We start from the raw sequence: 288358 nt of genomic DNA on the forward strand, positions 1-288358 counted from the left end.
AGAGAGAGAGAGAGAGAGAGAGAGAGAGAGAGAGAACGAGAAAGAGAGAGAGATAAAGAGAGAGACAGAGATTCTTTTTTAACATTAACTTGTCCAAATACTGTGTAATGTATATGTAAATATACTGTAATAAAACGATAAATGAACATGCTGCACTCCGATTTTTATATGGTGGGAAAATCACAAAGATCCAATCACGCAGGAGGGGAATAATTAACGACAAATTTAAAAAAACATAAACCACAAAGGGCAGGGACCGAATATTGCAACGCTGTTATCTTGAGGAAATAAATCACAGAACTTTGATGAGCGCATAGAAAATACATCAGGGACAAGTAAAAAAAAACCCGAAAGAAGTCATTTTGTTGACAGGGAGGGGTGGGAGAGGTTTAAAATTAAAATCATCTGGTTTATTTCTTTCGTACACAAGTTGATCCTTCATAAAAATTGCCTGTTGGTGAAATAAACCGCAGATTAATTTGGCTTTGAGAGACACCCAGTGAACTGAATATAACTTGTACATACATACTTCTAAACAATCTCCACAGGTCATAAAACGGCAGGTTTTCTTTGTTTTTGATTCTCATTGCTCTTTTATAGTGCTTTTGAATTTGAGCTATGAACACATTTCCTCTCTTTATTCTTGACAGAATGTGTACAAAACATTCGAGCAGGTCACCAAATGCCTTGGTGGGTCCAGAACCTCACACCACTTTGTAATCCTTCTGCTCCCTTACTAATGACTAAACTTAAGACTCGACATTGAGGGAAATATTTAACTGTGGTATAAAAGAAGGGAGCATAGAAACATTCAATATCATCAAGGAAAAACAGGGAATTCAGCCATCGTGGATCATATTCATCTACAATTTCCAGAGAGAGATACATAGAAGACAGAACATAAAGTTCTCTCACTTACTGGAAGTGCAGCTCATTGAAACGAAACCCTAACTGATCAATAAAAATCCCCATATGTGTCTTTATGAAAACACGGTCACATTCAAGCACCCGTGGACTTTTTAGGCTGGATGACATAGCGGCATTATAGACTCTAGGGATCAATGAAACGGCAGTCCAGTTGGTCCCCCCGAAAAAAACATCCCACATTTATATGATGTGAGAAATAATTCGGCAAGCTCATTAAAGTCACAGTCTACTGCTCCAAGCAGGCTGCCATAAATCAGTCAAGCAAATCTAATTTCTGCACACAGATGGGTTTAGTCCTCTGGTACCACTTCTTAAAGCAATACGTCATATTAAGTCATATTCCTTTGTGTGTGGCAAGCTTTCTTTCACAGATTGGATGGATCCACTGTGAACGCTTGAGTAACATTGGAGAGGGGAATGTAAACAGTGCACAACACAAAACTACAGTTTTAATAACAAACATAGCAACTGAGCTGAGAGTTTGGTTTATGCATGTGAAATGAAAAATTAAACTATCTGTGTGTTTTTTAGAGAAACGTATAATAAAGATTTAGAGATCTTGTTCTTGATCATTTGGTAATGCATTACAAGGTATGCATTTTATTAGTATGTGTGTTCTGTGGGTTCAAACCATGGACTGTAGAAAATATGGACGTGACATCACCCATAGCTTTTTTGAAGCCAATATTTGGTGGGGCCTGCCGTCACCATCTTGGCAGCGCGCCGCTGTGTATCACTTGTGGATAAGTGAAAATGGGCAAAAAGGTGGGATATGGGTAGAGCTGAGGTGAAACCACGCCCACCTAGTTCAACAGTAGTGGCAGTTCACCTGTCACTCAAGTGGCCACGCCCTTAATTATGCAGAACTTTAAGGCTAGGTTTAAAGAGATTTCTAAGTGAGCTATTGAAACAAAACTTCCACCAGATGTAGCAATCAAGGCAAATATTGAGTTCATACAAAGAAATCAGAAAATTTAAGTATACAAGTTGAGTCATAATAAATAAAGTGAAATGACACAGGGAATAAGTATTGAACACACTTTATTTAATACTTTGTTGAAAAGCCTTCGTTGGTGATTACAGCTTCTAGACACCTCTTGTACGGAGACCAGTTGTCTGCATTGCTCAGAAGTGATTCTGGCCCATTCTTCACACAAATGGTCTTTAAATCTTGAAGGTTCCCTGGGCCTCTTTTATGAACTTTGATCTTCAGTTCTCTCCATAGATTTTCTTTAACAACTTGATTTTCTTTCTTTGAGACCACTTCATTGTTTTCTTGGCCTTGTGTTTGTAATCATTGTCTTGCTGAAATGTCCACCCTCTTTTTATTTTCAGCTTTCTGGTAGATGGCAGCAGATTTATATCCAGAATTATTCAATAATATGAAGTCTGCCAGCACCCCTTGCTGAAAAGCAGCCCCAAACTAACTTAACTAAAACTTAACTGTTGGTATGGTGTTCTTGGGTTGGTGAGCAATGAAATTTCTTCTCCAAGCATGGTGTGTAATTTCAATTTTGCTTTCATCTGACCATACTATAATCTCCCAATAATCCCCTTTCGCAAACTTTAACCAAGCCTCAACATGCTTTTTGTTCAGCAATGGAGTCTTGCGTGGTAAGCGTGCATGGATGCCATGGTGGTTCAGTGCATTGCTTATAGTTTACTTTGAAACAACAGTACCTGCTGATGCAAGGTCTTCCTGAAGTTCTGCCCGAGTGGTTCTTGGCTTTTGGAGAACTCTCCTGATTATTCTTTGGACTCCTCGGACAGGGATCTTACGTGGAGCACCTGATCGTGACTGGTTTATGGTGAAGTGATGCTCTTTCCATTTCCAGATAATGGCCCCCACAGTGCTCACAGGAACCTTCCGCATTCTGGAAATGCGCCTATAACAATTCCCCCATTCAACGATAAGATTATAAGATCTTGAGAGAGTTCTTTGCTTTTACCCATCATGTCATCTTTCCTGTGTGCCTCCTGGGTAATGAGAAGCCTTTATAGGCCATTAATTAGGACTAAAGCAGCTGATATCAATTAGAATTGGGGGCTCTCTCAATACTTACAGATTTCAGGTGATCTCCTGGCTTTCTATGCCATTTTGCACCTTGTTCTCTTCATGTGTTCAATACTTATTCCCTGTGTCATTTCACTTTATTTATTATGATCCAACTTGTATACTTAAATGTTTGGATTTCTTTGTATGAATTGAATATTTGGCTTGATGGCTACATCTGGTGGAAATTTTGTCTCAATAGCCCAATTAGAAATCCACTTACTGATAAAAATGCTGATGTGTAAAATACTTATTTTCCCCGCTGTATATAGACCAAAAACACTTTTTGTACCAGGCTGTACATTTATTTATTTTGCTGTAAAGTTGGGCATTTCAACATGGGGGTCTAAGGGATTGACTCCTTTTCTAGGAGACTCAGTCTCTGGTGGCCAGTCGGTGAATTGCAGTCACTTCCGTGTTGGGTTCATGATAGAAACCAGAATGTTTGAACCAAGCGGCAACCTTCAGATCTCTATCGTGATTCGTGAAGACAACAATTAAGCGCATGGCAACTTGAGTGATGGGTAAACTGCCACTGCTGTCACTACTGTCGAGCTAGGCGGGCATTGTTTCAGCAACCAGCCACGTCCCTCCTCTGCCTAACCCATTTTTGGTTATCCGGAAGTGATGCGATGCCAAGATGATGATGACGGCAGGCCCCGCCAACTATTGGCTTCAAAAAGCTCTTCACAAACCTATGGGTGACATCAAGGACACTACGTCCATATTTTTTACAGTAGTATGGTTCAACCCATGACCTTTTACGCTTCTAACGCAACGCTGAGCTACACAGGAGCACAGAAATGGAAAATATCCATGCTAATGGACATGATGGAGAGCACATTTTGTCTAGATATTTAATCTTGCAACGTGTATATAAATGAATGGTTTGCAAATGTGGTCACTAAACACAGCAGCATGTGAACAGATGATAAAGTAGCCACATGCAAGCACAAAATATTACTGGCGGTCGATTGAAATCAGAATAAAAGCTCAGAAGCAAACAAATTCTTTCATGCTTAAGTCTGCGGTTTGAGCTTTTCTGTTTGTGGCTGACCTATTATAGTTGGAAATCTCCATAGTGATCCTAGTGGCTGTTCTCTCGGCGCTTGGCTCAACCTCCATCAGCTTTATATTCAGGGTCATGCATCTTATTTGCACCACCTTCACAAAGAAAAGAAACCAGAGGAGTTTGAACAGAAGCCAATCCTCTTGACTCCATTTCGACACAAAGAATGCAAAGATTTGTAAGAAAGTGTCCTCCGAATCGCTCCAATACACACAAGCCTCCTAAAGTTCACACATCATCTGTGAATGATCTGATGTTGTGATGATAAGATCTATGGCGGTCATGATATTCTGTACAATGTTTAAACAAGGAGACAAAAGGAGTGTTTGGTTTATAAACACATAGCAGTGAGCACAAAAATGTCTTCATTATTATTTTTTGCCTCAAAATTTTTGGTGTCATGCCAGTCCAACTCAACGAATGCCTGCTGAAGAAAAAAGCAAGTGTTGGATTCCTCTACGGGTTGCTCTGGGGGGCTGCAATACTAAAACTGATCTTTACATGTAATAACCTGACAAAAAAAGTCGAGCATTCATAACACAATTGCCGGGAATTTTGAGTCTAATACAAAAAAAGTGCCAACTTTAAAGCCAATGTATGTGCCTTCAGAGGAAACTCTGTACCAAATTACAACAATTGCGCATTAGTTATATGTGCTTATACAACCAACTGCAAAGTTCTCATTTGGGATATTCAAGAGTTAAACCTTCACATTTTATGTGCAAATACCAAACTTTGGCCAAAAACTGAACGATAAATCAAATAAAATGCATAGCTCTATTGAGAAATAAGTAATAACAGAGAGACGACTGGAAGACGACTAACAAACAGCTGATATTTATCACACTGCTGTTAAACAGTGTGAGAAATTTTCCACCCATAATGTTTTAAGGGCGCATGTCTGCAGATCCTCTTGTCCTGTACCCTCAATGCCTCTCCTTTCATTGCCACGAGGTACAGAGCTCACATTGTTAATAAACGGCCTCCGGCCCTCCCTCCCTCTCTTACGTTTTACAGTGGCATGTTATTGAGCTCCAGGGACCACCTGGTAAAATAAACAGGCGAATAAAAGGGACATGTAACAAAGCTCTGCAGTGCTGTCTGGCCGTGACACCATTCCCCCTCCCACTCCAATGAGTGAGCTCCAGCTCATACTTTAAATTTTACAGAGATTTTCCGATGTTAAAACTGCAGCCACGTGCATTCGTGTCATTTTAATTATTTTCAGGAGTTGAATGGTGATCTCTCGCATTTTGTCTGGAAGTGACCTTTAGCACAGGCACGAATGCGTTTTGCACATTTAAGACATGCACACACTGCGTCAGGCCTGACTTGGCAGAGGACTCAGGCATGCGTTCAGGATAACAGCGCTGGCACATACGCACATGCCCTCTTTGCGGCAGAGAAATTGGCTTGACACACGATACCTTACCTTTCGACTCTCTCAGACACACTACTACTTAGTACTCAGATAAGAAACTGAATACCACAGGGCAAATGATCTGGATGGACGGTCTGCACGCTTTGTTCACAGCTGGTTTGAATATCAGCCCTAATGACAGTCTGAAAACAGGGACAGAATCAGGACTCAGGAACGTGAATAAAAGCAATCCCCTGCTGGTGCTGAACTTGACCTAACTGTGATCTACTATATGTTTCCCATTCATGTGTAATTGGGGTCATATGAAAGCTGAGAGCAGTGCATTTTAAAGTGAAGGATATATAGTGCTCCTTCATAGAAGATGGTCTGGAGAAGGTCTTTGTGGGGTTAAATTGATCACACCGTGACAGAGCTCCACTTCCACTAACCATCTCATCTATTTTTACATGGTTGGGTTTGCCCTCAGGGAATCCCCAAGCCAAACAGAAGCATGAAGAAAAGATTTAAGTTGTGAAGCAGGAGGCTGATCTGCTTAATCACTTTCACAGTACCAGTTTTTTTTAATCCCCTTGGGACGTTCTGTTAAACCATTAGTGGTGCTTTTATATCAAAGCTGTTTCATCCCCCACACATAACATACAGCAGAGACGTAAACTTATGCAGGTTATGTAAATTATTCAAGCTAATATGTAAATAGACACTGAATTAAATAGTGATTTGGCACACAAAAAATATTTAATAAATATTAGTAAATTAATTTTAATTCTATTACTATGCAAATGTCAACCTTATCCAAAAACGTAACCTTTTTACCCAAAGTTTTGGTGCCTTAAAGAGCCACAGTATTTTTTAAATAACTTAATTATGGATGTCAATTCAATCTACTTTAAGTTTTGACTTAAGTTGACTCGAAGTCGACATAACTTAGAAAAACAAGTTTACTTAATTTGTTAAGTAACATAAAAATATATTTATATGTTGATGTGATATAATTTTTACAGGGCATGCAAAGCCTTTGTTAAAGCTTTTTAAGAATTTTAAACATATTGTTTATTGTTAAGTAAAAATGTTAGAATTGTTACATTCATAACGGAAATGTCATATCCATTTGTTTCATTGTTTCTTCCTCATAAATGCGCATACAAAACTTCAAATAAAACAAATATTATTTGTTCTTTAAAGAGCACCTATTTCATTGCTAAAAACTAGGTTATTTTGTGTATTTTGTATAATTCAATGTGTTCACATGGTTTATGATAAAAAACACATTATTTTCCACATACCGTACATTTTTGTAGATCTAGATTTTACTCTCTTCCTGAAACGCACGGATCTGAAAAGTTCTCTGTCCCTGATTGGCCAGCTTATTTGTACTTTGTGATTGCCCTGAATACCTCTGACGTCAGCAGGAAATGTGACGCTCCTTACCATGTTTGAAAGATTCGCTCACAATGCAATTAAAGGGATACTTCACCGATTTAGCATTCAGCTTTGTATCTGTAGAAACCCGGCAGTATTACTGAATGACCATGTTTCCCTCCATCATTTCCCCCTGAGAGGAGAGATATCTGCATTTTGGTTCTGCAAAAAAGTCCTCCGATGATGCAAAAATCGTCATATTACATCATCGGAGGACTTTTTTGCAGAACCAAAATGCAGATATCTCTCCTCTCAGGGGGAAATGAGGGAGGGAAACATGGTCATTCAGTAATACTGCCGGGTTTCTACAGATACAAAGCTGAATGCTAAATTGGTGAAGTATCCCTTTAAGTATTAATTGGTATTAAATGCATTTTTTGCAAATTAATATTTCAAGTTTTGACTGCAAATGTCACATCCATAATGCTGGAATTGCTCATATATCACAGTTTCGTCAAGTCTTTTGCCTTGCCCATGTCTGAAGAGTATTTGTATTTTTCTTATTTCGCTGAGTCATTCTTTAATTGGGGTGGCAAATGAGAAGCAGAAATTGTAAAAATGCTTGTTTGTTTTCTTTTAATTAAATGTATTGCTATATGCATCCACTTATGTCTGTGGTGTTACCAATATTTGAAGAGTTTCGTTGCAAAACGAGATAAATCCATTTTTTAACATTTTTGTCAAAACATGTTTATTATTATGTTATCATGTTATTATTTTGTTTTATGGTGCTACTTAGCTGTATTTTTTAAGTTATGAAGGATTAAATCAAAACAAACCAACTGCAGTTGAATTGAAATTAATTGGAATGCACATTCACAACCAAAAAACAAGATTTCTGAACAATAAAAAAAACGGTGGTTATCTCGTTTTGCAACGAAACTCTTCATTTGAAGTTAAAAGACAGTAACACCACAGAAAATTGGCCTAAATCCAGTCTTTTCTAATATAGAGACTGCTATAATGATGATTTCAAGATCAGGGGAGATTTAGGAAATAGGCTATTAAGAAGTATGTATTTATCAAAATATTGATGAAAATATTTAAAATCTGCAAGTAATAAACATAACACCACACACACCAATAAAGTGTAACACATGAATTTGTCAGAAATGTAGCTAACTTTAAGAAAATTTATAAGAAAGGATGCACTCACCATGAACCCCTCAGATCAACCAGCACCTGCAATGACCTTTACACACAGGAAGTAATCCAAGTAGATTTATTTTTTTAAAATATGTTTCAGATTGATAAACACTGAATGTATTTGTGTGTGCGCGCGCGGTCAAAAACGTGATTAGGCTAAAACCGAAACCACAAACCATATGGTTTTATTTTTGTCCTTATCATACAGCCCTAACCTGAGCTTCTTTATTCTCTCTCTTTGGTATGCATGGCCTAGTGAAAAAAGCTGCACAACACAAAGAGTTCACTAGAAAGCAATTAAGGGTTTTGTGGAGTGCGCTATCTGGGACAGTTCCTCCTTCAGTTCTCTGCCAACGTCAACTGGAAACCTGGACATTTCTCAACAACAAGTCATGAAAGGATTTTTCACAAACAGAATGGAAAATGCATTCGATGAAGAAAGGTCTATAATAAATTAAGGCCTACTGCACTCATAAAAGACAGCATATACGTTACTGGCCACGCTACTGCAGATTCTGTATTGCAGAAAGTCAAAGGAAAATTTCAGTAGCAGGCTAATAACAGATCCCAGATCTCAGCATAAACGGGTTAGTAGTAGCCTACAACAAGTGTTCATGCTACCTCGATTTCATAACTGCTATTTGTATTAACACTGAACCGAGCTCATAATGTTTGATCGGTTTAAATCCACTAGTAAGGAAAGATAATTTGAGTAAAAGCCTGTAAGTGGAATCACGCGGTACAAAATGACGTCACGTCTAACAAAGAACCAGAACCACACCGCCCTCTAGAGGTTATCAAGCATATCGCAGTATAAAAGTCCTGCTATTTCTTTCTTTGAAGAGTATTAAAAGGTTTTCACATAACTGTAGATTAGTAAAACCGATTGTTTTGCTTAATCCAAATGGTATGTATAATGTGTATTGGAGTATATTAGTTTACATTGTAAACCACACCCTGTGTAATACTTCATGTAATCAAGATGATTTAAAATTATTAAAAATATATTTTAACAAGTTTTATAACAAGCACTAAAAATTGTTTTGTGATTGGAGTGTCTTGAAAAATTGCTGTGGAGAAAAAACAAGATCCAATGAAGTAAACTACTATGGCATGTAAAGATCCCAGAGTGTGCAGATTTACTAATGCAACAAAAAATGCTAAATTAAAAGTATTTGTTAAATTAAGATTAAAATTTACTATAAAAAAGCGAACAGTAATACACACATTAATTAGGTGAATTGGTTTTAAAAATGGAGTAAAAATGTGTTTATCAATTGTACTAGACGGTTCTCAAAATAGACAGGAATCACCAGACATTTATTCATTTATTTGAAAAGTTTTATTAATTTACAATACAAGATTTAGTTTTTTTTTTACATGTAATAATTTGTAGCTAATTTCAAAGCAGTGACAATGATTAACACTCTTGCATGTGAAACAATTTCAAGTGTGGACACTTCTTCCACAACAAATGCACACATCTTTCCAAAACATTCATCTGCACATGCTCTCGCTCTCTTTCAAACACACATACACACACGCACAAATCAGACATCTGATGTGTACCAATAAAAACTCAATCAATCATTCTCAGGACAAGATAAAAAGGACTTAAAGAACACCATTAATAATAATAATAATAATATTAATTTTCCAATCAAAAAGCAAACAAAACAGACAGCAACATTAGGAAATCAAACACATTTTGCTTTCTTCTAAACCCAGTAAGGAGCCATAAGGTGTGGTCCTCCCATCACATCACCACTGCAGCATAGCAGACGGTCCATGAATCCATAGCACTTATAACAGAAGCTTTCCAACCCAGCTGGCTTGACTACGGATGAACGCTTTCTGGCTATTCCTTTACGGCAGTCACAGGATGTATATTAGCGGAGCATTTAGACCGAACTTCAGCTCTTGTGTATGTCTGGATGATGATGATGGATACAGACGATATCCAGACTGGGCGAAAAGAAAAGTCTGTGTCACTTAACATCAAGCACAATTTGCCAACCTTCCCTCATGCTTCCTCGCTGGAGACGAGGGGAAAATCTTTTCAAGTGAATAGTTTTCAGAGAAGGCTGGTACACACCCACGGCAAGGAAACACTAGACTAGGGTCATGCACAGGTGTTGACAATAAGAGAGTCCAACGGTTGAGATCCACTCTCGATTGGTCCTAAGACGAAGGCATACGAGTAGGTGGCAATAGCACACAGAGTCAAATCCACCAAGCAGACATCCCTCGATACTCCACGACAAAATCATCTTCAAAATGGAGTACTCTCTAAAAAAGTCCTTCTGTATGAGGCGGGCCGGGAGGATTAAGACTGTTACGCACACATAGTGATCTGTGTTAAGTGCAAAAGATTATGATGCATGTTAACCCTCACCTGATGCCAAAAACCTATTCACATTTCTGTTTACATAATTTCCTTTCAATGATTTAGGTATTTAATATCTCCATAGTTTAATATTCTTAGGCATGTAAACAAATGGCAATGTTTTACTAAGCGCAAAGTCATTTTGGCAACAAAACAAGTGAAACAAGAAAACCATATAAAGGCAAACATGTTCAGATTTGAGAAGTTTGGCACAGAAGAGTCCCCAGCCACTACACAAAGCAAAAACACTGAATGAAAACCTAGTCGCACTTTCCCTGGAGCTCTTCTGTGATCATCCAGAATGCACCACGGGTTGGTGAGTAGACAGGAGAAGAGGAATAAGAGGAGGTGATGTGGAAGGGGCTTTCTGTGTTTCACAGCAGCAGACAACAGCTGCTTTCTGTGGTCTTCTCCCTGTTTCTCTGGCCTAAAAAAAAAGAGAGACAAAAATACTGAGTGACACAAAACAAGGCGGACATCTGATATTACATGCTTGTTTTGTCTATTATGACTACGTCCGTTACTCATTTCGAAGGCTGCAGCCTCCGGAGGTCACATGTGGAGGCTGCATACGTCATCAAGCCTGGTTTAATTCAGTTAACTGAGCATAACATACGCATTCATAAGCATATTACACGAAAACAATTTAAGATTAACTAAGAATAATGGTCAGCTTTATAATTAATATAATAATATTCTGAAATAAGCCAATCGTGATGACGTACGCAGCCTACAAATGCAAAACAGCCCATCTGTATTATTCATCCTTATTATTTCAACAATCAGCCTGGAAGATTAAACCCCCTTGGGCCAGTTGCTAACTGGCAGGAGTCCTCCAGTAACTGTTAAGCCCTTGTCCTTAAAAACAAATAAAAGATTTGGATGGGAAAGCCAAGGACATTCATGTTCGGAGCAATAGGAAACATGTCAGCTCTTACCATGGGAATTGGGCTCTGGCAGTGTTTCTCTTGCAACCAAGTGCATGACAGTTGTTCGGCCAGGGGGCAACTTCAGAGCTATCAACCAAAAAGATGCATAATGATTATCTGCACACAACAATATCTTAACTATTTGTGACCCTGTCTGTGAAATCCAGTGTAAAGTCTAATAATCAGAATATAAGCGAAGCAACAAAGTTTGATGTCAATCACTAATTTAACATTGATTTGACATGGCCTTACTCAGTCAATAGTAAAGATATCAAGGTTATATTCACTCAAAATTGCTTAAGCTGGCTCTTTACAGACTGAGTCACATATTTTATCATTATACACAACAGTCCTTGATTAAAATGTGATATAATGCCTAGACGTAGTCAAACACGTTCAGAGTAACAGACATGTGGACATGGTCTAGTGCTCACCTTCTAGTGTGACATTGCCATGTAGAAAGCGGCCTTGAAAGATCAGCCGGAGTATGTTTGGACTGCTCACACGCTCTTCCTCCCAACCTGCAACAGAACATTACTTTTACTGCAGGTATGGGCTTATATGAGGCTTAGAGAAAACATCGTTTTACTGCATGTGACCACAGAAAGGCAGTAAAAGAAAATATTCTGAAGAATGTTAGTACACGCGCTCGCTTAGCCGGACAGATGCGGTATTAGAAATGTCAAGGTCAATTTTGGATCGATTTCAAAAGCACACACAGACTAATTAAATCCAAATCTTGTATGCACTGCAAGTTGCTTTTAATAAATTTGTCTGCCAAATGCATGTATGTGAAATTAACTGTACATCTCATTTATATAAGACGACTATTTAAAGAGATTGTTCACCCAAAGTTTACACTTTATTTGGAGGCAATCAATTTTTTTTTTCATTTCATGACGCCATGTTTATTTACAAGATACATACTGTATGAATTGGGAATTATTATATGAAATACAGGGATCAACATTTTTTTGTGAAAATTAGCAAAAATTTAGCTAGCTAGCAAGCAAAAATTCTTACAAAAATTGCAGTAGAAATGGGGACACTGCCTTAAGCATAGGTGCATAAGCATATTTTGGAAAAGGCTAATTTTCCAGCTCCCCTAGAGTGAAACATTTTATTTTACAGTTTTGGAATCCATTCAGCCGATCCTCGGGTCTGGCAGTACCACTTTACTGCCATACCATGGTTGCAGCAGGCGCAACGACACTACGCAGCGCCCGAAAACAGGTCCCTTTGTTACTTTCAATCAGTTTTTTTTTAAATCTGGGGACTATTTTCGGGTACTGCTTAATATCATTGCACTTGCTGCAACCATGGTACGGCAGCAAAGTCCTTGATTATTACGCCAGAATGAGAGTATAGTTAACCTAAAAATCTGCCTAGAAAATCATAACTTTTAATTTTTCATTGGTCTTACACGATGTAACTACAGAAGAGTCAAGTTTTAAATAGGAAAAATATTGAAAATATTTGGACATTTTTGAGCACGATGCTAATGATCTAATCAGATTCAATGGATTATGCTAAACTATGCTAAAAGTGCTAGCGTCAGACCCGGAGATCAGCTGAATGGATTCCAAAACTGTAAAAATCAAATGTTTAACTCTATGGGAGCTGGAAAATTAGCATATTTAAAAAAAGGAAGTGTTCCTTTAAGCACCCAACCAAATGGTCAATTTAAGCTGAAGAAGGGGCGCTTCAGATTTCGTGTCAAAAATTGCACAGAAACGTGATCACGCCACTTTCCTTATTCCTTACAAAATGCTTGGGCATTCCCATAGCGTCTGCTGTTGCCAAGCAACCGAAGGGTTGTGATGCTGTGCCAAGCACCCATCGATGGCAAAAGAAAACGGCACTTATGGGTATGAGTACAACAACAAAAAATCAGGGGTTTACAAAATTTGACGGAAAAGGTTTTCCAGCAGTGACGGCCGGTGACTTCTTTTTTCGAGGGCGCTCGATGCGAAGTTTGTCACAACATGTATGTGGTTTGTAATTTCAAAATATGTGTTCTGCGAGTTGAGTGATCCTATGTGCATCACGTGTCTTGTCAAAACAAGTGCCTGCTGCAGACGCGTCCAAAGGGTTTGTGACAAAAGAGACGCTCGCGTTTGCCAGATACTCGCATAATCTCATGCATAATCAGAGTTTACTGTTAAGGGAGTGTCTTGCGTGTATTTTGTGAACGTGAACGTTTTTTACCATAAACGGTTTTGACTCGTGTGCAGCAGGCACCCACCCTGACAAAACACGTGATGCACATGGTTCACACGACGCAACAAACACATATTTTGAAAACACAAGCAACACATGACACTCCGAACACATATTTAGAAAATGCACCTTTGGATGAGCAGTCACGAGCCGCCACTGTTTTCCAGACAGGGTTTATCCTAGTCCCAGACTAAAATGCATGTTTGGCATAAATGTGTCAAGATGCACAACCGGTAATGTTTTTGTAAGGTATGTTTGTAAAAACTACTTAAATGTCCTATTATAACTAAGGTTTAGTCCGAGATTAATCCAAACTCTGTCTGGGAAACTGCACCAATATGCATTCCTTTCACACACAAAAAAAATAAAGATGGCAAAACATTCAAAGTAAAAAGTGAGAGTTAATAAAAATGACATAAAATAACTGCTGCCAATACACACAACAAAAAACCCATTACCAATTCTTTGTAAATGTTAAACATAAAGATGCACCAGTAGAAGCACTCAAACGTACCCGCTGGCCAATTTTCGAAGACGTAGTGTGCAATGTCTGTAGCAGAGTCATTAGGAGAAAAGATGAAATCCTGTGTCTTTCCACTCACAAGAATCAGCCGCAGATTCACCTGTAGCCAAACAAACGAAGAAAGAAAGAAATTCAATTGTAGCCTACAGATGTGGCATTTCCACCAAACCGACCTTAATGCCCTTTCAGTGCGTCTTATCCCACATGACATGAGATGACCTGCAGAGGCCTTTGTAGAAATGGGAATTCCTTCCTAATTAGATTCATGCTCAGCAATAAGACAGAAATAATCTGCTCTCGTCTTAAAAGGTTCCTGAGAAATGATGGCACAGTAAAGAAGGGGATAAAGGGCGCGGGTGAATCCTTTCATTTCATGCAGTGGAGCTATATCCCTCCTTTCCTAGGCACACCATCACCCTAATATGACAACCCCAGGTGTCTCAGACAACCCAGGAGTGAGTTATTAAGTGTACATGTCCATGTCTAACCTCTTGCAGCAGGGAGTGAAGACATCACAGTAGATTAGTGAAACCGATTCGCTCCATGAGTCACATTAAAAACAACAGACAGACATAATGCCTGTGCCGGCTATATTAATAACACCTCAAGCCATTAGCCACAAGCCAACACACACACACCTCGTGCCAAAACTTCAAACATTTAAGAGATACACTGCAAATTTACTGGGTAGAAAGATTATTTTCGTGGATCGCTTTGGGCCAGCAGTTTACATTTTTACTTCCCTTGCCAACATTTTTATTGGCTCTACCACATAAAAAATATTTTTAAACACTGTGTGTGCACACACGTTTGTATATCAGAAAAATACATTTCTTATTTAACCATCCACCTTACAATAAAAACAAATCCCAGCAAAAGACGTAACAGGTTTATGTTTTTCAATAACAGCTGAACAGCTATTGCATAACTATATGACAGCTGACAGTTTATGACACATGTACATGATAGATCAAATCACAATTTCGCCAACTGCCACAAAACCTTATCTCACTGACCCCAATAAAGCCATCTTCACTGCTGATCTCCGATTAGGGCACGCCAATATGAAGCATTTTATGGTTATCGGTCATTTTCAAAACCACTTTTTACAAAGCTATTTGGAACCTAAGCCTTGAGCAGTTTGTTTCTTTTAACGTGATCGTACGTGCACAACCTTGCAAAGCATAGTTTATTTAACTCATATGCATCCAAATATGTAAGACGCATTCGTATTGTGGCAAACTGCAATTACTCTCCTGGCCTTAAAACTTTATACTTCTGTACGCACATGCACATCCTACACATACAAAGTATGCATGGTTACAAAAATCCAGTGGTGCACGTACATTTCTGATAAAGGAATTTGCACACACACGCACTGTACGCTGACCCTTGCAAACACGTAAAAACGGGACTAAACTTCAGGCTTTACACAAACGTTCAGATACACACAGAGTTATGTTAAAATGCCCATCTTGGCGTGTATACATATAAGCGTATTTGGTTATGTTTAGTGAATGCGAACAGCATGTGTAACGGGTGTAACGATACACCAAGCAAAGCGAAATCGAGGTAATGAGCAAAATACTACCTGTGCCGGTCGCCATTTATGGGCTTTCCCCAATAAAAGAAAAGCGTTTTGTGTTTACACGATGCCACACATTATCTGTTTATTAGGCATAATCGTGTAAGACGCACTCAATGGCTATGTTTACATGCACAACATTTTGTCAATCCGATTGAATTTACTACGATTGAAGGTTACGACGATACAGTTTACATGCACCCTAAAGAGTGCAATCTGATTAAAACGTTAATTTACATGTACATTCTATGGAATCCGAACCGAACGTCTGCGCACAGCCAAGGTTGCCATATTCACGTATCAGAACCATCACAAATGGACATTCAAAACTAGCCCAAAAGCATCCCAATGACTATTCACAGCCCAAATACCAATAACTAATGAACAAAATACTTTCATCTTTTTACCCGCAGAAAAAAACAACTGGTGGAAACAGTTTAAACAGTAGCTCAAATCTAAACTCGAAAAAAGCAGAGGATTTGGCAACGCCTCGCTGCGGACAGCATCTCGCGTTGAGTTCAGGCTTTATCTCTGGATTAAAGTCACAACGGAGTTGGAGAAAGTTGTTCTTAAGAAGTTTTCAGATATAGGTGATGAAAACACACTTTTCAAAAGTCACAACACTATTTTATTGCTTTAAGTAGCCTAATGTTTTAAAAGTACACATAAACGCGGCAGAATGTAAATAGCATGTACAGCGCGTGACCCCAGTAACCTTAGCTTAATAATGTGTGATGCCACTGCCTTGCTATTGCGTGTTTCTGTGACGAGAATCATGTGATAAGAGTTTAATATAAGACGTGAACTTGAGCACAAATGTACTGCGCATTTACACAATGTATTTTTGCATCCGAATGAGAAAATACTACGATTCACGCGTTTACATGCATACTTTTCTCCTGCCGATCTGATCACAGATCGGAGTACACCACCGCCTTCAATACGATCCAAATTTGCATCCGATCGTCCTCAATCGTATTGATTAAGGTGTTTGCATGAAGACTTTTCAGTACGATTGAGCCATCAATACGATAACAACCCATTGTCGCCAACCCTGTTTCTAAAGATCTTACTTTCCTGCAGAGTTCACCTCCAACCCTAATCAAACTCACCTTAACCTGCTAATCAAGCTTTTCAAAGCTATACTAAAAATTTGAGAAAGATGTGCTGAAGCAGGGTTGGATTTAAAGTATGGAGGAGGGTAGATCTCCAGGAACAGGGTTGGTGACCACTGCCCTAGATTCACTTTTAACTTAAAAATGATAATAACAATAAGAATACCTTTTTCTAACAAAAGATTATTACAATCAAATAAATTCCTCTGTGTAAACTAGTCAGAAATAAACATTTATACAATTTCTAGGCGGTTACACGTCTGGAAAGAACTTTGTTACATGGTTTGGTTAGTGGGGCTTAACTGAACTCTGGAACAAATACCTTGTTGAAAATAACAAATCTTTTTTGTTTTTTAAAGAGAGGAGAGACGGTAATCATGGACCTCCGCTATGTAAAGGGAGGTTTGGCAGTTGATCTGTAAATTAAAGTCGCCATGAAACGTAAGTAGCGATTGTCTTATTTTTCCTGTGGTAACGTATATCCAAGTGAAACAGCTTCTGAAGTGATAAAAGGAAGGGCTGGACTTGAATTCGTACATTGAGAAGTGATTGAATCATTTGAAGTTGGGTAATGAAGTTATTTGCTAATCGCTGTGATTTTTTCCCGGACCCCGCCCACCTGCCATACCATATGACCGAATGAGAGATCGACTCGAGGAGGGAAGTAGATTTGCATTTTTAATTAAAGATTGTGAAGGCACATGAATTTCTTAAAGATAATAAAGCTCACAAACAAGGAATTTCTAAAAAATAATACACAATATTCCAAAACAAATTCGTTTTTCATTTCAATTTCATTGCAACTTAAACATTGTATACATTCATTTTACACAGTGTAGTTTTTAATATGCTTTAGCTACGATTTGAACTAAGAAAATCAACTTGTTGTTTATTTTGCTTGTTATCAGAAATGTTATGTTTGTTTTACGAAAGATGTTTGTTTATATTGTTATCTATACTACCCATGTACAATAGTACAACAATGCAAGTTCGCATTATGTTATCTTAAATATATTATTGAGCAAAACCTCTCCAAAAAGCTTATTTAACCAAGGAAGCAGATTGTATAATTGTCGTTTTATCTGCATGGTTTTGATGCGCTTTCTCATCTATGTAATGCGAGTTACAGATAAAAAACCATTGCGCTTCATCTCGTCTTTTTAGGATACGTTAAAAGAAAATCATGGGCTCACAATGTGATATGATCACTTTCCTCACACATAAGCAATATTCCTTTAACATAATGCAGTGTTATTTTATTTCTCTGAAGGTGATAGCAAGATTCACCACACATACAATGTAAGCATTTAACATGATGTGTATTTGTGGTTTATTGATCAAATATTTCAGGATCAAATCAATCTTCTATTTTACTCGATTTCGCAAATTAGGTACATCACATACAATTTGAATACATATGGCAGCATCCTCTCGATGCCTTCTGTACTGACTGAATGTCACTACAGTAGCCACACAGTTTGCCACTATATCTGCCCTAATAGTTTACCAAAAATAAAACCAGAAAAGGAACCTTGTATGTCTAACTTGGAGAGTAACTTCCAAAGAGTGCCTTGTTCAGATATTTTCTTTCAGGCTTTAGACGTACTTTTCCCCTTTCATGGTTTTCAATGACTGCAATTTAAACATTACATCACTCAGAGTCTGTGTGCAGCGCTTGGCCGAGGCTTAATGCTTTCGTTCAGAATCAAATGGGGAAAGAGGAGGGGAAATACAAAGGTGAGCCAGTTGGTTATGGCACCGCTGCGTTTAAACCCACATGCGACAGCGAACACAGAATTGAAGCAAAGCAAGTTTCATAGTAACAGCGCAACCAATCAGCAGAGCACCTTTCACATTAAAAGCTTTCAACATGTTTCAGAGAAAGTGGAAGTGAGAAAGGCTGACTTCCCCAGCAAGCTCCTGAAAATGTGCAAGTACAGTTCAAGAAAACTGCTTGTAATCTTATAGAATCTCCTGGAATAAACGCATAAACACAAACATAAACATTTTGGGATGCAAGCTGACCGCCTCATAGTGGGAAGACAGGAGGATGACCTCTTCACTCCCACACACCATGTGCCACAAAAGCTTTGAAACCAGGGCTCCCTAATGCCCTAACCTCTTGCAAAATCAGGCTCCTGTGCTGCTAAGGGCATTTATAAAGTAGGGCACCCCACCCCCAATTCAGACACTTTTGAAAAAATTTGGATTTCACCTAAAGGGATCTGAAGCGAGAACAAAGAGGTCGAACCACGTCGAATGACGTCATCCCAACAGACTGTTTACAAACACTAAGCCCCTCTGATAAAGGCACGAAAAGCCCTCGGACTAAACGTTGGATTTAAAGTGTTATTGACAAATCTGTTGTGGGTAATACAGAGAAGATGGCATAACACAAATAAGCTCATCTGGATGCCCCAGTTTTTAAACCATTAAAAATATAAAATCGGCCTAGATGCTCCAGAATCAGTACATAAACACCTCTTTAATCTCTCAGCTTATGCTGCTTACAACTCCACCACCCGGCAACTAATTGAGATCTTAAAGTTATCAGCATTTGAGGAAACAAACAGGTTTAATAGACGGTTTCAGCAGTAACAACATAAACGGCTTTCGTGGAACACATGTAACTTTCGGTAAACTCTCTGCTAAGAATAAATAACAACAAAGTCCTTTTAGAGTAGTTTATTTCTGATAACAAGCTAAATAAAAAAAACAAGTAGGTTACCCTAGTTCAGTGGTTTTCAAACTGGGGGCCGCGAGATGGTGCCAGGGGGGCTCCAGTTTTATGACATTTTATGAAATACATTAATTTATAATGAATTCTGTGTAATTAAACCTAAAAAAATAAGGCTACTAACCAAAATCACTACTTCTTTGTTTAATTACATTTTTTTTAATTAAAATGTTAAGTTTTAGAACAGTTTTTTGTCACAAATTTTCTTTGGGGGGCCGCGAAGGAATGTACCGTACACAAGGGGGGCCGCACGCTGAAAAAGTTTGGGAACCACTGCCTAGTTCATATTTCATAGCTAAAGCGTATAAACAAAACAACATTGAGCTAACGTTTTTACCATGATGGCCGCCTCCCCTCGTTTTTTGGGAAACCAAAACATTTGTTTTATTTTTGACGCGGTATTTGTTCCTGACTTCATTTTTAGCCACTAGTCATAACCAGGACAACGCATGTTTATCCGCTGAAACCGTCTATAAACAAGCCTCAATCCAAAAACACTTCCGTGCATATAACATCAATCACATTGGTCTTAAGTTCATTTGATTACCTCAACAGCACTTAAAGCAAAACTTTTTTGTTTTCTAATATTTAACTAAATCTCTGCACTAAAAGGTAGCTGAATCATGTTGGGTCTTACCTAATAAAATCTGTTGCAGAGAAAGGGAAATGCAATGCCGACATGCTCCACAGAAATGCAACTTAACCTCCTAAGACCTGGATGTCCACATATGTGGACATCACATTTTTTTGTTGTTTTGCACCATAATACTTAATTATGTGTAACTGGAACTTCTTGTACACAAACATGGACAAACACACCGTTTCATGTTCTACGAAAAATATTTGGTTATTATATTTATTGGTTCTTCCTAACCTCAAAATAGCTGGTAAAAATATGAAAAAAGACAAAGAAAATCTCGGGTCTTAGGAGGTTAAAGTGACCCAAAAGTCATCTACTCATTCTTATGTTTCATGCAACATGTATGATGTAAACAAAAGAACAATTTTCACTGAATAACAGCAAATTTTGGTATAAAACCAAGATATTACGTTCATGAGGATGCTTTGGAGTATAGTGCAAAGGAATGTGTGACCCTGTTAGTGAAATCCAAGTCTCATAATCTAAGAATGAGATTAGGAGCTTCAAAATTTGATTTCAATCATTAATTTTATATTGATAGCGGTCTTTGACATTATTATATTAATATTATTAAAAATATTAAAAATATCAAGGTTATAAGCAGAAAACAGTAAATCCCAAAAATGACTCAGTTGGGTTTTCACAGGCACGGTCACATATATTTGAAATAAGTGGTATGGACTTGTGTTTTGGTACTTTTTGTCCTTTTAGGGGGTGCGCACACCAAAGCTTTTACTCCGGCGGATGTTTTCAATTGTTTCCAATGGAAGCGCTGCGTTTTAAAAAAAAAAAAAAGCCAGCAAATTTTCTGCACTCAGCGCCTAGAGTTAAAAAATATTCAACTTTGGTTGAAAAACTCAGCTCGTCAATGTCAGTGCTCACACGGCTGTCCAATCACATTGGAGGAGGGGCAGGATAAACAACCAACTGACACATCGTACAATGACTGATAAACAAAGCAAAAGTATCACAGCAAGCAAATCGCTCAGCTGAAGAAAGCTTTGGTGTGAACTACGGCTCTGTGTAGTAAATGATGGCGATTTACTACTAATCAAGGAACCGGCATTACTGACGAGATGCGCGTGTTATCGCATGCGATTTATCGTGCAGCCCTACACTGAACATTTTCCAACCAATTTAGAATAAAGCATTCAACAGAAACGTGGTCTAATGCAGTGGTTCTCGGGGGTTTTCGGCATGCGGCCCACCTTGTGTACATTGCAGGCCTTCGTGGCCCCCGAAAGAAAATTTATGATATAAACTTAAAATTTGAATTGAACAAAACATTAAATTATACAATGTAGTGCTGTTGGTTAGTAGCCTTATTTTTCTAAGGTTTAATAGACCCGTTCAAGGTTTGTAAACATTGAATGACTATCGGGTGCGCGCACAAACTGTTCATACCATCCAGGCTTTATAATTTAATCTAACAGGGCTGAAAAATGATGACTTGCCTCAAATGAAGTGAGCACTACAAACACAAGCCTCTTTGATGTTTGCATTGTTCCAGTCTGCACGATAATTGCTTGCAGGTGCAGATGTTGTATTTTTTGTTTTTGAGATTCTGCATGAATCGCGAAAACTTAGCGGAAGACCTGGTGTGATTTTCACAGCCCACGACGTAAGTAGGCATTTTTGACGATACCGAATAATACGCAACTCAATCTGCTGTAATGACTTTTCTGACCCCGACATGCGCAGTGTAAACTGCCTGTGACGTGAACCGTGAAGGGGTCCATTAGACAGAATTTTTTTAAATTAATGTATATTATAAAATGTAAAAAAAATGGGGCACTCCTGGCACAATCTCACAGCCCCCATTTGTTTACTTTAAACAAATGATAAGTTAGGGCATGTACTACAAACTAAAGAATTATCATAATTAAATATAACATGACATGTTTGTTCGTTGTTAATGTATTTAATAACCTGTTTGAAACCGAGGTGGTCGTTATTTATAAAAACTTAAATATATTAGTTGACTATACAAGTTTGTGATACTTTAACTCATTACTAGTTCATATTCAAGCAAGAATAAATGTAGGTTTTAGTCAATTATTAGGCATATCCTTGTACTAATATTGTAAAGTGTAATCCATTTTGAAATTGTTGACGACGCTTTTCCATTCTTATGACAGCTCTTACCGACTTCTCTTATTGTGTAATGTAAAGGAATGTGGGTTTTAAGTTTCAGATATACTTACTGTATCTGGTTCTCTCTGAGAGGTCATGGCTCTGTTCAGAGGTGGAGGGCTGCCAGCAATCGACGGGGTGACCAGCAGTAAGACTGAAGCTCAAACCTGGCACAAAGACTCAGTATGTGACTTTTGCTTCTGGCCTTTCTCTGCCTCGCACGGCCTAGTACCAAGTCAATCATTCACAACATGTCACAAAGATTTGTTTACTATACACAGTTCAATGGCTAACTCTGCATTTATATCAGTTATTCACATTCTAAATAGCAGGTTTTATAAAGGAAAGGCAAATGTATTGTTTACATAACTTAGTCAAACAATACTGTAAACCAATGAATATTTAGCAAATAAGCTAAGTGTTAGGTGTAAAGGTGTGTAGGTGAACTGATTATTAATTCAGATTACTGAACATATGGTAGTCCCAGACAGCACACCTGAAGGATCTGCATATAGAAGTGTACGACTAACACACATAGACTGAAGTTAAATATTGTAAACATGCATGTACATATATCACATACCTTTGCTCTGCTTAATTTGGAGTCAAACAGGTGCTTGTCTTACTCGATCAGCATTATATATCTGCCTGCCAGAGAGTGAATCAGTTTTACAAATCCTGGAGTCAGTCAAATCAGCCACCAAACCAAACACAACAAGCTCGTTTTCTTTCTGACCAGGAGAAGTATCTGTCAGTCCAAGGTCAAAGACGCGTAAAAATAATGACACACTTTGAATTAAAACACAAATGAAATATGAAGTTTATGACCCGAGAGATGGGTAAAGGCTGCACGAGCAGAGAGAGAGAGAGACGGTGCGCGCGTCCGCTGGCCTCGAGCTCGAATAATTTCTGACTGCGGCAAAAATAAAGAGGAACCGAGGACGAACACGGATCGCGTGCGATTTGTACAACGACAGCAACGGCAACACCGTTCAGATCGAGAAGGATCGTTTGATCGTCCACAGTACGTTAACTGACGGGTATATCCATCATTCAATTAGATTAAACGTACGTAAAATCACCAGTAGCACTCGAAGCAGATTAATGGCTGGGAATTTAAAGACACCGGAAGTCCAATGGCCATATATGCCTGAAACGGAACGCAAAGCATTATGGGACGTGTAGTTGAAAGGCAGATCCCCATTTTGATGACACCTTGTAGAATGGCAGTCATTTCACAGGCTGTGTGGATGATTGTGAGCATTTTCTTGATATTATATATTTTTTCTTAGCCTGTGCCTTTTCTAAACTCGTAAACAAACATAACAATAAAAATAATAATATTGAATAATTATTTTTTTAATAATTGTAAAATAATCTCATCAAAATCTATAGAAAACAAATATAGCTATATGAGTTGTGACTAAAGAAATATAAAATAAATCAATGTTAGATTTACGTCTGCATACCATGTATTTGGCTTTAACTTTGTTATTATTACTTACCTTTTAGCAAAGCATCAAATGTATAACATTATTATACCTCAAAAGGGTGGTATTTTACTATGGTGATTAAAACATGTTGGTTTTTCAGACAGGATTTAGACTAAGCCAAGACTAGGCCTTTAGTTATAATAGGACGTTTAAATAGTCTTACAAACATACCTTTGACAACCATACAACCCTTATGAAAATTAACCATGTTTTTGTGCTAAAAATGTTTTTTGTGTATTGATTACTACTAGCAAAACCATGGTTTTACTACAGTAACCATGGTTTAACTATTTTTTAAAAACCAGATGGTAACCATTAACCAAGTTTTTTTAACTGTAGTAAAACGATGGTTAATTTTTGTAAACTGTTAATGGTGTGAGAAAACAATGGCAATGATATCAACATTAAGCTGATCAAAACCTTTCATAAAAATTGTCTTTACACCAATACCCGTTCTTGTCTTAGGAGGACAACTTTGATTAACTTTTTTGATCCACTTCAAATTTAAAATGCACGTTAGTGTTTTGAGATAAGACAACATGCATTTTAGTTTGAGACTTTGCTTAAGCCATGTCTATGAAACCAGCTCTAAATGTAAACAAGGATGTTGAGGTGTACCTTTAGGACGTTTTTTAAAGGCCCATATTTATTGATAACAAAATAGTAAATAATAAAGGCACATTTAGTATGCTATTTACAAAGGAAATAAAAAGAAAAAAATTCACAATTAATCTTACAATACAGTAATTTGTTTTTTTCAGTAAACAAAACTTCTAAGGTATAAAATCACTTGTAAAATAAAGTCTATGTATTATACAACATGAGGGTCGACTCTCTTTTAAAAGTTAACACTTCTGACTCATAACTTGTAACAGATGATTTTTAATCCACTGAAAGAGTAACGGCCATCAAAATTACACAGCAGCATTGTATAAACATTAACTGTAAAATGGTGTAATTCTGTAAGTAATGACTTAAAATATATGGTACAACAACTCTGTCTAGTGCTGTATAGTCATAAATGTACATCATTCTTGTTCAATCTTCATGTCATAATAGCATACCCCCCCCCCAAAAAATGCAAGTGCCACTTTAGTATAGTAAAATATCCAATCCCTACACCTTTTCATAAAGATAAAACATACAAAAACTGCATAAACTGTTATCTAATTATAGCTTCAATAAACATCTTGCAAATTAAAGCTTTGAGATGCTATTAATGCTTCGAATTATAAAGGCAACAGTTAATCACAGTTAATCACCAAAGTAAAAAAATAAAGGTCAAATTAATGACCGGTCAACAATTAAACACTTCCACTCACTTGTAAATAAATACATTCATATATTGACAAAAATATACAATATTGTTTAAAAATAGAAAACTACTGACAAAATTTCACAATATATAGGCTATATATATAGCAGTTTTCTAATCATATCTCTAGTTTATAAAATTAAGTACTACAAGGATGTTTTGGTTCAAAACACAATAAGAAGCACATGTTGTTTCACTAAATGTATTATAGTCATGATCTTTCTGTAATGAAAGTAATGATCTCAGTCTTTATCATAATCCCATTCAATAATATGGGAGATCCCACGGGCAGAAAAGACACTATTCGCAAATGCCCAGTGCCTGTACAACAGTAAACACTTCAACATAAAGTCCTAGTAGGACTAAAAATACTGTTCACTTCATATAAATATACTTTGTTACAGTAATAATATACACTGACACAATGTAAACAATAAGAACGTATATCCAGTTGGCCTACTGTAACAGCCTTTTGAATAAACACTTTTTGTCAGACTCTAGATAAAACATAAGGTGCAAAAATGATACTGCGGCATTTGACAAAAAATTGTGGTTTCACTTCCTACGGTGTGGCCCCTTCAACTTCGCTCTCATCTTCATTCAGATACATCGATTTCTTTCCTTTAAGAATGGGCTCGAATTTTTGTGGGGAATTATTTTTAGCTTCAGAGCTGTTCCATATTCCATACGCAAAATAAATAATGAATCCTAAAAATGAATCCATTGAGACACATGCACAAAGTTAAGCTCACTGAAATATTTACATTTTGACACACAATCATCTATGAAAATTAGTAAACTACTCACCAATAGCCATCCACACTGAGAAACGAATCCATGTAGGTCCGTCCATTTGCATCATGAGATAAATATTTACAAAGATGCTGACCAATGGCAGAATGGGCAGCAAAGGGACCTACAAAATATAAGGAGATAATTAATACCATTAACCAGACAGTAATAACAAAAAATTCAATATAGTAGAACAATTAATTCAGTGCCAACCTTAAAGCTGAGAGCATCCTTGCTCTGAGGCTGTCTCCAGATAATTAAGATACAGATAAAGGACAAAATAGATAGGACCACAACCACAGTGACATGAACAGGACTGCCCTTCCCCACCTGCTCCCCACAAACCGCCAGCATCGCACACAGCAATGTGAAAAGCACAGCTGAAAAATACAAGCGAAGGGGCCGATTAACCCGTTTAATTCATCAACTGCAGAGATTATAAGATGAAGGTCAGCATTCGATATTTCCTGCAATGCAAAATTTAGCTCCAGGATATAAATACCCTGTCTCTTAAAACAGATTGAAGAAATGCTTACAAATGATGACTGTTGCAGAATAAACAATAAGGCCCGAAGTCTTGTTTGGCACATCGGAGCTGGGTTGCAGCAGCAGTCTGATGAGAAACTTCTCCTTAAGTGGTTTGGTCTCTAATTCCTGACCGTACTCATCTCCGCTATCCATATCTGCTATGGGTACCTTTGCCTCCAGCTTCTGCAGTTCCACTTGCTTTGCATCCACAACAATGCCAAGAGTGCCTGGTTGGTAGCTGTAGACAGCAGATTCATTTTAATAGGAAACATTTATCTTATCTCAATAACTCCGAAATGAGTGTTTATGAATGCCACAACACATGTGATAAAAATGTACTAACCGGAGAATTAACACGCACACAGCGACCAGAGTGTATGCCAGCAGGGTACCAATGGACATCAAGTCTACTAAGGCAGCGAGATCAAACAGGAAGGCCATCAAAGCTACAAGGAGAAAACAACAGACATTACTGAAGTTAGTCGCATTTATAAAAACAGTAAATAATCCACCAAGATTACATCATCAATACCTGCTACAATGCCAGACACGATGGTGGCCAGCATGGGTGTTTTGGTTTTCTTGTGCATGCGGGACAGGAAGCGAAAGAGCAAACCGTCCTCAGCCATAGCATAAATCACACGAGGCATGGGGAACATTGAGCCCAATAAACTAAGAAAGAAACATTTAAAATAAATCATTAAGTTATCTTAAAGACGTTCTGCCTAAAAGTTTAATCCAGGACTTAGTTATATTAGGACATTTAAGTCGTTTTTACAAACAAACAATACATGTGTGCATCTTGAGACAAAACAATGGCGCTGATATATGTTAAAATATATCAATATAAGATGTTTCTAAAATATACATTTCAGTCTTGGATTAGGTAAAAACCCAATTAGGTAAAAACCATTTATGTGTAATGCACGAGGAAGACACAAGCACACATTTACATAAATATGACAGGTGTCATATTTTTAGATTAGACTATGATGGAATGTAAACTCTAGTAGTATAACTGGTCCCACCCTACATTTCTTGTCATTTAATTATTTGTTTTCCTGGAAAGGGCCCATACCAGTAAGGAAACTGGATGTAATTGTCATTTAAATGGAATCTGTAAGTGAATAAGTTACCTGGTAGATAGAGCACACAGAGAACCCACAGCCACTATATAGCGCGCAGGGTCCCAGTTTACATAACTAAAGGCCTCGGGGAGAGGACTCTGGACATCCAGCAAGTAATAGGGCATCATGAGGGTAAGAGCTGCTGAAACTCCAAAGTAGGCAAAAAAGCAGATGAGCAGAGAGGCCACTATGCCTATTGGGATGGAACGCATTGGGTTTTTGGCCTCCTCGCCTATAAAACCAAAACAGGTAAGTGAGCATTTTTTTAAACAAGGAAGACATGCATTATTAGACACAATGAGTTTTGCATAACTTGACTTACTTGTAGTAGCAATGCAGTCAAAACCAACAAAGGCGTAAAAGCATGTAGCAGCACCAGAAAGGATCCCGCTAAAGCCGAAGGGCGCAAAGCCTCCCGAACCAAAGTTTTTTTTAATTTGTCTAAGATTTAAAAGAGAAGGATTTATAATACTTTTTGAGTTCATGAATTCTGAAACATGTCAAATTTCAAAAAGATAAACAAAGAAGTCAAGTTTAGATAAAAAGATTTAAAAGTAAGGCTGTCAAAGATTAATCACGAGTAATCGCATACAAAATAAATGTTTGTGTTTGCATAATATATTTGTGTGTGTGTATATATATATATATATATATATATATATATATATATATATATATATATATATATATATATATATATATATATATATATATATATATATATATATATATATATATATATATAGGATTATTATGAATACCTGTTAAATTTCTCATTAATTCAATTATCTAATCAACTAATCACATGGCAGTTGCTTCAATGCATTTAGGGGTGTGGTCCTGGTCAAGACAATCTCCTGAACTCCAAACTGAATGTCAGAAAGGTGATTTAAGCAATTCTGAGTGTGGCATGGTTGTTGGTGCCAGACGGGCCGGTCTGAGTATTTCACAATCTGCTCAGTTACTGGGATTTTCATGCACAACCATTTCTAGGGTTTACAAAGAATTGTGTGAAAAGTGAAAAACATCCAGTATGCGGCAGTCCTGTGGGCGAAAATGCCTTGTTGATGCTAGAGGTCAGAGGAGAATGGGCCTACTGATTCAAGCTGATAGAAGAGCAACTTTGATTGAAATAAGCACTCATTACAACCGAGGTATGCAGCACAGCATTTGTGAAGCCACAACACGCACAACCTTGAGGCGGATGTACTACAACAGCAGAAGAAGACCCCACCGGGTACTCATCTCCACTACAAATAGAAAAAGAGGCTACAATTTGCACGAGCTCACCAAAATTGGACAGTTGAAGACTGGAAAAATGTTGCCTGGTCTGATTAGTCTCGATTTCTGTTGAGACATTCAGATGGTAGAGTCAGAATTTGGCGGACAATGAATGAGAACATGGATCCATCATGCCTTGTTACCACTGTGCAAGGTGGTGGTGGTGGTGTAGGGGATGTTTTCTAGGCACACTTTATGCCCTTTAGTGCCAATTGGGCATCGTTTAAATCCCACGGCCTACCTGAGCATTGATTCTTACAATGTCCATCCCTTTATGACCCCCATGTACCCATCCTCTGATGGCTACTTCCAGCAGGATAATGCACCATGTCACAAAGCTCAAATCATTTCAAATTGGTTTCTTGAACATCACAATGAGTTCACTGTACTAAAATGAACCCCACAATCACCAGATCTCCACCCAATAGAGCATCTTTGGGATGTGGTGGAACGGGAGCTTCGTGCCCTGGATGTGAATCCCACAAATCTCCATCAACTGCAAGATGCTATCCTATCAATATGGGCCAACATTTCTAAAGAATGCTTTCAGCACCTTGTTGAATCAATGCCACGAATTAAGGCAGTTCTGAAGGCGAAAGGGGGTCAAACACAGTTTTAGTATAGTGTTCCTAATAATCCTTTAGGTGAGTGTATATATGTATATATTATATATGTATATATATATACACACACACACACACAAGCACAGTAATTACACACAGTGCTCACACATATACTTAATGCAAAACAAACTTTTATTTTGTATGCGATTAATCATGATTCATCTTTTGACACCACTAATTAAAAGATTGTTATGTATAGATGATGAACTCATCACTGTATGCGACCCTTCCTGGGATGGTCTAAAGTCTCGATTCGGAGCATCCGTTTGATTTCATGTTAATTTTAATCTTTGACCTGTACTTTCTCAGTCAATATTAAAGATATCAAGGTTATTTGTTCATTAAATTATGTAGGTAAATCACTAAATAATGACAACTCCGAAGGATTTTCATAGGCAGGGTCACATGTTAAATGTTTATATTTCCTGCAATGCAATCATTTGTAATCAGGAAACAAACAACATCTCAACTGATTAAGTATTTAAACTGTACTTTTATATTGCTGTGTATGCTCTCAATCTAATAGCATAATAAGCGGATTGACTCACTCTTCTGTTTTTAAGTTGTTAGTGTTATTAATGTAATCCTCCACAGTAAGATTCCAGTTGGCGGTGTTGCCTTTCACAAAACCTGATATGATGACAAATGTCAATACCAGCAGGTTGACTCCTGTGAAGATCTTGGTGACAAGTGCAGACTCACTCACTCCGAATGCCAGTAGTCCTGCAGCGTAGGAGGTGAAAAGTAGCAAATTCACACCATTATAGTGTTTTGCATTTAAGTGGTGAATTAAAAGTAAGTAACAGTATTGCGAGTAAAGGATATATTGCTTTTAAATTATTTAATATTTCAAAAAAAATTATTTTAACTATTTCTGTGCCAGAAAAAAAGTGAGTCAAGAGTCTGAAAAGAATCAGTGTGAAACCAGATTCGATCTCTCGCTTGATAAAACAATAGAAGAACTTGACTGTGTAGCCAGATCAGTAAAACATCAGCTTGCTCTGTGCCAGCTGAAAAGTAACTTAGCACTGTGAAAGAGTTGAGTGTATAAAAAAGGCTCTTACCGGTAAGCAATATGACCAGGACGAGGGCAAACAGGTCGGGATACTCAGCTAACACGTTTCCAGTGTTTGGAATTGACATGGAGCCATTGAAGAAAATAGAGATCTTTTTCTCCACCAGATTGTCAAAAGTTGAACTCCATGCTCTTGCCACACTAGCAGTGCCTGTGAAGCAGAGAATGAGACGTATGTCATGGTGAACCATGAGCAGATGCTTTCCGAATCTCCTCGGGTTTTGTCAAGAGTCCTTGTTTCCAGAGGAGTAAACACTTCATTTAGTTTGAAACCCACTTTGGGTTGTAATAACATCTACTTAATCAAACTCTTGGAGGTGTATTCAGATTTACCCCTCGTGAGAAGATGATTCATATATTTACATTCAAATGGAAAAGCATGTGCATTACTATAGACTTACAGAGTAAATTTTAGTTTCTTGACCCACATCCTCACCTATGACATACGACAGAATCAAGTTCCATCCTGTGATAAAAGCCCAAATTTCTCCAACCGTGACATAGCTATACAAGTAAGCAGATCCTGTTTTGGGAACCCGTGCACCGAATTCGGCGTAGCACAAACCGGCAAGGACAGAAGACATTGCTGCAATGAGGAAAGAAAGCACAATTGCAGGCCCAGCTTTCTCTCTGGCCACTTCTCCTGCCAGGACATAGACACCTGCACCCAATGTTGCTCCAACGCCAAGGGCTATGAGGTCCAGTGTGGTGAGACAACGAGAAAATCGGGTTTCATCCTGACTGTTGTCCAGCACACGACGTCTCAGCAGTGTCTTCCCAAAGGAGATCAGTTTGTTCCCGGTCATGATGACTCAAGTTGAAGATGCCAGACAAATTTTGAGTGCACTGAAAGGAAGCAGGAAGCAACATGAGTAACTGGTTTCTTGTAAGAAACATTGCCTTCTTAGGAAATGGCCTGCTAATTCACATAAAGAGTCTGATTTAAATGTCATACATATTGTGTGTACGCATGTCTGGACTCCAAAGCAGTTACTCTCATGCCGAAGGATCACCCAAGAGCCCTTTTGACTGACATAAATCAGCAAATCAGTCTGTTTTGTTTAGCATTATGTTTATGGGTGTGAAAATACAGAGTAAATGCAATAACCTTGCTGTACTTCATTGTCTGAGACATGATGAAAAATACCTTTTCATTTGCAAGGATTAAATCAAAATGTTTTAACAAACACCAGCTCTAAAATATCACACATCAAATCACAAAGTCACATGGCATGGTAAACTCTTTATTACAAAAATAAAGCTGAAAGTTTTGAAATTTGTTGAATTACTAAAATATTGATCAGTCTATTTAAAACATTAACTATCTTTTTAAATGACCAACAGTATATAGGGAAAAAGTTCAACCTTAATATCTTTCCTTAATGCCCTTGTTTTGGCAGCAGAAATGTACCCTTACACCAATGTTAGGATATTTTAGGTCGACTGTTGCATTTGCATCTCACCTAACACAGCTGTAAGCCGCAAACACCAAACTATTTCTTAGTACTAAACAACGTGTATAACCACAGGACAGGTCATGTCGGCAGAATTGACTGGCTTAAAGGAGACATTTCACAAGACTTTTTAAAGATGTTAAATAAATCTTTGGTGTCCTCAGAGTACCTATGTCAAGTTTTAGCTCAAAATACCCCATAGATCATTTATTATAACATGTTAAAATTGCCACTTTGTAGGTGTGAGCAAAAATGTGCCGTTTTGCGTGTGCCCTTTAAAATGCAAATGAGTTGATTTTTGCACTAAATGTCATTGCCGTGGCTGGATAGTGCAGATTAAGGGGCACTATTATCCCCTTGTGACATCACAAGGGGAAACAGATAGCTTTTTTACATGCAGAGAATGATTTACCAAAACTAAGTTACTGGGTTGATCTTTTTCACATTTTTTAGGTTGATATAAGCACTGGGGGCCCAATTATAGCACTTAAACATGGAATAAATCAGATTTTCATGATATGTCCCCATTAAGTTTAAATCCAAGTAGTTCACACACCCCTTTAATTATTAAAATGCAGTTAAACAGTACAAATTCCTCAAATCACACACAAAGCATTAACAAAGGGTGTATCATTTTTAAACAAGACCAAACTGGAAAAAGGACAACAGGTAGGTCAAAAGAAAAAAAATGATGCAATCAGCAAATAAAAGGGAGTGCACAAAGTAACTCTGATTTCAGACTGATTTATATTTTATAAAGGTCAAGCACTTTATTGTAAATCCACTGCTTGCAAGACATAACATAAATAAAAATACTTTTGATGCAACAGTTGAAGATGGAACAGTGCTTGAAGAAACATTGAAACTACACAAATTACAAAGAGTTTCAGTCCAGTCACGAATGTTTGATAACATCCTGTCTGGGAACAATAGAATAAACCTGCCAAATGATAAAAAGACTAACTCTTGACTGTTCAGTAAAGCAGTTTGACCAAATTCACGTATGTACTCTGAGAAAAAAAACAAAGGAAAAAGAAAACCCACTATGGTCTACTGCTCCATAAAACACCCCTCTTTCTGCTAAACTCCATGACGTCGCTAGAAACATAAAGTAACTTCCTTCCACTGAAGCGTATAAGGGGCATAACATGAAACCCACAAGTGTTACAATAGACAAATGAAACAAACCTGAACTACAGGCAGCCAAATGTGTGTGACACACCTATAGGTAAGCATCTTAAAAAAATTAAGATCTTGATTAATGACCATAAGAGCATTTATTATTTTTCATATCAATAATAAGACTGCAGGCATAATGGATGCAAACATGGCCCAGTCTGAAACATTTCTCTGTCCAGAACAATTAAACAAAGACATATTCTAGTATTTAACAATTTAATCTGATGGGTCTGAGCATTATAAATTCACAGGTTCAGACACTATAGAAACTACAGATATCCCTGCAATTTAGGCTTTTATTACACCTTTGTTAGGCTTGATGGGTAAAGTATGCACATTTTTGCAAAAGGCTGCACCACCTGACCAACCTCCAACTATATTTATAAAGAAACTAAATTTGATTATGAAACTTCTGCTTATTATAAATGATGCTATTGTTACTTTCAAACGTTATAAACTAGAACTAATGGTATGAGTCACATATATTCATGTCCTTTATCCGGAAAGATTTTTTGTTGTGGATTCAATCATAATTGACTGAACTTAAAATAAATAAATAAAGAAAACGTTAACGCATTAAAGCAAAACAAAAGATGCTGAAGATTTTTAATGTAATAAAGAGGCACAAAACTAAATGCTTCAAGCTAAATTGATATGATTTCCTAAAAGGCTTCAAAAGCCTACATTAACCATGTGTTTATGTGGAGAAATGTAGCCGATATGAGGAAATTAACCAGGGAACAATAAACGCTTAAAACGAAAATATTAATCGTTGTTCATTTGCATTTACTAATAACAGCCCTTATATTTTGACCTAATGTGGAGAAATCTTTCAGGAAATTCCTCACAAACAAAATGATATAAACCTTTAAAGAAAATGATAAGTATGTGGAATTGTCTCTACCAATATAAAAGACACAATCTTTGTACTGTAACATTTTATTTTAAAAAATGTCCACAGGATGCTCGCGCGTCATTACCACAAGGATGATTGTAATGATAAACACGCAACATTCGTTTTAAAATTTAAGACGGTCTCAATATTTCTATCGTAACGCATTTCCATCGTTAACTGACATGTACTTCATATATTTTAAAGAATAAAATGTTGACGTTAGAGAAATAAAGGTTAGTAACACGCTTACCCTTTAGAGATGCAAGTTTGGGCTTGACAGACAGAAGACACGCAGCAAGCAGTTTACTATGCACACAGATGAGTGAGACGCATGCTTTACATTTTAAGGAAATAAACCCGCCTTCAAAAAAAAGTATGACATCAAAGTACCGCGAGAGTTACATGGCGATTTTTCACACTGATTGTTAATACGTTTAACATATGAAAAAAATTAATAATGTTGAGTAATATATAAATATGAAAGAAAAAACATCTTGATCATTAGATTACATTTTATTAACAAACAGCATAACATTTTAAGAAGCATATATAAATGCATAAAACTGCACATTTTCTTCTTTAGTCTTTTATGAATGGGAGAGGGAGATTAAAAAGCTACAATACTGCAATTACAATTGCTGATATTACTTAAGCACAACTTTTCTTCTATACATTTTCTTCTTTTGTCTTATGTGGGAAAGAAAGAAAGAGAGAGAGAGAGGATAAAATTAATTTAGATTTACAATACAGTGGAAATCTTAAAAAGTAAGATGTGTATGTGGAAAAGTAATACCGGCTTAACTTCTCTTCATTTCTTCTACACACATCTCAAGTTTTTCATGCAATGGTCCCCAGTTTTTACACTCTATTGAAAACATGTAAAGAGGAAGCAAAAAATTTAAAATCCATAAAAAGGAAAACAATTTTCATACAAGAGGAAGAGGAAAAAAATAAATACCTGACCGCAATTTCAGTAATTCTTGAAGGAACTTCTCAAGTTTTGCCTGATGCTGCAAACAATTAACACATTCTAGGAAAGCAAAAGTTAAGAGTAAAATAAGACATGCATGTCTGTGGGTACCAAATTTTATTGCATAAGAACCAGGATGATAAATCCACCTGAGTCATGTGCTGCTTCAGCTGGTTGCACAGCATCACTTTCTAAGGTAGGAGGAGTAGTAGGTGCTGCTGTTGATGCAAACAGACAGGGAATAAATCAAAAAACGCCTTTGAAATAAAGCACCAAATGTGCCATGCCTGTCAGTACATCTCAATTAATGACAAACATGACTAGTCAAGTTTGTATCTTGCAAAAACGAAAATACAACTAAGTTTAATTACTCAATTTGCATGAATAAACCTTGTAAGACACAAACTAGGTGAAAGAAAGGCTACTAAATATGCAAAAATTGTCACAGGTATAACAAGTAGAGTTTATCTATTATGCTTTATATAATGTATTGCATGTGGCTGAAGACAAAAAGCTATTTTGAGGAACCCACTATTTACAGACATTATCATCTGTTCTTATTATAAATCATATTGGAGAAATTTAAATACATCTATAATTTTTTCATACACCATGTAATTGCCCAAGCGATTAAAAAAATACATAAGAAATAAAGGACAAAATATCGCACCAATTCGTTTTCTCTTTGCTGAGGGCAAATCATCCTTATTCAAGTGCTTTTGGCCAAGACTGGGAAGCAGTGAGCTCCTCGTCCTCATACCTTTTATAGATAAAATTAGAGGAACATGATTTTCTATATATTAAAAAAATAATAATAAAAACAGAGCCCTTTACTTGGTCCATGTAATGTAGTACATTAATATACTGTAAATAAGTTACAAATAAATCAGTAAACATGGGGCCAGATTTACTAAACAGGGCAAATTAGCATTAGAGCGCAATTTAAAAAAGGTGGTAGTTAAAATTTCGCTGCCAATTTACTGACAAGGCTCATTTTGCATTGCACATTATAAAAATAAGATTTTTGCACCAGTGTACTTTAATGCTTTTTGGGGGGTGGGGTCAATAATGGCGCAAATACCAGCAAATCGACAAGTGCAAACCTTAGTAAATTGCATTGCGTGAAACATTTAAATACTCCCCTCCCATACATTTTACATCTGGGAAACTTTTACAAATGCGTATGCAATAAGGTCAGTCACAAAAACAAAAGAGATGCCCTTTTGGCACTAATTTTACATTTTAGTTGTTAAAAATCTACTGACGCAAGATGTTAGTAAATCTGGCCCTGACAAACCAAGACAGTAAAACATGTCCAATGCAGATGTTAAGGACAACAAATGTACCTGGCAATCCTGTTGGTTTATTACTGTACTGAGGCTGAATGCTTTCTACACAGGATCGTGCAGCCTGTGGTGTCTTGAGGGCCAATCGTTTTCGTGTTGGGGGCTGTATCCCTGATGGTTTCATTTGAGGTATACTGGAGCTTGGAGGTTTTGAAACTGCAACAAAATTACTATTGAAAAATTGCACAAAAATAAATGCATGTATGTGTGTGGATGCATAAACAACTCACCTGCTGTAAAATTATATCCAGAGACTGATGATGTCATAGATGTCTGTAAAAAAAATCATTTTCATAAGCAAGTCAACGTAACCACAAATCCAGGCTATGGCAGTGTGACAAAAATTTGCCATTGACTGCAATTTGTAAACTACTAAATATTCCCACCTTAACAGTGTTGGCAAATGCGATATTCCTAACAGCTCCAATATTCTTTCCTTTGTTCAGCTGTCCTGCCTTCTTGTTGCCAAGTTGAGCAGATGATGATGCATCAGGCAGATGTGATACCTGAGGCTCCTGGATGGCCTTCGGTCTGACCGCTACCGATGAGTTCAGGGTTGACGGCCTTGGTGGAAGGCTGGATTTTGGATGATTGCGGTTAGAGGAAAGCTGAGGTAGCTGTCTTCTGACTGGAGGTTTTGTAGGAGGTTTGTTCTCATTCGCTGGTTCTGATGTACCGTGACCGGAAGCGCCATGTGCCGAGACCTTCAGACTCCGACTTGAGTTCACGGCCCCCTGCGCTGCATTAGTTTCATCGTGACGGCTCCCACAAACAAGGTCATCATTTGAATGTACCTCAATGCTGTTGATCACAGACAGTCTTTTTCTCATAGGTGTGGGCTTTGTGTCTCTCAGTATTTCGAACCTTGATTCTTTGCCAAAGACGATAGGTGTGGATGTGACCAAAAAGCTGGTCTTCATGTCCAGAGTATCATCCAGACAAAAAAGACTGTTTCTGCTGATGTTTTCTGCGTCTGAGCTGGGGATGCATTTGCTGTCTGATAAATCTGACTTTTTGTAGTGTTCCTCTTTTTTAAGCTCAGGAGAGTCAGCGGGAGCTTCTACAGAGCAAACAAAAGCTGTGGTGCTTGTCTCAACTTCTGTCTCTTTGTTGTTCGAGTACGTTTCAGCATTATTGCTAACCGAGTTAGAGCCATCACGAGTCTGTCTTGTCATTTCTGTGCTTGAGCACTGTATTTCTATAGTGGTATCTTTTAAAACAGGACCCTCAATTTCAGTGGTTGTATTAGGTTTAATAAAAGTCCCATCACTTGGCATTTTAGTCTGTGAGCTTGACTGATTAATCTCAAGTGAAACTTGAGGAGAAGCATTGTCAGACTTCTCCACAATTTCAACAGTTACATTAACTTTCATATTAGTTTCCTCTGAGTTCTTTGTAAGTGGACAATTTATGTTAGCATCTCCAGTAGAATTGAGACTTCCTTCCTGTTTTTCCTTTTCCAGCTCATGCGGTTGAATATCTAAGGTGCCTTCATGTTTCTCAGTTGGCATTTCTGTAGTAATGTTCGAAGGCCCACTGTTATCACTACACGAATGTGTTATATCACGTGTGCAGTCCACATTAGGAATATCCACAGTAGCATTAGCTCTGGCATCAGAGCCTTCTTTAGTGTCATGCGTCTGGACAACTTCAATAGTGACATTACCCGACTCAGTCTGTTTAAGGGGGACGGCAATATCCACAGTTGAATTAAGCCTAACATCAGAACCCTCTGTAGGCTCCTGAATTTCAAAAGTTTTGTTTTTCTCGCTAATGTTGTGTAGTTCAACAGTTGCATTAACACAAGCATCAGACTGATCCTTCAAGTCTTGTTTTAGATCAAAAGTGTTATTTTTTAACTCCTCACACACAGTATCATTTCTTGGTACTGAAATTTCCTCATTTGTATGTTCTGTCCTACGTTCTGATGATATGCAAGAAGAAAGCAATGCAGTTCCTGTTTCATTTGCGAGAAACGATTGGCTGACTGTGTCATCAAGAAGTCCAGAGACTTCTGGAAAAGGTTCATCTGCAATTGAATAGGCAGCAGAACAAAGATCTGGCAAATTTAAATGCTGGTAAGGGGAAACAGGTTTCTTAAAAGATGATCCACCCAATATCGTGGCACCACTATGGGCAAGCTTCCACCTTAAAAAGCTCTCCATTTCAATAGTAGGTGGATCACTAAAAGAAAGATAGAAATAGAAAAGTTACAGGAATTATTTTGTAGCTTCCTGAAAGCTATTTAATGACCATCACATACCTCATAGAAGATAAACAAACTGATGTTAACAAAAGGAAGTAATACAATACTAAAGGGATTCTTGTAATACTGATCTATGTAAACTAAATTGCTACATTTAACAATGAGGAATCAAGATGAACAGGAAAACTCAAGACATTAGTTATATAGTAACCTATTTAATATTCAGTTTATACAACAACGTCACACCATTACTAATGTTAAAAGAGACTCACTGTATAACCGTCAACTGCAACGCACGATCACAGAAACATAAATACTTTCTGACATCTGTATAACTTTAAGCAAATGATTTAAGAAAAGAGGTTTCTTAACTTTGTAACTAACAAATCCAATAATAGTTTTAAACAAACAAATCATTAAAATATTTAATCTTACCACCAGACCTCAAAACAGAGCGAGTGTTTGCTGCTTCCGTTCCTATTTAAAAAACGGACGACAGTCTTGTCATTGGACGAGACGTTCAGTCACTGACCAATCACAGCGCGAATCCGAGACACGCGGCTTCCAGTGGTACAACAACGTCATCTAGTGGTGGTGGTCATAGACATTGATATGTACATATCTATGGCCATAGATTGACCCTGATTTTAGAATAACTGAAATTGTATTATTAGTATATTTAAAAATATAACAATAATAGTATAGCCTATAAAAACATTGCATTAAGCTTCAATTATAATTAAAAAACAAAGTAAACCAAATACTGTTTTTTATAGCTTACATACAAGGGTTTATTATAGAACATTCATGTGCAGCAGTCAGATATTATAGAAATCTACATCTTATTTATATGAATCACACATAATAATGTTGATGGTTAAAAGCACCTTTTAGATAAAAATCTAAAACACTGACACATAAAGTCAATGTAAATAAATTATAATGCAAACAAACACCCTAAGGAAACATTTTGAAGCCTTTAAAATGTACTTTGGTGGGAGTAAACAAAAAGTTACAGCAATTTGTGTATTAACAATTTGCTAGATATAGAAATAACATTTTACATCAAAATCTACTACTATAATGACGATCCACACATTGCAACAAGCAAAAGAATGTTACCCTTGAGTTTACCACACTTTAACTTTAAAAACATCTTTACAAAAATCTTTTGTCTAAAACATTGTCTAATATACTAATTTATTCTTAAAACTTAAATCATATATACTCTTAATTCATTTTTGCTGTGGAATCAAAAATTGTAATGATAATTGTAATATTGATTGTGGTATGTTAGTACTACTAAAATGTTGCTATTGTGTAATATGGCCAGCATTAACAATGCTACATATTGAAAGACATGTCTTCTTTTACACTTTAATACAAGACTCTTCAAACATTTCTTTTTCATAACTGAAAGAGAGTAATCAACCCGAGAGGTTAAATGTAAACAATTTGTAAGTTAATGCTCCCCAATATCCCCAAAAAGGTTGCCCCTAATAATGCTTACTTTAATTATTAACAAAGATTTTTGTCCTGTTTTTAAGCTAAAACTGTGAGGGTTGTCTATGTGGAAAATATAATCATCACCAACTAAATATTAACTATTAAAGGGGACATATCATGAAACTCTGACTTTTTCAGATTTCAAAGTGCTATAATTGGGTCCCCAGTGCTTCTATCAACCTATAAAATGTGAAAAAGATCAACCCCGTAAGTTTTGGTAAACCATTCTCTGCAAGCATGTGAAAAATGGGCCACTGAAATTTGGCTCCCCCTGTGATGTCAGAATGGGATAATACCGTCCTTTAATCTGCACTATCCAACCACTGCACTGCCATTTAGTGCAGAGATCAGATCATTTGCATTTTTAAAGAACACACCCAAATAGGGCACATTTTTGCTCACACCTAAAAAGTGTCAATTTTAAAATGTTATAATAAATTATCTATATGGTATTTTGAGCTAGAACTTCACATACGTACTCTGGGGACACCAAAGATTTATTTCACATAAAAAGGCCTTGTGAAATGTCCCCTTTAATGTATTATGAATTTCTTACACAAGTAATTCTACAGAGTGATACATAACAAAGTGTTGTCCTGTTGCCCCTCCTTGTATCAATTTTCATTTTTATTTTGTTTGCCATGTCGGGATAAATACAGGTTAACACAACTTGTATTTCTTCCTGAATATATGTATATAATCTGCTGTTACAGCTTTTTGCTGCAATACATTTTCTGAACTGATGAACCACAAGGCTAAGAATAGCTACCCTACAAACAAATTTACAGTAAAGAAAGAAACAAGATTAATAGCCTACTAATAAATTAAGAATTACAACTAAGAATAAAAAGTTGTATTAAAATAAATTTTCAATTACAGAAGCAATTGTTTTATTACTTTAATCCCTATTCTATCCTATGCTGAGAAATTGCATCATACTATGTACCTTCTATACCGCCCGCCGCAATTCTGGGAAAGGGGTTAATGCCTTTACACAAGGCCCTGTGGGTATTGTAGTTCCTATCACATGGCTTTTAAAACGTAATTCAAATAACAGCTGAACATAGAAAAAACGCATATTGGTAAAGGGTAATCTGTTTCAAAATAACAAAATATAGAGGAGGTCACATAACATCTTTTAAGAAGCCTTTCCGAAAAAATTTAAATTTCCTTCAACTAATTTGAAAACCAAAATAGTTCATCCGTAGCCTAAGCACGCTGCAAAACGTTTTCTTTCTCGCAATGACATTCCGGCTTAAACATCGAACATAAAAATAGCTTTCATCCACTTTATCCTAATTAAGAAATGAGCTTGTAATTTTCTATGGTAACAATGGGGTCAGATGATCTTTTGTACAGCCATTCTACTGTAGAAAGACCCTTAAAATAACAAAGCAATTTATTCCCCCCGAGAACCCTCTCCCTTTTTCAGATACACACACCCACAACTTTCAAACTATTACATAACTAAGATTTAATGTGCTCAGTCTTTTTCTAGATCTCGGTCGGATCGCTCCGGCTGTGTTTACGTTGTACAAGTGTCTCTCATCACATGACTGACTGCAATTCCCATCAATCCCTTTGACGCATGCGCAGAACGCGTTGTCTGGCAGTGGTAAACAGACGTCAGAAGGGAGTCTTCGCCTCGAGTCAAAACAAAACAAAACAAAACAAGACAGATCTACGAGGAATAGATCGCCATTAACAGCAAAAGGCGAATGATTTACTATTAAATTTATTACGCGACCAGGTTATTGAAGAAAAGTCGTTTTCTTCGATTTTTACCGGAGGCATTTTAACTCATAAAAACTGGAGTTGGCTAACTCGGTGGCCGTCTAGTTACTCTCCATAGTAAAACTACGCTTTCGAGTTTTGTCCCAGAGGCCGACGAGCTAGACGAGCTACTCAAGAACCAGACCAGCTACAACTATTATAAACGAGGTGGATATCGGCTTGATTGGGATTTTGGGTGACTTCTACGGGACGGACAAATTCGGCTCAGATGTGCCCGCGCGAGCATCGTGTGTAGCTACGTCTCGAGGAACATGGCAGATGGTGACACGCGCCAGCGCACAGCGTGGAGGACCGTGCAAACTTGAACGACAATAACACAGATTGTTTATTCTTATGGTAAATCCAAAAAAGGACTCCGTTATGATTGAGCACTCCTATAAGACATTAATTTGATATTTATCCAATTTAAAGCGTAATGCATTTTTAAGTCAAAGTAAATTTTTCTCTCGGTTTCCTAATTCATTTACGTTTTGGTCTTAAACATTATCGCGCAAAGAGAAACTTCGACGGCACTTAGTTTGTTTCAAACCTTATATACATTTAAATGATTTTAACTTAATCTTTCTGATTAATCTCGATTAACTATATATAATAATATTATGACAAGAGGTCAGTTGACTTTGACAGGCAGCTTTCTCGTTCACTTGAATTAGTTTACAAGGGCAGTATTCTCACAAAAACACTTCGTTTACAAGTTTGGTTATTGTACGACGCTTTTCCATTATTTTAAAGCAATTTGTGGAAATAAGCCCGTTGTGAGTGCTCTAGGTATATAAAAAAAAGTGTAATTACGACAGTCAATAAACTATTCGCTGCTAGTGGGATGTGGTTATGTTCCTATTGGTTTTACAGTTGTAATTATTTAACTAAATATGTTGTGTTTATAACATAGAAGCAAATATACTCGAAGTCTCATAGATCAGACTGTCACTCCAGCAAGTCCTCGCTTTTATATTTTAATAGTTAGGTGCTTTTGACACTCCAGCTATTTTGATGTATAGATATTGTAGGGGGCTTCCTTTGTTCTTTCCACATAAACAAAGAGACCCCTTCTCTATCCGCTTTTGCTCTATGTAAATCAGAAGGTTTATGGTAGTTACTATTAAGAAGATTATTTGGCCCCATTAATCTCCAATCTGAGGATTAACTGACGCTATATTGGTGTGTACAGATTATTACAAATTTACTCCATTACCCTCTGAATAGTGGCTGTGCATTGCGGCTTAATCTGAAATTTATTTGACTTTTTTAAATTTGGATAACTCTGCTTCCATAAGACACTTGTAGTATCAGTCAATACCTAAACAAGAAGAAGAAATAATCGCCACAAAACAAGTTCGCCCTTATCGGAAATTGTCTGGATTGCACCACACAATGGACGAAGAAAGCATACCCCCGATTGACCCAGATTTTGAGCCGCAGAGCAGACCGAGGTCATGCACATGGCCATTGCCCAGACCCGACATCTCAACTGTGAAAGCGGGAGGGACGGATGGATCAGAGTCTGCCGCTGGAACTCCACCCGCCGAGGAAGATAAAAACGACCCTCAGCCAATCACATCTGAGCCTGATAAAGTTTCGGTTTCAGAGGGAGGAGTTCTCGCAGGAGTAGGTGGGGCAACGCCTCGAAAAGGCTCTTCCCGCCGTAATGCCTGGGGTAATCAGTCTTATGCTGAACTGATCAGCCAGGCCATTGAAAACTCGCCAGAAAAACGACTTACATTGGCGCAGATCTACGACTGGATGGTAAAAACAGTGCCGTACTTCAAGGACAAAGGAGACAGTAACAGTTCCGCTGGGTGGAAGGTATTGACTATTTATTATTTGTAATCACGTTAGTACTATTTTATTTCTTACGTTGTTCAAATTGGTTAATTTTGTCTCCCTACTTAGAACTCTATTCGGCACAACCTGTCACTCCACAACAAATTCCTGCGAGTGCACAATGAGTCGACAGGCAAGAGCTCCTGGTGGATGCTTAATCCTGAAGGAGGTAAGACCGGCAAGGCTCCTCGCCGCCGTGCCGCCTCGATGGACAACAGCAGTAAACTGCTTAAAAGTCGTATGCGGGCAAAACAAACTAAAAAGCAGGCCGGAGCGGCTGGAATCGGGAGCTCTGCGGGTGCCATTCAAGGTGAGGGTGTTTCTGGTGCGGGTGGCGCAGACAGTCCCGGACCTCCGAGCCAGTTTGGGAAATGGGGGGTGAACAGCAGCAGCCCTTCCTCTCGCGGCAGCCTGGATGATGCTGACATGTGGACAAGTTTTAGGCCACGTACAAGCTCCAATGCCAGCACGCTTAGCGGCAGGCTTTCTCCCATTGCCACTGGGCAGGAAGACGAAGACGAATTACCCGAGGATGGTCTTCTTGGGGGCTATTCTACAGGTAATCTTCCCCCAACACTGACCGAGACCCTCATGGAAGAACTGGACTTGATTGACGGGCTCACCTTAATGACAGGTCCTCAAGGGGGTGTGAGCCCGAGCACAGCACCTGCGGCACCGCCTCAGCCACTGCCGTCTGCATCCACGCTGTTGCCTCGAGGGTCCAGCTTTCCCTCATTTCGACAGATGCAGTCAACAAAGGCATCGCAGAGCTTAAGTCCACCAGGGCAACAAAACTCGAATGCCGGATCCAGCACAAGCCCCTCGAATTTCGGCAACTCCCTCTTCAGCCCTCTGCCTGGTCCTGGATCCCACGGTGGTTTCAGTCCTCATGTGCCCTCCAGCCTTGAGGTTCTCCTTACCTCTGATTCACCACCTGCCAGTGATGTCTTGATGACCCAAATGGATCCTCTCATGCCAAGTCAAGGGGGCAGCGGCATTTTAGGCATTGGAGGATCTTTATCAAGCAACCAATCTAATCCCGGTCAAATGATGTTAAACAAGAGCATCGAGACAAACGCAGTGGGGCAAATGAATCTCCAGCCTCAACCCCAACTTCAGCACTCACAGATGGGCTTTGGAATGATGCACACAGGCATGAACCAGGAGCCTCCTCAGCTCGCAACCATAAAGACCCAGCATCAGGTGCAAGGGGCGGGGCTTCTGCAGCATGGTGGAGGTCTGCCAGGTTTAGGCCAATTTTCGACGCCATCGTGTTTCATACCTTCACAGGATCGTCTGCCAACAGACTTGGATATTGAGATGTTCACCGAAAACCTGGACTGTGATGTGGATTACATTATAAACAGTGATCTTATGGATGGAGACATGGTTGACTTCAACTTTGACCCTATCATACAGGGTGGTCAGGGTTATAGTGGGCCTGCCACCACACAAGAGTTCTTCCCAAAATTGGGTACCTAGCTAATTCTGTTGTAAAACAGGTATGATCTCTGAAACAATATTTTGATTATTTTATGCTATGTACGTCTCCCAATGTTTAAATGATCATTTTTTTTATTTACTTACAGGACAGTTCATCATCCGTACCAAGACATGGACATGAAAGTGGCACATTGCCAGAACAGTCTCAAAATGCCTCCGCATTTGCCATTGTACCTCAAATACATACATTTCTTTGGCTAAGGACAACACTCACCCGGCCAAAAAACTTTTTTGTCAGATTATTTTGAATTCGTTGACGAAAGCAAACCTCATATGTTTTAAGTGCCAATGTCAACTGAAGAGTGTGATGCTATACGTATATTTTTTCTTCTTGCAACGCTTTTTTTGAAAGTTGCTTTTTTTGGACTTGTACAGGCCAAGTGTGAAATAACACAAGCTTAAACTAATAAACAACTAATCATGTTTATTAAAGTAACACCTATGATGGGTGACACAAGAGTGGAGATATAGGTACAATTCCTTGATTTTCTCCATCTTGAACTCAATCAGCCAGGAGGATCAAACTCTGCAGCTTTTTTTTTTTGACGTGAGCTCTTGCTTGTTGATGGGCAGCTGAGAGGTTAAGCAGCCTTTTTGCATTTATGGTGTGACTTGACAATGACACAGCTGACCCGCTGTTGCTTTGTGCCCGACTCTGTTGAGGAAATCAAAGTGGCATCACAGGAATGTTAAGTTGAGAACTATTTGAATCCTCGTCATATATCAAAACCTCTGAGTGGCACCGAGCCCTCATGGATCGGCATGTCCATGGTACGACGCATACACCCATTTCTTGTACATGAAGGTGGACTAAACATCACAGCAAGATTTCAAGGTGGTTTGGTGAAGCTGTGGTGTTCGATGTGCTATTCGATGTATGCAGTTTATGACCTCTGCTTTTGAGAAGGTGTATTTTCTCTGTTTTGCTAAAAAGCGGAGGCTGATCATCGAATGATTTGTCTGCTTTTAAGTGTTTTGTTTGTGATGAGAACAGTATGACGAAATGTGATTTTACACAGGGCATTTTGATGCATTTTTAATCCTGCCAACAGATTAAACGGCGTAGTGTTATTGAATGCCCTTTTGCAAAATGCAATAGTTCAAGATTTTGTGTTTGTGTGTGTGATGAAGGGTGTTTATTTCCTTAAAAGCTCCCAAAACTTGATTCCAACACACTGACAGACAGAGTTTAAGGTTATGGCATATGGGGAAAAGCAAGTTGTTATGGGTGAGCTTGAAAAAAAATCTATAATATGTATTTGAGTGCGTCCTATAGGCAAGAGATAAAATAGTTTTTTTCTAGATCCGTTTTTTGTTTTCATAAACAGCACTACTCACGTTTCGTAAAAAAACATTATCAGAAAGCAAAAAATGTATCAATTGAAATTCTAATGTAATTTAGATTGGGGCACGATACTAAGATTCATGTGCTTTTTTTAAAAATCTGAGCAGAATATATTACAGATCATTTTTAACGGTCATTTTCTATGTAATCTTTTATTTTTATAAAAGATGAGATGCATGTAGATTTTATACATAACCAAAGGAACACTAGCATGTCAGAGGATGGAGACATTGCACTACAGATAAGCTTTACAAAACTGTTCATAAAGTCAAACTAACTCGTGCATGAGCGTATTTTAAAAATACCATGCTCTAAAAACGTATGCTATATAATTGATTGTGCTAAAAAGAGTTTTGCTTGGTTGCATCACAGCCTCCTCTTAAGGCAATGTAACTTATTTCATCTCAGAAAGCAAGACTTGTCCAGCTGAAAATGATTCATGCAATGTTTTACTCTCAGGGTTATGAAAAATAAGTAAAACAACTTCTGTGTAGAAGTAACGAGATAATCGTAATGAGATGCAATGTTCTTATTCATGGCCTTTTCTAAATTATCAGTCATTTATGCAAAGCCAACATCACCATAAATATTGTAACATTGCAGAAATAGATCTAACTTTGAGATTTATCTAATAATGTATGCATTTGTCAAATTTTTACGAACACTTGTAAACTGCCAACGAACACTATAGCATGTCGCTGCGAAGCAGACCGTAACATTTTAATGCCCTTTTCATTGAAACACTTTTCTGTCGTATCTTAATTTGTTCAGATAAATTACACTTTGTTTGAAACCAGCATTCTTAAGATATTATTAAAGTTTTATTGTTTGTTTGAATACTGGACTTTAGTGTAATGGTGCGAGTCCAGTTTTTCCTTAAAGGAGCATTTCACCCGTAGAAACATTAATCTTTATTGAAAGTGTGTCATATTTGTAGTCGAAATGTAACACATTTAGAATTTGGTGCCTATTTGACCGAGAAAAGGGGTGTTTGTAGTCTCGCACCCTCAACAAAGATATTGGACTTCCTTCTTTCAATGATGCAAAATGATGATTTTTGCATCATTGAAAGAAGGAAGTGCAACACTGAAATCTGTATTTCTCCTGTCTCAGCGGCAACTGAGGAAATGATGCACGACCATTCAAAAACATGACCGGGGTTCTAACTATACAAAGCTTAATGCAAATGGGTGAAGTGTCCCTTTAAAGAGAAGAATATTTTTCCTATTCATTGGTGCTAGATGTTAAATTTAACTATTAAAGAGGGCCATATTTGATCAGTGCGTATATTATATATATAGATATATATACATATATCAGGGCCTTTAATAATTTTATGCAACACATCTTGATAATCTACCTACATTTTAATTCCCAAACTTTCAGTTTTTGTATATTATAGATAAAGCTGTGAATGGGGAGGGAGGGGCTTTGCCATCTCACCACAAATGATGTGACAATGCACCTCATGAATGGTGATAATGTGGTGTAACGATTGATGAGTCAGGCTGAATTTCAAACAACCGTTTACATCAATGTGCTCATAGCTTTTCTTTTGTTTGTGTAATGCAGCTCCTTTATATGTCATCAGAGTTCAATTTACATGGTACAACCTAAGGGCTGACGGTCAACTTTTTTGGGTCAAATTGAAAGTGGATTTTTAAGATTACCAGCTTGGCTTAGAGGAGTTGGCTGTGATGTTAAATATTGTATTAGCCCCGTCCGACACACCTTAAAGGACCGCTGCATGAAATTCCATACCTTTCCGGTCACACTTACTCTTTCCTTGTTTAATATTAACCTTCATTTGTGCTTTATCTTCTTCCGTAGTATTGTTTTGTAGTTGCTTGAATTTTTCATTTTCAGTTTTTCATCCCATTTAGTAACCGAAGAGTAGTTTATGGTCTTGGTTGTGTTTTTTTTCTTTTTCATTTGTTTTGGGTTATGGCGGTATGTAAGACTGACGAGTTGTGCATAACCAATATACTGTATATGTACTTGATTGCTTTTTTTGATCGGTTTATTTTGTCCCCCTTTCCTTGGTTAGCCAGAGGTCATTAAATCAATTCAACATAATAGAAAATAAACTTAATCTGTTTTACTCAGATTGTTTGGTTCATTCTTTATTCAATGCAGATCGATCAATTTTCATGCTATGATTTAAAGGGACAGTTCACCCATAAATGAAAATTCTAACCCATCAAGAGGCCCCATTGTCTTTCATAGTATTCTTTTATTCTACTATGGAGGTCAACGGGGCCTCTGATCAGGGGCGTCATGCACCAATTTTTTTTAAGGGGGCACAGTGTGCACAGCTCACAGAAATTTGTGCATACACAGACAACAAACGAAATATATTATAAAGCTTTCAGTCTTTTCCATGGCACATACATTTTTAACAATCTGAGCGCTTTCATGCAAAATTCCCAAAATAAAAGTGTTGACTAACTTTTATATCAAATACTATTCAATCAAAATAATGACACATTGGCATCATATTTACATCTGAAACGGCATGTTTTGTTTATTTAAGTTTCAATAAAATCACTTGTTTAAATGTTTCATTAATGCATTTTGCAAAAACTGCATTATCCTATGAAATGAATGTAATTTTAAATCCATAAAGTATATAAACAACAAAAATGACATAAGCTATAGCCACGTGATTGATTTTAATGTTAAATAATGCTTTTAGAAAAATATGTTAAGATAAAGTTATTAGAGGAATGGATTTTTGCATTAAATTTTACCTCCGTGATTCCGTGCCCCCGTGAACTCTGGCGAACTTTGGCGTTGTACCAAGAAGATGAATCTAGAAATGTCTACTAATATAACGTCAAGACGGTCACATTTTAAACCATACATTTACTACACGGGTCATCCTACAAAAAAGGTGGAAATGCTTGTCCCTTGCTTTTGCAGACTCCTTTATCATTTAATTTGACCCAATAATCCCATAATGATATATATTTAATAAATATAGACTGTCCTTAAAATGATGAAAAAGTTTATTTAATTTTCTTTTTTTTCCCTTTTCTTTAAATGTCTGGTCCTGAAAATTGCCCTGTCCCTTTGATCATACATGGAAGTTGAACTGTGTACTTATTATTTAAAACCATGTTTTTTATGAAACAAATCTAATTTACATGTATCTTTAACCCTGTATGAATTTACTACAACACTGAAATGGCAAAAATTACACTATTAATATGAATAATATCAAATAAATATTTGTCCCCCAAATTTATGTCATTGGTGTTACCCTACCCAAAGCACTTTTATTTTGAAACAATGCATCAGCTCGTTGCTCTTTGAAGTTTTGCATGGGTCAAGAGGTCAGTGAAAGTAGTGCAGTGGAGGAAGGCAAGGGTTTTTGAGATGTCTTACCTTATTTGTCTAAAATATCATGATATATCTAAGAATTTTGAGATAAGATTTTTTGGATGTCATTAGTGTTACTCTTCTAATGAGTACGTCCTAAGCAGTATTCCTTTAACTGACCAACATAAAAGCATAAAAACAAAACAAGATGGAAAATTTTATGAAAGTTTATAAGGTTTTTATCATATTCATTACGTATTTTTATATTCTAATTTTGTCATTGGTGTTACATTGTGTTAAACCAAGTTTTGGTGTTATGAATGTATTTTATTGTACTTTCTAGTAATATTTTGTTGTTGATATGGGATGTGAGACATTGTTGATATTTCAGTCTTTGCGTCAAAGCCTTTTTGGTTGAATATTTTTGTTTTCATTGGTTTTAAAGAAAAAAGTCAAACTGATAATCAAATAATTTCATACAATGCTGGGTAAAGATGAAGAATTTAATTAAACAAATATTAATAATCAATTATTTTTCTTGCTGTTATCATTCCTCTACTCAACCTTTAACTAAATACACAAGCTGTAATGAGAAAAAATATTTAGTATCAACATTAATGTTGTTTAAATCACAGGTAACACCAATGACAAATAAATGGATTCTTTATTAAAATGTATTAAAAAGTAAAAAATAGATTAAGCTCCCCGCTTTGCGGATTCATAGATTTTGAAGTTAATTAATGCTATTAAAGAAGTTTTGGGTATGTTGAAAGAAATTCATTTAAGCAAATTTCCATAGAATGACCCACACAGAGGATGTTAACTGCACATTACCCTACTATGTTTTGGAAATGTTGTGAGAGTTTCTTACACATTTTAATTCCTCAGATAGCCAAATGCAGCACAAGCTAGTGAGCGTGCTCAGATGCTGACGTCTGCGGCTGCGCTGACTGTAACGCCTGCCACCAGAATTGTAAGGTAACATGATCAAAACACTATCAAAACGGCAAAAATCTCTGCAAAGTGACAAGGATGCAGCACAGAATTGATAATATTGTGCATATTTAACAGATTAAAAGAAAGTAACAGATTAAAGGACGCTTCTTTGATTTTGAGGTTGTATGCAAAATCCACTTGGCTCAAAAAACCGAGGGGGGCACGTGCCCCCTCAGTTTGATCATTTGGTTAGAAACATTCCTCAAAATACCTTCCTTCGTGTTCATCAGAACAAAAGGTTTGTGTAACAACATGAAAGTGAGTAATTGATGACAGAATTTTCATTTTTGGGTGAACTGTCCCTTTAACATCCAATTAAACACTACGGGGGCAGTTTACCAGACAGGGATTAAATCTAGTCCAAGCCCAAAATGTTTGAGACATCTTAACTGAAAACAGCTTGTACTGACATATCTTTATGGCATTGTTTTATCTCAACATTTGTAGAAATATATTCTAAGGTCTAATCCTGGCTTAATCTAAACCCTGTCTGAGAAACTGACCCCATATGTGCATCATTCCTGGGCACATGAGCTCACCGTCTTATTTTAGGCATTCCCTTAATAGATTTTGTCCCAATCCATGTCCTATAGTTTCTCCAAAACTTCACATATTTAATGAGTTGAATAATGTGAGTTAGGAGACAGAATGTGCTGTGTTGGGAGAGTCCAGTAGCGGGATTGGGAAGCAATGCTTATTAAATTCCACAAATCTGATTTTCCTTAAAGAGACAAGGCACCAACATACACCACTAGATGGCAGAGTTGCACCAATCCTAAACTCTATTGAACTCAATGGGGCAGATTCCTAGACAGGGCTTATCCTAGTCCCAGACTAAAACCTACACACCCGTAGTGTTTTTTGTAAGGTATGTTTATAATAATGACTTAATATAAATAAGGCCTAGTCCTGGATTATCTTAAACCCTGAACGGGAAACCGCCCCAAAATGGTATAAATAAAACCAGGACACAACAATAATATTGCATATCTTTATAGAAAAAATAAGCTTTCACATTTCAAAAGTTTTTTGCTCGTTTTTCAGGGTTTTACATGTTTTTTTGGTCATTTTATATTTTTTATAGTTCCTACATTTACGTGGTAAATAAACATTTTGGCAATTGCCTGCTCGCTCATTCTCCACCACAGTACACAATTGCAACTGAGGTGGAAGTCTCCGCATCTCAGTGATGCAGCTGACTGCCATTCATGAACAAGCGTATAAGACAGTTCTGCTTAAGGTAGAAGGCCATTCATACAGCAGTCCTACTGTGCTCCTAAAGATATGTCACTGTGGAGCAGCAGGGTGTTTTTTACTGTCAGTAGGCTTTGATAATAAACGCTTCCTCTTCCAATCCCAGTCTGAATTACTGGTAATGTAGTAGCATGAGGCTTAGTTCACAGACCAGTCCAGTGTACCCATACTGATGAGCTAAGACTCAAACGCTCATGTATGTCCTTAAGTTCTGATCACATTTCTGATGGAACCAATAAACACCATTGTCATTTCTCAAAAAGACACTTAAACAGGAACAAAAATAATGCAATTTTTTAACACACACACTCACACACACATACACAACATAGTTATGCAAACTATACTATAGTAACTAAAACGTAATCAGTATAACACAGTACAGGTAATTGGCCATTCCCACAAAAACGTTTTATGTTATAGATGGCATCAGTGGGATTGATATTATTAAGAGCTGCTAAAGAGGCAATTCAACCACATTTAGGGTTCGTGCAAAAGGTTCAGTGCAAAAACAATGGTGCAGGTGCGACAGGCTGGCCACGAACCCATTCACATTAGAAAGACAAGTTGACAAAACATTGCTGTTCTTTAGTTCTGTCACAAAAGTCCTTCATTTGATCTACACCAGCATGTCAACATTAAAATCACATTAGCTTATTCCAAGCTCTTAATTCTTGCAAACACTACAAGGTGACTTATTTTTACATGGTAAAAAATTAAAACAAGTCCTAATTATTGCCGACTGATTTCACATCTATAATCTACAATTGATATACTTCAGACTAACACCCAATGCCAGCACAATGTTTCCTTAGCGATCATAAGACAAATCACGAAGTGTGATATTACTTATGCTTCAGCATTTGGATTTAAAGGGATGCTTCATTCATAAACGAAAATTTTGTCGTCATTTCCTCGCCTTCAAATTGTTCCAAACCAGTATAAATTATTTTGTTTTGCTGAACACAAATTTAGATATTTTTACAAATGTTTTCAACCAAACAGATCAGTATTATTTTTTCCTACTATAGAAGTCAATGGTGCCCCAGATCTGCTTGCTTACAATTTTTTTTTAAATATCTCAATTTGTGTTAAAATGTATACAGGTTTGCATCAACTTAAAGGCGAGGTAATGACGACAGAATTTTCGTTTTTTATTTGGATTTAAACAAATTCTCAGTGCAAGGAAGTTTTATTATTTACTAAAAATGTAAATGTAAATATAATTTAGTAAACTTTTGAATATGTCCAATCTTGACATTGTAAAGGTTGTTTTGTTTTTTGTACAGCGACCTTGAGCTTGGAAAAGGTGCTTTATAAATAAAACGTATTATTATTTCCGAGATGAATCTGATGAATCTATATACCAGGTGTGAATGTACCCACATCCTTCTTGAATTTAGCGCACAACATCAATGCTAATCTATCTGAATGAATGAATGAACGAAAAACAGTACTTAGACTTAAACGTATGTGCTGAACGAAGCCACAGTACAAAGCTTATTGAGATACACACATAGACACCGTCTTAAAAAGTGCTAACTAAAAACAACACAACAGCTACTTTCCTACCCTTTGTTAAATTTTGCTCTGAACTCACTGTTTTAACATTCAAATGAAACATATGGAAGCCATGTTAAGCGAATGCATTTGTCCTCTCACTCATACCCTGTAAACAGTGACTCAATTGGCTTAGAGACCTTTACAAAAAAATTGAACAGTTGGACTCTCTCAATTGAACAGCACAGCAAAACAAAACAAATAAGAAAATGTTAATAACTGAATAAAAATTGCACATTAACCTTCCGGGATAAAGACACTAAAAAGGTAGAAAATAAAGAAAGACTCACAAAACGCTATAGGAACACAAATAAAGTAGAAGAAAAACATGCAAAAATGGCATTAAGATTGTTTTGCACCTTTTTTCATAAAGTTTCACCTTTGGCAAAGAAATGTTTCACAGCAGTACCTCGCGCCACCCAGGTAAACTTGGCATATATCACAGATGCAACAAATACAGTTAGATTTGTTTTTGCTTCTTTGTTGTCAGTGATCTTTCTTCTTCTTCCCCTCATTGTACCATTCAGTTGTGTCACACTGTCCCTCTGTGACATCGAATACTTTTTTCCTACGCGATCATGTATTGGGTGATGGCTCGAAGCGCATACAGTAGCTCGGCCTGCAGGCGTGCCTCCATCACTAATAAATTTACATGGACCTAAAAATGAAATAAAAGCACGATCTATAAAATAATCATTAAAAAAAAGGTATACATGTGTGTTACACAGAAAATGTATAAATAACATTATAATGACAAAATTGAGACTACACCTTTAAAGGTGCAATGTGGGACTTTGTGTCCTGAAAAGGTTTCCCACACTGCACCTTTAAATATATGATACCAAAATGTATGCAGAATAACGGTGCAATGTTTGACATGAAGAAAAGTGACAGACCTTATCTGAAGCTTTGACGGGGGACCAGGACAGCGGGCAAAGAGGGGTCTTGCTGGAATCCGGGTAGCATGCCACAGCTTTTATATAAAGCTTCAACCCACGCTCCAATAATCGATTAACTTCTCCATAATCATAATCGTCATATCTGAAGGCAAAAATGATTGAATTGCTTTATTTCAGCCTGTTCAAACAGACGAATTGGTCACACAAATTACTTACATTTCACAGCCTCCGCTCTTGATAAGCCATCATTGCATTTAATTTCATGTTTCATTGACATGCAAATCACTGCATTTCACAAACCAAGTCAAATAATAGCTTGAATTAGTGAAGTTGAGGTCTTTGTGGTACCTAATGCCGTAGATACAATGAATGTAGTTCCAGATGGCTCGCTTGAGGTCAGGGCTATGAGGAAAAGGAAGTGAAGCCACATTTCGGAATCGCTCGTCTAGCAAGTGGCCTATGTCGGAGTAGAGCCTGTTAACCAGCGAGAAGCCGTGGTCCTCCCACGAGTAGTCCTGTACATAAAAAGCAACAAAAACAGCAACTTAACCCAGTTATTTTGGGAATGGCTAACTATAGAAGACACAAAGTACTCCTATTTAAATCAAATGTCACACATAGGGACCATGTGAATGATATGGACATCTGAGAGGTGTGGCCAGGGGTACAAAGCTTCCTTTTAAGGTTTTAGGAGTAATGTTGTGCTGACAGTCTTAAGAGGGGAGGACGGTAGCTATTCTGACCCTTAGTAACTCTTGGCTCTATATTATGTTTGGTAGGTGAAACCCAATGTAGATTCTAAGCCCCACCTGCACTCGGAATACTTGGAAATGGTCCTCCTCCCGTCTGGTAAATTCCTGGTAGCCGAATTCTGGATCTGTGACGAAGCGGGAGGGGTCTGCGGAGCACATCTCCTCCTCCTCTTCTTCCACATCTAATACAGGGTTGAATTTGAGAAAGACAGCTAATGAGGGGGAGACAAACTTAAGATGTTTTTAACATTCAAGTATATCCCAAATTATGTTAACGCAGCAATACGAAATGGGGTTATATGACATACACGTGCTTATCATACCCGTGTGTGGGAGTGTCTGTGAATGGGGTCGATCTCCATTTCGGTCCTCTTGTGATTTTTGGATTTGCTCTCGAAGACAAAAGAACTCGCCGCTGGAGTCTAGGGACTGTAAAAAAAAGCATAAAAAAATCAAACCAGGCAGTTTCTACCACTATGATTTCTCACTTAAATAGTTATGCCCCATATCTGCACCATTTTTTACTAATGTAGGTCATTTTCTGACTATTGTATTGTTTTTTTATATGCTGGACACCTGGACAACTTGCACTGTTACTTATTTGCATCTCTGACTTTGACAAGATTTGGGTATCATGGCATCTGTACAATGCAAAAAATCTGGGAAGGTCATGCGTACCTTCCTCCGTTGTGTTTTTTCTGTGGGTGCAGCAGGTGCTGGTGATAAGGCTGTGTTGCCATTAGCAGCGTCACAGAGACAGTAGCCGGGGGGCGTGCCGTGAGGAGCTCTGGGAGTCGCTGTGATGTCCGAGTCAGAACCAGAACCGAAAACAAAACTACACAGGGAGTGACAGTGGGCAAGAAGAACCACCGCCTGAACCAGTTCAGCAAGAGACCAGCACTGCTCTCCTGTCTTTAGTAGATCCTGAAATACACAAATGAGCATTTGCAATACTACATCCACATACGAAAAAAGCTAAAAAGGTTGTGCCATTCATGTCACACACCTGTATGTGCGAGTGCGCCGTGAGCCAGGGTTGATGGGCCAGGACCTTGTTGATATGGTCAAGGTGCTGAAGACGAGGGGGCGCGGCCTTCAGTCCCTGAAGCCATAACGGATCTCCTCCTACTCGCAAGAACTGAGCCGAGTGCAAAGATAACAAGTACCTACAGTGATGCCGTGCCGCAGCCTGAAACACAAGCAGAGGCGCTTTACAATGATGCATGTAAACATTTTTTAGAAATTACTACAAGAAAGCAGTTTGTAAGGTTTCATACCATGATGGCAATGTAATGGCGGTAGTGCAGAGGCAATGGGCCATCCATATAGAGGATGTAGTGCTGGGTTCGCAGGAAACTCTCCAGGTACTGTGGATGGGAGGCCATCTGCTGAGACACTGTGTCCAGACGCCCCCTGCTGGCCAGAGCCTTCACACACAACAGAGAAGCACGGTCTTTCTCAGAGTTCACCATCACCTGTCAGATGAATAAACATTGAGAAATTATTGTTTTCTTAAAAAGAAAAAAAAACATGAATTTACAAACATTTACAATTCAACTTTCCATAGTGTCGCAGCATGTATATAAAAAGTCTCTAGTTTCAATGCATCTGCTAATCTCAGAGGACCTATCTTGCAATAACAGATGCACTTGTGCTAGCAGCATTCCTCAAATTGTTTCATAACAACAAAAACAACAAGAAAAAAAGAGAGAAAGTGAAGCACCAAACAAACACAGTCTCCTCAGTGGGTCCTGCAGCTATCCAGAGAGAGTAAAAAACATTTGGCCTCCTTTAGCGCACAGACTAGAAAAATCTGTCTGTTGACACGCCAAATCTAGCACTTTCGCACCTCAAGATGCTTAAAATACATCCTGATTATACTGTAAATACAGAAACTGGTCACCATACCCAGTTAAGTATAGTTACGGGCGCACAGACTGGAATTTATCAGATAGAAGCAAAATTCTGTTTTTAGATATTAAACACCTCTTTGAAAGGAAAGAGGTTTGAATGTGGCAAATACCATTTCCTGATCCCATTCTTGAAGCAGCATTGAAAAGATAAGACATCTGCTGAGTTTTTATGCTTGTTAAAATGCTGACTGTGAAGGCCGACTAAGGCCTTGTGCGTGTGCCTTTGGCCTGCTTTGTGTCTGACTGTGGGATTATAGAAATCCTACCCACTCCCCTACTGATTTTGACTCCAAGAGAGAGAGAGAGAGAACCAGAAAAATTAGAGAGTAAAAACAAACTGAACAAATAAAAACAGATGAAAGCAAATAAACATTGCTGGGTTTTAATATATTAGATTTTTTTATATTTAAAGGGGTCATGTTATGAGATTTTTTTTAAAGATGTAAAATAAGTATTTGATGTCGCCAGAGTGCGAATGTGAAGTTTTAGTTAAAAAAACTCCATGGATAATTAATTAAAATTGCCACTTTGTAGGCCTGAGCAAAAATGTGCCGTTTTGGGTGTGTCCTTTTAAATGCAAATGAGCAGATGAAATGCAAACACTGATCACAACGATGGTGGTTTGTTGCAATTGAAACTCAATTGTGCTGTCAATAATCTTCTCTTTATCCCTCTCTCTCTGCACTAAATAGCAGTGCAGTGGTTGGATAGTGCAGATTAAGGGGCGGAATTATTGTAATTCGCCTTGCTACCTACCTCATAAAACAGGCGAAATCTGAACGACCTAATTTTTCACATGCTTGCAGAGAATGTTTTATCAAAACTAAGTTATTGGGTTGTTCTTTTTCACGTTTTCTAGGTTGATAGAAGCATGCGGGACCCAATTATAGCACTTGAAAAACATGAAAAAAGTCAGATTTTTTTGTGCATCCGTGAAAAAAGTTTATATAATAATTCAACAAAACGTAATATCATTCTTTGGCACTGAAATAACTTTGACTTTTCTGATGATGTCATCAAGGTCGAGTATGTGGGAAAAATATGACCAAAGTGCCACTTTTTAAAATCAAATAAAATCATCAGGCCCAATTTACATTATTTTCTACTGAATACAGTGTTTCGCCCAGAAACGCATGATATTGCAGAAAGTAAATGCAAAGGTTTTCAATGCCGTTTAATGTTGTTAAAGGGACCGTTTAGCCAAATATGAAAAATCTGTCTTCATTTGCTCACCCTCATGTTATAACAAAGCTGTACAAATTTCTTTGTTCTGCTTAACACAACAGAAGATATTTGTAATCAAGCAGAAAATAAAGCACAATTTACTTTTATAGTAGGATAAAATACTACTATGCAATTCAATGGTGCTCAAAAACTATTTGGTTACAAGCATTGCTCAAAATATCTTCCTTTGTGTTCAGCAGAACAAAGAAAGTAAACCAATTTAAATTATCTCTTTAAAAAAAAAACAATGGAAGTGTAAATTTATTTAAAATATAAAAATGAATACAGTCTGTCTAATGCTAACAAAGAGAAAAAAGGGTGGTTTCCCACACAGGGCTTATCTTAGTCCCAGACTAAAATGCATGTTTGAGCTGACTTAATTTAAAAACAATTGGCATTGATGTTTTTTAACATATATCAGTGTCATTGTTTTGTTTCAAGATGCAAACCAGTATTGTTTTTTGTAAGGTATATTTGTAAAAACTCCTTAAATGTCCTAATATAGCTAAGGCCAAGTCCTAGATTAATCTAAACTCTGTCTGGGAAACTGCCCCAATGTGATTTTTCGATTGATCAGCAAAAAAGTAAGGATCTGTCATTCCTAGCATGTGAAATGAAACCGCATATACTCATGGCAGCGGTTTGTCTATACAAGAGGTCTTCTGTAGAAAAGACAGTAGTGGCTAACTCCTTCGAGTAACCCGCTGCTCAGTGCGGCTTGCTGGAGCCAGTCATGGGGAGAAGAAGGTCAGTTACACTTTTTTGGGGGGGGGGGGTGGCTTCTGACTGACCTCAAACATGAACGTGGTCACGTAGTGAAATCTTGTTACATAGTTACGGGGGACAACTGAGGACCCCGGCCAAAACAGCTCAGAGCCAATATAACTCTCACTGACAGCACTCACATCAGTACAGCGTGTGCCACAGATTAAATTCCTATAGGCAACAAAAAGTTATTTTGTAGCGCAGCGCATGACTAAAAAAACATTCGAATTACAAATATAAAAGGAAATTTGGAAGAAAACCGCTGTGCAAGTTTTCTATTAAATTCTGCAGGCACTCATTCTGTCCAGGCCTAGCTATTTGTCTTCCCTTCCCAGCTTTTCACACTGTGGTTGACAGATAGAAGAGGATTATAAATAGCTCCAAAAGACAGCTGAGATAGCAGTTGCAGAGATAAGAAAGAAAAGCTCAATCCTGCGCAAAGGGACAACAAAGATCTCTCAGCTTTACTTATGTGGGTCAACATAAACATCTTTCTGGACAGGTTCCTCAAGTGAAGCCTTTAGTAAATATTTGCTGCCTACGACCAGATTTAGCATTGTTCAATCAAACCAGAGTCAAGTTTCACAAATGTTCAAGGTGAACAAAATAAGTCATTCTAGATTTTTAAGGTTTTTAAATGTCTGCTTTTATTATGAACTTGGTTTTATAATCATATTACACTGCAACTAGATCATAAGTCTGCTTAAATCTGATAACTACCTGATATAAATAATTACGGTATGACGAAATATGAACAAGGACATTGACACGGTTTCTTTAATCATTAAAAAAAGAAATGCATATCAGGCTGGTGCTGAAAGCTATAAATGTATCGTGCATTGGGCATTCACAGAGCCGAGGCTTGCAAAACATACCACAATACCTAATACCTAGAAAGTCAGGCATTCTGACCAACTGCATCAAGTGTTTATACAGATGTGTCCAATTTATGCTTTGTTTGGATATCATTACTACATTACTATTCTGATCCAGCTGGAAAGTCTCTTCGATATTCTAAGTACTTATGGTGTATGTATGTCAATAACCCGAAGCCACACAGAGGCAGTCCTTAATAACAGATCAAATGCAATTCACCACTGGGACTCAGGTGCACTTTCCGAGACCCTAGTAAACATATCACATGTCTTTAAGCCTATTTGAAATACCCAAAAGTAATCAGCGGTGAACCAGAAAAACAGGCAACTGTAAATAAAGACATATTCATAGTCTAATGTGGTTAAATACAGTGTTTTCTGTATTGACAGGGAGAAAGAAACCACAGTACAACTGCGGGGAAGTCTGTACCTGCGAAATGACACGAAACATTGCAATTAACTACTAATGAAACTTCAAAATGATAGACTAATAAAAGTTTTATTAGATCATTCAACTTTATTGTCTGCACATGGAAACAAGCCAACGAAATGAGGTGATACGTGCTGCTCACACCCATAGAGTCGACTCAAAAAAAAACCTGCCACAGATGCTGTCAACAAAGCTGTGAAAAACAATTGACACAGTTAATTGTCTCACATTTGAAGCAGAAAATGAAGTAAAAAAAGCTCGCACAGGACATGACATGGTCATTTATAAGAGTGTAAGGTTATTTTGAAACTCTGGACAATTGCGGTGTCTAAAGGATGTCTCATCAGCATCAGAAGCAAGCAAGGACATGTCTTTACCAACAGTCAACACGAAACAGGAAGTAAGTCTCATATCCTCTTGGCGAGCCCCTAAATTCACCTTTACTTGCATTTATTGGGTACAGTCATATGCATTATGGTAAAATGACAAGGTAAATGCATTTTTACCTAAAACTGTATCTCAGGCCTATGCAGAATTCATTTTAGGCCATTTGTTAGGTTAACCAGAACTGAAATACAGAAAACAGGATCATAGACTGATATCACAGATCGTAAAAAGGTGCATTATCATTGGCCTTTCCATTAACAAACAAAACACTCGATTTGTATAGATTTGCATGCACTCGTACATTTACATTTGAATATTTTCATGAGTACATTTCTCGCCCAAAAACAACAAAGTACATAAACATAAGAGAGACATTCAGTATAGGACAACTGCATTTGGCATGCACCCAACCAACAGAACCAGGAAATCTGCCGATGTGAAAAACAGACAAACATAAGCCAACTGCGAGCCTTTTGTTATTTGAGGACGGTCCAAACATGAGGCATTGAATGACTGGGGGCTTCGGTTCAGGGACTGAGTCCAGAATAAGAGCAAGATGCGACATTCAATCTGCATTCTCCGGAAGCCTAGAGGGGTCTACCCTTGACACTCACACATGTCCCAACTGCCCTCACACAAACCCACCGTTCTCTCGCTCTTTACAAAGGAAACACTATTTTGGCTTGCCAACCTGGAAGCCAGGAGGAACCAAAAAGCCAGCTGCACCTCACTGCGGGTTGGATTGAAAGGAGCCTGATGGCAAACGAACACAGACAAACACGCCAAGCCACATATGGATAGAGTCAGACAACCACAAAGACTGACATTAACATAAACAGGCCGTGTGACATACACAGACCAGAAGCCTACGGATATACACAGTTTAAATGTATGAGTAAAATATAACAGATTTGGGTATATTTGGGATAAACAAAAAATAAATGTTTCGGAGGAATTGTTTTCTAATCCTACTGCTGCTGCATGTACTTGCTTTCCTCTAATTAGTATTGGATCACAATGTCCTGCCATAAAATCATGGCTAGGTAAAAGAGGTACACGCTTAAAGTAAAAAAAAAACATGCTATTTATATGCTGATTTTAACTAAGGACTGATGCAAGACATTAGGGGAGCTTTAAAAAGCAATTTTCTGATGACTCGAGTATAATTTACAAAGAATCTAGTGGTTACTGAAAGAAAGAGGAACGTGTTTATAATGTTAACAATCCAAGTACAAGCCTGGGGAATTTTATGAGAACATATTTTTGAGAAATGTTTAAAATGACATTCCTCTATTGTTCTCTTATACGCATAACGGCGCCCCTCAGGTTAAAGGCGGTACTGCAGGCGACTGAGGAGAAAAACAACTTTGATTGGCAGTACATCAGCATCACATCACACAGAACGGAGAGAGAAAACACTCAAAACCAAAACAGCCAACTATGAAAATATGTTAAATCTCTTCCTTTAGAGTAACACAGATTGCAGCATCACGTTATGTGTTTTATATGTGCTAGCGTTAGATGAAAAGGAAACGCGACCAACTATAACAGCGCCACAGATCATGAGCCGACTCATTTGCATATATGCTTAGACACAAAAGCTTTGATATTTTACGATGTTAAAAGTATGAAATGCCTTATAATATAAAATTTAGAGACAGCTCTACTGAGTTTATGAATTTGATCTGACTCTCAAGTATTCATGCACAAAACAAGACTCCCCTGACAAGCAGCGCAATGCTCTGACAAAGGGCTCAAGCGTTCATCAGACGTGAATGAGAGTACCTAACACACAAAACTTAATTTTAACACATCAAAATTAATAAAAGAACTTCAAATATGTATGTTTCTGGCTTTGAAACCATTAATGAAATCTGTAACGATGTCATAGCAAAGCCCCTCGTCTGCACCAAAGTAACAGTTAAAGGTTTCAAGATTCTTTCTTCCCTATGAAGCATTAAATTCATTTAATATAACAGCACAGCATCAGGCTTTTCAAATGCACACCTTTGTAGGTCAATATGACAGTTTCAATATGGCAATTTGAAACAATGGGTTTCTGAAGCAGGAACTGGGTATATTGAAAGACACACAAAAAAAAATGATAATGGTCTTATAAACATTAACCGTCAGGTATATAGCATTAATCCGTCCAGTATTTCATATAATAAAAAGTGAAACAGGATTACAACGATGTCAGAGGTTCATTGCGAATGAATTCAAGCTGAACTCAAAGTCAAGTCATAATTCATTGGTTGAAAAGTAGCGACTAGAACAACAATAAGTTACCCACAGAGCACCAAGAGAGACGTAATCTTAAAATAAATAGTTTCTGTAGGCTAATCTTAATCGTGACGTTTTATGTATGTTAAAAAATAACGGAATTTACTAATGTTCATTTAAAGAGGAACTCTAGACTTGAATACAGTTTCACAAAAGACATGTCTTGAGCGCTATAGACATAAAAAAAATAAATGAACGACACAGAAAAGAGTTTCTGTGTTTTGTTTAAATGGACGGACTGTCAACTTTGAAACTTCCCTGCAAGCCCAAAAGTCCAAATACAGTTTAAGTACAAGTAATATCTTGACTTAAGTATTATAAATTACCTGATTTTGAACAAACTGGCACTGGGTTCCGAGGCGATAATCCATATTTTTTGTACAGATGATCATTTTCCTCTCTGTAAGTGCATGAACGCGACTCCTCTTGCTTTCTTGGTTCTTCTTACCGACTCGCTAACAAAGGCCAAGCCGCTGTGAGCTGTACATGTCCGGACATTCAGCTGCAGTGTCACTGGGCGAAAAAAGAATTGACTGACACATCCGCAGAGATTCTGTCCAATCAGAGCGTCAGATAGGCGGGGAAAATAGTACAATTTATCCAATAATATTTCTACGCAGTAACTGAGGCTGCTGTTTCAGGACGCCCATAGATATGTAAGACGCCAAAGACAGCGCCATCTATTGGATGACTGAAAAAGTGCAACCAATGCAGTATTCCCACCAAATACGAACTTGAGGGTTTATTCCAAAAGTACTACTACTTTCTGTCGTGTTATACAACTTTGTTGCGGTTGTTGTGGAGAGAAGAAACATGAATGAGTCTGCATGGGGGCAGAGAGAGAGAAATGTAATAAGGTACACTAACATGTTCACCTCCGTAATTAGAAATTTATATTTATTGACCTCCAGTCACTTCATGACAGAATCTAACACGTGGAAACCATAGCCTAGTATATCTCTTATTCAATATTACAAAACAAATAGGCTAACAGTTACCAAAAGCGCTAACAAAAAAAGAGACTTTCAGTAGGTATGTTGCTAACTCCGCTGTCGCGGCTGACGTTTTGGTTCCACTCAGCGAAACTCAAGATTTTCTCAGGCGGCGCGCGGTGCTGTTGAAAATAATGCTTCTGTTGGTTTGTTGATGGCGAAATTTCTGAGTTTTTATTGTTAACACCATCGGAAGAACCATAGGTACCTTCTCGTTTTCAGTCACAACCTTTCATGTTTAACAACTGGCCGTGCGAGCTCGCCAAAGTCGGTTGTTTGAAAAATAGTCGTTGTTTTTGCTGAAGTTGAGTAAAGACATTCTTGAAATTGTAAAGACATTTAGTTTAATTGCTAAACTACAAGTGAACGAAATTTTAAGAAATTTGACCGACTACCAAAGGTGGTTTTACATCTACCAAAATCTGCTTGAATGGTAAAGAATGGGACGCAGCCGTATAGCCATGTAGATGATATCTGTATATATAGACTGAATAAAGAGTGTTATTTGGTGTAATTAGGGGTTTGTTTTTTTATATATCTGACTTTTCAGAAGTGGAATATGTAGAGGATATATCAAACAGCTTATCCTGAAAGATTCAGGTCAATATCTTAACGATTTAAAAAGTTATAGCTAAAAACTTCATAATTTTCATGATTCGGTCACACATTTTCTTGAATTTTAATGGAAAACATGGGACCAAATAAAGTGATGATTTTCGAGTTTCAAATGGCCAGTATTTTGTTATTCTTTAACCCATATACATGATATTGGTCTAATTTAAAAGCTTTTTTCAAGCTCTTTCTATTTGTACAACTCGTTTTAGCATTTAACCATTTTGAAAATTTTAGCAACATACCTACTTTCAGTACTTGCACTCTGATTGTTGACCGTCTTTGATTTTTGACGTAGAAGTGCCATGCATGCAGTCATTTGTCACCCACTTTGGTAGGTGGCGCGGTCACAAAACCCTAGAGTCCTAAAATCGCGGTCCTAAAACGGCAGTCTCCGGTACTGCAGAATCACGCCACTATAATGTCCGACATCTGAGCCAATGAGCGGTGTCAAGTGGTGGAAAAGTACCTGTCTGTTAACAAAATTAAGCCCACCCACTTTCATGACGTAAGGCAATCTGACTGAATGCTTGTCCTAAAACACTCTCTTGACTTGTCCTTTTTTTACTTTATTTGATCTTGACCATTTTAAATGTAGCCTCCCACAAAATTATCTAGGTCTAAAGATGTCCTTAACGTAAAAATTGTAAAAAGCTCTAAGGTGAAATATCCATATTATATTATAATAAATAAATAAATATATATTGTTTAGTTATATATTATAATATACTATGGATATTTCACCTTAGAGCTTTTTACAATAACCCAAAATATTTTGAAGCACTTCACATTTTAAATTAAAATTGAACATGCTTTACCATAGAGAAATTTAGTGGGACCTTCATGTCACAGGGCTCAGGATAATATCTCCCCAAATACAGTTTCACCCTTACAGGAACAGAGAGACATGGAAAAAGTATTAAGAATCACTAGTAAGAATGAAAGTTATGCTTATCTATAACAACAGCTGGTAAAATTACACCATTTGATGTAAAATACGCAATGTAGAGGAAAGGTGAGTCAATGTTTTATGTGTGTTATTGCAGAATCTTTCCAGACAGAGGAAATTAGCAAATATTATAGCAGTGCTTATTCATCATGTGATGTATTTCAGTTTCGTTCCTTACAAGTGATTTGAACAAAAGCCTTCACGCCCTTATTGTCTGGACACATGCCACCATCTCTCCAACTACAAATAAACAGGCCTCTTGTTTTTTTATGACTATTTGGAATTCATTAAATACCATACTGTTAAAAATAATAAATAAAATACTTAAAGTGTATAACAGCATACCTTAGCCTCTAAAATGTGGTTACATTCATTTATTTGGGATAATAGAGAATAAATTACAGGGGTGTTGGATGCATGGGGCTGGCAGGATGAAATAACAAAAATTCATTGTGTTTGCCATTTAACACTGTTTCCTTACTTACGCAATATGTTACAAAAATAACAGAATGTGGTAAGGTGGAATTTAAGTCCTGTGCTTACAGACAATGTTTGAAGTATATCTCAGGTTTATCTCTGGCACTTTGTAATTAATCCACCAAGTTTAAGAGCACAGACATCTCCAATAACGTCAAAGCATTTATATTTACTTTGCATATTTAGCTATGCTTAAATCCAGAGCGACTTCCAAATGAGAGAGCATTTAACATTTTGTTTAATATGTTTTGTAAATATTATTTTATATTTGTCTAATACCTTATTATGCCTCAACACTCCGTAGTAAACATCAGCATAATGTAGAACATCAAATTCTGCATTAACAGACTACAAGGAGGCATTAGATAAAAGATTTGTGTTTTGGAAAAATGCATACATAATGAATGAGTCTAATACTCTGGTGGAAAACAAACAGTGTAAATGTTGAGGCATAACTAAGAAAAGATTAAACATAAAATCTTCTGGATATTTAAGGATACATTGGAGATCATTGTAATGTAATATTTACTTTAAGTATTTGCTTTGGCTGTGATGTCATGTTTAATAATGGTAATAAATGTTATGCTAACTAGGGTATACAAAAACCATGCTTATGTCCAAGTAGAACATCCACTTATTTGGATCCCTCAAAAGTACCAGTTACTGCATCATGAGGAAGGGGGATGAGATCCCAAAGAGCAGTGAATGCTTAAAAATAAGACCCTCTGTGTATGAGGAGAATGGACTTGTGTTTCTGTGCTAATCGTAAAAAACACACTTTTCAAAGGACTAAGGAGGACCCACATAAAGAAACTTACAATAACACAAAGACAGAAGCAAGAATCTAAATATATAGTTTATATATAGTTTATATTTCTAAATTCTACATTACTGGTGCAACTTGTTGTTCACTAAAATTACCAAGTTGTCATTTTGCATAAAAGCTACTTTTATGTAATGGAATGGGAATTTTACATACAAAACCCCCTCATATTTCACCATAAAATAAAAAAGTGTAAAAAATTTTTTATAGTAATGTTAATTGATACACAGCATACGATCAGTACAACAAAGAATAAATTTGACCTTTAATATTACAAGGTTTTTCACAGTAACATTGCATGCATCTTTTGCATTTCTCAGACACTGAGAACTATGGGTTTAAATGTGCTCAACTGAAATGAAAATAAAGTCAGAAAGTGATCAATGTTCATGTAATTTTACTTTAATTTAAACATGAAATTAGATTTTTTGGGTAGTCTTCCTTTAAAATATAATGGGTGATTTTAAAACTGCAAATAGAAAACATTGATAATAAGGATATTATGTAAAAGGTAGAATTTTAAAGTGTTTCAATCAATCTAATCCATAGACATTTTACATTTTTCAACATAAAGATAAACTGGAGATAGAAATGTAATAGAATAGGCCAGTGGTTCTCAAACTTTTTCAACGTGCAGCCCCCCTTGTGTTCCTTTGCGGCCCCCAAAAGAAAATGTATGACAAATGTGTTCTAAAACATAACATTTAAATGAAACAAAACACATTAAATTATACAAAGTAGTGCTGTTGGTTAGTAGCCTTATTTTTTTTTTAGGTTTAATTTCACAAAATTCATAATAAATTAATGTATTTTATAAAATGTCATAAAACTGGGGCCCCCCTGGCACCGTCTTGCGGGCCCCCAGTTTGAGAACCACTGGAATAGGCTTTTCATTGCATTCATGTTTCTTAAAACTACAGCCACAAGAGGGCAACTTATGCAACTTTATTTTAAAAAGTTGCATCTGTACTTTATTATTCTTTAAAAACATTGTAACATTTATATATTAATATTATTATAGATCGAACCTTTTTTCAACTATTATAATTTCATAAATACATTATAAATAGAACATGTAAATAAGATAATTTCCACTTGTATATGTCTATCAAAATATTTGAGAATTAGTGAATTTACAGATGTAGGTGCATGGAGGAAGTCAAGCATTACATATTGACCACAGTCAAGCTGACAGCTGTAACCACGTTTGTAATTTAGGGCAGTACTACAGTCTCTGCTAAGTACAGTATATAACATATTAAATCTTATCACACGGTATGACATCCTTTTAAGCACACAACTGACATTTCCAAATAGTACATATTGGGTGTTAAAAGGTAAAACAGGAGGTTTGTGTGCATCAGGGAAGGATGTCATGAAAGATTATTATGGCCATAGACGGTAAAACCACTAACTGGCATTTCACCCACACGTTCCTGTCTAATGGCTTCATTCCACCCACACGGTGAAATGCTGAAGAGGAAAAATCTATGTGCTGAGTAACACATCATAAAGTTGTTTGCACCTGCAGGGCCTACGTTCAGATGAAAAACTGCAGCTGCATGGATGAGGGAGGCCGTGCGAAGCAAACAAGATATTGATCTTGAATTATATTTCAAGATATCATCATGTCTTTGACTTATTGCAGAAATGCAGTTCACGCCCACTGTTGTTAGCATTCAGACAGGTTGATAGCTTGCCAGATATACACTTCAAGTTTAATTCCTATTGCGCATTTAGTGTTTTCCATCGTTTCAAAGCAGCTTTATACAGTAAATAGAAATTAGTGAAGAAAGAGGGGAAAAAAAGAAAATACATAGAAAACGTCAAATATAGATGCATCTTATACGTAAATCTATAAATATTCTCTACAGGATTCTCTCTCAATTTGCACCCAGCTGGGAAAAGCTTGGTAACAAACAGGTATTCATACTAACCAATCACAAGAAAGATGATGACCTCATCTGTTGCTTAATTTCAAGGGACCAATGGAAAATTCTGAAATTTTTAAAAAACAAACTGAGAAAGGCAGGGAGAGATATGACTCTAATGACAAGAAAAGCATTACGGACACATTTTCCTTAAATTGTTTTTTAATATAAAAAAAATAATTTTGTGCCATTATTTCACTTAATAATTTCATCCCTGATGTAAACAAATGTTAATATTTGGCATCTCTGCAGTGACACAGTAAGTTTTGACCAATTACATTCAGATCCAGAACTATACATTTAATAAAATTAATAAAGTAGCTTTTTTAAAGAAACAAAGCAATGCAGCATTTCTGGTGAACATGTTTGTAATTTTAATCAATCAAACTGAGACTCTGCATCATAAAATAAGCACGAATACTCAGGTTTGTTGGGCCGGTCTCTGCTCCTCCTGTCCCCAGTGTGGTGTTAGGTTTTGTGTTGTTTTCCTTTTTTAGTCTGCAGAGCCAAATGAAAACAACACAAAATTCTTGCTTACACACATAATTGATATATTACATTTTATTCCACAAATATACAACACTTTATTTAAATTGACATTTATTTTAGAGCGTAAAGTGAACAGCTGTCTACGGGAAGCATTTTGTCTATGGGAAATCTTTTAGAATGTATTAATACTATATTTCTGTTAGTTAAATGATAACCAACAGATACATTGTAAAAAAAATACAGTAAAGAAAGAACGTTTGTTTATTAGCCAATGCCCACAGAAAATGTATTTTATATAATGAATTTCTGAGAATTACATTAAGGTTTTAACAGGATTTTTATAGTATAGAGCTAATTTTGAAAGCAGGTGAACAGGTAACACAGAATTTGAGGTAAAGGACTCACGGTTTTGGGTGGGGCTTTGCTTTCCTTTGATGCAACATGAACCTCTAAAACACAAAGCTGCTTCAGGCGACGTCTCTCAAGACAGCCAATCTGACCCTGCAGAGTCTCTATAAGACATGTGCATCACATACATACACAAATAAAAGCAATATTTAATATTATTTTTATATAATCTAAAAATGTTAAAGGCGGGGTGCATGATTTTTGAAAAACACTTTGGAAAAGGGAGTCGGGCCGAGTACCAAAACACAATTGTAGCCAATCAGCAGTACACTGTAAAACCTAAAAGTTAAAGGAACAGTATGTAAGAAATTTATATCAATTAATCATAAAATGGCTCTGATATGTCACTAGACATTAAGAAATCATTTTCATTTCAAATACTTATATCACTGACAACAGTGGTCCGGCCAGGATATTGTCATTTAAAAAGTGGAGTTGCAGCCCTCAACTGATGTTTATGTTGTCATGTTGTGTATTGGCCACCAATTGTCTGATTGCAGTACCGGTTTTAGCCACAAGTTTTGTGATTGTAGTACCAGTTTTGGCCACAATCCTACATACTGTTCCTTTAACTCAACTCAAACCATTTAAGTAAACCGGTTGCATTAGTTTTAAAACACATACATTTGAGTACTGTGAACTTAAACAAATTAAGTCATATGCAGTTAAATAAGTTCACACTACTTAAATATAAGTGCATAATTGCACATGACTCAAGTTCACAGTACTTAAATGTATGTGTTTAAAAACCTAAATGGCCTAATGCAACCGGTTTACTTAAATGGTTTGAGTTAAGTTAACTGTTAGGTTTTACAGTGTAAGGGGCATGTCTACTAACCGACATCGTTGCCTGGGTTGCGTATGTGTGGGGCGGGTCTATCAAAAGAAGGTCCAGATTTTATTGGGGTAGGGGTGTGTTTAAGTGATTTGAAATATCAACATTGGCTTTTAGAGATCATGCACCCCGCCTTTAATGTTTTTTTACGTGGAACCATTTAACTATGAATGGTTCTTCAACGGCACCGTGCATTTTTAAGAGTGTTTAAAATATTTAACGAAAAGTATATGAAATGAGAGAGACTGGCTGACATTATGTGTGTTCTGGTACCTAATAGAGCAGAATCAACACCGGACAGTAGGGGTGTGACAGAAGTATATGCACCCTTAGAAGAACCTGTAAACGCAAACAAGGAAAAACTTTACTTTAGACTTTGATACACTATATTAATAAATACCATTTGAAACCAAGTAATCAAGTAAAATAATAAGGCCAAGCATTATCATAGCCTTATCCTCTGTTTTCAAATAGAGAATTCCAATATCTTTATAAAATACAGAAGTGGAAAAAAAGACAATATAACAGACAGACCCAATAAACCCTTGAACTGAATTTGAACTGAGCTAAACTGATGCAGAAGCGTCAGACTCACGGTTGATGCTGCAGACAATAAAAGTCTCTCTAGGCTCAAGCAGTTCATTAGTCCATCTCTGTTTATTCTGGGGCAGGAAGAGAAATTTCATTGCTCCTTGATTATCACACAAATCTATGAGCTCTGAAACACACACACACACACACACACACATATCAGAATTACAATAAACTTTATTGTGCGCATACACAAAACATTTTGTAGACTGAAGCTTACAGTGCAAATATAACAAATTAAGAATGTACAATTAAAAATATATATAGAAATAAGTATCTATAGAAATAAACAGCGCGCACACACACACACACACACGCACACACACACAATCTTAAGGGATACAATTTCAGATAGGTGTCAAAGTGTTATAGTATCCATTCTCTATGCATCATTTTACTTCACAGCTTAACAGAGGACCGCAGACGCTTTATGGAGGAGAATAGTGTTAATGACAAGAGTAATGACTGCTCTAATAATGAAGATATTTAGCTTCCAGGTAACATCCCTAACATGCCACAGATGTAACAAGACACTGTTTAAGGAGTATGTGTAAAGAGATAGTGTGAAATATTAACACCAGAGCTCCTGCACCGAGGTTATGGCAGTTTGAAGAGGCACACTGATCTCAGCTAACCTCTTCTGACCTAAAGATGAGCCAGTCTGACCTACTCTCAGGTACAATTCACAGTGACATAAGTCACTTGATGTTAAACTATACTATGTAGTACAATTTCTAAACTAGGTGTTTGTAAGAGAAAAAGTAATTATTTGTAACAACCTAAATGTAGTTCCTCTGCTGACCATCAACTCATATTTAGCAGTCAATTCAACAAAATGATCTTCAATAGGAATTTCACAGTATAACTTCATTAATGTAATTTTGACGATTATCCATAACTTCTGCATATACTATGTGATGTGAAAGGGAGGTGTTAATACCTGACTCTACCAGTCCCAATTTGGTTCTTATATACTGCATGAAGTAACCCACTTGACAATCGATGTTGACAAGGAAATCTTCACTTTCTAAATATATAAACTTCATATCAGCGCATTGCCATAAAAGAAAAACAACAGAATATCTCAAATAGAGAAATGAAAATATGAAAAAACTAAAATGATATTTTAGGTTAAAATGTAGATTGCCTTTATTTTGTTGACATTTAAATAATCTTACTGGTATATGACAACAACAAGAAATGAATGCATCTTACCTCCATGTTCAATTTTAACAAACATTATTGCAGAAAGCTAAAGAAACTGAACACTGGCTGCTGGTTACTTTTTAAGATGCTGTCTGGTGTAACAACGCTCAGAAATTACTGTAACATAATCTTTAGAACAGTGATGTCACAATGACCCAGAACAAGAGAAGAAAAAGTAGCCTGTGATGAGGAGAAAAATATTCTTGACCTGAGAAAGATTAAACAATAACACATTTATATTGCAATGAGTTTTTTTTTATCGTTTTAAAATTCATTCAAAAAGTTACAAACTAAATATATTAACATGCATATATCCAACAAATAAATGTTGTCAAAGAATTACATGAAACCAACCATCCTTGTTAATCCATTTATTTATTAAACATCAGCATGCTCTTATACAAACAGAAAATATTGTATTGATTAACATTGATCCTTATGAACAGTCAATACCACGTAAGCCTATAAACTGAGCTGTTTTGCAGGCATTTCTTCACTGTTTGTCCTATCACAGGTGTCTGCCTCAGAGGTAGGAGTGGCCACAGGTGTAGCACTGACATCACAAGGGGGTGTAACCTCGCACACGTCACAGGAAGGCTCTGTGTAGTCTGGCTCAAAAGCTTCCTTTAGCTCTTTAGAGATGTAAACCCAGCTCTGAGTAAGTTAGAAAATATATCATTGATCACTTCAAAGCATTTAACAATTAAAAGCAACAGTGTCTTTGCAGAATAAAGCATTAAAGGGGCCATGGCACAAGACTTTTTTAAGATGTCAACTAAATCTTTGGTGTCTCCAGAGCACATATGTGAAGTTTTATCTCAAAATACCATATAAATAATTTATTATAGCATGTTAAAATTGCCACTTTGTAGGTGTGTGCCAACATATGCCGTTTTAGGTGTGTCCTTTAAAATGCAAATGAGCTGATGAAATTCATACACTGATCACAATGATGGTGGTTTGTTGCAATTAAAACTCAATTGTGCTGCACAAAGTGCTGTGGTTGGATAGTGCAGATTAAGGGGTGGTATTATTATAATAAAAGCTCCTTATGACAGTGGTTCTCAAACTTTTTGAGCGTGCGGCCCCCCTTTGTGTACGGCGCGTTCCTTCGCGGCCCCCCAAAGAAAATTTATGACAAGAAACTGTTCTAAAACTCAACTTTTAATTAAACAAAACATATTAAATGATACGAAATAGTGCTGTTTTTTTTTTTAGGTTTAATTGCACAGAATTCATGATAAATTAATTTATTTTATAAAATGTCATAAAACTGGGGCCCCCCTGGCACCATCTTGCGGCCCCCAGTTTGAGAACCACTGCCTTATACAGGGCTCCAGACTGCCACCAAATGCCACCAAACATTTGAGAGTGTGCCACTGAATTTTACATCCAGTTGCACATGTGCGACCAGTAAATTTGACCTTTTTTGTGATGCGACACTGAACTTGAAACAGCACATTGTACTTTCTGCATCTATCATCAAATTATTTATTAGTAATACAGTGGAAATTAGTAGAAATGTGAATGTTTGGTAAGCATATTGATTTACAGTGTGTGCCCCTAAATTTTCTGGTTGTGCCCCTAAAATTTTCAGTTGGAGGCCACAGTGCTCCTAGTGAAAAAAGTTAGTCTGGAGCCCTGTTATGACATCATAAGGAAAGCCAAATTTCAACAACCTATTTTTTCATGTGCTTGTAGAGAATGATTTACCAAAACTAAGTTACTGGGTTGATCTTTTTCACATTTTCTAGGTTGATAGAAGCACTGGGGACCCCAATCATAGCACTTAAACATGGAAAAAGTCAGATTTTCATGCCATGGCCCCTTTAATATGTATATAAAGAGTGAATACCTCAACGTTTCCATCATGTTTACGGAACAGATCCTGTAAGTTCTTGCTAGGGTCAGGCACTATTGGAAGTAAGATCTTTTTCCTATACATTGAAAAAAGTATTCATTAGATACATTATATATAATTTATCATGAACCATCTCGTTTCAAATCGGTGTGAATTTTTTCTATACAATAATATAAAAGAATATGCTGTCCATTCCTTTTTCATAAAATGCAAGTGAATGGGGACCGTAGGCGTTAAACTTTAATTATAAAAGTAGCATAATAAAAATATCAACAAAATAAAGACAACAAGTAATACAGACATGTTACACAGTCCGTGGGTAAGTAAATAATGACAGGATCTGAATTCTTGTGTGAACCATCCCTTTAATACATTTTAGGTTGAGATCTCTTACCTCTCACAATAGCACAATAACGACACCAGCAGTAATAGCAGCAAGACTGGCAAAATACCAAGCAGCCCTTGCCACCTGGTGATGTTTTCTTAATAACAGAGAATTATCAATAGAAAACAGTTAAGAGGATAAAAATAAAACCAAATCCACCATATCCCCACTACTGTATGTCATTGTACCTGCAGTGCCCCACTCCACTGTAGCACTCCAGTTACTCCAGAAATCTGAAGGCCCACAATTATCAGAAACGGTGCTCCTCACCCGAAAAACATTGTGTTTATTTGGTGAGATGTGCGATGGACTGTATGATGTTCCTGTCACATTAGTGTACTGTGAACACAAAAAAACATAGAAATGAGACTTGGCCAAGGATATACAACTGCATAACATTTCTCTTCAAAGTTTTTCTCTCACCTTTTCCTGGTTTGTGTTTGTCTGCTGGTGCACCATATAGACTGCACACTTGTTGCGAGTGCTGTTTTTCCATTGCAGAACAAGTGTGCTGTTTTGTTCAAACCAAACCACTGACAGGTTATATGGAGAGTTTAACTGCACTAGATAAACAGATGTACAAACACAACCGAGTTAACTACTGTTTAAAATCGAGTATTATTAAAAAAATATGCATATTGTAGTCATTTTTGATGTTACTGAACCATCGTGCATTGTTTGTAGGAATATCAGTCAGTCATCTTACCATATCTTTGTAGGGAATCAAAATCTTGTGAAACCGATTTGTTTCCTCCAATATATGTATTTGTATAAAATTTGGCAAATTTATCATGTTCCTTTTTTAAAGGGATTCTGCAGCCAATAGTGTAACTCTGTCCCAGTATGTATTCTGGGCAGTCTTTGTAAGAACTCTTATTTTTAAATCTGAAAATTAAACATTTTCATCAATATTTATCATGTCACAATACTTTAAAAAGGCCATGAGACATGTGCAATAAAAAAATCAACTATTAGCAGACTTACGCACTGCTGAAGGTATAATTCATCTCTGATGTCTTTGGATGCCATGTGCACTCCACATACTGAAGGTTGATGATCATACACTTCACACCTACACAGGCCAATATGTCTGTTATATCTTTCTATGGTAATACTTCGTCATAATAACCATAATACAGATAAAGTGATATGAACACAGTGGAAATCCCCATTTGAAACTATAGTGCTTAAATGTTTGAATTACTTTTAAAATTGTATCTTAGAAGACTTAAATGTAAAAATAAATTATACGAAATGGTATATTTTATTATATTTTAATGATGACTGTTTTTAATGTCTTTTGATGAATCGTAAAAGTTTACATACTTTTATAACACATTACTCTTTATTAATAAAACCATGTTGTGTGTAATGATATACTTACTCAGGGCAGCCGCTGACCAGCATCTTTCAGAGAACAAAAAGCACAAAAGCACCAAATATAGCCTTGATCTGTGTGTACAAGTCATGCTCTCCTCTAAGCGTCTGAGTAAAAATATGAATGTAGATCAACCCCACACAGGATGTTCACTACTGCGTGTTTCCTTGACAACGTCCGGTTCTTCGTGTATAACTTATCTAGCAATGTGACAGCCGCTAAATGTGTCACAACTAAAAACAAAAACAAACGATTAAAATACTTCATTTTTATTAAAAAATTAAACCATTATATTATTATTATACAATGTGTCAAAAAAAGAGGTCACCCTATACAGAACACAGCTGCATAACTACTATATACAAACCCTCATTACACCTCAACAAAATTTGGTTGGTAACTCTTAAGAGTGCACAACATGTTGTGTCAGTAATGAAGTTTAATCCACAGCCTGAGCTGACCACAGTTCAAAAGACAGTACTCAGACCAGTCCCATAGCCTTATCTAAAAAGTTCCCAAATTTCTGAGGTTCACCAGGCATGTAGGTTGTCAACGAAGCAAGATCCATATCTTTTAACGTCTGAGGCAGGGTGCTGTGATAAAGAGATAAAAAAACAAAAACAAAGATGATGCGTGTGGACAACAAACATCAGTAAGAATCCTGTGAATAATCTCCATCAAATTTAGGGATAGTGGGGAAACTAAAACTATAGAACTGTGATAATTTCAATTCGGTTAATTGCTAGTACTAGTTAAAGTACAGTGATTAAAAGCTCATAATTGAAAGCCTATAAAACAAACCTGCAGGTGCAGTAAATAAGGTGTGAATCGGATTGCAGTTGCTTTGCAAGCTCCAGTTGGTGATTGTCCATTAATTTGTCATTGACCACTACAATAAGAGGTTTATTAGCTCCAAGTGCTTCCAAACAGCTTCCAGCTCCTAATGTGGTAGAGGTGACAGTTAAGTAAGTTCTTAAACTAAAGGAGCATATGGTTTAAAATGATCACATATATACATATATGTAATTAGATCAGTTTTAACACATGCATTATTTAAATTAAGTTGCACATAGTAAAAATATAAAACTTGATATGTTAATCATTACATATCTTGGGTAATTATAAACAAAACTTTTTACAGTGGGTATTTTATTAGAAGGGGGTTTCCCAAATAAGAATTATTCAGGGCTCTCAATTCTCAAACATTCACCGTGAGACACATGCATGTCAGTCAGTTCACACGCTCACATGGCACCTTGTATTTCTCATGCTGAAAAGTAACAGATAAATTGTTCTGCTATATACAATTAATGGATGAGGCGCAGGCATACGCAGGACAGTTCTGTCTAGTTCAGCTGCTTTGAGGTTTTTCAGTGTGCTCAACTTTACGCAGCGCAGCAAGAACAAGCAGATGACATCAGAGTACTGCGAGAAATCTTGCGGAGGAGGCTGATTTAAAATTGCTCTCGCGTTACTCTGATGTCATCCACTTGTCGTTTCTTGCAGTGCCTCGCCTCATTAAGTCGTACACCCATTAATGCATCCTACCAGGCAAACAGAAATAAATGAGAAGTTGTTTCTGGTTAAATGATATTATCCCGCTGCAAGCACATGTCGTCATAACATGTATGTAGCCCGTCATGTGTGTGGTTCGTGATTTCAAAATATGTGTTCTGCGCATCTAGAGATCCTGTGTGCATCATGTGTCTTGTCAAAATAGGTGCCTGCTGCAGACGTGTCTAAGGGGTTTGTGAAGAAGAGACTCTCGCGTTTGCCAGATACTCACATAATCTCAATCAAAGTTTACTGTTAAGGGAGTGTCTTGCGTGTCTTTTGTGAACATCAGCGTCTCTTTTATCATAAACGGTTCCGGCGCATGTGCAGCAGGCACATGGGGGCATAATGTAAGAGTATACCCACTTCTCCATGTACCACTACACACCACTGGGGTTGGGGACGTGTTAAGCAGGACAATTGTTAATGGTATGTGTTACTGCTATGTGTTTGTTGTATAATGTGTGATGTTGTACATAACAGCTATCCTTGTGTTTAAGAATCCCTTGAAAAAGAGATGGATCATATCAAGGGGCTATCCTTGAATAAATAATAGGTCAAACACACTTAATTTAATCGTGTTTTACCCACCAGCATGACTGATGACAAGGTCTGCGCGTCTCATGTCCTCAGCGATTGAGTCTTTAAAACGAAACACCTGAAGTCTCAGACCCGGACAGATCTCTGGATCAGGCACGACCGATCCTCTGCCAACCTGAAGCACCATGTCTGTGTAGCCACGATCAATTAATGCCTTCACATGGACATGTGTATAAAATAAGTTAAGCCATGGTGATAAATGCGTTTCACGTTGTATTATTAAATATGCATGTACTGTAAAGTCATGAAATACATCATTACCTGCACGCATTCATTTGAAGTCACAGTGACAATTAAATCATCAAAACATGTTGTCCCGACAGTAACAAATACAGTTTTCATCGCATTAGTGTTAATGAATTTATATAGTTATGTGATGTGTTGCTACTGAAACAAAAGGGAAAACAGAAACAGTTAGAACCGCGTAAACATGACGGTGTCTGTAACGTCTCCCCTACAAAATAAAAGTCATGCTTTATAACATCAACGGCTACTTCACTGCTTCTTTTAAATAGTTGCCTTTCACATGGCAAAGGTAAAATTAGTCTTTACTAAATGAGTCTTTAAAAGAGGTATATATATATAAAATGAAATCAAACAAAAATACAATAAAGTCTTGTACTAAATATAGACAGCACACATTAAAATCTTGTAAGTAAAAATAAAAATTTCTGTTAGCCTTATACCAAAAATAAATATTTTAATATATTTGTAAAATAAGCATCATAACAAAGGACACAAACCCTTTGCATGGGACTACGAGCATGTTATTATAAGCCAGGCCTAAAATGCAGTTTCATGCAATATGTAATGTAATTTTTTGCAAATCAATTAAGGGGTCAATGGTCTGAAAAAATGGAAGACCTCTGCTTTAAAGTGTTCTTTAAAAATAAACTAGTGTGAAATATTTTTAGTATATATTATCTACTTTATAGTTATTTTTAGTTCTGTGAATAACTATGAATTCTATGCCATATCAATGTTGGAGTCACATGCCTTTGACTCAGAAGTGGCTGCTGTCAATCCACTTTTCCACACATATCTGAACGATTAAATGCTCCAGATGTTTATCATTCCTGCAGCTCTTTTTCCATCTTAACACATAACTTTACTCATTTTCTTAAACGCTCAACCCGAACAGAGAGCAAAAAAGTCTTAATTTCAAACTTCTTTAATATTGCACTAAAAGGCTGTTTTTGTAATTAAATACACTCAACTAAATATCTTGTAGAGTAAGAATTTTAAGTATCGAATACGAGTACATATTTGATCAATTTCATTATTCATACCCTAATAATGTGTAGAAATTAATTAAAGTCAATTAAATTCAAAAGTGAGTTTTTCCCATCTACTATGGGGCATGCAAACACAATATCCCTCTATAAGCTCAGCTGTTACTCATGATAAGACTCACATTTTAGATACTTTGTCATACCTATAATGAGATTTTTATAACCAATAATGGCTGACTTCCAGGCATCTTAAATATCATTATCAAAAGCCTATTGTGATTTATTTCATGTCATGATTTATATTTTGTTGTTTTGTTTTAGAGACGTCTAAACCATCTTTATTGGACAACCCCATCTTTAGTGCATTTGTATAATTTTATGTGATTAGGTAATAGGCATATTCTTATAATGATGAAGGGGGCTGGTATAAATAAGGGCAGCCAACCACTTCAATTTGGCAAAATACTATAAATCTCCTATTGTGATCCCAGATGCTTCTTTGGTCTGAGCAGTGGTCAGAACCATAAATCAACATGTTTCTGGCAAGCCAACAAAACAAGCTGAAGGGGAATAAGTTACGACATCATGAAAAGTAAGGAAGGACTGACAACAGGTTTCAGACTGTATTCATTTAAGGCATCTTCAATGCTGTACATCAGAAACAAAGCATACTGTAGTCACAAAAAGCCAAAACAGCCAACAGAATATAAAAACGCAACATTTTTCTATCTTGGTAATTAAAGACTTTAATAAATAGAGTATTAGGAGAGAAAGCATACATACCAGTAGTTAAAAAAACCCAGAGAAAACAAAAGAAACGTTATATATTGAGGTCTCAAACCTGCATAATGGCTGTTAAACCTTTATAATAAGATATCAAACTTAATATGTTAAAAGAAAAACAGGAAAATTTACAACAGAGCTTCCTCATGGGTATGGCAGCCCTGAGCTGACCTGCTCGTCATATCCCTTTCCCTATATAAGAAAAATAGCTATTAATAGCCCTGTCACAGATATCCCCATTCCCAAAAGTTTTCTGTGCTCCAATTTGCAGACTTGACTTGTTTCCCAAAGATAACTTGAAGATATTGTATATGTGCTCTACAATCCAGACCCAGTGGATTTCACAAGACCCTGCGTTGATTTACTTCTGGGCAGCAAAGCCATGCCTTGCAAGTCTTTAAGTATCAGAGTTCAAGGGGCTCAGTGGCACAGGTGTGGCTCATAGGGTCCTAAGATCATCAAAGCAGTGACCGGTTTAAGAGTTTTCAATGGATATTGTGCCTATAAACAAAGAAATGCAAACTGTAACACAACAATGTACAGTACTGCAAAGAAAAAAACATATACACATCTACTGTCCTAAAGAGAGATGCAAAAAAATGTTTACATAAAGACATCAATGAAATGACGCAGCTGGGTATTCACACAATTCTCTGGGTTTCCTGTTTTGCAACATCACTTTCCATTCAGGATGTTAGGTTTTCCTTTTGCTTTACAAGGATTCTCCATGTTGTCATGTGGCTGACTGCTAGCCCAGACAGCTCGGTCTTTTTATGCTTCATCTCACTGCTATTGGGATTAGGAGTTTTATTCTTCACGCCACATTCTTGATGTGATCCAATGATAACAGAGCTGAGTCAGCCTAGAGCTGCTTACCTCTCCATTCTCTATTGAAACGACACTCTTGCACCACAAAGGACGCGGGATAAACAGTACAAGAAGTATAATAACCGAGCTAAACATCAAAAATGAAATGATAATTTAAACGGATATGAAGGCATGAATAAATATTTACATTGGGAAATATAGCATAACGCTCTAAAGGAGATGTGTATATACTTAGCCAAAATGTTTGTACAGTCTCATACCTGGAGTAAACGTAAAGCCAGGAAGCTCACTGCACAACACAGGCGGTGCAGCATTGCTCCTGCTTCTCGGGCAAAGTGGTGTAGTTCATCTGCCTCACGATCTCGGCGAACAGCTCATCCACCATGCTCTTGCTTTTGGCCGAGGTCTCTATGAAGGGGCAACCCCATTCTTGTGCAAGGGCACGGCCATCGGAGCCAGCAACCTCCCGCTCGGACTCCAGGTCCACCTTATTCCCAACCAAGATCAGAGGCACCTTCTCAAAGCGTTTCACGCGAACGATCTGGTCCCGCATTGGTCTGATGTCCTGTGAAGTATTGAGATTTGGGCGTGTTTATGGGAATGATTCATCAAATAACTATATAAGAGGTTGTCAACCTGTTGCCTATTTAGCATCAACTACCTTTACATGACACAATTTATGATTTGACATGTTAGTGAATTACAAGTCACCAAGCAGGGGTGGTTTTCTGACCTCAATAGTGTTAATATAATAGTAATAATAATCTCTTAATCTACACCTAAAATACCATTTTGGTTGGTCGGTATCACCATATGAGGTGTATCACTCACCTGAAATGACTGCTGGTTGACAAGGCTGTATACTAAAATGAAGCCTTGCCCATTTTTAATATACAGATCTCGCATGGACGCAAACTGCTCGGTGCCAGCAGTGTCCAGAATCTCCAGCACCGAGGGAGACGAATCCACCTCGATTTCCTTCCTATAGAAGTCCTCGATGGTCGGGTCATATTTCTCTATGAATGTCCCGGTCACAAACTGGACCGTAAGTGCGGACTTACCCACGCCGCCGCTGCCCAACACAACAACCTTATACTCCTTCATTTGGTCTGATCCGAGCTTAAGCTACAGGCAACTTTATCTGCTCAACACCGGCCATAAAAACATAAAATGAAGCTGTCTCTCGAGGGGTTTATGATCAAAGCAACACCCGAACCGCACTTTTATCGGGTTTTACCAAATCAAAGTCACAGATTTAACACAAGAGAGCGTTTCCTATGGGTGAATGTTGTGCTCTGACTAGCTAAATCCACAACGTCCCACCATATGCACACAATCTCCATAGGGATCGGTTTAGACAAGTGTTAGGAGGACACAAAGGCGACACATTTCATCAGTATTATGTGAAGTCGTGTCCATGTTAGCGTCTGTGTGAATGGAGCGCTACATGACTAGCGTTAGCTGCCTGCGCGCGACACTCGCACAGCCCTTGCTGCTGTTATAAAGCGTCGGATCGATCGTTAAATATAAACAACGGATTTAGGATTCGGCCTCTGGAATCGTCAACTTATACACGCCGTCTTGGTTTCCTACATTCCTTTTACTCTCGTGACTCTCTCTCCCGGCGCGCCTCTGCATATCGACACCAGACACAAGCAGCGGCGGCCCCGCAACGGAGCTCCTCTCGCGCACACACCTTACACTGACCAATAAACATCCGCCGGAAATTGCGTCACTGTCACAATAATAGCAGCAATTAAATATAGACGACAGCGTTTTGAAAGTACTTTATATATGTTGCATTTGTTAAAGTGAACACATATGCCCGTGGCATTTGAATGGCTATTCATTTTCTAGTTATAAGTAACTTGAATTCAGCTTGGTATTTTTGAATGGACCTTCCGCGAGACTGTGTTCTGATTGGTCCGCGCTGTGACTGGGCGGACTAGTTTGAAAGGTTACTGGCTTTATCGAGGTCAAGAGACAAAAATATTGTTGAAATACGTTGTAGCACCCCAACATAGAAGACAACAATGTAACGTATAAAATATGGTATTTAAACATTTAATTGTCACATTCATATTATTATTAACAGTGCCTTTCTATACCCTTTAACTGTCACTTTTTGCATTTCATATTTAAAACAATAATTTCTTAGTATAAACCTAAAAGCTCTAAGTATGTAGTTTTCACACTATTTTAAAAAAGAATGACGTAGTAAGAGTAATTCGTCACGGGCCAGCAGGTGGGCCCAATATGTTATTACATATTTATTTGTAAATATCCTATGAATCTGAAATAATCTTGACAAACCATATATGATTGGAAAGCTCTAAGAATATAGTTTTCATATTTCAAGGCCATCTGATGATAGAGATTGTATAGTGACAGTCATTTTGTGAAATGTCACTGACTCCGTAGGAATTTATATGAATGATTATATTTATAACACTAATATCATATAAACTTGAAAAAATCTTGACAAACTACATATTGTTGGAAAGAATGTAGTTTTCATCTTTCAAGGCCATCTGATGATAGAAACTGTATAGTGACAGTCATTTTGTTAAATGTCACTGACCCCGTAGAAACAGCCTACAGATGAATGATTATTTATTCATAATTCTAATATCCTTCAAATGAATCTATGAATCTTCAAAAATCTTGACAACCTGTATATCATTGGAAAGCTCTAAGAATGTAGTGTTCATTTCTCATTTACAAATATTTTTATTGCATGAATAATAATGCAGTTACAGTAATTTATTAATCTGTGACAAGACTATGCAGCTAACCATGGACACCTAGTGGCCTTTGTTGGGAAAACCACTAAAAGTCTGACAGAAACCTATTTTTGTGATTTTATCTTAAAATTTGGTTCAGAACTATTTGAGACATGTGGCTTTATTTTGTTAGCATTTTGAGTGTAAACCGTTTTCATTTTTATAAAATATAAAATACACACTTTATTGCATAATTTTTTAAATAATTTTAAACAGCTATAACTATTTTTTTATTTAATATTCACAACTCCAAACACTTCAGTGAAAAACATTTTAGTGTCTTCTTTATAGAGAGATTTAGAAAGTCTTTTTTACCTACTTATATTAGACTGTACAATCAACGTTATATAAGATGAGGAACCCTATTGAATCATGTAGATGTCCAAATAATAATAATAATTAGCAAAATAATACTGCACAAAAATTGGATGGTGCGTTATGGATGCTATTTTTATGATGTATTAAGTTTTATTTTCTAATGTATTTTTACTGTTTGGTGAGACTTGCTGCTGTGAAATGCTAAATTTCCCTTTGGGATTAATAAAGCTATCAAATCAAAAATAAAGAGACCACTTTGCATTAACACCAAAGAATGCCAAAGTTATATTAATTTGAAGGTGCATATAACCTTTTCATGTAAATGGTTAATGAAAGTATAGCAGTCTAAATTATTGTATTGTGACCCTGCTGTAAAAACCCAGCTAAAATTATTTTTGTGATTTACTACATAAAGAAAACTGTGTAAAGAACACTGTGTGGAAATATAGCCTTGATTTCTTTAATATTAAGGCCAAGTCAAAAATTTGAAATCCGTGTAAAATCAATGATTTAAATCAAACTTCGATGCTTCAAATCTCATTATTAGATTGAGACTTTAGACTGGATTTCAAAGACAAGGTCACACAATTTTAGGCTATATTACTTGCTAACACTAGGAGGCCTTAGAATGACATAAAATTGAGACCATATAAGCATTAAAGCAAGCTAAAAATCAAGAAACTTTTTTTTATAAAAATATGCATCTTTCTACCAAGTCTACGTTCTACTATGCAAGTCTGAAACACAGAAAAACGTAATCCTAACCCACACAGGAGCGAAGCAATTTATGAGAAATTAATCAGCAGACAAAGAAAGAAATAATTATTTAATAATGTCTACTGTGCTTTTTAGTATTAATTTCGCACCAACTCCATGTAATTTACATTTAAAACATACATTACATCTTGCAGGATGAAAACACCACAAGCAAAAATGGCCTTTTAAGTGCTTTATTAAAATGTCAAACAAAAAGAACAGAAGTCTTATGTGTATATTCCATACATTTATATATCGCAAAGGGATTGACAAGAAGCACAGTTCTTGAGCACATACAAGCACAATAAGCTAAATAGAAAGAGAAGCATTTCATATAAAGAGTCAAAGCATTCGGTTTTTCCTTGTCCTACAGTGGGAGAGAGAGGAATCTGGTACATATGGCTTTGAAACAATGTAGACATTCTTTAAACTGTTTCACACACACAACAGCATTTATGCAGGCATCAGCGGTTTGCCACCAAACATCTACTGATGCCTTTAAAGGGACTTGACCTCTGCATGAGTGGTTTATCTTTTGAAACTATACATCTTTGTACAATATCCATGTGACGTTTCGGTCTCAGTGATATCCATACATTAACACCATAACCACCGATGTTAGCGTTCCAGTCACGGATATGAAAATGGAGTGACTGAATGTAGGGCACAGTTAGGTGGAAGTTAATGGCTTTCTTTAAAACCTCATCACACAGAATGTTTAGGCACAGGAAAATGGATAGCAGAAGAGTGTCGTTTGATTTAGTCAAGCACAGTGGTTAAAGGAGCGTCCTGTGTTTGCATTCAGATTCTGTATGCAAGTCGGGACGCTAAGTTCTAAGATCTAAGTGCTACCTCAGCTCTACAGTCAAAAGGCTGAGGACCATATTCAGTTGGTCCAAAGGTGCGTCTATATGCAAGAACCTACAAAGACTCAGTCTCTCCCTCACTATAAGGGCAAGTGCCATGGCAACAAAATTATCGGCTTCCAAAGCAATTGTAGAGCACAGAATGTACAAGTTTTCTTTAACAGAGGGTTTTGTCTGGTGATTACACATCTGATTTTAAAGCAACCTTGATTTTGATCCTGTGAGATTTCCAGATATATTTGTTGTTCTTGGTGAGTGCACAAAAGTGGAAAACGATCATCGAAAACTGAACCAAACAAACCAAAATTCATTTTTGTTTAACCTGTAGCAATGCTTTTCTGCAAAAAATCTGATCCTGAAGCTTAAAGGCTATCGCTCGTGGTAGATCTGTTCTGTTTCGAATGTTCTCTTTTTCTTTCTGTACTAAACATTATTATACCCCATTTTATCTAAGTAACACACAATATGTAAAGAGGTAAAAGAGAAACAAGTTAACCATTCTTTGGTTTCTGGACGCAATCTTCTATGCACAGCTAGGAGAGGAAGACACATAGATAATACATATCATAATAAAGTTAGTGGTATGTCTCTACGTCTCCCGCACAACCAAACTTCAGGATCAGATATGAGCAGGCACAGTGCTAAGCTCAATGCGCTTTTGTAAGCTATGCAAAACTACAAAGGCTTTTTTGACATCATTGTTTCTCCCTTTGTCAGCAAGCAACATCATGCTCTATGATGAGAACGAGGGCATTAGCAAACAAAACAAACAACATATTCCTTGACACCCCAAAAACAGCATCTATCTCTTTATGATAACCCTTTATAAAGATTACTGTTTACCTGCATTCCGAAACAATACAGTCACTTGATTTGAATCTGCTCTTCTACATATATATATATATATTTATTTATTCATCTATGTATATTCAAAATAAATTCTGAATATTTTGACTTAGTTATGTACATAAGTGCAAACAAGGTGAATAACACACATTCGTACACCAATGGGGTGACTTCGTACACCAGTTCCCAGCACAGCTGGGTGCAGTCTGGGTGGGCGGGGGATCAGAACTTGATTTTGGGGGCTGCGGCTCCATAGGCGCTCACTATGGCTGATACTGTCCTTTGTTTGTGACATCACGGGTTGCGTTATTTATAAAAGCTGGCTCTTTACAATCCTTTTGTTTTTGAAATCCACCATAGCCCTCTCCAGTGCAATGGTGCTCCCTTTGTAAGTAAATAAAATAATTTAACCAAATACGACACTACATTTTCATTCCAATTGAGCCATCAATCAGATGCTGCTTACGTAAAAGACCCAATACTTATCTTAAAGTCATCAACAACCCCGAAAATAATAATCATTACAACAGAAATAACGTATGATGTCTCCAAAGGGCCTTTCTCACGAGTATATATATATATGTGTGTATGTATATAATTTTTTTACAAAATAGGCAATCATCTCTTTTCCAAGACAACTTAATAACACATTCCCTTTCTGAATAAGTTAACGTTGTACATTATTTCACGTTAAGTGTGAAAAAATTCACAATTAAGATATACAAAGGTAGCCATGTTGTAGTTTTGTTGCCATAGCAACAAGAACTTACTTTCATAGGTAACAATGAATCTATCATTGTAATACATACAAATGTGTATATAGATATATAGATACATAGATTAAGTAATTTTTAAATCTTAAATCACTAACTGCACAAACTATGATGTAGATTATTCAGATTATTTTAAATTCATGCGATGAGACTCGTACGATGTCGATGTAAGTAACCGAGTAACGATAATGATCAAACTGAAACTAAACAGCCTAACACTGACAGCTGTCTCAAAACACACCGAAACATGACTTAATTCATGAGGATATATTCAAAACAGGTACCATTACGAAGGGCATTGATGGAAAACTATAATGAAGATGCATTTGTAATACGTACACAGAGATTATTCTAGCTAACTACATTATGCAGATATGCACACTTCTTAAAAAGTGAGTTCTTAAAATGCTAAAGCCCCCGATGAGGCACATTGTTTTTTCTTTATCAAGTATTTCGTTTGATTCCAGCTGGATTGCAGTTGGAGAAGGCATAATTCTTTATATGAAAGAGAGAGAGAGAGAGAGAGAAAGAGAGAGAGTGATACAGACAAAGAGAAAGAGGTTCTACACCTTGGCTGGGCAATGGGTTAATTACAAAACACACTTCAACACATCAATAAACAATAGAGATCTCTCCTAAATAAATCCACACACATTTGCCCCAGTATTTCCTAAAATAATCTTAAAACACATGAACATTATACAGCGATGTATACAATACACATATTTCAGTTTATAACTCAGTATAGCATCATCTTTCTCTGGTTTTTCTATTGACCACCAAGTCTTTCAAGTTTTATACCACCATCGTATGATGTAATTTAATTTGGGTTTGGCCTAGACAGTGTGTGCTGCTGACCACCGCTAAACTAGCTGAACAGAACACAATAATGTTTTTAGATCAGGTTATCGCAAAACAAGCATCTTTATGGCTCTCTCTTGGGGCTATGCTGCTGAAACAGTACAGCAACAGCTGTCCCAAAGAAAAACAACAGTTAAGAGAATGGTCGTCTTTTTTTGTCTGTTTTATACATCAACAGTGGATGGCGTTGGTCGGCTTTCACTCCCTTGATATGTTGAAAAAGGTTGTAGTTTCATTCGAGAGATATAGCGAGACAGGCATCCAAAACCTCTCGTGACATTCGCCGTCTTAAATGTCACATTCATAAATGCATGTAAAGCTCCCGTGAGGAGCAATAATGTCTTGTAAATGAACCTTTGGCTGATGAGGGCCTTTTCGAAAGTACCCAGTCTAAATTAAGCAATTTCATTTCCTTTATCTCTAACTGTAACGTTTCTCGAGAGTCATGGCTTTCAGCTCACGGTCCGGATCGGAACCGCATTCCGATATCACGCAGTCGTCTTCGCCCTTGCATTTTAGAGTCTGCCGACTTTTAAAAATAAGGACACAATCAGTGATTTAAACCTGTTCTAAGCTCTACACGGACACGTTTCATAAACACAAACGAACAAATAGTCAAACTTAAATATTTAAAATTGAATCCTCCAAAATGGGAAAAGAAGTCCAATACAACTCTATTGGATTGCAGGCCTTGGTGTAAACTCTGATGATGTCATCCTATTCACGTTTTTAATGATCCGATTATTTATTTCAGCAATAGTCTCCTACATTTGTTGGCAAAGACTAGAACTCTAAGCGGGTACACCAGCCGATTACTGGTGCATTAATAAAAACAGCTGTTCGAAATCATTATCCAATGTCTCACCTGCAGAACTTGCTTAATGAAAGGTAGCAATAACTGAGATGTTTCAAAAGAAAGCACAAGATAACAGCTTGCTCTAATGGGTTTACATTTGTTGCTTGGGTGGAAACACTTGCTCCCGCGGGAAAACAATATTGCAATTTAAATCCATCTGGCGCGTGACCTTGGCGCGTCAAGGCCTCATCGAACATCTTAAACGTTCTCCAAACTGACCTATGCCTGAAAGTCAAATGGCACAAAATCAGTGCACTTCTGTGTCTGCATTTGTAATTTTGACAATGAACTTTCTCGACTGATCGGAAATGAAACATATGTGAGGAAGTTTGCTTTTAATGCGTGTGCACGAGTGACTTATCATCAGCAAGAACTGTTTAAGATTCATTTTGGCAACTAACTGATGTTGAAAACAAAGAGCTTGATGATATGGTGCAAACCGACGAACCAAATATGGCTTAACAAGTGGAGACGAACAGACTGTCACACAGCAGGTAGGGCAGGACAAGGGCTTTGGCAGAGACTGTCTAGCCATCAGAAAGGGTTTGAGTTACACAAGGTAATAGAATATGAATAATGTCTGGGTCATATTTCATCCAAAAATCAAAAGAAATAATAGATGTGACATCATTCAGACACAATTGGCCTTAAATTTTACCATAATGCATCAGGCCTTACACGGTCAGGGGCAATACAGTGATAGGGATGTTAAGAAAAGGTAGCTTTAGTATGAATAATAAAAAAAAGAAAAATATGAAAAATAATAAATTAAGGTCAATTTCACATAGATTTCTTAAAGCATTTGAAAAAGATTTTATAGTTTATGGGAGAATTTGCTTAATAAATTGTAACGAAAAGTCACAATGCAAAAAAAATAAAAACTTAAAGGTCACCTAATATAGCAATTTTTCAAGATGTAATATTAGTCTCAGGTGTCCCCAGAATGTGCCTGTGAAGATTCAGGTCTAAACACCCTATAGATCATTTATTATACCATTTTTGGGTGCGCAGGAAAACGTGCCGTTTTTTGTGTGTGTGTCTCTTTAAATGCAAATGAGCTGCTGCTTTCCTCCCCGATTACTGTTAAATCCTTACTTTTTAACATCCCCTTACTTTATTTTTATAATGAATGTGCGGTAATTAATTATGTTAAGAAGATTTTAAATAAATAATGATGGCCCAACTGTTGTTTTTCAACGGTTGTGGGCGGGGCCTGTGCAAAGTGACGTCAATTTGCTCAGAAAACAGCTTGTCCGTGCTGTTAAACAGCTGTTGAGGTTTAACGGGGATTTAGAAAAAAGGAGTGGGCAGATTTTTGTTATTGAATTATGTTCACACAACATAAAAGTAAATTTGTCTTATTAGGTGACCTTTAATGCTCACTTAGGTTTCATTTTCTTTAAACAAATTAGTTTTCTTTAAATATTGGCTTGAAATGCATGTTTTGCGAGATTAACATAATAATAAATAACAATGTATGCTAATGTTTAAACTGAACAAATTTGCATAATTTCGACAGTATATATAGTTAAGGGGTATTTGCACCGCCATTTTTGCCTAAAGGGATCCAGCTGGAATAAAAAAAGTCTAGTTTAAAATCTCTCACACCAATCTTTCCTCAACGAGACATCAAATACATCAGAAGACCTGCAATCAGACCTTCTGTTTAGGGTGCATCACGACATACAGCAAGAAGTGCTCATATTTTGTCTGCTTAAGGCAGTTCTACTTTAAAAATGGAGGTATGAGGACGTGTATCAACCTATCTTGATTTGGTGCTTGAAATGTGAGGTGAGATACTTCAGGTCTGTATAATAACACTTATCTCAGTAGAGCTGTATTGGTCCACCGGACAGCGGTTAAATAAATAATACTCTTCTATTAGACCAGGATAAAGGAAGTAACTTAATAGCAACGCATATTATAGATAGACAGAGGAACGATGTTGATTGTGAAAGGCTACACGGTTATACCTTCTGAGTCTAGAATAAAATGTTAGTCGGGTAAATTCAGAAGTATTGGAGGAAAAAAAAGAAGATTTTCACACACTTGTAACTCAAAGGCACAGACAACCACGTTTTGAAACCTAACTAAAAACCCTAATCAGTATCATAAAGAGGTTATCTTACAAAAACATACATTTTCAAATAACATTATTTTCATCCTTAATTTTGAAATGTAAACATGAAATTAAACGTGCCACGTATATTAATTAGAATTAAATGTGAACAAATTAAAGAACCATCACCTCTATCTAAAATATCATTAGATGCGACTCTTAAACACTGTCTTTTGCAATGGGCTCTGGATACCCAGTTATCACATTCAATGACAGAGAAACGCCTGATGGTTTGCTTACCGCACATCAAATAAGCAAGATCTAATGTTCACCTCCTCAGAATTCATTCTTTTCAATTAATTGGTTTGCATGTATTTGTATGGCTGTGAGTTATAAGAGCGCTCTGTCTTTTGATTTAGCATCGAGAGGCTCCTTGCATCCCCTTGCATCGAAATGGCATGCTTCCTTAAACAGTTGTAGGTCCGAGCTTAAGTATTGCCTGTTTCAATAATCAACAAACCCCTGCTGACTTCGAATGAAGTGGGCGTGTCTGATATGGAGATGAATATATTGCCCGTTAAGGACGAACTGATTAGGCACACGTTTGTTGCATTCATTTTTCTGCTGTGTTTGGGCACATGTTGCATGAGTGATGGGCCTGATTAGGTTGTTGATGTCTTAACTGGGATTGCGGGAGAGGCTTCCTGGATTCAGCGTCATGGGTGCGGCAACCAGGAGTTTGGGAACTGGGCAGAAATGGGGCTCCATGGGAACGCACTGGAGGTCGATCGGGTCGGCACTCAGTACCTCGGTGGCGTCTACTGGAAAACATGGACAAACACAGCAAAGAGATAAAGGAGCCGAACCTCTTACGGTTAAACAACAAATAAGCAAAGATAGACAAGTGAAAGGGAATGCAGTAGATTCTTATCTTATCTACTCAACCCGTAGTTCATTTAAAGAAATGACAAGAATTGATTTGGGATTCAAATACATAAATATTGTGCATTATCTTCACATAGTATAGCAGTTATCACACTGGCTGCAGACCTCCAACTTCACATTTGTAATTTTGCAGGACACATTTTAGCGAGCGAGTAAAACAGGAAATGAATGCAGACACCCAGGGCCGGATTTACCTTTTATTCTGACAATTTTTATTATATATTATATATGGAAGGGTGTCACACACCACAATTATTTTTTGAGAGCGTACATACACTGGCAACGCCATTTGCTGTCCACGGTGCTCCATTATAACATAACATTAAATCAAATGATATTTTTAGGGATGCACCGAATATACCAAAAGACTTTTATCACCGAAACAATATGACCGAAATATGACGCAAACAGAAACCGCGACCTGTATGTGCTTGTCTTGAAGCAACATGTCTGCGGTGTGAACCGCAAAAAGGCGCTAAAGTGCGGTTGAATGTGTCCGGTCTAGCTCCAGTCAGACGTGATCATCCCTATGCCCTTCAAAAGATCAGAACTCTTGATGTGTAAACTTTAGAGAGAGTCGCGCTACTGTGTCTCATACTGTAGTCCATTAACATACATTTGACGAATAAAGCAATGCAAAACAATGTAAGGTTTTATGTGAAGCGACTGTTTATGCCACGCTTTGGTCTCTGTGCGTGTTCGTTTAAGTGCACTCAATAGTGAATACACGGAGAGACGCGTTTCAAAAAGCAAGCAAACATAAAAAAAATTCTGTTCTTAACAGGGCACATGCAAACAAAATGATCTCCACAGTATTCTTTTTCTAATAAAAACATTTGTTTATGTCTTAAGTGTATGTATATAATACACTCAGAAACCAGTCTGTGCTTATTTGGTCTTAAAGAGACAGTAACCTCAATTAACCTACTTAAGTCTGTGTCATTAATGTTAATGAAACAACCCAAGACAAAGAGAAAATCACTTCTATAGCTCTAAAAAATAATAGTTATATTTAATGTATATAATAAAAGACAGTGTTATGATTCATTTAATTTTATTTCTGTACCTAATGCTAATTTCAGACCTTACTTAATGTGCAACTTTGTTCTTTTTTATAAATGTTTGCAATTGAATTTTTAAAAGAAGAATATATAAAAAAATATATATAATCTTGCTTCAGGAGTGGTCTTTAAACTTGAGCTCATGCATATTTTTCTTTACTACATATTAAATTATGTATTTAAACATGTACTAATTTACATAGTAATTGTCTTTTAATACTTTAGCAAAAAAAGTGAAATAATAATAACAATAAATATAATTTAATCGCCTTAATGGTCCCCCTGGACATGCAAGCATAGGCATGTGGCTAGAATGCCTATAAATAAATCCGGCCCTGCTGACGCCACAGGTCTGTACAGTATTATTGGGCAATACGTGTCCTGTAAAATTACACTCTACTATAGCTGAAAACCACAAGGAACATCCTGACAACTTGCAATATGCTAAAAATATCGACAATGCAGCTATTTAAATCAACATTTATTAGGGATGTGACCATAGACTTATGCATTTGGCAAATGCTTCCAAAGCATCTCGCCATGCGTTCCATCTATACCTTTTCCTCACTTTGTGCATTCCTTGGGAATCTAAATTAATCTTTTTTTATGAATTAAGCTATAGGAACACATAATTTAAGAAGTGTATAAGGCTGGCAAACAAAGAATATCCATTCTAAAAGAAAAGGTTGGTTTGACCTTTGTTTAAGTGAAAGCTTATTACCTATAGGACAAAAATCATTTACTAAACAGACTGAATGATGAATTAAATATTTGATTACATTATATTACAAAGTAATTAAAGGAAGAGCAAACAAAAAACTAAATTTAGAGAACTGTCATCTGAAAACACCCACCCACATTCTATTGACAGTAAACCACAGAGGATACGCATACATAAATATGCACCATCTCACTCTGATGTGAGCCACAAAAACAAGCTGATACTCTGTCAAATCCTCAAAACATGATGAGGGTGAATAAGACAACGAAACAAGTAAAGGAACAGTTCACTCAAAAATGACAAGTCTCTCATTGTTGACTCGCCTTTTTGCAATTTTTTCTTTTTAAACACAAAATAAGAAATTTTAAGTTGCTTGATTCTACCTCATACTAAAAAACATAACAGGAAAACAATAACGGGTTTAGCAATGTCTTATAGAGCATATTTATTGTTTAACATGCAAAAGTTACTAATTTTTAAATGAAACAAATTAAAAGATCTGTTAGTTTTAAAGGAATGTTAAAAGGAAAATACAACATCATTCATAAAGCCTACATTTCTGTCAAATAGGGCTGCACAAATAGGGCTGTTTTTGTTTACATCATATATATATATATATACATGCATGTATATATTTTACGGAAAAGTGTATATATATTAAGTATTCATATTTATATATAATTTAAATTATATAAAAATGTACAGTACTGTGCAAAAGTCTTAGGCCACCACCACCAGACTTGTTGTTTTAGAAGTTTTAATGTCCATCCATATCTATCTCTCAATCTATTTTATTAAGACACAAACAGAAAATACAGGAAACATGTACAAAAACGTTACATTTTCAGCACTAAATGTTTTCTTTAGGCATCGTCTATGTTTAGTGTGACCTCTCTTGGCAAGAAACACATCTTGAGCGTTTTTTGAGCAGAATGAAGTATAAAGACTATTTTTTTTAAATTAGAAATTGGGATTTAATTTGATTTAGGTTTAAGAGATCTGCTATTGCTCAAGTGGAAGGGGAGTTTAGCCGTAAAAACTTGACACATCAGTTTACATTTTTATACAGTTTTTAACACTATATACACATTTCCTGTATTTTCTGGTTGTAGTCTATTAAAGAGACTGAGAAACAATTATACATGATCACCATAACATTGCAAAAACAACAAATCTAACTCTGGCATGGTGGCCTTAGACTTTTGCACAGTACTATATACACACACATGTTAATATTTCTTAAATATACAAATGCATGTTTGTGTATTTATTATATATACACACACCTAATTATTATACAAAATACACACACATATATGATGTAAACAAAAACTTTTATTTTGCAAATGATTAGTTGTTATGCAGCCCTACTGTCAAGTGTCACCAAGACAAAGCACCATAAAAGCTGTGACTGTATAATCAAATTCTTCTACAGTCATATAATAAATTTGTGTTAGTAAGTCATTATTCAGTGATAAACTTTAGTGAGCTGTTAACTTGAAAACGTATGTCATTGGTCTCCAACATGGTGCCATGTGGGCACCAGGTTGCCTGCATGGAGTCTGTGAATTGCCCGCCAAAGCACATTCTATTAATAGCCTCAATTTTAATATTTATTTTCTTAAATTTTTTTTATTAGCTTGGCTTTTTTCTGTTAAACAACGTTAAAACATATCAACGAGTAAAAATGTTTTGTAGACTTACTATATAAAAAAAGTAGCCCTTCAGAATTTTTATTTTCAGGTGAACCGTTCCTTTAAATGTTTACTGCCTGAGTCTAACACGCAGTGAAGACACAAACAGACAATAACACAGATGTAAACACACAGACATGGTGAAAGTGGGACATTGTGCTACAGAAGTAAACAGGCTCCTCACTGATACACAGTGAACTCAATGTCACAAGTTTGTCATTTTCTACTGTTTTGGATGAGAACGCATTTGTATGCATTTGCGTTCTCCCTACTCAGATCACAGCATAACATGTTATGATTTTATAGTGACTTATAAAAACGTTCCTCTATGGATCAGAGTCGGACGCCTTACAGCTGTAAAAAGGCCAAAATGAAGGGGCAAACCTGGTTGGAGGTGGCTGATTCAGCAAAAGGAACATTGGTGACTGGGGTCGTAGCCGACGAAACAGTGGAAGTGGTGGCACCGTGCATCATGGGAACTTTTGTCAGGCGAGTCAGACAAGAAACAAGGGAGGGGGTGAAGGGGAGGAGGAATGTTATGAGTACCATGACATAATATGCCAGAGGAATAGGCTGAGTCATGGCAACTACGTTTTCATGTACTGCAAAGATGATGTATTCACTTAAGAACAAACATGCAAACAAAACTTAAAAACATACCATTTTATTCCATTATGTTTTAATTTAGAGAGTTTTATCCGATTACGATTGCATTTAGATAAAACTATTGAGTAACCTTTAATGGACAAAATGAAAACATGGCCATCATCAAAATCATAGACTCTGATCAGACAGACAATCTGACTGTTATGTTTTGATGGAGACCCCGGACCATGAATAAGTATACAGGAAAAGCAGGGAATGCAAAAATATAATAATATCCATTCAAATAAATAATATGACACTTTACTTCTTTGGTGTTTTGTTTTTGGTATAACCTGACATTTAATGTCACACAGACATCCGATGATATCACAACTTTCTATAGAGAGATAAAGGTCATATTATATGGAAAACGGCAAATAAACACAGCACGATATGGATACAGAAAGTGCATTAAAGTTGTCAAATAAAGAAATTAAAAATACAGACAGGCTCGCACGCACACGTTGGCACACTGGTTCAGCTGGTTCACACGCTGGGTCTAATATCTTGACAAAACTGATCAGGTCGACCACAGGGACGAATTATACTTCTATAACTATATATACTGCGGGCCTACAGCCATGGGAAGTACTCACTATATGGGGTTAACGGTATCATCATTTAAACTGCTGATGGTAGAGGGATTTAATACTTTCTGAAAGAGGATAAGAGTGTGTTTGCATGTGTGTGTGTGGAGAGGGGACCTAGGCTCTACCCTCACCAGCATGTCCAGGCCCTGACAGGTAACGACTTTGGGGGGCCCTGCAGCTGCTCCAGTCCCGCCTCTCCCAGCGGCCCTCTGTCATGGGGCCAGGGGGTTTGAAAAGGCCTATAATAGATTTAAGGGAGTGAGGAAGAGGAGAGGATAAAGAAGAAAAGGGCAAAAAAGAAAAAGGAACCAGTCTTGAGTCACACTGAAGGCTTCAGCCTTGATTGTGCCCTCACTGTGCCATTAGTTTCACACGCACACCAAAAACACACACACAAACACGCATGCATCAAACACACAACATAAAAAGACACAAAAATGAGCAAATGATAAGAAGCAGTGAAAGCACACAGGTTGGGTGTTAACACATTAACAGACAGGAGAGGATAAGTGCTCAGAGACTAGTGATGAAAATAACTAAGGTTCAAATGTAACCTTGTCTTTTTAAATACCAACCATGTCTTTTCATGGTGATATAAAAGGTGTTTCTTCAACTATTAGGACACTTTTAGGAAAAACTTCTTAGAGGTGCTGTAGAATAGAAACTGTATTTACCTTGGCATAGATGAATACTAAGTGTTCTGTACATGGTAATGATGACACATCATGAGCCTTAAACACGATCGCTTTCTCCTCCTTATGTAAACCTCATACATGCAAAAGACGACTGAAAAACAGGCCAATCTCAACATAACAACAACTGTGGCATTGCAGTTGTGAATGATGTACGCCCCAACATTAAATTACACATTAAATTAATTACAATGTTGTTACAAAAGTTGTGACTGCTGAGTTAGCGCTATGCTAGTAAATGCTTTATGCTAACGTTTAGGCTGAAGTTCTACTATTGACGTTATGTTTTGTAGGTCCATACTGAAAAACACAAAACACTAGTTTTATTCATTTTTGTTCACCAATTCACTCCAACAGTGTATACATGAGAGTTACAAGACCGTTTTGGAATTTGACAGAAACGTCATGAGCATGTCAATCACAATGTCATGTATGTTAATTAAAATGTAAAAAAAATGTATTGTGTATAACTCTTTCCCTACCAGCGTTTTTAAAAAAATATGACAGCCAGCGCGCCAGCATTTTTCATGATTTTCACAAAAGTTTAATGCCTTCCAGAAAATGTCCTTCTTTAAATATATAAACATACAAAATATCAAATGAAAGAACAGACCCTCTGCTTTCAAACAAAAAAAATTAATCCTATCTTCATTAGTTCTCTTTTATCACCTCTTATATATGTGTAGGTTTCTTAAAAAACACAAAATTTTGAGCAAAAAGCTAAGGACTTTTAATAGAGATCAGATGTAGAGCGATCCTCAAAACGTACACGGACATATAAATGTTTGCCCTAGGGCGATACTTCCAGGTTTTATAAGTTGCGACCTGGTGGATAATAGCTCAATTGTGGAATACTCGTCACTGGCAGGGAAGCGTTTTCTCTTATTTGATGAGTTAACTCAGAGTTAATATGATTCTGTGGTGGACATGACAGTGATGAATTGTTAGTTTTGCGGTTTTGAAACATTTCTGAAGAAACAAGGCCGTTTCTCAATACCAAGTACGCCAAGTTCGGACTTGCATCCTTCGTAGTTCGGACTTGCAAGTTCAGACTCAGTAGAACGAACTCCCGAGGATGGGAGGACGCGAGTCCGGTAATATTGCAAATGGAACAGCAGAGTACTTGAGGTCGTCATTCAGTCTAACCAATACGTGCAGTCCTGGCTATTCTTATTGTAATGTATTTTTTTAACAAAATATATTAAATGCAAAAACCCTAATGTGGTTAAGGCAACACGTGAATACGCTGATTAGCTTTAATGTATTTATTACAAAATGAAGTATGATATAAAACACATTTATTTATTTATTTTTATTTATTTTGTTATAAAACAATTTTTTTAATACTACTAAACGATTGTGCAACATGAAATAAACACAAGAAAAACATCCAGTTAAAGTAAAGCGCAGTAATTTACTACAGTGTTAAGATTATATAAAAATATTTAAGTTATGAAACTTATTTACCATCAGTTAAAAGTATAACAAATAACAGACTTCATATGTATAATAAAGAGATATAAATTGATGAGACAAAAAAATGCCAGTTAGATATATCCAAAGGCAAAGGGAATATTTTATGTTTGACCATCATTGAGATTGAGACACATTTCAGAAGGACTGGTCGAGATGAGGCTGCCCTCGTCGGTGTATACGCCGCTGACCACCCGCTGATTCACCCGAACTCAAATATTCAAGAAGAAATTTTAATATATGCGCTATCTTTACTAACTGACCACATATTTGAAGTTTATTCATCTATATTCTCGACTGAACAGCTCTTAAAACTAGATTTTATGACACAGAAAGAGTAATATTTCAAATATTGTGCAAGCTTTAGCTTAATTGCCGTTGACGTGAAATGCATTCTGGGAAACTTGGCTGTCAGAAGACTGCACAAGTCACCTCCTGATGCATCCTGGATTAAATGGGCGGATTAAGAACACATCCGGGGATGTGTTGTGAACTTGGCTTGATGCAAACTTGGATTTGGAACAGTATTTGGGCCGTGACTGATGACGTTTTATAAGTCCACAAGAACAGAATTACAGAAAAGAACGCATATTGAGAAACGGCCCAAGACTCTTTTGTCTTGATAAAATGATTGTGTGTCGTAATTACACACACAATCAGATAGTTTCACAATTTTGCATAATTGTACAAAATCACAGGGTGATTTGAAATTCAACATAGTACAAATATTAGTGATATTTCACATATTTCACTCCACGAATTATGCATACAAATGTTTATTAAAACTTTAAGATTAAAATTGTTATTTTTATAACAAAAATGTATTACATTTGGTAAACAATTAATAGTTTATTTTTATTTTATTATTTTTATCACTGTTTAAAAATAAAAATATGTAATTATTATTATTAAATTATTATTTAATATTTAAAAAGCAAATTAAATTGCAAATAGCAATTTAAATAATAAGAGCATGATAAAACATTTACAAAACCTGTTTTGATGTGTCAACCCCAGAGACAAAACTGTGTCTGTAGTTGAGGAAACACCCAGTTTTACAGTGCAAAATTTAATTATGGATCACTCTCCTGTCTGTCACAGATCATAGATGCCGCTGTCAGATAACCGTCAATCTAGAGAGACCTTGAAGTGACCTACCAATACCTCCAGATGGAGCCATGCAGAAGACGGAGCCTGCAGTGCCATGCACAAAGACCCCAGGAGACGAGAGGCCGAGGTGAATGGAGGGGTGAAACAGATGAGAGAGGAGAAGGGGAAGTGAATGTGAGAGCAGCATGAGTACAAGGCAAAACAACTTCAGAGTTAGTGACACAGAGCGAGAGAGCGATGATGACCGTCATTATGGGCGACACAGTGGCGAGATGGAGACACCGACACAAAGCAGGGACAAACTAACAGGAAATGAATCACACTTGTAGAAAGGCCCTCGTCTAGAGGTACTTTTAGCCTGTGGCGCTCATACTATATTACTCTATATACATCAGCAGATTAGCCCACTGTTAAAAAGCCTCAACACAAACTTCAAGCTTGTTTTTTACACATTTAACCTGCATTTAATTTGACATATATCTGAGTGAATCATACACTTTCCGAATAAAGGTACAAAAGCTGTCACGGTGGTACCTTTTTTAAAATTTCTAAATGGCATAGTCATAAAATACGTATAGTATGTATTTGCTCTTGAGTAGAAGAAAAAGCAAATTTATATCTATACTAAAAATATACAATTTAGGAGTTCGCTAACACATAAGTGACCTTAAACAGACCTGGATTAAAACCCCAAAACTCTGATGCTGATTTCACATAGTCTTTAAAATCTCTGCTGCATAGCAACCCTTACTAAACCTCATTCTTATTTAGGATGATTATTTAGGCAAAATATTTCTTAACAGATAAGCCACCACGAGAGAACAGCGAACACAGTGCATTTCAAGACAAGAGAGGCCAGTGCTCAGGTGCATGAAGACACAACGTGGGATTGTATATGCCATGGGACTATTTAGCATGACATGGACACTGGTGAACTACTAAGAGGAACAGAGAGCAAGTGGGCTTACAAGAGTGTAAGATGGCAAGCAGAAAAGTCAGTGCTTATATCCTCGTCTAGCCAGGCACCTTTTCTTTAAAGTGCTGCATGTATTCAAACCATTGCAGTTAGGGGATTTCAATGATAAAGTGACAGGGCTCACCTGTGGGAATGAATGCTGGCTGTTGCAGCTGCATGCTGGCCAAAGCCTGCTGGTAGTGAAACATGCTGGGGTTGAAGACGGCAGCTGCGCCGTTGGTCTTCTCCAGGGTGGGTCTCTTTGGTAGCTGTTGCATGGCTCCTGGTGGCAGAGCCTGAAGCAAAAAGATGAAAATTAAAAAATAACTAGTAACACATAGAAAGATTAAGGATAGAGAGGTATGGCAAACTAATTTTATATTTATATACAGTACATTATTTCATTTAGTATCCAGTTACTCCCTGTACTTTTTGAATAAAGGTAAAAGGTTAAAAAATGTGATAATATCTTCAGTAAACCTCCTTTAACCGAATAAAAAAAACTCTTGCAGCTGGACAATTTGTTCAGGCAAATCTTCTGGGCACTTAGAGGGCTTTGCTGAAAAAATGCCATGCTGTTTATAAGATTTTCCTAACAAACCGGTATATCTGAATAGAATAATATTAAGCGAATTTAAAGTATTTGATTAACATATATATGTGCGAAGAACGTTCCGTCAATATCATTATCTCTTTATTACCAGAGATGGCTTTTAGTGGCTTTTGCATCTTAGCCCATATATACACTCACCTAAAGGATTATTAGGAACACCTGTTTAATTTCTCATTGATGCAATTATCTAATCAACCAATCACATGGCAGTTGCTAATGCATTTAGGGGTGTGGTCCTGGTCAAGACAAACTCCTAAACTCCAAACTGAATGTCAGAATGGGAAAGAAAGGTGATTTAAGCAATTTTGAGCGTGGCATGGATGTTTGTGCAAGACGGACCGGTCTGAGTCTTTCACAATCTGCTTAGTTACTGAAATTTTCACACACAACCATTTCTAGGGTTTACAAAGAATGGTGTGAAAAGGGAAAAACACCCAGTATGCGGCAGTCCTGTGGGCGAAAATGCCTTCTTGATGCTAAGTCAGAGGAGAATGGGCCGACTGATTCAAGCTGATAGAAGAGCAACTTTGACTGAAATAACCACTCGTTACAGGTATGCAGCAAAGCATTTGTGAAAACACAACACGCACAACCTTGAGGTGGATGGGCTACAACAGCAGAATACCCCACCGGGTACCACTCATCTCCACTACAAATAGGAAAAAGAGGCTACAGTTTGAACAAGCTCACCAAAATTGGACAGTTGAAGACTGGAAAAATGTTGCCTGGTCTGATGAGTCTCGATTTCTGTTGAGACATTCAGATGGTAGAGTCAGAATTTGGCAGACACAGAATGAGAACATGGATCCATCATGCCTTGTTACCCCTGTGCAGGCTGGTGGTGGTGGTGTAATGGTGTGGGGAATGTTTTCTTGGCACACTTTAGGCCCCTTAGTGCCAATTGGGCATTGTTTAAATGTTACGGCCTACCTGAGCATTGTTTCTGACCATGTCCATCCCTTTATGACCACCATGTACCCATCCTCTGATGGCTACTTCCAGCAGGATAATGCACCATGTCACAAAGCTCGAATCATTTAAAATTGATTTCTTGAACATGACAATGAGTTCACTGTACTAAAATGGCCCCCACAGTCACCGGATCTCAACCCAATAGAGCATCTTTGGGATGTGGTGGAATGGGAACTTCGTGCCCTGGATGTGCATCCCACAAATCTCCATCAACTACAAGATGCTATCCTATCAATATGGGCCAACATTTCTAATAAATGCTTTCAGCACCTTTTTGAATCAATGCCACATAAAATAAAGGCAGTTCTGAAGGCAAGTATACACAGTATTAGTATGGTGTTCCTAATAATCCTTTAGGTGAGTCATATATAATATTATTCAGCTTTTATGATTGTTGTTTGGAAACATACAGATCTTGGGTGCACTGGGTATAAAGGGCATCAGCCAGTGTCTGGCCTTGCATGGGAAGGAGAGATATGAGAAGCAGAGGTGCGGCATCTTATCTGCCTCTGATAATTAAACCGAGAAGCACAGATGAAGGCACAATGAGGAGGATGTATGGCTGTCTTCCTCTGTGTAACTCTGTCTGTAGACAGATATGCAAGCTGATAAGAGAAAGGTCAACAGTAAAAGGGATATCTATCATTTATTAAACTGAAGGATCATGGGTAAGCAGTCAGATTTACATGTTAACTCAATCATAATAAATGTGCTCGACTGTACAGAGCTCTACGGTCAGATCCCAGGAGTAAAAAGGCCATCGCAAATCTTAACATTAAATCCTGTTAGTATTAAAACCAAGAATCCCTAAGGTGAGATTTGAAAGTCTAGCTAGGTAACATAAGCAAGGTCAGTAGCAGGCTACTTACCTAATACTAGTTATGAAACTGAATTACAAAATTGAACACACATTTAAGTAACACTTTTGTAATTTTGTGATTCATCTTGAATCTCTTTTGTCATCTGAAACTGTTTACAAATTAAATCAAATAAAATGCAGATGGAAAATAGAAAATATTTGACTGGAACTGGCTTCTATGAAAGTGTGTGGTCACCATTGTGTCCCATATTTATTTATTTATTCATTGTTTTAATTTAAAAAACTGTTTAGGCACAGATTGGCAAAAAAGCTATCAAAAAAATGTGCAAAGCAATTCAAAAAAGGTGAAAGTACCAGATTGAAAGTTGGCTGCAGGCTGCGCTTCAGAGGATGTGCTGAGGGCTTGGTGAGCGAGCAGTGATCACATGACGATGGCAAACCAATGAACAACAGTAGACGAAAACATAAGACAATGCAGCTGAGGTTAGAGAATGCTGGGTAATAAGCTCACGGGACAACAATGAAAGCTGTGAGGATGTAAAGACAATCAGGCAGTGTACAGAAAGAACGACAGCATGAACCGAGAGAAAGAGACAGAGAGAAATAAAATCAACATATAATAAAGCCTCAGGCAAAGCAGGTGAATGCTTGAAGCAGAGGTGCAGGTTTTGGATAACGTCCTCTTCACATCTGAGTGCTGTAATGGAGCTTTGTAAAAATGCTACATGATAAGACTTGTGCATTGAAGACATATACAGAGCCTTAATAAAGATGTCAAATTATTAAAGGAAAAAAAGAACCTGATGTTTACCCGTCGTTTTAAATTCACTTTAAATTTCCTTATTTCAGGGAGCACAATAGGACGTTCCAAAGAATAGGAACTGAAGGTTTAAAGCAACTAAATATAATATAAGTATAATAAAAGTATCATAAAACGGACAATATGATTCATACAATATATTCCAAGTCTTTTCGTATCATTTAAATACTTGGAAAATATAACCACCACAGACAAAGTTTCCAGAAGAAGATTTTTCTACATAACCGTGTGCAAGTTATGACAGAATTGATTTTCGGGTGAACTCTTCCTTTCAAGAGAAATTCACTGCGGTAAGCTGGGGTAAATACGTGTTATTTAGGCGGTGGTTTCTGCTGAAATCAATTGCATGTATTTCTTCACTTGTAATATGACCAATCACAGAGTCATGGCCTCCATACATCACACAAGACAAAGAGTTCGCCTACCGACACACATATGCATACACACCATCCTGCAGTCATCTGAATTATTTAATACACTCCTAAACCTGACATTAAAGCTGTGCGGCAAGTTATAAATACACACACCTTCATCTGGCACTAGCGCTCCTTATTGAAAATAGCGTAGTGGCTAAAGCTAGGCCGCAAGAAGCGAGCTATTACTATTACAATTTAAAGGTGCAGTGTGTAATTTTTAAAAGGATCTCTTGACAGGAATGCTAAATAATACACAAAACTATATTATAAGGGGTGTATAAAAAACTTTTAATAATGAACAATAATGTTTTTATTACCTTAGAATGAGACATTTTTATCTACATAAACCGAGGGCCCCCTTACGTGGAAGTCGCCATTTTGTGCCCCCATGTTTCCAAAGAAGCCCCTAACGGACAAACCTTTTTAACTAAATTGCTACTGTAGCTTCTCTATGCGTTTCAAAAGCGAGGGAAGAGCAGTGGACTGAGCCATGGGTTGCAATTCCCAACCTCACCACTAGATGTCGCTAAAATTTACACACTGCACCTTAAAGAAAGGCACTTAGGTCTCTCCATGTGGACTGTCCCTGTAAAAATTTTATTGGAAATCACCTATTAAATGTATAGCTTGCTTACAGAATATAAGTTTCAGAATTCAAAAAACAGAGAGAGTTCCCACAATACTTAAAATGTCAAGGTTGTGTTCATTCGTCAAGGTCTGTACATAGATTTTCTGTTTCTTAAGCAGTAAAGATTAAGGTCTTTATTAAGGAGGTGTGTTCCAGGCATGTGTAAAACTACATATTTTATGTAAATCTGACATGCTTGTAACTCAATAAACAGCTAAATGTGTCTGTCTGAATGAATGATGTATGGCTTTAGTGGCTCTAAATTAAAGGGGATGAATTTTACCTTTAAGTTAATTAAAGCATCACTGCTAAAATGCGATTTAAATTTGGTGTAATTTTAATGGGACATCTGCATGACTCACCATTGCAGCAGCGTTCTGGCTGGCCTGGTGCTGTGCCGCCTTTATCCGGGCCTGTAAGTGAGCCGGGGGATGAAAGTATTTGCATTTGTCGCGGGTGCAGCGGCCCTTGATGTAATCCATGCAAACAATGACTGAGTTCTCGCTGCCGTCCACCATGGCGGCCTCCATCGGATGGGCGTAGCGGCAGTCGTTCTCTCCGCGAGTGCAGTTTCCTCGCTGGAATTCTCGACACACCTGGGATTGGGAAAGAAGATGTTTAAATCCAGTAAAGGAAGGTAATTGGCCATGCCGAATATTTTTTAAAGGGGACATTTTTAAGATATCAAATAAGTCTTTGGTGTCCCCAAAGTGCATATGTGAAGTTTTAGCTCAAAATATCATATAGATCATTTATTATAGCATGTTAAAATTGCCAATTTTTTAGGTGTGAGCAAAAATGTGTGACTTTTTAAATGCAAATGAGCTGATCTCTGTACTAAATGTCAGTGCCGTGGTTGAATAGTGCAGAGTAAGGAGTGGTACAATCTCCTTCTGACATCACAAGGGGAGCCAAATTTAAATGAGCTATTTTTTCACATGCCTGCATAGAATGGTTTACCAAAACTAAGTTACTGGGTTGAACTTTTTTATATTTTCTAGGTAGATTGAATCACTGGGGACCCAATTATGGCACTTTAACATGGAAAAAGTCAGATTTTCATGATATGTCCCCTTTAATAAGAGTTATCAAAATAAATCTGATTTTAATGTATTTAATGTTGTCAACATGCCACCATATTGTTTAATAAGCTCAAAATATTAACTTTCTGATACAAACGTATCAATTCCCTTTAGAAGACATATTTTTTGAGTCATTTGGATTATCCCTATATAAGAAGATAACATGACATTAAGATAATACTTCTGGGTTGGCATGATAATAAATAATTCCTTTAACTATTTCTTTAAAAAGCACAATGCCAAGAATCACTCATATCTATAGCAAAACCAACCAGGAATGAGATACACACCCAAGTTAAATTGTTCAAATGCAGGACCTAAGTGTGACCAATAGTATGAGCAATGTTTGCCATATCAAGAAGCATTAAGAGTTTTTTACTGCATTCAACACCTCAAGCTTGTCTGTGCGAACATGTTTCTGCGTTGAATTTCCGTTGCCCATGGCAATGCCAGTGGGGCTCCCCGGGACCAGCACGGGGGCACTGGGCAGAAGCTCGGGCATGAGGCTGATACCCGGGCTCATGTGACTCAGGTACGGGCTGAAAGCCACGCTTGGACTGTTGGCAAATGACTGCGTTACTGGAAAAGAGGTCTGGAAAAAACACACAGAAGACAGAGACTATACAAAACAATAAACCAATGTTTCAAAACCAACAGACAGTGATAATCCAAATGTTATTGATTAATAAATAAATGCAATCTCACGATGGGCTGCAGCTGAGCTCCGGGCAACATAAACTGCATCTGCTGGGCCAGCATGGCGGCCGCGGTCTTCTGCTGGATTAGGTTGTTTCTGCCGTTTATCTCCAGCTGGGTCTTCAGATGAGGCGGGGGATGCAGGTACTTGCAGTTATCACGTGTACAACGTCCCTTGTTGAGTTGAAGAGGGAGACAAAGAAAGACAGAGACAAATCGCAATGAATCTCAGCTACTAAAAGATCTGTGTGACAGGAAGATAAGGGTTCTGTGATTGAAAGGATAAATTAAATGGTAATCCCTGGATATTTGACTGTGCTTTCCACAATAATAGAAAAACATATTAAATAAAAACAGCAGAATCTCAGGAGTGGCAGAATGTAAAGGTCTGAATATCAATCGATTAGATGAAACGAAATGACAGCGTTTAGGGACAAACTGAAAGATTTTCAGCACTTTCAAATGAATTCACAGTGTCAGTCTGTTCACATCTATAATCTGTCATAGTGCCTTTGTGACAATCTTACATGTTTACACCACATTTAGGTCACACATATACAATGATGCTCATCATCCAGCTGTCTGAGCGACAGACACGGTTAAACAAACAAGCAGTGAGACAAACTCAATGAACCTGTGGAGTAACGTCATTAGTTCTGCGATGTAAAAGAAACCTTAATAACCCTGTTGGGAAAAACCAAGCACCCTCATTTCTACAGTTACACACTACTGCAGTCATGTTCAATTTGATCATGTGAATTACAATTCATCATGGGACTGTAGTTGATACTTATATTGAAGTTAAATTTGTTCAGATCACAAAATTATTTAAAATCTCTATGGATAAAATGAATGAGAAAAACACAAACCTTAGAAAGTTAGTGAACACTGAGTGAAAAACAATTGGGCTGCGAGATATACCGAAAGCAGGACAGCAAGATATATCGTAAAGTTGCATACCGTAATACACATATGGCAATGGTGTGCAATAACGGAATAATTTTAATACTTTAAAAAGTTATACATATTCACGCCGCATTCAGACCGCCAGCGACTAGCAGTGCAGAGCGACATGATCTCATTCATTTCAATGGAAGCTTGTTGACTTCCAGCGACACAAGCAAAAGTGACCGTTGGGTGACCGGATGAGTGGCGCTTGTCGAGACATGACCAAGTTGAGAAAAGTTTAACTTTACGCAATTGATGAGCGACTACCAATGAGAACGAGGCAGTGCAGTTCACATCATTTATTTCTCGTAAGTTACAGGAATAAACAGTCGTAATTTTTAATGACAACCAGATTTAGAAACACCTCATTACGACCTCATGGAAAGAGATGGGCGACAAACAGCGAGGACGTCAACGGTGGTCTGAACAAGGGGTCAGAGATTCAGGTCGATGCTATCTGCTAAAAATTGTTATTTTTTTTTAATTATTATTATTCAAATTGATTTTACAAACTTACAGCATTATTTTATCGCATATTGCATAAATTAAAACAACATATATAGTATATAGTATAACATAAGTTGGTGTTTAGATAAAAATCATCAATTTAATCTCGTAATGAAATATAATGACTAATAGACACAGTAAACTCCGCCTCATAACGTGCACTCCGCAAAGTCGGATGAAAGTCTGTGCGTCCATGACAAATAAAAGTTTCATTATCATCAAGTGTTATTTTTCTGGTTGTTCACCTCGCGGTCTGAGTCATTGATCCACCGCTTGTTGCAATTATATCCAAGAAGCACACAAAGGGCACTTTTCCTGTCACCTCAGCTCAGACCTGCGGCGTACTTTCAGCAAAGATGCTTATATTATGAAGATTTCAACCTTCCATTAGAAAACCCGTTTAGCGTGTAGCGCCTCAGCCAGTCAAAATAATAATGATCAATGATATATGTTGCGGGCGTTCAGAGTGTAACGACAGTCATTTATAGTTTACATTTTAGTTTCTTGCCAGATTTTAAGTTTTAAATTTTAATCTGTTTATTAAAAACGGCTTCTGGTCTCCTTCCCTGTGTATAGCAGCGTTGCTATGCTAATCTTGCAGGCTTCCCCGAAGAGGGTCTTTGCTTTCAGTATCCTAACTGTATTTGCATTTTCGGCATCAGATCCACTGCGGATGCCATTTCGTTGCGTTAGCCGCCAGCCTCGTCTCGAATGAGGTTAAAAAGCCCAGGTGTGTGTTTGTCATCGAGCATCAATTGTGATCATGGCTATAGTTTAACTTCTGCACGCCTGTTTAATTTTTTCACACGCTGTGTATGTGCTTTGCGCAGGCACTGCAAACACGTGCTTGCTTTTTCGACAATCGGAAAGTTGTATCGATTTAATTCTTAACGACAATTAATCGAAGATCGATTAATTGTTAACATCTCTAGTATTAGTACATGTTAACAACATGCAAAAGGTACAAACCCTAAAGTAAACAATGACGCGAGTTATCATCTCCAACGTAAATCTCTTTTTTTGGACTACAACAAACACATGAATTGTAGGCAACAGTTTACTTCCTTGGATTGGTGATGTAGACAAGACCGACATTATCATAATTCCTCCCGCTTCTGATTCACAGCATGTAAGTCCTGTTAGCATTGCATCATGCGCGAATCTTTCAAACATGGTAAGGAGCGTCACATTTCTGGCTGACTTCAGAAGTATTCAGACCAATCACAACGTACAGATTAGCTGGCCAATCAGGGACACAGAGCTTTTCAAATCCGTGTATTTCAGGAAGAGAGTGAAATCTGGAGCTACAATAATGTATGCTATGTGGAAAATAATAATACACAAAATAACGTTATTTTTAGCAATGAAATAGGTGCTCTTTAAAAAAATAAATTCAACAAAGACGTTTTTTCTAAAAGAATTGTGTCAAGTTTTAACTGCTTATGCAATATACACATTTTAAGTGCTCATGATGGTTTGACGCACTAAACATCTTTCTCTAATGTATCATCCAGATCTTTGAGGGAAGAAGGGATAAACCCCATTTAAATACTCTGTACTGCTATTATAGATGACATGTTCTGTCAGCACGCATGCAAGTGCATAAATAACTTGAATTGCTTTTAAAATCTGTAAATCCTTGTGTAACAAAAATTCAAGTCACTTAAACATGCCCTCATACTTTCCAATGAGATATGCTAAGCTCACAAACCGAGCTGAGCGGCTTATCATGGAAGACTGGGTTCCAACAGGAAGGAATCTGAATGGAATACCACCACAACCACAGTGGAATCTAAACAAGAATGGATGGATGGAATTTGCGGAATAACGGTTGGAGTCGAGATGTGTGGTTGGACGTCAAAGCGTCACTCCATTTAAATGAGATGTTTAACTGTCCAACAGCTACAGCAATTGAAACACTTGTCCTCAGGAGCCTCTGGCTTGCTTTTAACACTGATGAATTCTTAACAAAATTTGAAGTGAGAGAATGTGGGGGTGTCTCTTTGCTGGCCGGTGTGATGAGGTGCACTTAATGGAGATGAAAGTGGGTGTCTGAAGTGTCAGCGTGCAGGAACTGTGTGATGGATGGGTGCAGTGTTTCTGAGGACTTGGAGATTGTCCACCATCCCACTGCTGCACCTTCAATGCAACACCCACACACGCAGCTCCATTTGATGGTCAGTTTTACCTAACCAGACCACTGACTGTACGTTGTAAGGTCTAGCCTGGATTTCACAAAACTTTGTGAGCAATATGCATCCGACGGTCAGCGATGAGTGTGTGAAACAACATTAACAAAGCCCAGCTACAAAGCATCTTCAACAATTACAATTCCCACACATACAGGGATGCATACAGCTACAGCTTTATTCAACACTGTGAATTGTGAGCCCTGACACTTGTACGTTTTTTTCACAGGCCAACACTGAGAGCAATTGCATCAGCAGCGTTCTGGGAGTGTGTGGGTAATAAGCAGACCATCTCAGAGGAGCAGACAGGTGAACTTGCCAAAGCAAACGAGAACCCAGCTTCACAGCCATGAGTTAACATTCAGAAAGACACAGAGGACACAGCGCTCATTTAAACAGTACACTGGGATACAAAAAGCAACACAGAGAGCTGCGCTAAGGGATCAGAGTCCCGACGAGCAGAGAAAGAGATGAAAAGCTGTAAGTCATGTCATGTAGGATGGACTAGGTCAGGGATCTCCTCTGCGTAGCCATGGTAACACACCCGGCAACAGGGCGTAATTTTGCCTCATTCTGTCTCCTTACTACTGATTGGCCAGGGATTGAGAAAGGGGAGAGGGGAAGAAAATGTAAAAATGAAGAACGCAAACAGCTGATCTGTTTTAACCAGAATATTCTCCCAAAAATCTGAGCTTTACATCACAGTAATTTGTTTTTGATAAAAAGCATATTCTTAAAGAGGCCTTTTAGGAATACCATATTTACTAAATAGAGTCAAGCACATCTGGTAGAGGCTTTTAAATGAGACTGTAGGCTTATGACAACAAAGTCAACTTATAATCTTAGGCAAGCTGTCGTGCCATTGAAATTTAACTTAACATGACCATTTTCCTATTTATAGATTTATTTTTTAAGAATTAAATAGGTTGGTTTGCTATTGTCCCATCTGTATAAACCAGGTATGGATCACAATTTCTTTTTTAATTCGTAAGACCACTGGTCTTAGTTTGTAAAATTTTCTGATTATTGTTTTCATCCACAGGCCTGCGCTCAGTTTTATTGGCACAAATGTGATTCGACACACTCCTAATGGATTCTGCCAACAAACCAGTATTTGGGAATGGCCTGAAGCGGAGATTAAGCGGATTTGGAGTGAAAGTATTTAAAGCTCAAATAACACACACTGTTTTTGCCAATCTAATGTTAATCTTTGTTACCTATAGTATTTCATCCTTCATATGTCCAGAGAGTCTTTCGTGTTGTCAGATTATTAAAAGACAGAACAGCTATTCTGTTTTTTGCCAGAAAAACTCGAACACTTGAAGGCGTACGATGAACGGAGCTGAAGAGTTACGAGTATGCGCAGTTTGGATAATAATCTAACAGCTGTGACATCAATGGAAATCAAACTTAAAGGTGCTCTAAGCGAATTCACGCATTTTAGACCATACTATTTTTTTGTTACATACAGCAAACATCTCCTCACTATCTGCTTGTTGCCTGTCTGCTGATCAAACTGTTAAAAAAGGCGATCTCTGTAGACAGCCCAGACTTCGCAAACTGCAATAAAAACACAGTGGGCAAACCTAGCACCACGAAACAAAACAAAGTGTTCCAGCCAATAAACAACAAGAAGGATTTGGGGGTGGGGGCGGGGATACAGCCTTACACATATAGTCCAGAATCGGATACTGAGTCAGTAATTGATCAACAGGAACAACAGCAGCAACGGTTACAGAAGGACGTCTCTATCTGGTAATTAATCCTTGTTTGTTTATCTACTATTTTCATAAAAAAGCGACGTAAATCTTGATCTGTTTTTTTCTGCATTTGCCCGTTTAAAAGGTGTAAATGTCGTAAGTGCAGTACAATGCCAACTGAGGTGGAAAATGTTTGCTGTTGTTCATGTTGTTTACATTACATGCACATTTGCGCCGATTGCAAACAAAACACGTGAGATTTTGATTTACTTAACGCATGTGGTTGCGACTCCTAAACAGTTCAGCAGTTGTAAACAAGTGGCAAATTCGGTGTCAAACTGAGCCTTGTTTGTAAAGCAGCCCTCTCCGAAATGCAGTCAGGGAGCAAACATAAACCCATTCGCGATTACGTTGCTGTCCGGGAAAAACTAACTGCATTCAGTTTTGTCAAGACATTAGCCTCTTTCACACAGTAATTCTGGTAAATTACCATGAATTTACCAGAATGACTTTACCAGTAAATACAAAAATGTGCTGTTCACACATGCAGTGGCGTTCCGTTATTTTACCAGTAAGACATCATTCACACATCAGTATCAAAATACCGGTAAATTCGTTGAGAAAGCGGAAGTACCTGTAGCACGCGGCGAGCTCAGTGTTGTATTTGTAAACAATCCACGTCGTTCATACCACGGTCCGTATTTTGCTGTTTTCACAATGTGTTTTTAACAACACTACTGTTTGCACGTTAGGCTTCACAGAGGGCGTGCTAAGGACGTCGGCAATTCGGCGGTAAGCTGTTTTAAACAACTTTGGTGAAGAAATGTGGACGTAAACTTCAGGTGTGCTCAACTTTCAAGCAGCATGTGTGTGGAAACGTCCGTAAACAGTGCGGGGGTAAACGCGTCATCTGTATTAAAGCGCTATGATTGGCCCGAAGCTGTCAGCACGGTTTGACGTCGTCCGGTCTAAATGCCGGTAATCCTATAATTTTCGTTCACACTTAGCGCTTACCGGTAAATTACTGGTAATCTTACAACCTGTCTTACTGGTAAATTGGGAGCACTGATTTACCGGAAAGGTTCTGTTCACACATGATCTGTTAACTGCAATTTACCAGTAAATTACCAGTAAAGACTGTATGTGTGAAAGGGACTATTGAAAGCTAAATAAGGTTTTCTTCTCCTTACATCCAAAAACACATTTCTTTTGTCGAACCATCTTGATAAAAGTTGTCGCGTGCTGTGCAGTGATACTGGTGAATTCTACTCAACAGAGCAATGCTAAAGCTTGTTCTCATTCTCACTTGACATGCAGGGCAGGCTTCCTTTATGGGGTCATAAAAGAAATATGAGGTCAATCACTCGTAACGGATACCCTGCTTGAAAAAAAAACTTTCCGAAACTTGTAGGAAAAAGGAGGCGTGAGTTTGGCCAAGAAATACTCTGTCACAAGCTCAACTGCTTTTTTTGACACTTTGCTTATGTTTAGCATGAGGGTTACAACTCTTAAACTGTTTATAAGTCAGAATGCATGAAATAGCATTACCCCCCCAATGAACGTATAATACACGCCAAAAGCATTCGGTTATTATCATTATCTCATTGTTGATGGAGGTGGCGTTAAGTGACTTTTGCATCTGAGCTCCTCTGTTTTTTCCATGAGAATTTAAGAATGAGACGTTTTTGTCTACAGTATATTGCGTCAAACTCATTTATTTAAAGAAATCCTTTTTTCAATGTTATGTTCCTATTAAATATACAGCACTTCCTGGAAAAAGCTTTTACACAGTCCATTTATTTGTTCCATTTCCTAAAAATATGTTTTTATCTCACGTTCATGTGAATAAGACATGACCAACGACAGTACTTTAGTTCATTTAGTTTCTTTGACAAAAGACTTTGCAGGCACCAATGCAATATCAATACCTGAATCACATTTACATAGTTTAAATGAATACGTAATTCATGCATCTCTAATAGGTTTTCAAGCTTAACCAAATAGGATTAATGGTCAATGAATAAAAAACAAAACCTTGTGAATCAGTAGAAGCCAGGCACAAGGAAAGACACAGTAGCAGCCATTAGGGAATGTCGATAAATTAGAGAAATGTAGGCATCTAGGAGAACACAGAAGAGAGAAGAATGGGGTGGAAGTGGGTAGGTCTGGAGATAAATGTGGGAGCTATTTAAAAAATATTAACTATCATGCGGGGTATCCGTTACGTACACACATTTCAGTATGAACGTACTAGGAAATATTGACGTGTAACAGAAGTGATCGTTGTTGCCAGATGTTAACAATCACTCAAGAAAATACAACATGCATTTCAATTATTCTTCATTATTTTTTTTATGTAACACTTACTTAATATATACTTTTATTTATTACTTTAGTAAAGCATCACTTATTAAATGTATTCATTCAGTGTGTGTCACCAAAGATATTGGATATAACAAGAAAAGCACTGCTGTTACAATTAAAAGGAAAAAGGCAATGCTCAATATAGCAATCTGGTAAGGAAAGTCCCACCCATAGATATGTATAATAAAGGCTAGATGTCTCGCACACGCTGTTGGCCAACTGAGTGGAACGTCTGATTTGGCAGCCATCTTACCACAGGCAGCTCGCTCACTCGTAGCATTGAGTTTTAATGGTGCAAGTACTTTTAAATGATCATAACTTGCTTAATTTTCTATCGATTTTCAAACGGTTTGGTTTGTTATAAACGTCAAAGATGTACCTATGACACTGCATACTTATACAAAAAAATCATGAAACATGTTAAATAGCCACGTTAATAACATTTGTAAGAAACCAAACAGCTTGACAATTGGTAGAGAATTGAGCAAGTTATGGTCGTTTAAAAGTACTTGCACCATTAAAACTCTATGCTATGAGTGAGCGAGCTGCCTGTGGTAAGATGGCCGCCAAGTGATGACGTTAGAGACTCTGCCGTAACACATCTAGCCTTTATTATACATATCAAGCGTGCCGCACAAGCCCTGAAAAGTGAACCCAAAACGTCTTGATCGCCCCCCAGTGACTGGTCCCAGTATAGGTCATAAAGCCCGCCTCCCATGTTATTCAATGGAACTTGAGACCAACAAAAAAATTGAATTACACTTCAATTATTTTTTTTCCGAAGCTGGTTTCTGTCATTTACTGCCGTTTTTATCACGCTGATGTAAATTCAAATGTTTGTTTTTAAAATAAGTTTGTGTTTAGTTACTTATTTAATGATATAAAAACAGTGGTGTCACGTCATGATTGACAGCTGTGATATCGTGTGATTTGCGCGTTCTGCGAGAGCGAGGGCAGGGTCTTGATCTCGCGGCTTTACTTCCTGCTCACTACTGCGCAGGACTGGTCCCGAAATCGCTACTGCGCAGACTCAAGAACCAAGATGTCAGGGCCATATCGGGGGCTTCACTTTTCACCAATGGAAGAGAGCGAACAAGCGCTGTCCACCTTTTTTTACAGTCTATGATACATATCTATGGTCCCACCTACCAGTTAAAAGAACCAATCATCATTTCATAAAGACTGATGATTTCCTGGGGGAGGAGCTCTTTACAAAGTCACATGAGGTGCTTGACAACCTGTGCACAATGCACAGTAACTGAATTGACCTGGAAAGATGATGTTTTTAAGTTAAAGAAACTAAATTTTTGGTACAATTAAGGTCTATTTGTTTATTAGAAATATGTTTTTTAATTGTAATTTTAGTAAGTGATTTTAGAAACATGGCTGCCTAGTGGAATGACTTCCTTAAATGGACTTTGGTGTAACTAAACTCCCTGCGTCTGAAATCGCATAATGTGAAGGTAAGTACTGAATTAGCAGAAGTGCCTACTCATTGACCGTTAAAACAGCACTATATGGTATGAATGTGTATAGTATCAATTAATTCGAATGTACAGCATCTGCCATGTTGATACATCACGTGACATACGTTATAATAACAACAAGTTAGTCGTTAACTGAAATGATGATAAACAAGCGCAATTTATCCACAAGGGACAGCTGTTTAATATATGCGTTTGCATTTGAATAAATTCGAGTTACTGCTTTCAGACATATTTTAATTAAAGAACGCATCTCCTTCTTCTTTGTTGAATAACTCCTCTCATGGGGGCTCACGGATAGTTAAAACATCCATCGAAAGAACACTTCTGATTCTTGCCTGAAAGTAGTAGGTCATCTGGGTACTTTTCGCCTACTGTTTTTTGAATACTATGAATTCGGACATACTACTCACCTCGTCTATTGCTTTTCGCCTACTACATAGTATGGAAGTAGGTGGTTACAGGTTACTCTTAATTTCAAATATTATTAATGACAGACAGTCAGACAAACAGACATTGTTTCTGCCATTTGTTCACACCTTATACATTTCTTAAGACAACTCCGTGTTTACTAATACTGAGGAGAAAAAAGATTGGATAAAAAAATATCGGATAGGAAAATCATTGCTTCGTGTGGATGTGGCCTAAAACTCCTCAGACACACAAACATCATGAAAGACAAACTATAAAAATAGAAATTACACTGACCTTCATCATTCTCTTTTTTATATCTTGCTTTCTCCTCCTCCCTTTCAGTCATAACAACAATCTGACCCTGAGTTTTTCGACGTGATAGCTGGCTGCTTTGATAATAACAATATCAGACAATTGGATGAGCAAGTAATCTACACAGGTCACTGTCACCCAGTGTTAACAACTGTAACAGTTTTCAGAGGATAACTGTATGTGGTTGACACTGTTGCTAGGCCTTGTCTAGCTTTCACTCACTCCTCCTCTTCAGATCTCCCACACAAATGCTGCACAGTGCCAAAAAATGACCAAATAATACATTCAAGCTCTATAAAAGAGACAGCTGTTGCGAATAGATGGAAATGGCCTCGTCTGGGTCTTTGCTGCATGTTACCACATACACAGAGACATACAATTGTTATGATCACAAAACAATGTTTAATGCCGCAGGTATTTTGAGTTATGAATGACCCACAGGCTTAGAGCTGATTACAGACATAAACAAATATCAAAAAAACAAAAGATCTAGCAAACATTTGAGGTTCTTATCTATAAATACTGAGCACATTTAATACAATCATATATTTCACATCATGATTGTAGATGGCTTCAGCAGCAACAACATAAACAAACGGCTTTTGTGGACCAAACCTAACATCCGGTAGACTTTCGCATAGAATCAAATGACAACCTTTTAGAGTAGTTTATTTCTGATAAGAAGCAAAATAAATGACAAGTAAATTACCTTCGCTCGTATATAATCTCTAACTAGGCATGGGCCGGTATAAGATTCTGGCAGTATGATAACCTTTAGCAAAAATACCACGGTTTCACGGTGTTGCGGTATTGCCAACACTAAAATGTGTCATTTTCAAATGCCAGGTAAAGGTAAAGCCTTTAAATTATAATATGCTTTAAAAAATATAATATTTTTGTAATGTATATTAAATGTAAACATCAAATCAATCACATGACTTAATGATCTAATGAATTTTGTATAAACACAGCTCACACCTGAGACGGTATCACAGAACATTTTAGTGGTTTTTAAACCTTAAAACCTCAATATACCTTGAAACCGGTAACCGGCCCATGCCTATCTCTAACACGTACACGTTATCACTTACACGTTACTGTGTAAAATTAATCTACTGTATACAATATTAGCTACAGATCCTTGAATTATTGCCTAGCTGCCAAATCTCTCTTTGCAGTGGTGATCCATGCTCGCTGTCTTCCCTAGTCTTTAGGAAACCAAAACATAGGTATTTGTTCAAGAGGTTAGTTTAACCAGACCAATAAATACATACAGACCGGAAGTAGACTTCGGGCCAGCCGCGTAACCACGGCAACGTGTGTGCGCCCAATGAAACCGTCTATAGTGACCAATATTATCACGGTAATCCGTATTATCACCAGCCGAAGCAGCGAATCATCTGCCAGCCAATCACCTGCCTGCCTGCAGTCTTAACAGCATGTGTTGGGTTAAGCCCAGAGTAAAGTTTGTTATTTTACGTGTAGGGCGCAAACGTACGCATACAATCAAACGCACAGCCTTGCAAAGTATAGTTTATTCCACTCGTACGTGTACACAGAGGTATGACGCATGCGCATAGTGACAAAATGCAGGTGAAAAAGTAGTACACTTCCATAATGTACTTGAAGTGCTCTGTTTTCACTCGCTAATTTTATACTTAATATACTAAAATTCTTCTTTAATACATTTTAAGATGTTTTTAAGTTTATCTACGTCTACTTATTTGTGCTATTTTAAGACACCATGCATAACTAGAATGCACTTTTAACATACTATCTCTGTATTAAAAATGTATTTAGTTAACACTTGTATTAAACTTGAACCCATCTTTCATGGGTTCAAGTGGTAAAGTGGTACCTAAATACAAGATTTCACAAGACTTTTTTAAGATGTAAAATACATCTTTGGTGTCCCCAGAGTACGTATGTGAAGTTTTAGCTCAAAATAGCATACAGAAAATTTATTAGAGCATGTTAAAATTGTCACTTTGTATGTTTAAGCAAAAATGTGCCGTATTGGGTGTGTCCTTTAAAATGCAAATGAGCTGATCACTGCATTAAAATCGCAGTGCTGTGATTGGATCATGCAGATTAAGGGGCGATATTATTATAAGATGATCCCCTTCTGACATCACAGTGGGAGCCAAATTTCAATTACCTATTTTTTCTCATGCTTCCAGAAAATAGTTTCCCAAAAGCTAACTAACTGTGTTTTTCCCTTACATTTTTAGGTTGATTGAAGCGCTGGGCACCCAATTATAGCACTTAAACATGGACAAAGTCAGATATTTATGTCCCCTTTAAATAAAATTTTAGCACATTTTAGTTCATATTCATGGTGTTTTAAAATAGCACAGATAAGTACACTTAGATGTTCTTAAAATTACCGTTATGGAAGTGTACTTCTTTTTCACCTGGGATACTACATTCTCTTCGCATGCACAACCTATGCATAAATAGTATGCGCAGTTGCGTATGCGTATATATACTGTACCTTTATTTTATTCCAAATGAAATTTTATAACTTAAAGTCAAGTTGTTCGAAGTTGCTCAAACGCAGTTTCGTCCCTGTGTGATGACCTTTTTCCTATTGAAATAAGTCTAAGCAGGGACATTTCAAAGCTAAACAGATTTTAGCTTTGTCATAAACATGATAGTTGGACGTAGGAGGAACATAAAAGCAAGAGACCGTATTATTGGACAAAATTAGCAAGTGCAAGATGAGTCATCAACATTTTCTGTTTTCCCAGACAGTGAATTAATATTAAAGGCATTTACATGCCTGAAGGATGATTTTGTCAGCTTTGTCAACTAACATACAGATGAAATCATAGTTTAAAGACACAAACTAAATGTCATAAATCCAGTTTTTATATTAATGGGTCTCTTGAAGTCTTGCACTTAACACCAAAATATTGTTAACATATTGTTTGGGTATGTACCATCAAAATATTTTTGTTATTTAGTAGTGCTGGGCGATTAATCTTAAAAAGATTAATCGCGATTAATAACATACAAAAAGTGAATTTTTTTTTCATAATATATGTGTGTGTGCTGTGTGTAATTATTATGTATATTTAACCACACACACATAAATATATTGTTTATATAACATATATTTTTTATTTATATATCAATTTTTTAATTTGTATAATATAGAATATTTAAAAATATAAATAAACATATACACACATGTTAATGTTTCTTAAATACATACATAAATGTGTGTGTATTTATATATACATAATAATTATACACACTCGTATATTATGCCAAAAATCACTTTTATTATGTATGTGATTAATCGCGATTAATCTTTGCCCAGCACTATATTTTAGACATGTACCACACTAAAATCAAGGTATTCTTTGTAGTACCATGGTGTAGATACCACAGAATTATAATAATGAAGTGCCATCAAAGTACTTTTTGCTATTGATCAAGCCATGAGTAGATGCAGCTGGGTTTAAGCTGAGACCAACATACAGTCAAAAGCTGATTTCAGGGCATCAGCATTAGAGAGATCACCAGTCAGCAAAAGAGCCTGTGGCGTGAGCCTATGAAAAAGATCATTTCAAGAAGTATATGCATATGTGATCACGTAACATATCAGTATTTAATGTATCACATTCTCTTATAATAACAACAACAAGTGGCCCTGGCCACGTGTGTGTGCAAAGCTGCGTTACCTTGAGTGAGTCGAAACAGGCGATGACGCGGCCGTTCTCCACGTGGCAGGTGCGAGATGGGTGAGCAAACTTGCACTCGGTGTCCGACCGCGAGCAGGCCCCTCGCTGAAACTCTCTGCACACCTCCAGCGTCAGCCACTTGGTGTCACGGCCCATGGTCACATTGACGGCCATGGCGGTCCCTCGTTGAGTGGTAGGCTGAGGTGGGGGAGCCAGGCGTGATAAAGCACAAATGCAAAAATTAAGAGGAGGGAGGGGGCAATTCTTAGACTACCTGTCAAGAAGATAACTTTCTCACGGACAAAAAGAGGACATAGTCTGTTGTCCAGTCAAGGGGAATTATGATTAGAATATAAGATCAGTTTAAAGTCAGGTGTACGTGCTGCGAGTATGGAGTGAGAGATATAGGAGAGCTGAGGTGGGGTAGGTCACTGTGACATGCGGTGGTGCATCTTCGGCTGTTGTCCAGGAAACGGAGGCATTAAAAGCAGCACGGGACGGCACTTTCTGTTCGTCTGCAGTGGTCGCCACGCTGTCTACACTCGCCCTCCGGAGCTGCGGGATTAAAATAGCCCTCTTGCATAAATATAAAACAGGCTTTCTCTAATTTGAGGCATCCAAATACCTGTGTTCTGTTGCCACAGTTGCAGCGGTCTTCAAATATACTCGCATGTCTGAGTCGCAGGGATGGAGACCCGACAAAAGTTATTCCTAATCGACTGATGTCCTTGTATTAAAAGGTGAAATGGAAAGCATGCAAAGTTGGAGTCGAGGAACAGGGAAATGGGCTGATTGACTGTCAGGGTGAAATATAGCCCACACTCGAGTCAGCGAGGAAGAGAGCGTTCCCAAGCGGAGACTAGCCGAGATGGAAGTGCGGACACAGACTGCTGCTGCACCATCCAGATGAGGCACTTTGTGGTGATGCAAGTCGTTGTTTACTTGAACCGTTTCTTCATTCCTCCTGCTGTTCCTGCGTCCTTTTTCATCGCACCGCTTTGTGGTGGTCCTCGCAAAATTCCACAAACAGCAGGAAAACCTGTCTTTCCGAACAGACACAAAACAGAAGCAAAAAATTTAGTTTAGAAGTACTGCATCAAGCTTATTTCAATAAAACTAAACTACTCAGTCAACTATCTAATGTTTATGTTGCAAACCTGTAACTGGGGAATACAAAGGTGAGCGACAAACAGAAAGCGCATGGCAGAAAGCGCGAGAGAGTGCAAGACGGATAGAGGAGGAGTGCAGACGGGCGGCAGGCAGCAATGCAAAGGAAAAAGCAGGCTGTGTCTTGATTAAGAGATAGAGGGAGGGAGAAAAAAGTGGGAGGAGAAAGGAAAAAGGAAGAGCGAGCACATGGGAGACAGCAACGTCACTTTACGACTCTCTGGCAGATCGCAGCAAAACAAGTAAGTGCATAACAAACAGCGTTTATGCACAAACAACACTGTGAGCATGCACAATCTGAACGCTGCTTTATGTGAAAGAAGGAAGTAAGTAGAGGAGACCAGAGGAAGGACAAATCCCCATAGTTGCAGCTGCTGAGCACGGAACACTGCAACAGCCAATCAGTGGCTTTGTTGCAACCGGGCAGAGTGGATCGGCCAATCAGACGGAAGCTAATATATTGATCACTTTTTTGCCGTTAGTCTCCCCAACCCTCTTTGTCATTGCATTGCTTCATGACTGAATTGTGAGAAGGGTGAAGTACGTCTGTTTCTCTGCTTCCTAGAGCGTTTACGTGAGATAAGCGTTCTCGCATAAGCATATGTGCAAGAATGAAGAAATAAATAGACATTAATATGACTAGGTCTAGTTAAGATGTGAAGCAGCACCATGTACAGGATGATGGCAGTGTGTTTCTTGGGTGGGTCTGACAGTCTTGATATGCGGTCCCCTGAGAGACAGAGATGCAACAGAGAGGGATAATCAATGCAGTGATGACCAAGCACACTTGGACTGAAGTGAACTGAGCGATGCGTGCATATGAAACAGCAACATAAACATAAAAACGAGGTGAATAAGCAGCTAGCGAGGGAATTAGAGGTTAGGTCAGATATTATCAGCGACAGACGTTGAAAGGCGGGGGAGTCTGTGTGTGTGTGAGCGCCGCAGACAGACAGTCCATAAGGAGAGCAATGCGGTGAGGGGAACAAGGAGATGGGGAAAGAAAATGAGAGTTGGGGGGTGGAAAATTGAATTAATAACACCCACCTTCAGATACAAGAACAAAGGCATGAAATGCAACTCAAAGTAGAAATGGGTTTTACAGTCTGATGTACACACCCTCCCCCAGTAACTGCCCTACAGTGAGATCGATGAAGATTTCCCCGCAGGGAACACGGACCTGCATTGAGCCGTTCGTCAGCACTGAAGTTAGCACAGCTCTGCTCAGAGCCGCATGACACCTCAACCACACCTGCCTCCACCCTCTCCGCCATCTCCAAAAGGCCAATTATATAATTTATATGTAAGCAGCTGAACCGTGAAGAGAGCATGGTGTCGCGACATTAGCTATTGTGTGTAATTCCCTTCGTAGATGCTGATTTTACACTAATGTGTAGTACAAGTGTCAGCCTTTGAACAATCGCTAATCCCAACCCTAGTAATAACAATCACTTCATTCCCCAACTGTGATGATTTTATCTACCAGGCTTGTAGCGTTAATGATCACAGACATGCCTGAGACAATGGGACCAGTTATAAATAGACGTCTCGAACTGATTTTACAACGTGATTAAGTAAATTATTAATACAAAGGAGAGTGCAAAACACAAGCTGATTAGTTGCTGTAGGCCTGGCCTGGTTATGACAAATTGTCGTCACTGTGCAGTGAAAAAAGCAGAACACCTGAGAGAAAGGTATTTGTTTAAGCTAGTAGCACTGAGCTGAACCATAACTGATTGCTGCCTTATCAATCTGCTGAACAAAAAGTTTAAGATCAGTAAAGCTAAACAAAACAACCTTAAGTTCACAATAAAAAAATGGAAATTAAAACTACTTCAAACATTTTTGGGATTAATGTGGTATGGTATTTTTCACAAATTACTTATCTGTGAGCTTCAATATAAAAAAAATCCATGTGCACGGTAACAAGGAATGGTGCAAGGGTGGGGCCCGGAAAAAGATTGCAGGGAGTAGCAAATAGTAAAATGACCCAATTTCCAACAATTCAGTCAATTCTCAATGGACGAATTCAAGTCCCAACGGGAAAAATAAGACAATCGCTAATTTCGCTTCATTGTGACTTTAAAGGCATTAAACAGCATTAAAAACAATGGGAAAATTGCTTACGCTAACGAACTTATAAGAGTTTGGTTCCAAAACGAGATAACTCCATTTAAAAAAAAATGTCAAAAACAAGCGTGCCGCACAAGCCCTGAAAAGTGAAGCCAAAACGTCTCGATCGCCCCCCAGTTACTGGTCCCAGTATAGATCGTTTCAGCAGTAACAACATAAACAAGCAGCTGTCGCTGCTTAATTATTTAATGCTATAAAAACGGTGGTGTCACGTTATGATTGACAGCTGTGATATGCGCATTCTGCGAGAGCGAAGGTGGGTCTTGATTTCGCGGCTTTACTTCCTGCTCACTACTGTGCAGGACTGGTCCTGAAATTGGTACTGCGCAGACTCAAGACCCAAGATGTCACCGCCGTATCGGGACACTGGCGGCTTCACTTTTCACCAATGTAAGAGAGCGAATGGGCGTCATCCATCTTTTTGTTGTGTTATTGTGCTACTTTGCTGTATTTTTTTTAGTTATGAAGGCTTAAATCATAACAAACCAACTGCAGTTTGATTGATATTAATTGGAATGCACAATCAATTTATCGAGTTATATGGTTTTGGAACCAAACCCCTCAAATATAATAAATGATAAAACTAATAAATAAATATAAAAAATGAGTATAAAGTAAATAAAAATGTAAAAGTATTTGCAGGCTCAAACAGAAGTAACAGGTTAAAATTTTGTATGTGGCTGTAGTCGAATAATGTCCAATTATATGACCTATTACATAGAGAAAAATCCAAATCGCTTAATGTTAAACATTTACAAAATTTTTAAACCCATTTTTTTTAGCTTAAGGACAGTCTTTCAAGGTCATTTTAGCTTTTAAAGTACACTGTCAGAAAAAGACAGTGCAAGTTAAAGGACAAGTTCGGTATTTTACACTTAAAGCCCTGTTTTTAGATTGTTTATAATGAAATAGAACGGTATTGACTGAAATTTGGACATTTGATGCTGGCCCGAGAATTTTTGGGTGTTTGTTGTATCAGCCCCCTCCTCTACAATGGCTGCATAGGTGCACTGGAACAATCCTTCCTAAAATGCATTAAACTTTCGTTTACAAAGACGTGAAACTCACCGAGTGGTCAGGGGTGTTCACTGATATGCTCACACATAAATCGCTCCAAAAGATGCTTTCCAACAGCTGTTTTAGCATTCGTTGTAAACTTTTGGACCTATTTTTCCAAACGCCTCACACCCGTACATTCTTCCGTTGAGAGTTTAAATAATATACACTCCAGCCTAGTTGGTGGCGATAATCTTCTTTTGCCAATTGCAAGAATACAAACAACATTCCCGGCGGCGGAGTAATACCGTACCTCACAGCACATCTAATACAAGTCAATGGAGTTGGACAAAAACTATGACAAAACTTGTTGGAAAGCATCTTTTGCAGCGATTTTTGTGTGAGCATATCAGTGAACACCCCTGACCACTTGGTGAGTTTCACGTCTTTGTAAACAAAAGTTAAATGCATTTTAGGAAGGATTGTTCCAGTGCACCTATGCAGCCATTGTAGAGGTGGGGGTGATACAACAAAACACCCGAAAATTCTCGGGGCAGCATAATATGTCCAAATTTCAGTCAAAACCGTTCTATTTCATCATAAACAATCTGAAAACAGGGCTTTAAGTGTAAAATACCAAACTTTTACTTTAATATAACCACAAACCTATCAATATCAGCATCTGTATTGGCAGATAATCAGTCTGAATAATCTGCTATCGTATCGGTGGATAAATGTAATATCGGTGCATGTCTACTAATGCAAATCAGCTATTCTATCTTTAAATATTAAACCACTAAATTATTGACTAATCAAAATTTTCTTTTGTTTTAAAACAAGATAAAGCCTAAAAATGAAGCCACACTATGTTATGCATATGTGAACAGATCACAGAGAAAAACACAAAGAACCTTGTGTTCAATACTAATTACATCAGCGATATGTAGTACAATTGTTATATACGTAAGTGTAAGTGGTGACTGTGTGTAGTTGCTCTCCTTTGATGTTTTACAGCAGAAATGAGAATATACAGTACAGCAATACATACAGTACGTGTTTATTTGGGTGTTGCTGACGGAGATCTACAAAGGAGGCTGTAAATATCAAAAATGTGGAGGTGGCGAGTGTATTGTCTCTACAAGGTCACTAAGCTGTACACATGTACAGTTCTCACACACCGCGCTTTTAGCGGTGTCCTTCAAGCTTTCAGCGCATGCACAAAACTCAAAGAGAAAACAGTGACTTGAGTCTGAAGAAGTGTGACTGAGAAGAAGCACATATCTTTCACTATCACTAGACAATTCTGCTGTTTGAGACGCCCTTAGTTGGAGAAGTCAACAAAATAACACACACAATATGTCTGTCTGTGGAAGATAGACAGTAGTGTTCCTGGAAAATCAAATGCTTTTCCATAAATCGTATATGACACGTTTATAAGCAAAAAATCTGAATCGGTCTCCAAGTCAGACACACCCGCTGAACAAGCTGATCTTGGAATTATTGATTACAGATCAATATGACAACATCTGCTCTTGGTGTAATAATTACAGTGATCACTACAGTAAACAATGTTTAACGCTCATTTAAGGTCTATTCCCAATAAGCCTTTACCTGTAATTCCTTGTAATCAGTGTACAAAAGGAGCACTGGCCTGGAATATTAAATTTGAAGTCTGTCTTTTTTAGAAGACAAATATTTACAACGTTCAAGCTTCTTATGGAGAAACAATAATTAAGTCTTCTGCAGGTTAAATCCTGAAAAGTGTGCTTCAAAACACTGTTCAGACGCAGTGGCTCCAACCAATGAGCTTGGGAAACTATAGGAAACATGTTTGAAAACAATAATGATTTTTTTCCATTTTATGACAGAAATCGTATCATTTTATTAATTACATTTACCGTATTTTTCTGACTTTAAGCCACGTTTTTTCATAACTTGGCTGGTACTGCGTCTTACAGTCAGGTGCGCCTTGTAAGTCAGTATGAATTACTTTTGACATTTATGAGGCAAGAGACATCATTACCGTCTACAGCCGCGAGAGTCCGCTATTTGCTGCTCCTGTATTTGTGTAATTCAATAGATTCAGTGATGCGGAATGACGAGTCTGCGAACTTCATGTTAGTTGGCTTGTTCGGTTAATTTAGCCTATTCAACGTTCCAGGTAAGTTCTGTATGCTATGGTTTATCGTAGGGATGCACAATATATCGGCTGACATATCGTTATCGGTCGACAACTGCTTATTTTTAATTTTATCGTTATCTGCAAAATTAGGCAGATAAATAAAGCCGATAAATAATGGATTATTTCAACTTGTTGAACCACTTCATTTGCTCATTGCTGGGCATGTGGAGTTTTGATTGGTGCTTTCTGTGATGCAGCACAAAGATGACGCGTGTTGCGCGCTTAATAAGAGTATGCTAGTCTAACACGAAGACAAGATGTTCACGGTCTGGGAGTTTTTCGTCGTGAAAAAAGAAGACATCAAACTTGCAATTTGCAACAGCTGCAAATGTGAGGTAATGCGAGAACGCAGTAAATAAAAAAACTTACCTAATCAATACTACTTATCTAATAAGTTATCTGAAGTTTCGCCATCCCAAAATATATAAAGACTATCAGACGAAAATCACTAAAAACAAACACCGTTAAACACTACCAAAGAGCCAGTACAACAAACACTTGACAGCAAGAGGAAATGTAGCAAAGACAGTACTAAAGCAAAAGCGATCACATGCAAAGTTATGGAAATTAAAATTCTTTTAAAATAAAACCAGATATCCACTGTATTTGTTTGTCTTTTGTCTTTGTAATCATGCTAAGAAAATGAATTTGTATATTTATTGGCCTACATATCGGTTATCGCCCCCCAAATATTATGAGTTATCGGTATCGGCCAAAATTGCCATATTGGTGCATCACTAGTTTATCGTTTAAATAACCGATAATATTACTTTAACGTACAGACATCTATTCAGCCTGCTGTTCTGTCTGCTATTGTTAAGTTGAATAACTTGCCTTTCCAGATTAAATGTCTGTTCTTCTGCTTGGGTTTCGTGAAATAATTTTTTAAATAAACACAACGTATAGTCCACTGCTACTATACGCAAGTTATATATGTTATTTCGTCTCAATGACGCATTTTTGAATGATGCGGCTTATACTCCGGTGTGGCTTATATTCCGGAAAATACGGTAGGTAAACAGAATATGACAAAATGCAGACCAAAAAACTTAAAAAAAAAAAGGCTAGATGAAGAAACATTTTGCACATGCTTCTTTATTCAGGTCCCACTGGAGTGCAACATTTTACTTATGTGGCCTTCTGTAAATTTTTATTACCATGGAAATTCACCATCTTTATGACATGACTCACATGTCCATGTGAAAGAACGAACAATGCAGCACATTCATGGTCGTAACCATAACCAAAGTTGACCTTGAAACGCTGGTGGGGTAATGGCATCCCAACGGGGTGCCATGTGCCACAGTCAGCCACCATTCGAAATAGTAAAATATATTCGCACAAATCAGGCTGGAAAACAGTCTGCGACTCAGACGGCATGAGGCAACTGTACTATAAAGACTTCTCCAACAAGCCCAGGAAAGTAACTGAAGTCAGTAGATCGGAATGATCCGCAGAATTGAATTTGGTTTTACGCCTCTGCCGTGCTCGTCCGCAGCGTCAGGAGTGGGAGTGTGAGGGTCAGCTGGCAGAGGTCAGGGCAGGAAAGAGAAGAGCCTGCTGTTCCAACGCACTGCAGCGCTCAGCAGCACTGGAGCACCACAACAACATAACCTTCATACCAGAGAGCTGACGCATGCAGGCAAACCCAGCATGACCAACACACACTGCAGCTCCATACAGCATAGCACATACTCAACACATGCATTCTGCCTGCTGCAGCTTGCACTGCAGCATTTTTTTGAGGCATAGAGTATAGCCAACTTTTTCACTGCTTCTGAGCAATATTAGCACAAAAGTGACTGTTTCATAGGTCTTGAGGGTTTGTTTATGACTTAAAAGCATATGTTTTACAGATTAGTCTTTGTACTGATAGTTCTGCTGAAGTGAAACCATAAGCAGAAAGATTTACATCTGATGCAGAAATGAAACTAGATTCAGTATGCAGTCGGCCTCTTCTTACCAGGTTGATTGTTTTTTGAATCATATTTATTTATAGGGAACTGACACACATAGCCCTCTATCTATTGTTTTCCATGCTCAAGAAGAGCTTAAATCACAGCGAGAAGATTGCATACTTTTTTAGATGATTAAATCTCATGAATAGACACACTGTCCTGGCCATTACGGGAACAAACGGTCTGAATGACATTTAAAGGACAAGGCTGATCAGTGCAGAGAATCTGATGCAGAAGTATACGACCCAATTGCAACCGATATTTGTACTTCCCCTAATTAAAGGAAACAATGCAAAATACAGCCACTTTTTTGTTCCCCTGAGCCCGAACTTCTGCATATTAAAGTAAAAATACAAAAAAATGACCATGGTGGAGAGAGTGATCTTGAAACCCATGGGAGCTCGCAAGGCAGCACTATCGGCGAGGAAGTCGGGGAGAAAAGCCCCCAGCCACAAGGAAAAATAATTAGGTTAAGTATATATAATCCTTTTAGCCTATTACAGCCCCATTGCCTCCATTCATAAAAACATGCAGCTGCCCAAGTTCACTCACAAACTCACAGCGAGGACCGAGACACATACGGAGCTCTGGGGAGCACAAACAAACTCTACAATCACAGGCTTAGCTACATGAATCTCTTTACCTTCCACCCAGCTCAGTCTAATTTTGCAATAACAAACTGGAGAAATAAGAGAGCTATAAGGAGCAAGTCTCAAATACATTGCTTCATGTGATCACAAAGTTAATGTGAAATTTTATATTGCATTTATATCAGGGTTTCCCACAGCACTTTGCAGTTCGGGCGGCCCGCCTAAGCTGGGAAACCCTACCACCTTAACTAGGTCGTTCAAAAAATAAAAATAATAATTAGCTGCACAAAAGACCATCAAGTGCATCTCGAAGAATAGTGTGGACGCACACCACACGGCCGAAAAGAACGAAAGACATGGTCCATCACTGTCTGGAAGGTAGCCAGTTGATAAAACACGTGTCTGTGAGAACTGCAAGTGGACTTATGTTTTGGGTTTATTTAAGCCTGTTATTGTATTAGTCTATAGTTCTAGCAAATGAAAAGTTAGCTAGCTGGTGATTTTGTTGTTTGCACGTGCCTGTTGATTCGATATAATTGTTGAGCGCTCTGCTTACGTTATTTATGTGCATTATTTACATGCTACAGTAGTTACACTCCTTTAAAGGCGGAGTCCATGATGTTTGAAAGCCAATGTTGATATTTGAAATCACCTAAACAAACACGCCCCTACCCCAATAGAATCTGGACCTTCTGTTGATAGACCCGCCCCACACATACGCAACCCGGCATTTGATTTGATTTGATTTGCTATAAGTGTGTTTTGGTAGTCGGCCCGTCTCCTTTTCCAAACCGTTTTTCAAACATCGTGGACTCCGCCTTTAAGATAATGTAATAAATAGTGGGAAATAATCAGTTACAATTTACAATAATTTTCTGTCATAGTTTCTTCAAAATTAAGTTTTATTTGAGTGTTTTAAAAAAATTTATTTTCATTTTTATCATGACGCGTACGCTCGCCCTTTGATTGCCACGCCCCCAGCCCCACCCACCTTAACTAACAAATTTTCTGCTGGAAACCCTGTATATTGTGACATATTTCTGAGTGAAACTATAAATTCACATGCTTTGAACGTATAACTACTGTTGGGTTTAGGGGTGGAGCTTTATTCATATTCAGTAGTGCATGTGGCATTAGCATTTTATTTTTTAAATCACATATTTATAACATGCCAATAAATCATGAATAAGACATGTAATAAGTAAAAAAGGTGAATTTCATGTTGACTTTAAATAAGATTTTATTCCCAGATCCTCCTTGCATTAATGCAAATGTGGCTCAGATGATATTTACTTGGAAACGGTACATTGCACCCCACAAAATAGTGTTTAAAAGCTAATTTGTGAGTAATACAATCTGAGTGTGTCATAACCTACTTGCGAAAGGAGGGCAGGGGACGTATTAATAGCACACAAGCGGTCTAGTTCCTATGTAGAACAATTAGCAAATTCAGATGTATATATACTGATGGCTAAATCAATATTACGTAGCTGCTCAGTGTTTAATAATTTGTCAATGTGGTTGCCATATCAGCAGAAGCATCGCGTTTTATTGCCCTTTCAAAACATATGGCAGCACTGGCCCTGCAGAAAGAAAGAGGGGAAATGAGGACATGCGTTTTGTGTGTACAGTAACCACACTCTGCGCTCTTAATTTTATAGGGTAAATGAAAACCAACCAGGCGAGAGCAAAGTCCACAGAATCAGTGACGGATCAAAACGAGTTTTAACCTGTGGTGGTTTCAGCACATGCGGCAATATGCTGCTACAGTGCGGATGTGAGCCGCTAGCAAGAACCGTGTAGGTTTAACGGTGTGTGCGTATTGCTCTCTGTTCCAGAAGGCTCTTTGACTGTCAGGCTTGCTTCCTCGTATCTTATTTCCTATCTGCAAAATCATGAGGAGACATTTCGCTTTAGTTATTACAACTGGCATCTCAGCAGCTCATAACAACAGGTCTTCACCTGATTTAACCTCACACCAAGACTTAGCTTTTGATTTCCCAATTCCGCAGCTGCCTCACCAGTCGTGAACACTGTGAAGTAATGGAGCTTGTCATAAAACGGGCGTCTGTGTCTACACAGTACTGCTTTGTAAAGCTTATGTGGCTCAGATATTTTTTAAATGAGAAAGTCCAGGATAACAAGACCCAATGAGCGAAAGCTCCTTAGTGGGTATGCATTGGATATGCAATTGGCACCTAGATGACTTGTTGTGTGTGAGGACCTTTACATCACATAAATACCCAAAGGGCAGGGATGCTTCTGAAGCCTGACTTACACAAGCTCTCTAAAGCAGCAGGACATCTCAGAACTGACCTTTGACAGATCACATCACAAAGTGTGAAATCAAACAGAATTGAAAACCGCAAGTCCCACTATATAGGTCCCGCCCCACGATGGCACGTCTGTCCCAATGTGAACTAATTTGTGTAATATATCATTCATTGCGCAATGTCTGGGGCTATCGTGTTATGAGAGTAGCTCAAAATAAAACATCAAGATGGCTTTTAACCTTTTCGGGGTGGTTTCCTGGACAGGGTTTAGATTAATTGAGGATTAAGCCTTTAGAAAATGTAAGTAGTTTTTTCAAACAAATCTTACAAAAAACAATACTGGTGTGCATCTTGAGACAAAGCAATGGCACTGATATATTTTAAGATATGTCAGTACAGGGTTTTTTTAAATTAAGGAAGCTCAAACATGCATTTTAGTCTGGGACTAGGATAAGACCTGTCTGGGACACCGCCCCTTAAGGTCTTATGGGCAAAGTTTTCAAAGCACCCACTTGTGGGTCACACAGTGGGGTAAGTTGGGTCATGAAAAGTGACTTGGCTGTTGTGGTAAATGACAAAAAATAGTCCAATTAATGGCTAGCAATGACACAGATATCTTACTTTAAGCTATTTTAGTATTCATAGTGTTCATTCATACAATGACACAGAAAATACAATCCACTCTTTTCTAAAAGAGAATAAATGAGAAAAACATATTTTGGTGGGTCCAAAGATTGGAAAACTTTGGGATCTGTTATGGGCAATGTAACAGCTGGCAGGTTCAAGGACAAAACTGTTCTGCCATCTGTAACACAATCATTTTATTTGACTACATGACTTTAAATAATGAGGAAAAATAGTAAAAATTATAAAACGGTAAACTGAACCTATTATATAATAATAATAATATGCAATTATGCAAATAATAAAGGTTGTCAAAGGACTACCACAACTTTGGTAGAGACGACTGAGAAATAAGCAAATATTAATTTTCATCCAAGTTCACAACATGTAACAACAAAATCAATTTGAGTTTGGCAATGGACATGCGTCTGTGATGACATTGCTGGAAAATGTCCGATGATGCTAAAGGTAATTAGAACAAAGGACATTTAACAAAGACACAAAACCTCATCCCCCAAACACACACGTTTTCCCAGGACTAACTTATACAGGTTCCAAGAAACCAAGGACAATTTCTGCTTTCTACCGTGGGTGAACACCTTATGGTTGGGAGGGACTGCACCCAGTTGTGCCCATGAGAAGTGAAATGTCAATATGACAACACACATAGACAACATATACAGTAAACAAAACTACGACAGAAGCTTAAAGAGGTAAATAACATGCAAGCAGGGTTTGCGCTTCACCCAATCTGTTTACAAACTCGGTTTTTCATGGCGCCACAGAACTGATGAGAAGCTCAACAGCTGTCAGCAAGTGTATAATCAATGCTTGACAACCCAATTGCGTTTTATACGCTATATGATTCTAAGCAACAGCTTGTGCAATGAGGTCAGATGAGGGTTGGTGTCTAAAAATAATAAGGAACACGAAACAGATTAATTTCTTGACTTATGCGTCACTGTGCAACGAGGCCATGTGCGCAAAAGCAAGGTTAGAGAGATGGAGACCAAGCACAGCAACTGTCTGATAGCAGTGGTACAGTTAGCCCGCATGGCGCGCGAGTCGTGACAGCGAACGATGAATTACAGTCATCAGATTTGCAACGACAATTGTGTAAAGAAACGACAATATAGCGCTTTATGGAGATGACTCACCTGTGCAGACAGCCTGTTTGTGCTGAAGTCCTGCGCGCGCGACTGAAGCTTGTGTCACGTTAAAAGCGAAATAAAGATTTTGATAACTACGTCACACTGGCTGCGAGGCGCGCGCGCTTCGGTTGTTCTCCGTGCTAAAGTTGCCGCGTTCAACCGAGAGAGCATTCGATCGGGCGGCTTGCTGCTTAAAGCCTCGTAACCAGCGGCTGCGGGGCGTTTCGACGGAGCGAGCGATGGGGAAGCGTGAAGCGAGCTTGCTAGCTGCTGCTAGGCAGAAGACGAGACGAGGTAAAACGAGGGAGGGCAGAAGGGAGGAGTAGAACGAAAGTGTGCACGGTACTACGTGCATTCCCATGTATTGCCTCCATTTTAGGGGGATTCCCACCCAGCGAGAAATGCGCTTGTGTGCGTGAGGATACCTGTAATGAATATTTACCTGAAGATTTTAGGGTGGTGGATTAAAAACAACGATTTAGCTGTTAAATGTGGTAAATAAATACTGTACTGCCAGACGCCAATCCAAATATTTAGTTAAGCATGTTAATCTTGTTAGCATAGTGTAAATAAAATTTCTCAGGAATGGGTGATTAACAAAACGTCATCAGTCGTATTTTAATATATAACAAATTGTAATTTACATATAAAGATTTATTTATTATAATTTGTGGAGGTCGTTTGTTTTAAATTTGTTTAATTTTAAACATTTTGTATTAAATAATCGCTATAAAAACATAAAAGATTTAAGTTAAACGTGACGGTGTTGCTTTGGCGCCATCTGCTGTAGACAGACAATAACCAGCAGAGTACTTGAAAGTCAAGTTAAAGGGACAGTTCACCCAAAAATGAAAATTCTGTTATCATTTACCAATCCTTATGTTGTTCTAAACCTGTATGAGTTTCGTTATTCTGTTGAACACAAGGGATGATATTATGATAAACGATCGTAACCCGCATTTTTTTCTAATATAGAAGTCAATGGGTACCGTCAACTCTGTGATTACCATAATTGATCAAAATATTTTGTTGTGTGTTCAACAGAATAAATATAAATGCAAGTTAAAAATATTATATATAATATATATATATATATATTTCAATATTCATTTTTTTGGGTGAACTATCTCTTTAAAAATCTTTATCGCAACAAGAAAATTTTTAGTATTATTAATAATAAAAATCACTCAAATGTAAAAAAACCTTGACTTAACAATGTATTATAAATATGTTGTGTCTCAACTGCTTTTATTTTCAAGTAACAAAATAATATAACCCATAGCCCGATGTTCTAACATTAGCAAACAGATATAAATAAAAAAAATGCCAAGTAAACATGATTTTTTTGATTACAAAAAAGTCAACATGATGAATTAACAATTAGTTAAATATTGGACTTTAATTTAAGGCTGATTTGTAACATGCAGGGGATTGTGACTGTGAAGGACACTTAAAATGTGCCAATTCATATGTTGAATCACATTACATTACATTACATTACAGGAATGTAAATAAAGGTGTGTTGCAACCTGCATCTCCCTCAGAACAGAAAGATTGGAAATTACATATTTAAAACATGGCAAGCTTTGGCTTTCATATTTAGCACATACGTTTCATTCCCCGATGCAGCATGAAATGTATAGACCCTCCTCATGTGGAGTAGATATGGGCTGTGTGGATTTCTACAGTTCACAAGACAAGCCATGCTTCAAGACGATGATTCAAAATCTGATATTTGAAAGTAAACTGATGTTTTGGGTAAGACATTTTGGCTGTGAATTTCACAGAACACCCGCGACTACGAAAAACAGTAAGAAATGCAATTAATAACCCGTATGTGCTAATATTTCCATATTAGCAGTGATTGAAGCTTAAAGGATTATAGTAGTAGTAAACTGGAATCACAAGTTTCCATTAAGTTCTTTAATATCAACCCTAACCCCAAATAGCTATTAGCTACCGCCACTGTTCAACATTTTCTAAATAGTCCAGCATGGTTTGACTGTCATCTTCCTCTAACCAGGTGTCCTCAACCTGTCCTTCAGGCTCACGCTCCAGTTTATTTTCTGTCTCTATTTGTCTTTCCTCTGAAAAACTCTTAACAGAATATTGTTCGGTCGGCTGCGGAGCCTTGGTGGGGTTAAAAACACCTTTTCCAGTTCCCACCCACCACGGCCTCACTTTGGCACGCAACTTGCGCCTCTCCTGCATACGTCGCTGGCGAGCTTCTCTGCGCTCCTGCTGTCTCGCATACTGAAAGCGCTGGAGGAAGAGGTCACGTGCGTACTCGTACAGCTCCACATCCCACTGGTTCAGTTCCCGAATCCTCTGCTGGGTCTCCGGTTCCACCTCTACACTCGTAGCTCGAGTGCCATTGAGCTGCGTAAACGGTGCGATGAAAGACAGGCGGAACGTTTGTTCGAAGAGGTACTGCGTCTTACGCTGATATTCGGTCAGGCCGAAAAAGGCCATGTTTCGCAAGTTCCGCTTGGCACTTTCCAGCATTAGAGCCCAACGTTGGCTCTCACTCATTATTGAGAGGTTATAACAACCCACCAGGCTGAGGTCTGCCAGCATACGGGTCTGTCTGTTGTTGGCAAGGTTATAAGGACATGCCATGAATTCCTCCAACGTGCAACCTGACCAATCGTCACCAGAATAACAGCTGGGCAGCTCATTCAGGGTAGGTAAACGGCCATCGCACATGTGTTTAGAGGCTTTCCAGGTGGCACCACGCTGAACGTGTCTCCACTCACTGAGGTATCTCCAAACCGGATCCCTTAAGATTGTGATGTAATAGTAGTTCCTGCTAAATAAGAGAAGAACGAGAGACATTAAGATAAATGTGTATGATTGCATACGTCATTCTTTTACCATGTTTATTCTGTAAACTGAATTAGATCAAATTAAATATCCTAATTGCACAATGAACTCAAGTTAAACCAGTCATCACGCTGACACGGACCAAAAAAATAGTATGAATGCATATGAATCATGAAGTAAAATAATTATTGTCATTTTTTTAAGTTCACAGCAATATAATTATTTTGTGTGCCGTTGCTGTTAGCAGTGTGTCATGGGAAATATCTTGATGGAAAACGGAATGAATTATTGTTGGTTGGCTGTAATTATGGGCATTTTAGCATAATGGGCCGAATGAGGATGATCATCTTTCCACTCACATCTAGAACACTTTCCATTTGAATATCAATTAAGACTCCCTGGTCAAATCCATTCAAAACATGCAGAGAGAGGCTCTCCGGAGAGCCTTGTGCTCTCATCAAATCCTTACCTTACCCTTCACTTAAAGTGAGACCGTGTGATTATTATTTATCTAACTGCTTACATGGGCCTTTACAGACAATAGCTGTGTCCCAATTTGAAGGCTGCGACCTTTGAATGACGTATTCTGAAACCAACTGCGTCACAGCAGCGCCACTTAAAGGCGGAGTGCACAATGTTTGAAAGCCAATGTTGATATTTGAAATCACCTAAACAAACACGCCCCTACCCCAATAGAATCTGGACCTTCTTTTAAAAGACCAGCCCCACACATACGCAACCCGGCAAGGATGTTGGTTAGTAGACACGCTCCTTACTGCTGATTGGCTATAAGTGTGTTTTGGTAGTCGGCCCGTCTCCTTTCCAAAGCGTTTTTCAAACATTGTGCACTCCGCCTTTAAGGCTAGTAAGGCCGTCCGACAATAAGTAGGATTTTCCCCCATCTAGTGGTGAAATCGTATTTTGCATTCAAACGAATATTGCTCTCTAGCGCCTCGCTTTTCCAAATGCGTGTTGCAACTGCGGTAGCCGTTATGTAATCACTGATCTCCTTGTCTGTTTCAGCTGGTTCACGTGTTCTGAACGAAAACGCGTTGTGGAAATGTGTTGGTAGGCTAGCGCTTTTTGTCCCTCCTTACTATTATAGTTTATCAATATGGCAGAACGACATGGAAGCTTTCTTGGACTTACCCGTTCAATGTAAGTTAAGAGAAGAAATTCTAAGCTTACAAAGAAAAGTCAGATTACTGGCAGACACTTGACACCAACGAGGAATAAAGACACTGATTTTGACTAATAAAATACTTAAAATCCTACTTATTGTCCTACTTATGAAGCCTCAAAATGCGTTCTTATTTCTCTGCACTGTTAAGGATAAAACGAATGGATCCTTCGCAATAAATAAAAGTGTGTATTTAGCAGAAAAAAGTTTCTTGTCACGGTTTTAGTACTATAAGTTATGTTTTGTATTAATATTACTCTGTGTATGTTGCGTATATTTCTAAGGTTGGTTAATTTGATATACTGTAGGTTAGATTAATCTACATCAACGTGTCATATTTTCTCAAATAAAATGTATATTTTTCTGGTTCCATTTTAATAAGTGGGAAACGTCTCCGCTGTGTCTTGCTGACAGGCGCGGTGGGCGCGTACAGCAGGTGACACAAATGATGGGTCCCCTGAAGGCTAGACTGTCTCATTTCAGTTCTCTTCGTGGACTTCAGAGGATTCGACCTTCAAAGACTGAGTGCTCGCCTTCTAAGGTCACGTCAGTAGTTGATTTATATACAGTACAGGCCAAATGTTTGGACAAACTCACTCGTTCTTTATTGTTATTATTGTTATATGGAATAATGTATCAATAAACTCATCCAAAACACAAATGCAACTTTGGAAACTATGCTGGTGACCAAAAGCATCCAAAACAAACCAAAACTCTGCCATATCCCATCATTTGAAGTGCAGTCACCATATGCGTTTTTTTAAGAAGCTTCTTAAATTATTAATTTAGGATGAATTTTAAAGAGTATAGGAGTTCATATTTAATCTAGGCTCTTGTTGGCTGCTTTTTCTTCAATATTCAGTGCAAGTTATCGATTTCAAAAATAATGTTTTAAAATAAAATGTACGTTTTCTAATATCTGTGCCGAACAGATTAATTTTTGTTATATTTTTGTCTACAAAAGTAATTTTAAGCATTTAACCATACACCTTCAGCTTAAATGATTTTTAAGATCATAGTTAACATTTTAGTCAAGTGAGTCCAAACTTTTGGCCTGCATTGTATATATATATATTGAAGGAAAAGTAGCCAATAAGAGCCCAGAGTAAATGTGAACTTCTTCGATATTCTTGAAAACTCATCCTAAGGTGAAACTTCAAGTTTCTTGATAAAATGTCACGAGTATCGTTTTGCAAGTCAAAGGGTGACTAAACTTCAGATGATAAAATATAACAAGAGTTTTGATTTATTTTGGTTGCATTTAGTCACCAACATAATTTACAGAGTTTGAACGAGTTTATTATTATTATTATTCTGTAATGTAGAAGAATATATAAATAAAGAACAAGTGAGTGTTCTAAAACTTTTGACTGGTAGTGTATTTAAACCAGATATCTTTAGGTTTTTCATTCTTTTACTGTTGGTCTATTATCTGTTGTCCTTTGGACATTACTGGGCAAATGCTTATCTATAAAACGACTTGAAGTGCATTCAATCTACGTTTTTATTAGTATGCATGTTCCCTGGAAATCAAACCTACAATGTTTGTTTTACTAACGCAATGCTCAACCAATTAAACTACACTTTTAGTTTAGTTGGCAGTCAGTGTTTAGTTTTTGTTTTGTTTTGCAAAAGCATGCAAAGCAATCTACCTTATTAAAGCGCATGCTCCCCAATGCAAACATTTTTAAAGGTTTATCTCTATATTATGTCTAGTTTATTTAAGGAACAAGCCCCGGGGTATAGCAGATGTTGTGGTGCCAGCAGGCTGTCTCCCCTCCAGGGTGTCTGAAAGGGTGGGTGATTATGATGATGGGTCCCCTGTTGCAGGAATGCGTTGAATAAAAGCACACCAAGGCTCGACCTGTTGGAGGCCTTTTGTCTCCGCATAATTGAGTTGCCACTGAATGAGAACAATATGAGGCGAAGCGCACCGTGACACCATACAATTACCCAATATCTACCTTAACAAAAGAAATACATTTGTTTGTTTTCCCAGCCAATCTTTCAGTTTGAGTACGCAACAGACAAATAAATCTGATACGATGATAAAACCCAACAAATAATAATCATCATCTGCTTTTTAAATCATCTCACCTGGGAGTTTTGTGTTTCTCCTGAGACTCCCGAAAGCTCATGAAGGAAGGCACGCAGTTGGTGAGCTCCGTCCAGTCCGCGTGCAGACCGCAGCTCCAGCCGGTGGAGAAGCGCGAGAACAGCCAGGTGTCCCGTTTACCTGGCCGGTAGCACGTACATTTCTTCTGGCCCGCGTGACACTCGCACGGCCTCTCTAGTTGAATGTTGCGGACCAGGTGACGGCCGAACGTCGTCCCACCGGTCTTCTGAATATGGAGGAACACTATAACGTCGTCCCCCTTAATGTTGAAATCTACAACGCGATAAAGGTCTTTAGTTGTGAAATTAAAACGCGGCACGAATCGAGCCAATGCGCCGTCTTCTAAACTGTACGGATCTCCCGCACTGGCTCCGTTGTGATTCCCCGGACTCCCGGAGGACAATGATGCCAGGTGTAGCAGCTGGCAATCGGACGTAGGACAAACATATTGTAACACAATCACGCCGAACAATAACACCATCACCAGCGCAATGAAGAGCCGACTGTAGTAGGATTTTTCATCCATCTTCTCGCAGGAAAAGTGAAAGCATTACTCGGTCGCGTTGTTCCCCTAGCGCGTCGGCCGGGGAGGAATGCTGAACAAAACCTGTGACTCGATTCTTACCACATCAAAAGGCCGTTGTTTCATTCCACGATGTATTTATGCTCGCGTCGATTAAACGAATCTAATGTCTACATACTTCAGCAAAGCATCATCGTCTCATCGGTTGGAGATCTCCCGATAACTTCGGCTGTTTACCTCTACCACAATTTCGTACTCGCTCTTTCCCGATGTCCCAGTAGTGCATAACCGCCCCCATCCGTATTCCGTACACCACCCTTCAAAATAAAAGTCCTCATGCCAAGTTTTTTTTCTCATAACTAAATTTGGTGGGTTTTTGTTTTAGTGGCCGTCGTTGTCTACTTGACTCCGAATGTTTTAGCATTAAACTCAGCTGTTATAATATGAAGTTTAAATTTTTATTCATTAAATATTTTATTAAGGTGAAATGTTATATAAGGTTTAATGTTTTATTAAATGTTCTACACATATATTTTTTGTGTCTTTTTTTATGAATCTCGGCTAGGCTATATTATATGCACGGCATGCACGTACACGCACACGCACACACCCAGTCTGTATGGGGACATGTTACTCAGTCTGTGAAAACTTGGCTTAAGTCGTTTTTTATTTTTATTTACTGTTTTCTATATAAAATCACCCTACATAATGTAAAGAACATTAAAATATATATGAAAAAATAATCTTGATATCTTTAATATCAATTAGGTAAGGTCAATGTGAAATCAGTGATTGAATCTAATCTCATTAGATTGAGACAATTAGATTATAAAACAAGCAGATAAATCAATTATGAGCTTGGATTTCACAGACAATCACATAATTAATTAATCGATTTGCCCATTAGTTTATTTTTGTTAATGGATAAATTATGAATTGCTACATGATTTCCTAAATGCATCACTAAAGTACTTGACACCTTTTGGGTGACCCTTATTTGGTTCCTATGTGTTTTGTTCTTTGATCATCATGCAAACACACACGCGCAAAGTTTTAAGCACATTAGATGTCAGTGTGTCAGTAGAAAATATCAATACAGAACATTATTTGCCATGATAAGATTCCTTATAAGAGATGGCTCACACAACATCCTTATTGTAAAGTCAGAAACATTACATTAAAAGAAGTCTATGAATATGATTATAAACCATCCACAATGTAGGTTTATAATCAATAATGTCTTGTAATTGTAACATAACTACAAGTAATTTACAAACAATGGCCATGCTACAATATCTGCTGTAAATTTAGAAGAAATGTTTGCTTTTGATCTGAACAATTTTGAAGTATGTGGAATAATTTGTGTACCCGCTTTAAAGCTGCATTTTATCCAATTTAATTATTTTTTAAATTATTTTTAAGCATTTTCAGATTTGGAACAGTGAAACATGAAACACAGTATCTTAATGAATAGCTGTGATTAATCAATGATCATGATTGTGTTAAGCCAGGTGTTTTTTCTTTGATGTTTCCTCAAAGAGAAGTTATAAAAAAATAAAGTAAAACAGAGCAGAAATGACAAAACATATTTAAATATCTGCAGTCTTTATTTCAACAAGACTAGGAAATGTTTAATATAACTTTTCTTTTACAATTTTAGCATCTATGTCTTTGTTTTTCCCATATTAAGCAAATACTCGGATGAACATCTCTCAGAGACCACTAAAACGACTGCTCATATTTACAATTTCTTCCTGTCCGTCTTCAGTCTCTCTTCTCTCTCACCCACTTCATCATCGATGTACAGGGCAGCAGGCAAACGACGACTGCAATCTGTCCATCTAAAGTTCAGATTAAAGATGACACTGGTTTGGGTAGCAATCCATTGCAATCAAGTGTCCACGTGTCCATCTTTACATTGGGACACTTCCTTATCCTTGTCTTTGCATTTGTGCCATCTTAACGCGTGACGCATCATTCGAAAGGACAGAAATATTTATTTCCTCCAATTCATGGACAAAAATACATCATCAGTCTGAGGTGTGGAGCATCAACATGCTGTACAGAGATGTTTACTCTTTTCCATGCCCCTGAAACCCTGACAAATATCTTTTCATGTCTTAGGACTGACCATTCATCTACATGTATTGAATGAATACTCAAATGAAGAAACAAAAATTAAAACATTTAGGATGAAATGCATGTTGCAGATATGATTAAAAGCATCATTTAAAACTCTATTGCTGTGAGGTACCTGAATGCCAATTAAAAGTGCATGTGACATCAGGAACAATCAAGAACTTATGGCCAGCCCTGTCTTTGCATTTCACAATCCCCTTTACATAAAACTACAATGAAAAAAAAGATTACGTTTTTTGTTTTACAAAATCTAAACATTACATGAAATCTGTAGCCAATATAAAGCCAATTACAATTGTGAAATCATATGAATGCATTCCTCTACAGATATAAATATTCTGAATACTAGTATTAACATACCTAGTAGAGCGAATGTATGTTGTAAATGCCTTTTAAAAGAGGTGCGTGGTCAAATAACTTACTGTACAAGAATAAGGAGGGGGTAGTTTTCTGAAATGTGATGGTTTTCTGAAAAGCTTAGTGGAGAATACACGACCAACCAACACTGTACTGTTACACATTTGCTAAAAAACAGTAAAAAAAAACTGGAGATGGATCGTACCACACACACACAGTCTATTATGCCATATGAGGAATGATTTCAAATACCGTACCAAAGATGGTTTTCTATGAAAATATAGCTCTGTTACAATGCAAAACAAAGCAATATAAATAACTGAATATGTAGGAAAGTTGAAAACTGGCAAAAAGTCCTAAATCAGCACCGCTTACCCCTTTGGTAGGGTGAAATCTGCTGGAGTACCACTCGTATCGTTTTATACCTTACAATAAACGTCCACCTCCACATAAAACCCTGTGTAAAATTCATCATAATTCATTTCCATCACGACAGCCACTCTTGTCTAGCTGGACCCTCATTTAAATTCATAAATAAACTTTCATGCAGTGAAAAAGGCAACTTCTCTCACGCCACATAGTTTGCGATACATGTGTATGCTGTACCAGTGAACGAATAAGAGCCTCTTCATCAATAAACTTTCAAGATCAGACATACTGTGTATATACCTTACCTATCCAAATCTCTTTTTTGTGACACAATCCACATAATTCAATTATAAGTGAAGACTATATTCTCAAGTTATACATTCACTGAACCATTGAAAGCTGATGGGGGTTGCAAAACTGGGAAATCGAGACAAATAAAAGAAAACCTGATTCTGCTAAAGACTCAAAGCAGCACATTCCTGTTGGACACAGCCCTTATTCGCTTAAGCCCTTGAGATAAAGGACCAATGTAAGGCATCACGTATTGTATTCTACCTAGGATCTGTAGCATCAATACCCACTCAAACTCACTCACTCACAATGGGTTAAAATATTTGCCTAATTAGTACTTCATACAGATTTGCTTAAATCATATACATGTGTTATACGGGTTGATTAATCCTTTATAGCGCTCACGATATATACAGCCATCCACACACACACCATTCACACAAATGAGCGATCACAATGAGCATCTATTACGAACGTAAAAAAACTCGAACGCAAGGGAGCGTAGCGCTGCATGAAACTTATAGCTGTACATACATGAAGTCCGTTCTCATAAACAAACAAAAATACACTGAAGTAAAGTTATTTGAATATTAATAACTCGAGTGTCTTCTCCAGATGGCAGGCAGAGGCAGATCCTGAAAGCAGTCTTTGTAATGTCCTAAAGCAGTTTTCTGCTCTCTCTTTGAAATTGTTACAAACACTCATCCTCTTTCTCATTGGCCGCTTTTATCTTGCGTGGAGGGTGAGCAAGGCCAGCAGGAGGGATGCGGCTGCCAGCGCCAGGCTGCAGGGTGCCAACTGGGTTCCGCTAGAAGGTGGCTCGTTTTTATTAACCGGCTGGATTTTTGGCTTAACGGGCGATGGGGTGGAGAAGTAGATGTCTCCATCGCCGTCGCAAGAGGGTGAGTCGCATCCACTTCCGCTTTCCTCTCCGCTGCCCGTGTCGTCTGTAGAGCATAAAGCAGATGATATCATGTTAAAAACCAGGCTTGTATGATGTGTGCACATCATTGGGTAATTTTGATATTTAACTGAAGTATCGCTTTAGTATCGGTACAGTTCTCCTTAAAATAAATAAATAAAGCCTCATACCAGTGCCAACTGAGATGTCCGTGCCAGTGTAGGCGGCTTTAAGCCAGCTGGTCATTTCTTTCAAAACTGCGATCTGTCGACGAATCACCATGTCTGGTTTGGTGATGTCAACTTCCACATCAGGATTAGACACTTGATTGGCCAAGCCGTTGCCCATGACAATAGATTCGTACCTGAATATGAAGAAACAAAAGAAAGTGTTGAGTCTGTGTTGCAGATATCAGGTTCAGCGAGTAACGGAGCAATTTATCGTACCTGCTTTTGGCCGTGCCGTTCCAGCATTCATCCCCTTGGGAGACCCTCTCTCCAACACAGACTGTGTCTGGAAGTGTGGACCAGAACTTTTTGGCATGTTTTAACTTCTTTTTGGCATCTGTCAACTAGAAAAAAAAAAAACATACAGCATTACACGTTATTCAGTGTTTAATAGTGTTTGAAGGGGGTTAAGAGTGTAATAAGAGCTCAGTGTGTGCTAAAGGTCTTCACGGGTCCACTTAGATCTGAAAACGCAAAGTCCGACCCAAGACCCGAGCGGATTCGGGTCTAAATGTTTAACGTGTGCCTCGGACACGGGTCAGGTATGATAATAGCAGCATCTGGTCCCGGGTAATTTAAAATAAATGTGCTTTTGCCGAATTTTCTCAGGTTTGTCTCGGGTCGGGTCTTTCATTAAAAAATTTTTATTTATGCACGTCGGGTTCGGGTAAAAATTGATTTGGGTCATTTTTGGTCGGGTACGTTTTTTTTAGACCCGAGAAAACCTCTAGTGTGTGCTTACCAATCGATCCAAACTGGTGCCAGCTGCAGTAGTCGGCCTGGCTTCGGGGCTGTATGGTCGGAAACGCCCGGGGAACCCTGAGTCTTTCGGTGGGGAGCGCTTTGATCGGAAAGCCATGTTGGGCTTAGGCTGTCCACAACCCTGGAACACCTAAAAGGTATATTTAAAATTAACACGTGTTTCCAAATGAACATCCTCCAAAGTTAACATGTCAGGACACAGCATGCATTTAAACAGAAATACCACATAAAAAAAAGCCACCGACCTTCTGAGAGACCTGTATGCTGTTTTCCTGCATGTTCATAATGGCATCGGAAATCTTCACGTCTATGGGATCCATGACGGACTCGAAGTTGAACGGCCCTTCTAGTCGCTCAGCCAGACCCAGCATGGAATCTACAACACACAATGAACTAGTTAACGAAAGAAAGACGATTGAAGAAAAGGCCCACCAATTATTTGTGGTGCTGTAACACACATCTGCCACTAGAGGGAAGCATTTAGTTATCTGATAAGATAGAACTGCAGCCTGTTTTGCAAACAGCTTGTTAAACAGTTAAGAGGCCAGAACAAGGCACCTCAATTAAAGTTTTCCCCAAACTTGACAGGCAGCGTGAGCAAAACCAGTCCCAGAGTCACACAGGCCAGGAAATGTTTGTGAGGGCGCACAAGAATTTGTGGCAGGACCTGATTTGTTGAATTTAAAACGGCCTCACAGGTGAAAACAGAGCAGCATTCGCTTCTAATTCAACTCATTTTCACTCCTGATTTAAGATGAGGCTTCACGGTTCCGGCCCCTGAGCAACTGGAAAAACTGCAACCATTTTAACATAACCCATTAGTTTTTCTAATCTGTGCTTATAACATTAAACTCTCACTTTGTCTGGAAAATTGTTTTTTATGTCTAGTGCTGGTTCAGTTATAAATCCACTGCTTAACCATTCAAGGCTGTTTTTACACTTTTTGTTTGATTGCCTGGTGTCTTTGATCTATCCGCCTCATTTCTTCACATTGTACTTTTGGACTTGAACCGCCGTATGTTTGCTTCATAAATGAGATTAAACTGTAAGCGCTAGTAATGGCTGTTTTTGAATGATCCTACCTATTTTTCTTTAAATTTGGCAAAAAATGTACATAAACAATCTGCTGTGGAAGCAGTGCATGAAATGCAAAGAATGCAAGTGTCTTGTTATAGACTATTTAGTGACAAACAGCTATGAGAAATGAAATAAACTACGACCAGCAGTAATAGCAGTTAACTTCTGCAAGTTATATACAGCTTTTAAAAGCAAAAGATGTCCAAAGAGTCTCTTACCCAGGAAGTTATTCCATTCTGTGTCCAGGTCCGCCTGATTGGCCAGGCAGCCACGCATGACATTGAGGCAGTAGTTCTTGCAGGGCTTTAATGCCACCTGGCCAGTGCAATACGGACAGTATAACATCTTCATAGCCGCACGCACGCAGCTCGGAGAAGCGCTTACCTGAGAGGACAAAAAGGACGGTTAGCAGAGTCAGCAAAACTAAGGAAAAGGTTAATGAGTCCTTCAAATACCTGATATTGCTAATAAAACACAGAACAAAGAGCATTACCGACCCTGCCACCTTTTATTAAGTCAAGCTAAAGTTATGTTTGCTCAGTTTGTCATTACGCTTCAATTGGTTTTGCTAACAGACAAACTGAGCTGCCCTTGCTTCTGATCTTTTAAAAGATAAAATCCTATAGGTCCAAACAGGTGCACAACTTCACATACTGATAAGTCAATAGAAACCTTGTACTTTGTACTCTATCAAACAAAACCAAGATAACCCCCGAAGCGCTTACCGTGGAGACTTTGCCCACCACCTCGGGCATGAGCGCCAGGCCGCGGGTGAATGTACGAACCGCGATGAAGGAACGCGTCAACTGCAGACGGAGCTTGCGTGGAACGTCGCCGAAGGGCTTGAGCTGCTCCATGTGTCTGCTGACGCAGTCCATGTACGAGTCGTTGAACTCGTACTGCACGTTGACCAATCGGAACATGCGGTCCAGGAGGTCCGTCCAGAACTCCGACAACATGTCTTCCAGGTTGACAGCACTGCTGCCGTGGACATAGTAGCGACCCAGCTCTTTGAAGAAGTTCTTGAAAAGCTCAGCGTTCTTCACGTACATTAAGCCGTAGGTCCGCACGAACATGTCGTGAAGGGATTTCTCCGCATTGGTCAACAGCTCTCTAAAGAACTCTGTGAAAAAAATAGCAAGACAGTCGGTTAGTTGAAAGTTTTAAGTGTAATGCTGCATTCACACCAGCCGCGGTAGAGGTGTCAAGCGCGAGTGATTTCAATGTTAAAGAAACAGTATGTAAGAAATTTTAATCAATTAATCATAAAATGGCCCTGATGTGTCACTAGACATTAAGAAATCATTTTTATTTCAAATATTTATATCACTGACAACAGTGGTCTGGCCAGGATATTGTCATTTAAAAAGTGGAGTTGCAGCCCTCAACTGATGTTTATGTTGTCATGTTGTGTATTAGCCACAAGTTTTGTGATTGCAATACCAGTTTTAGCAACAATTGTGCTTTTTGTGCATTTTGCGTTTAACGTGAACTTGCAGCTGATGCCCGAAAAATTTTAAAATTTTGAACTTTGGCGGATTTTCAGGAGCCTGCTTTCTGCTGTGTGGCAGCCCCGCCCGGAGTCACTCATTCAACATGAAGGAACACTTGATATTGTCCGTTAGCAGTCACCCGGAGCTATATGACACAAGTTCTTATTTCTATAGAGACCGGAATAAAAAAGACCTCGCTTGGAAGAGTGTCAGTGAGGACATCGGGCAACCTGGTAAGCTGTAAATACACATTTCACTTTTGAGTCACGTGACGTTTATCGACCCGCGGCATTCCCGCCAATTTTTTTTAACTATTTTCCCCCTATAGTAAGGTGACCAAATACAAACCGGTAACTCTCTCGATAAATGCACGATCAACATCAGCCATCTTGCAAACAGACAACCACATGGCACTTGCCCCTCCCACAAGAAGCGGATTTCGTCTCTGACGCGCATCAAATGCTTGTTTTTGAATGCATTCAAACTGTTCAAGTGGCAAACTAGACGCGATTTCGACGCCTCAAACTCGGCTGGTGTGAACTAGGGCTGGGTATCGATTCAGATGTTCCAGATCAATTCAATTCCGATTCATAAGCTATCAAATTGATTCGAATTCGATTTTGATTCGATTTTCGATTCTCGACTCAATTTTTATACTCAATTCAACTCAATGAATATAGATTATATATATATATAATATAATATATTAGAATATAGCCTGAATGAATGACAGGCCCGCCTTTCACTTCTTGGTAACATCGCGCAAGGCAAAAAAAGGGTGACATCTAGTGGAGAAGATTAGTAATTAGATTAACATTAATCTTACGTTCAATGTTTGCAGAAATACAATTGGAAAAAATCGATTTGTGGCCTGTGAGAATCGATTTTGAAATGACCACAGAAAAATAACGATTAATCGAAAAATTAATTTTTCGCCCAGCCCTAGTGCGAACCCACGGTAAGAATTACATGCATGTTAGTTGCTGGCATGAATGCTTGGGTGGAAAGCTATATGGGATGAATAGTTCACCAAAGATTTGTCATACTGGCAAATATGTTCTTCACAAAATCATCTTTTGTCCTCTACAGAAGTCGTGCAGTTTTAAAACGAAATGAGCGCTTGTTATTTTTGGGTGAACTATTTATTATTTGAACATTTCCGAGAAGTTTATATACAAAAACATTTGTAATTGAGTATTTTTGGCAAGCCCTCATCTTTGAAGTATTCAGTCACAGATAACAAATAAAATGTCTCCTCCATATCTTATCTTTAAAGGCATGTGCACTATGAACACAAATAAATTCATGTAAGTAAGCAGCACACAGCATCAACCTCAACAAGTGTAGGTTAATATGTATTGACTGTGGAGCGTAAGCTGGCATTTTGTCATTACATTCAAACACTCAAAGTAACAATGGTGATTCAGAGCTCCACAGAGCCTTCACCGACTGGAAAACCTACCAGACCTGCCAGGGAGACCAGAAAAGCATACGGTTATTATCTAAACAGATTAATGCATATTCCATTTGACCCAACACAAGTTTTTCACTCTTTCAAGTTCCAGGAAAATAGCTTTTTGTATCCGAGGAGAAAGAGCTGAGGGTACAAAAAGCATAAATAGAGGAGGCAGAAAAGGATGAAGGGCAGCAAATAGGTAACGTCTCGCCCATCAAACCGCTTGAGGCTGACCGCTATCAATGGCATTTTCCTGTTGTCACATTCCATTCGCTTTTTTCCCTCTCCTCACTTCTCTCGCGCCGTCCTTCAGAAGGCCTTTCAATAGGATTACTGAATAATGCAGACCCCCCTCCCCAAAAAACGGACCTGTGCCCCCCTAAAACCCCTCGCACTCGCTGACTCTCCTCTGCTTTAGTTCATCAGTGCCTTCAGAAGGCTCTCTTCATTGGAGACGGGGAACAATGACCTACTTCATCCTGTGGAATGTCACCCCCCCCGCCCTCCTCCCCAAATAATCCCGCTACTCTCGCCCATGAAACTCGCGCCCTCCTTACAATCCTACAATCCAATTACAATCCTAGGCTGTCAATTCCACCTCGAGCAAACACAGTCAGCAAAACACAGAGCGGGGAACGTGACCGCATTTGATGGCCCCGTCCTGCTGTGTAACCACGGATACCGGAAACACCGCGGCCCTCGTGTTTAGCTCCCCTCCCACCAATGGCCCCTGGCCCCACACAGGGAGAGAGATAGAAGGCACCCAGCTCCACGCTCCATTGACAGAGATTAAACCTTATGGGCAACCGCACCCGCCTTTCCCCAGATACCCGGGAATGCCAGAGCTGTCACAAGTTTAAAGTCAGGGAATAGTGCCTTGGGGGGAGGAAAAAACAAGGAGAAAGCAACGGAGGAGAGAGGAGGCTGAGAAACATTTTCCACATTTGCTTGTCATCCGTTACCAAAGAAAATAATCATTTAAGTGAACCACTTGTCAGCTGACCACTTCAAGGAAATCCACATTAAACCGACGTCAAGCAGAATGACTTTTGGAGCTTCTGGAAGAATTCGGATTCCAGCAAAAGTGAACATGCATCAAGTCAGCAAATAATTGCACTCAAAAAGGATTTAGACATTAAAGGGATAGTTTACCCAAAAATGAAATGTTGTCACCATTTACTCACCCTCATGTTGTTTTTAAACCAGCATGAGTTAAATACAAAAGAAGATATATGATAAGATAAATGATGGAAAGTACACAGTTGACGGTACTCATAGTATTTATTTTTCCTACTATAGAAGTCAATGGGCCATCAACTGTGTGCAAACCATCATTTATCAGAATAACTTCTTTTATGTTCAACAGAATAAAGAAACTCATACAGGTTTAAAACAACATGAGGGTGTGTATATTACATCATTTTTATTTTTGGAGAAACTACCCCTTTAACGTTTTCCAACTAAAAAGTGCATTTTGGCTGTTTGTTTACATGACAAAGGATTTTTGGGGTCCAGTAGCAGAGCGACGTGATCTCATTGATTTCAATGGAAGCTTGGCGGCTTCCGGCGACAAGAGCGACAGTGACCATTGGCGACTGGATGTGGCGTGGTCAGTCACGTGAGAAAGTTGAGAAATGCTTAACTTTATGCAAATTATAAGCGACTTTCGGGAGCGACTACCAATGAGAACGAAGCAGTGGAGTTCACGTCATCCGTCTCTCGTCAGTTACCAGAGTGAGTGGATGTTACTTATTTGTTTATGACAACTTTTGAAAGAGACAAGAGACACACAGCGAAAAAGTCGCTTATTATGTGAATGTACCTTAACTTAGTATTTTTGTCTTGTTTTCAGCAGAAATATCTAAAAATTCTTAAATAAAGATGTATTTTCTTGATGAGCAAAATGACCCAAGAAAACAAGTCTAGTTTTTAGACAAAAAATATACTATTTAAAGGATTTGTCAATTTTCTTTAAAAAAAAAAATCCAGATAATTTACTCACCACCATGTCATCCAAACTGTTTCTTTCTTTCTTTGTTCAGTAGAGAAGAAATTATGTTTTTTGAGGAAAAAATTCCAGGATTTTTCTCATTTTAATGGACTTTAATGGACCCCAACACTTAAAAGTTTTAATAAAGTTTAAAATTGCAGTTTTAACGCAGCTTCAAAGGACTCTAAACGATTCCAAACGAGTCATAAGGGTCTTATCTAGCGAAACGATTGTCATATTTGACAAGAAAAATAAAATGCAGTTTTAAACCACAATTTCTCGTCTTCCTCTGGCTGTGTGACGAGCCAGCGCGACCTCACGTAATTGCGTAATGCCGTAGAAAGGACACGTGTTAAATATATAAAACGCACATTTACGGACCATTTTAAACAATAAACTGACACAAAGACATTAATTAGTATTATTTGACATACAACCATGTCGGAACGGTCCTCTTTCTCCACACTTGTTGACACTGGGGCGTAGTTTCTATACGTCATCCGTGACCTCTTGACGTGATGTATTACGTGTTGTTGCGCTGGCGCGTCACACGACCGGAGGAAGACGAGAAGTTGCGGCCCAAAAGTTCATATTTTAATTTTTCTCGCCAAAAATGACAATCGCTTCGCTAGACAAGACCCCCATGCCTCGTTTGAGACCATTTAGAGTCCCTTGAAACTGCAACTTTAAACTGCATTAAAACTGTTAAGTATTGGGGTCTGTAAAATCCATTAAAATGAGAAAAATCCTGGAATGTTTTCCTCAAAAAACATAATTTCTTTTCGACTGAACAAAGAAAGACATGAACATTTTGGATGACATGGTGGTAAGTAAATTATCTGGATTATTTTTTAAGAAAATGGACTAATTCTTTAAGTGAATTTGTGCTTAAAACAAGCAAAAATATCTGCCAATGGGGTGAGAAAATTTTTTTTGAAATAAGATTTATTTTTTAAACACATAATTCAAGAAAAGTTTCTTACCGCATTGGCAGATATTTTTGCTTGTTTTAAGCACAAATTCACTTAAATCGTATATTTTTTGTCTAAAAACTAGACTTATTTTCTTAGTTCATTTTGCTCATCAAGAAAAAGCATCTGAATTTTTACATATTTCTACTGAAAACAAGACAAAAATACTAAGTAAGAAAGTCATTTTTGCAGTGTGAAAATGCAAACTTCTGAAAAAAGTTATTAAAGTGCAAGTTTACGAAAATGACACCATTATCAATCCTCTATAAACTACAAAAGGAAATCTGTGAAAACGGTGCTATCATGTGAATTACATGTTTAGTCATGCACGAGTCTTTGACAAACACAACAGCAATGGCGGTCTACAAGAGTTGTGTTTGTGCTACTCCATATACTGAGTTTATTAATACCCTCTCCAACAAAGTTTACCACTTTATAGTCCAGAGTGACTTTAGTAATTAACCAACGTCATCGTCTATCCAAACAAAACTGGTGTTTCTTTATAACATGAAAGTAGCAACTACAGACCTGGCACACATAACACAGCGTTATTAGTAATTTTTTTGTGCATCCCTGTAACAACAATTTTTCAAAAAATGCAAAAGAAAAACATTTCTGTTTTTAGTACCCTGCTAAGAGTAATGCTTTAACCAAAGCCAAGTAAACCATTCAACCCCCCCAACCTTTCTCTTTACATCCTTTCCAACATAACTGCTGAGATTTTGGGACTGATCGTTGCAAGCGTTCGAGGGGCGTTATTCAGGCATCCTACTTGTCATTAAAAGACACTTTATGACACACAGGAGTCCGCCAAAAAGCAGCCTGTGGCCCCCCTTCTGATTTTCCCATTAAAATGCGTTTCCCGCACAGTCATTGGTTTAGAAATGTGTGTGAAAGGTTAAACGAAAGGGTGCTTGCCTGGAGAATAGCAGCAGCAGTCATTTAAGGGAAGCAGAAAATGCATTTAGACACACATGCTTCAACAACCATTTATGAAAAAGGTCTCAATACTCTGAGCACTCAAACATGTTTCTCAAACATTTGGAAGAGGAAAAATTCCAAATTCCAGTCCACTCCCATCACCGTCCCGCCTTCCATCCCAACTTATTTTACTTTTCTTTACTTTATCCCAGGCAGTAATTGTTTCCCATTTGTGCCAATTAGTTGCTCAGCTTCCATTTTCCTCAAGGGATTTCAAAACCCCCTGCTGAGGTAGGGGGTTAATCCTGAATCTCACGGCGCAGTCGTGGCTTCTCCAGACAGGGTTCACTTAGACCCAGACTGGACACACAGGATGGAAAAAACACAGCAATCTCCAGAGAGAAACTATTTCTGGTAGGGGACTTAATTGCCCGTGACTCCAACCTTGAGACGTTCAAAGCAGACGCCGCTTTCAATGACTTCCCCCAACACACCCTTAAACTTCCTTTAATGTGTGTGTATGCTTTAAATTAATTTAATCTTAATTACATCTAGCTGCTCTGTTGATAGTAAAATGTTTCTACTGGATTTCCTGTTAAGCAATTTGTGTTGCCATTAACAACAACAAGAGATGGATCATGGCAGCCAACTAGTTATCCAATCACAGATTAGTTAAACAGTTAAAGGAACATTCAATTTTCTCAAAAGAAAAATCCAGACAATTTACTCACCACCATGTCATCCAAAATGCTTCCTTCCCTGTTCAGCCGAGAAGAAACTATGTTTCTTGAGGAAAACATTGCAGGATTTTTCTCATTTTAATGGACTTTAATAGACCCCAACATTTAATACTTAAAGGGGAATTCCGCCCTAAAACGGAATTTAGGGTGTTTTTTCGTTGTTAACGAGTCAAACTTTCATTTAAAAGCATATTTATGACTAAAGAGCAACATTTAAGATATTTAAGATTTTCGTTTTCTGGTAAACTGGCCTTTGAATGGGAGTGAATAGGGCATGTCGATTGAGCGCACAAAATCTCTATTTTTACAACACTAAGGAGGCTCGACACAACGTGATACTTTACTCGAAGTATCACGTGGGTCTCTACACATGAACGCGAGCATTGAGAACATTGTTTGTGTACACAGATTTTAGTAAAAGCGAAAAGTTTGGAACAACTTACCGTGCTGTTAAACTGCGTCCCGCCGCCATATTGCCAGTCATGAGCAATCGATTTCAGAATGCGATTGAATGGACTCCATAGGACGCTACTTTTCAACTACAGGGTCAATATTGTTTTTCACTTGAGACAAAACAACAAATTATCCGTGCATTTATATGGAACTATGCTTTAGGAGCTATCCATCTTTACTCTCCTTCCTCCTTATGTCGCATTCTGAGATCGATTTCTCATGACTGGCAATATGGCGGCGGGACGCAGTTTAACAGCACGGTAAGTTGTTCCAAACTTTTCGCTTTTACTAAAATCTGTGTACACAAACAATGTTCTCAATGTTCGCGTTCATGTGTAGAGACCCACGTGATACTTCGAGTAAAGTATCACGTTGTGTCGGGCCTCCTTGGTGTTGTGAAGGTGGAGATTTTGTGCGCTCAATCGACATGCCCTGTTCATTCCCATTCAAAGGCCAGTTTACCAGAAAACGAAAATCTTAAATATCTTAAATGTTGCTCTTTAGTCATAAATATGCTTTTAAATGAAAGTTTGACTCGTTAACAACGAAAAAACACCCTAAATTCCGTTTTAGGGCGGAATTCCCCTTTAACTCAACACGTAACAGTTTTTTTCAACAGAGTTTCAAAGGACTATAAACAATCCCAAACAAGGCATAAGGGTCTTATCTAGCAAAACAATTGTCATTTTTGACAATAAAAATAACAAATATACACTTTTAAAGCACAAATTCTCGTCTAGATCCAGTCGTAATGCGCCAGCGTGACCCCACGCAATACGTCATGACGTCAAGAGGTCACAGATGACAAACGCGAAACTCCGCCCCAGTGTTCCTATGTTTTTGTATGTCAACTGATACTAATTAATGTCTTTGTGTCAGTTTATTGTTTACAATGGTCCGGAAACGTGCGTTTTATATATGTAACAAGTGACCTTTCTACGTCACTACGCATTTACGTTAGGTCGCGCTGGACTGGATCTGGACGAGAGGTTGTGCTTGGAAAGTGTATATTTGTTGTTTTTGTTGTCGAGGATGACAGTCGTTTTGCTGGATGGGGCCCTTGTGCCTCGTTTGGGATCGTTTGTAGAACTTTGAAACTCCGTTGAGGGAGGCTGTTGCGTGTTGAGTTGGGTGTTGGTTGTTGGTGTCTGTTAAAGTCCATTAATGTTGCAATGTTTTCCTGCAATGTGTTCCTCAAAGACATCAACATTTTGGATGACATGGTGGTGAGTAAATTATCTGGATTTTTTTTAAGAAAATGGAATATTCCTTTAAGGCTTACTAGCTTTGTTTCTTTTTCATAATTAATTAAATTTAGGGTTTTAAGATCTTTCAAAGCATTGCCACTACGTACAAACATCTTTTTTACCAATGCAATGCAACTGTTTATTGTCCCAAGCCATTAGAGTTCTTTTTGTCCCAATTATACTTTTAATTTTTTAAAATATTAGGCATATGTCTGCTTAACACTATTAATTATTATAAACATTTTATTTGACATGTAGATATGCTTGTCACAGTCCGTAGGTATAACAATAAAAGTTTTCAAACAAAACCTTAATTTTCAAAGAGACTCAAGGATCTCATTTACACCCTACTTCCACAGTGAAGAAAATGCTTACTTTTGAATACAAGAATGTACTGAAAGTGTCTTTTGTTTGACATTATCAAAGCTATTGGCATTTTAAGGCTGTTGAGCTCATTAAGTCACATGCCAGGGTCTCGTGCACATTTAACGCAGACTGGCGATTCAGAGCGAATTCCCACGGTAAGAGCGCAAAAGACCTGAGGACCTGGAGATGAAGAAGAAATGAAAGGCATAACAGACTGATGGCAGAGAAAAAAAAAGGGGGAGAACAGGAACAAAAGGCAAAAGGGGAAAAGAGCAGGGGAGGAGGCGGGCAGGATCTGGCAACCGCCGCATTCCGACACGTCACATTCCTGCTCACATCTGGCTGCAATACACACGATCCCTGTTACCATTCATTCCCTGAAGTCTCACTTTCTTTCACATTCACACAAACACCCAATCATGAGAACCCATCAAGTCGCCATTCATTCTCATTAATGCCTCTATGATTCTCCTCTGTTCCCATGTCATATCACAAATACAAAATCTTTAAACACAAATCCATGTGCGGTTATACAGTATTGTTCTATTAAAAACCTGTCTGTGCAAGTATTTTTGGTATGACCAAGCTATTCATCTAAAGGGCAAGATTAAAGATTAAATTAAGACCACATGCCTTTAAAATGTAATTATATGTATTAATACCCATTACCGTACATAAAAGGAGCACGTTTGGCTGTATCTGTGTCTGCTGTGAAATGTAACAAGTATCGAGTAAGGAAACTCTTGTACTGTGAAACTCACATCGTAAGACGTTACACATGTTCCTAGAGTGCAACCTCATGTCACATCCTAGCTCTCTCTAATCTTTGGCAGAAAACCAACTTTGAGTCCTTTTAAATCCTCTGCCGGAGAAACAGATCCACGGTAAAGACGGGTGGCCACATGAGAGGCGATGCAGGTCTCATTATGAAATAAATGTGTGGCTGCATGGCTGATAAATCACGTGCGAGCGTCAGATTGCAGGGAGCAGTTCATTTATTCTGCTTTCTCGGTCTTATCATCGACTGTGTTGCAAACACCAGCTCACAGTTTCATCTCAACCTGATACAGTCCTGGCTTGTTCTTTTATCAGCTAGGGGACATTTTTCTTGCAGATGTATCTCACTAAAGCTGGACCAATCTTGATTTTTCCCTGTTTGACGCTCATTTCATATGACGTTACGGCATGAAGGCAAAGAAACCAATAAAACACGCCCGAGCGAGTGTGTGTGATAGCTGACAGATTGTGTCTGCGGGGTTTTCCCCTCTTGAGTGAGTCAGCAGTGTGGATGCATGTTCCCATGCACCCTCTGCCCTGCACCGGAGAAACCCGATCCTGCCTGATATTCCCTGCCACATGCAACGCAGAGAGGAAGCCTGGCTTTTGCATGCGTGTGTGGTCTGTCTGCAGGTCTGTGAGCATGTGTGTGTGTGTGTGTGTGGCAGATGACTGTGGGATGTTGAGGGACAGGTGTAGAGATGGATGCATAGACGGCGTGTCTCTGGAGACGGTGTGCTGGCAGGTGGGGGTGTCTGTCAAAAGTGAAGACTGAAAGTGTGTGCGTGGGGGGGTGTGAGACTATATGCAGTATAACTGATTTTAAATAAGGGAACCAGTAATATCAAAGTACTTTTTGTGCAAATGAATCCAACACAAGTTTGCAGTATGTAAGAGGTGGTATACTGACGGTCAAAGTGACGATGTCTCTGGGTGAAGGTGCTCTGCAGGTTGGAGCTGAGTTGATGGACGGGGGCTTTGAGGTCCGTCCGGCTTTGCTGACTCAACTTCTCCTCCATTTCTAGAGTACAGCAGGAGTAACCTTGAGGACAAACCTTCAGATGGGCTCCTGAAAAAGAGAGAGAAATGGTTAAGATTCTGATCTATTTTTAGGTCAAATCTGTCAAATCGGTGACATTTTGGCAGCAATTTGTGGCTGTGCCTTTGTACAAAGGTCAGATTAAAATACTTTCATTGACGCACACAAGGTGGTCTTCAGGGCATTCTCACATCATGCTGGATCATCAAATTTTACACAAATTTGTGGAATCGAGTGCATATTAAAGCAAAGCTAAAAAAAAAGAAGTTTACCTTTTAACTCAAAATTAAGAGTTTGGTACCAAAACAAGATAAATGCCATTTAAAAAAAATTGTTAGCGCCAAAATCAGTATTGTATCAGGTCAGTATTAAAAAAAGTAAATTTTTAAATTAACGCAAAATCCAATATCCGCCATGTTATACTGTCATCTTTTCTCCCTTTTTTCTCCCTAAATTGCGATAAACGCCACTCTTCCTTCTCTGCAGAATGCAATAAATCCGCTTAACCAATCACAGCGCACCATTCCACGCATTGTAAACACCAATGGCGGCTAGGGGTGTAACGATTAACCGTGCAAATGCGCGTTTTCTCAATGAATGAATCTGAATGAATTACGGTGAAATCCAGGCACATCCGAATGCCAGGGGGCGCTCCCGTGCAGAAACTCCCTTTGTGCCACAGAAGAAGCAGCATTACGAATGCTATTCCAGGAAATGTCAACAGGAATATTTATATCACTGTTCTTCAGATTGTTTCAGGTATTTTCATGATAATAAAGAATACTTTGAATGATTGTGTTTGACGAGTGTTGCTTTTTTAAATACACGTAATACACGACTCCGCCTCATAATGATTTTAGATTGATAAGGACTTCCTACCGACCAAATGCCATAGTACACGCACAAGCTGTGCATGAAACAAAGCATCGCAGCCTTGCGATTCAGAATCGATTTCAAACAGGCATTTTTAATGGGACACACGGTTGAATTGTTACACCCCTAATGGTGGCGCGTTGAATACACACAGAATCCTAGTTTTCCTCATCTACTTTGTACTTCGTGATCAACAAACAAACAAAAACAAAATAATACGTTTGATGGCATTGATAAACCTGTGGTGGTTTTCTGTGGCGGAAAAGAAACGTAAGCTATCAAAATCAAATATTTTACGTGAGAGGCACTCGGGAGACGGAAAATGTCGGCTGTTGATTGTTCTTCCGACAGCATCAAGCTTCTGTCATGCTAACACATTGTTTTACTCGAAGTCAACGAAAATCAAGCAGGACCAAAACATTTTACAGCTGATCGCTTTCAAAAAAGTTCAGCAACGACGTCCCGAGGATGACAATAATATGACAAAGTAAGTGTTTTGATTAATGCCATTAATGTTTATTTTTTTAATCAGTGTATACCACAAGTCAACTAAATGAATATAACATGGCAAAGATGAATGCACATTTATATATTGATTTAATAGATTTATAGCATTTTGAAAAAAACTTTGTGGAACATTTTGTGGAAAAAAATAATCAGTTTTATAATAAATCTTTGAAAATCAAATTATGGATTTTTTTATAACCTTAAGATGCTATGTGAAAGTTTGTTACAGAAAATAGTGGTTTTCATCTTGTCACTTTCTTTGTATAGAAAACACGATTTTACCGAAATTAGTCAAAATGGATTTATTGCCTTTTGGAACCAAACTCTTCAAAATGTTATATCAAGGTAATTTGTAATGAACAAAATTATATTAAATTAGAAAAATGCCAAATAAGATTTTTACTCTTGGCCACAGCCCTATGGCCATAGCTGAGGACACAGTATAATGCGTGTGGTGTTCCTGTAGCTCCAGTACCCACCAACCCTCAAGTTCCATTCCCAGGGAACACAAACTCATTGCATTGCCTTGAATGCACTGTAAGTCTGAAGCGTGTGCCAAATGCATAAATGTAAATCTGAGGAATGCCAGGCTCCTTCCATCATTCACCCCATTAGAAATCATGCCCATGCCATGTTTCGAGTGTGGCACAAGTGCAGATGAACAGAGTGGCTGGATTAAACAAGGCGTCACATTAACATAGAGGGTGTGAGGTGGGTGGACTGCGCAGTCACAGCTGCAATAATGTTTTGTTTTTCTTTTTTTAAATGCGGTTGTTGGAATTTAGGCGAACACAAGGGTCCTTTCAGAGGATTGGACTCCAACAGGCGGTTTGGCTTCCCCTGCTGTTCAGCAAAACTGGTCACTCAAGATCTAGTGTAGTACACTACACTACACTACACACTAGGGTGGACATTAGGGATGCATATCAATTAATCGCGATTAATCTATAGCAGAATAAAAGTTTTTGTTTACATCATATATGTGTGTGAACTGTGTATAATAATTATGTATATATAAATACACACACATGTATGTATAATTTTAAGAAAAAAGTATATTTATATATTAAGTATTTATAAGTATATAGTATAAATTATATATAAATATACAAATGTATATACACATGTAAACATTGCTTAAATATATACATGCATGTGTGTGCATTTAACTATACAAAGTTATTATACACAGTACACACACATATATGATGTAAACAAAAACTTTTATTCTGCTATAGATTAATCGCGATTAATTGATATGCATCCCTAGTGGACATAGTGCCAAAATTCCCTATTAATTGCAATATTAAGTATATAGTATATAAATATATATGCTAATAAACTGCATATAAAGAATAAGCAAGTAACAAATATAATAATAAATATATTTAAATACAAAATTACACTGTCAAGTAATGTTTAATTGAAAATAATAATGAGAGTAAACAATAAAGAACAATATTAAAGAACAAAAAATAAAGCAAGTGGATGTCATTTTTTTTATTATGAACTCTTAGACAAGATATAGGTCATTGACAAATCCAATTTTTTTGATCTGCCTGTCATTATCTCAAGAGAGCCCTATCCAAGACCATGTTTAATGCAACAGAGAAAGCCATTCATGTCAGACAGGTATCATGAAGTGCAAGTATTTGCATCACTACTACAGGGGAAAAACCCTGCTCTCAAAACTCATTATCAGCGCAAAAGCTCACCATTCAGCTCTTTTATATTTGTTCAGTGAGATCTGGAGGAGGAAGATGGACAGAACATCTTCTGATAGATTACAAGCTCTATGTACCCGCACAGGCCTCTTAGCGTCGGCACAACGCGTCCAGTCCCATGCATGCGGATATCTGTGACACGGTTCATATCTGAGCATCTGCTAAACGAATCAGCGTGCGTGAAAAGCGAGGAGCTGATGAAAGCTTGCAAATAATCACCGACACCGCAAAACATCCAAGAGGAATTGTCACGGTCTATTTGCCAGGGCTTGTCTTACATGGGCAGGCAGCGCTGGATGGAGTGGCACTGTGTGTGGACAGCACAGCTTGTGCATGACTGTAGTCCGCGATTACCAAAAATGACATTTATGACAGGACTTGGATTGACTGGAGCGCTAGTAAAAAGCTCATCCAATCAATCCTGTAATAAAGTGACTTTTGCTGAAAAGTTAATAAATAAATAAAACATTTAAAGAAAAAAGGTTAAACTAGCCAGTAAGTTTGTGTTGTTATGATGAATTTTGTGAAAATATTATTTATTTAATCATTTTTAAGTTTCCAATAACAGCACAGCACTTCTATCTAGCTAGTTTGGATTGTTTAACTAACAAAATGTATAGATGTAAAAACTTTAACTATTGCTCAATTACAGTTACAATATTGCCTAAATGAAAAGTTGTTGCAGCGCAGCAATGCCAACTACAACAAGTGTTATGATTATAATAAATTAATTTAAGGGTTAAAACAGGTAATGAACAATATTCAGTCGAAATTTCCATCTTCCCAGAACGTTTATTTATGTGCATCACTAGCTACGAGGACTCCGAGTCGGGTGTAAAAACTGAGAAAGAGCAGCACCTTTACCCTGCTGTGGCCCCAGGACCAGCTGCACCCCTCGACTCCACTGGGACCCCATCCAAATCACTTACTCTTATTCACACACTTGGCATCAGGTACATACAGACCTGCACATCATATCTCAGCCCAACACACAGCTCTTTGTATATGGGCGTTTGGAAAGAGAGAACCTAACCTGAAAAAGCAAACCAAATAGTCTAGTAAAAACACCTAAATGGAACAAAATTTTTAAGCTGAGGCAAATTACTGAATGAGAAACAAGTACAGCCCATAAACCGATCCAAACAATCAACACTGAGAAGGCCTTAATATGAAAAATGCGTGTTTTATGCACCACTACTTTTATCACCACTGGTCAAAGTACAGCTTTTTTGCACCGGTCAATGCAAAAGTGGACTCAAACAAACAGCAATGTTTTAAAGATCTGATAATATTTACACTTTTCCAGTAAGTCAGCTTACAAAGGGCTTACTTAGCAGTAACAAAACAGACACACTTCAGCTTTAAAGATGCCATCCGTAAATCTTGCCTCTATATCGGCATCTCTATTTAAAACAAAATTGCAGGTTACTATATATACTTATCTTTGTGTCTAAGTCACACTGACATTTCCCGCAAAAGCATACCTGACAGCCCAACTTATAAATCATCATTATAAGCCTAAAACTGTGAACAGAGGTAAAGTAAAGAGATGTATATCAACACTGATTTTATAGGTACTCGCTCAGTAACAAAAATTTGGGGATTTCAGCTATAAGAAGTGAAAATGCAACCAAAATTAGTTTTGTCTTCAACATCTCTGTCTTTAAAGGATTAGTCAATTTTCTTAAAAAAATCCAGATAATTTACTCACCACCATGTGATCCAAAATGTTGATGTCTTTCTTTGTTCAGTCGAGAAGAAATTATGTTTTTTGAGGAAAACATTTCAGGATTTTTCTCATTTTAATGGACTTTAATGGACCCCAACACGTAACAGTTCTAATGCAGTTTAAAATTGCAGTTTCAAAGGACTCTAAACGATCCCAAATGAGGCATAAGGGTCTTATCTAGCGTAACGATTGTCATTGTTGGCAAAAAAAAAATATATATATGCACTTTTAAACCACAACTTCTCTTCTTCCTCCGTTCGTGTGACGAGCCAGCGCGACCTCACGTTAGGGGTGGGCGGTATGAGCAAAAATTCATATCAAGGTATTTTTCACTCTTCAGCCGGTATAACGGTATTACGGTATGTTGCCATATGAGATAAAACATTTTGGAGTCACACTGTAGTAAACCTTAGTTAAATTACGGACAAAATTTGTATTTTTAACCTTATGTTACTAATAAGTGAGGGATTGGACATAGACATGATTTTTTTATCTTTTCCCATTTTTTCCTTTCAAAGCGCCATTGTGTGGATGGGTGGACTCATCTTCTTATGCATATTGTCACTAATATGGGAAGTATGAAAATATGGAAATTAGTATGGTCATTTGCTGGTAGGCTATGTGCCTTATTACAATGTTTTACGCTACGTCCAACAACTTTAAAGCTGTGTGCTGTATATCTTGTGTCTGTTTGATTTATAAATATACAAAGAACAAGATTTTCTTTTTGTTGTTAATATGAACATCTGATGGGAGATGCCATCTCACTTTAAATTATTATTAATCCCTGAACGTATTAATAAATGCAGTTTATTAATACAAGTTAGTTATATTAATAAATGTATTTATTGTATTTAATTGCATTCATTTAATTAACCAGCAGATTCATATTGCCAAAAACACTCCACTCATACGTTTTTATGCGTAAATATGCACTATGTATTGTTTAATAGCCTCTCTAATTAATAAACCTGCATTAAGAAAACGAAATTTACCATTAAAGGCTGTTTTTAATGTGTTTGGTACGTTGCTTACGTTATCCGCTAAAGCACTCTGAAAGCGCTATTCATTTAACCGTAACTCCTCAACCATTTGCGCTATCAAAAAAGGAATGGTTCCTAAAAGAAGATAAATTGCACTTTTTGGCAAACTATGGTTTATTACGGTAATTTCTTGCTTTCCGTCCTCCATTCGCTTACCTGGAGAGCGCGTGCAGGGCGCAGTAGAGAGAGCAGATCTGACTGAGTGAAAAGCGAGTAACACCGTTAAACGACTTTGAAGCAGTGAGGTAAAAAAGCCTCCCAAATGTATATAACACTGTTGACGCGCTGTTGGTGCCTTGGGACTCGACAGTCCGACTGTTTAAGTTGATTTTCAATAAAGCAGTGTTGATTTTGTTCGCTTCTGGGTCCTGTTATGTTTCAGAACCTGGTAATGCTTAGGTAAGCCACGGGCTTGTTTCTCGCCAAACTCGCTGTATACAGATCACAACACCTGAAATATCGTCTTTGGTAGGATTTGCGTGCACTATTATGTGCATCCTCTTAAAAAAAATGATGATTAAAAATGGATTGAAGTGCGATCGGAGCTTTTCGTTTTGTGTTTCTGTGGACAGCGCATCTCGGGAACGAAGGTATGACTTTTAAGACTTGGGTAAACTCCCGCGGGGTCTTAAAAAAATAACATTCATAAAGTTAAATTTATGTCCTAGAATGAAGATCTGGGCGTTTTAAGGCCATAGATATAACTTTCTGAAGGTTAGTTTTTTGTTACACCCCGCGGGAATCCTGATAAGTGCAAAAATATAATTTAAAATATGTAACGCCGGTATCAACGGTTTTGCAAAATCCATATCATGACGTGACACAATACCGGTAATTACTATCATACCGGTTTATTGCCCACCCCTACCTCACGTAATTGCGTAATGCCGTGGAAAGGTCACGTGTTACATATATGAAACGCACATTTGTGGACCATTTAAACAATAAACTGACACATAGAAATTAATTAGTATCATTCCACATACAACAACGTCAAAACGGTCCTCTTTCTCCACACTTGTAAACACTGGGGCGTAGTTTCGATACGTCATCTGTGAAGTCGCGCTGGTGCGTCACAGGACCGGAGGAAGACGAGAAGTTGTGGTTTAAAAGTGCATATTTTTTATTTTTTCTTGCAAAAAATGACAATCGTTTCGCTAGATAAGACCCTTATGCCTCGTTTGGGATCATTTACCCCGGATTTCCACCGACTGCGGAGCGGCTGCAGATCGGCTGCGCTGCGTTACGGCTCCGCACTCCGCCGTCCGCCAATACCCACCGGTTCCGTATTTGTTGCAGAGCGGCTGCGTGCTGATGTGACAAGGACCCGTGAGTTCTCGCAAATTCACATGAAGATCGCGCGATATCTAGTTCTGTCTCCGCCCATTATGACGTTGAATTATGATGTTATTACAAACCAGCCCAGATCCCAACACGAGATCTCCCGAATTCAGGTATGATCACGCGATAAAGTCATGGCTCCGCCCTGCGGAGCTGTCCGGCATCCGTCAAAAATAGAAGCTCTGCGTATTTGTGCCGGAGAGCTGCGGATGGCCGGAGCTGTGACGGATTCGGAACGCAGTCAGTGGAAATACACACATTGACTTGAATGGAAACGGATTGACTCCGCCGCCGCTCCGCAACGGATCCGCAGCCGCTCCGCAGTCGGTGGAAATTGAGGGTATGAGTCCTTTGAAACTGCAATTTCAAACTGCATTAAAACTTAAGTATTCGGGTCTATTCAAATCAATGTTTTCCTCAAAAAACATAATTTCTTCTCGACTGAAGAAAGACAGACATCAACATTTTGGATGACATGGTGGTGAGTAAATGATCTGGATTTTTTTTTAAGAAAATGGACTAATCCTTTAAGAGATAAGTCAATATATTTGCTTACACAAAAACAGCCCTGGTGGAAATCCATTAAACACATGCGAAAAAGAAGCATTCGTGATTTGTTCCTGCATTTGAAGTACAGCCAGACTTTCTGACAGAAATAAGATGAAGTTAAAATCTATTTCCATCTACATCTGATTGTTGAGTAAACCACCTGACTATAAATCTTTGAGGGGTTTGTTATTGCTGTCTCCGATAAGAGTCGCTTCCTGTTGCTGTTCCACAGGCCTAAGAACATTCTGTTGTGCTGGAAGATGAAGGGATGGAAACTGCCCTGTGGACAAAACCCAGATTAGTCCCAACACCCCCCTTCATGTTCCTTCATCCTCAGCGCTGATGTGGCCCCAGCCCCAGACAGACTTCAGCCCCTATAACCCCACGACGCTAGCCAGAAAACTTAACCGCCGTGGTCAAAGGTTAACTGAGAGAGGCCACGCACTGTGACCCTGCTGGGGCTGACCAGTAGTCCCACCACACACACGGTCAATCACAGCCCTCTGAGTCAAAAGTCATAAATTCTCCAGAGGATTTTTTTTTAGGCCGTCACTATAAATCGCTCTGGCCACCACACATCCACACGCTGTTGCCAAAAGCAGGAGAATAATGGGCTTCCCTGTTGTCTCTCTAATAAGACACATTCGGCAACTTCCATATGCCAGCACAAGTGTCATCGACACCATCAGTTCTGCTCACAGCACAGTCATCGTATCAGGTGGATATGAGCTGTGATAAATCATCAGCCTTCAGCTTATTACTTGATAAATGAACATCTTTAAAAAGGAAAACACCACCGTTTTTTAATATTTCACTATGTTCTTACCTCAACTTAGATGAATTAATACATACCTATCTTTTTTCAATGTGTGCACTTTTAATCTTTATACAGCGCTTCTTGAATGTGTTAGCATTTAGCCTAGCCCCATTCATTCCTATGGCTCCAAACAAAAGTTTTATTTTGTGCCACCATACCTACTCATGTAACTTCTCATGTAACAGTCTTTAAATAGGGAAAACATGGAAGTGTTGGGTGGCTTCTAAATTAATCCCAGTTTGGAGCCATAGGAATGAATGGGGCTAGGCTAAATGCTAACACATTCAAGAAGCGCTGTACAAAGATTAAAAGTGCACGCATTGAAAAAACACAGGTATGTATTAGTTTGTCTAAGTTGAGGTAAGAACATAGTAAAATATTGAAAAACTGTGGTGTTTTCCTTTAAGAAAGCTAGATCTTACAGCTTCACAGCTTTGGCAGTGGCTAGGCAAGAAATAAGGTCCATCATAATTCAGCATGCAAACAATTCACAGATCAAAGTGTGAACTGCTCAAGCTAAACCAATTGCATAAGTTGACACATAACTAGACAACATCCTTCACACTCTACTGTAAGATTTTATTCCTATGACTACAAAATAACATGCAAAACAACACAAGACTAGAGCCTCGACATCCCAGCCCATCTTTACACCAACACAACCTACAATTACCACAGTGGGAAGGGAACTACTATTTAACAACTAACTTTTGCCTACTTGTGGCCTGAGGTACAAGACAGCCTGACCTAACTAAATGTGTTTGGCTAACTTTAATAAGAAAAGCAACATGCAGATGGTGATAAAACATCTGGCCTTGGGCTAAATGCGTATTAGTGAAACCTTCATGGAATGAGCATTTAATGAGCACACTCTCTCCTTTCGGCATATGATGTCCGTGCATTCCTATTACCTTTCAAGATGATAGAAGTTTAATGGGATGCGAGGCAGAACGGAGGCATTTTCGACAGATAAGAGTTTGATGTTTCATTTCTAAATCATAGCATTTCTATTATATATGGTGTCTCTTCTAAACCTTGCTATCATGTTCAAACATGTTACTGTTGTTGATGCACTCTTCTGCCTGCACACCATCTGCTAGAAGACATATCTCTATACATCTCAGCCCACACTCTCTCTCTCTCCCTTGCTCTCTCTCTCTCTATCTGTGTGGCCTCAGGGCTATCTTTGGACTGTCCGTCCTTTCTTTGCAAAGCCTTAAGAATGCTTTCATATTAACCCCTGGAATTAAATCTGTCTTATAAGCATTTAACCAATAAAAAGAAAAAATGTTCATCAAGGTGAATTTATACAGAGCAAAGTCTATACAGTTCTGATTCACTCCACGTAAGGCATCTTGTTCTTGAGGAAACAGCTGGTGCTCACTCACTATTAATAAAGCTGTGCAGAAGGTAAAGATACAACTGCTCAGGTTTTCATTGTGCGGCTCCCACCGCAATGGGAATGCATTCAAACAGGACAACTGTAACAGGAACCCATTATTAGAGAGCAACGGCTCATATGGAGGTAATAAAGAGGGGAATTACTTTTTCTTTCCAAATCCAATCCAGCATCCCTCAAACACTGCAATGACAAGTTTACAACGCCATTGCCAGGACAATGATGTTTTTCAGAGACTTGCAATAAATGTAGGACGGCTAAATGTAAATGACAGCATGTGCGATTGTGAAACAAAATGGTGGATGGACTCTGTATGGAGGAACCTTACACCTTACATGTTGTCCTGTAAACATATAAGATTTAATGATACAAAAGCTTCCACATTCTGCCTTAATATTAACCTCAAATTAGTTTATGCCGCCTTAAAACTCATTTTAAAAGAGCAAGGAAAATCCATGAAGAGTCTGTCATGTTCTGTTGATGTTGTTAATGCGCTAACAGGCCCGGTCGGAGAAGCAGCACGAAGGAGAGATTATAAAACCAGAGGATTTTGCTCAAGGACAAATTCCTCAGGTCTAACGCTACGAAAACATTAGCGAAAAAAAAAACTCACTTCACAGGTCTGTTGACATACAATTAGAGCAATGTTTTTCCAATCCCGTCGCCCCTTTCCATAACCTCCTGTGTATTAGAGAGAGCACCTAGTATTCAGTAATCCTCCGGGCAGCACACATTCACACAGGTCACACTGTGGATACCAGACGGGGCATTTTCCATAGCTGGTGGTTTACTTGCGTCGTCTCTTTTTTTCCATCTACAGAGGTCAAATACAAGACCGTAGCCAGAGTGAGTGTAGCTTATCCTTTTCGCTTTTTAATCTGGAGATATGAGTGATATCCTGACATGAGGGGTATGAGATCAGACAGACATCACTCTGCAGTCCCACGAGGCAGGTGTCAGGTTAATGTGGAAGCGAGTTAACCAGCAGGATATCCTGTGCCAAGCGACACTTGCACGGGCAGGAAACCTTTTACAATACAGTCCAGCCAGATGGGGACACACAGGCCAACTCTCTACTACATTGCTTGTTTCCGATCATTAGAAATAGAGGAAAATGTCGAGCAAATAAACAAGACTTTTGGGTCAGTCAAATTATTGCCATGCACAAAACTCTGAATATTACCAATCTGAATATGACAACTGAATATCAAAATAGCACAACAGGTTAGACTTAGAGTGACAATTTCTGACATTAATTTTTTGTTAATAATTTTTTTATAAATTTAATAAATATTAATAAGTTACTGATGTAAGAGTTTTAAAATGGACAACCAGTTTTACTATCCTGATTGTACATCAAAATCTAATGTATTTTCCGGACTATAAGCCGCATCAAAAATGCGTCATTAAGATGAAATAACATATAAAAGTCGCAGTGGACTATAAGTCGCGTTTATTTAGAAAATTATTTCGCAAAATCCAAGCCGAAGAACAGATATTAAATCTGGAAAGGCAAGTTATTCAACTAAACAATAGCAGACAGAACAGCAAGCTGAATAGATGTCTGTACGTTAAAGTAATATTATCAGTTATTTAAACGATAAACCATAGCATGCAGAACTTACCTGGAAGGTTGAATAGGCTAAATTAACTGAACAAGCCAACTAGCGTGAAGTTCGCAGACTCGTCATTCCACATCACTGAATCCATTAAATTACATAAATACAGAAGCAGCATATGGCGAACTCTCGCGGCTGTAGAAGGTAATTTTGTCTCTTGCCTCATAAATGTCAAAATTAATTCATACTGACTTACAAGACGCACCTGACTATAAGACGCAGCACCAGCCAAGTTATGAAAAAAAACGTGGCTTATAGACCGAAAAATACGGTATATAGTAACGTAATTGTAAAGTAAAAGTGTAGCTATATCTTAGGTGCTGTGCTTATTTACACTAGCTTTATTTCATTAATTTTGCCATGTGACACATGGCTTTATGAAAAGGCACAAATATTCAATTTAGCATATCACAAAACTGGATAAATAGTTATAAAATAGGAAAAAATAGGTTTTGTTGGCATACACTCACTGTAAAATATTTCTGTAGAAATTACAGTATTACTGGGTATTACTGGCAACTAGCTGCCAGTAACTTACTGTAGATTTTACATTTATGTTATTTACTGGAAACAGTTTGTTTCACGTTAAATGAACATGAAACATTTTCAGTTTTTATCTTCTACAGTAAGTTACTGGCAACCAGCTGCATAATTACAGCAAATTTTTTACAGTGCTGTAAAAGTACGGTTTTTATCAGACGCACGTGCGTTGACGCGATACGCGTCTGGTCCGAACTTTACTTCCGGTTTCAGGTTTTTTGATGGTCTGACTAGTTGCTGAAACTGAACTTTTGAACAAATACCTCATCGAAAAAAAACAAATGTTTTGGTTTTCTAGGTAATCTACGGGTTGTTTATTTTGCTTGTAATATAAATAAGCTACATTTAAGGTTGTTATTTGTTCTTAGCAGAGTTTACCAGAAGTTACGTGTTGACCACGAAAGCCGCTTGTTTATGTTGTTACTGCTTAAACGTCTATAGCATGTCACATTGCAAGACATGTCTGCTTCCCAAAATTACTTCATGCCAAGTGGCTCTCGACAGAAAGCTTTCAGAGTTACAGTTAGCATTACCTACATCTGGTTTATACTGAACTTGCATAAATCATGACACAAAAGCTTTAGACCCACAGAAATTAAATCTACATCTTGCTGAACTCTTAATTCAAGTCATAATATAAGCAGTAAGCACTTATGGTTCACTTTGAAATGATTCAGGAGATTAAATTAATCAAGGATCTCTCAAACACAGCTGTCAAAATACCAAACCACCACCATTTTCTTTTTACATGGCACACAGGTTAATTTCATAAAAACGACTTCATCAAAATCAAAATAATTGTTTTTGTCAAAAGTCAAGATCCCGGTTGTATACTAAAAAGCTGTAACACTTGACTTTTAATAACAGGCTTATGAGTCTAGACATTTGTGTGATCATTAACCAGGGCAAAAGCATTATATAGTTAAACTATACCTCCCCTTCAAGCACTCTATGTGCACTACAGCACAAAGCAACATGGAGAGCTTCCAAAACACAAACCAGATGTAAAAGTATGATGCCGGGCAGGGCGCCTTAATACTTAAGTAAATCCTTAAAAACTCTAAATTGGTGCAATGAGACACACATATGTTAGACTGATGTGCGGGTGTGTGTGTGTGTGTGTGCACACTTGGGCGATCACCCACAAGCTCTCATCCTTTTGTACCAGTCAATCTCTGATTGCTAAACCAGAGCAGGGCCTCTGACCAATTAAAACTCCCCGCTGGTAAGCATTCCAAAAGGCTGCCATCCATGAACATTTACCCAGAAGTCCCTGGGGAGATTCCACAACATCGTTTCGGCCTCTAACTCCATGTCTGTCTCCCTCTCCCTCCCCAGCGCGCCGTCTCCGGCTTTGTCTCCGCGCACAAAAGCTCCCTGCCTACGACACTTCCCAGGTCACCTCATTGTGAATCATTTAACTCGGACTGCCGCTTTCACAGACACATTAAAAGCCAGAAGACGGCATGTTTGGAGTTTAACAGAAGAATCCACTGATCTCTGTTGTTCATTACTCACAAAGTCCTTACATGACAGTTGAAGTGTAAAGCTTTCCATGCAAACTACAGTTAGTGACCAAACAGGGTCTGTTTGGAAGAAGTGATGCATGATATTTTGGCATCAGGATTAAATTCAACTTATCAAATTCAAATACCCATTATCAGTATTAGGTCTGATTTGGCTGATATTAAAAGCAACGTTAAATTTCACTTCAATCAGTATATTCTTTTAAAAGAAAAGCTCTCCAGATGTTACAAAGAACTTTAAATTGGTTTAATAGCCGATTTCCCTTGACGCATGTGATTTACTTTAGTGTGAATGGTGCTTCTGTTAAAAACAAGCAGTAACATTGACCATAACAGATAACACAAAAACAACTGGAACTTATTGGTAACGTTCAGAAGTTCTATAGGAGGGGCGCGGTAAAGGGGTGGATATATAGCTCAGCTGAATGACGCACACTTCAGTTGGAAGCAATTACGCTCCCCCAACCAATACCTCCACTAAGAGATACAATAAGAGACAAATTACAATGAGCCGGTACGTAAGCAGACATACTGACAGCTGGAATGCACCGTTTATTTACCCATGAGGACAAACGGTGCAAGAGGTACGGACCACAGATGGGGGTGCACAGAAAAACTCTAATAAAGGGAACTAAAGTTAATGATGCTGCTCACCATGATAGTTTAATATGGACACATGCATTAAGACACTCACAGGAAGCCCATGGCAGTGAAGTTAACCGGGGGTGGGAACATCCAACGTGAGAAAGTGCAGGCCTGGTTGAGCAGTGACAATGCATATATCACCTAAAATAATCAGTCAGTGCCCTGGCAATCAGTAACAAACATTACGACTTTTTTCTCAAACCGACCAAAATCTGCTGCAAGACGAATCAACTGCATGCAATGAAAACAGATCCACCCAAGCATGTCTTTCTTGCTAACTCATCAGTACAAAACAGAAAAGATGAAAGTAGAGGCTTGGATTAGTTGCTATGTGACAAAAACAACAAAGCATTAGCATGCTTTCACTGCGAGATGCTGTTCAAACCTCCTTTGTGAGAGGATGAGGCTTAAATGAATAATTCAGCAAAAGAAAACAAATATTTCTGCTCGGATGTAACAGCCAGGTTGTTAATTTCGAGCTAATAATTAATTCTGATTGCCCTGAATATACAACACACAGACCTATTGATAAACCTCCGTTATTAATGACTTTGTAGCTTTGTTCAACAAATATATACACAGTACTGGTCAAAAGTTAAGAAACACTAGACTGAATTTTTTTCCTGAAGACTATAAAACTATAAAAATATAGTTATTATACAGTACTGTGTAAAAGTCTCAGGCCACCACCAGACTTGTTGTTTTAGAAGTTTTAATGTCTATCCATATTTACTTTTCAATCTATTTTATTAAGATACAAACAAAAATACAGGAAATATGTACAAAAAAAAAGTTACATTTTCAGGACTTTTGGCATCGTCTGTGTTTAGTGTGACTTCTCTTGGCACTAAACACTTCTTGATTGTTTTTGAGCAGAATGAAGTAAAAATACTTCTTTAAAAATAGACATTAGGATTTAATTTTCTTTAGGTTTAAGAGATCCGACAGTTTCCTGCTATTGCTCAAGTGGAAGGGGAGTTTACCATAAAAACTTGACACATCAGTTTACATTTTTGTACAGTTTTTAATACTATACATGGATGTATTCCATTAAGAGACTGAGAAACAATTCACTGTAACATTGCAAAAACAACAAATCTAATTCTGGCATGGTGGCCTAAGACTTTTGCACAGTACTAAATTTATTTCTTTTATTAGAAATCTATCATTTTATATAAAATATATATTTTTTTGAACGGATGACTTAAGGGGGTTGCACACACGATGCAAAGCTCAGCGTCGCGAAGCTCTAAAAAACTCCAACACATTGCTTTCTATGAGTATACGCACACCGTCGCCGACAGGTGGCGCCTGTCCGCGCCGCCCAGTTACGACTCAGGAAGTTGCTCAAATTCCTGTCGCGCCACAGAGCGCCACTCACATAGTTTAACATTAAATAACATCGTATTTGTCCCAAATCATTAACGATTAACATTGGCTGCTAACGTATATTTTGCATTTTAAAGTAAGCGCTATCTGACGAAGCTCGCTCTATTTAATGTGCACTTCCGGTTTACGATACCTCCGAGTTGTCCTAGACTAGACGCTGAGCTGATCCCCCTGGTGTGTGACCCCCTTTATACTGAATATTGAAGAAAAAGCAGCCAATAAGAGCCAGGAATAGATGTAAACTCCTTCATTATGGCTTAAAATGCTTCTCAGGGTGGGACTTAACCACAAAGGGTGACTACACCGTAAAAAGTGAAAGTTGGATTAACCTTAAAAGTTACTTCAATTGGTAACCCCTGATAATTCGATTTTTTTCCAACTTAAATTTTCTCACTTAAAAAGTACTTTTTAACTCTTTCCCCGCCATTGACGAGATATCTCGTCAATCAAGAGAAAACGCTTCCCCGCCAATGACGAGTATTTCCGTCTTTCCGCAATACCGCTATTATCCACTAGGTGGCGCCCTTCCGCAACTTTTTAAAACCGGAAGTATTGCCCTCTGGCAAGCTACTGCATGTCCATGTCTGTTTTAAAGATCGCTCTAAATGGGATCTCTATGAAAAGTCCATCACAAAAATTGAATTATCTCTGCTTTTTGCTCAAAATGTGGTGTTTTTGCAGAAACCTACCCATATTCAAAAGCTGATTACAAAAGAACTACTCAAGGTAGGATGAAACGTTTTTTTTTTTGTTTGAAAGCAGAGGGTCTGTTTTTTCATTTGGTATATTGTATGTTTATATATCTGCAGAAGAACATTTTCTGTAAGGCATTAAACTTTGGTGAAAATCATGAAAAACGCTGGCGCTGGCTGGCAACTTTTTTAAAAAATGCTGGCGGTGAAAGAGTTAAAAGATTTATCACCTTACATTTTAACTTATAGTGAGAAATTTTAAGGTGACATAACTTATTTTTTAAGTGTTACCAATTGAAGTAATTTGTTTAAATGGATCCAACTTTTACTTTTTACAGTGTACACAGATGATAAAATATAACAGAGAGAGAGAAGGAAAAATTTATTTTGGATGCTTTCAGTCACATATAGATTTGTATAATTACAACTGTGTTATTCAATAGTTTTAATGAGTTCATAATTTTTTTATAATGTTGGAAACGATATACAGAATGAGTGAGTATTTCCAAACTTTTGACTGGTACTGTGCATACATTTCTGTCACACAGTTTCATACAGTACAAAACTTAAAAGATACACAGAAGGCTTTTTAACTTCAAACACAACCATAGGGATTTCACACAAACATCCCGATGTTCAGTGTGGGTTGTGGACTATATCTAGGTCAAAGCATTTGTTGTTTGGAAATCTGCAAGCCCACCATAAGCCTGATATGACCAAAACCACAAACGCGCTCACTAGAGCGCTCTCCAACTCTAGACGATTTTTCTTCCCGACTCTAAAGAATTCGCTTTTTAAAATAAAACATCTTTTTAACCCTAAACATATGAAAGGTTTTAGCGCAACAGTGCTATATCTTATCCCCCTTGGTAAAAGCAAACCAGCGGAAGCCCGAGTCATTCTTTGACACTGTTTATAACCTACATCTGAGAGAGGCTGAAATCCACCAGATGTCGAAACTGACGGACAAGCACTGAGCTAATATGTAAGCGGTGTGTTAGAAAGGGAGAAGAGATGGGGAGAGAGAGGCCCACTGGCAGGATGAGGTCAGGCCAAAGATCATGTTTCCAAAGTCCTCAAAGCTACAACATTGCAACAATGATTCTGATATACCTGTTGAGCTAAAGAAACTGGATAGCCGTGATGTTGGTGGGAAGAGCAGCAGCAATAAGCGATTGTGGAGGTAGTAAACCTACACCGGGTAAATCCTACTGTGCTTTTCACATCAACGTCTTGCCTGTTTCAGATATGGATGGGTAATGTCAACGAGTCAAAGCCATCAATAAGAGGACCATCTATACATAAAGACAAAAATCTTATCAAATGTGGCCATTTTGCCATTTTCCCCCATTCTGCTTCAATGAAATCATTGCTACGACCAAGTAAAACCACACCTAAGAAAAATGGTAATCCAGGGTCTGCCTGAGCGACTTCTGGCAGAGAAAACAGTCAAGCTACAAAAAAACTAATTTAAAATGCTAGAGCCAGAGGTGGGAGCGGAGCCGAGGCATTTGGTTTTGATGACCGTTTTAAGTGCTCCCATCACCTCGTCAGTTAAATTGTCGGAGGCTTTTGAGAGAGCCAGAGGGAGCGCTTCAGCCGCCTCAGCCTGTCTGGGCAAAAGCACAAAACCAAATCAACACTGCACCTTCCATCGTCTCCAAAGACTTTACTACACATGTGTAAGGTGTGTAAAAAGAAAATTAGGTAATCAAACAGACCTCACATATACATGTGTCCTGGTCTGATGCTCATCAAAAGGAGACTTCAAGTTGGCTGAGGGAGTAATTAGTTGGGATTACAGGAAATCTGGTACATCCCCGAAGCCCAGATGAGCTGCTGGTCTGCATCCCTCACCTCTCGAAAGGACCATCAATTATTTTGAGAGGTCCACTGCCATAATATAGTCTTGATTATTAATTTATACCAAGAAAAAAATAACGCATCTTTTTCTTATGATACTGCACTAACACTTGAGACTCTTTACTTTAGTCATGTAAATGAGTTGAAACTGAGAAACTCAGGCCTTGAGTACTTTGCAATATCCAACCTTACTTTACATGCTTAAACTTGAAATCAATGGCAATATGACATTTCTGTGTCTTCACCGAAACTGCAAAAATAACAGATAGTACTTGTCCAAACTCACCCCATTGAGGCAATGTATGGATCTCTTTAACATTTGTTGCAGCCCAACCTTCCTTGACATGCATTACACCTCCAGAATTGCTCAGTTGGATGAGTGTATTCAGCTTTTGGATGTGTGAAGAATTTATAATGTGCAGAATATACCTTGAGAGGGAACGAGAAGACCCCAGAGCTCTGCTTACAGCTGAACACCACTGCTGACTGAACCAAGCACAAAAAAAGATGTGCCACCTCTCAAATAACACACAGGGAGATTTGCAGAGGAATGAGGGCAAGGGAATGTCCCACAAGAGAACTGTATCCAAAGCTAAAGACTTCAGTAAGTCTTTGCTTGAATAATCAACCACATAGTGGCCATGCAAATGCCTGGTAACAAAACCACAGGAGGGAGGGTTTTCAACCAACTGCAGGAATAGCTGTAGCAGTCCGTTTTAATATTAAAATCATCTGGAAAGCTTCCCACACATACGAAGGGGAAGAGTGTGGCGAAAGAAAGAAAGATAAAAAGAACAAGAAGTACAGAAAGTGTACAAAATCTACTTTGGCACTTCTTTCAAAGCCTTCCTATCCAACGAGATGCAAAAGAACAGAAACAGACCCATCGGCCAAGTTAGGGGGGCCCAGGGAGTGTCAATTTAACAGCATGCAAATGGGAAGTGTTAACAAGGAACTTCAGTGGCAGCCACTATCTGCCTTCAAGTGCGGAAAGCCGCAAATACAGAGCCAGATTTTACACAGCACCCATCAGACATCGCTTTTTACCGCGCCAGATTTACTCAGGGAAAACCACAAACTACACTAACAATGTCACAAGAGACACAAATCCTGCGAAGAGGGAGGCTGTGGAAGTGTGAGCCTTTTTCATGTCTCTGCACATCTGCCCCATTTGGTTGGTGTGTACAGATGAGTCAGAGTGAGTCACAGTCCATGAATCCAGCCCTGGGCCACGTTTCACAGCGTTCCCTGCATTCTCTGCGAGCGGGTCACACGCTCTCGCTCAATCATACGAGGTGGCAGCTCCTCTTAGTAACATGTTAAGATCCCTCTCACTGCTGCCCTTCTTATGTCAGTCAAAATTCCCCACTCTTTTATTCAACGGTCAGTCAGTCCTCTGTTCAAGCTCCTCCGGCTGAGTCTTTGTTGCTGTTCCTGGCTCTGGGGGTCTTGGTGAGGTCTTGGTGGTCCCCTGTGGAATGCAGTAAGGAGGGGGCAGAATCGAACTAAAAGGGTTGCCCCATTGTTCGCACACACTGCATTTACTCCCCACTGGGCTTCTGCTTCCTCAGATTTTGGGGGGTTTAAGCAGAACCAAGAAGAGCAGAAAATTTTTTAAGTTTGACGTTTTTTTCTACACATCTTACGGAATCCTATTTGAGCAATAGATGTACCACTTGTTAGCCCATGGCAAATACCACAGATAAGAAAAATCTATAAGCGAAAACCGGAGTCTTGTCAGAAACTGGCTCCATCAGACAACTGATAAAAAAACAAGTCGCACGGCCAGGCACACGTTCTCTACTCCCCGCTCATTACGCCGAATGCTGCTTGATTCGCATTTACAAGACAACTTCCTCTGATAGCCAAACTCAATTACAGGCAGTTAGCCACAGGGTCCAGGTCACTGAAAGAACAGCTCAGAGGTTAACTTCAACCTTTCCCAGAGAAGTGAAACATGGACTGAAAACTGATTTTACCATCGATAGACAATTTAATATCTCAAGGCAAGCTGACATGACATTTCATGGTGGGCCAAATTATCTACCAACACATGTTTTATATCAAACTATTTTATTATTTTTCTAAAACTTGTGTGCAATTCCCTGCAAATGTCAACCTTACTATAAAAATGGGTTTTAAGAAGTTTTTTTTTTTAATACTGATATCTCAAAATGTCAATATTTGGAAAAATCTGACTTTTTCCCATGTTTAAGTGCTATAATTGGTTCCCCAGTGCTTTTATCAACCTAGAAAATGTAAATAAGATCAACCCAGTAACTTAGTTTTGGTAAAACATTTTCCACAAGCATGTGAAAAAATAGGCCATTGAAATTTGGCTCCCTTTATGATGTCAAAAGGGGATAATAACGCCCATTAATCTGCACTATCCAACCACAGCACTGTCATTTAATGCAGAGATCAGCTCATTTGCATGTTAAATGACACATCCAAAAACGGCACATTTTTGCTCACACCTACAAAGTGGCAATTTTAACATGCTATAATAAATAACCCATATGATATTTTGAGTTAAAACTTTACATATTCTGTGGACACCAAAAATTTATTTGACATCTTAAAGTCTTGTAAAATGTCCCCTTTAAATAAAACCCATGCGAGGTCGCAAAGTTTTCTAAACATTTCTTAAAATTATTTATATTATTTAAGCACAGATTTGAGATCCACAATGGAGAAATGTCACAACCATGTTTTTCTCATAAATATACACCTGAACATTAAATAAAATATTTCTTGCTCTTAAACCACATGACCATTTTAATTTGAAAAGACTTATGACATCTCCCCTGGGAATGGTACACAAAGCTGAAAAGAGTGACAACAAACATGATTTGTGCTTGAACTTCCACTCGAGCGATTATCCTCTGATTTGGTCGATGAAGGGGTGCATTCAAACCTGACACAATGACACTCAGAGTTCTCATTAACACAACATAAATTAACTTAACTAGCTTGATCAACTTGGTGAATCCAGCTGTCAAAAAAATTATTTTGTTAATGCAGAAGATTAAAAGGTGGAATTTACCTTACAGTTTATTTATATGAAGTTGAATCAACTGTGAGTCTCATGCATTTTTCTATACTAATGTTCTGCATGTTTAAAGACTATAGGGTTCGTCTTCTGCAAGGCTGTACTCCAAAATAACATTTTACCGCTTATCAAATCAGAAATCAATCAGTCAATTATTTATCGAAATGCAAAATGCAAGGCAGGTCATTATAAAAAAGAATGTTAAATAACCAGCAAAAACATCTAAAATCATATGTTTGAGGAGTGTTATGTATCAAGCTACAGGCCAAAGTTTAAGTGTGTCCGATTCAAATCTAATCTGTACAATATCAAGAGGCAAGTAGGGTGAGGTCATCGCCTCTCTGAGTTTGAGTATTAATGTGCTGAAGTAATTATAAGTGCAATGAATCTTTCAGGAGAAAGGGGAGGAAACATTTTTGATCTCTGGCATTATCCATACCTGAGCAATGACATAAGACCAAACTGCCAACATAAACCAAAACAGATTTTTCCAGAGCAGTAAAAAAGAATTCCGCTGGAGCTGTTGACATGGCGAGATACAAATCTGGTCAACGTTACTGACCTCCTCTGAATCTTCTGAAGATGGGCCGCTTGCCACTTGGCGGGAGGTACTTGACACACACGTTTTACAACATCAGGGCCAATCAAACTATCGTAGGCAATGAGGCTTTTTTATAAGAAGGGCAGGCACTCGCATTTGGTTCAGCTGAGAATTGGAGGATATGGGCGGTTTAGTCCTCAGCAGGGAACTGTGTGCTTCGGGGCTCAAAGAAGTATGTAGCGTCCTAAGGTGCAATAATCCAGAGTGCTCTCAAACAGAGATGATCTGGAGAGGCGCTCCGACTATAAAGAAACATCTTAACTTGGCTTAACCAAAAGCTCCCCGCCCTCAAAATCTGGGTTTCCAGCAGAGAAACATGCAAATCCTTTAATCATAAATTTCACACTAAAGCTTTCCTCGAGTATTAACAATATTATGCTGATAAAGTGTTATAACCTTTCCCTAGACTCCGACTGCATTTGAAGACGCAGATGTTAAATCACAACCATGAACCACTATAATTTGCTATGGTTAGTTAGAAGTGGGTGGTATTAAAGGAGGATAAATTCTGGTTTTAAAGAGCATTTGTTGTGAACCAAAACTGAAGATGAGGATGAGTCATTATACTGTTGGTTCATTGTCAGACTGAATGTGTATTTCAGTTCCCAAATCCTCTAGGAGTACACCAGCATATCAATGACCTCAAAACTAATCAAGGAGAACTAAACGCCAAAAAAGTGTCCTACACCTAAATATGCAAAACATTTTTTTAAATTTTGATTTTAGGTATCAAGTTTGAAAGTTGGGGAAAGTAACATCATCATTCCCCCACGAATCAAATGCAAAACTTTGAATGCCTCCAAAGCATGCCTCCAATCTCTATTCTATTGATTCAAAAATGTTAATTGACAATACTATCCTAACCAAAATGACAAATAAATGATGATCGTTTAATGTAATGACTGCTTTAAACGGTCTTTCTTGGTGAGTCGAATGAAAAATTCCTTCTGTATACATAATAATACCCTTGCTGAAAAATAGCTGGAACGCAGAAGAATGATCATGGACGGGACATTCGCCTGATCAGTGCTACGTGTCCAATTGCTCGAACCAATCGCGGATGGAATTACAATTCCAGACTATGGAAGAATAAAGATGATGTTTTAACAACAAAGTGAAGAGGGCCAGCCATGAAAGCCAAAACCGTGGGGCCACGACCAGTTCAATTAGGTTCTCCCATGGACCATTTTCTCCCTAGCAACAGGAGACATTGTTAAGCCAAAGCAGAGCTTTTTTGTGCTTCCTTTTCTAAGGACCTCCACCCCTCAGCGACAGCAGACCTTGTCAGTCTCTCTGTATCAATTATCTCAGTCTCTTATTGACAAAGACATGCTAGCCGAGGTTAGCCTCACACAGGGTCCCGACGCATATTGTGTACCATTGTAAGAGGCACACGAGCACGGCACCCAAACCTTTCCCCAAAACAAGTCTTTATGATTCATTCTTTTAACCCATCACAACAAAACTGGAGATTTGCCACAATAAAACATGACAAATTCAGGCATGTTGGGGTACACTCAAGGTTTGCATTACAATGACGCCTCAGGGAAAACAACGGACCTTTTGGATTCAAGGTAGGCTATACATTTATCAATGTTTCTCACAATCCCACATTCATTATGCTGCTAATACAATTCTATACCAGCTGTGCTACAGCAACACGTTCCCGACACAGCTGTCCTCAAAAAGATAAAATGCACTGCATTTTAAACAATACATGTGTACAATGCGTTCTTTAGGAGTGTGTCATGTCAATTACAGAAAGTGAGTCACCTAAGTGAGTTTCATTTAGCCCCATGTTTTGGTTTATGAATGTGTATAACTCTTTAAGGACACAATGGCCTATAGAGACGTCTGATAAGCACAGAAGACGGCCTCTCCCTCTTGAATACAATTTGGACGACGCGTCAGGAAACTTTCTCTTTCATTAGGTGGATATAAGGCACTGTTATAAAGTGTGTCCAGAGGCTAACTATTCCCATCCGGGCCTTAAAGTAGAGCAACTTGTTACTCTTCCCCGCCCCCAGTGCTGCTTCAGATAAAAATCACTGCATTTACATGAGTATTAGCGCTCGTGAATGACAATCACTGTCCGATGACTGACTCTCGCTTACAATGACAAAGTGCGACACTCTGTAACACAAAGACAGCAGCTGGGGGTGCGCCGTAACATTTGTAACGCCGGACTATAAAAAGCTAATCATGAGTTGCATCCCGTTTTAACAGGCAATTTACAATCTGAAGTGCTGTAGCATTCAAGCAATAGAAAGTCACAGTATGGTTGCAATATGAGTCAAGATTTTTTAGGACTGTTACGATTTGCACTTTACATAGGGGTGTATTTACATTTGACACAAATCGCTACTATGCAACATGCAAAACTTTAACAACTGTTATGATGTTTGCACTCTACATATTTATGCAAAGCTGGGTATTTACAACTGACATAAATTGCAGCCAGAATCCCAACTTTTTTGGGATTTGGTGTAACTTACCATGTACTCCTTTGTTGGGAACATCGTTGACGTTGAAACCTTTGGAGCTGTATGCAGTTCTGACTTCATTGCAGTTCTTTAACTTCTGCTCAGCTTGAGCCGACACCAAAACCACCACCGACAGACATACAGTAAATAAAACCATCATCTTCATCGTTGACTACTTTGAGCAAGAGAGTAGCAACAAGAAACAAAAAAGAAACGAAGTCAGAAAATCTCTTGAATTCCCACTTCAGGTTTCCTCATGGAGACGCGCTGTTTAACTTCACCTCTCGGGTCTGGCGAACTGATTTTTTCTTGAGCAATAAAACCCGGCCTTTGTACAGAGCAGCGAGCGAAACACTCCCGTAAAGCGTGTTAAAAAAGCGACCAAAAGAAAATAAAATACGAGGTAAAATGGTCAAAACTTTGTGCTGTTCGTCAAACGTTCAGACTTTTCAAAGAAAAACAAAAAGCGCTACACACGCGCACGCATGATCAAACCGCGCGGCAAGTTTCCTTCTTAACCCGTTTCTTCGTTTGAGATCCGCAAAGCCGTTGCATCGGTAGAGAAAAAAGCGAAATAATGGCGAAAAGAAAAGTTTTGGAAAAGTTTTCTCCCACTCTCGCGCTGGTGTGGAGTCGGGACGCTGAGTGAGAATCGAGGAGTCGTGCGCGCTGCGAGATCTCAGTACAGAGTCAGGGCTGCGCGAGCACGCAACTGAGTTCCGGACAAAGAGAGGTGGCCACGCGAATCACACGGGGTGGAGCATGGCGCGCGCTGGAGGTTACATTGACTTAAAAATATTAATATGTAGCCTACAGTCTGTGTCTTCAGTATTCGTGTGCTTAATGCGTAAAACATGCCCGATTCGGGGAAACGTTTTTTTTTTTACATTACATTACATTTACTGGAGTGAGGTTTTGTTTACTTCGTGGTTAACAGAGTGTCTTATACGTTTAGATTAAACTAACTGTTGATTAGGTGATGAATTTTGATATAAACTAAAGAGCAAACCACAGAGCATCTTAGCTTTCACCTTTTATTAAAAATGTAAACAAATTTATTGGTCAAGATCATAGGCTACCATGATCTAAAAACATTTTTAAAAAAGTTTTAAAACTTTTAAATAAATGTATAGCAACCATTGGACTTCAAGCCTTTCCCATTGTCCACAAAAATATTTGACCCCCACTTTTACGATATCTATTCTAGAGTTTAATATTCCAGTTATAAAAGGGTATATACATTACTAAAATAATCAGACACCAAGAAATGCCTTGATTCTACAAGGTTTGATATATTTTAAATAATTTTTAATCTTGAAGTCCCCTAGTTGAGCAACACTGACGTATCCTATATCATTTCATACAGCAAGCAATTTGCAACTCAACTACCTGTTTGCATCTGAAGTAAACAGCATTTTTTAATGAATGGAAAAGACAGACAGATATATAAAGATAGTCTATTTATATTAACAGTCTAGCTAAGTCTTTTTGTATTACAGTCATCATCAGTCTGGTCTCACCAGAAGGGCACTAAACATAGGTGAGAACGTAACCCTCTAATATGTCTCCATGTTATGAAATGTGACATTGAACTGCAAGGGCTGTGATGTGGCTAACAGCCCAATGACAGTCTGGAGGAATGGGAGAGAGAGAGAGAGAGAGAGAGAGAGAGAGAGAGAGAGAGGCAGAAGAAAGAGAACCAAAGAGCGAAGTGGAATCTTAGCCCTCCTCTCATGACAAGCAGCATAACCGAAAACATCTCACTTTGATTATGACAGTCCTCATGGACAACAGCCCATCTTTCCAACAATGACACAAACCATAATTGGAGTGGTTGTGCATAAGGGCAGTAGTTACCAAACCCTTTTGGAAAATAAGAATGTCAAACAAACCATAGATGTTTTTCTGCATATTTTGGGGTTCTTATATTTGTGTAAAAATGTGTTTTGAAAAAACGTGTGCACAAAAACATCATTGTACTTTGTTGCTTTCAAGAAAACAAAAGTGGTTATGGATGACAAAGCCATAAATGGGCCAAATTTTTCTTAACCAAGAATGATGATCTCTCGGAAAATGAGGGTTTGGCTACTATGCAGTGCTTTTTCTTAATCTAATTCCTATCGCTAATAATTTTTCATTGTTAACCTAACACACGGCGCACACTTAAACGCTTTGGCATGTCTGGATTTGCTGAAGCATGTGTATGTATCCATGTGTTGTTGTGACTGTGTGTGAGTGTGTGCTTGTGCATGGTGTGGGGGGAGCTCTTAACAAACTGACATTCCAACTATTGTGCCCCCACATTCCTCAGCCTGCCCCATTCATACTGTGTGTGACCGAAGCTGGGAAAGCCAGTGGCGAATGGGAACCTGCAGTGGGGTTCTGGGGTTCATTGATTGTGGGTATGAGAGAGTGGATCGGTGTTACACTCAATAGACAACAAAAAGTAAGAGAGCTCTTTCTTAGAATACTTTATGTAAAAAATACCGTTGTAGCGCAAAAATCTGCAACTCTGCATGAAAATATGTCATGTAAAAGAACAGTTTCCCCAAAAATGTAAACATTTTCTATAGATTTTATCCATACAGCAAATCTACGTAGTGGTCACATGAGGACATCAAGCTCTGAAGACACAAAGGGACTATAAAAGCACAGTAAAACTCTTTATGACTCGTGAACTCTATTTTCCAGATTTATGATAGCATTGTGAAAAAGATCAAAACTTTACTTGTTAATCACAAAAAAATCATATTTCCTGCAGATATCAGAACAAAAACAACTTCATCATTTTACTTATAATTTTGATTTATTCTGTTATGTTAAAACACATTTTAAAGGGACATTCCACTTTTTTTAAACATGCTCATTTTACAGCTCCCCTACAGTTAAACATTTGATTCTTACCGTTTTGGAATCTATTCAGCTGATCTCCGAGCCTGGCGCTAGCACTTTTAGCATAGCTTAGCACAATCCATTAAATCTGATTAGACCATTAGCATCGGGCAAAAAAATAACCAAAGAGATTCAATATTTTTCCTATTTAAAACTTGACTCTTCTGTAGTTACATCGTGTACAAAGACCGACAGAAAATTAAAAGTTGTGATTTTCTAGGCAGATATGGTTAGGATTATACTCTCATTCTGGCGTAATAATCAAGGACTTTGCTGCCGTGACATGGCTGCAGGAGGTGCAATGATATTACGCAGCAGCCAAAAATAGTCCCCTTAGTAACTTTCAATGGTAGGGGACTATTCTCGTAAACTGTGTTATATCATTGCACCTGCTGCAGCCGTGTCACGGCAGCAAAGTCGATTATTATGCCAAAATGAGAGTATAGTTCCTAGCCATATCTGCCTAGAAAATGTAACTTTTAATTTTCTGTCGGTCTTAGTACACGATGTAACTACAGAAGAGTCAAGTTTTAAATAAAATATTGAAACTCTTTTGGTTATTTTTTAGCGCAATGCTAATGGTCTAATCAGATTCAATGGATTGTGCTAAGCTATGCTAAAAGTGCTAGCGCCAGACCCGGAGATCAGCTGAATGGATTCCAAAACGGTAAACATCAAATGTTTAACTCCAGGGAAGCTGGAAAATGACCATATTTTCAAAAATGTGGAATGTCCCTTTAAAGGAAAAGTATGTAGGATTGTGGCCAAAACTGGTACTGCAATCACAAAACTGGTGGCCAATACACAAAATGACAACATCAACATCAGTTGAGGGCTGCAACTCCACTTTTTAAATGACAATATCCTGGCCAGACCACTGTTGTCAGTGATATAAGTATTTAAAATGAAAATGATTTCTTTATGTCTAGTGACATATCAGGGCCATGTTATGATTAATTGATATAAATTTCTTACATACTGTTCCTTTAACTAATTTGTTAAACTGTGTTTGACATTCTAATTCATCATTATGGAGCATTACAACAAAGAAGATTATTTTTAACCACAAAATCACAAGTATGCTACAGCAATAACCTAACAATTTCTGTTAAACACAATTAGCTTTAGTAATTGCGCCATCCTAAACAAAGAAAACCAGTTGGTCCTAAAAATGGGGGATCCCTGCATAGCCACTTTATTACCCTAAGAAAACCTTCAACCTGCGCATTTCAATGGGCCTGTTTGCCCATTTTCACTCCTTCATTAACATTCAAAGTGTAACCAACAGCTCTGTTCAGCCCCTCTGTACCCGTTGGCTCTCTCCTGATAACCAGCACGTCTTCACCGCTTCAGGAGAGAAAAGACCAGATGGAGGCAACAGGTTTTATCCGCATCCTATAGTGAAACGTGAGTGTGAAAATACTAAGAGCACATCAGCCTTGCAGTCACATTACAGGTTAGTAATGAGATAAAGAGTTAAATACACTTGGGGGGGATTGTTGGGTGTGTGGGTGGCTGGCTGGGTGTGGAGTGTTAACCGAATATAAACACAGACAAAATAAGGTTTAATTTGCACCTGTAGGTGTGAGGCACCACAGGTGTCTGTATGTCAACTTGGTCAGCTGAGAGGAGACAATCAGGACAAAATGGAGAATGGTAGAGATAATTATATGCTATTTGTTTGCTTTTACTTTTTGTAATTAGGTCAATATGCATTTTTATTTGAATGAGACTTAACTTTTTACACACACAAAAAACACTTCAGGCTCAAACATATTGAAACAAAGCGATGAGATTTTAAAATTTTTATTTATTTATAATTTACATGTAAACATTATAAATTATAACACTTAACGGTATTGTCACAAATAAACAACATTTTTTTTTGGGATATTCGATACATTGAAAAACAGTATTGACTTTTATTGAAATTATTATTGACTACTAAACATTCTGTACACTGGTAGAAAAGCAGGTTTCGGAGACAGGACTGTTGCTTTCCGAATTTGAGGTCCGAGTAACTGTAACCTTGTGTGAATGAAGGGCTCCATTTTCCCCCCTTCACCGATGTTCGGGATATTAAACAGCTCAGGCCAAGCTCAAGTATTCAGATGTGCCAAATGGCCCCTGAATGCTCCCCCACTGTGCAATCAGCTCCAGTATAAACACTATTGCAAAATTCAGAGTTTAATTACGGTACTCAACACATATCATTACTGGCTGAAGCACATCACTCATTTACTACATACTGTAAGGATTTGTTTCAATTAAGTTGCCATTTTTTATATCGCTCCATCACCCTCATAACAGTTTGTTTGTAAAGTTTACTTTTACTTTTAAACTTAACATGTAAACAGAGAACTGTGACTCCTTTCAGCCTCGTGCAATGTTACATAAGGCATTAAATATCGTTTCATTACACAGTCCTTTGCATAAATATCCACTATATTTTGGTTGAATTACTAAAATAAGTCATTTTTATGCACTTTCTTGCATTCAGTTAGTGTATTGCAGAAGCTTGAGTTTACACAGATGCAAACTGCTGCCCTAACAAGCGCACAATTGACTTAAAATTGGCCTCTACCTGTGACTCATTAAAATAACTACCACATTTTCTGGATCAAACCCAGCAGCAAAGTGATCATTATCTAGATTGTGAATCCGAAGGACAGCTGTGAAAATTAAGAATAAAGTTGAAGTAAAACAAATGTTTACGTTAGGAAAAGGGTAAAAACTTTATCAAGTGTTGGAATGTCTCAGTGGACACCGCTGGCAGGTTTATCAGTAAGCGGGGGTTAAATCAAACCAACCAGAGATTATCCAGAAAAGACTGTCCTTCGAAACAAAGGGACCTGTGAGAGAAACTACAGAGACGCCACTGATCACTGAAGAAACTGCAGGGTTCAGTAGCTGAGAACGACGTGAGGGTTGCAGTGAACCATATCAAGAGCTCAGCATATCACTGGCATGACACAAAAGAAGCCATTATTCTAAGAAAACCTCATGAAATCATCATAACTGGGGCTTGGCATAAGCATAATATTGACCGAGCTGCAATGTGTGATTTTGTAGGCAAATAAAACTACCACTAAGAATATAGCCAAATCTAACAAAGCATTCACCTCAAAGAAAACATAATTCCCTCTGTGAAGTCTGGTTTTTAGCATTGTAAGGAAAGACTGGGCCATCGTGTTATATTAAAATACGCTGCAAAATAGTAAAGTAGAGTAATGTGTAGCTCAATTAGTAAAGCGTGGCTGTAGCAATGCCAAGGTCAAGGGTTTAATTCCCAGGGAATGCAAGAATTGCACTCTTAAGTTGCTTTGGATAAACGTATCTGCCAAATGCATAAACGTAAGTGAGTCAGAAAGTTATTTTTCATCAAGACACAAGCAAATTAACATTGGAGTTAAAGTTAATGGGACCAAATCAAAGTCCTGATCGCAGCCAGAACTGAACTGCTTAAATAAACAGAGCCATGTTTTGATAAACTGCACAGCTGGAACAGGAGAATACGTTTGTAAAGTATTTCGAGATTAAAATTGTATTTGTTATGAATAAACTGACGAAAAAATATAATGTGAAAAATTAAAGGATTAGTCAATTTTCTTAAAAAAAATCCAGACAATTCACTCACCACCATGTCCCCCAAAATGTTGATGTCTTTCTTTGTTCATTCGAGAAGAAATAAGGTTTTTTGAGGAAAACATTCCAGGATCTTTCTTATGTTAATGGACTTTAATGGACCCCAACACCTAACAGTTTAAAACTGCAGTTTCAACGCAGCTTCAAAGGACTCCAAATGATCCCAAACGAGGCATAAGGGTCTTATCTAGCTAAATGATTGTCACTTCTGACAAGAAAAACAAAAAATATGCACCCCTAAACCACAATCTCTGGTCCTGTGACGCGCCAGGGCAACCTCACATAATTGTGTAATGACGTGGAAAGGTCACGTGTTACATATATGAAACGCACATTTGTGGACCATTTTAAACAATAAACTGACACAAAGACATTAATTAGTATAATTCCACATACAACAACGTCGGAACGGTCCTCTTTCTCCACACTTGTAAACACTGGGGCATAGTTTTGATACGTCATCCGTGACCTCTTGACATTAGTCCCTTTCACACATACAGTCTTTACTGGTAATTTACTGGTAAATTGCAGTTAACAGATCATGTGTGAACAGAACCTTTCCGGTAAATCAGTGCTCCCAATTTACCAGTAAGACAGGTTGTAAGATTACCAGTAATTTACCGGTAAGCGCTGTGTGTGATCGAAAATTATAGGATTACCGGCATTTAGAACGGACGACGTCAGATCATAGCGTTTTAATACAGATGACGCGTTTACCCCCGCAGTGTTGACTGACGTTTCCACACACATGCTGCTTGAAAGTTGAGCACACCTGAAGTTTACGTCCACATTTCTTCACCAAAGTTGTTTAAAACAGCTTACCGCCGAATTGCCGACGTCCTTAGCACGCCCTCTGTGAAGCCAACGTGCAAACAGTAGTGTTGTTAAAAACGCATTTTCGGTTTGACGTCGTCTCATTCAATGTTGTTTGGTCATGAGCAACTTCGCGACTGTTTACCACAGACGTGAAAACAGCAAAATACGGACCGTAGATATGAACGAAGTGGATTGTTTACAAATACAACACTGAGCTCGCCGCGTGCTACAGGTACTTACGCTTTCTCAACGAATTTACCGGTATTTTGATACTGATGTGTGAATGATGTTTTACTGGTAAAATAACGGAACGCCACTGCGTGTGTGAACAGCACATTTTTGTATTTACTAGTAAATTCATTCTGGTAAATTCATGGTAATTTACCAGAATTACTGTGTGAAAGAGGCTATTATGATGTATTGCGTGAGGTCACGCTGGCGTGTCACAGGACCGGAGATAGATGAGAAATTGTGATTTAAAAGTGAATATTCTTTATTCCTCTTGTAAAAAATGACAATCGTTTCGCTAGCGTTTAGAGTACTTTGAAACTCAGTTGAAACTGCATTAAAAGTTACGTGTTGGGGTATCCTGGAATGTTTTCCTCAAAAAACACAACTTCCTCTCGACTGAACAAAGAAAGACATCAACACCCTGGATGACATTGTGGTGAGTAAACCATCTAGACTTTTCTTAAAGAAAATGGACTAATCCTTTAAGAACTGGAAACCAGGTCAAAAATGAAGTCCAGTTTTGAAACACTCCTTCACATGTACAGATATAATGGAGTCTGTTAAGCATTGCAAAGAGATCGGTAATGAATTTACAGGTTACAAAGGAAAAGTGTCAATTTTTAAACAGCAGGTTTTCCGGATTCAGAGTATCATTCTGATCTGAAATTAACATTTAGCCCTTTGTATATGAAGATAACCGAACAAATGGTCAGATACTTGACATGCACAGTTCAGTTAATGATCAATTATCTTTCCTTGGATGCAAATGCTATGGTGAGTTGTGATAAGAAAACAGTAACTGAAGACAAAGTGTTTGTTTAATCACACAATTACAATAAGATATAGAAAAAGAGAAGCAGTCAAATTAAAGAAAGATATAAGATATAAAATACCACAATTTGTGAAAAGAGAAGTCGGCATACTAATAAAACAGCATCTTTCTTTTGGAAATAAAGTACAGCTGTGTCGTCCTGTAGAGAGACGGTTTCACAACAACATGCCGATGCCTTGATGTGCTGTCCTCCATTTACTGCACAGGAAATGAGTGGCAGAGGAGAACCTCACATAAGTATATATACGAGAGACAGTCAGAGATAGTCTATGCCCACTGGTGCAGTTACATGTATTCAGCAGAGTCTGCCGGTCACGGTTACTTCTCCTTAAGTGCCCATATACTCGCAAAAGCAGCGTCTCTTTGTCTTTTCAAAGGAGATTAAGCTCCTTTTCCTACAGAAGGCTTCGGCCTTTGTGTAAAACGGCATGTGTATAGCGGAAATGCGATGTAAAACACATGGCTCTTGTGTGGCATACAAGCACGATTCTGTATTGGGTGCTCCTCATGCTGTAGAAGAATGATGATGTCACAGTTTGGGCATTATGATTCCTCACTTTCTTGTATTCCTCACTCGCTTTGGATAAAAGTGATTGTTAAATGAATAAATGCTGTACACCTTAAAAATATATTTAAAAAATGAGAAGTTGCAATTGAGCATAAAAATGTTTTCCTGTTCTTGATCAGATTCATATGTATACACGGGCATCAGTAGCATCTCTTTTAAACTCTCATCAGTGCGTTTGAAGATGGTCAGATTGGATTAATAATCACTGGAAATCCAACAGGGTAAAGATAATGATGGTAAAGATAAAGATTCCACTGGGAACGTACAACGCCTGTGCTCCTCCAGGTACAGATGCTCCTCCATGGGTGTCCGTGCCCAGTCTAGGAGTCAGCAGTAACTCGTGAAGCGTTAAGTCATCAATTGCCAGGTTATCTGCCAAGTCTAAGAGAGAGAGAAAGAAAGAAAGAGAAAAAATATGCCATGGATGAGAGAAGAAAAAAATACATGGCGCACATGCAACAGTTGCAAAACATTAAAGATTCATCATAACAAAATGTGAGTGAGGAATATGAGATTGTTACAGGACAATAACTTTTGTAACAGCATGTTAACAATCCATCTCTTTCCTTAAAGAATTTAAAGCGTTTTTAATTTAGCTTAACATAAAAAGTCTGAGGTGGGAGTAAGAGGATATCGGTAACAAAATCAAATATGATGAGGCACGCCAGCTATGTGTGGAAGTGTCCCCTGTGAAGTCTCCCTTCAAGCCAGCTGAAGAAAATCTTATTGGCTTAAGATACACAGATGAGCTAATGCACTTATATACACACGGTTCATATGGCACATATTTCCCATTCCTTATGTCTGCTGCGTTTACATCACAAAAATCCACAAATTTAAAAACTAAACAAATAAAGGCTATACACACAAAACAAACAGTACACAGATGTAAACACAAACAACTTAACATGACAAAGACAGTGTTTCTTATTTAGTTTTTTACGTGTATGTAAAACGCACAGCCTTGCAAAGTATAGTTTAATTGTACACAGACGTTCTGTGCATTGCGACACAATATATATATATACATAATACTTTCTCTTGTAGGTTCATGTGCGACCTACGGGTACAACGTACACGCGCACTCTTCTATGAAAATTGCATCACATGCACTGTAAGTGGACCAGCATTAAAAAGTGGACCGTATAATGATTACATCAACACTGGGAGAAGACTGCAACCATGGGCGGAGCGAGGGGGTGGCTTTTGGGGCTCAAGCCCCGAATGTTTTGTCAAAAGAATCCTTTCAGATGGCGGCATTCAGCTTTAAAGGTCCTGTTTTTTCTGTGTTTTTGAAGCTTTTATTGTGTTTACAGTGCACAACATAACATGTGTTTATGTTTGAGTGTTTATGTTTGACGTGTGAAAAAACGCGGTATTTTTCACACAATTTACTTATCTCTATAGCGCTATTTTCACTGTCCTAAAAACGGGCTGATGTCTTCCTTGTTCTATGAAGTCCCTCCTTCAGAAATATGTAACGAGTTCTGATTGTGTAGTTTGTTCAGTGTGTTGTGATTCGATAGCAGCTTAGCTTGCCGTTAGCTTAGCTGGCGACTGACGTATTCCTGTGGGCGGAGTTTAGTCAAAAAACTGTCCTAGTGATGTCATTAAAGCAGGAAGTAGAGGACGGTAGTCCAAACCGGCCGCTCGCTGTAGGCTTTGAAAGGCGAATTGTGTTATATCGTCTGGCAGTGAACTTTGAGCTTTATCATTTTACAGGTATTATTTGTGCCATTATAGCAACATTGCACACTAACTAGGGTTTAAAAAATTTAAAAAGGGTGTAAAAACCATTAAACTCTCCGGTCCCTCACTCCAATGAAAATTGAATGAGAGATGCGAGTAGAAGGCTGAATCTCCCCACAGTAAACGCATTTAAAGTGTCTTTATTATTACAGTGCCTTCGTTATTACTGTTATAGTGTATATTTAAGCAATATCGCTCGAGTAGGAGTGTGATATAGCTCTATATCACACGACTCCGAGAGCGATATTGCTTTTATACAACAGTTCGACACCACACGTTTGAAAAACGAAAACTAGAAAACAACAACGGAGTAATTTTAAAAGCCTCTTTGTTTGAGAACTACTTCTTCCGCAACAGATTTGAGGGCGGCCAGAATGACAGGTAACACTTTCGGCTGCTTTGAATCTCATATTAACTCAATGGACAAATTCGCCGTTTTTAAATATTACAATTTCTTGGTCACAAAGTGTAGTTTTAAGATTAGTTCAGTCGAGAATATATATGTATTATATTTAAATCTACAGTCGATTAGTAAAGATAGCGCCTGTTTGAACGTTTGCTTAGTGAGATTCGGTACGAATAAGAACCAAAACATGAGCGGACGTCAGTGTTCACTCGCCCCGCTGACCACCGCCCTCTCTGGGCTACATCTCTGACAGGGATTCCCTGGCTCTCATGTTGGCCTTGTTTGTTTATGATCGTCAAAATGAGATCAAATCAGCAGTATTTGGTGTCATGATGAAACTTGTTTTCTTATTCATATTTAGTGTCTTTTGTGTTGTTATTGTTTTGGCGCAAGGTAAAAGTTAATAAAACTATATACTTCTATAATGTTACTATTGGTTTACCATTTCATCTTAATGCGATACGAGCACTCGGTTATTATTAGACTTCGTTCTTGTCAGTACTATATAAAACTGTTTTTTATAAGTGTCAGAGAGATGTTTTTGCATGCTGCTTATAAATATATCAGTGGTTTGGACTATGTGATGTAAATACTGTTAAATAGCGTCAACTGATATATTATCTGCCTGGCTAACGGCTACTGTTAGCGCTCTGATCTAGTCTAACTGTTCTGCTGCACACTGCCGTTGGTAACGTTATATTTAAAGTACATTTAATCGCAACGAAGTTACACTTTAAAAAAAACTTGCTTTTTGCACACATCCCTTTTTATAGACGGATATAGAATTTATTTATTGAAAGACGTCAGAAGTAAGAAGGTGAAAATAGTTACAGCTTATGTTTTGTCCATATGCATTTCTCTGAAATTCGCAATGTAGTCAGATAGTTACTGGATTAGCCTACAGCAAACATATTTTTGGATAAGAGAAGTTAAAGTGTCATTGTCAAAAAAATGTATGTTACAGTTTCAAAATGACAATACAGAGAACCTTGCTGTGTACTCTGTATTGGCATTTTAAAACTGTAACATAACAAATTTTGACAATGGCACTTTAACTTCTCTTATCCCAAAATATGTTTGCTGTAGGCTAATGACAATAGGATAAGATAGGATTAAAACTTAATTTTACTTTATAAAGCTGCAGTAAATGGAGAAAAAATATTAGCAGGGGATCATGCTTTGAATCCCCTAGATTTGGGCTAAGCCCCCAATGTCTGCAATATCTGGCTCTGCCCCTGACTGCAACTATTTTATGTCGCTTTTCCATTGCATAGTACTCCACGGTCAGGTCGTGTCAGCTCACTTTACTTTGGCTCGGTTAACTTTTTCATTGAGTTTAGTACCACTTCAGAGTGGGAGGGATTATAGGTGTGTCATTATATATTTGTGCTGCCTACTGCTGTGACATCATACAAAAAGTGGGAGCGAGCAACAGGGAGCATCGTTGGAATGCAGTGTTTCCCATACATAAATTTCCATACAAAATCAAAATTGACCACCACAAATAGGTGTTTTCACTACTTCTGTTTCACATGATTTCTGTACAAACACTCGTGGCATTAGTGGACGCACTCCACTGAGCCTCATTTAAGTTGTAAAAATGCTGTGCATACATGCGGATGTGCCTGTCGTGAAAGTCTGGAAAATATTGGTATGGTGTTCCTGATTCTCAGCCTGTGGATGTTTTTCACAGCTAAAGGGAGTTGACAACAGATGACAACAGGTTTGCTTGTTAAAGCTAATCTTGCATTTAGCAGTGAACTTGGTGGTGACGATTCTCTCAGACAGTGTTTTCCCCCAAAATGAGCTGACCCCGCCCAATGGCGTGGGGGTACTATGCACTGGAAAAGCGTCATAAGTGTCGGTGATGAAACTTGTTCCTCTAGTTCAATTGGTAGTGCATTTCTATAGCATGAATTTGGTCATAGGGTTGATCCCCACAAATACTGATAAAAATGTGTCTCCAAATCCATAAATATAATACCGGCACCTTGCAAAGTCACACTGATGGTTGAAGTGGGGGTTTAATCTGGTCGTTTTCAATTGAATCTAGTTTACAAGAAATTCGATCTCAGCAACTATGGTCACATGCCGCATTTAATACCATCCACAGCAGCCTACGTTTGGAGAGATTTAACCCCACAGGGAGGAAGTCCACCATTTGGTAGAGCGACTGCGTAGTGGTGGGATCAACAGGAAAGCATGCGACTTAATTAATTCTGGGCCCTGAACTCAGCATGCCAGCCAGTGAGAACCAAACCGACTGCAGGAAAGAGATGGAGACCTTCTCTCAGGGGGTCCCCTGCATGCCCGGGGGCCCATTTTAGAGCACAGTCGACTTTAAAACAGGGGAAGGAGGCAAATAAATAAAGCCTCGGTGCTGAAAGTTCCTCGAGATTTCTGTGCAATTACGACAGAGCTTGAACGCGAGCCAGAGGACAATTAACTTTTTCTTTCCCTTCGTCCACCGACAACCCAGCGGTTAGACATTTCACTGGCCCTGAAAGGACGATTTTTCATTGTGACAGCGGCTCACTGTACCACTAGTCCAATTAAAGCAGAGGTGTAATTCAATACAGCTTTTATATACACTACACACTAAATCAGGCGAGGTGTGTTCGTGTGAATAAGCAGGAAAGTGATGAATGCGTATGTGTGTGTTTTGAAGTGTGTACGGTTATTGTTTGGTGTGTGCGGTAAATGCGTCTTAAGAAACGTTCATCCTTTTACTAGTTGGAACAAAGAAGGCGTAGAAAGTTACGACTATACGGTTTAAAAAGGAGCTACAACAAACAGTATGTGTACAACCCAACTCCACAATGTGACTTGTAATATCCTGTTATAATGAGCCACAAGCACTTGTGTTAAATAGTGTACACGACTGTGTCTACATCCACAGAATGGAACGAGTGCCCGGTTGGATCTGATTTAACCAGAGCAAAATTAGTGTCAATTAGTGGGATGGGTATGTGGAGGCTGGTGTGCTAAATATAACAGTCATCGCTCCCAACAATGGACATGACCAACATGGGACAGTCTGAAGCAATAGCACAAAGACTCACAAAGGCTATATCAGCTTTCAGGAGTATCAGGCCCCAGGAGTGCCCACTATGCAAGCGGAGTCTAACCGGCTTTATCACAGAGTTACGAGCTCCAGTTACAACAGAGGTGAAAGGTCAACAGTCAGCCATTGATTGGTAATGGTAGGCTTGGACCGGCTCAATGCCAGCAGTGCAATACATCACATACACAACAAACAGAAACACAGAACGAATTCTAAATGTTTACTGCAGTCCTCTACTATAAGAATGACTGTTTTAAAGAGCTGGTTTGTTTTGAGACCTGCTAAAGAAGAATTATAAGCTGTTTGTGTTTAAAGAGAAAGAATTTGTGTGTTTATGTTCTCATACTATGCGTCTCTCTCCTAAACTCAAGATAAAATCTTTGTTTTTCCAAACAAAACTGACACAATTCTTATTAGTGGTGCTTACTAAACATTGCTATTGCTATCATACATACAACTGCAGGAAAGTGTGTGGTGCACTGAATGTTTGCATGGTATGTTTGAGATGTTTGAAGATCATGTTTGAGATCAATTGAAAGTTGAATAAATAAGATTTCCGTTGATGTATGGTTTGTTCGGATAAGACAGCATTTGACCTATCCTAAGATACTTAAAATCTGAGTATTTAAAAATTTGGAATGTGAGGATGCAAATCTAAATATTGAGAAAATCGCCTTTAAAGTTGTGCAAATGAAGGCATTTACAAAAAGAAAGTTTTGATATATTTACGGTAGGAAATTTACGAAATATCTTATTTTTACCTAATATCCTAATGATTTTTGGCATAAAAAACTATAATTGACCCATACAATGCATTTTTGGCTGCATTTTGCTACAAATATACCCGTGCTAGTTATGACTGGATTTGTGGTCCAGGGTCACATATAATTGGCTTGGTCAGGTCGAATTTGAGGGAAAAATAACTTGAACTTGAACTCATTGCTTGATTACACCACGTCCGTACAAAAAAAGAGGACCCGGCTAATATATCACATGGGTGTGTTGCTGCAAATAGATTGTTTGTAGCTTGTTTAACAGTTGATTAGAATCTAACGTTTAAACGACAATCATCTGGGGAGTATCATGTAAACATGTCAACTTATTAAGTACTTTTATTCAGAACAAACATGGCAGATATATTACTTTTTTACAGATTACTTTTTATCGGATATTCACTTTTAGTTTTTTTTTCTAATTGTCATGTCTGTATAATAACAGATCCACTTTAAGCGGGGTAGCAGGGCCAAGCACAACACACATAACTGAAGTTTTATGTTTCAAACAGAGATGGGGATAAAGAGGCAAAAGTTACAGATTGCAGCTTTAATTTGCATGATATTTAATTAGGCAGAATGTGTTTGCCTATTGTTATGATTAGTTAAAGGTTAGTTCAGATTCAACACCAATTTATTTAGAAATCCAGGTAAATCGAGCAAATCCAGATACATTTCTGCAACTATATTAAGGGATCTAAAAACAAACCCTAAAAAGAAGTATTTAACTTCAGCATGTAACGTGTATTGCATTGTTTGTACCTTATGTGGCTTGTCAAAGAAAGGAGAGGGCTATTACTTTTTTCTCAATCAGGTGTATGATTTTTTTACCCGAGGGGTGATAAAATAAGTAAAAAATGTAGTTCCTTCACAGGAGACCTAATATGTACCATCCTTCTAACCCCATCAACTTGTTAATGTCCCTGTAAACAGGAAGTCACATTCGACTTCCATTTTGTGATGTACTGTATTTCCGAGTGCAACGGAATATCACATAGGCAAATAGTGGGCGTGGCTTCTGTTTCCATGGTTTAATTACGAACATTTCTCAAAAAGCCTTCCTTTGTGTTCATCAGAAAAAAGAAATGTATGCGGGTTTGTAACAACATGAGAGTGAGTAAATGATGACATAATTTTAATTTTTGAGTGAACTATCTCTTTAAGGGATTAGTCAATGTTCTTAAAAAAATCCAGATAATTTACTCACCACCATGTCATCCAAAATGTTGATGTCTTTCTTTGTTCAGTCGGGAAGAAATTATGTTTTTTGAGAAAAACATTCCAAGATTTTTCTAATTTTAATGGACTTTAATGGACCCCAACACTTAACAGTTTTAATGCAGTTTCAATGCAGTTTCCATAAACTGACACAAAGACATTAATTAGTATCATTCCACATACAACAAGGTCGGAACGGTCCTCTTTCTCTACACTTTAAACACTGGGGCGCAGTTTTGCATACATCATCCATGACCTCTTGACATGATGACGTATTGCGTGAGGTCGCGCTGGCGAGTCACAGGACCAGAGGAAAACGAGAAGTTGTGGTTTAAAAGTGCATATTTTTTATTTTTCTTGCCAAAAATTACAATCGTTTTGCTAGTTAAGACCCTTATGCCTCGTTTGAGATCGTTTAGAGTCCTTTGAAACTGCAATTTTAAACTGCATTAAAACTGTTAAGTGTTTGGGTCCATTAAAGTCCATTAAAATGAGAAAAATCCTGGAATGTTTTTCTCAAAAAACATAATTTCTTCCCGACTGAACAAAGAAAGACATCAAAATTTTGGATGACATGGTGGTGAGTTAATGATCTGTATTTGTTTTTTAAGAAAATGGACTAATCCTTTAAGAAATAGTATCTCTGGATCTAAGTTTCCCTTAAATTTCCCTTTGGGGTCACTAAAAGATGAATCACTGTCTGGCCATCTGAGATGTCGGTATAGAAATAAAGGTTAGAAATGTAATTATTTGGTAGTTTTACAGCACACAATGAATGTATATTAGTATTGTTTGTTGTTTGCTTTAAGCATCTGAGAGCTTTTGGATCAGAAAAGCAATGGTGTGTGGCGTCAGACATGACAAGCGAATAGCAACCGCACCGCAACATGGTAACCACAATTCAGAGCACCTTAGCAACCACATAGCAAAGTTTATATATACACTGTTTATATATACAGTATATACACACACTGTAAAAAATACACTAATCAACATATATTTTTATGTTACTTTAACTTAAAAAGTTTAAAAAGTTAACAATTTCAACTTGCTTTTATAAGTTATGTCAACTTATCACAGGTCAAAACTTAAAAAAGCAGGTTAAATTGACTTGCAAGTTGCAAAATCAAATTGTTTTAACTTCAAGCTATATATTAACAAAAAAACTTTGGCACTAAAGAATTGGAATATACTCCTCAGTATGGCCTACATAGTACACAATGTATACAGACTGAGGACAGAACATTCATCAAAATCTAATAGCTCTTCTGTGAGTTTCAAAAAGATTAGCAATACAGAGGATCTATGCCAAACACCAGACAGACCTTAACCTGGACATAGAGTTGGTGTGTTTATTCTGGAGTACTGTCTGCTTTACAGGTGTTCCTCAGGACAAGATAAAGCGTATGGAATGTCTCCAAACACAGGTGCTTCTTACAAAAGTATGCAATACTGGTCTATACTGCTTTTTGATTCGTGCAGCCGGGGTTATGAAAACACACAAAACAATAAAAATGTGATGAACCATTCCTTCAGTTGAAATGCTCCTGATAACAGAACTGAAGAAGCTATTTGTCATATGTCTTTTCAGATGGTTATTTTTATAGCAGTTTAGGTTTCATAACCCAATTGATGTGGATGTGATATCACAACAACATAGCAATTGATTGTAAATCATAAAATATTATTAGACTTTGCTGCTGATTTGATACAGGCTCTCAATGCCCAACACAGAGTACTGCTTTGGGATAACACATAATGAGCACTATTGTGGCTTATCGAAAATTATCAAAAGATTCACAGTGGCATGACAGCAACTTGAGACCGTGTGGTCGTATTAATTAAAACGTCTGCACATAAACAAGCAACTTTGTTTTCCATGAACCCAGTCCTCCTTAAAGAGCAGCGTGCCTAATATCCATGTGAGCGTTGGTGATGAGTGAATTTGATGAGTGGTTGCTTGTGTCCACCCATACTGTATCTATTTCAATTCCTTCTATGTCTCTATAAAATACAAAATCTCAACAAATATGAGGTCATTTGTAAACACACTAGACAGCGGAGTGTCTCTGCAGCTGTAACTTCACTCCCAGGCCAATGTTGCCGGTTTTGGTGTGGAGAGTGGAATAGAGAGAGAGAGAGAGAGAGAGAGAGAGAGAGAGAGAGAGAGAGAGAGAGAGAGAGAGAGAGAGAGAGAGGAATGTGCGCGTCTGCTTCCACACCCATCGCCCTGACCACAGGCCCAATCCAATAGGCAGCCAACAGCCAGCCAAGAAAAACTAGCCAGTCATGAGGTGGCCAATACACAGATAGAGAAAACTGAGACACATCTAAGTGTAGTACAACACAGCTTTAGCACACCCAGAATGAGATATAGCACAGCAAGACACAGCTACACCATACCACAGCTGAAGCACACGATTACAGCACAGCTGTACAACAGGAAGACACAGCTTCACCACACAAAGACACAACTACAGCACATAGCAAGGCAAAGCTGAAACACAGGGAGACGTAGCAAAACCACACAAAGACACAACTATAGCAAAGCAAAGCTGGAGCACAGGGAGAAACAACTACACCACACAAAGACACAACTATACCACAGCAAAGCATAGCTGAAGCACATGGAGACATAGCAACACCACACAAAGACACAACTATAGCACAACGAAGCAAAGTTGTAACACAGAGAGACACAACTACACCAAACAAAGATAAAACTATACCACAGTGAAGCACAGCTGTAACATAGGGAGACACAGCTACAAAACAAAGATAAAACTATACCACAGCAAAGCACAACTGTAACACAGAGAGACACTGCTACACCAAAACAAAGATAAAGATAAGTATACCACAGTGTAGCACAGCTGTAACACAGGGAGACACAGCTACACCAAGCAAAGATAAAACTATACCACAGTGAAGCACAGCTGTAACACAGAGAGACACTGCTACAAACAAAGATAAAACTATACCACAGCGAAGCACAGCTGTAACACAGAGAGACACTGCTACACCAAACAAAGATAAAACTATACAATAGCGAAGCAATGCTGTAACAGGGAGACACAGCTACACAAAACAAAGATAAAACTATACCACAGCAAAGCACAACTGTAACACAGAGAGACACAGCTACACCAAAACAAAGATAAAACTATACCACAGCGAAGCACAGCTGTAACACAGAGAGACACTGCTACACCAAACAAAGATAAAACTATACCACAGCGAAGCACAACTGTAACACAGAGAGACATTGATGCACCAGACAAAGAGAAAACTATACCACAGCGAAGCACAGCTGTTACACAGGGAGACACAGCTACACAAAAAAAATATAAAACTATAACCACAGCAAAGCACAGCTGTAACACAGAGAGACACTGCTACACCAAACAAAGATAAAACTATACCACAGTGAAGCACAGCTGTAACATCATGGAAAGAGACTGGTGCAGTGGTAAAAGGATATATGTGAGATGGATGTTTGTGTGATATTCATAAGAACAGATACATCTACTAGAGAGATGAATGAGGTTTTTAAAAGGTTTAGAATTTATGAAAAGAAACAATTTGTGGGGACAAACTAAATGACAAAACTATTTGTTTTTTTTGTAATGATTTAAACAGTATAAGACAGCCTATATATCTTTACATTAAGATATAACTAAATATTTTTAAAGCCTCATCTCAGCATCAGAGGTGTAAAGAGTAGCTGAAAGCCATACTTGAGTAAAAGTACAAATTCCTTACTGTAAAAATTACTCCACTACAAGTTACAAGTTACCAATTTCAATACGACTTGAGTAAAAGTATTAAAGTAACCCAATTTAAAAGTACTCAAGTATTTTTACTCGTACTGAATGTTGGCTCAAAGATGCACTAGTCCTCAACACAAAGAGACATTGTAGATCTGGGCAGTGAAAACTAAGAAAGTTTATTTATGAGGTTTTATTTCCTGATATAGAAAAGAAATCAAACTCCTTTAACTCCAAACACAGATTAAACATAGTCATAGTCTTTTGACAAAAATTGAATTAAGTTTTAGTCATATTTTATGTCATCTGAATTGATTTAGTTTTAGTCTAATTTTATTCAACTAAATGCCATGAGATTTTAGTCTAGAAATCTACATTCAATTTAATTTAAACCCATTTAATTTTAGTCTAGTGTCATTGTGTACTTGAATGTGCCATGCTGAAAAATATATAGCCTAATTTTGTTATATAAATATATGGAAACACTTTACAATAAGGTTCATTAGTTAACATTAGTTAGCTACATTACTCAACATGAACTAATAATGAACTGCACTTATACAGCATTTATTCATCGTTGTTAATGTTAATTTCAACAATTACTAATACTTTATTAAAATCTTGTTAACATTACCAAATATTCTTATATAGGCCTATCCTAAAAAAGATATAATTTTAATATTTAAAAAATTCCTGTAAACTAAAATTAAACTAACAGAAATATGATAATGCATATTAAAAACGTGAAGTTGTTCATTTGAAAGATTAATTGTTAACACATGTAGTACGTAACACCACTATCTCACATTAAGTGCACTACATTTCTTCCGTCATGCATCCCTCTTTACAGTAAATACATTACAGCATACTTGATTAAATGTGAGGACAGTGAAATTGTACACTTATTATTAATCTTATAATGTACTTAAGTTACTCGGGCAATCAGTACAGGACCTCGCTGGTTTATTTTGGCTTATATAGTAAGTTATATCAAGTTATGTAACCAGCTCAGGTTAGCTGATACAGTAGCGTCAGAGTATATAAACATTTGTGCTTGCCTTTGAGGTGCGGGATGACCCTCCTGCAATCGCGCATCACTTTTGTTTTGATTGTAGCATCACATGTTTAACAAAGGGGCCCTTGACAGAAGCAAATGTGATATGCATCCATATGTTTGCTCTTTATCTCTTCTCTCAGACCAGACGCGAACTTTTCTCTACAGTTTATGACATACGCAGCACGCAAATGTCCCGCTACGGTGGCTCAACGCAAGCCATTCAGCGTTTGACATCAAAGTACCGCGAGACCAGACTTCTCCATATGCATTTGATTCGCTCTCGCAGTACTTTGATTTCATACGTTTGCTCTGCGCAACGCCAAATGAAGTCCCTCAGTTGTGTGTGTGCGTGTAACCTCGCGACCACAGATTCTATCCATCATTACCCTCTGACACTTTCGTCTCGTTTTTATTTGACGAATAAACAATGTAGCGAGTAACGTTAAGTGTCATTTCAAATGTAGTGGAGTAAAGAGTACAAATACCCAATCAAAAATGTAATTGAGTAGAGAGTAAAAGTTGCCTATATTTTTGATACTCAGTACAAGTACAAAGTAGCCCAAAAAATACTTAAGTACAGTAACGAAGTACATTTACTCGAGTACTTTACACCTCTGCTCAGCATTCCCCTTCAAACTCTCAATGGGTTCCATTGTGGGGTAAATTCAAGTCAACACATATTAATTAGCACAACTCAGCATAAGCAGCATCACTGGTGTCACGATTTCAGTCATACTGCTTGTCTCAGTAAATGTACACATAATTACATTTGTAGGTATTTTTAGGTGTAAAATACACGGACAGACTCAACACAGAAGGATACAACAGACTGAAAGATTTAAAGCCAGACAAATGCACCAAACTCAAAAAGGATGTCATTTGGGACAGTCAAGGTCTAGTTGCTCTCATAAGAAATCATTGTACAAGGTCAAAATCAGTCATCTGTTTGATTGCACTTAAGCTACTAAACTTAATGGACCAGAAACTGAAACCTGACAAATAATGAAACAAGTAGTTATGTAACATTATTATAAAATATTATGAAATCTACAAAGTGTGGTAGTTAAAACCGAGTTCAATCATGGTTAAACGCCTATAATTAACTTACCTATTAACTACATATTTACAGTTTCTCAACAAAATGTGAGCAGTGCTTGACCACAAACTCGCTATCAGGATGCAAGGGTGGTTTCCAAGGCATTACTGTATGGTTGCTAAGGTGTTCTGAGTGATTGTTAATATGTTAAATTATGTTTGCTAGGGTGTGCTGATGGTTGCCAGGTTTTAAGTTATTGGCGTAAGTAAAAACAGGCCACCGCCTATGATATTAATGTCCCTCTCGAGTCCACATCCCACAGGTTTAATAAAAAAAAAATGTGTTTTTTTCACCAATTTCATCATCTACCAGACAAAAGCTGATTGCTTAGAAAAGCAATAGCACACTTCCCTTCAACAAGCCGCATAAATTGAGGTATGATTCATGTCTGCAACACAAATAGTGCAAGATGTGGATTAATACTTGCGTGTTTGGGGATTTAAAAAATCTTGGCTTAGCAAGCAACACTAACTATTTTGGTAAGAACTACATGAAGATATTTTGTAAGTACTGTATGTTAAGAAACGAGTTTAATATGACTCCAGTCATATTTACAAAATTATGAAACCTTCACCACACTTCATGCACACCAAGTGAGACAAAGTTTGCGTTTCCAGACGGACATGACGCAGGAAGATGCCTGGAATGAATTTAAGATGTCAAAAACACATACTAATGTAAATAAAACTTAGACACAAACAAACGCTTAGAAACGTACTGGAGACAAAAAAAGTGTATTGTGTGAAATATGATGCTTACAAGTTTCCTTTTGTCCATTCTTCAACATTTCATATGACAATATCACCTTTGTTAATCTTTTCCGCCACATAAAACGTTCTTTGAAGCCATAAACTCCCAGCCATCATATTAAGCTTTTAACAATGAGATTTACTGTACAGTATGTAATCCATTTAAATAAGCTATCTATCCAGTGCATATTGAGGCAGGCACTGTTTACACAAATGGTGGTTAGGTGTCATTGTTTCGGTGTATGTGTGTTATCTGTATGAGTGTGTATAGTTAAATGTGTGTGTGGGGAGGGATTGTTGTTTATAATGTGAGGGAGAAATGAGCAAGCATTAGAAGGAGCCAGATCTATTGGGCTGTCTCATGGCAAACTTCCTCTCTCTCTCTTTCTCTCTGATCAGGATTATTTGCAGATGCGATGGTGCCATAGCTGATTTCTCAAAGGGGGAAAACAAACCATCTGCTCTATTTCTGTTTACTGATCTCATTTTGCAAACAGCCCCAGATGAAAATTAACATAACCGTGCAGGTAATAAACAGAAAGATTTGATCATTTTCTGTTGTTCAAAATATTTAATATTCTGTCCCCATTTAGTTTTGGGTGAACTATGCCTTTAATTTTACTGCAAGACACAGAGAACATTATTTACAGTTGGGTGCTCACAGAACCAGTTTTAACCAGTAATTTCGAAAGACATAGTTAATGTGAAACTATTAACAAATCATGCAAGAGAGAAAGGAAATACAAAAAAGTGTGTGCCAGTATAACAGAAAGTTATTAAACTATGCATTAATGCCATTTTTTCAATTTAACATTTTAATCAGGATTAATTCGAATTATATTTAGGGGTGGTTTCCCGGACAGGTTTTAGATAAATACAGACCTTAATTATATTGGGACATTTAAGTAATTTTTTACAAACATATCTTACAAAAACAATATTGATGTGCACATTGAGACAAAACAATGGCACTGATATATGTTAAGATATGTTGATGCAAGATCTTTTTAAGTTAAGGCAGCTCAAACATGCATTTTAGTCTGGGACTATGATAAGCCCTGTCCAGGAATGTTTATGTATATACTGTATGTATGTACACTCACCTAAAGGATTATTAGGAACACCATACTAATACTGTGTTTGACCCCCTTTCGTCTTCAGAACTGCCTTAATTCTACGTGGCATTGATTCAACAAGGTGCTGAAAGCATTCTTTAGAAATGTTGGCCCAGATTGATAGGATAGCATCTTGCAGTTGATGGAGATTTGTGGGATGCACATCCAGGGCATGAAGCTCCCATTCCACCACATCCCAAAGATGCTCTATTGGGTTGAGATCTGGTGACTGTGGGGGCCATTTTAGTACAGTGAACTCATTGTTATGTTCAAGAAACCAATTTGAAATGATTCGAGCTTTGTGACATGGTGCATTATTCTGCTGGAAGTAGCCATCAGAGGATGGGTACATGGTGGTCATAAAGGGATGGACAGGGTCAGAAACAATGCTTTAGGTAGGCCGTGGCATTTAAACAATGCCCAATTGGCACCGAGGGGCCTAAAGTGTGCCAAGAAAACATCCCGAACATCATTACACCACCAGCCTGCACAGTGGTAACAAGGCATGATGGATCCATGTTCTCATTCTGTTTACACCAAATTTTGACTCTACCATCTGAATGTCTCAACAGAAATTGAGACTCATCAGACCAGGCAACATTTTTCCAGTCTTCAACTGTCCAATTTTACTGAGGTTGTGCAAATTGTAGCCTCTTTTTTCTATTTGTAGTGGAGATGGGTGGTAACCGGTGGGGTCTTCTGCTGTTGTAGCCCATCCACCTCAAGGTTGTGCGTGTTGTGGCTTCACAAATGCTTTGCTGCATACCTCGAGTGGTTCCTTCAGTTAAAGTTGCTCTTCTATCAGCTTGAATCAGTCGGCCTATTCTCAACAACCATGTCACGCTCAAAAGAGCTTAAATCCCCTTCTTTCCCATTCTGACATTCAGTTTGGAGTTCAGGAGATTGTCTTGACCAGGACCACACACCTAAATGCATTAAAGTAACAAATGTGATTGGTTAATTGCATTAATGAGAAATTGAACAGGTGTTCCTAATAATCCTTTAGGTAAGTGTATGTATGTATGTAAGTATAGGAGCTACATAAACCATGACAAGTTCATTTTGTGTGTGTACTTGGTGAATAAAACTCAAAGCAACCGTTCTCCAGCTTTCTTTAGTAATACCAACGAGTTTTACCAACTCACTTTTATCAATTATTCAGCATTATTCTCTAAAGAACAGAGCTCAACAGATACATTTTAAGCAAACAAACAGCAAACATAGTCTCATCAATATCTCATTATTGAGCTTCAATGACAACTGTGTAAACTGTCTGGCAATGTTTTCTGACTTACATGATACATAAAGGGACTTTAAATACAACCGAGAATGACTTTACTCTTGGTAATTTCCTGAACATGTTTGCTCTATTCATTTCCAGGTGGGTTTCAGGTTGATTTCCACATTATACTGTGCAGACATCTGTGCTGTCTGTAGCACCTGGACCACTGCAGTCAAACATCTGCAATCCAAACGCTATTCAATATGCCCTTACATACACAAACATGGACATGCATTCTCATACCTTCACACAAACCCCCCATACAACATGAAACACACGCACGTTTACCCAGCTATCTGAACCAGGACATACTATAGACTTCTACTGTTTTATGTACAGCTTATTGTTTATGGGACAGTGATGTATTGCTTACTTTATGCCTAGGCAAGTTAGCTTTTTATCCTCAGTCTGAAAAGGCACAATATATCAGGACACATGTAATGAACAAATTAAAATCACCCCATATTTTACTCATCCTCAAGCCATCCTATGTGTATATGGCTCAACCTCATTTTGCCAAGTGAGAGAACATATTGTGTAACATTTTTGTAAATAAAACCTAAATCCACCCCTAACCATAAGTGAACCCTAAAATCTAAACCTGGTTGTAAGCTTAAACTTGAAACTAGCGTTATAATGGCATTGCATAGTGCCCCATTTTGGAAAGGTACAGTAACGTTGGGTCAGAGGTCCGTCTTCCTCCTGACTTCAACTCCCTCGTGAACCAAGTCATGTGACCCACATACTCAGAAAAGCCACAACTTTGATAAATGATGACAGGATTCAGAGAAAAACTCTTTCTTGTGTCCTCTACAAGAAACAAAAAAGTCTGTGGTAAACGCCGCCTGTTTAAGGTAGGATCATAGGTGTGATTGGCAAAGGACAAAAAAGCAGGAAAATATACGGCACACCTACCATGACGTGGCGACACACACACACACACACACACACACACACACACACACACACAAAATGAAATACAGTTGAAATATAATTTGGGCTCAAAGTTGATCGATCTGAGTGGCCAATCGTCAATCTGCGTGGGCAAGTGCCACCCTGACCATTATGTAGCCTTGCCACTGCTTCAGACTGAACAAAATCATTTTGTGCATTTAAAGGTAAATACAACAATGTGGTGCATTTTGAGAGTAAAAATAAGTGACTACATCTATGAGGATTTTTATGTTCTTGTAAACAAATTTATGCCCTTTTAGTAAAATCTTTGGTTGCCTATTGTAATAATAATAAGGCACACAAGCCACATAAACATATGATAAATGAGATTCGCCATTAGTCAAAACATGTTTAATGTTTATAGAATAATTAGTGGGGGCATTTAATACAGATTAATAATTGATTACAACATTTGTTACTTTATTCAAATGTTGTGACTTTCTGGAAAGGCAGTCAAGTGCATTTGTCTTTTGCATAGTTCTTTTGGCAAAGCATCTAACAGACACAGCTACGCGTTTCACACACCAGATCCATGAATGTTTGTGCTTGTCATTATATTATTCTGTAATCGCAAGCGTTACTGCCAGATTCACAAACCATTAAGTGGAGCAAACGTATGCGTGTGTTCGTCAGGATGACATTGGATCTGATTCGCGTATATGCGCGCGTTAACGTATGTGATTACAGTATAATATAATGCAAGCAAACTTTTTGACAAAAACGCAACTTTATATTGATATCGCGAGACCGCATTTCACCTCGACGAGAAATCTGTTATTTACATTACTGGCATAGCCTGATTTGAAACGGACAGTTTTGTCAAAGCAGCAAACACCTGGTTCTCTTAATTTCTTCCTACTAAAATACTGTTTGTCTCTGCCTATTCCTTCTATCCATGCCCAGCGCCACTGATTTAAGTCCTTTATCAATTAGGTCGTCTTACCTAGGCTTCATAAACTTACTCTTCATCCTGCTGACTCAACGTAAACTTATGACTTCACCGCGGCCGCGCGGCATCTGTAGCTGAGCTGGACCTCAGCCGCACCTCAAAGACCCCTCCCTATTCTACTTCTGATTGGCTAGTTTGTTAGTTTGGTTGAGAGTGAAAGACGTGTTTCTCTCATACCATTTGTAGGCGAACGCATGATTTTTTTTAATCCGCAGCCAACAACACACACCGGAGATCGGACTGCAGGCTCTGTGAACTCTGCTTTGAATGAAGTTCCATCGTGACAAATAAATAGATTATTGCGGAGTGATATGCGGTTATTTATAACGGTGCCTTGCAAACCCCCCCCCCCACACACACACATACGCAAAAAATTGGATTTGCATGATTCACGAAAGCCTCATTTTCAGGTCGGAAAAGCCGGAATTCCGGATTTATCCGGAAGAATCACACCCCTGAGGATAAACTTTTAAAAATACATAGCAAAAATAAAAATATATGCAAAAATGGTATATAGAAAAATGACCTATAAACTTCTTTAATTATTAAAGGGGCACTCCTCTTTTTTAAAAAAATATGTTAATTTTCCAGCTCCCCTCGTTTTGGAATTCATTCAGCTGATCTCCAGGTCTGGCGGTACCATTTTTAGCATAGCTTAGCATAATCCATTGATTCTGATTAGACCATTAGCATCGCGCTAAAAAATAACCAAAGAGTTTCAATATTTTTCCTATTTAAAACTTCCATATTACGGCAGCAAAGTCATTGATTATTACGCCAGAATGAGAGTTTAGTTCCTAGCCATATCTGCCTAAAAAATCTTACTTTTAATTTTCTGTCGGTATTAGTACACAATGTCAGAACTGTAGTTGGTCAAAACTCTTTGGTTATTTTTTAGGGCGATGCTAATGGTCTAATCAGAATCAATGAATTATGCTAAGCTATGATAAAAATGGTAGCGCTAGACCCGGAGATCAGCTGAATGGATTCCAAAACGGTAAAAATCAAATGTTTAACTCTAGGGGAGTTGGAAAATTAGCATATTTCCAAAAAAAGTGAAGTGTCCCTTTAATATAGTTATATTTGTGAAAATCTGTAGGTGGTATAACTTTCTAAAGAATGTTTATAATAATTGTATAATAAAAAAACATCTAATTATAGTTTAAAGGGGTCATATGGTGCGATTTAATGTTCTTCTTTGTCTATGGATTGTTCAAAGCTGTTTGTGCATACAGAAGATCAGTAAAGCCGCAAAGATTAAAGTCTCAAAACCAAAGAGGTATTCTTCAAAAAGTGAAGGCTCAGCCACACCTTCCAAAAAAGTCTCATTCAAACACGCCCCCACTTATCTGTGGGAAGACAGCCCAAATGTATACGATATAAGTTTTTTCTCACTGTAGTATTGTCATACCTGTCAAGATTTGGATAGGAAAATTGGGAAATTATATATATATAAAGAGCATTATTTATAAGGCTTATTTGCATATTTTCTGTTCATTTAACATTGCTTGTCTTTACATTTTATTTTCATTCCACACATTATTTTTATTTCAACTTTTCTTTACTCTTTTAGTGAGTTGTTCAAATTTGTACAAATTTGTTGCAGACTTTTATTTTTTAAGAAGGAGTTTTGGAAGGAGTATATTTGTGGGCTGTTCTGTTGTCTAACGTCATCCTATTCCTTCCCCCGTGTGAGATGCAGTTACAAAACTTACCAAATGCGTGACTGTCCCCCACCCTGCTCCACTTCAGAAAAGTAAATTCGCTGTCCCATTGATCGCGGTTTTGTTTTTTTGTCAGGAGTGCCTTTTGTCATAGCGTCCATCATCCATCTGTTTTTTTCGTTGTCACTCATCATCTGACCTTACACACTAACCTCGCGACAGTTATCACGAGGCTAGTGACAGAGCTCAGATTGGGAATTTTTTTCTCCGCCTGGGATATTATTATTTTTTAATAATGCATGTTAAAATACAGGAGATTTACAGGAAAATACTAATACGGGAGGATGGCGGGACAGAAGGTTAAAATACGGGACTGGCCGGGATACTTGACTGGTATGAGTTTTGTTGTAGCCACCGTGATATAATTAGACGGAGATGCTGTGCTTTGCGAGCTGATATAGACCCTTTTACAGTTTGTATACAATGATGACGTGGCAATGTATGCGCGCGCAGTTTGGCAACGGAACTATGGCAAGAATCAGCAGTGAAGCAACACAGACAGAGAAAGTTATTTTATAAAGTTGACTTATCAACTTTTTTAACACATCTACCAGATCTGTGTACTATAGTGGAGTGGATAGAAGACGTTAGCAGATGGCCAAATACATATATACGTATATTAGTATATTATATTAGTGCAACCAAACAACCAGACATTTTGATGCTGGGAAACCGTTTTAATAAACTTTCTGAGTTGCTTACACATTACAACCACTGGGGAACAACACCACTTCTGTTGCCGAAATGCGCATGCAGGCTATTTGTTCATGTAGGCTGTACAAGGGTCTATTCCAAATAAGGTAAGGGGCGTAACATTTCCGTCATACGCTTGAGGTACTCAATACTCGATTTGTTAAATAAATAGTGCTGTAGATGTTGGTTCAATGTTTGTATTGTGGATTATGTGTTATATGCCTGTACTGTACAACAAATTGCCTCTCGGGGACATTAAAGTTTTCTAAGTCTAAGTCTATAACACCGCATGGGATAGCTGGCCACAGCACACAGCGTTTTTCAAAAATTGACGCGTTTCAGAAAGGCGGGGCATAGAGGAGCAGCAATAATTTATGGTATGTGATAAATAATGTGTTTTTTAATCTTAAACTGTATAAACACATTGGATTATACCAAATAGACAAAATAATGTTCTTTGTAGCAATGTTATATTACCCCTTTAAAAGGTTTTATTTGATTTCACACACTTCACAGGACAGATTTGTCTCATAACTAGTAAATCCACACATGTAAAGGTACACGTCCTCAACTAAACACAACCTCACATGCACAGATGAGAACATCATGGCACTATAACACCAGGCAGACAGACTGTCAGTCCTCATATTCAGCTTGTTTACGGCTGTGGCTTCAGAATACCTATGTTGTAATGGAAAACGTGTGCTGTACTCCTCACCTATCAGGTGCTAGGGGTTAGGGGTGCCACATGGAGCTCATTATCATTCCAATCTCAACATCAGAGGAAGGATGAAACGATTTGCGCTCCTGAGAAGTGTATACTGTGTGCTTGCGCATGTAACCGTGTACCTGTTGAACTATTCGTGCCTGGTGCCCATCTCACAAATTCACACTGTCCATCACGGTCTCAAAGTTTCACGTCCGTACCTCTTTTCGATATCGCGATTAAATCCATAGCAGACCTGAGACTCGGGCTCGGCCCATTCTCACACAGCCGGCTACATGTTTCACATTACAGGCATATTTCCACATTGTATTTTGCTAACTCTTGCCTGCTGATAAAGGGCCAAAGTGCTTCAAAGAAAAATGCTCCTCAGCACTTACAGTGATCGAAAGTCTCCGGAGCACTGGAAAATAACAAGAGCTCTTTTGACAGGGCCCATGCCGAGCGGTCAGGGCCGTGGAGCCTAGCGCCCCCACCAAAATCCCCTGCTGCAGGGGTCCGGCCCTTCAGTGATAGCTACATTCATCAAGTTCTCCTGGGTTCCCTCCTTGATGAAATGAGAAAAGACCTGGGAAGCTTAGAGAGGGTGAGAAAGTTGAGGGCAAACAGCGTAACGCTTGCAATGGTCCCAGACAGAATGAGATACTTTGTTTTAGCCTATGGCAACACAAATCAGCGATGAGAGATGTGAGGGATAAAATAGAAAGAAAGTCATAAAATAACAATAGAATAAAGGAGACAAATGAAAGGATGTGATGACAGCCAGGTTTGAAGTTCAAGGTGCAGGATTAGAAACCTAACTATAGATGATGGGACAGAGAGAGCAGGTGTATGTTTTAGGTATGCGTCTCACGCTCTCAATTACACGTATACATTTTCAACAACTCTTATAGACACCATTTAAAAAACTCACAATGTCAATATATAAAATGTATACCAGAAATGTTTTTCGTTCTTTGTGAGTGTTGTAAAAATGACTTTCATATAATATTGATACTGTACAAGCAAAATACATTATACTGTAAGAGAATACAATACAAATAGCAATCCTTTCAGCAAAAGTGCTGTTATTTTTAAGAGTGTATTAGCACAAATTTCTGTATGTAAGAGAGTAAAATAAAGATAATTAAATACATATTTGTCTTTTTATTAAATGCAAAACTAACCTTTTGTACCTAAAAAGAGAAAAAGCTTTTACTATAGACCACTTGCAGAAAACTATAGCAATTTATCATACAGCAGTACCACAATACTGAATTTCCCTGCATTTTAGCAGTATCGAGATTAGTATTTCAGTTTTCATTTATCCAAAGCGACTTACAGCGCATTCAATCTACCAATAGCTGCATTTCCATTACACTTTAAATTGCACAAATTGAAATAACAAATTAAAATGCACCCAATAGAAACACCCGCAAAAACGTTTTTACGATCAGGTGAGGTGGTTTTCAGGCAGGAATATATCGCATTTTTTTCGCATGCATTGTCATTCTATTTTAATTGACATAGGTAAAGAAAGACAGCAATACTAATACATATATCAATTATTACCCTATTAACAACTACTAAGGGTGGACACAAACATGAACAATCACAACCCTCAATGGACTCTACTCTCCTTCCACCTCGGAGGAGGAGATTAAGTACATATTCAAATTGTAAAAATTAAAATAAATAAATAGAGCTGTGAATAGATTAATCTAGATTAATCTCTTCCAAAATAAAAGTATTTTTTTGCATAACATATGAGTTTGTGCTGTGTGTAATTATTATGTATATATAAATACACACACATTAATGTATTTAAGAAACATTTACATGTGTATATATATTTATTTATATTTTTATATATTCTAAATTATATATAAATAAAAAACGATATTTAAATAAAACATTTCTTAAATGTATATATATGTATGTGTGTGTGTTTAAATAAACATAATATTTACACACATCACAAACTCATATATTATGCAAAAAATTACTTTTATTTTGTATGAGATTAATCTATGCCCAGCCCTATAAATAAATAAATAAATAAATAATAAAAAGGAAAAAAGACTAAATTAAACAGAAAGATGAATGGATTAATCTGTGGAATGATTATGATCATTCTTTAAATATGGTGTAGTATGTTTGATTGGAGGACAAGACAGAAGAGCTGTGGTCGACTTTATGTGACTTTACAAGAACCATCAAGCGCATGACATCAAAATACTGCAAAACCGTTTTGTGTCATCCACATGTCGATCTACGCAGCACCATATGAAGTTGAACACAGACTTTGCCATGATTTTTGTATTGAATTTGAGACAACAAAATTACATCTTAGTTGCATAACATTGGTTAATGGAAATGCAAACATTTCGCAGTAGTATTTATCAACATTTAGAAAATAACACTAAAGTTTTGCGCAAATCTTTAATGTAAACACAGCTACTCACTTTACCTCCTATTTTTCATATAAATGCGTTTAAAGGGACACTCCACTATTTTTGAAAATAGGCTTATTTTCCAGCTCCCCTAGAGTACAACATTTGATTCTTACCGTTTTGGAATTCATTCAGCCGATCACCGGGTCTGACTGTACCACTTTTAGCATAGCTTAGCATAATTCATTGAATCTGATTAGACCAGTAGCATTGCGCTAAAAAAAATCAATATTTTTCCTATTTAAAACTTGACTCTTCTGTAGTTGCATTGTGTACCGAGACCGACAGAAAATTAAAATTTGGAATTGAATATGACTAGGAACTAAACTCTCATTCTGGCGTAATGATCAAGGACTTTGCTGCAGTACCATGGGTGCAGCAGGTGCAATGATATTACGCAGCACTCGAAAATGGTCCCCTTGATAACTTTGAATCTGTTTTCAAAATCTGGGGGCTATTTTCCGGCACTGCGTATTATCATTGGACCTGCTGCATCTATGGTACTGCAGCAAAGTCCTTGATTATTACGGCAGTATGAGAGTATAGTTCCTAGCCATATCGGCCTAGAAAATCACAACTTTTAATTTTCCGTCTGTCTTAGTACACGATGTAACTACAGAATAGTCAAGTTTTAAATAGGAAAAATATCAAAACTCTTTGATTATTTTTGAGCGTGATGCTAATGGTCTAATCAGATTTAATGAATTATGCATATATAGCTATGCTAAAAGTGGTACCGCTAGACCAGGAGATCGACTGAATAAATTCCAAAAAGGTAAAACTCAATTGTTGAACTCTAGGGAAGCTGGAAAATAATCCTATTTTTAAAAAAGTGGAGTGTTTTTTTAATGTTTCATTCCAAACTTTCCTATTTTAGCAGCTATCCATGTCTGTAAGTCATAACGGCACTATGATTAGCCCATTTTTGCATTGCTTCACCCATTATCATTATCTTGTTCAAACATGGGCGGTTGATATTTAAGTGAATGTAGCGAGAGCAGATGACATGACCTTAGTACCGGCTGTGTGTGTTTCAGGGTGTGTACACAAGACACACACACATACACACATCATGTCCTGGAATAGCTCTGCTTGCCTGGAATCTCTGCAGTGTGCATGGGGTGGTATGGGGGTTGGGAGCAGACCTGAGGGTGAGAAAACCTGGAATCTCTTTCCAGAGCCAATTACGATTTATCCATCAATCCGGATCATTCAGAACATCTCGAAATTACTGACCGACTGACAGCTTTGATTTAAGAGGGTCTGGACCCGAGCTGCGGCCTGTCTACACCCTGTTGTTGTTCTGCCCATCACGTCCCCGGACCCCCGTGCTGTGCCGAAGCGGAGCTTTGAGAAACCAGATCTACGTCGTCCATCTCTGTGCGCACGGCACAGACAGGCCTTCCATTAGTAAATGTGTCTGTGGATGACCTTCGCCACTCTGACCTCCTGACCCCTACCCCCTCTCCCTGAACTACCTAAAAGGGATGAAAGATATCAGGGCCAAACCATGTTTTACGGTGTCATCAGCAGCTTTCGGTCTATCTGCTGTTATCTTTGAACCTGTTTCATCATGGGCCTCCACTACAACACACGCAGGAACAGAAAGGAGTAGCCAACAGACGGATATACTGTATGAAATTCCAAGACGGGAAAGATATAGCGGCAACTGTTTGCTGAGCGGCAAAAACACATTCTCATCATTCTTAATAATTACAGCAGTAAATCCTCAGCGAGTGGGAAAGGGGGGACCTGTGGATAAACACAATCGAGCTTCGGAGTTCAGAGAGCATTCAAACCTCATCCCTGGATGCTAAATCCTTTATTATCATTTAACTGAGTGCTGATATGAGTTTGATCCGGTTCTCCCTCATGTGCCTTAAGTGTTAGATTCTTAGCCTAACCCTAGTGTTACCCAGAAAGTCCAAATCTTTGCCACAACAACACGAGCAAGACGACAACTCCCTCTACTGTGTTTGCTCAGCTGGGCCGGCTTTGTCAGTCAGTATCAAACTTCATGTTCCTGCCTCTTTATTGTTTTTCTCTGCCTCTGTTTAGTTTCTTTGCACTGACACGGTTTGTTGGTTTTTTGGGCTTTGTTTTGCATCAAAGGGAACATCTCCCATGTACTATGTTTGTTCCCTCGGACAATAAGAAGGTCGAGTGGTCACTCATAACAGATACCTGTAACCATTGAGAATTTTATCACAGAGAAAAACCCACTCAAAGCAAAGGGACTGGTTGATATTGATAGCGTAGTAAAAATAAAAGCATTGTCTTGTTTAAGATGGTCTGGTTTGATGATGTAAAAGGAATTTGAATAATTTTCAGTTGTTCAGGCTGATAGATCAACCAACTACACCATCACTGTTTTGGCCAGGCTGGCTAAATGTAACCTAGCTTTGGCATTTCGATTGTAATTTTCTTCACAAAAATACCGGCTACATACTGACCTGCAAAGATACGCAGGCGTTTGCGTCTCGGAGGAGGCCCAAGTCCAGAAACGCCGGTACACTCATCTTCATCATCACAGTCTCCACTCTCCAGACCCTCCTCATCCTCGTCTGCTCGGCCCTGCCCGGATGGATCTCTTTTTGCAGTGCCTCCTGCTGGTCGAGCCCTCCATCGCTTCTCAGGCAACGTCACCATCCGCAAAAGCTATGAAAAAAAACAATTTATCATGAACTGCTTCGGCTTGGGTGGAACGGCACGTTATACCCTGAAGGCCTAGCGTTTAGGTTTTCAGCACATGTTAGTATATACATGTTCACTGTGTTATAAAATATATAGTTATGTTATTGACTGCTGTTGCTCTCTAGGGCATTATATACCGATATCAGACATGCTTACATTTGTGGATTTGTGCACAATCACGTTGTAGCTGAAAACTGTCAAACAAAATGAAATGTGAAACGAATTTCATATAAAAAGCCAAATATTTTATTTCGCAAATATGGCAGACATATGTTTCTTAAAATTATTGGGATAAACAGACTGTCATATTATTTATGGTTGTTATAGATTACAGCTCTAAATGATCTCTGAGGTGAGAGGACATGACAAAAACCATGAACATCATCGCAGCAAAAGCCCAGAATAAAACCTTATGATTTCATTATGATTTAAACAAGTCATCTGCTTTCTGTTCGAAATGTGATTGCATAAATTGCTCAGCAGTGGTCTGTATAGTTACAAATAATATGACTTCATAATAAAGCCATAATAATTCAGCCAAAAATGAAAATTTGGTCTTCATTTGCTCCTCATGTCATTCCAAACTTTTTCTTTCATTAAATATTAAAAAGAATTCAAGCACATTGTCTGAGATTTTCTTGTCCAAAGAAAGCGTATGGGTACGTTGGTAAGAGACATTTTACTTGAGAAGAAACATCATACAGGTTTAGGTTTTGGGCTTTTTTAGCTACCATCAGCTTGAAAAAGTGAAATAGGTTGGGTTTAGAAACTCATTTCAAGATCTTTTCTCTTCTTGCATGTAGCGCAATAGAGACGGACATAGAAGATAAATGTTAAATGATCTGATTCATACATCGACCGCTGCTGTGCTTTGCCAAAATTTAATTGCAAAAAATTCCAGCCTCCTCCTCCTCCTTCTGCTTTTCCTTTAATCTTTCTACTCCGTCTCTCTTTTTTATTGATTTCCTTCCGATGTGCGGACACAGGCATGCGCTTGCTGTTTTGGTTGTTGTTGTTTTTGTCTACAAGAGAAAATTGAGATCAGATGGGTCTTGCTATGGATGGCTTCACATAGAGCAACGGCTTCCGACCAGCACCCAGTACGACTCAAAAGAAAAACTATAAACGGGCAATTATTATATTACATTATACACCTCAGAAGATAAACAGGCCCTACTAAAAACACAAACCCCCATCTGTGATTTAAAGTCAGCACATTCTCAGGAGGTCAGCAGGGAAAGTCATACAACATATACCACCAGCTCTCCATACAGACCTCCATTCAGACCCGAACACAGGAGGCACAGAAGCATCTGTTTGAACAAGTCCGCAGGGCCAGCGACAGAGAAACTGATTCATTTTTTATTCATTTGCCCACCGGCAACGCCACCAAAAAGCATAAAACAGACAAAAGAAGTCTGACATGGGTGTCAAAAGGAATAACGCCAACTCTGTATTGATGAAAAATGACTTTTGCTGTTAATGAAATTGAAAGATAAACAAAAGTGCCTCTTTTCCCAATGTGGTATTTGGGTGCGAAATGGGCCTTTAATGCACTCTGCTCTCTTGTTTTAACAGCATGTTTTCGGAAAGCGGCATGAGTCTAAGCCCTGAGCACATTTATTGAGGGCTCTGAATTCCTTTCCGAAGACCGTTGCCCAGTAACGACGTGAGAGGGCTCTCCCCACAAACCATTTTAACTTTGAAACCAAACAGTCGTAAAGAGAGGGATGCGGTTGAGGGTATTTAAAACAAATCCAAAAAAAGGCAGAGGGAGCAACAAAAAAAGAAAGAAAGGCTTGAGGACAACTGTTTGGCATGGGACGTATGGACAAAAGGGTGAATGGATAAAGCCACAACCACACACACACACAAACAAACACAAATACACACACAGACGTCGTGCAGCGACCAGCTGAGGTACAACATGATGCTTTCATTTGGCACCACAGATTAAATTTCGAGCTGGTGCCACCCTAAAGAAAAAAAATACAAAATTATTTACACTTTAAATAGTGTCACTGTATACACATACATACATTTAATGATACACAAAAAATGTATCATTATTTTCTTTTTCAACATATCGTCAGTGATAGGAGGTGCTTATCTTTCAGGGGGCATTTAAAAAAACAACGTTTTGGATGGCTATTTATACAACTTGAAAACAGTTTTCAGAGTGCATGTTTTTGAAAAAAAAAAATAGTGTTATAATATTGTCTGTAATGTGACCCATACGTTTCTGAAGACCATTTTTGAAGCCAATAGTAGGCGGTGTCTGCCATCGCTATCTTGGCCGTGCGTCACAGCACATCACTCGTGGATATCTGAAAATGGGTAAAGACGCGGAACTTGGGTGAATCTGAGGTGGGTGGTTCCTGAAACCGCGCTCGCCTAGCTCGACTCTAGTGACAGCAGTGGCAGTTCACCCCTCACTCAAGTGGCCACGCCCCTAATTATGCAGAACTTTAAGGCTTAATATAATTTAAACGAATGAGTTACAAAAAATTAGCTATATAGACCAAAAACAATTTTCCAGCCTGTAAACATATTTTTTTTGCTTTAGAAATAGGCTTTTTAACATGAGGGTCTATGGGGATTGACTCCCTTTTGGTGCCAGCCTCTAGTGGCCAGTCGATGAATTGCAGTTTAAATCACTTCCGAATTGGCTTTATCAGCGAGATCGATAGGTTGTCCCTTGGTATGAACTACAAAAATGCAAATTATAACAATGATGACGTAACGCATGTGTTCACGCATAGTGTGAAATCGCCAACTACTGGCCTGGCATGCATAATACGCAGGTTTTAGTTATTTTCGTGGATCTGTGTGAACGTTTTGACATACGTATCGTCTATACACAAAACTTTTTAGTACATGGTTGTCATGTAAACACAGCCTTAGAAAGCTCAGGAGGTCAAACATATACTAGAGATGACCTTTTATTTATTTTAAATAAAGTTTTTAATTAACCCGGTTACTTAAAGGTATAACGGAAGATTTTCAAGAATTTTTTTAAAAGAACCGCCCCTCCACTTCTCCTGTACGGAAATGCAAAATAATATACAAAACTATATTATCAGGCGTGTATAAAGACCTTTCAAAATGAACCGTTATGTGTTTATTACCCTGGAATGAGACGTTTTTATCTACATACACAGAGGGTCCCCTTACATGGAAGACGCCATTTTGTGCCGCCATGTTTCTACAAAAGCCCTTAACGGGCAAACTTTTTTTTACGAAGTTGTCTCCGACGACGGCATGTTTGTCCGGTGGTGGCTACCGTAGCTTCTCTATGTGTTTCAAAAGTGAGGGGTGAGCAGTGGGCTGAGCCGTTGGTTACAATTTGCAACCTCACCACTAGATGCCGCTAAAATGTACACACTGCACCTTTAAAAAAATGCACATGCGCAACACTCTACCTGCTCCCAAGAAGGAACACTTATTAAACGTGTGCATGAGAGAGAGCATGCACGAGCCTCTTCTATTCGCTCTGTTTACAAGTTCCTGCCGGCATGGCTCATACATTGAGATGTTTACTGTGTCTGCGTGGTTCGTGACTTGTGCCAGGGCTAGCATCGCTAATCATAGCTTACATCAACTTTTACTAGCAGTACATTTTTAAATGGATTTCTCCAAGTAGCATGTCAAACTTTACCTGTCGAGTAGAAACTTTGCGACTGAGGCATCAGTGGGAAGCCCAACATGTGCTTTTAGCGCACGCCAGCGTGTGAAATATTCTCCCCAAAAACACTCTGGTCTTGTTTCTTTCTTCAGAGGCCTTACTCTTCTTGTCATGCAATTTGTAAACACCTTTTCTCTTGCGAACTTGCGAGCTTTAATGAATGGCTGAAGCCGTAGCCCGCCACCACACATATACACCTGAAAGTGCACATGTGCAGAAAGCAAACCTAGGGACGAGCACGTACGATGGTCTTACGTCAACATATCATCAGAATGATTGACAACTGGGATGACCAATAGTCTTGATGATCCACCCGGGAAAAGAAAATCTTTCGCTATACCTTTAAAGTTAGGACATGGTAATATGGTTACAGATTTTTCTGAAACACTCAATGGTTGCCATCAATATTATCCGGTATCTACACAACAATTTTGGGGGGAAAATATGAAATGATAATAACCTGAAAGTATGAGAGCCCAGGGGAAGCACTGAGGAAACAAATAAAGGGAAAATTGCTTGATAAATCAAGAACATGTCTCATATTTGAAGAAAACCCTCCTCCTTTCTGTGGTCCAGAGGCTTTGGGAACGTAAAGCTGAAGGAATGCAGCATAGCCGAACACAAAAAATGCAATTAGCATCAATTCAGCCACGTGATCCCTTCTATTCTTAAACGCACAGAACGTAAAGGAAAACTCAAATGCGTAGAAATTCCACACGAAAGGCCAACACATGGCATACTGCTCAAGTCAGGCCGGTCAAAAAACAGACACGGCAACTACAAACCTGTTGTTTTGACCCACACCGGGACTGAACTCTGCTTAGGGTCAGCGCTCAGAGCAATACTGTAATAGCACATGGCAGTTTACTGTTTAATCCAGACAATCAATGAAGCATATGCCACCAGAGGAGAAAACTCACAGGAAATTATACAGCCATGACAAACAATGACTTGTGCTTAACCTCAATGTGTGTGCAGATCTTATTCACTAAAGGCAAACAAAAGTTCATGACTTTTTAAGAAGTTTCATTTGTCTGTGCAATAATTGTTGTCCAAAAATACCCCAAATGTTTGTAACAAGTTATGGGTGTTTCATTTTTGTGAAACTATCCCTTTAAAATGAAAGGTTTGTTTTAAATCTCTAACCCCCTAACCCTGCAATAACAGTGATGTTTCCTTTAAAGGGACCACTAAATATTCCTAGATGCACTAATGATTAAACCTTCCCATTTCCGCTCTAAAACAGGCTTTTTAGTCTTTCAGTACTTCTCCAGCACTCCCGAAAAAATTCCACCTCCCGCGCCTTAAACAATGAGAAAACATGAGAGGACAAGTTTTTTTCTCTCTTGCTTTTTCTGGTAACCACAACACACGCTGTGGGGCGGCAGCGAGCAGCTGAGGGTTGTGTATGGCCTGGGTATAAAGACCCCAGAGGGGCCAGAGATAAAGCCTGTGGTTTGGCCCCCACAATGCAGTCAAGCTGCACATCGCAGCACCATATCCTGTGTGTCACCATGTAACCCAAACAGGGTCAATAAACGGACACAGGCTTCTCTGCACGAAAGCATATACACTTATGTGCTCGTGAGCGAGAAAACTCTTTAAGGAAATCAAGTGGCTAAGAGACGTTTTTTCCTCCGATTAGCATCGTATCGTTTACTGTGCCTGCTCCCGATGAAAGATGGCCATGTCTGGACTTGTGCCGTATGGTGTCTGTGGCTTGCGGTCTCTTCATATGGTGTATTGCTTGCTCTCATCCGCCCTCTTTACACTGTATGCATAAGCGACACGTAAGCAAAGCTGCAGTGTAACTGCACATTTACACTGAGTATGTGCTACTACATAACTGAACTGTGGCTCTATGCTATGCAGTGATTTCTAGATTACCTTGTTTTTTTTACAACAGCCATTCATTTTTTATGTTTACTGGGAACTTGATCATCATGAAATTATTTACTTGGGGAGAGGGATCGCGTTCATATCCAAATAATTTACATTCCCCAAACCCCCACTGAAAGCTTTTAATATGGCAGCTGAAATAAACATGCCACTTATGCACTGCTAACAAACCTTACTGTATATGCTATACGTGCTAGATTTCTTTACAGTCTAACTGGTATATATCTATATATAAAGAGATCAGATGCAAAACCATCTAAGTGCATCTGAAAAGTTTTCTTGTAAATGAGCATTTTTATGCTTAGGTTCAGTAATTTTACTTTAATGGCAATGAAAAGGTTATTAGTCAGTAATTATATTGCCTTTTTTGTACAAATGTCACTTTAGTCATTTCATTAGTTTTTAAGAAATTTGTCTTTCGCTGCAAAACCCTCTAAGTACATGCAACGTAATTTTAAAAAATTGTTTCAACTTATAAAAGCAAGTTACCTGTTTGCCTCAAAATCAATTCAATTTTTTTTGTTAGTTTATAGTTTTTTATTTTGAATTAACTTTGAATTAAATTTTAAGGCAACCAGGTAACTTACTTTTTTAAGTTAAACCAACAATTTTTTTATAGTGTGCCAAAATCTCCATTTTCAAAAAAGTCACTCTTCACTGTCCTTTAGGTAAATGCTTAAAAAGTCAGTCAATATCTTAATATATTCGGTAAACCACTTTTAACCAAATAACAAAACTGTGCACATAGGGCTCGTTATAGTTGTGCGTAGGTCCTACGGCATAGCCGCGACGACATAGGTTCCGCGTCGGTTTTGATTTATACTTTTGCATCGTAGTCCACGTCGACGTGCAAACACACTCACAGACTGCTGGTAGGTAGTATCCATGCATGTAACCACAGTAGCAGCACGACCGTCAAAGAAGAAGCAGCCTGGCTTCTACAAACGAACGTTAACCCACAAACGAAGAAGAAACAGCAACTTGTTGTGTATGATTTGAGAAGACCAGCAATGAGGGAAGTAAATAAACAACGACTTTTGTTGCAGTTTGAGTTAAATCACTCGGCTCATCTTTGTTCTCACCGATGCAAATAGAAAAACCTATGACGCAGTTTTTTTTACCTGACGGGAGGGGTTCTGGTGGACCAATCACAGCGCTTGCGGTCCGCGTAGAACTGATGCGCTGTTAAAATTTTTGTGAGGTGCACGTCAGGTATGCAGAGCTACGCAAAGGCTACGGATAACCTACGGCGTAGCTACGGCGTAGAGCTTACGCACGACTATAAATCAAGCTTTAGGGGCGATTCACAGTTCGCGTCTTTTTGCGCGCTCAAGTTCATTATTTCAAATGCAGGCACGCGGTATGCGCGCTCATAATGGAAGTGGCGCACACGCGGTGCAACGCACTCTTTTTTCCAGGCGCGTCCGCACCACATCGAACATCTCAACTTTTCAGAATGCCACAAGCGCACCGCAGGTCATGTGACAAGAACCAACCGACGGTCGCTTTCCGCGCCCCTTAGAGGACTTTGCTGAAAAACTGCGACCGGGATTAAGCGAATTTCAAGCATTTTCACGTTTGATGAACGTATAATACGTTAAGCGGCTTTTGCATCTGAGCTCCTTATATATTTCACCCCAAAGTGCACGCAAATTGAGTTTACTCATGAAGATAGACTTTTTAGACTACACTTATTGTTAGCTCATTGACAAAATGTGGAATACTTTCTCATTTGTAAGTCGCTTTGAATAAAAGCGTCTGCTAATTAAATAAATGTATATTTTATATACTTACTATATACTTTAACTTGCAACAGTAAAAACACATTCAAGGGCTTTTAAAAACATATTTTTTTAAGAAGAATCTAAGGTTAAACACCAGGCTTAGTTGATCTTTCAATGTAATTTTGTCTAAATTGCACTTTTATAATGACCTATCCCCTACAAAAAACTTTCAAGCATTTCCTCATTGATACGGAATGGATGAAACATCCCGCATACGCAAACAAACAGATGCAAACACGCACAGCTGGGAGGTAGACTGAGTGGTTTCTGTGGATTGGTGAGGACATTAAAGCCACTTTGGTTGTTATGGTTCATACCGGAGGAAAGAAAGGATAAGAAAGGTACATTTTCAATGCGTGAGTCATGGAAACTTCAATACAAACACACACACTCACATGCACACACAGCCATTTCACGCATTACTCAACATTTATTGAATTTGAGGTGATAAAGAGGGGGGTTTGTGGACCTTCATTTCTTGCTCTCACTCTCTCCCTCTATCAGCGTCCCCGCTCACCTGTCTGAAGCAGACGCAGTCACGCAAGACATGGTACGTCTGAGACAGATGAAAGAGACAGATTCATTTCCTACAACTAATACCTGTTCAGACAGGAGCACAAAGAGCAGGTCCTCTCCAGCGGGCTTATAAATCTGGGTGTGGGCTTTTTCAACAATGATTTATGAGTGTTTTAGCACATTTCCTCTCTCAGTTTTTTCATAACCTAAAAACAAGCCCTTTATAGTAGCTTCCCGAGCACTGTAACAAAGCAATTCATCAAAGGAAGCCAAACAGTTTACAGAATATAAAGGCTTGACACAAAGATATCTTTATTCATTTGAGAAGTCGAAACTACAGGATGCTGTTTCGGATGGGAGGGCTTGAAAATGTGCTACGGTGAAGCCGTTTGGGCTTAAAAGACTTCACAGGCTTTTCATCATGCTAATGTAAATGTTGGCATGTTTGCAGTAAATGTAGCCGATTGTTTGACAGAGCAGTGGGAGCTTAAAGAGCCTGTGATATGAGGGCCGGTGACTAAATCTAATTAGCGTCTGAGGACAGGCTTTGCTTGTCTTCTGCTGCAGGGCTCGACATGTTATCACTATCGTTCCCATAGTCATGTGGTCTCAGGCAGTCCATCTGATATCAGCAACTCAGTCACCCCGTTCCAGCCCTGCATTCCCTTATGAACACACACTGTGTGTGCGCTTTAAGTTACTGCCCATCCTTTAGGCCGAAATGAAAACGGTTATACGGTGCACACGTGGACATTCCTAGAAATCTTTTAGCAGAGGTTGGAAATAATGTTTCGTATAAAATCCTAGCTGTTTTTCAAAAGTTAAAAGAGACTCGAGGCTGTGCTATAGTGGGGATTTTTGTCACCCCTTTGCATGCCTAAAAATGCCCTTTAATCATTAATCTCCCCATATTATATAAGTGACACCCTGCCTGTGATATCCAGGCTAAGTCTCATAATCAGATTTTAAGAGCAACAAAGTTTGATTTTTCAATCGCTGATTTTACATTGATTTCAAGGTTTGTGATGGGTTTTCACAGACTAGGTTTAAAGCTGCAAAGGGGCGAAAAGCTTCTGGTAAATTTCAAGAAACTTTCTATAGAAACTTAAAGTAATTTTTGAAAATATGCTAATCTTCCAGCTCCCCCAGAGTTAAACATTTGATTTTTATCGTTTTGAAATCCATTCAGCCGATCTCTGGGTCTGGCGGTACCATTTTTAGCATAGCTTAGCATAATCCATTGAATCTGATTAGACCATTAGCATCACGCTAAAAAATAACCAAAGAGTTTCGATATTTTTTATTTAAAACTTGACTCTTCTGTAGTTACATCGTGTACTAAGAACGATGGAAAATTTAAAGTTGCAATTGTGTAGGCCAATATGTCTAGGAACTATACTCTCATTCCGGCATAATAATCAAGGACTTTGCTGCCGTAACATGGCTGCAGCAGGCGCAATGATATTTCGCAGCGCCCGAAAATAGTCCCCTTGGTAACTTTCAATAACTTGTAATTTTCCGTCGGTCTAAGTACACAATGTAACTACAGATGAGACCAGTTTTAAATAGGACAAATATCGAAATTTTTTTAAGGGCGATGCTAATGGTCTAATCAGATTCAATGGATTATGCTAAGCTATGCTAAAAGTGGTACCGCCAGACCCAGAGATCAGCTGAATGGATTCCAAAATGGTAAAAATCAAATGTTTAAAGGGATACTTCACCGATTTAGCATTCAGCTTTGTATCTGTAGAAACCCGGCAGTATTACTGAATGACCATGTTTCCCTCCCTCATTTCCCCCTGAGAGGAGAGATATCTGCATTTTGGTTCTGCAAAAAAGTCCTCAGATGATGTAATATGACGATTTTTGCATCATCGGAGGACTTTTTTGCAGAACCAAAATGCAGATATCTCTCCTCTCAGGGGGAAATGATGGAGGGAAACATGGTCATTCAGTAATACTGCCGGGTTTCTACAGATACAAAGCTGAATGCTAAATCGGTGAAGTATCCCTTTAACTCTAGCGGAGCTGAAAAATTAGCATATTTAAAAAAGTGCCCCTTTAATCTGGGAAAATTTTCCAAATTTGGAAACTTAGCCGGAATTTATTTGAAAATTTATATAAACTATAGATGGTTTTATCAGTAACAACATAAACAAGCGGCTGTCATGGTCCGCACGAAACTTCCGGTAAACTCCACTAAGAATAAATAACAACAAAGTTCTTTAAACGTAGTTTATTTATATAACAAGCAAAAAACAACACATCGATTACCTAGGAAACCAAAACATTAGTTATTTTCATTTGTTCAAGAGATCAGTTTAGCAACTAGTCAGACCATTAAAAAAACGAAACCGGAAGTAAGGTTCGGATCCAGACGTGTATCGCGTCAGTGCATGTACGTCCGATGAAACCGTCTATATCATAGTCAAACATAAATAAACATTTTGTTTGGTCATAAGCAGATATGCATGCAAGGCAATGACCTGGAAAATGGAGGTGAATCGCCCCCTTAAGTGATATAGACGGTTTCATCGGACACACGTGATACACGTCTGGATCCGAACTTTACTTCTGGTTTCGTTTTTTTAATGGTCTGACAAGTTGCTAAACTGATCTCTTAAACAAATGCCTCGTCGAAAATAACAAATGTTTTGGTTTCCTAGGTAATCTATGTGTTGTTTTTTTGCTTGTTATATAAATAAACTACGTTTAAAGTACTTTGTTGTTATTTATAATTAGCGAAGTTTACCGGAAGTTACGTGCGGACAGTGACAGCCGCTTGTTTATGTTGTTACTGTTGAAACCGTCTATATGGAGGATTGTTTTTATTTTTAGGGAGTGAGTGTGCTGGGGGGGGGGTATTTTTAGACACTACTTTTTAAAATGATCGGACATAAATGTTTTCTTAGTCAGTGTATTTGTTTTACAATGGCATAATGTTGCACACTAGCTACACCCGCAACACAGGGAAGTTTTAAACAAATGTATATAATTTACCTGAATACATGCAAAGATTTTGACACGCAAAGAACATTCAACATTATTTTGTGTGCAGGAAATGTTCTGTGCATATTATAGAAGAATGCAAATAAATGCAGGGGGTGTGGCCTCAATGGCACTTCATTAAGCAGTTTGCTGTGTTCATGTGACTGAGGAATGTGCAGGGTAGAAATTAAACTCAAATTCCATTAAATCTTGTTGTTTTAAACAAAATTATGCTGCCAGATTTTAAGTTCCCTGTTATAGACAACTCTGCATTTTTTAAAATTCCCATATATTTCCGCTAATTCCCATGGAAAGTTTCCAGCCTTGAAAATTCCCATAATTTTGCATCCCTTAATAGGTCACACATATATACCAAAAATGTATCATTGCATCTTTTCATACAGGTCAAGTCATTCATACACATTTGTCCCCAAATAATAAAATAATAGGTGAACCCAGAACCTCTGCACTTCTAATGCAATTCTCCCAATAGAAACACAGTGTGTATGTGTGCGTCTGTGTGTTATAATTTCCCAGGTTTCACTGCAGGCCTATCTCAACCTCTGACACTGAGCAGTTCTCCACATGTGTAAGCACATCTTTTTCCTCTCATAATCTATAGCCGCTGCCTTGTGGGACGGTGATTTGAGTTGCGAGGGTCCTAAAACAAAAGGAAAGCAAGATAGAGCGGTCTGCATCCCTCGCAGCAGGACCCTCTGATGACCCCGCACGGAGAGGAAACAGGAAGTGAGACCTCTGACCCGCCGAGAGGCTCCTGTTGTGTTTCCCGGCGAGGCCGCTGACGGAGCTCTGTGTTTCTCTAAGGTTCCTCTCTCAGCTCACGCTGGGAGATCCAGACAAACCATGAGAAACGGCGCATAGAGCCAAATATCGCAGGCAGCCCAGGGGAGGCTTTGGTTACATTACGGCCTGAGAAACAACACAACCATAACCTTCCACCTGCATGACTCTTCCCCACACGGAGTGTTGGATCTCAATGCATTTTATCTACAGTCAGTGATATATGACTTTGTGCGCAAGAATGATCGAATGAAGGATTGTGTTTGTTAGGAAAGCTAACACATAAAGCAGCTGGTCATCCATATTCATTAATATCTGTTGAACACTGCAAAAAAATTATATAACTTTTTTGTTTCTTTATTATGGTAAGAACTAAAGCGTGTCTCAGGAAGCTTCCTCTGTATTATTGCCATGTCATAGGAAGTCTTTCCAGCCTAACACCCTAACAAACGTGTCCTGTTAGTAAACAGGTTTCCCGGTGACTGAGGATTTGTATATTATTAAATTCCTCTCTGGTCAAGGGACCCCATTTCCTCAGCACAGATGAGCTCTGCAACATGGCTGGCTGTGTGGTAGTAATTGTAGCCAGTAGGGGGGCTGGAATAGGTGGGGGTGGATTGGTGGCAGTAGGAGGGCATCAAACTTCTGGCCTATGGAATGGGGATGGAGAAGGGTGCGGAGAGGACCGGGAGGGGGGCTCCAGTCTCATTAGTAGCCAACTAATTGGGAGGAAAAGACTTCTCATGTGCTCTGTCTGACCTGCTAGCCACCAGCGGAGAGAGGAACACATCGATGAAGAAGGGGAGGGGTGGAGAGGAAATGTGAGTATTAACGAAAAGAGATGTAGAGAAAATTGGCGGCAGCTACTCTATAATGGCTAACTTAATTTCAGTTGTTTCATTTAATTATCATCTTTGCCTAAGTTTGCTCTCGGGAGAAGTAAAACACAGACTGAATGAGACAAGCGTTGACATACAGAAATAGTAGAGTGTCATAATAATAATAATAATTCCAGAAAAACTGGAAGTTTATGACCAATGTTATAAATGTGAAAACACTACAGAAAACAAGTTTCCAAGTCTCCATTTGCTTCCTAAATTAATCCAATTTTTATGAATGAGAAACAACTGAGATATATGACAGAGATTGCAGTTGGGATGGATGAAGGCAATGAACGTGCTTAAGTACTCAAAAGGAAAAGACATCAAGACTAAAAAAGCAGATATCAACGATATATAAGTGATTGAGGTGTGAGGGTCAACCAGTGAAAACAGAGACATCAGGGGACGTCCTGGTCTCGGGGTCAAACCCAGCCCCCCCGCTCTAAATTTATGGAGGCCCTGCTAGACTGCTTTCATGTCAGGTGTCACGGTTTATTTAAGAAACCCTCATACCTACACACCTTCAAACAGACCAGCATCCACTAAAATCCCAATTAAACTGCATTTGAAGTGTGTATGTGCCTGTGAGTGAGGGTCTGCCTATAAAAATCTGTTTGTGTGCACTTAGACTCAAGCAACCGTGACTGTCTGTGTCCTAACTTTACATACCACATGTGTCTTTATGCAAGCATGCCAAAAGAAAACAACGAGAGAAAATTTACAAAACGTAAATAACAAATTAAGCGTTTTCAAGATCTTTTGCTTGGCAAACAACTTGTTTTGTATGTGTTTATAAAGTAACTTATAACGGAAAGTGTTATGGTAGAGGCAGGGCTGGAGTGGGACTCATTTTCAGCCCTGGAGTTAGACCGGCCCATTTTAGTTCATGACTGACTATATTAAAATAATTTCATTAAATCCTCAGTAGCCTACACAAGTCTGCAATATATAGTGCACTATTCTATAATTTCCAAATCAATGCAAATACAGTACTCTAAACAATTATGATTTTTGCTATAATCTTGCAGCCCTATCATAAGGCATTTTAATATTATTCAATTAAACACATTCAAAAACTAAAAAGGAACAAATGTGTTTGTGTTTTCCCCTATATTTCTATTTTAATAAAAATGGTGGGTCTTGTTGGGTTGAAAAAATACACAAGCAAGATTTATCAAGTATGCAGAGGAAACAGCTGGGAAAATAAAAAACCTTATCTTAATTTTTAGTACTTAGATCATGTACATTGCCAAATAACGTAAGGTAGTCCTACCTTGTGTCATAAAAGAACAAATGTTAAAATTTTGTTTTACTTGAGAAAACATTATATCCATATAACGTTTTCAGTATAACTGATGAGTTTTGCATCAAATGGATTTTTGTTATCAATAGACGATGAATAATAATGACTATTGATAGACCATTCATTATTGCATCTATGACTTAAGATTTTAAAAATTTGCAATTGGTATCCTTTTATTTTTAGTGGCCGTTTGTATCAGGACGCACGGCAAGCGCACTCAAATATAGACGTGTCTGAAACTCTTTCACAGGTAAGTGCTGGCAGCGTAGGGACAGCAACCTTCAACCTGGTGGCATGACGACTCCGAGCCTTGTGGCCAAAAAAATAGACCGGCCCACCGGGAATTCTTCCGGTCTTCCCTATGGCCAATCCGGGCCTGGGTAGAGGTGATGGTATCAGATAGAATACCAGCACTTCAAAATACAATAAAAACTACTGTAATGGCATGTCCCAAATACTCTTTGTTCTAATCTGAATTTGGTTAAATTTAGCTTGCATTGATAAGTACAGGATAATGTACAGCCAGCCGAATCGCAGAATAAATCCCAACAGTCAGGGTGACCCTGGGACTTCAATGCAAAGCAGATATGTTAGCCACATGAGCAAATAGATAAACATGAATTGATAATAAGATATTTTATTAGCTAATTTGAAAACAATGCAAATCTTCTGTGAAGAAAAACGTTTTCTATCACTTTTATGCCAAGACACAAACTTCATACAATGTAAAAAATTCCTTGTTGCACTTAAATGTTTAAGTTTAAACAACTTGAATTAACACGTCATCTTTCTTGACTAGTGAGTAGTTGGTGTAAATTTAAAAATAATGGACTTAAGTTATTACTTTATTTTTTAGAAATCATAGCAACTTCTAACTTGTCAAAAAATATGAAATTACTTATTAATTGAAGTTGTTTAAACTTAAACATTTAAGTGCAACAAGGATTACAGTGGCTTTTTTATTTGTAAATACAACCTCATAAACTGTATGAATAGAGCATTATGCCTATGGTAGAGCATTATGCATATTTATATTCAGTGGCGGCCGGTGACTTCTTTTTTTCGAGGGCGCTCGATGCGAAGTTCGTCACAACATGTATGTAGCCCGTCATGTGTGTGGTTCGTCATTTCAAAATATGTGTTCTGCGCGTTGAGAGGTCCTGTGTGCATCAAGTGCCTGCTGCAGACACGTCCAAAGGGTTTATGATAAAAGAGACACTCGCGCTTGGCAGATACTCGCATAATCTCATGCGTAATCACAGTTTACTGTTAAGGGAGTGCCTTGCGTGTATTTTGTGAACGTAAGGGTCTCTTTTATCATAAACGGTTTTGACGCATGTGCAGCCGGCACTTATTTTGACAAAACACGTGATGCACATGGTTCACATGACGCAACAAACACATATTTTGAAAACTTGAGCAACACACATGACACTCCGAACACACTTATTGAATTTGCGTCCCTCGAAAGAGCACTCACGAGCCGCCACTGTTTATATTGCATTTATTTGTAATGTTAAATAGCACCTGTCAAGATGAATCACAATACCCGGATGAGACTGTGTTATCAGTTTCAGGCGGTTGTTATCTGAGAATAACAAACCTTGGAATGTTGACACTGGCCAATCAGAATCAAGCATTCCAGAGTGCTGTGAAACAAATATTTCTATTCCTATACAGGGCATTCTTAACAAATTAATGTTTATTTTGTGAGCAACATCGATCTGAATAACCTTAACCACTTCTGCCATTCAGTAGAACTCAACGAATCATAAATTAGCTGCATGAATAAAGAACTAAACGGACAATTGGTGATCTAGGTCTGTTTTGGTGAAGGGGGGTGATTGTGTTTGTTTGTGTAGTTAAGTAAATGTTTAAAACGTTTAAGTTAAGGCGATGCAGTGAATGCACATACAGATGCTGCATTAATGTGTATGTGAGAGAACGTGTGTGTGTGTGTAGATGAGGTGTTGAGGTCTGTTGTTGGAGGCAGCAGTAGGATATATGGCTGTGTGATGGAATGTGTAGAGCTCTGGTTTGTTTTGATGTCTGTTCTCCTGCCTTACCTGCATCTCTCTCTCTCTCGCTCTCTCTCTCTCTCTCTCCCTCTCTCTCTTTCTCTCTCTCTCTCGCTGGATCCAATTAAAGTGAAGTAGAGTTGTAGGACTGGAGTGTGTCACATACAACTCAACACATCCAGAAAGGAGAGATGGATTAACATGGGAGAAAAGCTCAGACAGAAATGTAGGGTGGAGTTCAAAGAAAACCAGAAATGGAGAAAGTGAGAGAATGAAATGAAAAAGAGTCAGTAAAATTGCGTGAAAGATATCTAGCCTAGAGTTGTTTCCCATCGTATGCGAAAAATCAAACCGGAAGATCTAATTTTCAAAGAACATTCCACAAATCTTGCACAACATGGGAACTGACATGTAATATATCCTCACCTCGCTGCACTACACATGGCAGACACATCTTGCTGCTTAAGGGAAGTACTATAATCAAAGACCAATCAGATAATTGCAGTGTTTCGCTGCTATCCCCTCAGCTCCACTGGGAAAGAGCTTTTTTGAGCCGTAACTCAATACTCTGGAAAGTCCAGATGGTTTTGATGACGGCACCAACGGAAAGACATATTTCTCCAAATATGAAAATCTAATTTGCCGATCTGCGCAAATTAAATGTATGCGAGGGCGTCTGTTGAAAGAGAACTTGTCGGTTTTGTTAATTTTCACAATACTGAAACAATATGGGTCAACACAGCAAATAAAACAAAACAATATGACAATCGTGTACAACAAATGCAACTGCAAGGTTATTCGCTGTAACTTGTCTTTAATATGTCTATTAGCATTTTTACCCATAAATATACTATACTAGTGGTTTAAAAACGTTTAGCAAAGTTGTCCTAAGACAAGAACGAGTATTGTGTATTGGTTTTAAGACAACTTTTAGAAAACTTTTTGATCCACTTCAATTGTTGACTAGTCTATCAGCAAAGATTTTAGTTCAAATTTTAAATGTTTGAAAAACATTTAAAGCTTAGATCGAATTACTTATCGCTTTATTTTAATTCTTGGGCCTATATGATGTAACCAAGACAAAATGCAGCAATTTACCAGTAACTTATATTTTACACTGCTCCCACACATTGCAAAAAAAAGAATGGGGGAGTACCCTCGGGAGAACCGGGGCAAAAGTAACACGGGACGAAAGTAACAAAGCGATTTTCTCCGAGCCCTGATAACATTTGCATTCCAAACTATGACAGCATCTTAGGCACACAACCCGTGACAGAGCTGACAAATATCGTGTTATTTACTCACCGTTTTCCGCGTGTAGATCCAGAAAGGTGTTTTCAACCATGATAAGTAAATTCTTAAACCGGTTTTTGTTCTTATAACGTGTTGTGTTTCTGGTTTCATGTGTTAAAGTACTGATCAATCTATAGGTTATTAAGGCCCTGTCCGCTCGAGTCTGTCCCAAAATACGACTCCGTTGCACCCACGTGGACTCGCATTAAGGGTCCCTAAAGTCTGGACTACGTGATGTCATCAAAGTGTGGACTCTGAGGAGGACCACAAGTCCGGAGTGTGCCATTTGGGACAGGACCAAAGTGCTCTAACACATCCTAACGTTTCACTTCTCTGAGTTTTTCAAAATAAAAGTGTTTCGTGTTTAAATTTGAGGAGATCCTGTCGGGACGAAAGTAGCACATGTTACTTTTGTCCTGCTGCTAATAATGTTGTTTATGTTGAAAATTGACATTATTATAATTTGATTTGATTTAATTTTCATAGTGTTCAAACTGTTGAAAGCTTGTTTTATTCTCAACAATTTAAGTTTGTACTGTTGGTTGCTTTTGAAACATTTGATAAAACTGAAATTTAAAATAAAAAATGTAATTTCATTATTTTTTACAAAGATAAATTACAAAATATGTCTGCAGTTACATATTTACCAGGTCATAGGTCAAATCAATCTTGTTTTGTTGTGTTACTTTCGTCACTGCAGGTGGGGTCGAAAGTAACAATTCACTACTTATGTTTAAAGTGGAATTATACTGAAGTCGTTTTACATTTTTTTCAATTCCACCTGGTATGGATAGACCACACTTATAAGTTATTATTACCACAGCAAAAAATATGTCTCGGTCTATAACATTATCTTTTAAAGTGAAGTTTTTATTTAAAAAAAAATGGTACTTTCTCCTCTGCTTTCCCTTACTTTTGGCACAAATATGTACCTCTGAGGTACTATTATAAAAACTTTTTAGGTGTACTTTTTAAAAGGGTACCACCCCAGTGAGAGCTAGGAACATTTTTTGCCATTTTTTTTTACAAATTACTTGTGTCCCGCCTGTTTTTTTGCAGGGTTTCTTATAAAGGGACAGTTTTTCCCATGTGTTGATCTCATCTATCCAGGAAAATTTTACACATTCATTAAGTTTATTTCTCACCAAAAACAAGTAAACTAAGGAGAAAAGTTTTTAATTTACCAATTTTCCACACAGGAAGTAAACAGTTTATAAAAGACAAGAAATACGATTCCAATATAAACAGAGAACCACAACTCTTATGAATTAACACGAATAAATGTCTGACACTTACAAACACAAGCAGACACCGTCTGAGGATATGTACCGTCAGTTTCATCTCCTAACACATTTGCCATTCAGCAGATAAGCATACTGTAATATATATATTTTAATAATAGGTACAGTACATGAAGATACAGTATCTACAGAGCCTGATATACATTGACGCCTGAGAGATCCGTCTCTGAATCATGTTTAGGCAAGCAGATAGGAACAAACAAACTCTTTGAGTACTTGCCGAGTTGGAATAGTTTGATCACAAAGTCATTTTTTCTTCATTTATAGCAGCAAGCTGCACTCTAAACTTGGCCCCATGGAGCCATTACATCAGCATCATCAGGCGTGAGAAAAAGGGGTCTGTGGAGCAGAGGGAGGGTTACGTTTGGTCTTTTCGCTGGGTAGCGCAGTCCCTAACGTCTCGGTTTCAGAAAAGGCTGACCAAACCTCAGCCAACAAGCCGTCTCTAGTGACGCTATACTAACACTTTTTGGGACACGCGCTTGTCACGCTATATGCTTCGGGAACCGAGATATTTAAAACGCCCCAAAACCTTATTGCTCTATAAAATCAAATGGGTCCACACCCAAATTTTTTATAGAATCAACTGGTGAAGAAAAGTGACAAATATTCAGACTGAAACAGTCCTGATATAAGTTTTCTGTCCATCTGCCCTGGGAAGTAACACAAATGAGAGCACATATTAGCACAGTGCCAGACAACAGCAGATGCAAACTATTATCTCACCATTGAAGGGAAAGTGATCTGAATGTTTGATTAAAACATGTTTGAGTTTCTTCTGGTGAAAATAAAGGCAACACCAGCAGTCAAAGTAAATCAGTTTTGATTTCTCAACTGTATGTGGGCTGTATATTCATTCTAATGCCATGAGATCAGTCACTATACTGCAGGGACTTGTGGGATTGGATTTTGTTGTGGCTAGTTAAGCTCTCATTTAGGGTATTGTCTGAAAGTAGGATTGTAACTTTATTCTCATGAGATTGCAGCTGGGTTCTTCAAAAAATGCCATAGCAAAAACATCACATATACACACAGTCTAACTAACAACCCTGGAATCCATAATAGCCTATGTGTGTGCGTGGCTGATGTGTTTATAGGGGCAGCGGATGCATTTATCTGAGAGATCTTTCGCAATTTACTTGTCTATCAACATGGGCGGCACATAGCTGTGTGTGCGAGGTGAATCAAACTGCCAAACTTACCTAAAAACAGTATTATGCATAAAGCATACAGTGTGTCACCTTGTCGGTGTGAAATCCTAAATCTAGCATCAAAGTTTGATTTCAGTAATTGATTTCACATTGATTTCAATCTTTGACAAGAAATTACTCAGTTAATATGAAAGATGTCAAGAGTATATTTTATATATAAGACAAATTTTTTTTTTTCAAAAAATTCAATTTATGCACTTGGCAGAGGCTTTCTTTGTTCCGTCGAGAAGAAATTATGTTTTTGAGGAAAACATTCCAGGATTTTTCTCATTTTAATGGACTTTAATGGACCCCAACACGTAACAGTTTTAATGCAGTTTAAAATTGCAGTTTCAAAAAACTCTAAACGATCCCAAACGAGGCATAAGGGTCTTATCTAGCGAAACAATTGTCATTTTTGGAAAGAAAAATAAACAATATGCACTTTTAAACCACAACTTCTCATCTTCCTCCGGTATTGTGACACGCCAGCGCAACCTCAGGTAATTGTGTAATGATGTCGAAATGTCACTTGTTACATGAAACGCACATTTGCGAACCACTTTAAACAATAAACTGACACAAAGACATTAATTAGTATCATTCCACATACAACAACGTTGGAACGGTCCTCTTTCTCCACACTTGTAAACACTGGGGCGTAGTTTCGATACGTCATCCGTGACCTCTTGACGTGATGACATATTACGTGAGGTCATGCTGGCACGTCACATGACCGGAGGAAGACGAGAAGTTGTGGTTTAAAAGTGCATATTTTTTATTTTTCTTGCAAAAAATGACGTTTGCTAGATAAGACCCTTATGCCTCGTTTGGGATCGTTTAGAGGCATTTGAAACTGCAATTTTAAACTGCATTAAAATGGTTAATGTAAGTATTGGGGTCCATTAAAGTCCATTAAAATGAGAAAAATCATGGAATGTTTTTCTAAAAAAAACACAATTTCTTCTCGACTAAACAAAGAAAGACATCAACATTTTGGATAACCCTTTAATGTATACAGCCCATTTAGGCTATACATTTGATCAGTATGTGTGTCCCCTAGTACTAATCAAACCCATGACCTTTCATGCAGCTAACACAATGCTCTACCAATTAAGCTACAGGAACACAGGAGCTGTTATACGCTTAGTAATAGATATACACACCTACTCGTATTCAGCTTTACTAATTCTAGCCTAGAGCTTTTCATATTACGGTTGCATCCATCCAAAACCACACATCCTCAAGGTATAAAGGAAGTGCGGAAAGCAGCGTCCTTCAGATCTCCCTCATTGACTTCCTCTGTCTAGATGAGCCAGATGCTGTTCTCTCAGGACTCACTAAAGGGTCATATATCAGTGTGGGCTCTCGGTTACAACAGAGAAGGTGCCGTACATGAAACATAAGCGGACACGCCCAGAAATGCACACCCCACATGCTGTACAGGTGAGACGTCACACAGCTTTTCTTTTTTAAAGTCAATGAAAGGTTCTGCTTTGTCTGCAGTAATACACAGATACCGGCAGCCCCTATATCGCACCCACTGATAATGTACAAGAGTGTTGTGCCAAACAAGAGTGTTCAGACATGTGCATCTGTCTGCGATGATGGGCAGACGTTCGTGACGGGACATATAACAGGTGACAGGTTTATGCATGACCGCACGTCTGCCTGCTGACGGACAGCGTGCTTGGAATATTGTGATTATTCACAGATGTTTGCTGTAAAGTTCACATGTACAAAGCATGTTTGAAATATAGAGCGTGAACTCACCTGATTGATGTGTTTGAGTTTGTCTATGATCTGGCTGATGACGGGCTCAGGAGGTTTTTGTCTGGATTCGGAGCCGTGCCCGTGAGGATGGACTCTTTTCAGACCTGGACCAGAAAACCTGTAAAACATAAGACACACGCACAGACTTAGAGGTGGGTAGGTGTATTATTTATAGGCACATACTTTAAAGTCTTGGCTACAAAAAAGCAGAACATTTATAACATATACTGCTCAGAAGAAGATTTTAACATCTGGGGATGTTGTCACACTACACAAATGGCCATTAAATAGCCTACTACAGGCTGGTTATACAGCATTTGCTAACACATTTTTTAGTAAATAAAATAAAGTGTAACGCTAAATGTGACACTGCATTGGTTTAAAACTGTACCTGTCGTTGTAGTAGTACCCTATACTACTGTTTTGTACTTATACATTATATAATTGTGTTGTACCTTTTGGGGTACATTACTGTACCTTAAGGATTTTTGTAACCTTTAAAGGTGCAGTTAAAGGTGGGGTGCATGATCTCTGAAAGCAAATGTTGACATTTGAAATCAATTAAACAAACACGCCCCTACCCCAATAAAATCTGGACCTTCTTTTGGTAGACCCCCCCCCCACACATACGCAACCCAGGCAACAATGTCAGTTAGTAGACACGCCCCTTACTGCTGATTGGCTACAAGTGTGTTTTGCAAGAAAAGTGGGCAGACCCCAATGGAGATAGAGGGGATGAACTGAGCTCGTACCAAGTGTGTGGTGAGATCATAACAAGGCAGGGTTTCCCATTAATTGTTTTACCACAGAATCAACACTGGCCCCCACAAATAGAATTATCATGATTCCCATTTACATTAATTTCACTATTTAAAACAGCTTAATTTGGCTTAAAATATAATTTGATATATAATACAGATACAGATCAAAGAGTAGTGAAACATATTTCAGGTGCCAACACTAGATCAAACGCAAACACGGCATGATGATATCACATATATGCTAATTAGCGGGTGACGTCATCACCACTGCAGTCTCCTCAAAATCCTGTGGGAAACACTGCAAGGGTGTGGTGAGCTTGAACCTGCTTACGTAGGATCGTACTGCTTACATCACGCAGTACCGCAACATCCAACAGAAAAATTCAACTGCAGTAGCCACCATTCAACCTGAAGAGGGCAGCACTCAGACGTTTTTATACCATATATTGTAGCATTGAAACACTTTATACCCAAATTTAGTTAATTAAATCAATGAACAGCACTAATAAAGCCCCATTCTTACAGATCATTAACTAAAAAAAGTTGGTTTAGGGTTTAGTTACTCTTTAAAGGACACAGTAGGTCCTTAAGGTATAAAATTGTACAACATCTTTATGTGCTGTATATCCATAAAGGTACAAAAAGGTACTTTTAGGGGTACCACCCAAACGACAGAAAAAGGTAAATTTTTTTTAGCTTTTTTCTGACAGCGTGTCTGTGAAGTCCTGTGAATAATCTAATAAAGTCTAATAGTCTAATTGATTTTAAATATTGATTTTATTTTATTTTCAATTTTTGACATGAGCTTACTCGGTCAATATTGATTACATCAAGGTTATTTTAGAAAACATTAAATTAGCTGGATTTACTAAATTCATAGTAATTTAAATATAGTTAAGATATTGAGACACTAAATGTAAACAGTTAAATAAGCATTTTTACTATTGGATCTGCCATGATATCCCAATATATGAGAAAAAAACATTAAACTATTTATTTAAAATAAATATCTCATTTAAATCACCGATCATGACATACGATTTATTATTTAGCTGTATCCCTAGAAGTATTTGACCAAAAACATATAATGTAGTCCAAGTCGTCTACTGTTGGCCTCTACTGCCACCTGGAGGTAAAAATATGAATGAAACTCTAATCTGAGTAAAAGTCATTAACTCATAAATTCTGTTTTTCATCAGGCCGCATGCACATGACTGCCACACGAGGACAGAAATTTATGAGGTACTTTCCATCTGACAAAAATCTGTGCTTTTGAATAAATTATCCCATGCGGCTTCTGTTGTTCGGTTTTTCCCAAAGCTAAAATGAATAACTCGCTACAAACAGAAGCATAAATATAAATGGTGTCTGGTAGTTAGTCATAATCTGTAAGCTGCTTTTTTAGTCTGTTTTTTATACTCAATTTCTGTTTTGGCTCTCAACACACATACTAAACCCAACTGTAAAACACAAGACACAACTGGGTCAAACATGTGCTGGCATCTAAATGTTACTGAGCAACTGGAGCATATGTTGGGCATCATCAACTGTTTTAAACGTGTGCGTGTGTGTCTGCACCCAAGTGTTCCTCTTTTCCCCCGGGGTCTTTTGGACTCGTGTTCCAGTTAATTACTCCCTATTAAAACCTAATTAGTGTTGATGCACACGGGCGCTGGGGCGAGAGAGGGACACTGAGTGACACATCGGAGAGTGTTGTGATACCACCTATAACCCGCTAAAGTCCAGGCTCACAGAGAGCACGAGCAGTAGCCCATCACATGATAAAGGCCTTTCTGGACAAATGAGCCGAAGATATGACCTCATACTCCATATTAAGAGATGACATAACCCTTAACAGTTTTCTCCACTCATCTCTCACAGTGCCTTATTTTATATGCACTGCTTCTTCATTAGGCCAAATTACATTTCCATACTTATTTATCCTTCTTATTACTCTGGATGGCAGCTCACCTCCCGCTCTTAATTATCACATTAATAATACAGACAAGAGCACCATTATAGGGAGAAGATCAGAAGACATCGGCAGCGTTTAATAGGGGACGAGATTACATCGAGCTTCATGCATGATGTGCCATCTTTGTAAAACTGACCTGGGTCAAGCAACCTCAGGTCATCTTTAGAGCGGGTTTCTGAAAAGTTATTCTTACTGATGGAATGGACAGTGGTGTGAATAAAGACACCAAATTAATTTTGTTGCATTGTATGGGTGCAATAGGGTAGGGGATGTAGAAACAACAGTGCAAAAGTTACACATGTAAAAAATGATATCATATAAACATAAAAAATTAAGTTAACTTGTTTTACTAAGTTACGTCAACTTATCACAAGTCAAAACTTTAAAAAGTAGGTTGAATAGACTTGCATAGTTAAATTGTTTAAACAAGTCCAGTAATTATACTTTACTGAATTTTAATATTTTTTGGCCATTTTTGGCTTTATTTGACAGTGGACATGACAGTACAGGGAGGAGAGAGGGGTATAGGATCGGCAAATGACCACGAGCCAGGAATCGAACTCGTGTCGCCAAAAGTGCAAAAGCACCACGTGGCGGAACGCTGCCCACTACACCATCGGCTCCGACATCATACTGTATTTTAAATTATATTTGATGATATACATGTTAATATGTAAGATCAATGTGTATTATGTAAGCAGTGTTGGGTAAGTTACTAATTACTTTCTAAATCCTTTTTAGTAAATGATACAAAGATAGGCTTGAAACAGCTTGAATAAATCACATAAAAGTACATTAATTATTCTGGTCACACTTTTAGTGAGGTCCAATTCTCACTTTTAACTAACTATTAACTACTTTTGCCTCACTATGCTCCTATACTGCTTATTAAAACTTAGTAAAGTAGTTGCTAAGTTTCAGTATTGGTAGGAATTGGGTAGGATTAAGAAACTGGAATAAGGTTTTGTAGAATCAGGCATTAATATGTGCTTTTTAAATACTAATAAACAGCCAATATCTCAGTAATTATAATGCTAATAACCAACTAGTTAATAGTGAGAATTGGAAACTGCAAAAGAGTATTTAGTTCAATTACATCAGAAGTAATTGTAATTAAATTACAGGAAAATTAAGAGTTATCCCTTACTTTATTTTTTTAAGGAAAAAGTAATTCAATTACAGTAACTAATTACTTAGTAACCCAAGACTGTATGTAAGATACTTGGCATTCAACATATCCAAAGAAGCTCTCTGAATGTATGGCCATACAAGGGATTATACACTCACCTAAAGGATTATTAGGAACACCATACTAATACTGTCTTTTACCCCCTTTCACCTTCAGAACTGCCTTACTTCTACGTGGCATTAATTCAACGAGTTGCTGAAAGCATTCTTTAGAAATGTTGGCCCATATTGATAGGATAGCATCTTGCAGTTGATGGAGATTTGTGGGATGCACATCCAGGGCATGAAGCTCTCGTTCCACCAGATGCTCTATTGGGTTGAGATCTGGTGACTGTGGGGGGCATTTTAGTACAGTGAACTCATTGTCATGTTCAAGAAACCAATTTAAAATGATTTGAGCTTTGTGACATGGTGCATTATCCTGCTGGAAGTAGCCATCACAGGATAGGTACATGGTGGTCATAAAGGGATGGACATGGTCAGAAACAATGCTCAGGTAGGCCGTGGCATTTAAACAATGCCCAATTGGCACTAAGGGGCTTAAAGTGTGCCAAGAAAACATCCCCCACACCATTACACCATTGCATTAATGAGAAATTGAACAGGTGTTCCTAATAATCCTTTAGGTGAGTGTAATTAATTTTTCAGTTTGCGTAGTAAAGGCATAAAAATAAAAAAGTCACATTTTTTAAAATGCCCCTGTGATCTATATGCATTTCATAAAATTTATATTCTATAATACTGTCAAATTAAATACAATGCATGCATATCAAATTATATATAATACTTGCATTGAACTCCAGCCAAATATTAAAAAAGCCCATGATTTGCTCACCCTAAACCAAGCCAAGATACACATGTCCATCATCTTTAAGACAAGCACATTTTGAGCTATTTTAGTAAATGTCCCTATAATCTTTCCAGCTTTGTAATGCAGAAAACAGGGAACAACTTCTGACTTTAAGCACTAAAAAACTACATTCATCCTTTACAGAGGTAATCCACACGGCTCCAATAGGTTTATAAAGGTTTTCTGCAGGTAATTGCAATTTTTTAAAAGAAAACTCAATATTTCAAACTGTATTAGTTGTAATATCTCCGGTAGCTTTTTGGTAACGATGCCATGTGTTTTCGCGTAGTGAGCGTTGGTTGCCATTCGTATGTTGCGCAGTGACACTTGTGAATAGGCTTTATGCCTAGCTGCACTTATTCCTGAACTTAAGCCAGCTCCTGGTTTCCTGTCTGCCATTATTGGACAAACTGATTCATCCAGGTGTGCCTGACCTCAGTAGTCACAAACAAACTGATTAGTCCAGGTGTGCCTGACCTCAGTAGTCACAACAACAATAATCAGACACACCTGGATTCATCAGTTTGTCCTATAATGGCAGACAGGAAACATGGAGCTGGCTGAAGTTCAGGAAGTAGTGCAGCTGGGCATAAAGCCTATTGTCCAAGATGGCGTCATTATTGAAAGCTAGTTTACAATATGGATATTTTTCTTACAAAATCAAATTGATTCACCGCAAAAGAACTTTATTAACCCCTTGGAGCCATGTGGATTACTTCTGTGAAGGATGGATGCACTTTTTTGAGCTTCAAAGGCAGACGTTGTTTCCTGATCCATGTTTTCTCACATTAAGCTTGGGAAAAAAAGGACCTTTACTAAAATAACTCCAAATGTGTTCGTCTAAAAGATGATGACATATGTATCTCAGATGGCTTGAGGGTGAGTACATCATGGGGTAATTTTGATATTCGGCTGGAGTATCGCTTTAACATGAATTAAACTTGCAGAATAGAGCTGGACAAAGCAAAGGGATTTAATCTAGATCGTTTCTGTATTACACAAGTTAATCTATTTTATTGGCATTGAGACATCATTATTAAAGCTCCTAAAAACTAAAACAATCCAGCACAGGCATGATCATACAGCGGGAACACATGCAACCCAGCTGCTACTACAGGAAATGACATCAACACCCTGTGGCTGTACAGTCTGGACCAGACTCTCGTACTAGAGCCCATGAGTACAGTAAACCTGCTCAGACTCATGGTCCTGCTGAGAAGCCCTCAGAGATCAGCACGCTCTACTGCCCAAACCTACTGAGACCCTGAGAAATATTCATGAGATTCAAGAGCTAGCAGGAGGACAGCTGAAGGAGATGGATGTTATTGAACATGAGAAAGACTTCGGAAACACATACAATACAATTTTTCTCAAATCTTTCTTGAGAATTTACACATTTTTAGGTGGCTAGATAAAAAAAATAGGTTGCTACGTCCTTTATAAAGGAATCAGCAATACTGTCCATGTACTGATAAGACCTATTATGAACAAACCCAACCCTTGGGTAATAAATAAACCTATGCTGGGTTGATGTTTCCCTAATACTCCCTGTTGGTTTGTAATTTAACTTGTTTTAACTCAAAATGCTAGGTAGCAAAATGCTACCCAGCAATTTCTTAGATATGAGGGATGCTAAAACTGAAGGTAAAAATCGAGCCCAGTCTCCTGAAGATGTAAAGCTCGTGCAATACATACGCCATATTCCACTTTGGCGTGTACATGATATGCAAGTCCTTCCCATTCACTTAAACGGTGCATCTTTCTTCGTTGTTTTATTTATTGGTTTCTCAATTTTTTTTGCTATTTTTTACCATTTTTGCTTGGGTTTAGGGTTAGAACAACTTTTTTTATATAAAAATGACATCCTAACCCAAACACCAACTCTAACCCTAACTCCAAGCGACCATGGCTTAAATATGGACAAAAACATGGAGAAACCTGTATATTAAATAACCCCATTCAGCAAATCTAAAATCTAACCCTAAACCCAAGCGAAAATGGTTTAAAAAACAGAAAAAAATTGAGAAACCAATAAATAAAACGACAAAAAAAGGTGCCCAGTGAATGGGAAGGACTTGCGTATCATATGCACGCCAAAGTGGAATTTGGCGTATGTATTGCACGAGTTTTACACTTCGTGCTATTTATACGCATCCTCAGGAGACTGGGTAGTAAAAATCAGCACCGGTTTTAGTGACACACAAAAATATTAACACCCCAACTTCTTCAGGACAAACTGTCTATACATTACTCATGCAATGCTACAACCAATTCTTACAGTCATAGCAGCTTTTGCAATATAAACTATTTAAAAAAAAATTCTGCATAGCTTCTCTTTGATCTTTTATGTAAAAGAATGAACAGAATGCTGTAGTAGCTTTAAATGTTTACTTTAGATTATTATTTGACATTTTTTAGCTGACTATTTAATTAATCAGGGCCACTAAAATTGTGAAATTTTTTGCATAATCATGATGGCTGCCTTCCCAACACATCACCCTGTCTTCAATGCGCTGCAAAAGATGAATCTGAACACATTCCAGAATTAATTATGATATTTCACTAGCGGTCAATGCATGACATTGAGATTCAACAGACATTTGGCACAACAAACTTGTTTTCCCACTAATCTTTGTCTACTTTTTTTGTCTTGCCTTTTTTGGATCTTAATTAACTCCTGAGGGGCCGAGAGCTCCCTGGCACAGCTGTCTGTCCCTTACGGCCAACTGTTTGCTATGCTGTTTTGCCCAAGCAAATTCACCCCATTCACTTCTCAGTTGTACTTACTAGAAACAGCTGCACATAATGAATAATGCTTACACATATGCCCACATACAAGACAGTGATGAGAAAGTCTGATTCATTTAAACAGAACAAGACATTATGTGAGGAAACAAATAATTTAACCTGATCACAAATTACTAACATATGAATGAGAGAGAAGGGACATGGTGTGCCAAAATATTGCCGCTTTTTACTTAGGTTCCAAAGGGCATGTGGAGAACCAGGCACAGGATGTCATTGGCCGAACACTTGGCAACAACATCACCCAATACCCAATTACCCCTCATCACAATTCACACACACATTAAAAAAAGGTGAATATTGATACTTTAAAAGGTATACATTGGTGCCTACATACTGCTACCAAAAGGTTTTTTAAAAGGTACCGTCTCAGTAACCGCTTTTGTACCATTTTTCTAAAAGTGCACCCTGCTGTCTGTCAACTAAAACTATAGTCAGCCAAACTCATTAGATACACCCGTCCGCTCGACTAGCAGCCTCTTATGCTGTCTCCGTTTTATTCAAAAAGCTTTTTAGACATCAAGATTTGTGACAAGCTCGGGTGCAGTATGTATCTTTAGGGCCATTTTGAGATTGGAGCAATATTGGAAACCATTTAAGAGGCTCAATCTATTGTAATATATGCTACTTTCACCCACTTAGTAAAAACTGACAGTTAATAAAAAATAATAATAATAGAGCGTACTGCGAGTCAAGAGTCCTGAATGCTGATTGGTTAATACATAATAAGCAATACACTGTGAGATGAAGCAGAGTGCCTAAAAGGGCTAACCAGAGGCGGCTCGTGACTGCTCATCCGAGGGGCGCAAATTCAAAATAAGTGTTCGGAGTGTCATGTGTGTTGCTTGTGTTTTCAAAATATGTGTTTGTTCCGTCATATTAACCATGTGCATCACGTGTTTTGTCAAAATAAGTGCCTGCTGCACAAGCGTCAAAACCCTTTATGATAAAAGAGACGCTCACGTTCACAAAATACACGCAAGACACTCACATAACACTAAACTCTGATTACACATGAGATTATACGAGTATCTGGCAAACGTGAGTGCCTCTTTCATCATAAACCCTTTGGGCGCGTCTACAGCAAGCACTTATTTTGACAAGATGCGTGATGCACACAGGATCACTCGACGTGCAGAACACATATTTTGAAATTACGAACCACACACATGACGGGCTACATACATGTTGTGACGAACTTTGCATCGTGCGCCTTCGAAAAAAGAAGTCACCGGTCGCCACTGCTGCTAACAGTGCCATACTAACGGATATACATAGCTTTTCCTTAATGCATTTATAAAAGAGCAGCATGACAACACTAACATAAAATGAATCAATGTTCACTAAAGGGTTCAGTTTATTAATAAATAATACAATTAACTGGAAAAAGCAACGTGTCATAATAATATAAGAGATGTATTAGTTTATATCTGAGTAATTGTTTTTTTCTCACAGTCTCTGTGAATTATTGTTCACTAGAGAACCACTACAAATCTACTACAAATCAAATAGATCATTAATTATTAATCATTCATTTAAAAAATAAAAAAAAATTATAAATAAAAAAAATGTATTTACAATAATCCTTATCAAATCAGTTTTAATATTTAAACACGTAATTGTACGACAATAGCTTAAAAAAACAACAACTTTCATTTGAACTTGTCCACTTAGGGCTTGTGGACCCCACCTCAGGGACGTGTAAAGATGCTTGGCTAGCACTTCACCTGCCTTTCAGCAAGGACTACTGCGTGAATGTTATGCCACCTATTTAATATTAATAAAGCAAGCCCACTTTTCAGATGGTTCCTATGCCCCTGAGTATTAGTATGCATAGAGTTGTGCAATTATCATTGCGGCCAATGTACCACTCACTTGTCTGTCATCTCTTGTCCATTCCAGCAGAGGGAGCTGTTGAGTGTTGTCGTCTCCTTACTGCACAAAGCCTCTCCGAGCCCACTGTAGAACTGACTGAAGCTCCTCAAACCTGAGATAAACTCCCTGCAAGAGGCAGAGATATTGAGAAACGTTAACAAAAAGAGAAATTAATCAAGGTGGAGTGAAAAAGGCTAAAATAAAGTGCACAAATAGGGGGGATAAAAATATCCAATACTGGGAAACATGTGAAAAGAATTCAAAGTAAAAGTGGAGTTGGGGAATAGTAATGAAGGGTCAAGGGCAGCGCGTAACATGATCTACTCCATCACATCTCATTTCTTGTCAGTCTTGTAGGTTAATTCGAGATGTTTTGACTGTTAATTGACATTAAGCTAGAGAAGAAACAGCCCGCTGTGTTGGCTCGTCCTGCCTCATCTGTTCATCTGAGCGGATGAGAGTGAATCTGTACAGGACGGAGCGGGCAGAAGGCAGCTCAATGTCACTATCGCTGCAGGAGACAAAGCCTGTGTTAATGAGACTCTCTCTGTCACCATCACTCTGAACACACACACACACAGCAAACAACACAAATACACAGTCCATTTTACAACCCACATAAACATCTACACCCAAAATGACTCAGTCACCCACCTACGCACACAGCCAGAAGGGCCATGCCCACTCAAACTGACACGTGATCCCTCCGAATTATCAAACATGTGGATATTTAATGCAAATTCACCCCAAAACAATCATTAGGATCTCTAATTATTGTAAGTAAAAGTTATTTACTAAATACACATCTCAAATGATTGATCATAATAAAATGACAAAATTAAATTAAAAAGTGGTGCAACTGGTGACCCATTTTAAAGCATTTTGAAATAAATAAACAGGTGCATGGTGCATACAGAAGATGACATGGGCTGTTAAAGTTTGTTGCAAGCCTCCTTAAAGGTCATTGAAGCTCTATAGATGAAAAGCATAAATGAAACGTGTTTATAGAGACACAGGAAAGGAGAGAGGGAGTGTTTGAGAGGCGATGAAGTGAAGAGTCTATTACAGCATCTCACAGTCTATTATTGCATTCACAAAAACCAGCAGATGATATGAGCCGTACAAAGGAGATGCAGGAGAAATGCATTGTGGGTGGATGCAATTCTTATTCCACACATCTATTATTCACACATTCGATTTTCATCGGATTGACTTGCTGTCAATTCTATAGCAGCAGTGCTTTGTGACCTTCTTTCAGCTGAGTGTTTAGACATCTTGAGGACTGTCGAGAGATTGGATTCAAATAGAAATGTGTATGTAGGTATATATATTGAGGAGATAAACGTCATTTTTTTAAAGCTTAAAGGAAATGGTGAACCTTTTTCACTATTATGTTGTTACAAACTTTTTTACATTTCTTTGTTCTGATGAACACAACGAAAGATATTTTAAAGAATGTTTTTAACCAAACCAATCATGAGCATCATTCACTTTCATAGTAGGAAAAAAAATACCATAAGAGTTAATGGGACTCATGAATGGTTTGACTAAAAACATGAATCAAAATATCTTCCTCCGTTTTAATCAGAACAAAGAAATTTGTACAGGTTTGTAACAACATAAGAACGAATAAATGATGACAGAATTTTCATTTTTGGGTGAACTATCCCTTTAAATAGTACAGTAAGCCAAATGTACTATTGTTTTATTGCTGTTGGATAATAAAGTCTGTGATGCTTATTGTGAGAACAGCCATATTTACACACACTTTCTGTATATACACACTGACTGTAAATAAATGCAAAGGATCATAATTATAAGCAATTAAATAAATGTGAGAATAATTGTGTGATTAATGACTCCCTTTTATAGTAAAAGTTCAGACAATAATAAACACTCAGTTTAAGGTTGTATTTGTTTACAAAGGCATTAGCAAACATGCATTTATTAATGTTACACAGTAAAATCGCCAGTGTTCATTGTACACTGCTGGTGTATATATGAGTAACACCAGACATAAACCCCATTCACACAGCACTTTGGTCCCAGATAATTTACGTAAAATTGTAAGAGAGGCTTCTGTGTCAATGTTTTGGGATCGCTCCCGTAAAGAGAACCTACAGTGTAGTAACATTCCCGTAAACTTCACGGAATGCAATGCCTTAACCTGATAAGGAACACTGTGCCGTACACGTTACACTCCCTCCCTCTCACGTGAGGCTGCATAAACGTCATTGTAACTTTGAAGCTTTAAATCTTCAAAATATACGGTCTAGCGGCACATCGTTGAAAAGCTTAGACTTTCGGGATTCCACTAAGCGCACACACAAAGCATAATATGATTTTTAGAAGTCATAAAACTGTAATCTAGTTGTTAGTTACCTGAACCAGGCGGCACCGATTTAGGATATTTACTTACCTTCAAAATCTTCCCTTTATCCGCTTCAGTGAAATTGTCCAAAACAAATTGTTCATAAATCCCCAAAAGTCCAAGGTAATGGAATATCCAAGCATTTTAATCCAAAACGATTTGTTCATCTCACAATCTTGACGTTTCTGACCGAAATACAATATAAATAGTGTATACAATTAGTTCATTAACGGACATTCGTTCTAATCTCACTTTTCATTCACGATTTATAATGAATATATTCGGATGCAGTGTTGCCAACTATTTTCAATGGAAAGTAGCTAAAGCTTGCTTGGAAAGTCGCTAAATGTCGCTAGATTATGTCATTCCGTCATTAGCATAATAGTGACGTCATCACGTCGTATTTGCATTCTTACTTCATTGGCTTTTTCACGTTTCTCTTTCTCTATGAACGATCACAAATGTAATTTCAACACACATGAATGCATAACAATGTTTTCCCGTTCTTTAACTGCTTCTGTTCTAATGAAACAAATATGTTCATATTTACATTTTTGTACAGTGATTTATTTTATTAAAAGACCATTTATTTACATCCCGCCATAAATGTAAGCCATCGCGGGATCAGGCAGCTCCGGCTTCCCGCATGCACGATTATGCCGTCTGCATGCGGAGAGATGTACAACATCTCCTGCCCTGACTACAGCTGGGAGAGACTTTGCTCTACTGCGCGAGGAGTAGGCCACCTGTGAGTGCTTTGGGATGGGGGTGGAGCACAAAGTCTCCAAAAGTCTTCAACAATGCCAGAAAAAGTCGCTAGATTTGTCGCTAGTCGCTTTATAAAAAATAAGTCGCTGAAGGGGTCTGAAAAATCGCTAAATTTAGCGACAAAGTCACCAAGTTGGCAACACTGTTCGGATGTCACGTTTATTGTGCAACGTCTGAGGAACAAATACGCCCCCTTGTGGAATTTCAGCCGTTCCATAAGAGGTTACAGGGCATGTTGTAGTGAGGACGAGCGTGTCATCGCAACCAGAAGTTATGGTTGAGAAGTTATGGTTGAGCTCTTTAAATGCAGGATTTAAATGCAGATCAACATTCACATGAAATGTCGGCAAACTGGACTAAAACAGAGATCAGGGAGCTTGTGAATATCCACGATGAAGCTGAGATCACTCACCAGTATGGCAGAACAGCACATCACGTGCTCCTTATGATATTACCATAAACTAAAATGCATGTGCATGGTTTCTCGAGAGATAAATCACGGATAATTAGCAAACTTCAGATGCTGTGGAAAAAATATGTCATGTGTCTTTACGGTATGTGTGAATGCATGCAGATTCCGAAAAAAACATTGGGAGTGTGAATGAACCAAAATCAAACGATCCCGAACAAATCAAAGATGCATTTTCTGTGTATTTTCCGTCATTTCTGTGTGAAAAGGTCTATTTTTTATAAAACAATTTTTTTTATAATTTTGTGCTGTGTAGTTAATGCAAATGACAATTACTTTACTGGCATTAACTAATGTTAACTGTCACAATTATTTATTTAAAAAATATATTAGTAAATGCTGAAATTAACAAACTAAGCTGCTGTTAATTCATTATTAGCTAATGCATTTACTGATGTGTTGCTGAACAACACTGACATTTCTTTCATCATGTATTAAATAGCACAAGAAACTTGACATAGCTGACATAGTCTATGAAGTATTGGATTTTTCACATGCAAAGAGCGCTTTTCTGATGGTTTCTCTTAATGAGTGTGTTAGTTGAGGCGTGTCTCCAAACAGCCAAAATATATGGCAGTGTAAATGCAAATGGATTAAATAGCATAAATAGCAAAGCAAAGTGATTGATCAATACAGAAAGTCATTTGAGGCAAAAAGATGACTTTGAGTAGTGAGAATTCATGGTGCATTGACTTAATACACTGTCATATTTAAACTAAATAGCACACTCTTATACTCTTAAATCTCTCCCTCTTATGTTGAACAACCGTAGATCACTCTAAGTGATTTCTGGGAACTGGTTGTGAATAACTGAAAATATTTGCAGTCCAAAATTCTGATTTCTTTAGCCTATACACCTGTAGTGCAATTACTTATATATAAAAGTAATACTGCAATTTTCTTAATTGTGAATTATAAATGCAGGCGTTTTGTCACTGCAATCCTTACTCACACACACACACACACACACACACACACACACACACACACACACACACACACACACACACACACACACACACACACACACACACACACACACACACACACACACACACACACACACACACACACACACACACACATTCTGTGTTTCCATGTTTTGTGGGGACATTCCATTGACGTAATGCATTTTATACCATACAAACTGTATATTCTATTCCCCTAACCTACCCCATTCCCTAACCCCAACCATCACAGAAAACTTTCTACTACTTCACATTTTCAAGAAACATCATTTTGTTTGATTTATAAGCTTGTTTCCTCATGGGGACGTCAAAATGTCCCCACAAGGTCACAAAAACACTGGTATTCCTATCTTTGTAGGAACAATTGGTCACCACAACGTGATAATTACCAGGTACACACATACACACACACACACACACACACACACACACACACACACACACACACGCACAAGCAAGCACGCACAGGTTTCCTAATCATTTGATCATCATAAACTGTGGGCTTGAAATAAGAGATTACATTCTTATATAAATACATATACACCTATTAAAAATAACATTTAATTTGACATTAAACATACATTTAAATATATTAGTTTATAAAATTGTTGTACATACAGCCTACACTACATTAAATAAATGAATGAAAAAAGTATTTAGTGAGAGCCGTTGTTAGACACGATTTCTTAGGCTTATGCATTGCACTTGCATTGGATTTTTATGGCATCTTTTTTCACTGTATGTTTTCTGTAAAAAACGAATCACCAAATTGTGTAATAAACAGCCCAGTCTCACGAAATTACATACCTATAGTCAAATAATTTTTTTTCATTCTTTTTCTGCGTTTTTTTTTTTTTTTGGATCGTATCACGAATTTCTGTTTACGTGTCACTGTCACATATATGTTACTCAACTGTTTTGTCCTATTTTCTTAACATTGTCGCTTCGGTTTTGGGTAAGATTTACATAAAATGACATCCTTACCCAAACCCAACTCTAACCCTAACACCAGGCGACAATAGTTCATTTTTTTTCAGCCCACATCATTAAATAGCCTGCGCACGCATTTTGGCAACGAAAGTGGTGTTATTCCCCATTGGTTCTAACGTGTTAGCAACACAGAAAGTTTATTAAAACGGTTTCCCAGCATCAAAATGTCTGGTTGTTGTGTTTGGTTGCATTAATATAATATACTAATATACGTATATATGTATCTGGCAACTTTATATTTTGGGCATCTGCTAACCTCTTCTATCCACTCCACTATAGTACACGGATGATAAGTCAACTTTTTAAAGGAATAGTCTACTCATTTTCAATATTAAAATATGTTATTACCTTAACTAAGAACTGTTGAATCATCCCTCTATCATCTGTGTGTGTGCACGTAAGCGCTGGAGCGCGCTGCGACGCTACGATAGCATTTAGCTTAGCCCCATTCATTCAATGGTACCATTTAGAGATAAAGTTAGAAGTGACCAAACACATCAACGTTTTTCCTATTTAAGACGAGTAGTTATACGAGCAAGTTTGGTGGTACAAAATAAAACATAGCGCTTTTCTAAGCGGATTTAAAAGAGTAACTATATTTTATGGCGTAATAGCACTTTTGGGAGTACTTCGACTCTGCGCAGTAACACCCTCCCTCTCCCATTATGAGAGTGAGAAGGGGAGCGGACTTTTTTCAGTTGCTTCACTGCTGATTCTTGCCATACTTCCGTTGCCAAACTGCGTGTGCATACGTTGCCACATCATCATTGTGTACAACCAGTAAACGGGTCTATGGTTTAAAAATCAGAAAATATAAAAAAATACATCTGAAAAAATTTTATTAACCAATAATCAAAGTGACATCCTAACGCAAATACCAAATCTAACCCTAAACCGAAGCGACAATGGTTTGAAAATAGGAAAAAGCAGTTGAGTAACCAATACGTGACAGTGACACATAAACAGAAATTCGAGATACGATCACGAAAAAGCGGAAATTCGTGACAGTATCACGAAAAAGAATCAAAAAATTGTGACTATAGGTACGTAATTTCGTGAGACTGGGTAAGTAATAAAACACTTCACTCATTTCATTACAAACTTGATGTATCAAATCATTACCTGCGGCGTCCGAAGAGGGTCTCATCCGGGTCAAAGTTCACTAACGGTCGGCTTTGGGTCAGCGGCGAGGCAGAAGCGGGTTCTTTCGGCATCACAGAACGAGACACACGGGATGGCGTGTGCACACATATACTGTTTACCTGTGAAAAGGAGGATAAATTTGATACAGTCCTGGCAGTCTTTCATCTGCAAAAGCAATTAATGAGACAAACTCTAAAACTTCCTCCTCATTCAGCTAATTGTCTGGCTGATGGTTTGTTTTTGGCTCTAGTCGGTTTGGCGACAATAGGATTTACATAACAAAACGAGACATTGTTGGGTTTGTCAGAGACGCTGGCTGCAGTCTTTCAATAATCATAACCCTGCACAGACCTAGTGAGAATAAAAAAGGCACTCGTTTCCCTTCTCATGCAGCTAAGTGCTATTGTTTTAATACGGGACGACATAATAATAAAGCCCGACTCCCACGCTGGGTGGGTAAGATAATGGAGACTTGCCATTCTTTCAGGTGCAATAAAAATGCAAATGCCTGATAATGTTTAGCTTGTGGTTTAATGATTTGCAGTTGGTTTAATTTCCCATGAGGTCTGGTCCAGGGCATAATTTCGCTGTGTAATGCTTGTGGCGTATTGTGCCTGGTTGTTCATGATTGAATATGTGTTTCAGGATGAACAAGCTCTGGAATTCTGATAAAATCTGAGACAGAAGATCGATCGGATAAGGATCATCCTCAAGCGGGCAGAGACGAGCTGCAACTTTTTTCTACAGCATTGGGTGATCAGATTTACCCTCAGTCGTTGCTAAATTTCTGTACACACCAACAAACTGTCACACCAGCAAACTGTTGCTGAGCTAAACGACATGATTATCAGTGTAGATCAATAGAAGCTCTTTCTAGCAAACAGCCCTGGGGAGGATAAACAGATAGGGTTTTGGTGTGTGTGTATATGGGAAAGAGATTAAGAGAAAGTGAAAGAAAGATAGAGAGAAAGAAAGAAAAGAGAGACAAAAAGAGACAAAAGATCAGATCAGAGCGGCCTTGAAATTAATGCAATCCTGATGTAATACATTAATGCAGTACACTTTTATCTGTTTGTTTGTCTGTCCATCCATCTATCAATCTTTTTGTCTGTACCTCTTTTTGTCCGCCCATCCATTCATCTTTCTTTCTTTCTGTCTGTCTGTCCCTTTGTCAGTCTATTCATCCATCCATCCATCCATTCATTCATCTTTCTGTCTGTCCCATTGTTCATCCATGCATCTATCTTTGTTTCTGTCTGTTCCTCTGTCTATCTACGCATCCATCCATCCATCCATCTTTCTGTCTGTCTCTGTGTCCTTCCATCCATATTTCTTTCTGTCCTTCTTTCCATCCATCCATCTTTTTGTCTGTCCCACTGTCCATCCATGCATCTATCTTTATTTCTGTATGTTCCTCTGTCTATCTACGCATCCATCCATCCATCCATCTTTCTGTCTGTCTCTGTGTCCTTACATCCATATTTCTTTCTGTCCTTCTTTCCATCCATCCATCTTTTTGTCTGTCCCACTGTCCATCCATGCATCTATCTTTATTTCTGTATGTTCCTCTGTCCATCTATGCATCCATTTTTGGATGTCCCTTTGTCCATCTTTCTATCTATCCCCTTGTCCTTCCTTCCACCCATCCATCCATTAATTTATCTATCATCCATTAATCTATCTTTCTTTCTGTCTTTACGTTTGTCTGTCTATCCATCCATCCGTCCATCCATCCATTTTTCTGACTGTTCGTCTGTCCATCAATCATCCATTCATCTAACTTTACTTCTGTCTGTTCATCAGTCCCTCTAAGCATCCATCCATCCATCCATCTATCTTTCTGTCTGTTCGTCTGTCCATCAATCATCCATTCATCTATCTATGTTTCTATCTGTCCCTTTTTCTGTCTATTTATCACTCATCCATCCATCCATATCTCTGCATGTCCAGTTGTCCATCCATGCATCTATCTATCTTTATTTCTGTATGTTTCTCTGTCTATCTATGCATCCATCCATCCTTTTTTTTGGATGTCCCTTTGTCCATCTTTCTATCTATCCCCTTGTCCTTCCTTCCACCCATCCATCCATTAATTTATCTATCATCCATCTAACTTTCTGTCTTTATGTTTGTCTGTCTATCCATCCATCCATCCATCCATCCATTTTTCTGACTGTTCGTCTGTCCATCAATCATCTATTCATCTATCTTTACTTCATTCGGTTCATCTGTCCATCTAAGCATCCATCCATCCATCCATCCATCCATCTTTCTGTCTGTTCGTCTGTCCATCAATCATCCATTCATCTATCTATGTTTCTATCTGTCCCTTTTTCCGTCTATTTATCATTCATCCATCCATCCATATCTCTGCCTGTCCAGTTGTCCATCCATGCATCTATCTATCTTTATTTCTGTCTGTTCCTCTGTCTATCTATGCATCCATCCATCCTTTTTTTTGGATGTGCCTTTGTCCATCTTTCTATCTATCCCCTTGTCCTTCCTTCCACCAATCCATCCATCTTTTTGTCTGTCTCACTGTCCATCCACGCATCTATCTTTCTTTCTGTCTTTACGTTTGTCAGTTTATCCATCCATCCATCCATTTTTCTGACTGTTCCTCTATCCATCAATCATCCATTAATCTATCTTTACTTCTGTCTGTTCATCTGTCCATCTAAGCATCCATCCATCCATCTTTCTGTCTGTTTGTCTGTCCATCAATCATCCATTCATCTATCTATGTTTCTATCTGTCCCTTTTTCTGTCTATTTATCATCCATCCATCATCCATCCATATCTCTGCCTGTCCAGTTGTCCATCCATGCATCTATCTATCTTTATTTCTGTCTGTTCCTCTGTCTATCTATGCATCCATCCATCTTTCTGTCTGTCCCTTTGTCCTTCCATTAATCTTTCTTTCTGTCCCTCTTTCCATCCATCCATCTTTCTGTATGTCCCTTTGTCCATCTATCCATCTTTCTATCTATCTCTTTGTCCTTCCTTCCACCCATCCATACATTAATTTATCTATCCATTCATCTATATATCCATTTTTCTGTCTGTTCGTCTATCCATCTATCATCCATTCATCTATCTATGTTTCTGTCTGTCCCTTTCTCCGTCTATTCATCACTCATCCATCCATCCATCCAGCCATCCATCTTTCTGTCTGTCCTGCTGTCCATCTATCCATCGTTTTATCTATCCCCTTGTCCTTCCATCCACTCTTCTATCCATAAATTCATCTATCCATCCATCTTTCTTTCTGTCTGTTTGTTTGTCTTTCTATCTATCTATCCATCCATCCATCCATCCATCCATCCATTTTTCTGTCTGTTTGTCTATCCATCTATCCATCCATTCATCTATCTATGTTTTTGTCTTTCCCTTTGTCCATCTATTCATCATCCATCCATCCATCCATCCTTCTGGTTGTCCCTTTGTCCATCCATCCATCCATCCATCAATCCATGCATCTTTCTATATATCCCTCTGTCCGACTATCCATTCATCCATCCTTCTGTCTATCCCTCTGTCCATCCATCTATCTATAATTTTGTTTGTCTCACTCTCAGTCCATCCATTTATTTATCTATCATCCATCTATCTATCTTTCTTTCTGTCTTTACGTTTGTCTGTCTATCCATCCATTTTTCTGACTGTTCGTCTATCCATCAATCATCCATTCATCTATCTTTACTTCTGTCTGTTCATCTGTCCATCTAAGCATCATCCATCTTTCTGTCTGTTCGTCTGTCCATCAATCATCCATTCATCTATCTATGTTTCTATCTGTCCCTTTTTCCGTCTATTTATCATCCATCCATCCATCCATCCATCCATATCTCTGCCTGTCCAGTTGTCCATCCATGCATCTATCTATCTTTATTTCTGTCTGTTCCTCTGTCTATCTATACATCTATCCATCTTTCTGTCTGTCCCTTTGTCCTTCCATCCATCTTTCTTTCTGTCCCTCTTTCCATCCATCAATCTTTCTGTATGTCGCTTTGTCCATCTATCCATCTTTCTATATATCTCTTTGTCCTTCCTTCCTTCCACCCATCCATACATTAATTTATCTATCTATCCATCCATCTATCTATCCATTTTTCTGTCTGTCCCTTTGTCCATCTATTCATCACCCATCCATCCATCCACCCACCCATCCATCCATCTTTCTGTCTGTCCTGCTGTCCATCTATCCATTGTTTTATCTATCCCCTTGTCCTTCCATCCACTCATCCATCCATAAATTCATCTATCTTTCTTTCTGTCTGTCTATTTGTCTTTCTATCTATCTATCCATCCATCAATTTTTCTGTCTGTTTGTCTATCCATCTAGCCATCCATTCATCTATCTATGTTTTTGTCTTTCCCTTTGTCCATCTATCTGTCCATCCATCCATCAATCCATGCATCTTTCTATATATCCCTCTGTCCATCCATCTATCTATAATTTTGTTTGTCTCATTCTCAGTCCATCAATTCATTTATCTTTCCGTCTGTCCCTTTGTCCGTTCATTTATCCATCCATCCATCCAACGTGCAGTCACACCATTTTCCAGACTCTCACACTTTTAAACATCAAACTCTATTCTCTGCTCATGTTAACATGTTTAAACCAGCGCATGGCAACTTAACTATCAATGGCAAGCCTATGTTTACATTATCCAATCTAATCCCAGTCTCATACACACATTCTTTCCTCAATGTTCCCACTGGTGTGTGCTCATGGGAAAACATTAGTAATCGGTCTGAAGCGTGCCTCCTTCCTCCTGTAATTTACTCTCTGCGTTGTGGGTCGGTGTCCCTACGGCCTTGATTAATGTTATTGTGTGTGTGTCTGTCTGGAGGTCTCTGGGGAGCTATGGCACAGGAGTGTAGAGCGGGATTGGGTATGTGAATGTGTGCGATTGTCTCTCTCATTAGAGGGATATTAATATCAGCCGAGCAGCAGTGGATGTGCTGGCTAACAGTAACACTGAGATAAGCGACGTCTCGCAGAGAGGGTCTTTAAATATCCACTGCCTTTTATCTGTACCTCACACTATCCTCAGAGGAATGTTAGGAAAGCGTGGCCAGACACACACACAGTCGTGCAAAAACACACACTTCACAACATCAATGTCTTATGATTAATACAGACATACTCACTCAGCTGAGAGAATAGCTTATCAGCACACCTGCATACTGTATGTTTATATCGTAACATATGGAAGTGTTAAATGAAAAGAAAAGACAATGCTGTGGTTTTCTGATGGTAATTACTACAGTAGTAAGTCATTTGAAGGACAAAGTGTGCTTTATAGTGATGTTACTACAGTAAAAGAGTGCTGTATAAAAATACACAACAGCCACATTGCAGTGTTAAAATCACTGTAATGCAAGTCCTTTAAATGCTTACTGTTTTTATGAATGGGTGGTAAAAATAGTGCGTCATAAATCATGCAGTCTGTTCCAGAGCAAAAAGAGGGTGAAGGCAGTTTTAAAAAAGAAGATATAAAAGAAGGTAAGAGTACATTCAATTAGAGGTTTGATGATAAGTGAGTTGTCACATAGGGCCATAAGGTTACTTACATAAGGTTTTACATATTATGTATTTAAGCTTTTACAGCAGAGCAACAGTACATTCAGACAGGAACAGAATCATTCTGGTAACTTCTCCAGCTTACACATTCAATAGGAGTTTTTAACATTAAATTAAATTAAACATGAAATTAAATGTTACTAATGATAAAATAATTATGTCTATAAGCATGTAGGGATCCAAGCACTGAATTTGACCAGAGCTCTTGGATTTAGTCACAACTACGATTGCTAGAAATGCTGGTAAACTTTAATCTTCTTAATTTGTCCCTACTGTCCATATCCAAATCTATGCCCATTTAGGATCACCTTAGCAGTGACATACTGTATATAAAATGTCACTGTGCCTTGAATTAATTTCTCTATAGGTATGTCTATAGCCAAAGTTATTTGTTATGAAGAAAATCAGTGAGTCAGCTCAGATCTGACCCGCAGACCATACTTCACAGCAAACCAACTGAAAAATACACACACAAACATACTCTAGTCTAATTGGTCATTCACCCTGTGACATGTCCTCTGTATCTAGGTCAACAGTTGTTGATCAAAGGGAAGTGAAGGCAAAGGAGAAAGAGACGATATAAGGGCACAAATCAGACAAATCCATTTTTTTAAGTACAGTTCTCTTGAAAAGTAATAGAAAATAACTAAAAACAGATAATCGCATACTAAAAGAAGAAAGCTGTGGCTGTCATGAAGTTTTTCAACTTTAAGCTTTGCGTCATGCCGCATTACCACCTTGTGTGTGCATTATTTTCAAATAATTCATGGCCCGTCGTCAATTATTCTTTATCTAAACCATACCAATAGAGTGACATGTACATACATTTTACATGTACATACACACTATATACCGTATTTTCCGGACTATAAGTGGCATCAGTCAAAAATGTGTTTTGAAGAGGAAAAACATATATAAGTTACACTGGACTATACGTCACGTTTATTTTGAAAATGATTTGACAAAATCCAAGCCGACAAACAGACATTTAATCTGGAAAGGCAAGTTATTCAACTAAACAATAGGGCTTGGGTGCCGCATTGCATTCTGGGACGTGGCGGCCATGTTGATGAAGTCAAAGTTTTTAAAATCCTGAAAAGGATGTGGAATTTACCGGGGTACGTTAAATAGGAAGCCAGGGACCGGTATGTGGACAAAATCGGAACTATTAACGGGTTTGGTCTATATGAAAAAACGAGGGAATAAAAAGCCTTTTTAAGATAACAGCGTGGTTGTTGTGAGAGCACGATTTTATGCCAATCTGTAAGCAAAGTCACGTATGATCTAGCTTCACAACTCAGTTAATGCAGCAGTTTTGTCTATAGCACAGAACAGCAGGCTGGATAGATATCCATACATGATACACAATAGCATACAGAACATACCTGGGAGGCTGAATAGGCATAATTAACAAGCCAAATCAAGCTCAAAAAGGTCCCAAAGTCATTCCGCATCACTGAATCCATTGAATTACAGCATAGAGCGGACTCTCGTGGCTGTAGACGGTAATGGTTTCTCTTGGTTCATATAAAATAATTTTGACCGTGGGTTCACACCAGCCGCGTTTGAGGTGTCAAATTCGGGTCTACCGCGTCTAGTTTGCCGCTTGAACATTTTGAGTTTACGCGCTTCATTCGCACGTGAAATTCTAGTCATCGAGACATTCATGCGAAAATTCGTGTCATGGGAGGCTTCTCCAACTCCACTCGCTTCCTGTAATCACATCACTACTAGAGCAAGCTCCTGATTGGTTAACGCGGCGCGTTATTCCGCCAAAGTTACATTTTTATAAAACTCACTCGTTTGCGGCGGCAACGCTCAAGTCGCGCCATTCGCGCAAACTAGACGTGCAAATGACGCGGGATCGCGTCTACCGCGCCGCGCTAAACGCCTCATTCCCGCAGCGAAACCTCCAGACAAGCGTCACCGCGTCTTTACATTGACTAAACATTAAAATCACTCGCGCTTGACGCCTCTACTGCAGCTGATCTGAAAGCAGCATAACCGTGGGTTCACACCAGCCGCGTTTGAGGCTTCAAATTTGCGTCTACCGCGTCTAGTTTGCAGCTTGAACATTTTGAGTTTACTCGCTTCATTCGCGCATAAAAGCCACATGTGAAATTGTAGTCATCAAGACATTCACATGGAAATTCCCGTCATGGGAGGGGCTTCTGCGACTCCGCTGAGACTCCGCTCGCTTCCTGTAATCACGTCACTATGAGAGCAAGCTCCTGATTGGTTAACGCGGTGCGTTTTTCCGCCAAAGTTCAATTTTTTCAATTCACTCATTTTGCTCAACGCTCAATTTGCACCATTCGCCATGTTTAACACCTCTATGCGCCGCGAGACCTCCAGACGCGTGTCAACACGTCTTCACATTGACTTAACATTGAAATCACTCGCGTTTAACGCCTCTACCGCGGCTGGTGTGAGCATAAGTCGCACCTGACTAGAAGTCCCAGGACCCGCCAGACTATGAATAAAGTGTGACTTATAGTCTGGAAAATACAGTATTTATTTATTTATTTATTTGCTGCATTACACAAAATTTTATCAAATCACTATTTTAAATAAAACAAGTACAAAATGCTTAATTTGATTAGTTAAAGCGCAGTTGTATTGACTTGTAAAGCCATTTTGATTAAACTTAAAAATTTAAGGAGGCAAAAACCGCTTTATAATGCAATTTACAAAAAAAGTGTCTTTTGTCTTTTTTGATCATATTTATCTCGCTCTATCCCTTCTCAAAAAATAGTTGCACGTCACCCTAGGGATGCATTCAGTGTAATAGTATGCATAAACACACAGCCCGTGGCAATGTGTAGTGTGCAGTAGGTTATTTTTGCATGCGATCAGTGCATCCCACTGTAAGGCTTTATGTAACACTTTAATGTCAGTTTACATACATTGGCCAGAAGATGTAATATTTCCTCTAGGGCTCTGCTGCGAAAACTTCACTGAAGCACCCATTGAGCAGCTCGATTACCCCTTCGGGAATAAATAGCATGTTCATATTCCTCTTATCAAAGCCCGCTCTGATCTCAACAAGTACTGTGCTAACCAAACATAACCACGACTGTAAACACATGCACACACACCCACGCTGTACTGTTAACTTGGATCTAAGGTGAAACAAGTAAATGGAGACAGTAAATACTGTAAGAGAGCTACAGTATGATGAATAATGACGTTTGTGAGTTGTGTGTGTACAACTCACACTGGTGGAACGCTGGATGCGAAGGTGGAAAGATTGTCTTGCGTATCGACGTGGAGTCAATAAACAACTTACATTGTTGTTTACATTTAAACGTGACCTATCGATTTCTAAATAAGCTCAAAATACAAATTGTTTTTACACACTAATTTTGCTTAAAAAACATATATTAAGCCACTCGTATGGTTTTCTTTTCTGATGATGGATGGCAGTGGCATGCAATGACTTCTCTTCCTGGTAGGCACAAATGTGAAACTCATCAAAACATGCATGTAGCACGTCGTGTGGCTCTTCATGTCAAAATATGTGTTCTCAGCGTCATGTGAACCTATCTGCATCACGCATCATGTTAAAATACGTGCCTGCTGTTGATGCGTCCAAGGGATTTATGACAAAAGAGATGCTTGCTTAAACTCGTGTGTAATGAGATTGTTTTGACATGACGAGCCACATATATGACACTTCAAACACATATTTTGACACGACGAGCCACATATTTGTCACAACAAACACATTTTGACATGACGAGCCACATATATGACACGCAAAATACATATTTTCACACGATGAGCCACATATATGACACGTCAAACACATATTTTGACATGATGAGCCACACATATGACACGCCAAATACACATATTATGACACGATGAGCCACATATATGACATGTCAAACACATATTTTGACACAATGAGCCACATATATGACACAACAAACACATATTTTGACACGACGAGCCACATATATGACACAAACACGACAAGCCACATATATGACACGCCAAATACATATTTTGACACGACAAGCCACATATATGACACGCCAAATACATATTTTGACACGACAAGCCACAAATATGACACGTCAAACACATATTTTGACACGAAGAGCCACATATATGACACGTCAAACACATATTTTGACACGACAAGCCACATATATGACACGTCAAACACATATTTTGACACAACGTGCCACATATATGACACGCCAAATACATATTTTGACACGACGAGCCACATATATGACACATCAAACACAAATTTTGACACGACGAGCCACATATATGACACGCCAAATACATATTTTGACACGATGAGCCACATATATGACCGAGCCACATATATGACACGTCAAACACATATTTTGACACAACGAGCCACATATATGACATGTGAAACACATATTTTGACACAACGAGCCACATATATGACACGTCAAACACATATTTTGACACAACGAGCCACATATATGACATGTCAAACACATATTTTGACACAACGAGCCACATATATGACACGTCAAACACATATTTTGACATAACGAGCCACATATATGACATGTCAAACACATATTTTGACACGACGAGCCACATGACACCACAAACGCATATTTTGACACGACGAGCCACATATATGACACGCCAAACACATATTTTGACACGACGAGCCACATATATGACACTTCAAACACATATTTTGACACGACGAGCCACATATATGACACGCCAAATACATATTTTGACACGACGAGCCACATGACACCACAAATGCATATTTTGGCAAGACGACCCACATATATGACACGCCAAACACATATTTTGACACAACGAGCCACATACACAACACGTCAAACATATTTTGAATTCCTGCCTCCTTGGAAGAGAAGTCACCGCACGCCACTGATGGATGGGCATCAAATGCACGGCTGCTACTAAGTGCCATTACAAGGCTAGGAAGAGCCAGGATATTATTTAATATAACCCCAACTGTTTTCTGCTAAAAGGAGAAAGTCATATAGACCCTGACTGGGATTATGGTGAGTAAAGAGTTATTCCTTTTAAACAGTTAAATATAGTTTATTTTTCAGTCTATTTAGTTTTTATTTTAGTTTATATTTAGTAATTTAAAGATAAATAATGGATGTTAAATGCTGTTTAATTTTTTAGGCCCACCTTTGTTACTGTTTTCCAGTAGCATATTCAAAATTAATTAAACTAGGCTGTAAAGTTTTAAACCATAAAATTTTTTATTAATGGTCACTTTAATTTTATTGAAGACCTTTTTGGAGTCATTGAAATTGACATAGTTACAGTTATTCCAATAATGTTTAATGTATTTTTTTCACTTAATGAAAATGTTTCATTATTAATTTTTTTATTTATTATTTTTTATTAATGATAACATCACCGGGAGGTCCAGCTGGGAAAACTAAATTTACCATCACACTGCCAAGTGTTTGAGTGGTGGCCCATCTATTAAAATGTTGCCCCAGGCACTGTAAATTCAAGCGACAGCCCAGTTCTCCGCTGGTGTGGGCATGATATGTGTGATTCTAGGCAAATTATAGCTGTAATAACTTTCAGGGAGATCAACAATTTCTATGGGTCATTTTAAGACCTAATTACACAAAAGTCATTTTAAAATCTTATGCAACCTAAATTGTCTTTTGGCACCTCTAGTTCTGTAACAACACAGCTCTGTAAACTATTTTTAAATGCATTATACCACATCCCTAAATGTATATAAATACATAATATTGTCCTAACTGCTTACTTTCGCTTACATGAATACCCAGCCAGACAGTTCTGCATGTGCTGGCCTAATAGATCTGTGCCATGCTTTAAGTGGGTCATAAAACAACCAGATTCACTCAAAACGAATTCAAAATCGTATCACCTGACAATATACATACAGTATGATTATATGATTCAAAACTCATTCTAAAAGTGATTTAATTTAAATGAGATCCAACCTGTTTTTGAAATTTTCATGCATGCAACAACATCTACACCTTCAAATTTGTTGCAAGGTAAACTGACGCATTTCAGCTTTAATTGGGCGGGACAAACCGTTGTTTCACGCATCACTCACCTGTGCGCTCACTTTGCTTTTAGTCGCTACAGCTTGTTTGAGAGCTTGTCTAATAACGACATGCAGCCTGAGCACCACAGCCTCAATGTCCTGCTCCCCCTTCATAGCACCAGCGAGTGACCCCAGTTCATCCACATACGCCCTCCAGTGAGGCTGTACCTCCGCCGCTCCTCCCAGACAGGCCCCCATGGTGCTTACGCAGAGCGGGCGGCACGGACGAGCCTCCAAGAGCCCCTGACAGTGCGGGCAGTACCACAGCTTCAGCAGCGAGCGCCCGCAGTCCTTTCCTGCCCGCAGGTGCTGAGTAGTGTTGACCACTTCAATGCCCAGATTCAGTGCCTGCAGGAAGACCCGAGTGGCCAGGAGCGATCGAGAAAGCCGCGTCATCATCATCTTGGGAAAGGACCCGTATGCAGAGGATCCACGCCAGGCCCCGCGCAGGCATTCCTCTGAGATGCCCGTCACCTGCCCGTTGCCAAGGAGACGACGGTAGGTGAGAGGAAAAAGGCGTGAGTAGAAGGTGGAAACCATGTCGTTTACATTGGCATCAGAGCCCAGGATGTACAGGGACATATCCGTAAACAGCTGCATGATGGCTCCGCTGGCCGCGTGTCCTAAACCAGGAAAATCATCCCTTATCAGCATCAGAGTGGAATTACGACCCAGACGAAGCACCATGTCAAAGGCCTCTGGGAAAGAGAAAATAGGAAAGAGTAAAATAAAAGATATATCTTTTCAATCACATTATTATTGCCACCATTAACGCATTTCATTGACAAACGTCAGATCAAAAATAAACCTAACTCAGATTCGCAGGAATCCACAGAAAATCTTCCTTGAAGACACGCACACACACACACACACACACACACACACACACACACGGGCCTAATCTTTAAAGGATAGAAGGCTACATAGTAAAAAAAGTCATTTAAAAATTAAAGTGTTCTCTTTAGATGAAAACCAGCATGTCCTCTAAAAACAACAAGGAAGCTTTTCCAGAATCTTACAGCTTTTAAAGACCTTTATTCATCTGCACCGGATGCTGAGAATTTCAGAAAACAGAGCACAAAGGATCCGGGATAGAGAGGAGACATAATCAGCCGCATCTGAAGGCTTTCAGTAAAGTCTTATCAGCACAGAGGCAAAGAGGGATTGCAACCAAAAGCCACCCAGGCAACCAGGGAGAGCCGAGACAAGAGGCAGAGAGGATTTAAGAGCATAGTGAGAAGGAATGAGAATTATAGATATAGGGAAAGCAACGAGTGTGAAAGGAAAAGATAAGGGCCTCGTGTCCACCATCCAGATAGGGTGAAGGTGATCCAGAGGTGGGGAGTCTCTAATTAGGCCTTTAGACTGCCGAGTCGTGATATAAGTGCGCTGCCAAGCAGGCCGGTTTCTCCATCTATCTCCACCCGGGAGTCCGGCTCTCAGGGACACATGATGTTACATCAGCACAACAGGCTGGAGGAGTTTATGGATCTCACTGATTGAGATGAGCTAGAAATCACTTAGTAGTATATCACAGAGCAGTTAAAAGTGCTCAAGGTGCTTTCATGCGACATGATGTTTGCCCTACACACACTAACAGAATGTGTTTGAAGTACCACATTACCATAACTCTTACTGCAGCATATACAGTAGTATGTAAAGTGTGCAGTGTATGCATTTTTCTGTGCATGGTATATCCAGATGACATATATAATACATTTGGCAAATGATGCAACATAGGACAGAAGACATTGCACTACAGTGTTACACAATACAGTATGCTTATCTGACTGTTGGGTTCCATTAGCAGAAATAATATAAGTTATGTCAAATGTCAAAGGCAATATTTGGATTAAAACTGTAGAAAAAGGCTGTCACTTGCAAAATTGAACATGCAATATGATGCTAAATGTAGAATAGTGTATAATAATTTAAAGACTTGAATAATGTATTACTGTACATTAAAATATTGCATCCACTGTAATAGATTTATTGCATCAGTTTGTTTCCAAACACTCTGTAGCCAATCGCACACAGTGTGTAAATAAAGATGGTCTTGCATCAGTTTCAAATCTAAGTACAGTATAGTAAACATGGAGTCAAGGGCTATTTAGTACGTAGTACTGTATATTGCACGCTGTATACTGTAGGCGATACTGCCTATAGTTTTTTAGCATGTGAAACAGTAAGCTATATTTAAAGATGAATGATTTAGATAATTGCATGCTACATGCACTCTAATAATAGTCCCTTTCACACATACAGTCTTTACTGGTAATTTACTGGTAAATTGCAGTTAACAAGTCATGTGTGAACAGAACATTTCCGGTAAATTAGTGCTGCCAATTTACCAGAAAGAGAGGTTGTAAGATTACCAGTAATTTACCGGTAAGCGCTATGTGTGAACACAAAAATATAGAATACCGGCATTAAGAATGGACGACGTCAGACTGCGCTGACAGCTTCGGGCCAATCATAACATTTTAATACAGATGACGCGTTTAGCCCCACACTGTTTACAGACGTGTCCACACACACGCTGCTTGAAAGTCGAGCACACCTGAAGTTTACATCCACATTTCTTCACCAAAGTTGTTTAAAACAGCTTACCATCTACTTGCCGAATTTCCGACGTCCTCAGCACGCTCTCTGTGAAGCGTGCAAACAGTACTGTTGTTGAAGACGCATTTTTCAGTTTGACGTCGCCTAATGCAATGCTGTTTGGTCACGAGCAACTTCGCGACTGTCAGAGTTTACCACAGACGTGAAGACAACAAAATACGGACCGTGGTTATGAACGACGTGGATTGTTTACAAATGCAACACTGAGCTCGCTGCGCGCCACAGGTAACTTCCGCTTTCTCACAGAATTTACCGGTATTTTGATACCGATGTGTGAATAATGTCTTACTGGTAAAAAAACGGAACATCACTGCGTGTGTGAACAACACATTTTTGTATTTACTGGTAAATTCATTCTGGTAAATTGATGGTAATTTACTGGAATTACTGTGTGAAAGAGGCTAATGGCTGTGTTATTTTTGACCCATGTTGGGTAAATATTGGACAGAACACACCGCTGGGTTGAGATTGGCCCAATGCTGGGTTGTTTTAACCGAACAGCTGGGTTATTATAACCCATTGTTGCATAACAACAACCCAAAATTGGGTAATTTTTAACGCAGCATTGGGTCATTTTTAACCCAGTTTTGTCCAATATTTACCCAACATGGGTCAAAAATAATCCAGCCATTTTAAGAGTGTAGGGTCATGTGACCTCAGGTAACACTTTACATTAAGGTTGTATTTGATAACATTAGTAATAGCATTAGCTAACATGAACTAACAATGAACAATAGAGTTTTTCAGCATTTATTAATCCTGTAAAAAATTATACTGTAATGCTGATATTATTTCATTTGCCTATAAAAATATTCTATATTTTTATTTTATATATGTAACAAAAAACGAAATGTCATTATGAATTATATAAAGCAAACGTTACTGTTGAATTGTGTGCATTATTGCACCTCATTCTATTATGCTTTTATATTAGATTAGATTACATTTTTTTTTAGATTAGAGGGGATCATAAAGGAATTATGCTTAGGGCACCAAAATGTCTAGCGGCACAGTTAGTTAATGTTAGCTATTGCATTAACAAATACAACCTAAAGTGTTACAGTACCTGACCTCAATACGTTACATGTTTAATACAGTACAGAAAGTAATTTTTCATCTTTATTTGCATTTTTAATCAATCCTGCGTAACACTGTCTCATCTTTTAGCCAAGAAGTTGATAAAAATCACTTTTGTTATTGCCTATAATTTATTCGTCACTCTAGTAATGGAAGGTCAAGTTGAGCGCATTGCATTGTGGGATGCTCATCCCACGCAGGGTGCTCTGCTGGTGTACTCTACATTTTGCCAGATTTAGTAGGTCATGTGTGTATTCCACAGCATCAAGTACAATACTACATACAGCAAAAGTAGTAGGAGTAAATGGTTTATGTTATTCTACACATACAAATACAGAGAAAAAACAACTGTAATGCGTCTCAGATTTCAGCCAGCAAACACACACACACACACACACACACACACACACACACACACAAACACACACACACACACACACAGTTAATAAATGAGATTTTTCATGAATGGGGTCAAGTGTTCTGGACTGTGTCTCCATCGCTGTAAGTTTAAACTATAGATTTAGCCAGTAAGCTTCACATGCATACACAAACAGGTTTTCTTCACTTTGTTTGTATGGACATCTCATAGACATCATCGTTTTCATACCAGAATAATCAAATCATAACATTAATCTATATATACAACTTTCTATACACAACCCCTAAAATTAACCCTCATATAATCATGTGGACACCAGTAAACCCAAACCTTATTTATGAGTCTTATTGGTGGGACATTTTTACAATTTTGGCCTTCACAAGTAAAGTCAAATTGGTACACTCACACACTGGGATATACAGGGCCAAGGCCAAATTAACCTAGAAAATGTCAATTTTGACTGAAATATAACTTAAAACAACCCATAGGTTAATTTAAACCTAACAGTCAGGTTTGTGCTCATTTAAACTCAGCATTTTTGGTATACACTACACACACATTTTCCTCTGTGATTAACAAATCCTCAGATGCATTGAATGGCAAACATGAATGTTTAGAGAGAAGAGGAAAACCCTCTCTCAAAAGAAACAACAGACACACAAACAGAATGTCACACACGTCAGTTTATATGCAAACACATTCATCACAGCACTCAAACTCCTGCTGTTTGCAAAAGCACCAGCATAAATATGTTATGCCCATACACTCATCATATGCCAGACAACAACATTTATATTTATGAACAAACACTGACACACAAAACAAAATCTAAATATAAATTACAATGACTAAACAAGTCTAAATATATGACTGCCACACAATAACACCATACGCAATGCATCAAGGCGTACAGTCGTCCGATTATACTTTTAATAATGCATACACAAAATATATATCCAGCAACTCTGTGTTACTAATGTCTCAAGGTGTTTGCTCACGAACAAAAGAGAGAAATTGCGAGAGGGCTTGTGTGTAGAGCTCTGCTTCTTTACTCTATACTTCATCAATCTCTCTAAAAGCCTCGTGTAAGGCAGACAAAAGCCACTGTATCACTTACAAAGCCATAGTGGGCTTTAACAGTGGGAGAGAGTCTCTCTCTCTCTTTCTCTCTCTCTCTCTCTCTCACTCGTTCGCTCGCTCTCTCTTAATGCAATGCTGTATTTGAGATGATGGGTCATGCAGGTCACTGTTGAATTTAGTCTGCTCTTGTTTCTGTGTCTGATCTGGACTACGGGTCCACATTCGGGTTCAGTATCAGATGTCCGTTAATGGGGGAAAACAGATGTATTACACAACACAGAGAAATGGGGAGTATAGGGCCTGGATGTGTTTACTAAGACTGTCCATTGAGCGCACTGATTTGAAGTGGACTTGCTTTGAGAAGAGGATGTCTTGTCAAAGTCTTAAGCTCAAGGGGACTTTCACTGATGGATGAGTGTGGACTGAGTGTTGTTTGTGCCTGAAACAAAAGTCCAAGTGCTTGGACTGTTTGATTTGGCCTAAGAGTTGTTGGTTAACATCTTCACATGAAATGCAGTCACAAGGGTCAAGATATCAACACATCTTTAGTCCAGTGAAATTTATACCACAACAAACAAACTCGCATGAAAGAAATACTGTACTGTATACTTTAGTACTATTTACTATAGTACACTGTATAAAAAGTCCTAGATACGCTAGTGTTTTTGAACCTCAGCATAATACAACTTAAAGTATAAGGTTTGGTTGAGGCTACAGTATCTACTACAGTTAAGAATACTACAGTATATGTTAACAAAGAGATTAAAACTAGTGAACAATTGTTTTTATCCAAAATGTTGTTACAGTAATCCTCATTGCTCAAAATTGAAAGGAATATTGTAAAACACACTAGCAAAACATTGATATACCAACAGCTAATTGTTAAGTAATGCTGGGTACAAACCAAAAGATTTTTTACATCTTATAAGATTTTCAAAATGTTATAGACCACAAACATGAGGATAAAAAACTTAGATTTAAAGGAATAGTCTACTCATTTTCAATATTAAAATATGTTATTACCTTAAGTAAGAATTGTTGATACATCCCTCTAACATCTGTGTGCGTGCACGTAAGCGCTGGAGCGCGCTGCGACGCTTCGATAGCATTTAGCTTAGCCCCATTCATTCAATGGTACCATTTAGAGATAAAGTTAGAAGTGACCAAACACATTAACGTTTTTCCTATTTAAGACGAGTAGTTATACAAGCAAGTTTGGTGGTACAAAATAAAACGTAGCGCTTTTCTAAGCGGATTTAAAACTATATTTTATGGCGTAATAGCACTTTTGGGAGTACTTCGACTCGCCTGAAAAGTCCGCTCCCCTTCTCACTCTCATAATGGGAGAGGGAGGCTGTTACTGCGCCGAGTCGAAGTACTCCCATAAGTGCCATTACGCCATAAAATGTAGCTCCTCTTTTAAATCCGCTTAGAAAAGCGTTACGTTTTATTTTGTACACCCAAACTTGCTCGTATAACTACTCATCTTAAATAGGAAAAACGTTGATGTGTTTGGTCACTTCTAACTTTATCTCTAAATGGTACCATTGAATGAATGGGGCTAAGCTAAATGCTATCGAAGCGTCGCAGCGCGCTCCAGCGCTTACGTGCACGTACACAGATGATAGAGGGATGTATCAACAATTCTTAGTTAAGGTAATAACATATTTTAATATTGAAAATGAGTAGACTATTCCTTTAACTGTTTTGCTCCTATAGTGTGTGGTGTGCCATGATGTGTCAAAGACAGCACACCACACAAGAACCGATTTTCAACCAGAGTCTTGACTGTGAACACAGGAAATCTCGCAAAATCTCGCGAGACTTTAGAATAAGCATGGCGGTCGACATGCAGGAAGAAATTTCAATGATAGTGTTGGTATGATTTTTAAGAAAATTCAATGAAAGAAGAAAAAGTCGTGGAGACAGCGGGAACATGGTCTGTACAAGTTCCCTTGCATCAACTTCACTTTGTGCTGTGTCATGACTGCTTCAGTCTTCCATCATCTGTTTTTTTTATTGGATATCGTTTCTTTTCACGTGATAATCTCAAGAGCATGCATGCGTTTGTCCTTGGGGTTCCCCCCACACATCAAGATTTCGGAGCCGCCCCGATCGCGAATCGTAAATATTAAACATGGGGCGACTCCGATGTTTTTCCGATTATGTTCGGACACTCTAAACCAGTGGTTCTCAAACTTTTTCTGCGTGTGGCCCCCCTTGTTTACAGTGCATTCCTTTACGGCCCCCCAAAGAAATTTATGACAAAAAAACTGTTCTAAAATGTCACATTTTAATAAAAAAAAACATATTAAGTTATACAAAGTAGTGCTGTTGGTTATTAGTCTTATTTTTTAGGTTTAATTACACAGAATTCATGATAAATGAATGTATTTTATAAAATGTCATAAAACTGATGCCCCCCTGGCACCATCTCGCGGCCCCCAGTTTGAGAACCACTGCTCTAAACACACCTCTCTCAAAGGGAAAATCTAATAAGATAATCTGAAGAACCATCAAGATAATCGGGACATAGCTATAGGATTGTCGGAAGGGTGGAAATCGGTCCAAAATCAGCCCGATTATCTTTTGATGTGTACCCAGCATAAGGGATAATGAATCTGGTTTTGGGTTTAATCATTTGTAAATAAATGTCATATATGTTATTAAAAGACAGATTCATATTTAATTTTTGTGTAATATTAAACTCTACCTGTCAAAATGATTTGCAGCAATAATAACAAACCTGCTTTAAGCGTTCTGTCTTGTCTTGTCATGTATTTTATTTTGTAGTTATGTTTCACGCTCATGTCTTTTATTTTAAAATCATGTCATTCCATGTTGTCTCTTGTTTCCCTGTTCCTTATGTGTCATGTTCTGATTGGCTCTTTGTCTGTATAAATTGCACTCATTGTCTTTTGTTGATTATTGAATGTAGTTGCTGTGTTCTTGTTCATGCACACGTATATTCCTGTTTTGGATTTATACTCATGTTTTCACCTATTAAAGTCTTATCTGCATCTAGATCCTGCCTCATCGCATGTTTTTGGACAGACATGTTACACCTGCAAATGTTGCGACTGGCCAATCAGAATCAAGCATTTTAACGAGCCATGTAATAAGCGCCGTGATTGTCAAATACGGTAGCCCATATTTGAAATGTTACCTCTGCATTTGATCTCAGCGATTTCAGCGACTGCAAGTCGTAAACACACATACACCCGGAGCATTGGGGAAGCAATCACTGCAGTGCCCCATGGAACAGCGGGTGGAAATGTTCCTTGCTCAAGGGCACCTCATTCGCAACCTGCCAGCCGTGAGACTTAAACCTGCAACTTTCAGGTTACAAGCCCCACTTCCTCATCATTAGGCTTCAATGGCCCCAAACTATTAATAGTTAAAGGATTAGTCCATTTTCTTAAAAGAAATCCAGATAATTTACTCACCACCATGTCATCCAAAATGTTGATGTTTTTCTTTGTTCAGTCGAGAAGAAATTATGTTTTTTGAGGAAAACATTACAGGATTTTTCTCATTTTAATGGACTTTAATGGACCCCAACACTTAACAGTTTTAATGCAGTTTAAAATTGCAGTTTCAAAGGACTCTAAACGATCCCTAACAAGGCATAAGGGTCTTATCTAGCGTAACGATTGTCATTGTTGACAAGAAAAATAAAAATTATGCACTTTTAAACCATAACTTCTCGTCTATCTCCGGTCCTGTGACACTCCAGCGCGACTTCACGTAATTGTGTAATGCCGTGAAAAGGTCAAGTGTTACATATATGAAACGCACATTTGCAGACCATTTTAAACAATAAACTGACACAAAGACACTAATAAGTAATTAGTAAACGGTCCTCTTTCTCCATACTTGTAAACACTGTCGTTTTGCATACGTCCTCCATAACCTCTTGACGTGATGACGTATTGCGTGAGGTTGCGCTGGTGCGTCACATGACCGGAGATATACGAGAAGTTGTGGTTTAAAAGTGCTTTTTTTTTCTTGTCAACAATGACAATTGTTTCTCTAGATAAGACCCTTGTGCCTCGTTTGGGATCGTTTGGAGTCCTTTGAAACTCTGTTGAAACTGCAATTTTAAACTCCATTAAAACTGTTACTTGTTGGTGTCCATTAAAGTCCATTAAAATGAAAAAAATCCTGGAATGTTTTCCTCAAAAAACATAATTTCTTCTCGGCTGAACAAAGAAAAAGACATCAACATTTTGGACGAGATGATGGTGAGTGAATTGTCTGGATTTTTTTAAAGAAAATTTACTAATCCTTTAATATTCCTTTAACTTTGAGCAAAAATTGTTTTTATAAATTGTCTTCTAATTTTGATCTCCACTGTTTATATACGTAAATATGTAAATTATGTATGTAGCTTTCAAGTATTCTTCAAATAGTCACTACTTTAAGTTTTTCAGGTAATTATTCTAGTAAAGATTTAGTAATAAACCAAAAATAAATGAAGAACATAAACTGCTTTCTTGTCTAAAATTGTTGTTTAACATTATATTTGACAATGTCTATTGCTATGTTTATAATATAACCACTTCCACACAAGTATTTTAACCACAAAGTGCATTTGACAGATCTCTTGCGCAGAAGTGACCAGTGGGCGTCCCTAGGACCATTTCAGGTGGGCTTTAGCCCCCTGAAACTTCTACCCAGCCCACCAAAAAAATTGATTTATTCCACAATCATACACAAATTTGTGTCCCATTTATTCCCCTTTAAATCTTATATGAAAACAGCGACGGGCTTCGTTTCACCCCATCTTTTAGTCTGCGTTATTTAGCGACTTATTGAACATTCTTAGTCGTCATTAACGTACACTTCTTGTTTCCAGCTCTGAGTGATATTATTGAACATACATGACATTGACAGAGGATTAGGCTCCGTAAGTAGTTAATGTTGCACGCTGCATTTTAATTCTACATATATATCACATCTGTCCTGTTCTAAACAGGGAAAATTATATATCCATTTACTTTTACAATCTAAGCACCTCCTCAATCACAGTTAAGAGTTTGGATAAGACTTACTAAGCACCAAGATGTTTCACAGGTATCTGATATCCAACCACTCAGGTGATATATCATTAATGCCAATGGATGTGTAACCAAGAAGCTTTGATGGTGCTATTTTTATGATCCAAAAGACAGATGAACACAAGCCAAAAGCATTCAGTCATAGTGCAGGGAGTGTGCATCTGTGAGGGCAAGGTGAGTTATGATGTTATTGCAAAGGGTGAAAGTTATGAGAGCAAAGTAATTAGGAGTCCCATACATATGTATGCCATTTCAGTTAAGTCACTCTACATGATTTGTAAGCTGGCAAGAACACACACATCAAACTAAGTAAACTCTGTAAATACAATGTCAAGCTTGGTTAAGCTTGTGATTACATGTTGACTACATCATCAATATGCATTTTACACAATTCTATCTATAAATGCCTTTATTAGCATATTAAATCCCCAAAGGATGCTACCACCAAGACATGGACCACCTGTTCCTGCATCACCATATCCAACGAACATCACTTCCTCTTCCCTCAACAAGGACATTACGGAAACTAGAACTGAAACGCTCCACTTTCTGCAGGCCCTAAAGGTATCAAAGCAGCCGGTTAGGAAGGTGAACATTTATAGAAGGGTATTAATTTAGATTAGACTTTAATCAATACATCAATCCAGCAAGCGCTCTCTCTAAACCAGTCGCGTGTTCGGACATATGCAGGGTCCTGCGGTAATTCAAGCTGCTCGGCACCGTCGTTCGGACATCCATCAGCGGCCCTTACACTCATTATCCCCAGCAGGCGCAGATCATCAATAAATTAGCCATGCAACGAGCCCAATCAATTTCCCTGATGGAGTGTCACCTCTAGCCGCCGGAGAGAGAGCGATGGAGGAAAGCAATGCCACCTGGCCCCTCCCTCCCCAGACCGTGAAGGAGCCTGGAAGCATCAACGCTAATAAAGTCCCTATCTGTCAGACGACGATTCATACATCACCAGTAAATTATGTGCATTCAAAATGGCTCCATTTATAAGGGCTGAATTTGTTTTGGTGTTGCACCTTGCTGTGTCCATGTAACTCGAGCACTACACCTGTAGACAATGTAGAGTGGATTGAAGGGGGTGGCCAGGGTCTCAATGCCAGGGGGTGATGAAACGGCGTGCGGGAAGCTGTAAAAGTGCAATGATAGAGTGGTAAGAGGAGGATAATATTTCCCGTAAGGGAGGAGACGGATTTCTGGTAAAGTCCCGATAGCATCGCTCCGGCCACGAGCTGAACGGCCAGTGGAGGATTAGATGAGGCATTGGGTTACCAACACACTTACTCTCTCTTCTGCCTCGCTCTCTCTATTCCTCGCCCATCTCTATTGCCTGAGAGACCTCGCACACATATGCATTAACAAATGGACTTCTGGGAAGAAACAAATGACTAACCAAAGAACAGGAACTGCTCTCTGCTTCTTTACTTTTTTCTTTGAAGTGCAACCTTTAGATCTGATTATGATGGAATCAAAGTGGACAATATCATGCGGCGTGCAACTTCATTTTTCACAGAAAAATCAGTTTAAAACAGTCATAAACAAAAAGTCGCCTTTCCATACTAAATTTTCCTATGACGGATTGCTGGATGTACAGTATCATTGGCGCCAGAACTTGACCACAGTGACTTTTGTGTATGGATTATATCGATTTCTTGTTTTGTGACTTTACAGAGCTAAAGTTGAGTCCAGAAGGAACAACACAAGATCTCAGTGCCACAAAACTCATGGGCGGTCCTATAGATCCGCACGCACGCACACACGCACGCACACACACACACACACACACACACACACACACACACACACATTTATTATACAACAATCTTATTTTAGGTCTCAGTATAAACTTGCATTGATGTGTGTGTCAGTAACATAGACTGTAAAAAAGATGGACGACGCCTGTTCACTCTCTTCCATTGGTGAAAAGTGAAGCCGTCTTCTGATACGGCGCTGACATCTTGGGTCTTGAGTCTGTGGGCGTGGTGGCTAGGCAAAAAAAAATATTTTAAGTTGGTCTCAAGTCCCACTGAATAACATGGGGAGGCGGGGTTTATAACCTATACTGGGACCAGTCAGTGGGAGGCGATCGAGACGTTTTGGCCTCACTTTCAGGGCTTGTGTGGCACGCTTGGTCAGTAAGGATAAGCCAACGTGATTCACCTTTTTATTTTAAGTGAACCTCAACTGTCAAGATGTGCCTCTACAGTGTATAAACATGTCCCTGACAGGCATAGATTTTCGGTTACACTTAATTTTGATGGGTTTAGATTCTGTTGACTGTAGGTGACGCTGCAACAAGAGTGCATGTCAATAAAAGGTAATTAGAGTATTAGTTGAGTATTAGTAGATGGTTATGGGTAGGGGTTAGGGTAAGTAAAATAAGCTGACGTACTTGCATTGTCAGTAGAGTGTCAGTTGGGGATCATAACAATAAAGTGTAAATATACTGTGATATTAAGCAGTCAACCAATACTCTAAAGACAGTTAGTTTACATGTAGGTGCTACGTTTCTTAAAGGGATAGTTCACCCAAAAAATTAAATTCTCTCATTATTTACTCACTCAAACCTGTATAAAATTCTTTGTTCAGATTAACACAAAGGAAGATATTTTGAAGAATGTTTGTAACCAAACGTTCATGAGCTCCATTCACATGCACAGTATTCTTTTTCCTACTATAGAAGTGTATGGGGCTCATGATCGGTTTGGTTACAAACATTCCTCAAAATATCTTTCTTTGTGGTCATCAGAACAAAGAAATTTAAAGAGGTTTGTAACAACATAAGAGTAAGAAAATTATGACAGAATTTAGATTTTTGGGTGAACTATCTCTTTAAGCTGAATTTATACGCCTGCGTCAATTATACGGCGTAGCCTATGCATAAATGCGAATGCCACAGCACTGTATGGCACGCACCTCTTCATAAATATAACAACTTATCAGTTCTACAGGTCCTACGCAGAAGAATAAAATGAACCTTTTAAGCTGGGGACACACCTAAGGACTTAAACATTCGAAGACTGGAAACTAGGGCTGTGACGATGCATTGCGTCAAAACTCAGATTCTGTGTTTCATGCGCAACGTGTGCGTGTACTACGTGTCTTTGGTCAGTAGGAAGTCCTTATCAATCTAAAATCATTACAAGTCTGAGTCGTTTATAACGTGCATTAAAAAAGCAAAACTCGTCAAACACAATCATTCAAAATATTCTTTATTATCATGAAAATACCTGAAACAATTTGAAAAACGGCGATATAAATATGCTTATAGACATTTCCTGGAATAGCATTTGTAGTGGTACTTCTTCTGTGGCTCAAATGGAGTTTTTGCACAAGAGCGCCCTCTGGCTTTTGGATGTGGCGGCAATTTACAGTAATTCATTAAAATGCATTCATTCAGAAAATGCGCATTTGCACAATGAATCATACCAGCCTTACTTAATACAACACACTTAAGGATTGTTTCTTTTAACTGTAAACAAAGACTAAGCACAACTGGAAAAGACTGGGCATGATAGTGATATAATCTAATTAAATGTATAACCTGTGCATATATCCTTAGGTGTGTCCCCAACTTTAGTTAACAGAATGTCAAAAAGAAGCATCAAAATAAAGTTATACTTAATTTTGATAAAAAAACATACCACTTTTAAACGATTAAGATTTTCTGCACCGTGACATCGCTTTAATGAAAATTAAGCAGCCCCAACCCCAATTGTGCAATAAAAAATTCACATCTATAAAATTATATATTATTTAAATTGTAAGGTATGCTATTAATAATAAAACTGCCTTTGATAACTGTATTACAGTAATAAGAATACATTTTTACTTTATATAAAGATCCCAATGGTCATAGATCAGTCTTCTTTGTCTTTCTGCATTTTCTTTTTCATCAAAATATAACTTCAGATTTGACACCATGGATGCACCAAAACTAGATGTTTCAGGTGAAAGGGACACACGTAGGCAGGTGGGAAAACGGGCAGTATGTGAGAAGTTATAGCAAAGAGAGACTGTTCAGAAAATGTGCCAGAACCTGTGGAGATAGAAACTCAAAAGAAGAGCTTTGAAGCCCCTATCAAAGCCTCCTTGAGTCAAGTGATGGCAGAATACCTGACACATGAAATATGCGCTCGAAAAAATCCAGCAGAGTTAAAACTGAGACGAGACCTTGCAATAAAAACTCCACAATAGCCGAGAGTTAACACATAAATACACACATAACATGACCTTACTTTAATAACGAATGAGGGTTATTGGTAATGCTTTATACTCCCACACACAAAACCATTTATTGTATGTTCAGATGATTTCCAGGTAGATACAGCATACGTTAGTATTTTACAGCTCTGCATGAAACACACACCTGATATTTCATACATATTTCTGACTCTCTTTTATCAAGAGTAAAGACACCACATACGCAAGAATGGAGTAAAAACTCCCCGATTTAGCAAATTAATAGATGACTGACTAAAAGAGGAAGCCAAAACAGACAACCTTAATCAAAATTCTGCTGTACGAAGGCTCATCCCAGCTCTCCACACACGGCCTGTGGCTCAAAATAAATCGACCGTTCACCTCACACCTCTCCAAGGTTCTTTCATCCATCTTTTCTGCCCCCTTCCACCTGAACATCACCACCTCCGTCCAATTATCCTCACGTCTGACCGCATTTCAATCCTACAGAGCCTGATTTCCCAATTTACACAAATATTGTCCACAGAATGCATATTAATAGCAGACTGTAATAAAAGTACAGAGCTGATAATGAAAGGAAAAAATTCTTTCCTTTTTGAAGTGAGGTTTAAAAGCAAAAAGAAGAGCGAGGGGTTGAATTTAAAAGCGGAGCGGCGAGGGGATAGAGATGAGGTTTGAAGTTCTTGTTCCAGATGTGAGCCAGCGATAGATGGCGAGAGGAAAAGGGGAAAGATGTGAGAAAGAGCGAGTGCGATAGAGAACAAGAGAGTCGTGTGTACTTTTGGGTTATGTGTGCTAAACTGGTTTGTAATAAATGTGCTTTCTCAGTGGTCTGAACTCTTTACAGTACATAAGGGATATTTTGTAATCCTTTTAACCAAATAATAGATTATTGTTCTCCTGATTTGCAATAAACATAACAGTTATCCTTATAATTACCATGGTACATGTTTAAAGCATTGAAAAAAGATCCAAGTTGAGGTAAGAAGATAGTAAAATATTGAAAAACGGTGGTGTTTTCCTTTAACTTAGTAAATAAAGTTGAAGTTATTTAACTTAATTTGTTGAGTGAAGTTAAAACTTAAAGGGATAGTTCACCTTAAAGATGCAGTGTGTAACTTTTAGAAGGATCTAAAGACAGAAATGCAATATAATATAACCATATTATCAGTGGTGTATGCAGACCTTACATAATGAACATATTGTTTTTATTACCTCAGAATGAGCCATTTTTATCTACATGCACAGCGGGTCTCCTTACATGGAAGTCGCCATTTTGTGCCGCCATGTTTCTACAGTAGCCCTAGATGGACAAACTGCTGTACAGAGTGCGTTTACTCACTACTGTACAACAACATATTTGTCCTTTGGCGGCTACTGTAGCTTCTCTATGCGTTTTGGTGAATGATGGACTGAGCCATTGGTTGCAATTCACAATCTCAATGCTAGATGCCGCTAAAATCTACACACTGCACCTTTAAAATGAAAATTCTGTCATCATTTTCTCATCCTCATGTTGTTCTAAACCTGTATGAATTTCTTTTTTCTGATGAACACAAAATAAGATATTTTGAGAAATGATGGTAAACACACAGCAGATAGTGACCATTGACTTTCATAGTAGGAATAAAAAATATGATGGAATTTAATAGGTACTGTAAACTGTGTGCTTACCATCATTTTCAAAATTCAAAATATTTTCTTCATCATTTACCACAATACTTCAAATATATATTTTTCCTACTATGGAAGTCAATTGCCACTATCTGCTCTGTGTGTTTACCATCATTTCTCAAAATATGAAGAGTTTCATTGCAAAACGAGATAAATCCATTTTTTAACATTTTTGTCAAAACATGTTTATTATTATGTTATCATGTTATTATTTTGTTTTTTGGTGCTACTTAGCTGTATTTTTTAAGTTATGAAGGTTTAAATCAAAACAAACCAACTGCAGTTGAATTGAAATTAATTGGAATGCACAACCAAAAAAAACGAGATTTCTGAACAATTAAAAATACAGTGGTTATCTTGTTTTGCAACGAAACTCTTCATATCTTCTTTTGTGTTTATGCGAGTTTAGGACAACATGAGGATGAGTAAATGATGACAGAATTTTCATTTTAAAGTGAACTATCCCTTTAAAAAAGTAGGATATTGAATATCATCTGCACAAAAATGATGTATTGGTGCATCCCTATTCTCAACAATTCAATTAGTAATTGTTTGTACAGACTGTTTTATATCAAGTACATGAAAAACGACCCAACAGTCTTAACCGCTTGTTTGAAACTTCCTCAGCTGTATCTGTGGCTCTCCCTCAGCTTGGCACAGTATCAAAAAGACACCGCAAACACACGTGGCAATCAATTCCCTCCGCTTTCCACCATCTAATCACATTTCTTTTCGAGATATCCATTAATCTCTAAACTGCAGATAGGTCAACTGAAATATGATCATCACTTCAGCAAACTCTAAAACTGCCTTATGGAAAAGATAGAATACACAGTACAAACCAGCTTAGCATGAATGCTCATTTTGTCTCAGGATACAGAAGGCAGCTGTGCTGAGATTTCACTGCTACATCAGCTCTGATCTAAATCGCTCCCACCACAGTGGGAGCCAAATCATCAACCGGGCCAGACTTTAGTTCTGCTCTGAAAAGCAGTGATGGATAATGATGTCCAGACAGGTGAGATCCATATCACTAAACACTTCCCTGACAGACCTCAAACTGAATGTAGAGCACACATTCGGCTATACGGCTAGATGAAAAGACCCACTTCTTTCTTCAATTAATTTAACAGGAGCTCAGTGGCAGGACTGGGATGAAATCCCATCTTTGGAAAAGGCTACAGGCTGGGGCTATTAGAATCTAATACAGCGGGATATCACGAGGAGTAATAACTCACTGTTAAAGACTGAGATTGCCGGCGGTAAAGCGTGTTAACGTCGACGGGAGTACATTGTTAGACCTTTTTGGCCTCAATGTTCAAATCAGCAAAACTACTCTTCTGTATCTGGGTCTTTTATATCACCGAGTCTAATCTAACAGATTCAGTCAGCAGCAGCACCTTGTGCAACCCATTCTGTGTCTTTTATCTTTTTTAAAGGTCATTCCCACCAAATCCCTTTAGCACAACAACATCCTTCTACATGGGGATACATTTTCCTAAAGGTTTGAGACAAAGAAGCCAAATCATTTTCATCTGGTGACTAAAAATGTACTGAATAAATGATATATTCTCAGCGCGAGTCTCGGTTGTTTACAGAGGGACACTGCAGATGAGTTTACACACATATCTTCCTTCAACCCATCTGACACAAAGGGAAAACCTCATTTCTGTAACATCAAAAAAAAGTGTTAAAGGTGACCTGCACTGTGAGAATGGACATTTCAGGAAAAGGACAAGCCTGGACCAGCATGAATTTCTATGCTTGTATAGTCTGCTGCTGGTTTGGTGCCACCAGTAAAACTTACACAGGGTTGTACGGTTATTTAACATTGCATACCTAAAACAATTGGGTGTTAAAGTCAAATAATAATTAAATATAAATATATAAATTTTCCCTGATGAAATTAAGGGTGTTTTAACATCTGTAGTTTGGTTCATTTGGTAAGGACCAAAAGCAAAAAATGATAAATTGTAGCTTTTTTATCAGTTTTGGTTCCATTTCACACCACACTGATTGCTCTGGTCCGCACCAGTTGAAACGAACCACATTTCAGTCATGTGATAAGATCCACATAACTCATTGGCCACATGTCTTTGAACGTATTTCCTAAACTGCTTCTCGATTGGTCAGAATCAACGTGCGCGAAATTCCAACGGAAACCCCGGAAGTAAACAAAAAGAAGGAAAATACAGCAGGGGCCATGGACAGACGGCTGTGTGCTGTAATTATGTCTCCGTGGTTGTTATACATAGTTTGTATACAGCACTCTAGACAAACCGTTCATTTTCAGAATGAATCACGGAGGCGGCTTGAAAACAACGTTTTAATGCACTACAAACGTAGCCTGGCTGCACTCTCTTACGCACTTCCGGTCAATTTCATTTTCCTTCAATACTACGTCTGGGATTTCGGTCTATTCCAGCATTTTGAGAAATCAAATTTTTGTAGGACCAATCAGCGAACAGAGGGAGTGGCTGAGAATGATGACATTGTGTGTTGTTGTGCGTCAACGACCGGAGCAGTGTTTTGTTAATGATTAGACCCAGCTTCGACAGTTGCCTGAATACATCATTGTCCTTAGTGTCAAATATACATTTAGAATTTACAATTGTTCCTTGAACTCTTAAATTCGATGAACAAAACCTGCATCTCTCGTTGACAGACATCTTTTTCTATACAATCCTCTGATCATTCAGACTTGGTTTCAGCGCATGATATACGTCACCACCACACGTTAGCGATTGGCTACGGCAGATCCTGAGTGACTCTGGGCAGATCCAATAGTGTTGAACTTTAAGAGAGAACCCGCCTACAAGGAAGTAAATGTTTCTCAATGTAGAGAGGCCAATGACTGTGATTGTACTGTACCCTATGTCAGCATTGCATTCTCATCCCACCTCTCCAACAATTTAATACTTCTCGCACATCCAAACGCAGTGGCGGATTTAGCAAATTGGGGGCCCTAGGCGAAGGTATTTTTTACTCCAAAATGAAGATGGAAAGCAGAGGTCACACAAAGTGCAGCACTACACAAACCAATAGAGAATAAGTCAATGGGGCAAAAACAGCCACGAACAGTAAATGAGGGAGAAATAATTTAAATCTGATGCTGCCCAAAAACTAGAAATGCATCAAAGCCAATGTTGTTACTAATCTTTCACATACCCAAGACTGTGATAAAAGGGTTAAAAAATCTACAATCTACAATCACTTTATATTAAAACTATGTTTTCTTTGATGTTTTCTTCACAAACATAACAAAAGGGTTGTGAATTTTACCACAGTGTATTGTTGAGTTTTTGAAAAATGTTCAAAGCATTTTCCCAAAATATGTGTCAACATAAGATTCATTAAAAAGTCCAAACATATTTAATGCATTAACAAATTAATTACAAATACAAAAAACTGTATTCTTTATATACATTATTTTTTTTACTTTATCATACTTATTATTTTTAACATATATTTGCCTTACTGTAAACCATTAAACTTATAATCAACTTTTTATTACTTTGTTGTAAAAGCTTTAGGCTGCTTTAACACAGACTTGAGTAAAGAATCACATTCTTGTGCTGTAATCACTACAAAATGTTTTCATGCACTCTGAAGATATCATTTGCCAGGACTTGTAATCTGAGGTACTGAGCACAATGTATTACGTTTTTTCTGACTTCAGTGTACAGCGCTATTTTTAGGCTTTCATTGTTAAAACTAAAGCAGCTGATCTCCGCCTCTTTTATTAGTGTCATTTTGCGAGCGTGTGGAGGTTGTGGGGAGATTATTTAATCAACTGCGCTGAAATATCAAAGAAAGCTTTTACATACACATAAAAAAAACACTGTGCAGCATCGTTAATTTCAACACAAGCACCGGACTTCGCGTCATTTTAAGCCGGTCATTTCTCCCGAAAACGAAAGCAGAGGCTCTCGCCCGCAGTCTCCATAGACCACCCCTCAAACCAATCAGGGCAGAAGCGGTCGAAAGTGGACAAAAGAGACGGATTTAGAGAGGTGATATGCACCTGAGCTGTGATAGAAAGGCGGGGGAGCGGGCAACAACAGGAAGAATGACTGAATGCGCCGCAGACGTAATCGCCTGCGCATTATATTAATATAATTGTATTTAAATTTCACAGTCCAGCCAGTGCGACATTTAATAAAAAATAGTCGCAAAATGGTTGGTTGATTATTAGGTTGATTATTAGGTTGGTTGGGGCCCCCCCTAATTTGACCGCTGGTGGGGGGCCCCAAGCGGCCGCCTACCTATGCCTTTATGGTAAGACCGCGTCAGAGAAGTGCCTCATCTTCTTTCCAATCGCATGAACGTTGCGAAACAGCAGTCGCATCCTCTCAATGAATCACTCAATTCGCATCAGTGATGGGCGGTTGATAAGAAATGAGCGGGTGCCTGCTGTCACCCGTCGTTACGAGTCATCCAAAAATATTTGTAATGATATTCGGGCCGTGGTCGGTTGGGTCGTTTGAAATTAAGATGCCAATTAACTATTTTAAACAATTGTGGGCGGGTTAGTTGAAAACGTCGGTCGGGAGCCGTTTGTTTATACATTGACACGCGCATCACTGATTCGCATTGGCTACCCCCCAATAAGGCCGGTAGATTGACAGTGTTAGCCGCCAATTGCAAAATCCACCCGCATTTGGCGCGTGGTCGGGTGTTAATTTCAGGCCCTGGGGCCTCATTTATAAAGCGTGCGTACGCACAGAGTAAAGTGTGCGTAGGCAAAAATCCACAGCAAAGTTCATATTTATAAAAACCGTCTTTGACGTGGAAAAGTTCTTAGCCCCACGTCAGGGTCTGAGCAGACGTACCCACTTTTGCTTGTCTGATTGCTGCAGGTTTTTGGAAATATAAACCATTCTTGCTATTTGAAATTGGGTTTAAACCTTGACAAGCGCTTTCTTATATGTCTGACATTAATTACGCATCGTTTAAAGGCGGAGATCTGAAACTGCTCGGCTGCGCGCACAAGTTCAAGTTTATTTGCGAGTTATAGATTTGAAAGGGGTACGTGCGTTTTCTGCGCGTACGTTCGGTTTATGAATCACACATACGCATTTTTTATTAAATGATCGTAAG

At 38.2% G+C, this 288358-nt stretch overlaps 12 protein-coding genes across 44 annotated transcripts in view; 1 reads left to right on the forward strand and 11 right to left on the reverse strand.

The window, feature by feature from the left end:
* Positions 1 to 9314: 9314 nt before the first annotated feature.
* ubl3b (ubiquitin-like 3b) lies at positions 9315 to 23395 on the reverse strand. 2 transcript variants are annotated; one of them, XM_055178189.2, is made up of 6 exons: positions 22847 to 23395; positions 22335 to 22430; positions 14045 to 14153; positions 11745 to 11831; positions 11320 to 11397; positions 9315 to 10808 (listed from the first exon to the last, which is right to left on the reverse strand). In XM_055178189.2, the coding sequence occupies exons 2-6, from the start codon at positions 22359 to 22361 to the stop codon at positions 10756 to 10758; spliced, it is 354 nt and encodes a 117-aa protein (XP_055034164.1). In that variant the 5' UTR covers positions 22362 to 22430; positions 22847 to 23395; the 3' UTR covers positions 9315 to 10755. The 2 variants fall into 2 exon arrangements, with proteins under 2 accessions (XP_055034164.1, XP_055034165.1); XM_055178190.2 differs by having other exon boundaries at positions 22335 to 22488.
* A 1227-nt stretch (positions 23396 to 24622) lies between these two features.
* On the reverse strand, positions 24623 to 34398 carry slc7a3b (solute carrier family 7 member 3b). The gene is made up of 12 exons (XM_055177480.2): positions 34276 to 34398; positions 30934 to 31343; positions 30487 to 30648; positions 29971 to 30145; positions 27841 to 27959; positions 27528 to 27750; positions 26924 to 27063; positions 26735 to 26837; positions 26400 to 26629; positions 26077 to 26243; positions 25879 to 25987; positions 24623 to 25779 (listed from the first exon to the last, which is right to left on the reverse strand). The coding sequence occupies exons 2-12, from the start codon at positions 31301 to 31303 to the stop codon at positions 25634 to 25636; spliced, it is 1944 nt and encodes a 647-aa protein (XP_055033455.2). The 5' UTR covers positions 31304 to 31343; positions 34276 to 34398; the 3' UTR covers positions 24623 to 25633.
* A 420-nt stretch (positions 34399 to 34818) lies between these two features.
* LOC129421895 (uncharacterized) lies at positions 34819 to 39141 on the reverse strand. Of its 4 annotated transcripts, none has more exons than XM_055177478.2 (8): positions 38983 to 39141; positions 36728 to 38525; positions 36572 to 36614; positions 36342 to 36497; positions 35666 to 35755; positions 35145 to 35210; positions 34984 to 35055; positions 34819 to 34890 (listed from the first exon to the last, which is right to left on the reverse strand). In XM_055177478.2, exons 2-8 carry the CDS (start codon positions 38504 to 38506, stop codon positions 34823 to 34825), a joined length of 2274 nt encoding a protein of 757 aa, XP_055033453.2. In that variant the 5' UTR covers positions 38507 to 38525; positions 38983 to 39141; the 3' UTR covers positions 34819 to 34822. The 4 variants fall into 4 exon arrangements, with proteins under 4 accessions (XP_055033453.2, XP_055033451.2, XP_055033452.2 ...); XM_055177476.2 differs by having other exon boundaries at positions 35145 to 35213; XM_055177477.2 differs by having other exon boundaries at positions 35145 to 35213; positions 38991 to 39107.
* A 2514-nt stretch (positions 39142 to 41655) lies between these two features.
* Positions 41656 to 48624, forward strand: foxo4 (forkhead box O4). The gene is made up of 3 exons (XM_055177481.2): positions 41656 to 43653; positions 43741 to 45173; positions 45261 to 48624. Exons 1-2 carry the CDS (start codon positions 43222 to 43224, stop codon positions 45151 to 45153), a joined length of 1845 nt encoding a protein of 614 aa, XP_055033456.2. The 5' UTR covers positions 41656 to 43221; the 3' UTR covers positions 45154 to 45173; positions 45261 to 48624.
* Positions 48625 to 51813: 3189 nt separating this feature from the next.
* On the reverse strand, positions 51814 to 63964 carry sesn4 (sestrin 4). Of its 3 annotated transcripts, none has more exons than XM_055178351.2 (9): positions 63505 to 63964; positions 56579 to 56776; positions 56308 to 56490; positions 55980 to 56225; positions 55610 to 55730; positions 55359 to 55513; positions 54898 to 55064; positions 54547 to 54691; positions 51814 to 54308 (listed from the first exon to the last, which is right to left on the reverse strand). In XM_055178351.2, the coding sequence occupies exons 1-9, from the start codon at positions 63568 to 63570 to the stop codon at positions 54219 to 54221; spliced, it is 1371 nt and encodes a 456-aa protein (XP_055034326.1). In that variant the 5' UTR covers positions 63571 to 63964; the 3' UTR covers positions 51814 to 54218. The 3 variants fall into 3 exon arrangements, with proteins under 3 accessions (XP_055034326.1, XP_055034327.1, XP_055034328.1); XM_055178352.2 differs by having other exon boundaries at positions 55625 to 55730; positions 63505 to 63948; XM_055178353.2 differs by having other exon boundaries at positions 55359 to 55483; positions 55625 to 55730; positions 63505 to 63926.
* Positions 63965 to 69312: 5348 nt separating this feature from the next.
* Positions 69313 to 76257, reverse strand: il2rgb (interleukin 2 receptor, gamma b). Of its 3 annotated transcripts, none has more exons than XM_055178435.2 (13): positions 76122 to 76257; positions 75722 to 75809; positions 75444 to 75622; positions 75161 to 75300; positions 74926 to 75076; positions 74747 to 74834; positions 74347 to 74428; positions 72501 to 73145; positions 72226 to 72312; positions 71290 to 71412; positions 70968 to 71033; positions 69857 to 69963; positions 69313 to 69460 (listed from the first exon to the last, which is right to left on the reverse strand). In XM_055178435.2, exons 1-8 carry the CDS (start codon positions 76204 to 76206, stop codon positions 72954 to 72956), a joined length of 1005 nt encoding a protein of 334 aa, XP_055034410.2. In that variant the 5' UTR covers positions 76207 to 76257; the 3' UTR covers positions 69313 to 69460; positions 69857 to 69963; positions 70968 to 71033; positions 71290 to 71412; positions 72226 to 72312; positions 72501 to 72953. The 3 variants fall into 3 exon arrangements, with proteins under 3 accessions (XP_055034410.2, XP_055034412.2, XP_073710296.1); XM_055178437.2 differs by having other exon boundaries at positions 72226 to 72325; XM_073854195.1 differs by lacking the exon at positions 72226 to 72312.
* Positions 76258 to 76368: 111 nt separating this feature from the next.
* LOC129422474 (UDP-N-acetylglucosamine transferase subunit ALG13) lies at positions 76369 to 78734 on the reverse strand. Its single transcript, XM_055178440.2, has 4 exons — positions 78531 to 78734; positions 78261 to 78423; positions 76917 to 77055; positions 76369 to 76708 (listed from the first exon to the last, which is right to left on the reverse strand). The coding sequence occupies exons 1-4, from the start codon at positions 78609 to 78611 to the stop codon at positions 76597 to 76599; spliced, it is 495 nt and encodes a 164-aa protein (XP_055034415.2). The 5' UTR covers positions 78612 to 78734; the 3' UTR covers positions 76369 to 76596.
* A 1381-nt stretch (positions 78735 to 80115) lies between these two features.
* rap2c (RAP2C, member of RAS oncogene family) lies at positions 80116 to 82836 on the reverse strand. The gene is made up of 3 exons (XM_055178439.2): positions 81944 to 82836; positions 81373 to 81677; positions 80116 to 80785 (listed from the first exon to the last, which is right to left on the reverse strand). Exons 1-2 carry the CDS (start codon positions 82214 to 82216, stop codon positions 81399 to 81401), a joined length of 552 nt encoding a protein of 183 aa, XP_055034414.1. The 5' UTR covers positions 82217 to 82836; the 3' UTR covers positions 80116 to 80785; positions 81373 to 81398.
* A 2311-nt stretch (positions 82837 to 85147) lies between these two features.
* Positions 85148 to 134194, reverse strand: mbnl3 (muscleblind-like splicing regulator 3). Of its 16 annotated transcripts, none has more exons than XM_055178422.2 (10): positions 133851 to 134194; positions 120771 to 121813; positions 107173 to 107337; positions 106859 to 107059; positions 105748 to 105981; positions 101262 to 101412; positions 100210 to 100245; positions 97018 to 97125; positions 96036 to 96130; positions 85148 to 92048 (listed from the first exon to the last, which is right to left on the reverse strand). In XM_055178422.2, the coding sequence occupies exons 2-10, from the start codon at positions 120942 to 120944 to the stop codon at positions 92031 to 92033; spliced, it is 1182 nt and encodes a 393-aa protein (XP_055034397.2). In that variant the 5' UTR covers positions 120945 to 121813; positions 133851 to 134194; the 3' UTR covers positions 85148 to 92030. The 16 variants fall into 16 exon arrangements, with proteins under 16 accessions (XP_055034397.2, XP_055034393.2, XP_055034396.2 ...); XM_055178426.2 differs by having other exon boundaries at positions 91914 to 92051; positions 133851 to 134191; XM_055178418.2 differs by lacking the exon at positions 96036 to 96130 and having other exon boundaries at positions 85148 to 92051; positions 120771 to 121809.
* An 879-nt stretch (positions 134195 to 135073) lies between these two features.
* hs6st2 (heparan sulfate 6-O-sulfotransferase 2) lies at positions 135074 to 140791 on the reverse strand. 2 transcript variants are annotated; one of them, XM_055178543.2, is made up of 2 exons: positions 139945 to 140791; positions 135074 to 136650 (listed from the first exon to the last, which is right to left on the reverse strand). In XM_055178543.2, the coding sequence occupies exons 1-2, from the start codon at positions 140487 to 140489 to the stop codon at positions 135801 to 135803; spliced, it is 1395 nt and encodes a 464-aa protein (XP_055034518.2). In that variant the 5' UTR covers positions 140490 to 140791; the 3' UTR covers positions 135074 to 135800. The 2 variants fall into 2 exon arrangements, with proteins under 2 accessions (XP_055034518.2, XP_055034517.2); XM_055178542.2 differs by having other exon boundaries at positions 135074 to 136653; positions 139945 to 140790.
* A 1283-nt stretch (positions 140792 to 142074) lies between these two features.
* Positions 142075 to 183179, reverse strand: gpc4 (glypican 4). Its single transcript, XM_055178036.2, has 10 exons — positions 182736 to 183179; positions 182467 to 182626; positions 157934 to 158092; positions 147335 to 147732; positions 146828 to 146993; positions 145778 to 145908; positions 145513 to 145662; positions 144990 to 145114; positions 144735 to 144907; positions 142075 to 144589 (listed from the first exon to the last, which is right to left on the reverse strand). The coding sequence occupies exons 2-10, from the start codon at positions 182618 to 182620 to the stop codon at positions 144369 to 144371; spliced, it is 1677 nt and encodes a 558-aa protein (XP_055034011.1). The 5' UTR covers positions 182621 to 182626; positions 182736 to 183179; the 3' UTR covers positions 142075 to 144368.
* Positions 183180 to 190838: 7659 nt separating this feature from the next.
* gpc3 (glypican 3) overlaps positions 190839 to 288358 on the reverse strand; it is a 160858-nt gene continuing 63338 nt past the window's right edge. For 6 of the 9 annotated variants that reach the window (XM_055178090.2, XM_055178093.2, XM_055178091.2 and 3 more), the window contains exons 3-8: positions 267164 to 267852; positions 255462 to 255601; positions 248774 to 248899; positions 239320 to 239437; positions 217644 to 217848; positions 190839 to 191819 (exon numbers count right to left, since the gene is read on the reverse strand). In XM_055178090.2, coding sequence (XP_055034065.2) covers positions 191641 to 191819; positions 217644 to 217848; positions 239320 to 239437; positions 248774 to 248899; positions 255462 to 255601; positions 267164 to 267852 — 1457 coding nt within the window. In that variant the 3' untranslated portion in view covers positions 190839 to 191640. Of the gene's footprint in view, positions 191820 to 217643; positions 217849 to 220089; positions 220212 to 235991; positions 237010 to 237599; positions 237621 to 239319; positions 239438 to 248773; positions 248900 to 255461; positions 255602 to 267163; positions 267853 to 288358 lie in introns of those variants that run through there. The other 3 variants (XM_073854197.1, XM_055178092.2, XM_055178097.2) reach the window with 3 other exon arrangements.

The sequence above is a fragment of the Misgurnus anguillicaudatus genome, chromosome 16, assembly GCF_027580225.2.
Source record: "Misgurnus anguillicaudatus chromosome 16, ASM2758022v2, whole genome shotgun sequence".
Lineage (NCBI taxonomy): Eukaryota > Metazoa > Chordata > Actinopteri > Cypriniformes > Cobitidae > Misgurnus > Misgurnus anguillicaudatus.

What these genes read in the sequence shown, in the direction of transcription:
- il2rgb (XM_073854195.1), bottom strand. Translation starts at nt 76,206, where the DNA reads ATGACTTGTACACACAGATCAAGGCTATATTTGGTGCTTTTGTGCTTT. An exon ending in CAAACACAAACCAGGAAAAG is followed by an intron (nt 75,077 to 75,160) that starts GTGAGAGAAAAA and finishes TTGTGTTCACAG; the next exon opens with TACACTAATGTGACAGGAAC. An exon ending in AGTGGAGTGGGGCACTGCAG is followed by an intron (nt 74,835 to 74,925) that starts GTACAATGACAT and finishes TCTGTTATTAAG; the next exon opens with AAAACATCACCAGGTGGCAA.
- LOC129422474 (XM_055178440.2), bottom strand. Translation starts at nt 78,611, where the DNA reads ATGAAAACTGTATTTGTTACTGTCGGGACAACATGTTTTGATGATTTA. An exon ending in CTTCAAATGAATGCGTGCAG is followed by an intron (nt 78,424 to 78,530) that starts GTAATGATGTAT and finishes GTCCATGTGAAG; the next exon opens with GCATTAATTGATCGTGGCTA. An exon ending in CTTATTTACTGCACCTGCAG is followed by an intron (nt 76,709 to 76,916) that starts GTTTGTTTTATA and finishes TCTTTATCACAG; the next exon opens with CACCCTGCCTCAGACGTTAA.
- hs6st2 (XM_055178542.2), bottom strand. Translation starts at nt 140,489, where the DNA reads ATGGATGAAAAATCCTACTACAGTCGGCTCTTCATTGCGCTGGTGATG. An exon ending in GAGAAACACAAAACTCCCAG is followed by an intron (nt 136,654 to 139,944) that starts GTGAGATGATTT and finishes TCTCTTATTTAG; the next exon opens with CAGGAACTACTATTACATCA.
- LOC129421895 (XM_055177476.2), bottom strand. Translation starts at nt 38,506, where the DNA reads ATGGAGAGCTTTTTAAGGTGGAAGCTTGCCCATAGTGGTGCCACGATA. An exon ending in TGGATATAATTTTACAGCAG is followed by an intron (nt 36,498 to 36,571) that starts GTGAGTTGTTTA and finishes ATTTTGTTGCAG; the next exon opens with TTTCAAAACCTCCAAGCTCC. An exon ending in TAAACCAACAGGATTGCCAG is followed by an intron (nt 35,756 to 36,341) that starts GTACATTTGTTG and finishes TATCTATAAAAG; the next exon opens with GTATGAGGACGAGGAGCTCA.
- foxo4 (XM_055177481.2), top strand. Translation starts at nt 43,222, where the DNA reads ATGGACGAAGAAAGCATACCCCCGATTGACCCAGATTTTGAGCCGCAG. An exon ending in ACAGTTCCGCTGGGTGGAAG is followed by an intron (nt 43,654 to 43,740) that starts GTATTGACTATT and finishes CTCCCTACTTAG; the next exon opens with AACTCTATTCGGCACAACCT.
- mbnl3 (XM_055178418.2), bottom strand. Translation starts at nt 120,944, where the DNA reads ATGGCCGTCAATGTGACCATGGGCCGTGACACCAAGTGGCTGACGCTG. An exon ending in GAGCTCAGCTGCAGCCCATC is followed by an intron (nt 107,060 to 107,172) that starts GTGAGATTGCAT and finishes TGTTTTTTCCAG; the next exon opens with ACCTCTTTTCCAGTAACGCA. An exon ending in GCCAGCATTCATTCCCACAG is followed by an intron (nt 100,246 to 101,261) that starts GTGAGCCCTGTC and finishes ATGGCACTGCAG; the next exon opens with GCTCCGTCTTCTGCATGGCT.
- rap2c (XM_055178439.2), bottom strand. Translation starts at nt 82,216, where the DNA reads ATGAAGGAGTATAAGGTTGTTGTGTTGGGCAGCGGCGGCGTGGGTAAG. An exon ending in TCAACCAGCAGTCATTTCAG is followed by an intron (nt 81,678 to 81,943) that starts GTGAGTGATACA and finishes AATACTTCACAG; the next exon opens with GACATCAGACCAATGCGGGA.
- sesn4 (XM_055178351.2), bottom strand. Translation starts at nt 63,570, where the DNA reads ATGATCATCTGTACAAAAAATATGGATTATCGCCTCGGAACCCAGTGC. An exon ending in GCCATTACATTGCCATCATG is followed by an intron (nt 56,491 to 56,578) that starts GTATGAAACCTT and finishes CTTGTGTTTCAG; the next exon opens with GCTGCGGCACGGCATCACTG. An exon ending in CATTGTATCTACGGCATTAG is followed by an intron (nt 54,692 to 54,897) that starts GTACCACAAAGA and finishes TTTTGCCTTCAG; the next exon opens with ATATGACGATTATGATTATG.
- gpc4 (XM_055178036.2), bottom strand. Translation starts at nt 182,620, where the DNA reads ATGAAGATGATGGTTTTATTTACTGTATGTCTGTCGGTGGTGGTTTTG. An exon ending in GAGACATCGTCACTTTGACC is followed by an intron (nt 147,733 to 157,933) that starts GTCAGTATACCA and finishes TTTTTTTCACAG; the next exon opens with AGTTCTTTAGAGAGCTGTTG. An exon ending in GCACCAGTTTGGATCGATTG is followed by an intron (nt 145,115 to 145,512) that starts GTAAGCACACAC and finishes TTTTTTTTCTAG; the next exon opens with TTGACAGATGCCAAAAAGAA.
- ubl3b (XM_055178189.2), bottom strand. Translation starts at nt 22,361, where the DNA reads ATGACCTCTCAGAGAGAACCAGATACA. An exon ending in CTTCGAAAATTGGCCAGCGG is followed by an intron (nt 11,832 to 14,044) that starts GTACGTTTGAGT and finishes GTTCTGTTGCAG; the next exon opens with GTTGGGAGGAAGAGCGTGTG. An exon ending in TGGCAATGTCACACTAGAAG is followed by an intron (nt 11,398 to 11,744) that starts GTGAGCACTAGA and finishes TTTGGTTGATAG; the next exon opens with CTCTGAAGTTGCCCCCTGGC.
- slc7a3b (XM_055177480.2), bottom strand. Translation starts at nt 31,303, where the DNA reads ATGACCGGGAACAAACTGATCTCCTTTGGGAAGACACTGCTGAGACGT. An exon ending in AACAACTTAAAAACAGAAGA is followed by an intron (nt 27,960 to 29,970) that starts GTGAGTCAATCC and finishes TTTAAATCTTAG; the next exon opens with ACAAATTAAAAAAAACTTTG. An exon ending in CTCAGTGTGGATGGCTATTG is followed by an intron (nt 25,780 to 25,878) that starts GTGAGTAGTTTA and finishes ATTCATTTTTAG; the next exon opens with GATTCATTATTTATTTTGCG.